This window comes from Hemicordylus capensis, chromosome 1, assembly GCF_027244095.1.
Source record: "Hemicordylus capensis ecotype Gifberg chromosome 1, rHemCap1.1.pri, whole genome shotgun sequence".
Classification (NCBI taxonomy): domain Eukaryota; kingdom Metazoa; phylum Chordata; class Lepidosauria; order Squamata; family Cordylidae; genus Hemicordylus; species Hemicordylus capensis.
Window position 1 is genome coordinate 307,596,759 of NC_069657.1, and position 273,105 is coordinate 307,869,863.

At 43.0% G+C, this 273,105-nt stretch overlaps 2 protein-coding genes and 1 long non-coding RNA gene across 8 annotated transcripts; all 3 read right to left on the reverse strand.

Moving 5' to 3' along the window:
- Positions 1-33,015: 33,015 nt before the first annotated feature.
- Positions 33,016-192,405, reverse strand: COL12A1 (collagen type XII alpha 1 chain). Of its 4 annotated transcripts, none has more exons than XM_053286902.1 (64): positions 190,478-192,403; positions 189,283-189,426; positions 188,468-188,524; positions 186,406-186,669; positions 186,108-186,272; positions 184,210-184,383; positions 181,297-181,587; positions 179,202-179,804; positions 177,653-177,925; positions 176,213-176,485; positions 174,953-175,225; positions 157,203-157,472; positions 151,652-151,918; positions 143,600-143,792; positions 142,656-142,783; positions 139,307-139,456; positions 139,066-139,185; positions 136,452-136,616; positions 135,334-135,480; positions 134,753-134,892; positions 134,095-134,224; positions 127,962-128,107; positions 127,571-127,700; positions 126,663-126,802; positions 126,042-126,171; positions 112,586-112,725; positions 110,929-111,061; positions 110,784-110,810; positions 109,290-109,432; positions 107,207-107,336; positions 104,186-104,325; positions 103,581-103,710; positions 99,835-99,977; positions 98,770-98,899; positions 94,765-94,907; positions 92,395-92,524; positions 90,691-90,810; positions 90,270-90,416; positions 87,898-88,014; positions 85,570-85,716; positions 84,735-84,809; positions 84,156-84,295; positions 83,920-84,043; positions 83,005-83,148; positions 80,015-80,179; positions 78,137-78,175; positions 77,890-78,028; positions 75,155-75,297; positions 74,251-74,360; positions 64,353-64,502; positions 62,782-62,859; positions 61,194-61,280; positions 59,329-59,382; positions 57,918-58,013; positions 53,467-53,520; positions 52,221-52,274; positions 49,481-49,534; positions 47,364-47,435; positions 38,116-38,151; positions 37,942-38,008; positions 36,100-36,288; positions 35,717-35,785; positions 34,618-34,788; positions 33,016-34,207 (listed from the first exon to the last, which is right to left on the reverse strand). In XM_053286902.1, exons 1-64 carry the CDS (start codon positions 190,539-190,541, stop codon positions 34,203-34,205), a joined length of 9,072 nt encoding a protein of 3,023 aa, XP_053142877.1. In that variant the 5' UTR covers positions 190,542-192,403; the 3' UTR covers positions 33,016-34,202. The 4 variants fall into 4 exon arrangements, with proteins under 4 accessions (XP_053142877.1, XP_053142876.1, XP_053142879.1 ...); XM_053286901.1 differs by having other exon boundaries at positions 134,753-134,895; XM_053286904.1 differs by lacking the exons at positions 33,016-34,207; positions 34,618-34,788; positions 35,717-35,785; ... (1 more) ...; positions 37,942-38,008; positions 38,116-38,151 and adding an exon at positions 43,293-43,341 and having other exon boundaries at positions 134,753-134,895.
- Positions 192,406-202,362: 9,957 nt separating this feature from the next.
- LOC128340241 (uncharacterized) lies at positions 202,363-212,896 on the reverse strand. 3 transcript variants are annotated; one of them, XR_008313542.1, is made up of 3 exons: positions 212,635-212,896; positions 202,871-202,984; positions 202,363-202,736 (listed from the first exon to the last, which is right to left on the reverse strand). It is a non-coding gene; the product is annotated as an uncharacterized LOC128340241 (long non-coding RNA). The 3 variants fall into 3 exon arrangements; XR_008313543.1 differs by lacking the exon at positions 212,635-212,896 and adding an exon at positions 211,797-211,998; XR_008313541.1 differs by lacking the exon at positions 212,635-212,896 and adding an exon at positions 207,468-207,896.
- A 34,658-nt stretch (positions 212,897-247,554) lies between these two features.
- LOC128340969 (cytochrome c oxidase subunit 7A2, mitochondrial) lies at positions 247,555-259,189 on the reverse strand. Its single transcript, XM_053286916.1, has 4 exons — positions 259,038-259,189; positions 251,430-251,519; positions 249,143-249,227; positions 247,555-247,770 (listed from the first exon to the last, which is right to left on the reverse strand). The coding sequence occupies exons 1-4, from the start codon at positions 259,053-259,055 to the stop codon at positions 247,712-247,714; spliced, it is 252 nt and encodes an 83-aa protein (XP_053142891.1). The 5' UTR covers positions 259,056-259,189; the 3' UTR covers positions 247,555-247,711.
- Positions 259,190-273,105: the final 13,916 nt, after the last annotated feature.

Consider the following 273,105-nt stretch of genomic DNA (forward strand, 5'->3'; position numbering starts at 1 on the left):
CACACCATACTCTAAGGGAATTTCTGGAAGATATACAATACATTATTAGAAATGTAGCTACATTTTACATGTGGCTACACTAAGAAAGTAGAAGAATATGTAAGGAGGGCAGATTCTAGAGATGTGCAGAATATTTCGACAGTGAAACGTTTCAACTCAAACCATGCCATTTTGAGTGTTTCGAGCTTGAAGCAGTACATCCTGTTTTTAAAAGGGCCTGTTTCGAGCTCAAAACAGAACAACCCCATTTCAATCAAAACGTTTCAACATTTCGAGCACCATTTTGGAGACAGTTTTTCCCATGCCGATTGGTTTTCTGGCACTGGCTTCCAATTGGCTTGCAATTTCCTTGCTTCTTGGTCAGCTTGTTATCATAGAAATCAAGTGTTGTCATGGGCAAGTGTGCCCCCTTTGTCTGCAGAGAGGGAGGAGTGAGGGGAACAGTTTGGAAGGAATTTTCCAATGCATTCAAAGGGATTGGGAGGCAGAGGGAGCTCTTATAGTGTGCCTCTCTTGAAAAGGATACATCAGCAGAGGAGGAAGGTATATTTGATTTTGTGGTTTTCTTTTCTCAGCACTGAATATGATATGCTATACTATTGATGCTATAACTATCTGGTTATAACTATCTGTTGGGAAGGACAGATTCCCCTTTACTGTGTGCATCTGCAGGGTTTCCTTTTGAGGCAGCGTTGCAAAATGCATTGCACTCTGTGAGTGCAGCTTGTTCTGGCCATAGGGAACAAAGGGCAAACTTGAAATAACCAATAGTTCCCCATGGGTAGCTTCTAGGGATTCCAAAGTGGGTTGGGTGATAGGGCATGATAGGTGCTAACTACCACCCAACCCACATAAGAAATGGGCAAGCAGGTGGTTTTAAACAAATTTTTAACCTTTCCCCCAACCTTTCCCAAGGATCATATGGGGGTTTGGGGGAAAGGTTAAAAATGTGTTTAAATTTTTTTGGGTGGTAGTTACACCCAACCCACCTTGGTGTCCCTAGGAGCTACCCATGGGGAACAATGGGGTGTTTTGAGTTTCCCCATTGTTCCCTATGGCTGAAATAATCAAAATGTTTTGAGAATGAAGAAATATTTCCTAGGAATGTTTAACCAAAAAAAAAAAAGTATTTTGACAAATCCAAATAAATTTAGACAGCCCTCAAGTTTTTGGCCAGCAGTATGATTCTACCATTCTTTGAATCTCTAAAACTACAACAAAGATGTCCTTTGTTTACATCAGTATCCAACCTACTGCTGATCTTTTGCATTCATGGTTCTAGATTCCCATTTACAGGACATCATTCACAGACATTAGCAATTTGCTGCTTCTTCACAAGTAGATCTTGTGGCAGCCATTGTAATGCACCCCTCCCCCTCAATTCATTCCCCCCTTCCTAAAATAGCAAGCAGAGCACAGTGCTAAAATATAACCAAACAATGACAAGAGGACACAGAGGGGCACAGAGAAAAGTTCAGACCACCATTATTTATTCTTGCCACAAATCTGGCAAGTTTTTCCTGGGAACATGTTACTTCAAAAACTCTGGGGCTTCTGACTCTAAACAAACTCATATTCCAAATTCCTGTTTTTCTGCATGCAGTAAAAATCAGTTCATTCTAAATGTCTTTTAAGGCACTAAAAAAAAAAGTGGTGTGTGAATAGTGGAAACTCTGGAAATGGGACGTTACTTTTTCAACCAGTGCTGGTGTTTCAAGCAGTATGTTTTCAAGCAGTGCATCATCATCATCATCATCTTCGTAAGGGCAGGTCCATTTTTTTACTTCCCGTCTGATGTGCAGCAAGGAGGTACGCCACCCCGCAGGACAGTGCTGGTGGGGGAAATGCAGCGGGGGGGTGGCGGGGGGGTAAGAGCACCCTCCCCAGTCCTTAAAGCTTTGAACTGGCAATCACCAGTTCTGTGCACATCGCTAATGGGGACAACCAGAGTTTAGTGAAAAAATGGACCCACAGTTTCCATTCCTGGACTCCAATTTGTACCTTAGGTACAAATTACTTTTTCAAGCAGTGCTGGTGTTAAGAAAGGTTTTTTAATTATTATTATTAATAATAATAATAATAATATTGTTATTATTATTTATCATATTTTTACACTGCCCAAAACTTACGTCTCTGGGTAGTTTACAACAAGATTAAAAAGTAAAACATTAATTAAAAACAAAACAAAACAAAATTTAAAAGCAAGAAATTTAAAACACAATTTAAAATTTTAAAACAATATTCTAAAAACAACATTCAAAACAATCAAAACAATATCAGTTAAAAGCCTGGGTGAAGAAATGCATCTTTAAGGACTTTTTAAAGGATGTCAGAGATGGGGAGGCTCTTATTTCACTAGGGAGCACATTCCAAAGCCTCGGGGCAGCAACAGAGAAGGCCCGTCCCTGAGTAGCCACCAGACGAGCCGGTGGCAAATGCATACGGACCTCTCCTGATGATCTCAATGGGCGGCAGGGTTCATTATGAAGAAGCTGTTCTCTTAAAAACCCAGGGCCCAAGTTGTTTAGGGCTTTATAGGTTATGACCAGCACCTTGTATTTTGCCTGGAAACATATTGGCAGCCAGTGTAACTCCTTCAATACGGGAGTAATATGGTCTCTCCTAGTTGACCCAGAGACCAGCCTGGCTGCCACATTCTGGACCAACTGTAGTTTCCGGACAATGTACAAGGGCAGCCCCACATGGCACTTGTCCATCTCTTCGTCGTCATCCTCTCTGTAAGGGGAGGTCTATTTTTTTAACTTACCCAAGAATATATTAATCAAAGGCAAAGGGAAACAGGAATGCTTCCGACTTCAGGAGCACCATAAATAAAAGAATGCAGTTACAATGACTATTGTTAAAATAATTAGTGAACCTCTATGAAGTGAGACCTCATACTGGTCATCTGGGAGTACAATCAAGAAACGGTATCTATATGTTCCAGTGAATGTTTTCATCCATATGTGAATGCTGACAGTCCCAGAGGAACTTTATTAATGTCCACATTAGAGGTATACAACGGTTCTCCAAAGCCTTTTTCTTCCTCCAGCCAAAGTCCCTTAAATTGCACATTGCAATTCTCCCACAGATCTTAATGATCGGGATATGGGATCTGAGGATGACTTCTCTGAAACTTGAATCCTCTGAAGTGAATTACCTCTTTCTGTAAGCCTCAGGCTGAAGCTAAGGAAGTGGCAAGGATTTTCAAACAAATATTATTTTGAGACCAATGTTTGCTCTCATGATGGAGCACATCTATCCATTCATCCACTATCTATCTATCTATCTATCTATCTATCTATCTATCTATCTATCTATCTATCTATCTATCTATCTATAAAAATAATTTTTTTAATTTATTTTTATTTATTTTTATTTATTTTTATTTTATTTTTTATTTTTTAAATTTTATTCTATTTCTATACCGCCCTTCCAAAAATGGCTCAGGGCAGTTTACACAGAGAAATAACAAATAAATGATGGATCCCTGTCCCCAAAGGGCTCACAATCTAAAAAGAAACATAAGATAGACACCAGCAACAGTCACTGGAAGTACTGTGCTGGGGTGTGTGTGTGTGGATAGGGCCAGTTACTCTCCCCCTGCTAAATAAAGAGACAATAAACAAGATAGACACCAGCAACAGTCACTGGAAGTACTGTGCTGGGGGTGGATAGGGCCAGATATATAGCCTAACTGCTGGAAGGAAAATAATGTGGTTCTTTTCCATTTCTACTGTAAAAATATAACTCCACTAGAATTATAGGAGTAACTATGAACTGAATACCACAGGTGATAATTACATCATGTCAATCAAGGAAAAACTCTCTATGAATCGTGTTTTCCATCCCACTGGTCATAGTTGTCATGTAAACAATCTTGTAAGCACACATTCTGAGCCACCAGAGTATTTCCTTCTACCGCTAATAACTGCTGAATTGCTTGAACACTGCAACTCATATCTTTTATGGTAGTTAATAACACTGCTGAAATTCCTATGGTACCATAATTATCTCAGAAGCGAGCCATGCACATGTGGTTCACGTTTCCCATATCTTCTTGTTTTACTTATGCTTGTACTTCTCAGACACACAACAAAGGCTTTTTAAAAAAAAAAGACCCTTTGCATTCAAACAATTTTTTCAGTTACAGAAGATCAGATTTTCATTAGTGCCTTTCTCCCCAAATATCTACAATTTTGATAGTAGTGCATGGACTAGACTGAATGAAAAAATGAGTATTGGTGTAAATATGAGATTGGGCTTTTAGGTGATATTTAAGAGCTAGCCCTCATACACAATTAAACACCATATTAGGGTTCACCATGCTACCACTATTTCCAATGGTAATTTATCTAAGGACCATTTAATACACTGGCCACATTCACACAAAACATGAAACTGGAGGTCACTTCACTTCCGTTTTCAGAAACTGTATGTCTGATAGGGATGTGCACAAACCGGTTTGGAGGCCCTTTTATGAACCTCCAAACTGGTTGGAAAGTCTAGCAGTTCAGCTGGTTTGAAGATGGGGGGATAGCTTTAAGGTCCGAGGAGGATGCTCTCCCCCACCACAGCATTTTTCCCACTGGCAGTGTGTTAAAAACTGGTCCCGTGGGGCACCACGCACATGCACTGCGTACTTCCAGGGGTACTTCCAGTCCAGCATGCACCAGGGTGGCAAGGAGGTACACTGCCACCCCACAGGACCGTTTTTAACACAACACCGGTGGGGGAAACACGGCCGGGGGGGGGTAAGAGCAACCTCCCCAGTCCTTAAAGCTATCCCCCCCATCTTCAAACTGGCAGTTGCTGGTTCTGTGCACACCCCTAATGTCCAAATGGGGGCAACCAGAGTTTAACAAAAAAAATGGACCCGTGGTTTCCATTCCTGGACTCCAATTTGTACCTTAGGTTAGCAAAAGATTTCACCACCTTCAACTCTAGTTTGGCAGTGCCAGCGTTACATCTGAAAGCTAGCACCACAGTTTACTCCTTCTGCAACTGGAGTTGAGGGAGGAAGCTCCTCCCTCGCTCCAGCTACTATTGGTTGCCAGGGCTGTCCTTCATTAAAGAAGGAACCCCAGCAGCCAGTTTCCCCTCCTCTCTGTAGTCGGTGAGACTGCAGAGAGGGAACACTGTGTTTCATTCAAATGCAGATGGGAGGGGGGGTGAGGCAGGACCTGTGGTTCCACATTACATCCGAGCTCAGCCACGGTGTTTTTTGACATGGAATCCCCAAGCCACAGACTGCTTATACCTTTTTAGAATGTGAAGGCCAAACAACCTTCCCTCCATTTCCCTCCACACATTACAGCTGCAGGTTTTTCATTTCATCTCAATAAAAGCAGTAAGGCATGAGGTCAGTTGCCAATAATATGAACTGGTATTTTTCTTCACTGTGAGAAAAAGAGATGGGATATGCTTCATTGCCCCCATACCAAGAAAGGCACAAGGCAATAATAATTCCCACAACTCTATGCAAACTCTCTGCACAGGCCACAACTTTATTGATTATCATCAACAACTCAGATAAGCACAGAAGATCCAACTCCCCACCCCCTGAGCAATGTAGGCACTAAACCTGGATAGCAGGTCAGGCAATAACACCCTTCCCCCAAGCATTTTTGGGCAATCACACTTTGGCTCAGACCAGCAGATCACAGCAGTTCAGATCCCTGCTCCTCCTTGCCAACCCCTGAGGAGGTCAGGGTAATTCAGAGGCCTCTCTCCACTCCCCACAAGCACATAATTAATCTATGGAATTCTCTGCCATGGGATGTGGTGATGACCACCAGTTTGGATGGCTTTTTAAAAGGCCTAGATAAATTCATGGAGGTCAAGTCCGTCAATGGCTACTAGGCTTGATGACTGTAGTCTTAATAGGTATAGGCTACTTCCTGGTCCAGAAACAAGATGCCTTTGAACACCAGTTGCAGGGGACAACAACAGGGTTGCGGGCTGCCTCAATTTCCTGGTTATGGCTTTCAGAAGCATCTGATGGGCCACTGGGAATAACAGGCTGCTGGACTAGCTAGGCCTTGGGTATGACCCAGCAAAGCTCTTCTAATGTTCTTAAGTTCAAGCCATTCAGCCACTGAAGCTGGTGGTGACATCAAACTAGGGAAGAATCCCAATCTTCTCCCTTGTGCCACCAAGCCTCGTAGGATTGATTGACCACACCCTCTTGCTCAAACATGCCCCAAGTGCTCACCAATTACATCATCACTACTCCTATCCCCTGACCACACTGAATCTTCTAGTTGTGTCCAAACAAAAGGAGACAGAATGGAGTAGGCAAAAAACCAAGAACCCTTTGGACTTGTCCAAGCTGTTACAAAGCAAAAAACTGAAAGCAAAAAAGCCCCCAATGAGATGATCAGCTATGCCCATTCTGCTCCCAGAAGGGAAGAGGAAGCTGAAGATCACGCCAAATGAGGTATAAATTGGGAGGCATGCTGATAGCCAGGTGAAGACCCGCCGCTACTGAATGTTAGCCCCACCTGCTGTCTTGTGTGCTTTCTACAGGCTGGGTGGGGCAAAGCTGCTTCCTCCAGCACAAGCCTGGAGGCACGGCAATATTCCTGTGCTGTAAAAACATAGGCTCTGGTCCAAATAAATTTAACGATGGCACAAGTCATCACCGCCCGGGACTTACTAAAGAGGATTTGGGGGCCCCAGGGGTTGTGGAGGCCCTGGACTTCAGCCCAGAATTCCAGGGGTAAGAGCACCTCCGGTGCTGTTAGGATGTCAGCCAGTGGGACTAAGTTACATTAGGTAAGGTGAAGAAAACTACTCAGAGTAGTGCCATTGAAATCAAAAGGACAATGTAGACAATGCCTAACATGTCCTTTAAATTGCATCATTTTTCCCCATCATGGCAGCCACTGTCTCTCTTCCATGTTCAGGTGCAAACTTTGATCATACTATGCATCATACTATGATGCGACATGAGGACCACATGATCTGAGCTCTGCTTGTTAGCTTCATTAACCCACACTCACTCCACCACCGATTATATGTAAGGGGGTCCTCAAGTTTCGAGTTACTTTCACAAAAAGGTTTGTAATTCATAAAAACAGTGGCATGTTGTACGGTACTGAATGCACCTACAGTACTGAATGCACAGAAGCGTGTTGAGGATTGTAGTAACCAAGTTCTTGTATCGTGCAAGTGTCTGAATAGAAGAGACAGGGCAAACCAAGACTCCCACAAAATAAAAAGTCCTAGGCTTTTTTGTTTATTCACCCAATGCCCAAACATGTGTCAAAAGGAATGTTTTGCAGCACAGGGCATAATTTTGGCTCTGACATCCTCACTGTACCACAAAAATGTGTTGTTGTTTTTAATGGTGAGCCAGAAAGAGACAGGACCTCCCCCCAAAATCTGAACATAGGTTTTCCTGTCTAAATAAGGACTTGATAATAATCCAGAGGAATCAAGTCAGACTCTGAAGGGCAGCATACAGGAGCATTGTTGTATCAGCTGCTCTTAGATGGAACAGAACATTAATGTTAGAAGCAGCGTTTTAAGTCATTCAGAACCCTTCTTGCATTTATTCCATGAGGCCCAAATAAAGGTTTTCTAAGCGCCCTTTCATCTACATGACATGTCCATGTCCTTCTATCTATGTAAATTCATATGACAACTTTCCCCCCTCAAGTTTTCGTTACCACAAACTCATTAGTGGCTCTCCAAAATCTCAAGCAAAGGTCTTTGCCAGGGTCTTTGCCAGCCCTTCTATTGATACCCTTTAGCTGCAGATGCCAGAATACTGGCTACACTTCCCTCAAATAAAAACGTTCATTCCAGTCTAGAAACACAGCTTTTTACAGTTGCATGTAATAAAGCTCTTCTACATGCTGCCAAGGCAAAGATTTCCACCCCTTCTCCCTAAAAATAACTGTTCCACAATTTAGAATGCTACATGGCTATTTATAGCCCACTCCACCTTAGAACTGCTGATTTCATCAGTAAGAAATACAATAGTTTCCCCTATATGGTTTCCACATTCTATGCTTTCTGCTTCCTATAAGTATGGCATTTTGTTTCGGGTGTGTTTATGTTATCGGTATTATTCAAATGTGCAGGGGCTTCCTGTTGAATAATAATAACTAATAATAATAATAGTACAGTGGTCCCTCGACTTACGAAGTTAATCCGTTCCGAACGCATGTTCGTAGGTCGAAATTTTCGTAAGTCGAAAAGCGCACCCACGGAGGTCTGGAAACATTCGTAAGTCGAGGAAACCGCATCTAAAAATTCGTAAGTCGAGGAAGCCGCATCTAAACCGGCAACAACTTCCGGTCATTTTTGTCGTTCGTAAGTCGAAAACTTCGGATGTCGAGTAGTTCGTAAGTCGAGGGACCACTGTACATTGTGAGCATTATTTTGAATGCTCTTTTGTGGAAATGTATGCTTAATACACTATTCATAACACAAAAAACCCTAAAAAGATTGCCCCACATGCTGTATAGTGTTACAAGAGTGGGGCCAATCTGCCAGCACTGCTGTGGGCATCAAACAAAGTACTGGGGGCCTTGCACAAGAGTGTAAATACCTAAAGTAGAACACCCAGATTCTGAAAGCGCTACTTGATGGGAAACATGTTGCTTGTCAGTGGCAACATGTTTCTGATCCAAGTAATACTTCCAGGGTCCAGGGATGCTACTTTAAGTATTTATGCTCTTGCAAAAGACCCTTGGCACTTCATTAGACCCCCACAGCAACGAGGGCAGATTACACCACCCTGCCGTGCAATGTGTAGGCCAACATTTATATTGCTTTTCAACCACAAACATAGTTTTTAAAACAGTTTAAATAGCAAAGGCATAAGAACTCTGTGAACCCCTTAAGGACCAGGAATCGTCTAAAAAAGAAACACAAGAGGAAACACCAGCAACAGTCACTGGGAGAAACACTGTGCTGGCTGAACAGGGACAATTGTAGAGTCACAACATGACAAGATGCCTCCTTAGTCTTTGCCCAGTTAGCAGTCCTCCCTGAAAGTAGATGATTTGGATTCCATGAGGATTCCCAGTTGTATCCTTTCTCCTGTCCATAGCAAAGAACAGGATGTTCCAGGGTATGTGGGCACTCTCTGCATGCTCAGAGTAACAGGATCCTGACCTGGTTCAGGCATGATGATGTCATTTGTGAGCCACTGAAACATTGACACTGTCAGAAGCAAACAACCCACCTTAGTAAATCAATGAATGTTTATTGGTACCCTTCCTTACAGGCAACTGAGATTATATAAAAACCACAAAAGGGCATGTGCAGTCTGCTAGTACTGGGAAACCAAAGGATGGGAACATTAAATCTAGGTCATCAATACCACAATTCCCTGGAAGAATGATGAAGAATGTTCTCTGGGAAGAAATACAACTTGCCTCAAGGCACAAATATATATATGTTATCCAGAATGATATTGAGTTTATTTTGGGTGAACCATTTGAAACTGATGTTATTCACTAGGTCCACTGATAGTGTCTTGAAAGGTATTCAGAAGTATTAACTTGTACAGAATGTGGTGAAGATTTAGAGATACTTGTGCAGAAGCTGACTTACGCATGCCTAAGGCCCCTAGATTAGGATGTTTGTCTCCAAACAAAGTTTCAAGAGCACAACCCAGCCAAAATTAAACCTTCTTACATACCATTGAGTTCAGTGGGATAGCTAAGAAAATGCTTAACACTCTTCCATTGAAATCAATGTAACATAAAAATGTTTCATTTTGGCTGGAATGGGTACCAGTTGTTTGAATCCAGAGTCAAGTTCTTGTTAGATGCTCCTGGAATATGTACAGCTATTAAAACCTTGCCACTGAAACTTTAAACCTTAATAATAGAGAGTTGCCAAAGACAGAGCTTTAACACATTTCCTAAAAACCTGACAAAAATTAGGAGCTTTGGAGAAAAAAGGAACCACAAATTAAGAGGACAAGGAATTATAAAATGAAAGTGCAGATGTATACACATGGAGGAAAGATGTGAATAATGAACAATAGTAGCATTAACTTAGAATCCCTAAGGCAAAAAGAAAGGCCAAGCCAGCATGAAACAGAATCACATGACAATGGGGGTGGCGGGGCATACAATACTATAATAGTAATGTACAGGGGCGTAGCAAGGTTGGAGCGGGCCCAGACACAAGATTTTAAAATGCTCCCCCACTGAAGCTCAGCTCATGAAGTAAAGAAATCTTAAATGAGGCTGAATAGTGGTAACAAAAAGCATAGTAAAATTGTGGCACATATAACCTATTGAACATCATCCTAAATTATTTTTTAAAAGGTTTTGTAAATTGTGGACGATGCACGTCATTTAATGGTACTAGAGAAAAACATGCTGTTCTGGTAGCTCCAGGTCTTAACACACACATCAGTTTCGGAGGATGAACACAACTGAAGGGAGCCCAGGCAGGTGTGCGGCTGGGGGAGTCAGTCATGTGACTTGCCTCTGGGGGGACCCCAAGCCAGTGGGCCCCCAGACAACTCTCTCCCCTTGCCCTATTATAGTTTCGCCCCTGGTAATGTAACCTATCATGTCAACAGCAATAGGCTGTTCAAAATGGAAAAGGGTAATGAAAGCTTTTCCAGTCGCTTTGAAAGAAGCTCCGAGACAAATGTGCCCCAGTCTAGCAATCTCTCGCAGGTGCAGGAGTCCCATTGTGTTCACAGACCTCTCCCCTGACCCACTCTGGTGGAGAGGGGCAAGTCTGCAGGGCTGACGCTAAAGGATACAGGGCAGCCTGCCTGAATGGGAGCACCATTTGCACACCCAATTAGGGCTATGGGTGAATGAGGATTTCAGGAGCTGCTACAAACAATCCCAATAAAGAATAGTGACATTTTATGGGACACACACACACATGCACACACAATCAAACATTGGACAATGCACATGTAATGTTACTGTAAAAATTCTTATAGAATTCCTTGGTAAAACCATTTATTTTTGCTTATCAAATTATTTGTCCCATTCGCAAATCACCACGCTGCTGGTGTATTCAGGGTAGCATACACACTGTGTTCTCATTTTCTCCTTACCACACCACTAGGGATGGTACATAGCTCTGTGAAGGACAATATAAAGCCCTGTGAAGGACAATGTGAAGGTCACCCCTGTTAACTTGGCAAAGAGGCACCTTTTAATGTGGTGATTCTCTTTATTCAGCAGGGGGAGAGCAACTGGCCCTATCCACCCCAGCACAGTACCTCCAGTGACTGTTGCTGGTGTCTATCTTGTGTTTCTTTTTGATTGTGAGCCCTTTGGGGACAGGGATCCATCCATCTTATTGATTCATTATTTCTCTGTGTAAACTGTCCTGAGCCATTTTTGGAAGGGTGGTATAGAAATCAAATAAATAAATCATATAAAGCCCTGCCCCTATCTGCAGGCTAGATTCTTAGCACTCTCAGGCCACAAATGCTATCAGATGACACCATCGAGCCAGGCAGTGGCAGCAGGAGTTGCCCTACCTTGCACTGGAAGTGGGGAGAGGGGAAAGAAGGGGCACATGTGCCCATGAGATGAGGAGGGGGAAGTGAACAGTAGAGGCTTAGTGGGATGAGGGAGGGTGGTGGCAAGGCGTGGCAGGAAGGCTCATAGAGTGATGCCTAGGGTGGTGGGGAGCAAATGCTTGCCAGCCCTGCATCCCTCCTCCTCTCTGCACCTGAGGTGCTTCATGGAAGGGCCTCTCTTGACTGTGGGGTAGGTTAGGCTATAAGACCGGGATATGTTGAAGACCACCCGATGAGCTTTCTGGAAAAATTCCACTTGCCCTTTGGAAACGCATGAGGAATTGCTAGCTGCATACTTGCTTCTAGGTACATCACATCTGTATGTCCTTACCTAAATCCAACAGCAGCCATTTAAATCCAATTGTTTGTGTTTAGTTTTAAAGCAGGATTTTCTGTGGATTCCCTTTTGAGCCCTAGCATTCCTTTTGTCTGCTTTGATGAGAGCTCAGCGAAAAAAGATGACTCATTTCAGAACTTTTCAAATCCTAGGTGAATATCCATGCAATTTATCTTTGGGCAAGTTTACCATGGAAGGTGTGGGAGCTTCCTTGACTGGAAAGATGCCAAACACTGTATTGTTAAACTCTGTATTCTTTTGGAACAAGGGTCTGAAAGCTTGGCAAATGGTGCTATAGGCTAAATCGGTTTTGTAATGCTGCCTAAAAGATTTTTTTGCATGAGAGAATGACTCAGTTTTTTGTCTTTCATGAAGGGACTGCCAATGTGAAGATGACACATCGTGTATGTTTATGTTTCATTGTTGCCCTTACAACGTTTACATACTCCAGTAAACCAGAAGAGTGATGAGTGAATGCAAAATTAATAATCAAGCAATAAACTTGGTGACACCTTTACTAAGGGTTGGCCAATTGGCTCACCTTTACTAAGGGTTGGCTCACCTTTACTAAGGGTTGGCCAATTTTTTCCTTTTCCATTGAGTCATAACTGGCTAGAAGACTCAACTCCATCTCAGGATGTACAGTGCACCAGGAAGCAAGAGGATGATGAACAGTTTTATGGCCTTTGCTCTGCTAAATACACACCATAAAAACTATTTTCTTATGTGTCTAGTCTTTAATTAAGATAGTGACCTTTCAGAAAACATACACTATTGAAATATCCTACTCCAGCAATCCTACTCCAGCAATATTTTTTCAAATGTTCATAGAATTTTCAGTACTTCTGAAATGTATGGTACAGAGTTAATAGGTATATTTGAGGGAGAATAAATAAAGTAGAAGTGGGGAGAGGGGAGGATTCTTGTCCGTAATGGATTCACAGTAGGATGTCACCATCCACTTTATTTTAATGTGGGACAAACCACTTTTTCACATTAGATTCCTGGGGGAAGTTAAAGTGGTAAAACCCTCCCCCACAAAGGCTGAGTAGTCCTAGGCCTTCAAAGATGTGTGACTAAGGCAGCCCCAAAATGAAGAGTAGCACTCTAGCAACAAGGATTTATTATTAGATTTAAAGAAAAAGGTATGCAATAACAACAATTTATCTTTTCATAAAACAGATTATAGGGGAGTGTTTCAATAAATTAGGTAACTCAGATTCCAAGACATACAGAAAAGAAACATAACTTTCTTCACACGTCTAATAGGGATGTGCATGGAACCGTCTGTCCTGGTTTGGTTTGAGGTCGAACCGGCCTCAAACCCAACCAGGCCAGTTCGGTCTGGCAACCTACCCCCACCCCCACCCCGGTTAGTTTTTAAAAAATTGTTTACCTTTATTCCCCTTGGGGGAGTTCCTGGAGGAGGTGGGGGGGGGTCTGGGGAGGTTCCCTGAGTGCGCAGGCTTATGGGCTCCATAATAGCCACTGGGTGAAGGCCAAAAACCAGCCAAAGAGTGGCCGAACAGGTTGAGAGGGGAATGAGAAAGGCCGGCGGGAGGAGGGGGAACCACCGCGGACCCCCCTGCTGCCTCCAGGAACTCCCCCAAGGGGAGTAAAGGTTAAAACAAAACAAAAAACCAATTTTAATTAAAATGGTCCACACACCATCAAGGTGTTCGGTCTGGGGTCAGGCCCAACAGGGGGTGGTTTGGTTCAACCCCGAACTGTCAAACTGAACCAGTTTGACATCAAACCTGTTTGCACATCCCAAACGTCTAACTGTACTGGTCCTTACACTCACAGGCTGTGGCCTCCCTATGTCTGCAGCAGCTCAGCCTGCTGATTCCTCAGGGCTCTCTTGGGACAGACTAAAAAGCCAAAGCTTCTGCTGGTGGCTGAGCCAGAAATCCCCACCCAGTCCTCTGGATGGGTCCTTTTGGTTTGAACTTCCTGGGCTTCCCCCCACTTTTTTGGAAAGGCCCACCCTCCCAGCAGCTGCTCTAAGTGAGGCCTAGTCCTCCCTCCAATCCTTACTATCACTACAGACACCTTCTTGATTTGCTTGCTTCTTCAGCTCCAGGTCACTCTCCACATTTTGATCTGGAGGACAATAGCACATCCCTAATAACACATGTCCTTTCAGGCCTCATATTGTCACCCACAATATTTCTGTGGAGGACTCAGGTCCTCCTAGGTTTTCTAGCTTGTTAGATTACAGCCCTCCTTTAACACAGTGCTACTCTACCCCAATTCACCTCCCAGTTCTTTCTATTCAGGAAAAACAGTGTCCCACCAGTTCTCATTGTTCCACCAGGTTATCATCATGCCCACTATATCTTATGTTTTCATTAGCAACCAATTAATCCAGCTTGCCCATTTTGGCTTGGAGGCTTCTGGCATTGGCAAATAAACACAGAGTCCCTTACCTGGCATCGATGTGTGCTATCTCCCTAACAGTCATTTGACCTCTTCGATCAGCTATCCCTTTTCATCTGCTCTTCTCCTGGTTCAACTCTGTCCCCTTCTGGTTTATCTGAAATGTTTGCACCCTTGCAGCTTAAGGCATTATTTTTGCTGAACGAGATACCACCTAGTTTCTGTTGACTATATCCCAGATGCAGTAGCAGCTTGTGAACGTGCCACTAGGTGGCGCAGTGGTAAAACTGCCACCCTGTAACCAGAAGGTTACAAGTTCGATCCTGACCAGGGGCTCAAGGTTGACTCAGCCTTCCATCCTTCCGAGGTCGGTAAAATGAGTACCCAGAATGTTGGGGGCAATATGCTAAATCATTGTAAACCGCTTAGAGAGCTCCGGCTATAGAGCGGTATATAAATGTAAGTGCTATTGCTATTGCTAGGTGGGGGCGGGGTGGCGGGAGGCATCTTTCAGGGAAAAGAAAGTGGCTGCTTACCTCCGCAGTGTGCCACCCAGCAGCCCCTGCGGCAGGGAATCACCGCTGCCACTCACCTGGCATAAACGGAACCAAGTCCCCATCAGCGGCCAGGTGAGTGGTGGCGGCGATTCCCCGCCGCAGAGGCTGCTGGGCGGCACACTGCAGAGGTAAGCAGCCACTTCCTTTTCCCTTAAAAATGCCTCCCACCCCCCACCCCCAGTGGCGCATTCACAAGCTGCTACTGCCCAGATGTCATTTTAAAAGCTGTGTGCACCCTTTTTGATTTTAAGTGCCAGCAGTCTGGTTCCATCTTGATTCAAGAGTAGCCCATCCCTTTTGTGCAGACTTTGTTTGACCCAAAATGTTTCCTAGTGCCTAACAAATCTAAACCCTTCTTCTTGGCACTGCCATCTCATCTACACATTGAGACCCTCAGCTCCACCTGTCTCAATGGTTCCCTATTGAGAGAATGCTACCTTGGGGGTCCTAGACTTCAATATGCTTCCTAGCAGCCAAAATTTGGCTTCCAGGACCTCCCAACTACTTTTCCCAACATAATTGGCCCCAACGTGCACCAATACAGCTGCCTAACAGCCTATCTTGACACTGCATGATGTCTGCAACCTTCGCACCAGGCAGACAAGTGTGATCTACACACAGGTCATAGACCCATCTCTCTATGCCGCTATGAATAATCGCCCACTAGTAGGAGGCCCCCACCCACCCTGTAGGAGTATCATCTGTGCAAGAAGATATGGGGTCATCAAGGAAGAGATCCCTTCTAAGGGAGCATATCCCTCTTCCTCAAAATGACGTCCTCCTTCCCCAAGACCTTCATTCTCCAGGACAGAAGAGGAGCTATCAGCCTGAGAGTGGGATGCCTCTTCCGCACCCCTGAATCTCTTGTCCACATACCTCTCTGCCTCTCTGAGCTTTTCCAGGTCAGCCACCTTAGCTTTGAGGAAACAAACTTGTCCTCAGAAAGCAAGGAGCTCCTTGCACTGAGTACACACCCACAACTTCTGCCCCTCAAGCAGACTGTCAATCATGCAGCACTCTGAGAAATACACTCCCCACACTACACTAGTAAACATTCCCTCCCCTGATGACTTTCTACCTTCATAACTAGTTTTATTGACTGTTTTTTGTATATAGGGCTTGTTTATTTGAAAGTTAGGCCTTAGCTGTAGTTGCCAGCTACTTACGTGGTTTAAGCTTTGTCATCCAAGAAAATTAAGTGGAGGGTATTACTTGTCTTCTTTTCATGCTGGGCTTCTTTGTGATAAAGAAGAACCACTTCTGAGCTTCCCTGCACATTTCAACACTAAACCCCACACTAAACCCCATTGATACCTGTTAGCAAATTCCTGTTTGCAAAGATCTCCTGCTCTGCATCTTCTCTTCATAGCACTGGCTTTAAACTGAGCCAAACAGGACTGTGCCCCCCACAAGCTGTGACTCACCTACAGTAGTCCCCACCCACCTCTCTCCCTCCCTCTCTCTCTCTCAGCAGAACCAGAAACTGAAACTGAAGCCACATGACCAGAAGCAAGCCCTGTCAAAAACAAACACCCACCCAGCCAGAAATCGAACCCAGAAAAAGCCAGCCTAAACAAACTCAGGTGTACAGGTGCTCCAAAATTTGAATTTGCTTATACCACTAGTAAAGTCACAATGAAGATAAAGATGCCCACATCCCAACACACTGTTGATAAGACTAGGAACAGTGCCACTGATGTGTATACAAATGAGAAGCGAAATTAGGGTTATAAATTCAGTTTGCCAAGATAAATTGATCCAAACTCTTTTAGAAATGTATGTCATTTGGAACTCTCCTATGCAGATTATGCTCCTGGAAAAGGATATTCAAAATACATCAGATGCAACTTACAGGAGAACTTCATACCGGAACAAGCTGGCATGAGAGGCAGGAGTTCCTTACCAAACAAAAGTAAAAAAATAGTCTGACACATCTGCCAAAGGGCTTTAACTTTGGAAATCACATCTGACAAAGGGCTGAAATCTTTGGAAACAAAATATGTTAGGTTAAAGTGAACACTGACATTTGCCAATCATTCTTGGAAGAGGCAATGTGTGAAATGTCAGAAAATGTTTCCAAAATGAAACGAAATGAAATCTGAAGGGCAACCAAATCTCTTTGGCCAATGACCAATTTCAGCCTCATTTTCAGATTAATGATAGCGATTAGCCTGACAGGTTTGTAAGTGTCCAAAAGATGCTTCATGACACAAGCATTTCTTATACTCTCAAGAACCACCAAGTACTTTTGACAAATGACCCAGTTTCACCCTCATTTTCATCAAATGTTTGCATTTGCTAGGACAAGTTGAGAAATGTCTAGAATTGTACAAACCTCCCTTCTCTCACAGTTGAAAATCATTTTTTGTAGAGACTTAAAAAACAAAATAACAACAACAAAAACCACCTTTCCCCAGTCCTGCGATCTAGCAGAGGGAGGAATGTGTTATGCAAGAAAGAGCCCTTGTGTTCCTGTGTTTTTCTCCTATCTCTTACTTCAACCCCAACTCATTCCACTAATGCAGAGGGAAGAGAGAAAGGCTGCAAGAAGGAAAACAATCCGGCCTGCACCTGGTCTTGCAGATCACAGAAATTCCCAGGGTGGGCAGGGGTGGGGGGTGGGATTGTCTGCAACTGTCAGCGACCTGGTGGAGCATAATCATCATAGTATGCTTATTATGGAAATCCTCAAATCAGATCTCAGCTCAATGGTCTTAGGAAGCCACTTTCTCTTCACTTCAGTCCCAACCTCTCATTTTTAATATGGGGAATAATATTACTGGTCTGCACTTCAAAATGTGCTTATTACTGAGATACTTCCCATAGCACTGCCTGAGTAGACAGTATTAATGGAGAACAGGTAGGCACAGCCGCTAAAACCAGTAGCCCTCTTCACAAGGTTCTCTCCCAGCATCCACTGAATGTGGAGAACACAAGTGGGCCAGCTAGCAATGCCCCCCATGCCAAGATGGTCTCTAGCCAGTGGCGGAGCCAGGGAACAGAGGCAAGGGTTTCTTCTTATCCCCAGTGGCCTCGCTCAACTGCAATTCATTCAATGGCCTTAGGCAAGCTGCTATCCCTCAAGCTGGCCCATCTCACATAGCTGTGGTTGCTACTAGAAAATGTAAGCAGAGTGTGCAGACATGCAGCAGCACCCCTCACACAATTCTCCCTGTCCTCCTCTGCTCGTGCTGTTGTGCAAGAAGGCTGAGTCCAGGATGCTCCCAGCACTCCTCCAGAAGAACTTCGTAAGATGGAAAACATAGAACCATAGGGAGATGGGAAGTCAGACCACTGATCCATCTAGGCACTTTCCAGATTACCTGCTCAACTGCGGCAAAATGCTTCAGTTCAGACAAGTCACATTCAAAACGTAAATAGCAAAGTGCCCAGCAGGGGGAAGCAACCTTGTGAAAACTAACAAAGGGGAAATATAGCAACCATTTTACGCCAGACATACAATGTTATAGCAATAAATATCACAGTGATTAAATCCAAAACAAGGCATTGGAAATGTGCATGGCAGCCTGCTGTCAGCATAGGGACTGCAGTGCCACAACACAGGAAGTGAGGAAGCACACTTCAGAGACCCCGTTGAGGGAAGAGCCCTAGATGAGTATTGTCTACACAGGCTGGCAGCAGCTTCTTCAAGGTAACAGGCAGGAGTCTCTCTCAGCCCTCTCTGGAGATAGCAGGGAGAGCACTTGGAACCTTCTGTATGCAAGCCTGCAGATGCTCTTCCCAGAGTGGCCCCAGCCGCTAAGGGGAATATCTTACAGTGCTCAGACATGTAGTCTCCCATTCAAATGCAAATCAGTGTACACCCTGCTTAGCAAAGGGCACAATTCATGCTTGCGGCCCCAAGATCTGCAATCCTCTCTTGGAGAGTCGGGGATGTGTTTCCGGTCTTCCCAAACTCTTCTGGGGCACTGAGAGCATGCTGGACTCTTAGCCCTCTTGCACAAGAAGCAGGGAGAATTGCCTCCACAACCTACTTACATGAACACTTCATTTGTCAGGATGTCAGCCAGTGTTTATATAAGGTTAGACTGGCTGAGCAGGTCAGTGGTATCAAGCAGGTTTTCCGCTGCAAATGGTATAGAAATGCAATGCCTTTTATTGCCATTATAAAGTCTTTCCTTTTTGACTGAAGTTCTGAGACCATCAAAAACCATTTTAGGCCCCTGCCCCCTTAGCTTCCCTACCTCTGCGCATCATTAAATGTGATTTTATAAAAGGATGTATTATGTGCACAGAAGACAACAGCTTCATTTTAAAAATCGCCACATTTTATGCTGTTTAGAGGCAAGAAAATTCTCTGTGTCCTGACTCCTTGTAACTTTGTAGATTAAGAGCAGTGCTTTGAATTGAATATATGGAGCCTACAAAGGTGGGACTGGCTGAACACAATGGTTTAGTTTAGCTTCAAAGTGAGAGGGTGAAAATATGAGTAATGTAATCACACAAGATTAAAGGAGAGACATCACACCAGATCACACACCCAGTGAGTCACTAGTACAGAACAGAAGGCGCTTTGCATAAATCATCTTTGCAAGGAGCTCTCTAGCAGCACCACACACACAGCTGAGATGGCCATTCTCACAAACTGATTCCGAGAGAACGAGCCAGTGTTTAAAAGCACACTCAAGTGTCTATGAAATATATACTCTTTAGCCTCAATTCCGGAGAAATTTGCTAGAAGTTTTTGGTTAATCCATTCCTTGATCCAGGCGAGCTTTTGAATGGGGCTTTAGTTATTTGTATTCCAGTCCTGGAGTGGAGGCGGGGCTAAAAAACAGCCAGCAGCAAGAGCACTGAAGGCGGACTGCACTTGCCTCTCTGAACATAATATCTATTTCATTTAAGTATTAATATTCCTCATTCTACTCCACTGCTTTGTCCTTGTATACAACAACTCTTTCCCTTTGGTGGTACACTGGCAATGTACGTGGGATTGTAGTAGTAGCTGAAGTGCTGGTAAGCATTTCCATCTCTGGAAAATGACTATAGTCATCTGGGACAACCAACAGATGCTCGCCATTGGGGAGATCACAAAAAACCACACTTATCTCCATCCATGGTGAGGAAGGAAAAGGAGAAACCTGCAGTGGAGCTGAGTGACTCCGATGAACTGCAGCCTAGCACAGAAAGCAAGACTGCACATGTAATGTCCAAAAATCACAGTTTTCTGTTATGAATTTCCCATTCATTGTTACTCATTCTTATGCTTTGGTGATAGAGTACCACATACTTTAGTCATTATCTAATTAATTTCAAATAAGTCAAATTAATTTAGTCACTGTCTGATTAATTTGACATACCTGGATCTTTCTTAGTTTCATGAAAATTGTGGCTGGGATTCAATTTTAAAATGTTGTCCTGTTTTATCTTATAGAAAATAAACATTTATATCCCATGCAATTGGATCCTTCTAGGAACCTTTACTGGACCCTTGAAAATTGCATTTATTTTCAAAACCAAACCGGAAGTTTTAATGTATATCCTTCTACACATTGCATTTTTCTATCTAGTTATCTATCATACCAAAAAGCAGAAAAGCTTTTCTGGACTGTTCCACTTCAGTCTACAGGTGGAGCTGTTGAATATTGGAATGCTCACCAAGAAAAAACTCTCCCTGTACATAGTAAAACAGTGGCTGACATGCTGACTGGCAAAGCACCAGTGCAATGGGAGAAGTACCAGTGTAGCACTGGTTCCAGACTAATGCTGCATCAGTGCTAGTGCAGGGATTGGAAATTTCAACAACCTCCCTTCCCCTGGAAGTCTGTATATCTCCCAAAAATATGTCCCTAAGGATTGTTTGACCTTCTGGGACATATTTTTGGGTGGTACAGAGCACTTCCTGGGGAAAGAGAGGCCATTGAAGCTTGTCCCCATTGCTGAGCCAGCAGTAGAGCTGAGTTAGTCAAACACTTCAGAAGCACCAGTGCTTCACCCTTTCCACCAGTGCTTCATTAGTCAAGATGCCAGCTGTTGCTCCCATACCTCTTGGGACAATTTCCTCTCTATCTATCTATCTATCTATCTATCTATCTATCTATCTATCTATCTATCTATCATATTTCTATGCCGCCTGACATGTGCATCCTTAGGCAGTGTACATAAATTAAAATACTATTAGTATAAAACAGGATAAAATGATTAAAACAATTTTATGATATAGAACAGGCCATTTGAAATTAATTAATTAAAAACCTGAGAAAATAGGTGTGTCTTGAAGGTTAAAAAACCCAGACATTGTAAAAACAGCCAAACACATTAAATATTGTGGGCATGATACAGACAAAATCAAATGCTATTAAGTCCCATTGATTTTCAGTGGAAGCAATTTAAGCAAGTGCTTAAATCAATGGGAAATTGAAGTACTTAATTTTGGTTAGATGAGGCCTTATTGCGATGTTAAGGTGCACACTGACATGTAGGCAGTGAGCATTAATCATACAAGAGTCGAGCAGCAGCTGTCTCTTATATGTGCCTTTCCTTCCCTCAGTCTCAACTTCTTCAAATAAGGAATCTGCAGAAACTAGTGAACAAACAAATAGATGCCTAGTTCTTCAACACATTTGCAGCCTATCCAGCACAGGGCTGAATACAAGAAGTCACGACTGTTTTTACCAGTCAATTCAGACATGTCTTTCCCCCTCCTGCAAATAATCTTTTTGGAGAGAACGTCTAGAAACATTTGTAGGTATCTGGATTGGGGCATCTAACTCTGGCAAGAAAGGCAGCAAGTAATTCTCCTCTGTAGAGGTGGTATAATTTGTCTTGAACAATTCCACCCTGCTCGCTCCCTCCCCCACCCCGCTCTCACCCACCCACCCATTGAATTGCTTTTTGCAAGGTGAGGTGGGGTGAGCAAGTAACAGCTCCATATATATGCCCTGGGGGACTCTGAGAGGTGATATTGACCAAGGGGATAGGAAGGGGTTTTTCTGCACCTGGGCCAGGAGTAACTGGATTGCATGCCCCAGAAGCAAGTTGAAGCAACTGCTGACTTTGTGGTTGTAGATATAAGCCAGCCAGCCCTTGTTATCAAAGTACTGAAGTGCCTTGAGGATATTGCTACTAAATGAATCGCACAGGAAATCCATGCTCCAAATTCCCCAAGGAAGAAATACCAACCATCTTGGGCTCAAATTGCTACATCATCTGTTACATAGGGTTGTTGGAACTGTTTATGATTTAATAACCATTATTTATGAGAATGAAGTTAACCTTAAGAAATACAGCCTCGGGAGACCAGGCTGTGGCTGGTTAGCTGGAAGAGATGAGAGAACATTTCTGTCACGTACATAAGAACAGTAAGATTGGCTCCACCATTAAACAGATGTTAGCATCTGTTTGCTTCTCATCCTACCAGCCTTGAAGAGAAGATGAGTTGATTTATTTGAGTTATTTGGAATACCGCTTTTCAAGTGGAGGCCTCTCAAGGACCTTCACATAGAAGTATACAAATATTCTGGCTGCTGCTCAATATTATTTGTTTGTTTCGTTTACATATTGCCCATCTAAAATCACCCCAGGATGTTTCACAATAAAAAATAAATAAAACAATTTAAAATATTAACATAAAGCATAAAATAAAATGATAGAGCTGGTGGGGTGGTAGCAAGCATGAATTGTCCCCGTTGTTAAGCAGAGTCCTCCCTGGTTTGCATTTAAATGGGAGACTACATGTGAGCACTGCAAGATATTCCCCTTAGGGGATGGAGCTGCTCTGGGAAGAGCATCTGCGCAATGCATGCTTGCATGCAGAAGGTTCCCAGTTCCCTACCTGAAATCTCCAAGATAGGGCTGAGAGAGACTCCTGCCTGCAACCTTGGAGAAGCCACTGCCAGTCTGTGTAGACAATACTGAGCGAGATGGACCTATGCTCTGACTTGGTAAAAGACACCTTACTATGCTCCTATGTTCCTAACCCTTTAAAATTTGTCACAGGAAGCCATCTTTATTTATTTATTCTTTCTCTGCATAAACTGCTTTGGAAACTTTTGGTGGAAAGCAGTATATAAATATTTGTAGCAATAGTTGTAGTTCTAGTGCTACAGTTCTCTGTGTTAGGATCACAAAAAACCACACTGTCCTCCTCCCATGGTGAGGAAGGAAGAGGAGAAACTTGCAGTGGAGCCATGTGCCTTCAAGGAACTGCATCCTGGCACAGAGAGCAAGATTGCACATGTTGCTAAGTAAGGGCATCAGTTCCAGGAAACCATACTTTCTCTCTTAACAATGCTTTGGTTTTCACCACACCTTCCTTGCGTACCTCAACTCTTCCCCTTGGATTCTACAGCCTGGTTCTGTTTTGCAGGAGGACTAAGAAAAACGCCACTGGTTGCTAGTCAGATTTTGCTGATCCTCAAATTTTGCCATGCCTCTCTGGGGATGGCTGCTCCAGCAATTGGGGGGTGGTGGTGGTGAGGGAAAATCACCCCCTTTACCTTTAAAGTGCTGCTACCTGTGTGGCACTGGTGGGATCGGATGGCAGCGGCTGCAGCAGGGAGGATGGTGGGGGGGGGCGAGGGGAAAGTTCCCCCTTTTAGCAATGCCTGCTGTGAGCGGGGGAATGGGGTGGTGAGGTTGGTGAGGGAGAGCACCTTCCAGCTCCCCTCCTGCCTCCAAAATGGCTGCATGCCCTGGCTGCGGTCCATTATGGGCCTTTCTCTACACAAGGGCCTTTCTCCCCATCCTGCTGGCACCACACAGCGGCATTTTAAAGGTAATGGGGGGGACTTTCCCCTTGCCCCCACCCCACACACTTGCTGCAGCCTTCACTGCCCCCATCCCACTGCACAGCTGCAGTTTTCAGAAAGAAAAAGGAGGGGCTTGCCCCTTGCCCCTCCACCCTCGCTGCAGGCCAGCGGCCACCCAAAAAGGGGCGGCAGATCCTTGCCTGCCTACGGGCAGCAAAAGGCTTAATCCGCCCCGGACTGCAGCGTCCTTGTATAAGCATGTTAGTCAGGATGTCAGCCCTTAAAAGTGAAACGGCAAGTAGTCAAGGAAATCAGCAGAGCTAGGAAGCTGAAATGAAGGACTAGGACATGAATGCACATGCCAAAATGAAGGGAAAGAAGTAGAGGGAAATGGGGTATTAATGACTTTCAAGTGGGAAAGTACCTACTTCCTGTTATATACTACCCTTTTCTAATGCTTTTCTTTACAACATGTCTTTCACTCTGCTTTTTTGGATTCATTTATCTGCCTCATTATCTTCTGTCTACCTATCCCTCCTTGCAAATTGCCACTACACAACAAATGGTTGATCTTCCAAGTATTCTTGGAAAAGGGTGAGTCATAACAGGGCGTAGGTACTTTCGCACCTGAATTTCATTACACTCCATTTCAAGAATACTTAGACGACCAACCATTTGTTGTGTAGTGGCAATTTGATAGGCAGATATTTTTCAGATGAGGGATAGATAGATATTCTTGGCCTTGATCCAGAAATCCTCATATGATCTGAGAATCTCTGCTCCCATCTCCCGTATATTATTAGTGCTGTTCTCTCTGATAGCATTGATCATTTATTGGGGGGGGGATAAAGGAGTACAGGGGTTTCTGAATTCAATGTCCCCACTAACAGACAAGAGAGATTATATGTTCAGCAGAATCACAGGGTGGGGAAATCTTCATGTGTAATCAAGTGTGCATAGCCTACCCCGTACCCAAATCTATCTGGATCATGGACAAAACCTGTGAATGCTCAATTCTAGATGATGACATTTTCTTTCTTTCTCCCTGCATAACATTCAGGACCCAGTCCAGGTGGTTGATCTCTATGTGGAAGCTTGTTTCCATGCGTGAATTGTCTTCTCGCTGGGCTGGACTGAATTGTGTATTTGACTTGGATACTGCAGGAAACATGCTTACTGCAGAAGTAGCAAACTTCAGTTGGAGGGAAAAGACCCGAGAAAACTGTTTTGATCAATAGATTCTGCAGAGCCAATATATATATATTTGTATTATTTTATTAATTATTATTATTATTAGTAGTAGTATTAATAACCCTTTATTATTTCTTGTTTTCACAGTCAGACAGGTGTTATTGACTGGTTTGTTTTATCCAGACATTGAGTCCTTCCCAAGGACCTAGGATGGCTGAATTTTATTGTCACTGTTGTTGTTGTTATAGATATCGTCGCAGAATATAGGCTGTTCCCAGTAAAGCTGCTTTTTGTAATTGGCTGATGGTGATTTCTGTGGCCCCTATGGTGTTGAGGTGCTCTTCAAGGTCTTTATGAAAGTGGGGTCATGGTGATTATAAACAGAGGGGATAGTGAGTCCCCTTGGAAAATGCCTCTTCTAATGCTAACCTGTCCAAGTGTCTCGCCATTGATTGTTAACTGTGTACTCCACATGTTCATGGCTTTTTTTATAAATATCTGAATGTTTTTGCTGACACCAGTTGTTTCTAAACATTCTAGTATCCATGTGTGAGGCAATGAATCAAAGGCTCTCTTGTAGTCAATCCATGCAACACTTAGATTGGTTTTTCTTCTCTTGCAATTTTCTAAAGTCATTCTGTCAATCAGCAGCTGGTCTTTTGTGCCTCTGCTGTTTGGGCAATTTCCTTTCTGTTCAACTGGAAGCTGTTTGTTAGTTAATAAGTGTTGCATCATTTCATCTGCTATTATTCCAGTTAATAATTTGAACATGGTTGGCAGGCAGGTTATCGATCTAGAATTACTTGGAACTGCACCTTTTGCTGGGTCTTTCATAATGAGATGAGTTTTCCCAGTTGTTAGCCATTGTTCAATATATCACCTCCTTGCAAAATGTGATTGAACTGTTTTGATAGTTGTTTATGAAGGTTTGTTAGGTGTTTAAGCCAAAAGCCATTATTATTATTATTATTAGTAGTAGTAGTAGTAGTATACAGATGAAAATAGAAAGCATAAAGGGTGAAAATAGAAAGCATTAAAACTCTGGGTACTTTTTGTAATAAAAATAAATAAACGTTCTTTGTGGGTATTTCTTAGGAACATAGGAAGCTGCCCTATACTGAGTCAGACCATTGGTCTAGCTCAGTATTGTCTTCACAGACTGGCAGCAGCTTCTCCAAGGTTGCAGGCAGGAATCTCTCTCAGCCCTATCTTGGGGAAGCCAGAGAGGGAATATCTTACAGTGCTCACACTTCTAGTCTCCCTTTCATATGCAACCCGGGCAGACGCTACTTAGCTAAGTGCACGGGGCCCCTTCCCTAGCTTTGTCCCTATGTGGAAACCTACACCCGCATGTGGATAGTGTTTGTTGGGTTGACAAACATCTTTAATCATAAGTAGTGCAGCGGGAAAATGCTTGACTAACAAGCCGAAGGTTGCTGATTTGAATCCTCACTGGTAGGTTTCCCAGACTATGGGAAACACCTATATCAGGCAGCAGCTATATAGGAAGCTGCTGAATGGCATAATCTCATACTGTGAGGGAGGAGGCAATGGTAAACCCCTCCTGTAGTCTACCAAAGAAAACCACAGGGCTCTATGGGCGCCAGGAGTCGGAATCAACTTTATGGCACACTTTACCTTTACTTTATGGAACGGATACCTTCATTCCGGAAGACCTTTTATGTTCCACATATGTGTGTTTCTAATATTTGGAAGAGAACTAGTTTCATTGCCCACAGCTAGGGTGTGATTTGGCACAAAGATCTCAGGTGTAACTCTGGGCTTTGATCACCACAAGATAAAAGAAGTGCCGTTGAATAAAGATATAATGCACTAGACAGTACCGGGGGGAATGAATAAAGAACATTGGAAGCTAAAGTTCCAGAAATGGCCCTGACCAAAACAAAAGTGACAAAATCCAGCAAGAGACAAGAGTGTACAATCATGGATGAATGGAACAGTGCATGCCAAAGAGTGCTGCATGCATTTCATGGGGATGGCCTGGCCAAAGGGAAGAGAGCCATCAGATCTTCATCCTTCCAATCAGGCGACCAGCACTATCAAACTGGACTACTTCAACCATCAATTGAATGTAAAGTGGTTTCCAGCCCAGATCTTCTTGACATCTTGTACTTGTTCCACTCTGAGGTTGGATATGTGGAGAGTGGGCTGGAAGAAGTGCGCCTTTGTGTGAGATGCAGTCAGAGTTATTTAGGCAAGAGTAGGACACGGCAAGAGAAGCCTTATGTAGACAGTATGTTGTACAAGTATACAAATGACTGTACACACATAACATGTTTTTGTATGAATGACTGTACCTGCATTCATTTTAAAAGTGAAGCTGGATTCAGGCCCCTCAAACGCATGGTACAGATAGGAAGCATAGTGCTGTACCTGTGTTCAACATAAGGTATGAATAACTGTACTGGTTTGCACTGTGCACTTGTATGAATGTTTGACATATCTGGATTGGGCTTTGTAGAAGCAACAAAAAGGGAGATGAGCTTAGTAAGCAGGCTGGAAGGATGGAGGGAAGGTTGCCTCACCATTGATTAATGCATGCTGTTGTCATAGCAGTTTGGACTGTTGTTTATAAAGAGTGCTTGTTGATAGAGTACTTTGTGCAGATAATCCTCAGGCATTCAGATGATCTAGGGCTGAAAATTCAGAATTCAAAGAGGAACCCCTGCTAACTTGGCAAAGAGGCACCTTTTAACGTGGGGATTTTCTTTATATAACAGGGGGAGAGTAACTGGCCCTATCCACCCCCAGCACAGTACCTCCAGTGACTGTTGCTGGTGTCTATCTTATGTTTCTTTTTAGATTATGAGCCCTTTGGGGAGAGGGATCCATCTTATTTATTTGTTATTTCTCTGTGTAAACCGCCCTGAGCCATTTTTGGAAAGGAGGTATAGGAATATAAATAAATAAAATTAAATTTCAGAGCATTTTCTCTGCTTTCTCCACAACATTGATGTAAGGTATGCCATGAACTTGTACAAATTTAATCAGGCTTCTCCATTTCTTGTTGTTAAGTGTGAGTGGTTTCAGGTGTTATGTAACTGATATGAACAGAAGCAAAAGTAACTCACACTTCCAGCACTCCACATTTCTTTATAATGCTTTCTAAGTCAAAACCTCTATATTTTGCTATATGGTGAGATTGCAAAAATTTCTCTTTCAAATGTGTTGCAGAAATGGGGAGAACATGAAGTGAAACCATCTGGGTCTTCCCTTCTCCCCAAATTAAGGTCATCCACATGACTTTTCTTCTTGGAGCCGGGAAGGACTGGAGCGGAGGCAGGCTTCTACCTGCCTCCCCGAAAACAGTCGCCATCCTCTCTAAGCTCTGCGGCTCACTGTGGTATAGGAGCAGTGCTATGGCAAGTGGCTGGAGGAGGAAGCCAGCATCTCACAATGCACCACACCAGAGCGTAGTACTTTGGGGGATCTCCCCACTGCTAGGCACTCTTGCTGCCTGGCTCTGTGCATGTTTGGGCTGAATGGAGTAGAAGGGCTCACTCATGCCCTTCTACCCACTGTTAGCCCAAGTAAAAAACCCCGGCTCGCCGGTTGCAGAGTGCTGAGATTGGGATCGGTCCCAGCACTTCTCACGACCAGCTCTACCCAGGTAGGGCAGTCCTAGCCTGGGTAGAGCCATCGTGAGAATGACCTTATTGTGTAACAACCTTCCAAAGTAACTCTGTAGCCTTAACACTGACAACCTCTCTCAGATTTGGGACCAGTTTCTCTTTACGTTTGTAAATGAACCTCAACTGGAAAAAACAGGAGATGTTATGTATTGGTCTACCCACTGTTGGTTTGTATCCATTCCACACAGCCACAGGTTCATCACCCCATTACCAACTCCACCCATTCACTATATTGCCAAAAGAGGGTTTTGTGTGATTTATGTCCCAGTGCTCACAATCCTCTGTACCATCATGCAGACAATGTTGACAGAATGCTCGGTGATAACACTTGCAAAGAGAGTTGCCCATTTTGATTGAAGCTATTCCTGGAGGTTTTCACAATATCAAGCCATTAAAATCTCCAGGATTGCTTTCATCATTCACCTAAGGTTGTTGTCGGCTGAGGATGATTTGTTTATTATTTATTTTTCTATGTAAACTGCTTTGATAACTTTTGTTGAAAAGCAGTCTATAAGTATTCATAGTAGCAGTAGTAGTAGGATTGTATCCTTCGTGTGGAACTAGCCATGCTGAAACTCCCCCATCCACTTATCCACCTCTGTATGGGGCTGTTCTTATAGCAAATATATATGTAGGACACATACTCTGGGCTCATTTTACTTTGGTTGTAACTTTATTTAATCCTCAGTTTTCATTTAGTTGCATTGATGATGACATTTTTCTAAAAATTAATATCATTTTGACTGACTTGAATTTGCGCTTGCCTTGTATCCTGTCATTACTCTGTGTGTGCACTTGCTCATGTCTGCTCCATAAGACAGGCTATTGCAGAGGATGCAGGAAAACATGTGGCATAAGGACACAGGAAACATGATAAATTGTGCTAAATGTTTTAGAGGGGAATGAGAGAGAGCTGATTTTGATGGTAGCTCCGTGTTTCCTCCTTTCCCTAAAACACAGTTGCATGGAGGAGTCATTGGCTGACATCATGACTAATGAAAGACCAGTGCAACAGAAGCATGTGTGTAGCACCAGTGCTTCTGAAGGCTTCCAGACTAACACTGCTCGTGTGTGTGTGTGTGTGTGTGTGTGTGAATATTTCAGCAATTTCCCCTTCCCCTGGAAGTTCTCTGTGCAACCTGAAAATATGTCCCCAAGGGTTTCATGACCCACAGTGACATATTTTAAACTGGTACAGAGAACTTCCTTAGGAGGGGGAGGATGCCAACATTTGCCCACCACCACCACCAAGCCAGCAATGGAATTGAATTAATTGAACTACTTTTCAGAAGCACCAGTGCTTCTCCCTTTGCACTAGTGCTTCATTAGTCAGGATGCCAGCCAGTAGACAACACAGAGCTAGATGGACTAATGGTTTGAGTCAGTATCACGCAGCTTCTTTTGTTCATGAATGTTGGTCTCTCCTTCAAGTCAGCTATAATTTAAAGACATGAGCCCTGCTGGATCAGATTAGGTATCCATCTATTTCTGCTTGCAGTTATGGCCAATTAGATGCAACAGTCCCCTCCCCTGTTGTCATCCTCCAGTATTCAGCTCTTCTGGGGATTCCCAATTTAACCATCATGACTAAGAGTTGCTGATAGTTCTATCCATCATTATTTTGAATCATTCTTTAAAAAGCCATCTTCTGTATCTGTTGGCTGTCACCACACCTTGCGAAAGGTCATTCCAAAGAGTTATGTACTGTGTGAAAGAACACCACATGTAGCATTGCTTCAGATGTCTAGTCCTTTTTAAAATCCTTCCTACAGATCTAACTGGAACTTGCTGCATATAACAAAACCTGGATGTTTTGTTTTCATTAGGGAAAAGCAGATTCAGGAGAGGGTGATTTTTCAGTGGAGAAGTGGTGAAGGGATGTACTTAACTCTTTCCACAATTTCACTGCATCTCATCCTAGCGACCCACCACTCGCCTCCCCCTCCGTATGTGATTTTTAAAAAGACCTATGTCCAGGAAAACCTGGTTCCAAAGGTGGCAACATTACACAAGAATCATTATTAGTGCATGGAGACTTAGGGTATACAGTTTATTTGAAATGGGTAAATAGTCTACTATGGGAACCACTAACCTAGTGCTACCATTGGTAGGCTCTCGTACAGCAGGGATGGAAAATAATAAAATTTCAGAGCATGGAAACTACTTTTAAAGTATAATGTTGTCCTCAACAAATCTACTTTTAATTGATCAGCAATATAAACCGCAATGTGCTTCAAGTTGTATTTTTAAGAAGGTTCTTCTGAACGTAGTTTAATGCTTCTGTCAATGTATTTTCTATTACAATGAAACCTCTGAAATCCAAGTAATAATCAGCAGCCTATATACATTTTCAGTAGTTTTATTGAAAAATGCCTCTTTTGTTTCAGAAATAAATAATATAAGGCAGTGAAATTCACAATTTGCAGTTAAAATATAAAAGCAGCAATTCTATATCCATAGTCTTGCAAACAATTTCCAACTGCTTTTTTTTTTCTTTGATAACTAAGAAACATTATATTCTGGGTGGGGGAAAATCATACTAAATATACAACATAGACATGCAATTCCATCTCTGCAGGATTGACTGCAATTTGGCATAAATGTTAATGTCTCTAAAACAAGGAGATTTAAGGCATAATTTTTTTTTTTAAAAAAAACTGTATCCAGTTTACAATGATTTCAACTACATTATTTAAAGTTTGTGGTTGGTAAAGAGATGTATAAGAGCAGTATATGCCCTGCAAGATATAAGCAAAGATAGAAGAAATTGGCCATGTTGTGAAACAACTAGAAGGAGCTTCTTGTTTCACTAGAGAATGCAATTTTGTGACTGAATTGCGAGTTAGGTATTCAGTGAAGAAGAAATGTGAAAAGCAAGCTTCACTGCTGAAGCATCCAGCCTTTAGAACAATGGCAGCAGCTATGAAGGTAGTTTTTTTCCCTTTTAAATTTTTATTTAAAGAGAATGCAGAGAATGCAAATTACCTGTGATAATTTGAATGCATGTGTTAAAGTTCTTTGCAGCCGCTGTAAGCCAAGGTATTTTACAAGCTTTTCAATGAAATCTATGATAACACTGTATTGATATTCCCACATAATCCTGATATCCCTAGGAGAAGCAAGTGTGCATATGTTTTGGTAACACTGGAAGGAAATAGGCACACCCACTGTGTAGGTATCTACTTATGCAAGAATACCAACAACAAAAACAAGTAACCAAAAAGGAGGGAGAGGGAGTAGGGAAGTCAATCATTTATGGTTTTGTTTTTGCTTTTTTTGATAACGATCTTTTCCAACGCATATGGTCAGGGTATCCAGGTGAATGCATATCAGCTCCATAGTCCTCATATTCGTCATCTCTTCTCTCAGATTCCACTGGTACTATGTAGGGGTCACTTTCAGGCTGATAGGGTCCACTTTCAGGTGCATATGGCTCTGGTTGAAAATAGTTGTCCGATTGAACATTATAGTTATCATATGTCTGGATCCATAGGTCAAAAAAAGAGTTAGTTTTGGTGTTTATAATGCTGGGGTGGGTGGAGAATCTTTACGGCTTTGATTATTCTAACTACATTTACTTGGAAGAATAATATTCCACTAAAATAGATTTCTTTCCAAGCACATTATACCCAAACAGTCACTCATGTGGGAACTCTGATAAACCTTTGACTTTGCTCCTCATACAATGTGTGTGGAGCTGCCTTCTTTTCAAGCGCATGGGAAACCTCCTCATGCTTGAGGCTCATGTGCATACCAGAGAACCCAGAGGACTCAGGGCTGGGGACAATGTACTGAGTTGCATCCCAATCCTAGCCACTTTTACTCAGAAGTAAGTTCCTTTACTGCAATCTAGTCATTATCATTAATCTTTCACAATGTACATAAAAAGATAAATAATTCAGAATCATTTTCTCAGGACAATTTGGAGAGGGGATAAGTTGTAAAACAAAGAAAAAGAAAACTGGCTTTAAATGCTATGTAAGTTTCAGATACATAATGCCAAAAATAAAAATAACCTTGAAAGTTGGGTTACTTTTTTAAAAAAGTATTTAGACCCTAAAGTTAGTTGTGACTAAGTCTCACAGAAAGCAACTTGTTAGCCATAGCTAACTTAAGCTGAATCTGGGCCTTAGTATATATCTTACTAATTTCTTAGCATTAGCACCTAACTGAAAGTGAATTAAAGAAGTTGGTAGATATTTTGGTCAAGGGGGAAAGCCTTAGACATGTAGCATACTTTTAAAAAACAAGTTATCTAAGGATGTGGCAGTCTACACAAAGCTATCACCAGTGGCAATATTCAGTGACAAATATTTTTGGATAGAGTTCCTTATATTGGTGCTGGAGAAACCCCAAACACTGCAGGAAAACCGGAAGCAAAAGTAATTATGTTTTTGAGAATTTTAAAGAAGATTACATATACAAAAAAGCCCGGTGCCCTGAATCAGATATGACAATAATGAGAATAAAGACAACATTGACAAGCAACAGACCGAAAGATCTCAAAAAGTTTTCAAAGAGGTTATGATGGTATGTAGTAAGAAGCAGCAGCGGCAGCAGGCTTTAAGGCAAAAGCATAACATAAAGATGTTAATTGATTTTAGTGGACATGATCCCATACAAATCATTTACAAGCCACAATTAGTTTACTATTTACATTAAGTCATTTCTCTTTCATCAAGTTTAATGTGTCATGGTGTTATATCCACTAGTTAGTAGTTTTATAAGCCTCCATTGCCACTGAGATTGTTGTGACTTATTTTGGGTGGCAGGGTTGGGAGTTGAAGGGAGCGAGGGTTAGGGTAGGAAGGTTGGGTTACCCTCCCTCTGCTTTACCAAATGTACCACGCTTGAAATCTTGTCCTTATCACATTCAAGAAGACCTTGTTAGTATAAAAAAATAATTTCCGCATCTCATGAGGTCAACATGGTTCAGTTAACCATTATCTATGGTGGCATATCCATACAGATTCAATTCCTAATAAGCACGTGCGCAAACATCTCAGAAACAGCGTTTTCATTGTATTCAAACTGTAAGCAGCACTGGCGACTTAGAAAATGTGTTAACCGGAACCTGAAACAGGTCAAATATTATGTTAGTGTTCAAGGTCAAACAGCTGTGCAAAAATATGTTTTTCATTCATCTAAATCCATCTATCAGGGTTAAAGTATATGTATATATCTATATATGTAAACCAGGCTGCTCTCTGGAAGGGTATCAGTGGTGCTTTCCCCACTGAATTTTAATTCAGATTATGATTGCTCTTGTGCAAGATACGCATAACTTTGTTCCATTAATTTTTCTTGACCCATCAGCTCTAAGTCCATGACTTTGTGTGTACATATATATATATATATCTTCATGTATACATGCACATTATGATAGTAGCAAACAACATATCCAACAGCAATATCATGTTTACGGATTATAAGGTGCTACAGTGCACACAAACTAGTTAACAATACTGTGGGACTGGACTCCATTCTTGAGAGATGCTCTAGATTTAAACACTATCCCCTTCCCAGATTTTAGTGATTTGGTGCCCCATTGGCCACAGCTATCCAGCATTTTTGTTCCATTGGCAGTCCATTGTCTGAAACTGCTTCTTCTCAGAAGAAATTTGTATCATTCTGGAATATAATCACAGATTCCATGGAATTCAACTCAGCAGAAATTGGGAGATGGTGATTTCCTTTTTTTCAGTTGTCTGCACTGTATCACAGCATGGCATTTGGTTTTGAAAAATTAGATCTCAGGTACTAATTTTGTATAGATAATCCCAACATTAATCAAAAAGATGCACTCAGAAATGGCAAACAACTGTGTTCTTTTTACTTTAGATGGAGTGGTCAGCCTTGTTCAGAAGAAGTAGTTTGGTGGGAGGAGGAGAACGAGGAGAAGGAGAAGGAGGAGGAGAAGAAGAAGAAAACGGTCATTTAAGTCCTAGCAGCAAAATAATATTCTCCTAACGCTCTATATAATACACTATTTCTGAAATGTAATCAACACTTTCTGCCAACAACAAAACACATTTCAAATTGAGGCTGTTAAATAACTATTGTAAAACTAATGTTAAAGCTATCTGAATGATTATTTCTAAATATGGAGCACTTAGCAAGGCTATTCTAAGTTAAGCAGCTGAGCTATTCCTGAGTTTTGAAATGGCTGTGTCTTCACTGTAAGATCTCCTTCCACAAAGCTATTCATACTGAGCAAGCATTTTCAAAGAAGCACTGAATGAAATTTAAGCTCTCAGTAACCTACCTGGATATCCTTGACCATTGTAAGCAATGCTAGCACACTGGGAAGAATCACAGTATCCAGGGGGCCCTGGGGGACCTCTGATACCCGCATTACCAGGTCGGCCAGGTGGCCCAGGTGGTCCCCTTGAGCCTGTAGAACCTGGTGGGCCAACTCTGGATTCCCCTTGTGGACCTAATTTTAGAATGTAAAGGAAGACATTATGTATATATAATTCAATATGAGGCAGTCTGATAAAGGGGCTGGCAAAACTGAAGTCTAGACTATACTCAAGCACATGGTTAAGAAACATTTCCATTTGGTTTCTACATGTGGTGTCAATGAAAGAACCACAGAGAACCAAAGATGTAACTCATCATTAGTTGCTTCCCTAATTTTAAGGTCTTTATTCACAGAACATGGCTTTGGCAAGATTTGAGTCTGGCGGTTTATATCCATTCTGAAAGGTACAGAGATTTCAAGAGGCACTTCTATTATAGACAAGTACACTAGATTTCAGTTTAAGCACAAGACTGCTTTAGTTCTGCTACTCTGCAGCTTTAGGATGGATGAGAGAATGTTTTCTTTGGAACAAGTCATATTCATGGTTAACAGAGATGTAGAGCTTTACCCAAGTGGGACTAAAATTTGTTGCAAGCTTCTTACAGATCTTGTAATGAAAATGAAAATGTTTCTAATTAGTAAATTAAGGGCAGAAGCTATGAGATAGTCTGGCGGCCCCTGCCAAGACATCAGTAAATGATCAAGTTGTACCAATAGCAAAGCAACAGTGAAGGTCTCATATTCTGTACTGAATTGTAACTCTGTACTACAAAGTAATTTTCAGTTCAGAACGGACAGAGAGGTGATTATGGACAAACCTAATTCTGACTCTAGAATTTCTAAAAGGGTAACCTTATATTTTGTTTCCATTGAAAGAAGGGGAAAATAGAAAATGTCAAGTTGAGTATAATCTGAAAAAGCTGATAGACATTTTCATCAAGCATTATTTGCATCACATACAACTGTGCCACAATGACAAAGCCTAACCTTGTTTTCCAGCATATAAAGTAATTTTTACCCTGCTCCATGCTATAATGTATACTAGATGCAGAAAACTCACCTGGTGGCCCAGGTAAACCCCGTGGTCCTTGTGATCCAAGCCCTCTTTCACCTTTCTCTCCAGGCAGCCCTAGAGCACACACAAAAAGGGAAGAAGAAAAAGACACACCGCCAAAGTATAAAGGTTATGTCAGAGAACTGCTGTTCATGTGTGCTGAACATATAACTTACAATGCATTTGTTTCTGCTGCCCCTCCTTGGTCCAGAAAGTCACTTAGAAGAGACTATCTTAAAACCATTTTCATTTTGCTGATGTTCAGTTTAAAACATTCTGTTTGGTGTGTCAAAACCATTGATGGCTATCCTGTGAATGTTCTAGGCACTGAACCATCCGTGAAACATGGTGACGAAACACTTATATTTTGTATTTAAAGTACAACCTACCTCTCTCTCCAGGTGATCCTTGGAGGCCAGGTGTACCTGGGAACCCTGGCCGGCCTCCAGTTCCAGGTTCTCCTCTTGTCCCAGCAGGTCCAGGGGGACCTGGTGGGCCTGGAGGTCCAGGCTGGTCACGGTTCGAATAGTAATTGTTCGGGATTTGATTCAGCATCTGGTTAAATCGGGTCATTTGGCCTTTGGGAAAATGAAACAGTTTTAACTAAGGAAAACACACCATATTTTGTTGAAGAAAGCAGAAAGGGGGAAGAAAAACCCAAATATGATAAATAATAAAAATCAAAACCCTGCTTCCTGCTCTCCCCAACCCAGACTATAATTTGGGACACAGACCTAGATGAGAGAAAGGCAGAAAGGAAGTTTTGGCAGCAGTGCTTACAGAAAAATTGAATTTACACTGCAAAAGCAACACATATTCAATGAATAGAAGCTTGCATAAGGGGCTTCTCTATGGTGTGATACACAACAGAAATGTCTAATTCTGATTCACAAGCACCATACCAGAACAATCCAATAAATACCGATGTGCACCTCCTATACATCTCCATTCAGCCTGTCTCCTGTGTCTGATCAACATAGCAGACAAGACCAAGGGGGAAGGGGGAGCTGGGCAGTGATGTGGAACCCATACACAGGTCTCCCACTCCACATAATGGCCTGCTGCACTGAGTGCTTCTGTGTGCACACCACAGCGGAAGGGAGAAAACAGTGCCTCTATAGGCTCCCTCCATGAGTGGGAAGTGTATTGGATCAGGACACTATTGTATTCTCATTTTAAACCCAGCCTCCATTTATTATGACTGCTTCGGTTGCCACATACACACCTCTCCCACAAGCAGCAGGTGGAGGGGACAAACATCTATCACTGCTGCCACCCTAGAACCATGCTACCTCTTAGCAACAGGTTTGTGTTTGTGCAACAAGGTGGCATGCCTCCTGCTGTGAAACCTCTTCCTTACTTTTGCACAAGGGTGCATAATGATTATGCAACTTTATCACACTAGCACAACTTTCTTGCTTGTGCAAATGCAGCACTCACTTTGCTGGCGGCCAACATTTACAAATCTAAACTGCTGTAGATTAGTTGCCAGGACAGGCACCACCACAGTTAAATTTTCTAGGTGAGCTGCATCAAGACATTCCTTAGCAGTGGTTCAGACTAGTCATGTTGGCTCTGTGGAGCCTCTGGGTTCAAAAGCAGAATGCCACTCAATATCAGCTGCTGGGGAACAACATTGGTAGAAGGGCTATTTTTTTTCATAGCCCACTTGTGGACTTTCCAGTTGTCAGCCACTGTGGTAAAGAGGATGGAGGTCCTGAAGGAACTTTGGCATGATCTTATCCTGCTCTTCTTAAATCCTTATGAGCAAACAGTAGTGCCGAGCTTCTCCATTTGCTGCTCCTATTACCAATTGATTCCTGCCTATTAAATATGCAGTTTTTACATCACAGTTACTTGGGTCTGAATAGCTGTTCCCAAGGCACTTGCTTTTTTGCCACACCCTTTTACCTTGTCACACCTGCTCTTATAATCACTATTCTTGTTTGCCTCCTGCATTTCTCTGTCATACCCCAAGTATTTGGGGAACTCAGGTGCAACTCTTGGGCCCTTCTGCTGCTTCCCCTTCCTTGCCTGCTCCCTGTCCTCGTCTCTGCACTTTGCTCTGCTGGATTTTGACTACTGAGTCAGCACTCAGCTTTCCCCACCAGCAAAAGCAATTCTTAAGAAAGGCTATCTTTTACCTTTGACTCTCTTTAAAGTTCTCAACAGAGCTGGATAATATGGGGAAGCAAAAATGTAGTTTACAATTTTTTTAAAGCATTGCTTACCGTTTATTAGTTGTTCACAAACTTGTCTTGCAACAGCTCGCATCAAATTCTGAGAAGCAATGTCTCCCTAAATGTTGAAAACAAGACATGATATATTACAATATAATCTCCTTTTAAAGAAACAGTATTTAATGTCAGAAAGTGTAAATGAATTAATTCTAAGGTTGTACTTACTCTGTCACCCTTTTCACCTTTCAATCCAGCTGGACCCTATAACAAATTAAACTCCATTAGAACATATCAGAATAATATTATAAAAGACCACCAAAGAAGAAAAGGATGGGGGAAAATCAAAACAAGAGTGTGTGCAGATGAAATGCATCAGGAAGATGTGAGATGATGCATCATGAAGTAAAGTTGTCAGGAATTTCAGGGCTTGAATTAGGAACCTCGTGAGGTTGAGACTGTCCAAGGTGGTAGCGCAAGTAGGTTATATATGTTCAGACACAGAGATCTCTTCAGGCCTTAGCTGGGAACAGGGATGTGCAGCATGGATTCCTGTGATTGCCAGGCAGTTTAAAGCCTCTGGACCAGCCAGGTCTGGGAACAATCCTAGAAACCCTGGCTTTCTGTGTCTGAGTGATCTGCAGAGTGGCATCTTCTGCCAGCTGCACTGACCTGGGCTCCAACACAAGCTCCAGTTCAAGCAACTGTTCAAGCTCCAGTCTCAAGCTCCACCTCCAGCAACAGACAACATGGACTTCGGGCTGGAGAATCCCAATTCCAATTCTGGATTCAGCGGTGCTCTTACCCCTAGACTTCGGGGCTGAAGTCTAGGGCCTCCACATCCCTTGGGGGCCCCCAAATCCTCTTTACTCTGTCCTAGGTGGTGTGGTCGCCTCTGGCCTGCACTGTGCCAGGTGCTTTAGAGTCAGAGGGGTTGGGGTAGGGAAAGAAATATGTGGGATGGGAATATGTTAAATTGTGTGTTGAAATGTTTCTGCAACTGCATATCTGCATAAATATACTTTTTATATTCTTACATTCTTGTGAGTTTAGTTGTTTGTGCCCTCAAGAACCCATGTGTTAAAAATACTGTGTCATGGTGTGTGTGTAGGGGGATGATACTTAACTTGTAGCAGGGTGGGGGGAGGGCTCTAAAGGCCTTAAGGTCCAGGCTCCGAAATTACCTAAGTTCATCTCTGTCTGGATTAGGCCATGGCCAGCTTGGCCCTTTCGTTTTTTCTAATCTTCATGACTTTGTTGTACTGGCTAATATCCTGACCAATGAAGTACCGCTTAATGAGAAAAGTTGCACAACTGCAAAAAGATAACGTTGTTGTGCTAAAGAAAGTGATGATTTACAGAATTGTGCAAGAGCAACCTTGCACTATACAATTCTTGCACAGCTGTTCCCACTGAAATAAAATGACATGCTGCAGTTGTGCAACAGTAGTTTGGAACACAAGTTCCTGATATAGTGCAGTTAACTTGCACCACCATGTTGCGCAAGCACAATGTCCTTCAGTGAGTGACTCATTAGCCTGGATGTCAGCCTGTTTTCCCAGTTTATTGCCAAATGCCTCTTAACACTTAAGCAGTCCACTGTAAAAAACAAAACAAAAAAATACCCACACACGACTGTATGGAATTTTTTATTTGAATTGTTACTCTCCTTGTGTTGGTATTTAATATGATAGTATAGTAGTTGCTTAGTAAAGGCAAAAGGAGCAAATAGTTAAGCATGCTTACACTCCAATTAAATCAAGGGGACTTAGGCACAGAAACTGGTCTGTTGTGTTTTGATAATGAAATGCCAAGACAACCAGTTTCATTAACCAGGGTATATATATACACACACACACACAAATAGACACACACACCCCGACCTCTTCTTGGTTACATCACCTTATTTAAAAGCAATGACCATATTTAAAAGCAATGCTAGGAAGGAAGGAGTCAGGCAGTACTAATATTTCAAAGTAAATGTGAACTTTGGTCTGCCAGAAATTAGTCTGTCTGGGACCATCAATAATAGCTGTCTGAGTATATCAACTCTACTAAAAAAGAAAGGTATAAAGTGTGTTAATATTTTTATTGCATTCCTTATAGTGCTTTAAAAAAAAAGCATTGCCTATTACATCATGGCTAGTTCTGTGAAAATATAGGGCAAGTGCGAATAATTCTAGCTTTCATTTTAACTTCAAGATCTTTGATGTTTCAAAAAAATATGCTATCGAATATTTATTTTGTTTTCACTTATACTCCCTTTATTTATTTATTTTTTTCAAGTATCAAAATCTAAAAGCAGTCATTTAACTACCTGGTAATGAAGTCTGATGATGAATTGCCAAGGCAACTATTTTCATTAGCTAGAATATTTGGCTTCTTTGATTTAAAAAAAAGAAAAAGGAATGACCTCTTGGTTGTTACCTAATCTTATTTAGAAACAATGCTAAAAGGAAGGAGTCAGGCAGTATTAACCTTTCAAAGTAACTATGAACATTTATGCAGTTATATGTATTTAGCACTATGGAGACTCATAAAAACAGTGTTCCTAAAAAAATACACACATAAGCCAGTCTGTAAATGGAAGTGTGTATGCACATCTCTCACACAATGTTTTGAGAATTTAGTCTCACTGTTTACATTCCTCTGTTAGCAAATGAAAGAACCATGAAAGATCCTGACACATTTTCCTTGAGAGACATCATTAAGCTTTGTTTTGTTGATTTTCAAAACTGCATGACAATGATAGCACATGGATATATTTAGTGTTTACTCGAGATCACTTAACGTTGTTTTGTCTGCTTGGAGTTCCCCATTTCAAATCATCCAAAAAAGAGAAGGTTGGCTGGCCCATGTTCAGGAAAACATTACTCTGCTCCAGTAAGCAATTTGATAGCATTCAATCTGTAGTACACATCCTTATAAGAAATATACATACACACATACATATACAAACTATTAGGTTCACTTCTTCACTGGTGTGACTTTTATGTGACTGAACTCCTAACTAATAATGGTTCCAGAAGCGGAATACCAAACAGACTCCTGAAGCAGAGGTAGGGACTGCTGAATATTGTAGCCAAGAAGAGCTCCACCCAAGGACTAGTCAGCTTATTGAATGCCTGCTTTCCCTAAGTGAAAATGATTAACTGCCAGCTTTCCTCTTGTGGTTTCTAGGGATCCTGGCACACCTGCACGGCACACAAAAAAGCACAAATATGCAACACAAAAACACAAATTCTGCCCTGATCTGCCATTCATCTCTCAACCCCTCCCATTTTGGTGAGACTTTAAATCAACTTTGTTTAAAGGTCATGGCGATAGCAGCTACACTAAGCCATATATGTGAACTACTCATCAAGAAATCCCAGATTCAAATCTGGCTGTTGCCATAAACTCACTAGGTGACTTAAGGCATCTCTCTCTCTCTCTCTCTCTCTCTCTCACACACACACACACACACACACACACAACACCTCAGTTCCAGGTCTACAACATGGGAACAATAATACTGGTCTAACAGTAAGGAAGGGAGTTACTGAGGATCCCAAAAGGCTTGGGAGCAGAGCTGGAAGAGGAGCTTCAACAGAAGTTCCCAAGCTTCAAACTTGGGGTTCAGATCATGGATTATTTCTGGACCTATGGTTTGAATAAGGCAGATTTGGTTTGGATGTCACAACCAATCCTGGCTGGTTTTTAATTGCAAACAGCAGTAGAGTAGAATACTTCCGAGGCTCACATATAAAGGGGTGGAGGGAGCGCACGCTCCTGAGGCTCCACAATAGTACAAGGAGCAAAGGTTTAGTCTTTGTTCCACATAATGGCTTGAACTGGCCCACTAAACCTTTCTAAGGAGCCTGGGAGAAGGCAGGGAAGGGAGTGGCAAAGACTCGCTCCAGAAATTTCAGCATAATTGGTAGCTGGATTTTGGTTGTTGAAGGTTTATTATGTCAAAAATTCTGTGAGGTGAAAAAAGGGAGATCATTATCAAGCCAAACATCTTTTCACGGTTAAGCTCCCAGAGGTGAGCAGTTATTTAGTCATTCTTCAGCCATTGTTCATACTCTTTCATCAGCACAGCAAAAGCAGTCACTGTATTTGAGCAGTTTCATTTAAAAATTCTCAGTGCACTCCCAAACTACCTCAGTCATACATTATAATAGGTTATTCCATCGAGGCTAGAACAGAACTGGATATAATTAAGCAGAATGGCACTATTCCACAATCTCCCACTGAGATCATGAACATTTGCATTAAGGAACTGAAACAGTTACACTAGAATAGTTTCAGAGTCAGAGAACACAGCCTGGGTCACAGTGACCTGGGGATGGATCCAGTCAAACATGCAAAAGCCTTGGTGTTTACACATGGCTCAGAGATCACATCTGCCCTCTATTTTCATTGTCGTTTTACTTCCTGATGAATTTGAATGAAGTCAACAACTCACATTGAAAATAGGGGGACCACATGCTCATAGAGTTGTGGCTGAACAGATCTAGGGAGTTATGACAACTGCAGAATCTGCCATGGACAGGAGACATTATCTCTGACACTTTCTGGTAGTTTCAGAGGGGAACGAGGGACACAGCGTTCTATAGGATGGATACAGTCCATGAATACAATTTCTAATTTCCTCTTTCATGAAATTAGCTTCAAATCTGGACATATAAAGCATATATAAAGATATAAAACATATTGTCCTATAAGTAGATTCTAGGATTAGAAAATATAGTTTTGAATGGAACAATAATTCTCCTAAGATATTTCTCTATTACTTTGGTTGTCACAGAACATGTATGAAAGGAAAGGACACTTCTAAGTCTACTACGTGACTGCTGCATCTCTTTATACAGGAACATAGGAAGCTGCCATATACTGAAGCTATTCACACGACCAGGAGAAATCAGGCTAAGGAACCCCATCAGGTGCTTCACACGTGTCCTGTGAAGCGCCTCACTGAGTCAGACCATAGGTCCATCTTTCTAGCTCAGTATTGTCTACACAGACTGGCAGCTGCTTTTCCAAGGCTGCAGGCAGGAATCTCTCTCAGCCCTATCTTAGAGAAGCCAGGGAGGGAACTTGGAACCTAGATGCTCTTCCCAGAGCGGCTCCATCCCCTGAGGGGAATATCTTACAGTGCTCACAGATCAAGTCTCCCATCCATATGCAACCTGTTTAGCTAAGGGGACAAGTCATGCTTGCTACCACAAGACCAGCTGAGCTTTCCTCTTTTCATGACAGCAGCATTGCTAGCACCTATACAGAGCTGACACACAACTAGATCATTTAAGAAACTTATTTCTTCTCCTGTGTTTCAATCCGTCTCACACAGAATATGACGTACAAGAGTTATCTATGTCTGAAGCAGCACTTACTTTTCAGACGTAATGATCACCAGATGTGAGAAACAGTGCCAAACAGAAACTGGGAGTCCCTGGGAGGAGTCCTCTACTGATGCAAGTGTGTAAACCAAGTGTAGAGAGATTATTTGCCTTTGTTTATTCTAAATACTTAACCAACACTATTGGTTGTTTCATTCTTTATTTCATACTGAATTAATTAGTCTACTGTTATAATAGAAACATTTTTGTCTCAATAACAGACTTCTTTGAAGAATAGCAATTAGCAAGTTGAAACCTTCCAACTCTTTCAAGAAAACAACTTTTCAGATAGCAGCTTACTCCAATGTCAGCTCTTCCAAAGGTGTGAACATCATGCATAGCTTGTTTGTTTCTTGAGGCAGTGGTATAACCTGCTTAATTGTTAGTGCGTGTGATGTTTAATACATCAGCAAACACTGGAGCAATAAAACATACTAGCTGGGCCAGGCGCAGAGCATCTACGCCTCTGGCCAGCCCACCCACCACCGCTGTTCCCCACCACCACCATGCTGGCATGCCCAGCTTCTGGCTGGCCGGCTGGCCGACTGACCATTCCCCTCCCTGCCGCCTACCCCCACCCCACCCCATTCCCCTCGCTTCCTCCTACCCCCACCCCACCCCACCCTTTCTGCCTTGCGGGCCAGCTGGAAAGCCGGCCGCCACCTCCTCCCACCTCCTCCTACCGGTGGCCAGGCCAGCCTGCCACCTCCTCCCACCTCTTCCTCCTGGAGGGCGGCCAGGCTGCCTCCTCCGGCCAACTGGCAGCCAGGCCAGGCCAGGGCCGGGCTGGCCCACGTCCTCCTCCCAGCGGCCGTGCCAGGCTGGCCAGCCACCTCCTCCTCTGGCCGACTGACAATTGGGCAACCTCCTCCTCCCAGTGGCTGAGCCAGGCCGGCCCAACTCCACTTCCTCCAGCTGGCCGGTGGCCAGGCCGGCCTGCTGCCACCTCCTCTAGCTGACCGTCAGCCAGGCCCGGCCAGCCCGCCACCGCTGCCATTGTCTCCCATCCCCATCTATCCCTCAGGCAGCTGCTCTCTCAAGAGCTTCCACACATGGGATTAGCGATGGGTACATTGAGGAGAATTAAATATATAGATAAACCAATGCATTGGTGTTAACTTTTACAACAGATGCAAGTTCCTACAATTTATTAAAATCAAAAGGATTACTTGCACACAATTTGCAAATCATTTATATTTATAACTGAAATTCAAACATATTTTCTTTTGCTTTGCCTTGTACAGAACCAGATTCTACTATACACTACTCACATCTTCTGAATGATAATGAATTAAAAGTGGGTAACAAAGAGTATCTCGTGAAGTTATCAGAAGGTTCTTACTCCTTCAGCACAGCAGTTACAGAACTAGCAGCAGGCCATGGTATCTGGAATATCATGCTCTGTTTCGGCTTTTGCTTTCCATGGAGACAAAATGTTACACTTTCAAAATTTCAGATTTCAAAAATTTCAAAATGTTACACTTGGAACGGGTCTTAAAGAGTGTGATATTGCTTCTTCCTCAGTCTGTGCATATATGTCTGAATCAATTCACTTCTGAAGAAATGGTCATGTTAAATCTGCAAATCCACACTCAGTACTAGTTGCTTACAAATTAGAATTATGAAGTGATACTCTAAAATGGCTTGAATCAGAAAATGATGGGCCAGCTGGCTCAAGGAAGCAGCCAGTACTCCAAGAAGCCACTCAAGTAACTTAATTAATAACTAAAATTATAGCCCAGGATTACCTAGAACTCCTGGAGTCATGCTGATGATGAAATGATGGCATATAATCTCTTAATCATGAAATCATTAAGTCTCATCCTTGGATTAAACTATAATGTGGATATTTGTATGACATGAGTAGTCAAGTTGTCACATGAAAGAATGTAAAACCACTTGAGGAATGCAACTTTGGAATTTGGCCATGCAACTATTGAAAAAACCTGAATGACCTTTAGCACTCGGCAGGCTGCATTTGGCCCACTAGTCAGACATATGGCCTTGGGTTGCCCCTTTGGCACTTCTTGATAGTATATATGTAGGTGTTGAAATCCCATACACCATATAAGTCTGACAAAACATCTGCACAGACTACATGCCAGAATTCCTGCTGGGAACTGGTCTGAAATATTGAGACACAGTAAATGTGATGTCAGGCAGGTGGTGAAGTAGGACAAACAAAGCAAATTACCATCTATACTCTTAACATGTAAAATTAACCTTAAGTATAAATGAAATAAACATGACGGCTTCATTTGAAGTGTATAAAAGAACCCCTAAGTGATGGCTGCCAACCTTTTTGGCAACGGTGCCTTTTTACAGCAGCTGATGTACAAACATTAGCTGGTGATAGTTCTTTTCTCCATACCATGGAAAGATTCATCTGCTGATGTCTGCAAAACAAACTGCTGTTAAAATAGCAGAAGCAGGCCAGGTCATTATGTTTCTGGCCAGTTGGAAATCCTACCCTATACTCTTACTAAGACAGCACACTGGAGGCTTCAAACCAGAGGAAGTTAGCTGTGATTAAGTCCTATTGGTCAACATGCCGCATAGTGTTCTTCACTGCTGCCCACCCTTCTGTGAGCATTTACAGCAATGTTGGCACTGTTGTTCAAGAGCATTCTTGCACTCTTGTGGAATTTTACATATTAGCACAAGAGCGCTCTTGTGCAAAGAGCACTGTTGGAAGCTGCATGGCATGTCAGCTACTGAAATCAATAGTACGTTAGCATGATTGACCTCATCCAAGGATATGCCTGCAAGATCTCATGATCACAGATACAATATGCAAAGCCAAAAGCTGCACTACATTTCACAAAGGAGCAAAAGAAGAAAAGCCTCAAGGGACTTTTTCAAGGCCATAAAGTAAGCTGGTATTAGAGGTAGTATCAGAATTCTGGTCTCTTTCTTAAAGACACCCTAGATTGCCTCAAGAATATTGATGCAAGCTAAGAGAATGATATAACCTGCTTCTTCTCCACACTGACTATGCAGTGTGTGTGTGAATGTTCATTTATTTATTTATTTATTTTACATTTTATGTTCCGGCTCCTCCTCCAAGGAGCCCAAAGCGGTGTACTACATACATAAGTTTCTCCTCACAACAACCCTGTGAAGTAGGTTGGGCTGAGAGAGAAGTGACTGGCCCAGAGTCACCCAGCAACTATCATGGCTGAATGGGGATTTGAACTCAGGTCTCCCCAGTCCTAGTCCAGCACTCTAACCACTACACCACGCTGGCTGGTGTTCAACGAAGGATGTTGAATCAAACGAAGGATTCAACGAAGGATGTTGAATCTTCTGGTGCTAAATATTTTCCCACAGTGCCCTTGCTGAAATTAATTATTATTATTACATTTATATCCCGCTCTTCCTCCAAGGAGCCCAGAGCGGTGTACTACATACTTGAGTTTCTCTTTCACAACAACTCTGTGAAGTAGGTTAGGCTGAGAGAGAAGTGACTGCCCCAGAGTCACCCAGCTAGTATCATGGCTGAATGGGGATTTGAACCCGGGTCTCCCCAGTCCTAGTCTAGCACTCTAACGACTACACCACGCTGGCTCCAGCAATTGCTATGAGGAGAAGTTCCTGATCCTCCCCGCTCCTCACTAAGTTGGTTTTAGATATAAAACTCTGAGCAGAACCCTGAACACAATGTTACAAGCATTTTCATACCTTGAAAAGCTTTCAGGATTCTTTCAGCTTTCAGAATTCTATATGTAAAAAATTTCCACTTTAGGCAACATATCATACTTCTGTGCTTAAAAAATAATAATAATGCCAGTAATTCTGCTGATTTAGTTCTGAGATGTTTATATAGTGCAGAAACATAAGCGTGGCTTATGTAGCAGTGGAAACCTATTACCACAATTTCCGGACCCGACTCTGAAATTGCAAAAAAAAAAGATGTACGGTAAAGAGTTGATTTATTTAAAATTAGGCTTGTAGTTTTAACTTCAAGTTATTAACTAGTTCTCATGATAGCCACTGTGTGACGTGAGGCTGGGAAGGGTCTCCCACTTGTCTGGACTTTTAAGAGAGTCTTTCACTACAAATGAAGCAAATGCCAGTTATGGATCATCTTACCGTTGACCCACGATCTCCTGGTTTTCCTGGTTTTCCCGTCGGGCCAGCTACTCCAGGCACTCCTGGGGCACCCTGCAAAGAAGTACATTGAAAAGGAATATTAGGAAGGAACATAGCAATAGTTTCAAATATATCTAGGTAAATATGTTCAGAAATCAACCACATTATATACTACTGTTAAAATACTTATCAAATGGAAGAGAATGCATGGAGAAACTTTCTTTACTTCTCATTCATTTGCTCACATTTTCACATTTTGTAACATATACTATGAGCATTTTATGTTCAATGGGTGAAGGTATCACGTTTGCATCTGGCAACTTGTCTAATAAATTTCCTCTGGTGCTTTGGATTTATTCCTTCCACCACTGAATGTGATTGTTGGAGGGCAAGTGCTGAACTGGCTTTAGGCTCCAGCAGATGTGAAAAGGTTAGACAAATGTGCAGGCCCAGTCAGTTACTAGGCAACCTTGTGAAATAAAGTATACCTGCCAACATTTCAGAATGAGAAATAGGGACAGTGTGTCGTGTAAAGCGCAGCACACTTTTTAAAAACTTCTCTCCCCCCACACCCTGTGTTCTCCCCACACTCACAGCTAGGTAGGCATTCTGTACATAGCTGACAGATGGCAATAAGCCAAAGCAAAGCAACCATCTGATCTCAGAAAATCTCAGAAAAGCAAAGTCAGTGCTCTGTCAAATAATCTGACCCTTTCTAAAAAGCAAAGAATTCAGTGTCCTATCAAAGAATCCTACCCTCTCATCTCTGCAGGGATAAGAAGCAAGTGCTCTCTCAAATGAGTCAGACCCTGCTTTCTTGCAGGGAAATCCACACACTTTGAGAGAAGACCTTGTGGCCAGGCTCCGTTTAGAAAGACAACGTCTCTCCACGACGGTCTCCTCCCTCAAAGCTGTGTCTCAGACGTAGACAACTCTCTGAAGCAAGGCAGTGGAAATCAGGATTTTCCACTGAGTAGTTGTGAGTTGGGAAATGTGGTGGGAATTTGTGGCTGCCCCAGGTAAATCGAGGCAGTTGGCAGGTATGTTAAAGGTATGGAGTGCATAACATCTCCTTGTCATTTCGAGACAAGAATCTGTAATAATGCAAATAGATGTAGGGAGAGGAAGGGGATTTGTCTAGTGGCTGTTCAATCAATAAAGGAACTGGCTGTTCAATCAATAAAGGAGACCCATGCTGTAATTTTCTCATAGCAAGTTCTAGGGAAAAGATGCATTTTAGGAGTGTTTTCTTCCAGTTACAATTTCCCCAAACTCAGCCCTTTCCTCAGTTTCCTAATAATGTATCTTCTGCCTGGATTGATAAAATGGTTGAAGAGGAGACATCAGATAAACATGCAGACAGGCAGACTTTAATAAATGTGGAACTGTAAAAAGGGAGACGAAACAGTATTTTAAAGCACATCATTCCTAATGGTTAAACTATCAAAGTTTTGTTAAAAATCATTACCCAAGAATCCAAAGGATTTTCTTTTGAGAACATATTTTCCAAACAACCACAAAAACCAAGACTTCTTAAAACTCACATCTTCCTAAACACATCAAAGGCATGAATTCCATGAAAGAAATTTTCAAACCTCATAAAATATTATGAAGCATCTAGTATTCCTAAAGCTTAACTGTACTCAAAATGATTTCCTTTTGACCATTTTCCAGGATAATGAACATGTGCAGACCACATTAGCTGTAGTCGGAGAAAAAAAGTCTGCAGTCTAATCTTTTGTAGTTCTCAAAATTTCTCTCTTAGCAACACATGATGCAATCTTATAGGAATAGGACTTGGAATAAAAGGAAGGGAAAGTCAGTAGGCCTCATATTTTGCCTGTCATTTCTCAAAGTGAAAGTGTCACATGACAGTTTCACATGACAAGATTTGGCCAACAGACATTACATCATAAGCAAAATTAAATCAAACCATTATCTGTTTAACCTGCACAGACAGTCATGTGCAGGCACCAAAAGATGCAGGAGGAAAGGCAGCAAATTAACATTTTGATAAAGATTGATTTAATTGACAAATACAAGTTCCCCCAACACAAATGTTGCCAAATTATCATTCAAACAATTTTATCTTATTCCAGTATAAGGTTAACACTTACTATTGGTCCAGCGGGACCTCTTGGTCCTGTTGGGCCATCTTTTCCAGTGAAGCCCTATTTAAAAAATGAAAATGTATGGGTTAGTAGTAGTAGTTTCAAAAAGCTACTCGTATGGTAATGGTTTAGGCTAATTGCCTTTAATTATTAATAACTTTAAAAACATTCTTTCAAACCCATTGTTCATGACTAGCTGTTCATGACCAGCCATACTTGGGCTAACATTGCCCTACATGGGTAGGGCTGGTCGTGAGCACGGCCTCAATGTCTGAATAAGGCTATTGCCATTTTCTCAAATAGCATCAGTATTATAGCTAAAAACGTGGCCACCCACCAGCCTCGTGCTGAAGGTGGCATTTTGCCTCACACCAGCTTTAACAGGCACAGACCTCTAGCATTGCCTTGGTCCAAGGAGGGGCAGGGCCTATTGGCCACTATGTCCATCCATTGGACATAGTGCCTGTCTTTGGACATAGTGCCTGTCATTGGACATAGTGCCTGCTTGTCTTCACCAGGCAGACTCTGAGATGGGAGCTCTCTCCTCTGGGGCCTAGGAAGCATGGCTTCAGCTGTAATTTTGGTGGTAACTTGGCAGCACCGATTCCAGTGGTGACAGCAGTGATTCAGTTGAGCAGATCTCAGGCTGCAGCAGCCGTGACAGCCGGATCCCCTTGGGCAGCAACAGCAGTGACATTAATGGTACCAGCAGCCATCCAGTGGTGGCAGGGACCAGTGTTCCCTCTAACAGGGATTCCCAGATGTTGTTGACTACAACTCCCAGAATCCCCAGCTGCAATAGCTTTTGCTTGGGGATTCTGGGAGTTGCAGTCAACAACATCTGGGAATCCCTGTTAGAGGGAACACTGGCAGGGACCATTTATAGCCTCAGGATGGGGCCAATTTGATCTGTAGTGGTGGCAACTGCAGCAACAGACAGCAAGGGCCTCCGCCCATCAGGCAGATCAATTTAATCACTGTGGGGAGAAGAGAAAAGGTTTATGTGGGAAGGAACTGCCAGGATTTGGGCTGAACGTGGCCTCCCCCTCCCCTGTGGGGCTTACTTTACTGTGTGGCTGGGTGTTTAACATCCACTTTTCCCTTTGGGGTGCCAGGTTCATCAGTCGAGGGGGGGTAGCCAATAACTGCCCCTATTGAAAATCTTAAAAATAATAGTACTAGTAATAAATAGGAAATAGTTAAATATATAAGCTTGCAAGCCACATCCATCCTATTGGAGTGGGGGTGCTGCCAGTGGCTATTACTAATTGGGAGTGCACCCCTCTCCCCTAGTTATTACAACTCAGCCTAACAGGAGCATAGAGCTTAAGATATTCTCCTGTTAGTCACTTCGTTCATCCTCCAAAGTCTTCATCTAATGGAACTCTTCATTAATTTACAGGTCACTGTTTTTCAAGGGCTATACCAACCCTTTTGGCACCATCCCAACCTCAGTCAGAAGGCGTCACTCAAAGTCATGCAAGGATGAGAAGTACCCATATTTGGCCAATCTAAAGAGTTGCTAATGGTTGCCTTATTAATTCAAAAGAGAAAGCACTGTGCAATAGCTGCTGCTGTGGCTGGAGGAGCATTCCAGGACCTTCAAGTTAACATCTGCCTCCGTCCTGAGCAGAGCTCTAGAGACCACCATGACACTTAGAATTAAGCCCATCCTCCCACTCCTTCTTACTCTTCTTCTTTTGATTTGATGTTTTAAAATCTTTCTATTTCGTTTGGCCCCTTTCATTCCTTAAACCATTGATTTTTTTTGTTTAGGTTGTGAACCCATTGGGGACAAGAATATGAACATTTTCAAAACCGTTGCAAACCACCATGAGTCCATGGGATGGAGCAGGATATAAAACAAAACAAAACAAAACAAAAATCAATAGATAGACTGATATAGATATGCAATTCAACTAACAGAACTATCAAGAGATTATTAATAAGATAATCCAAAATCCTTTTAAATCAAAAGTCCCTGGTGGTGCAGTGGTAAAACTGCCGCCCTGTAACCAGAAGGTTACAAGTTTGATCCTGACCAGGGGCTCAAGGTTGACTCAGCCTTCCATCCTTCCGAGGTCGGTAAAATGAGTACCCAGAATGTTGGGGGCAATATGCTAAAATCATTGTAAACCGCTTAGAGAGCTTCAGCTATAGAGCGGTATATAAATGTAAGTGCTATTGCTATTTACTATTCCATTATGAGGCCACATGGATTCATCCAGTCTTTATAGACAGCATGACAGATCCACTCACAAGGACAGCCTTAAGTGTTTGGGTGATGCAAACAATTAAACTTGTATACACCTACACACACATTCACCAAAATGGATTTTTTCAAAAGGTTTGGCAGGCCCTCTTTATTCATTCTACCTGATCTTGTGACTTGTCAGGCACGTGGAAGCTTCCTTCACACTACCCTTTCTTACAGATGCGTCTCCTTGCAGAGGTCCCTGATGAATATCACTTCCATGTAGGAAAAATTGTGCAGAAGACACTGCATGCTGTGTGCAACAGTGGTGCATGCATATCATGTGTACATGAAGTAGGACCCCATTGCCAATCAAAGATTCCCATGTCACATATAAGAAGAGAAATGAGCCCCCCCACACACACAATTTGCCTATTGAAAAAACCAGGACATTTCCAGGAAGGAAAAAGCTGTTAAACCAGGTCTCTTCACCCACCCATGCCAAAGCCCTAAAGTCATGGGACATCTTGCCCATAAAAGAGAAATGCTTACCCTGTCACCTGGAGGCCCCATTGGGCCAGGGGGGCCAGGTAAGCCTGGAGATCCCTACAGAAGAAGCAAGACATTACTCAGACAGAATTATTCTGCTATGCAATAGAGCATTTAAGATATCAGGCATGTTAATCCAAGTTTATGATCTCTTGAGGTATTCTCATATTGCTTTTTGGCAGCATGCCGAACAAACAAACAAACAAACCTTGTTCACGTTCACATGTTGTACAAAGTTACCTTTTGCCATCACTCTATTTCTTTCCTTTGTTTGCAATACTTCCCATTTTTCAAAAGTATAATTTGTATTATCATTTTACAGATCTCCTTTCAAATGCAATTTACATATACAGTACTTGCATATACAGAACCCCTGCTAACTGGGCAAAGAGGCACATTTTTACCATGGTGATTTTCTTAATTGAGCAGAGAGAGTAACTGGCTCTATCCATCCTCAGCACAGTACTTCCAGTGACTGTTGCTCGTGTTGATCTTATGTTTCTTTCTAGATTGTGAGCCCTTTGGGGACAGGGAGCCTTCTTATCTATCTGTCTATCTATCTATCTATCTATTATTTCTCTCTGTAAAACCGCTTTGGAAACTTTTGTTGAAAATGGTATATAAATATTTTATTGTTGTAATTAATTAAACTTCTTGTTGATGCCTATGTGTGAGAAAACCTACCATTAACTGGTAGGTTAAAAATTAGCAGGGGGAGAGTAACTGGCCCTATTCACCCCAGCACAGTAACTCCAGTGACTGTTGCTGGCGTCTATCTTGTGTTTCTTTTAGACTGTGAGCCCTTTGGGGACAGGGATCCATCTTATTTATTTATTTATTTATTATTTCTCTGTGTAAACCGCCCTGAGCCATTTTTGAAGGGAAAATAAATAAATAAATAAATAAATAAATAAATAAATAATGTGACAAAACAATCCTATTGTGCATTTAGGATGCCCTAGCCTTTGAAGGCTTCTCTTTCATCAAAATCTAGTCCCATTTCACAATACTGTTACACTTATTCTATATACTTGCCTAACTGATACACAAAGTGAATTTATATCTAAGTGCTCTAATTTAAGTATTACTATTCTGAACTTTTAAAAAGTGCTTAGTCTTCTGACTTCAAGAACAACTATAAACCTAAGTGGAAATTCACCCATACTATCCTACATGCAATAACATAATTTATATTAGCCCCTTTGGGAAGTGTGGCAAGTAAATTACATTTTTAAAAGAATGAACTTACTGATCGACCTGGTAGTCCTGGTTCTCCAGCATCACCTTTCATCCCTTGACGGCCCTACAATTGACAGTAAACAATTCCTCTTACTCTCTGCAAAGCCAAGTCATTGGCATCACTAGTAAATACAAGTACCACATTTCAACCACTATACCGGAATAAACAGAGGTCATTTTCTCTCTGATGGACAAGCAGAGACAAAAAATGTTTAGTTTGACTGAAACCAGCAAAAGCAAGGCAAGGATGAGTCTCAGGTTCTACTCACCTACATTTCTATAACACTGAAAATGAAGTGTGCATGTTTATAGTTTTCCCTATCAGTTCTACAGTGGAGCAGCATCTTGAATGCTACACAACATCAGTTGTTCATAAGTTTAAATTTCACAATCACATCAACCTGAACAAGATGTTAGGAACTTAGAATCAAAGGGCTGATTTAGATGACCCAGGGAAAGTATGTAAGAAGGAACCAGAGTTCCCTAGCCAGGGCATGCTCCCAGTGCTTGCTGGTATTTCTGCCCCTTTCCATGTTGTGTGAACCTGGAAATGTTGGGTGGACAATTTGCCCAAAATCTGTAACCAACATTTGAAGTTGGGCAGAGAATGTTGGGCGGCAGAGGGAGCCCAACACTGTCTAATCGACATTTCCGGGTTTGCACAACAAAGGAAAGGGCAGAAGTACTGGTGAGCGCCAGGAGTGTTTACTCACTGATTCCTCGTACTTACATTCTGTGGTTTGTCTGAATCCATCAACAGAATATTAGAACTGAAAGGGACCTTAGAGGTCTTCAAGTCCAAATGCCTGCTCAGTGCAGTAAACTGCTACAGCATCCAACTTTCTAATGATGACTCTGAAACAGTATCATGTACTCTGACACTGAAAAACGAAAGGAAGGCTGAGTCCAGGATGTAGCTCCCTGAACCCCTGTTTGCATTGTTTTGTTTTAAGCCAAAAGTGCAGGGGAAAAGAATGGAAAAAATAACCAATCTCTCTGTCTTTCCCTTCCTTTACACCTCCTCTGGGTAACCTGGAGAGGAGTACAAAATGGGACAGGTCATATCTATTGAAATTTATTAGACCACCACTAAACATTGAGGTCATTCTCATGACCAATGGGGCAGAGGTGAAGGCAGAAGCCTACCTGCCTTCCCCCATATTTTCCCCACAAATAGGGCTCTGCCACTCACACTCCCAGACAAGCAGTGAGCAGTGTGGGGAGGGGGAGGCAGGGGAAGGACACCAGGTTGCCAGAAATCTCACAATACACCGCACAAGCAACGTCCATTGGGAAATCTGGCTGCTGCCAGGATGCTCCTTCCCCCAGCCTCTATGGCGCAGATGGCTGCCAGCAGCTCAAGCAAGCACATGACTGGGCAGTGAGATAGGAGGCAGACCCTCATCCTCCTATCTCACTTTTATCCTGGGTTCCAAAACAGGGTTACTTACGGGAGGAGCAGTGGGGTCAGGAGCAATCTCGGTGCTTCTCATGACCAGCCCTACCCAAGTTAGCCCTCTCCTACTAAGGTAGGGCTAGTCATAAGAACAACTTGATAATGAATCTCCCATTTTGCTGTTGGGATTGCAGCGTCACCATGATGATTGGCACATTCCCCATGTGTTTTCTTGGTACTAGCTGTACTGATTCAGTATACCTGGTACCCAAGGAACTTTCCACCTGAGGTATCAATCAGGAATCAGAATACTTGTAAGTGTAATTACAACGTTTTGATTTCCATGCCCAATTAAATCCATTGAATTCAGAGTATTTTAGCCACACAGAATCCCATTGGGGTTTAACTGTTTTATTGATGAGAATAAGAGTCAAATTACACATGATGTTCAATCTGTAAGCGTGTAGTTAGAGACTTGATTTTGTACAAGATTAGCAACCACGGGGCACAATTTAAACTGCAACTTCAGTGTAGAAGTTCCATCAGATCATGCTTAAGACGTGAATGGTTTTCTTTCAAAATATTTAAATATCCCAAGGCCACCCATATGTACACACTTACGCATGCACTTTCAAGTGGCCTGTATACAGGTCTATCATTTCATCATTTTTCCAATGGGACTGTGGACTTAATTCAACATTCTTTTCTTTTCTTTTTCTTTAGTTAGGACACTTATTAAACCTTTGGAGATAAAGAGGGGGATTTTTTAAACAGAAAATGAATTTTACCAATAAAAAATAATATTTTACTAATTATTCCCAATAAGCAATGCATTTTATTCAAAGTGTATATTTCTTGAATTACATTAAAGTACAACCAAACCTCATTATACTCTACAGGTGAAACTCGGAAAATTAGAATATCGTGCAAAAGTCCATTAATTTCAGTAATGCAAATTAAAAGATGAAACTGATATATGAGACAGACGCATTGCATGCAAAGCAAGATAAGTCAAGCCTTAATTTGTTATAATTGTGATGATCATGGCGTACAGCTCATGAAAACCCTAAATCCACAATCTCAGAAAATTAGAATATTACATGGAACCAAGAAGACAAGGATTGAAGAATAGAACAATATCAGACATCTGAAAAGTATAAGCATGCATATGTATTCAGTACTTGGTTTGGGCCCCTTTTGCAGCAATTACTGCCTCAATGCGGCGTGGCATGGATGCTATCAGCCTGTGGCACTGATGAGGTATTATGGAAGACCAGGATGCTTCATTAGCGGCCTTCAGCAATTCTGCATTGTTTGGTCTCATGTCTCTCATCCTTCTCTTGGCAATGCCCCATAGATTCTCTATGGGGTCAGGTCAGGCGAGTTTGCTGGCCAATCAAGCACAGTACACTGTATACTTTTCAGAGGTCCGATATTGTTCTATTCTTCAATCCTTGTCTTCTTGGTTCCATGTAATATTCTAATTTTCTGAGATTGTGGATTTGAGGTTTTCATGAGCTGTACGCCATGATCATCACAATTATAACAAATTAAGGCTTGACTTATCTCGCTTTGCATGTAATGCGCCTGTCTCATATATCAGTTTCATCTTTTAATTTGCATTACTGAAATTAATGGACTTTTGCACGATATTCTAATTTTCCGAGTTTCACCTGTATATCAGTGGTTTCACGTATTCGCAGGTGTCTAACTGACACCTGATTTCATTATCCATGGACATGAAAGGGTTAAACCCATGTCTCCGCAGTTTCCACAGGGCTGTAAGCAACCACAGAGGCCATTTCCATCTGCCATTTTGTCAGGAGGAGCCATTTTGTGGCTCATTTCTTTTTAAAAATGCTTTTCCCTTGTAATTTTTCAGGAGAATTTGGGCCTGGAGGGGGTACATCCCTAAACAGTAGGACTCCTGCAGAGCACAGTAGGGTACTTTTTTGTAGGTTTTTTGTCCACCTTTTAAATCCCCTTTCCAGCTTCAAGGAACTGGAAAGGAACTTCAAGGAACCCACTCCCCATTTCATAGTCAAAGCATCAGTATCCACAGTTTTAATATTTGCGGTCCCCCCTAAAACGGACCCCCCCACCAGGAGGATAACAAGGTTTGCCTGTAGAATTTATTATTGATTACATTGCTTTAAAGAAAAATCTATGATTCTGTGAAAGTTGTCCAGATTATCTGAAAATATCTAACAGAAAACAGAAATACAAAAATCTTAAATCCACAGAAGAGTAGGCAATGTTTCCATGTCCAAAGGGCCAGGGACAGAGTACAGTTTGTGATGTTTTGTGTGGTGTGCAAGCCTTTACACAAGCAATGTGTACAAACTGTGTGACAGGCCTTTACATGGGGAATAGCTTATCTGGATGCAGCTTGATAGACCTCATACAAAGTTGTGTAAGTTTGTGAAAGGAAAGTACACCCTTTGACCCTGGTGCAAGTGCTCGCATGTTAAGGATTCCTATGAGAACTGAATTTTTCAACTTTTGTGACATTCAGCTGGATCACTTACACAGCCAAGATATAACAAAACACAGTGTCTGGAATTCCTGATTTTACTTTTTAGCATACAATGATATACCTAGATATATTGTCAGAGAAATACCAAACTCTATGAGAGCATAGGAATTTCTTTGAGAACACAGTTAGGCCTTACACTGTGTCATATAAAAGAATTGTGAACACAGATCAGTGCAACAAGATGTCTATTCTTCTATATGTGCAATCTGTCAATGCTACAGTGCTTATAAATATGCTGTCCTATGTTAACACAACCCACCCCATACAACCCACCCTTGGGGCCATATTTTTGGGAAGCACAGTGGGCTTCATAGAGAAGGGGAGAACGACTAAAACTGTCCCTCCCCTGCAGACTAGCACTAGTCTGGATGTCAAGCCATTATTAACAATAACCCATCCCATATAACACTTATATAGGAATAAGTGTGTCAAATGTAACAGTAGAGTCTATCAGAGAGCACTTTTTAGGGTGTTCCAGTAATCCTATCTTCTGCAAATAGATATGTGTAAAGAATGCTTGTTTACTCACTGGTTCTCCTGGAATGGAAAGTCCATTTGGCCCCTGTGGACCTGGTGGGCCTTGAGAGCCTGCAGGGCCTACATCTCCACGCGGACCAGCTGGCCCCTTCAAGTAGAAAAAGAGAGAAACCAATGTGTTAGCATTTGATGTCTCCCAAAATTCATCTTAAAGGAGGATGGAATCACATCGTGTCTTTTCACATGTTGGTAGCAATGATCAAATGACTGACCAGTAGCTTGAGGATTCTGTTATGTTTTGGTGCTCTGGTTCCAATACATACAGCAACATTGGTAGCCATCACTGGGAGAAAAGGTTGTGGTTGTGACCTTATCGCTTTGTGAATGGGCCATCCAACTAAAACTATGTTATTTAAAGGTGGAATAGGTGGAATGTGCTACTTGGAATTAAAGCAGGAGCTTTACTCTGACTGCTCCTGTTATTTGAGATCAATAAACAATGCCTCCATTTTGTAGGGAATTGATCTATACTCATCCTCCTCCCTCCTGACTAATGAAGCACCAGCGCCAAATGTGCTCACTGCGACCTAACGGCTGGCTGCGTGACTCTCAGGGAGGCACATCCAGCAGTGGGGGAGATTGGTCAAAACCTTCCTCCTGCATGAACACACGCACTGCCTTAGTATGGAAGGCAGCAGCAGCATACATGAAGAACAAGCACTTCATTAGAAGCATCGGTGCTTCAAAAGTCAGGATGTAGGCCTTTATTCTTGTTATTGGCTAACATCCAGACTAAAATTGTGCTGTTGTACCAGAGGGAGGGGCATATGTTGCTTATCTCCCTTTCCTCTAAAACTCACTCTGCCTCCTGAAAATACATCCCCAAGGGCAGTATGACCCTTGGGGCCATATTTTTGGGAAGCACAGTGGGCTTCATAGGGAAGGGGAGAACGACGAAAACTGTCCCTCCCCTTTAGCATTAGCACTAGTCTGGATGTCAAGCCATTATTAACAATAATCCATCCCACATAACGTTCTTGAAAAGGGAAGAACATTGAAGCATAACTGGCAGCCCCTTTCTTATGTTTTCCCCACATTTGCACTGGATCTTCTATTACTAGAAACTGAAGGCCATCAAAGAGAGGAAAAGTAAGATACACATTTCCCATTTAATGTAAATAAAGGCAATTACACACTATGCAGAGAAATCCTGGGTTTGACATAAAGCATACTCTCAATAAGGTGCTTCGACCAATTGCAGCACCTTGATTAGTAGGCCTGTAGGGTACACATACTTGCAAACAGATTTTGGTCTATATGAGTGGTCTTATGCTCTACCACTGGTAGGGACTTTAGTTATGACTAACTAAAGTCCTATTAATTTCAATGGAAATCATGACTAATTTGAGGTCTTCAAAAGCCAAATGATAAATCAAAACAATTGGCGTATACCAGATACTCACAGGAGGTCCATTTAAGCCTCTTTCTCCTCTTGGACCCTTAGCACCTGGGCCTCCCTAAAATGAAAATTTGTTATATGTATACAGAGAGAGAGAGAGAGAGAGAGAGAGAGAGAGATGGAAGAACAAAAAGTTATGAATTATATATGCATGCTTATTAATTCACAGAACTAAATGGAGAGCTGGGCAGTAGAGTGGGGTCAGCACTGGCCCCACACAATAGGTTGGTACAGTGTAGATAAGCAGAAATAAGGGACCTTGCCAGCCCCCTCCTCCACACAGCTCTGCTCACAGAAGGTACCTGTGGCTGACTTCTGGGGACTATCCATGCCCCCTGCAGTCCCCTGTGCCCCATCCAAAATCCTTCCTCAGGATCCCCTGACCCTCAGGGGGTGCTTTTCAGAGTGTGCAAGGGGTTGCAGTGGAGAGCAGGGACCAGGAAGATCCCTTGTATGAGCTAGACCAGTCACTTTTACCACTTCATTGATTTGTATGGGAGTAGGAAAAAATTCTGAAGTTAGATTACAAGGAAAAGATTTCCCCCCATAACAAGCTTCCCAAGCCCACCTCTTCCACTGCATTTGCACAATTATCAAGCCACCTTTAGATTTAGGCTAGTGCCATATGGGAGAATTAGCTTGATTATATAGAAATTGACGGCTGTTACATAGTGCGGCTATTCACATGACTGGGTGGGTGGGCAGGGAGGCTCTGCCAACTTACCTTCCCCCCAGATGACCAGCAGACCCCTGATGGTAGCACATCTCACACTCCCAGATGATCTGTGCTGCTCCAAGCAGCGTGGATCTCCAGAGGCCAGGACAATGGGTCCTGGACTCTGGATATCCCACAATGCACCCCTCAACAAGCATGGTACATTGGGAGATACCCTCATTAGACAGGCGCTCTAGACACCTGCAAGCAGTCCAAGCACACACACTATCCCGGCACCGGGGTTAAGGGCACGCTCACACTCTTAACCTCAGCTAAAGGCCGGGGTTTTAAAAAATGAGGTTAGGTAGGTGGGCAGCACCTGGATCCATGCAGATCCCAGCACTACACATGATCAGCCTAACCCAAGCTGGGTTGCCCCAGCCTGGTTTAGACTGCTTGTGAGAATGGCCTTTGTATGTGTACAAGCTTGATTCATGTCAGCAAGTGTGGCTGATGCTATCTGTTTTATCAGCCTTATTCCTCACCTCTTGTCCACAGCTCAGTAATAGTATAAGGATGGACAAATATGGCTAAGAGGAAGTGTTAGAACATCTGTAGCTAATGGTTGTTGAAGCTAAATCTGAGTCCCAGTTAGGGATTTGAACTCACCAGGCCTGGCTTCAGGCTCAGTCTGGTCATTAAGCTGGGCCATCGAGCTGGGCCAAGCTTGGGGGATAAACTTGTAAAGTGAAATCCAGGGAGGATTCCCCTTTACACGTAAAGGGAATTCCCTACACAAATGTGGGTAGGGGTTAGTAGTATTTACCTTAATAATTATGGCGGCAGGGACATCAGGGGTGGCCGCAGAGACATCGGGGGCGGTGGTCTGGTTCGAACTTGGACTGGCATCCCCCTTGGGGAGCCAGTCCAGTTTGAACTTGGACCACCCGAACCGGACCGGCTCTATGTCAAGCCCGGCTCGAAGCAAGCTGACTCACAAATCCCTAGTCCCAGTGTCTGTACAACCGGGCAAGTTATTGTCTTGAGCTTGTACTGGTCTCTGGTGCCTGAATCCATTGAGCTTATGAGATCAATTTGTAAATCTGAGGCACTTTATATGCCTCAGATTTATATGCCCCAGATTTATATGCCCCACTTTATATTATATGTGTATATAATACACTTAAAATCCCAGTGTATTAGTTTTTGCTTACAGAAGGTCCTGGAGGTCCCTGGGGTCCCACGCTGTCTTGTGTACATGTGCAAGCATTTGACAAAGATGGGCATTTTGCTTCATCCCTCTGAAAGTTAAAATACAATCTTTCAGCATATTCTTCCAAAGGCAAGGGAAAATCATGATTGCTGTGATTCACACTAAAATACTATCAAATAGGAATGTAATTCTGAACAACATTCAGCACTAACACAATGATTTCCAAGAATTTTCTTATTGTTTAGGCAATGCTTGATTTCTAAAGAGAGCGAGAGCGAGAGCGAGCGAGCGCAAGGCTGAAATCTGCCTGGGAGCCACGATCCCTATCCTGGAAACCCTACTGTGGAGAAGAACATGATGTGACTGTTCAACAGGTAGAGAAACACTCTGCCCATGTTTTGTGGAATTTTTCATTATTTTCACATTAGTAGGACTGATCTGTGGTATTGAAAACATATTCTGAGACTGAATTCTGATTCTGAAGATTAAGACATGTCACAAATGAACTGCTGGATTTGCAATCAAAATTAATTTTATCAAAAGCCCTCTACAATTTTAGTATTTTAATAGAACTTTCACACTATTTAAGACAATTTGTGCTGAACTATATACAGATATGGGTTGAAATCTAGATGGGTCACATGTGTAGTGGGGCTTTTTTCTAAAGTTTCACCCAGGCCAGTAGCTTTCATCTGCTACTGGCTTTGATCTGCTACTGATATTGAAGAGCACATTTAATAACTGAAAACTGTCACTGTTTGCATGCCATTCTTGGGCTGGAGGCTGCTGGGCAAAACTGTAAACTTCATCAAACATATACAAGTTTTTGCGCAGTTGGTCTGGACAGAAATCTCACACTGTCCCTCTCCCTGGCCACTGTCCAGCCTTGCTGCTTTCATTATTGGAACTCCCTCCCCCTCCTTCACAATGAATTTGAGCCATTGCAAATTGGTGTAAATTTACCTTATTGGTTTTGTCTGCTAACTTACCTTAGCAGTAGCTGGAACCTGGCTATATCACTATCTCATAGCCTACCTATTTCATGATTCCATCTGGAATATTGGTCTCCCTCCACCCACCCTTCCTCCCCCAACACAAACGTGCTCTCCCTCTGTCTCTCATACATCATCATCATCATCATCATCAAAACTTGGAAAATGACAAAACTAGATTAAATGTATGAGTGTATGGGCATAATAGGGAAAATAACAAAACTAGATCAAATGTATGACCGTATGGGCATAATAGGGAAAATTCCATAGTTATTAAAAAAAATTAAAATCTTCAATTCTGGGAAGACCATATATGTGTAAGTGATGAAATTAAAATGAAATGTGACAAGAGAGCTGGTCTGCTTGTTGTTCCAAGTTGCAGGATTTCGAATATAGTCCGTGTAAAGCATCTGCATTCTTGCCCTGCTAGTCCCAACATGATTTATAAAGTTACATGTGTTATTTGTTATTTCCAGCTGAGACTTTTCAAACCTATTATTCGACAATGTCCTTTTGGTAGGACTGATTCAGGTTGTTGACATGAGGTATTTCAGTTGATTGGTATTAAAATTGCCAAGAAACATTTTTTATATTTACCCTAGAAGGAATGTCACAGCATCGATCTCTGCTAGTCCAAACTGCATTGCAGACAATGTCAAAGCTCTGGATCTCAAGCTGTTGGGGAGGGAAAGCTTTTCATGTTATATCAGTAAGAATTTTCAAGAACATAGTTATGCAGTACAATATTAGACTGAAATCGTTTATGCTCTTTAGCCACACCTCCAGGCATGCTTTAGCCAGACCCGTAAAGCTATTCAATGTACTATTTTATATGATTTACAATATTTATATACTACTTTTCAGTTAAAAACGTTATCAAAACAATTTACATAGCAAAAGGAAATCAAATTAATCCTGCTGATGTAACAGTGGGCAGCATCAAATAAATGGTCACTTAATTGCTCACACTGGGTAACAGTCATATTAAACAGAGCAGATTCACACCGTATAATGCAATAAATGCCCTGCAGCTTTAAATATGATTATAGTTAGTAAAGGCAGTGGGGGGAAGTTGCTTCAAATAGCAGAAATATTTTTCCCAGCCAAAGATTATGTGACTCAGACTACTGGTGACTCAGATGTTGATGCTACTGGAACAGGGGTTTCCGAAGATTTTATTCTAGGATAAACGTTATTGGAATATCTTGGTATTTTGGTGGCAACATTAATGGTGGTTTTTGATTAAAGACAGCTTATAGTAGGTCCATTTCAGTCCAGATTTTGGTCAACGAACTTCTCAATCTGTGTTTCAGAACAACACTCATTGGGTCATGTAGTAATTGTGACTAAAATTCAACACCGACATAGTGATGAGGAATAACTAACCCCAACTACATGGGACTGAACATTTATTCTAAATTAATCAGAGATGAACTGACTTCATCATATAACATTGGTCTGGAGCTAGGCTGGTGTATACATTTTGCACTGTATCATATGGGTATGTCATCCAAAGAGCAGCAATCAATTGCCCTTGCCTTCTTCAGGCATCTGATGAAGCAAGTTCTCACCTATGAAAGCTCATGACATGACAAATGTAAATGGGCTACATTTTGTGCAGGCCCATCAACCTGCCAGTGCAGAATGCCTTTAAATGTGTTTTAAGTGGAAATGTGCTCCAGTGCAAAGGAGCACCATGCTGCTGCCCAGAAACACTTGAACGGCATTCCGCACCCGCCCTGTCAGTGCACCAGAGGGGCTGCCTCTGAAGTGGCATAACAGATTGCTGCCATTGACAAAGGACTGTGCAGAATGTAGCCCACCATCTTTATGTTCCCACTTGACTGTTGATTATTGTTATGAAACACACCTTTAACACTTTGAGTTCATGACAGCCCATAGCAACAGCAGTTTTTCATCATATATATTATAATTTGCATGAACATGTTTTCCTTCCATAAATGTAAAGGAATAAATTGATTAACCTTTATGTGCATGGGGTAGGATCATGGTGCTAACTTAGCCATTACTAAGTGCTGTTGAAATTAATGGCACTTAAGTCATGACTAACTTGTGTCATTTAAATTCGGCCCATTGCATTTCACTACAGTTTTGAAAATTCACTTAAGTTGTGCTGAGTTGATAAATGAGTAAAGTTCACCACTTACTGTTGCTGTTTTCCTGTCACCTTTCTGTAGTTTACCAAGTATTTCATAACCATCTGTTGTGATATTTCCACCTTCATTAATTGGTTTGTCCATTATTTCAATGCAGTCAACATAGATCTTAGCATTTGTTGGTGTTACAACAATATGAACCTTGAAAAAATTATGCAAATGATTAAAAAACTAGATTAATTGTAGCACATATTTTTGTAGACTTAATAAAGCATTACTTTAATAATAAATAAATTGTCAGAGGCACTAAATGCACATTCAGAATTTGTTAGCTGCTCTGAGTAGGGATGTGCACGAACCTGTTCGGAGACCCTTTTACGGGCCTCCGAACAGGTTCGAACACCCGGCGGTTTGGGCAGTTCAAAGACAGGGAGGGGGATAACTAAGTGTGGGGGAGAGTGCACTTACCCCACCCCATCATGTTTCCCCTGACAGTGCTCTCTGTAAAACTGGTCTGGTAGGGTGGCAGCAGACCTCCCTGCTGCCCCATCCTCTCCTCAGACCAAAAGTGACTGGAAGTAACTTGTGCTCATGCGCACATCGGGTGTGTGTGTGCACATCACGCTCACTCATGCACACTGATGTGAGCCAGTGCCTTTGGCTCACGTCCCTATCCCCCCTGCCTTTGAACCAGACCCGGCACATTCCGTGCACATCCATAGCACTGAGCATGCATGGACATTGATATGCACATGGAGAAGAGCACAGAATATGCATGTTCTTACATACGCGAACAAACACACACAGTACTTTATTTCAGTTGAGGAGCAGCTCTGCATGAAATTACTGTGAGAGTTTAGGGGTTCTTTGGGCACTGATGTGCATATTCAGCTCTGGACAAGGTTGCTATGTTAGAAAAGTGGTGTGCAGAACTTGAGGTTCGTTTCAAATTTGAACTGAACTGTGTGCCGCCAAACCAATTCAGTCAAACCAACTGGCCAGTCTGGTCCATTTGACCAAACCGGTTCAGTGATTCAGCTATACTTGTAAAGGGGAATCCAGTGAGGATCCCCCTTTAAAAGTAAAAGGGTGGGAGAATCTACTATGGGGCAGCTGAGGGGGCAGTGAGAAAAGTAATTTAAAGTGCTTACTGACTGGTAGAGCTGCCAGCACCAGCACTCCCACCCCCCTTGGTGATCCATGCTTAGCAAGTCACCCACGCAGTGGTGGTGGTGGTGGTGGAAATGGTGCAATTTTGGCCTCCGCAGATAACTGGAAACCGCAACCATGTGGCTGCTGCATGGGCGGCTTGCTAAACATGGATCACTGCATGCTTTGGGCAGCACCAGGGAGCCGAGCAGCTGTGCCGGCATCTGCTGCAGCCAATAAGCACGTTAAATTCCTTTTCTTGCTGCTCCCTTTTATGCCGAACCAGATCATCTCAAACTAGGATTGGTTATGTCCTGTCATGGACCAAACCAGCCCAGTTCAAGGCAAACCAGTTCAGCATTGAACGGTTCATGCACACCCCTAGTTCAGAAAAACACCACCAGAGGCCTCTCCTATTCCTAAACAATGGGCAAAAGATATGGGATGGAGATTATTGTGTTTGTTTTTACAATTCTAGACTCAAAACTGTAACTAGCAATAGATTTACAGATTCATAAACTGTGGGAAAACTCATGTCAGTATTACGCTACTATAAAATACCAGCATTTTGCCAGAGGTTTCTTTCCAAAGTGTTCCATTTTTCCATTCAAAGAAAAAATTATATGAAGCATAGTGGATTGAATAATTATACAGGATAACTCTATTATCCAATGTAAATAATATTTAAAAAAAACAATATGACTAATACCATATTTCTGCAAGTGTAACAGCACCAATCTTGATACTATTTGTTTACTTTGGAACAGAAGAGTATCTGGTACAGACCTTGTGCGGGTAACAGCAATATGCTTCTCTTGGAATACACATATAACTAAATATTATGGGCCAAAAGCTGAGTAATAAATTTGAACCACAAACCCATGAGAAATGGGAAACCAATTCAGCCTTGTGTCCAACTTTCAAACAGAAGTTTAATATTATTCCCTCCTCAATTGCTTAAATTAAGGGTTCACTGCCATTTTAACACTTCAAGATCTGAATATAGACTTCAGTGCCCAATTTAAAAAAATGTATCTGTAATTATAACATTTTTTCTATGGCTATCAAAATAGCTGATGTTCAGGTATTTGATTTGTGTAAAAGAAAAATTCTTCCCAATTTCAGATAAACTAATTTTTTTTAATGTGGTGTTTTGTGTGTTTTATGATTTTGTGTGTTTGTGTGTTTTATGATTTGTTTAACTATTTTAACTTTTGTAAACTGCCTCAGGATGTCTTATGAAAGGTGATATAAAAACTGAACAAACAAATAAATAGTTTGTCCTATCTAACACTGAATAGCTGCCAGAAATGGTGTATAGCAATGCTTTGCCTGCATATCTGTCCACATATCTGTCTGCATATCTGATTGTGTGGAAGCAAGGTAGGAGGAAAAGCTACCCAGGTTCTCCTCCTACCTTCCTTCCACACAATCACTTCTACCCAGGTTTTCCTCTTACCTTTCTTCCACACAACTGAAAATTGGGAGCACACACAGCTCCCAAACCCGGGTAGAACACATTTTTTGATTGTGTGAATGACCTCAGTGCGTCTTAGATCTTGAAATGGTAAAATTAATGACTGGGAATTCTTGATAGGGGTTTAAAAAATTGAGGAGGAATATGTATTAAACATCTGTTTGGAAGTAGAATACAGGGTTGGAAGTTTGCCATTTCTCATGGATTTGTGATTCAAATTTCCTCCAGGCTGGGTGGATTAATGATTTACAGACCTTAGTCTGAACTAGAAGTAAGGTGAAGTGGGGTTGCAATGGATTGGTTTTTGACATGATAGGAAATAGGGCCACTAGTTTGCTATGTGGCTGGATGGAGTGGGGATGGATTCCTGGGGTGGTAGGAAGGCTGGCTTGACTTGTAACTCTATGAAAATGGTGTAGCCCTGATATAAACAAGTGATTATGAAAAACTGTCAAAGGTGGGTCAGAGGGGGTCATATTTGTTCCCAAACAAGATGAGAGGTAAACATTCATTCCCTCCTGTCCTACCAAAACAAAAAAGACACAAGACCAGCAGGATTTAGGACCAACAGGATTAGACCTAAGTGTCAGCTTCCCTCACCTCATCCCAAGTATTGTGATAACACTGCCTAAGGAGAAAACTGAATTGAGCACTGATACCCTTGCATCCCAAAATATAAAGTAGTAATCTGATAGAAAGGTGAGGGTACTACTATTTAATTTTAATTGGGTTTATTTTACATTGTTCTTTATTTGTTATATTGTGTTAAATCTCATATTACTTTCAGGGGTGTATCTAGGGTGGGGCAGGCAGGGCACGTACCCCGGGCACCACTCTAAGGGGGTGCCATTTTTAAAAATTAATTTTTTTTTAAAAAGGCCACCGAAAACAAAATGGCCACCGCGCATGCTCAAATGGCCTCTTTGAGGCCCTAGGCCATGCCAGGCCTTGCAGAGGCCATTTGAGCATGCACGGAGGCCATTTTGTTTTTAGCAGCCATTTAAAAAAAATATTTTTAAAAATGGCCACTGCACATGCTCAAATTGTCCCTGCAAGGCCCTAGAGGCCAGCGGGGGGAGAGGGAAACCTTGCAGACCCCCCCCCCAGGCCGTTAGGAAGCCCCCCAAAGGGGCTACAGGTAATATTTTTTAAAATAATAATAATATAAAATAAGTCAGTGTACACATATTTAGTTGGCATTTTTTTGGTCTGGCTATGTCCACTGCCAAATAGTTTTTGAAAGATTAAAAGATTAACGAGCTTGACTTGTATTTTTCAGCTGATATTATGGTAAAGGTATCTGAAAGATGGGTGTCAGATGTTTGGACAGAGGGCGCAATTTCAGTGTTTGCCCTAGGCGCTATTTACCCTAGATATGCCTCTGATTACTTTTATTGTTTTATTGTTGTGAGCTGCCCCGAGCAGTATTGTATTGGAGGAGCAGGATAGAAATATTTTTAATCCTCCTCGTCCTCCTCTTCAAAGTACAGCTTATCTGTAAGGTTGGAAGGGTAATAGTATGCCCTTGCACCTTCTCCTCATAAATTCTTAAAAGAATACAGGGTTGGCTCTGTACAGCCTCTCTACAGGCTCTGTACAGCCTCTCTACAGCCTCTGTTGGAGAAAAAGCCTATCTTGAATTCAGGCCAGGAGCGTCCTTTTCACTGCCAGGCCAGCTCTATCATAGTATTGATGATGATGATGATATTTACAGTCTACCAGATGTTATTGACTGGATTTGGTACTTTAATTATCGGGTCCTTTCCAAGGGTCTAGGATAATTAAAGAAAAATTAAAGATAGCATCATAGTATTCATGCTGCCCCGAGTACTGTGGCCTTCTGTAGTTGATGTGTTTTAATTTTATCGATGCCCAAGATGTCAAGATGGTGTTCAAGTTATTTTGGTACCACACCAAGGGCACCAACAACTATTGGCACCACTACTGTTTTCTTTTTCCAGAGCCGCTCAATTTCAATCTGAAGGTCCTTGTATTTAGTTATATTCTCCATTTGTTTTTTTGCTGACTCATCTATCCCCTGGGATTGAAATATCAATACTCACTACCCGATTCTTCTCAATGACTGTCAGATCCGGCGTATTGTGTGCTAAATGCCTATCAGTTTGTATTCAAAAATCCCAAAGGATTTTTGCCTCATTTTCTGTGACCTTCTCAATTGGATGATTCCACCAATTCTTCCTTGTTGGCAATCTGTAATTCTTGCAAAAGTTCCAGTGAATCATTGCAGCAACTTTATTGTGTCTTTCCTGATAATCAGTCTGCACGATTTTCTTACAACAACATACAAGGTGCTCAACCATCTCATCCGCTTCCTTGCTTAACTGACGCTTACTGTCTTTCTGGGTCTTATTAAGTTTTGTTTTTATAACATTTGTTCATAGTGATTGTTCCTGGGCTGCAAAAATGAGACCTTCAGTTTCTTTCTTCAGTGTCCCCTTCTTTAACCACTACCATGTTGTGCTATTGTTGACTTTCAATTGTACAGTGGTCCCTCGACTTACGAAAAGAATCCGTTCCGAACGCACGTTCGGAGGTCGAAATTTTCGTAAGTCGAAAAGCGCATCCACAGAGTTCTGAAAACATTCGTAAGTCGAGGAAACCACATCTAAAAATTCGTAGGTCGAGTAAGCCGCATCTAAAACGGCAATGACTTCCGGTCTTTTTTGTCATTCGTAACTCGAAAACATCGTAAGTCGAGTAGTTCGTAGGTCGAGGGACCACTGTATGTCATTAAAGAACTGACTGTGCAATGTTTTGTTGTGCCATCTTGTCAATTCCTCATCTGCTGTTTTTTGTATTCATCCTTTAATTCCTTTATTTTCAACAGTCCTGTCTTACTCACTTCCTGTAGCATTTCTTCTTGGCTTTCATTGACGTATTCTGAAAATGCTCATTTTTCTTCTTCAACAGACTGTCTGGCTTGCAACATTCCACGCCCACCTTCATTTCTCAGCAGGTACAGCCTATCAATATCACTTCTTGGGTACAGTGCATGATTGATGGTCATTATTTTCCTGGTTTTCCAATCCAGAGCATCCAATTCTGCTTGTGTACAATCAACAATACCTGCTGTATATCGGATTACAGGAATTGCCCATGAGTTGATTGCTTTGATAGTGTTATCACCATTAAGTTTGGACTTCAGTGTCTTTCTTACCCATCTGATATATTCCTTACTAACTTTGGTCTTCACTTCAGCATGCCTAATCTTGTCACTTTGGAGAATGCCCAAATACTTATAACTTTCCTCAGGTGACAGACTCATTATGTTGTTTCCATTTGGCATCTCATTTCCTTCACTAGTTGTCATTTTTCCTCGATTTATTGCCAATATAGCAGATTTGTCCAGTCCAAACTCCACTGCGATATCATGGCTATAAATTCTAACTGTATTAAGTAATGATTCAATTTCGGATGCAGACTTTCCATAAAGTTTTAGATTGTCCATATAAAGAAGGTGGGAAGGCTTAACTGATGTTTTTGAAGTTTGGTATCCATGGTTTGTTTTGTTCAAGATAATGGTTAGTGGAATTAGGGAGATTACAAAAAGTAAATGCGACAATGAGTCTCATTGAAATATTCCTCTCCAGATGTTAATGTCTCCCACTGCTTCTCCTTTTACTAGCAAATGAGTCTTCCATATGTTCATTGCCTTTTTAAACAAAGTTTTTAATGTTATCATTCACTCCAGTCATATCCAGGCATTTTAAAATGCAGTAAAGTGGTAATGAGTCAAATGCTTTCTTACAGTCCATGGTTTCTTAACCTTGGGCCCCCAGATGTTGTTGGACTACAACTCCCATCATCCCCAGACATGGCTTTTGTGGCTGAGGATGATGGGAGTTGTTGTTCAAAAACATCTGGGGGCCCAAGGTTAAGAAACCCTGTTATAGTCAATCCAAGCTACATTTAGATTCGTCTTCCTTCATTTTCAATTTTCCAAAACCATTTTGTCAATAAGAAGCTGATCTTTTGTTCCTCTTGTTTTCGGATGGTTTCCCTTCTGTACCATTGGTAACAAACTGTTCCTTTCTAGGTGGTCTTGCACGGCATCTGCTACAATTGCTGTTATGAGCTTGAACATTGTTGGAAGGCGAGTTATTGGCCTATAGTTGCTTGGACCTTTTTCATAGTCTTTCAGAAGAAAGGTCTTGCCAGTTGTCATCCATTCATCAAGTTCTCCACCTTCCAGTATATCATTCAATTACTTGGCTAGTCTTTTATGTAAGCTGGTCAGATGTTTGAGCCAAAAGCCATGTACTTCATCCATTCCTGGTGCTTTCCAATTCTTTATCTTTTTTGCTCAGTTTTCAAATAGTTGGGGTGTTATTATCAAGTCATCCATTTTGGTTCCATCCAATTTCCCCTCAATTTTTTTATCCATTCTGCATTCTTGTTGTAATCAACAGGGTTGTCCCAAATGTTTCTCTAAAACCCGAGTAGCTGTTCCCTATCCAGTTGCACAATGTTATCCAATTTTTCTCCATTAACACTCTGATAAAACCGACTTTGATTTGAACAGAAAAGGAAATTTTGTTGGTATTGCAGTACACAAGCATTATATTGGCTGATCTTGTTCGCTATTGCTGTAATTTGCTCTTTCACAATTTCAAGGGCTTCTTTGATCTTCCTGGTATCCAAGTGGTACTTCTTTATTAAGTTTTCCTTGATCTTTTCATTCTTAAGCCTTTTCTCTTTCATGTCCTTCAATGTGCTGGCATCTGCCATTAACTTACTGATCTTACTTTCCAATCTAACCTTCCATTTTGATTTTTCCTTTTGTTGTATCTCTGGCTTGTTAAGTTCATATCCAGGCTCTTGTGTGATAACTGCTGCCACACTGTACATGAGCTAGTTTGTTTCCTGTAATGTCTCAGTCTCAATCTTGGCTACAGCTTTGTTCAGGTCATTTAATGCTTGTGCCAGATCTTTTTGTGGCCACCAGCTTCAGTGCAGGCAGACTTTTAAACTCTTTTCTTACTTTCATATGTTCAACAATTTTTCCTTTCAGTTCTTTTTCCATCTCAGTTAACTGATGATCTTAAGAATTTGGCACAATCAACAGAGGTGTTTCACTTCTTTCTTCGTATTCCTTTTCGGCTATGCCTTGTTGCTCTATCACTGTTCCTTCAGGATCTACTGGAGAATTTCTCAGCAGTTCATGGTCAATATCCTGACTCTGGATATTTTGCTGGAGTTCATCCAATTCCACATCAGTAATTACATTCTTTCGTATTATAAATCAACATTGATCTGCTAATCTAAATTCCGTAATTTCTGAGTTTTTGGTTCCAAATTTCATACATGCTTTTCTGGAATCCATGTTTCAACGGGTTCAATTTAAAGTAACAAATAATCATTTCTCAATTTTCTGTGACTGTATACTTTTGACATTGAGTTTGTTTTTCCAGTAGCTCTCTGCCAGGCACTACCTTTATGAGGTGGAGGGGCTTGTGAGCTTTGAGGATGCAGAGGGCTATGCTGGAGGGTCACCCAAACCAGACAAGCCTCGGCTGAGAAGTTAGATTAAATGTGCCTAATCACATAACCATGATAAGAACAAGAAAAACAAATTCTGTACCAAATTAGTCGCCGCCTGGGTCAACAAGGGCCACATTGAGTGCTACAGTACTGAGCACTTGTCGAAAAATAGGTTACAGGCCTCAGGATCTTCAGCTGAGCAACCAGGGCTGGAGACTGTAGAGCTACTGCTATTATTATTATTATATTATTATTATTTATTTATTTACACAGTCAGACAGGTGTTATTGACTGGTTTGTTTTATCCAGACATGGAGGACCTGGGATGGCTGAATTTTATCAATGTTGTTGCTGTTATTATAGATATCGTCGCAGAACAAAGGCTGTTCCCAGTAAAGTTGCTTGTAATTGACTGATGGTGATTTCTGTGGCCCCTATGGTGCTGAGGTGCTCTTCAAGTTGTTTTGGAATTGCACCTAGGGCACCAATAGAATAATAATAATTATTATGTTTATTTTAATTCTTTTTAAGTGTAGCTGGGCGAGTCATGTATTTGTTTTATACTGAATTCATCCCATCTATAAGTACACTGATCTAAGAGAAGCAGGTGGGCATACCCTGAAAAGTCCGGGGTTAGTTTGTAAAAAGCCTTACTCCCCATTCAGTGATCTGCTTTAGTCACAGGAACTCTGATATAAAGACTGTGGCTGACATCCAGACTAACAAAGCTCTGGCACTATGGGAGAAGTACCGGTGCTTCTGAAAAGTTCAACTAACTCAGCTCCACTGCTCATGCAGCATAAGGGGCAAATTTTGATAGCCTCCATTTCTCCCAGAAGTGATCTATGCTGCCCAAAAATATGTCTGTGAGGATTGTGCAGCCCTCAGGGGCATATTTTGGGTGGCAAGAGAGTGCTTTTGGGAAAGTGGTGATCACTGAAATTTGCCCATGCAAGTACCTGCACAGCATTAATCAGGAACTCTTCCGAAGCAATGGTGCTACACCAATGTCCTTTGGGTAGCACCAGTGCTTCATTAGTCTGGGTGTCAGCCAGTACTCTTTGACACATAAGAACTTCCCCACTCATTTTGATGGAGGTGCTGTGCATGGAAAGGGATGCACTCCACCAGTGAAATTAACAGGCAAGGCCACATGTGCAGTTGTTCTATGCACATTGCAGCACCAACAGAGCTTCAGATTCAGATGGTGACTGTCTCATGCAGAGAAATGGGTGCTGGTCTATATGTTCTACAGCTTTTCTAACCTCCAATTATACTGTCATATCTCCAGCCATTGTGTGAGTCAGGGGGCCATGAAATATTGAGTTTCTGTGCCCCTGACAGCAGCTGCCTGTGAAAGGGAGTGCACAGAAATTCAGTTCATGATAGCCTTATCTTACATGCTGAGCTGTGCTAAACAAACTGACCAGAGGCTAGGAAATGACCACAGGAATGCTGATCCCTATGGTAAGTGGAATGTCTAGACCAGGTCTGGTTGTTCCCTCTCTTTTTATTTCAGACAGCCTTTCTAATGAAGTATTCCCTCCCATACTTATAAAAAACAATGGAGTCTGGTTAATTTGGTTTTGAAACTGTAGCAGTCCGTCGTTCCTCACAACATTTGAATCTGCCATGTTTCACATTCAATCTGTTATCTTGCAGTGTCTTTATTAATGGCATGAGCTCAATATCATAGTTGCTTTAATTGATTTGTAAATCGATATGTATATCTATTTCTACTGATCAGGACCTGGGGGCAGGAGTGGTGTTTGCTTCTAAGAAAATCACTGCTGTAATTTGTATGCAAATGTTAGCATTTACCTTGTGGAAACTTCCATAAAAGAGTTTCTTCACTTCATCATGATCAAACGTTACTGTCTGAACCTCTCCTCTTGTGTCTTTGTTAAAGAATGATAACACTTTGCTAGAGGCTGGGGAGAAAGCATTTTATTATGAATATAGATTATTTTGTAACAGAAGACAATCATTGCCCTAGCCATGCATATACTGCAGCACAATTCTGTGAAATATATCACTAGAAGCAAAACATGAATTACTAGAGATAATTTAATGAATTTTAATTTATGAATGTCTGCATTGTAATCTTGTAAATTCAGACAAGACTACTACTACTACTACTACAATATTTATATACCGCTCGTCAACCAAAGTTCTCAAAGCGGTTTACATAGAAAAATAAATAATACAGCAAGAAGGTGGTCCCCTATCCCCAAAGGCCTCACAATCTAAAAAGAAACATAAGGCAGATACCAGCAACAGCCACTGGAGGGATGCTGTGCTGGGGTTGGTTAGGGCCAGTTGCTCTCTCCCTGCTAAATATAAGAGAATCACCACTTTGAAAGATGCCTCTTTGCTTAGTTAGCAGGGGTGACACATCAAAACTTTACAGGAATTATTTCATACAAAACAAACAGATTGCACCAAACCATTGTGGCTTGACTAACACAGAGTCCATGCAAGAAGGATGCAAATTTTGTAGAACTATGAAAACTAGTTTCAGTCTTCTGGCTCTTCTTATCTGATCTATGGTAATGAACAAATGACCTACACTAAAAAGTAAAAAAATTTTTTTTTTACTATTTAAGACCATTCTGAACTTGAAAAGACGGGGGGGGGGCAGAGGGGAACAAAATGGAAACTAAGCTGTAAATCTCCATTTACAGATTCTATTCATACAATAGTGGTGGTGGGAAATCATACTTACGATCAAGAACAACACCAACTTGTGGTTTGTAATCTCTATCTGTTATCTGCCAAATTGAAAATGGCTCATTGGGAGTTTCCGGGAGAAGGCGGAATAAAAGTATTATAGTATAAGCTTTCGGTAATCCATCTGGATGAATTTCCCTATTAAGGAAAGCATAAATATATTGTTCACCAAAAATGTATGAAAAAAGTTAATGAACTTTGGCCCACATGCTTTGAAGCAGCAAGTCAGCAGAAGAAGGGCTGCACATTCACAGAAAGCCTATAGTGTCTCTACAGTGAAGGCTTCTTGCAAAGCTGAGTGGGTGCAGAGGGGGAATGATTTTCGCTTCTCTCCCCTCACTGCTAAAGACCTTTCTGCTTGGAAGAATATGTTCCTGGGGGTTGCATGGCCCTCAGCAACATATTCCTACAAGCAAAAAGATCTTTTGCAGTGAGGGGAGAGAAGCGAATATCACTCCACTTTCCACAGGCTCCTTGCAAGTGTGCAGCCTTCTTCCTATTGGTGCACAGCATATTTTCTTCAAAGATGGAAAAAAACCCAGAGATATGTTAGGATGTTTAGCCAAATGACATACTTGTAGTTTATTCAAGATCCAGAAAACAAGGATCCTTGCTCAACAGCTGGTCATTCACTCTTCTAAAAAGAGAGAATGTTGTACTGAAGAAGATTGCAAGGTTCAAACCCTGAAAGGCCTACTTAATATTTGAGACTCGAAGAAGCTTTCACAAGGAAAGCAAGATTTTATTTAAACGCTTCATATTCTTCAATATATACCTTCTTGGCTTCTCTTTCTTCCCACCCTATGGAAAACATTATAAAGTGTTGGAACATGAGTTGACATTAAATCTTCTGTTAGAACTATATTAAATTCTAAAACCTCAAAAACCAAAATATATAGCTATTTCTATTAAAGAGTACAGGGACTGGGAGAGCCTGTGAGGAGAACGAGATAATAATGGTAATGTCAGGAGTATAATCTTCTTGATCATAAAGTATGGGTGTTTTTCAGAATTTTAAGTAAGATAAAAAAAGAGAAAGAAGAAACAGTGGTCTGGATGAAGAATATCCCTCTTTGTAGGAATGAAATGGTAACTAGGGATGTGCATGAATCGATTTTTTGGATTCTATTTGTGCCCAAATTGAATCACCCCTGATTTGTTACCATTTCATTCCTACAAAAACCAGTATGGAGCATTAAAAACCCAAAGTAGGCCTGGAAATACTAACTATGGGAACCAACTAGAAAAGTCATAAGTAATTTCGAACAGTAGTCCAAAATAAAGATTTCAGTATATTTCTCATCATTGTTGGCTAAGCAAACATCATTCCTTTCTCCAAGCAGACAATCAATACTATTAGCTATGCATTCCAAGAAAACATACATGAGAATTCAGACATCATGTGAAACCACCATTTATTTTAACTAAAGTTTATGTAATGAAACTGGATTGGTACCACAGAGAATCACCAAATCTTGATTTGTTTCACCATATCATGGTTTGTTTGGGTCCTGCCCCTTCTCCATACCTCCCATGATCTAGGCCTCTCTCTATGCAGGAGCCCTGCAAGCAGGGAGTGACTGACACAAACCAAGTTTAAAACACAATTGTGGGTTTGGACATCACACAAAAGGAGAAACCAACCTTCTTCAAACCTTGAGTTTGGGGCCATTCACATGACCGGACAGGGCGGTGGGGGAGAGGCTGGTTCAGTTCATCTCCCCCCGCCCCAGACAGTGCTGAGTGTTGCTGGGAGCACAGAGCATGCTCTCAGATAATATGCACTGTATGGTGCAGCACAGAGTTCCAAAGGCCGGGATGACGTGCGCAGTGCATTGGGGGATTCCCCCAGGAGTCGGGTGCTCTAAGTGCCTGTCTCTGTGTCCATGGGGTCTGAAGCTCCAGCAAACACACAATCCTGGAGACCGGGTTAAGGGCTCGCTCAAGCCCTTAACCCTGGCTAAGAGCTGGGTTTCAAAGCTGGGCTAGGCGGAGCTGCCCCACTGGGACTGGGACTGATCCCGGTGGTTCTCAAATGCAGCCTAACCCAGGCTGGGCTTCTCTAGCCTGGATTAGGGTGCGCATGAAACAGCTTCTTTGAGGCTATTCACACACGTGTGCAAAACCAGGCTAAGGGAGCCCAGCCCAGTTTTGCATGCATCTTGAACCACCAGGATTGGGCCCAGTTCTGGTGGCTACACGGTGGCAAACCCGCCTAAGTAGCCTCCCATTAAAACAAGGTTAAGGGAGCAAGCGCTCCCTTACTCTTGTTTTCCTGACCATGTATCAACTGCAGCTGCTTGCAGCCATGGCTAGCACACTTGGGTAGGGGAGCGGGGGGATTTCCACAATGCATCACGCACTCGCACAGTACATTACTGGAGCTCCAGGGGGGGGGCAGCACTTCCCTGCACCCCGACTCCCAGAGCTGCCGGGTGAGCCACCGGTCGTCTAGCCAGGAAATCTGCCCGCCCAGGGAAGAGTAGGAGATCATCTGCGGAGAAGATAAATTAAACCCACCTTCCCCACGGAGTTCTTCTCAATGATCATGAGAATAGCTCCTTTGTTTCCTTGAAATAAACCATCATTTGTTTACTAGCACAGGTTCAGATATACAATTAATCACAGTCAGATGAAATAAACCATGATTCCACATGATGTTTGAACCTGCCTGCATATACCCTTCTTTTATCAAAAACATTTTCCAGGGGAAAATGATTAGCAGCTTACTGTGTGGGCTGGCTGACAAAGGCATTTTTATGAAGCTTGTATGCCACATAGCTGGGGAAGGATCCTGACTGCAGGGAAACTCCTGGTACAGAGGCAAAATGCTTCTCAGTTAAGTTGTAAGATTCCAACATCCTGAAACCTGTATTATAGAGGAAGACAAAACACACACATTAAATATGAAGAAATTTAGACAAAGTGAAATGAGAATTTTACTAAGCTAGAATATTTGTATATAATTTCTTCTCACCAGGAGAGGTATATCCATCCAAGTACATGAGAGGGCAAGCTGAAACAGAAAACACATGTCTAATGAAATAATGAAAGAGCAGTGGAATTTTTGCGAGCAGATTCACAAGGTGGATGGCAAAATCTCCTTCTTTAGAAGTTTTCAAAGAGAGGCTAGATAGACTTACAGATGTCACAGATGCCTTGGCCAAGTTCCTAAGCAACCTATGCCTGTACCTAAGGAGATTCTGTATGTACATGGGCTTTCTGCGTATTTCCCCTTCCCCACAGCAGTCCATCACACTGCACCAGATCTTGTTTTGGAGCACCACCATCATTTCTTGAATGGTTTCAAGAGGAGGATGAGGGATTAAGGGGAAGGCTGAAGAGAGTGCCTACATGGAGGACAATCTCAGTTTAATGGTGAGCAAACAACAATTTATTATTGTTTAGGTACTTTTGATATCCATGTCCATTGTAGCCTTTACACAACTTGCAAAAGGCTCTCCCCAGGATATTGTCCATCTTTTATGTTGAAAGACAGAGAGAGAGATCAAGCATAAATGAATAAGATTGTGAGATCTGGTATCTCCATAACATAAGATACTTTGACCCATCTGTCCTCATAACAAGACTCTTCCATTTGCTCAGAGGGCTAGGAATCCATGTCTGGCCCATGACCTGTTAATAGCCTACCAGTGACACAGTGTAATTTACCTAAAGTGTTTATTTTTCTTTACAAATAAACATAATTTTGCGGCATGATAGCCTAATTCAGATCTTCTGACATCTAAAGAAGCAGGTTATAGCCTACAGAAGCACCTTTTCTCTTAAAACAAGTTAGTCTCAAAAGTCTATAGACTTGAAGGAACTATAGCCTAAATTAAGAAGATTTTAAAAGGTAAATACAGAATAAATTGAATAATGATTTTTTCCCCAGTTAAGATTTTTTAAAATAGTCTCCATTTTACAGGCTGCTTTTAGCCCTCTTATCCAGACAGATAGCGAGGCTATTCTAATGACCACAGGAAAGAAGGCTAAGGGAGCCCAGCCCGCTTTCCTGCAGGCGTGTGCTGCAATGCAGACTCCCGGCAGCTAACCTCACTAAGAACACACACACCCACCCCGGTTAAACAAGGTTATTGGAGCAAGCGAGGTTCTCCACTGCAGTGACTCACAAGAAGACCCCCAGCCGGGAGGCTACAGCAAGCCTCCTAGCTCTGGGGGTCTCCCCAGAATGCCCCACACACTTGCGTGGGGCATCCTGGGACTTCCGGGGGCCAGGCAGCCCCTGATCCCCACTCCGTGACGGAGCTGGTAGTCATGTGAGTGGCTGATCCAGGGCTAGTCTGGGGATCGTCTGCGGGGAGAGTGGGCTTGACCCACCCTCCCTGCAAAACCCTATTGGGCTCTACATACCGATCGTGTGTAGAGCCTCAGCAAATGATGTACAGAGGCATATTTGTGAAAGAGAGAGGAAACCTCCAGTCTAAATGCTGAATTTCCTATGAACTCAAGAGCTGGCCTTATGCAAGCCACTCTCTCAGCCTCAGCACCTCATCTACAATATGGGCATGGATATGGATAATATGGAGTAGGTAATAATTTGTCAATTTAACATACAGTTGCATTGTAACTTCATTTGACTATGTAACAATGGACAAAGAGCTCAAGTCAATATTTTAGTTTCATAATCAAGTGCAACATTGCGCGCTCACCTAGAGCCTTTGGGGTCAGGCAGTATATAAATTAAATTAAATTAAATTAAATTAAATTAAATTAAATTAAAATCAATCAATCAATAACATAGGTTATGTTTGATTTGAATGACTGTGATCTACACTAGACAAAAATATATAAATAGATTTTGAAATGATTGTAGTGACAGAATTTTACTTACTTGAAGTAGCTGTCTCGCAAACAAAGGTAATGAGGTTATCCTCAATCTTTTCAAAAGCATCAAAGTCATCGACAATAAAGACATGACGTTCACTGGGTTTGCTGGCAATTTTGGCCAGTTCGTTGTAATCAACATCAGCCACGCCAACAACAAAGACACTGAAACCTATAAATGCAACACTGAGTTAAATATTCATTTCAATACAGGAATCTTTCTACCTGTTCTTTTTGCTAGCTGCTTAGCTACCCATTATATGATGAACACATGAAGTAACAAACCCTTACAGGAGACAAGGTAAATGACACATTTTTACATTTTAATCCTTCTTGACTTAAGAAAAAGAAAACATATTATTATGAAAAGGGAAAGTGATGAAAGTTTTTGAAGTGAAGACCTTACACATATAACAACTTTACACTGAAGATATAGTAAAAAGAGGTTTATAGATGTTTTAAATTAAAATAACATTTTTCCCCTTTAAACTATACACTATCCTATGGGAAACATACAACTGATGAAAATATTTTAAGAAAAAGGGATGAGGGATGGAAAGGGAGGGGAAAATAAAGAATATTTTTTATCTTGAGTACTGCCAAGATAAAAATAACAGAGGGGGAAACACTATTTTTTTCTTACAGTTGTCCTAAATTTAACTTGTGCTTTTCTTTCAATTCAGACTCTGGGTGCTTTCCATAATGCTTTCCCAGAATACTGATGTCTTCCACAAGATTTCTCGCCATGTTTAGGAACACAGGAAGCTGCCTTCTACCGAGTCAGACCATTGGTCAATCTGGCTCAGTACTGTCTACCCCCACTGGCAGCAGTTCTCCAAGATTGTAGGCAGGAGTCTCTCTCAGCCCTAACTTGGAGTTGCCAGGGAGGGAATTTGGAACCTTCTGCATGCAAGCAGGCAGGTACCCTTCCCAGAGCAGCCCCATCCCCTAAGGGGAGTATCTTACAGTGCTCACACATGTAGTCTCCCATTCAAATGCAAACCAGAGTGGACTCTGCCTAGCAAAGAGGGCAATTCATGTGTAGCCAGCATGGTGTAGTGGCTAGAGTGCTGGACTAGGACTGGGGAGACCCGAGTTCAAATCCCCATTCAGCCATGATACTTGCTGGGTGACTCTGGGCCAGTCACTTCTCTCTCAGCCTAACCTACTGTACTTCACAGGGTTGTTGTGAGGAGAAACCTAAGTATGTAGTACACCACTCTGGGCTCCTTGGAGGAAGAGTGGGATATAAAAAGTAAAAATAAATAAAATAAAAATAAATGTGTATTACCACAATACTATAATACATTTGCACTATCAGGTGAGCAATTAAGAGTCTTGGCTTTATCTACCATTGTAAGATCTACTATTATAGAGGGTATTTTTAGCTTTTCACTTCTGAAAGAAAATGTTGACTCATCAGTACAATTAATTCACTGTAGAGATTAAAATTAGTGTCTGACATCCAAATGCAGCAAGGACTCAGTGGGAAACTTCCCTACTTCCACAGGGCATGAAGGCGGGGAGAGGGAAAATGATTTTTCCTGATTGTCCCTGCCTCTGGCAGTGCTTTGTACCTTCCAAAAATATGTCCCTGAGGGTCAGGCAGCATGGGTGGCCATGAGGTGCTCACTTATGATCAAGCTTTCTATATTCCAGCCATTTGAATAATACAGAATTGAGCATCTGATGAATATTGTGAATCACAAACAGCAGAGCCACTTGAGGAAGGTACCTCTGCCCAATTCTTCCCGATTCCTCCTTCCATTGCACCATCTGCCAAATCTGAAGGCATTCCAGAGGGTCCCTAGTCCCCAGGATCAGCTTTTCGAGGGCACAGGGTTTTTTTTCCTTTTCTTTTCTTTTCTCTTCTTTTCTAAAGAAAAGCCTATGTAGCTATCCTTTTTATCAAAACAGGCTTGACTGTCAAAACCTATGCAGTATGGGCTTTCTGAACACTTTAGAAGGGAAAGGGACATTTTCATACCTAAGTAAAACACACATCCAAAATTAAGTTCTCTCTCCCTCCACCCCTCCCCACAGCTAGAGCTCTTTGTTTTTTGCAACAATACAACAGAGACAGAAGTTATAAAGCAGAAACTACTCTCCCACTCCACTGAAACATGCTGCTCAAAGCAACTGATTGATTGATTAAGTGCCGTCAAGTCGGTGTCGATTCTTAGCGACCACATAGATAGATTCTCTCCAGGATGATCTGTCTTCAACTTGGTCTTTAAGGTCTCTCAGTGGTGCATTCATTGCTGTCATAATTGAGTCCATCCACCTTGCTGCTGGTCATCCTCTTCTTCTCTTCCCTTCGACTTTCCCCAGCATTATGGACTTGTCAAGGGAGCTGGATCTTCGCATGATGTGTCCAGAGTATGATAGTTTGAGGCTGGTCATTTGTGCCTTGAGTGAAAATTCTGGATTGATTTGTTCTAAGATCCATTGGTTTGCTTTCCTGGCTGTCCACAGTATCCTCAAAAGTCTTCTCCAGCACCAAAGTTCAAAAGCGTCAATACTTTTTCTATCTTGCTTCTTCAAAGTCCAGCTTTCACATCCATAGAGTGTCATGGGAAAAACCATTGTCCGAACGATTCTAACCTTTGTAGGTATAGACATGTCACGGCACCCAAATATCCTTTCCAAGGCCTTCATTGCAACCCTACCATTTATTTGTGATAAGACTGGCCCGGAGGGGAGACATGACATTTCACAAGGCTTGTGAAGCACAAGCTTAACTTTGAGTTCATTCCAACATAGCAGCTGAATTAAAACCTGTGTATTTGACCATATCTGTCTCTGAGACACTTCTATAATCCAAATTCTAAATGCTATTCTCAGAAACACCCTTTCGGGTTCATGAAGAAAAACCTCTAAACCTGAGCGGACAATACAGTAACAGCATGAGGCAAAATTTAGGCCTTGTGATTCAACTCTAACAGCCCAATCTTAACTATGTTAACATGGAAGTCCTAAAACATAAAGGTTGCTTACCAGAGTGCTGTATGACAACTGCAGCTTTCTTCACTTCGTCCTGTGACCGGCCATCTGTTACTACAACAAGTACCTTGGGAACTCCTTTCCTCATGCCACTTTCCCACGTCAAGACCTTATCTTTGATAAAGGTAAGTGCTTTGCCTGTGAATTGGAAGTGAGATAGATTCCCATTTAGATTATCTGCCTAAAATGATTCTTTTATATAGGTAGATAACATTAACCCTGAAATAACATTAAAATTTCAATCTGAGCAGTATTAAGGTATGATTTTTATTTAAAATATCACTTAAAATTATTATTAGCTGGCATCCAAACTAAATTACTCATAAGTAGCCCCACTAGAATTAATGGGAAAAGTTAGTCATGATATGATCATATCTTATCTCACACACACACACACCCCTGTTCAATTAAAAAAGTTATCAAAGCAGTTTACATAACAAAAGGAATGAGAAGATGGTTCCTTATCCTAAAGTGGCTCACAAGAGAGAAACACAATAGAGACACCAGCAACAGTCACTGGAGGGACGTTATGTTGGGATATATAGGGACAGTTGCTATCCTCTGCTAAATAAAAGCTTTAAAAAGTGCCTCTCTGCCCAGTTAAAGTAAAAGGTAAAGTTGTGCCGTCAAGTCAGTGTCAACTCCTGATGCCCACAGAGTCCTGTGGTTGTCTTTGGTAGAATACAGGAGGGATTTACCATTGCCATCTCCCACATAGTATGAGATGATGCCTTTCAGCATCTTCCTATATCGCTGCTGCCCGATATAGGTGTTTCCCATAGTTACCAGCAGAGATTCGAACCAGCAACCTCTTGCTCCCTAGGCATGTTACTTCCCCGCTGTGCCATTAGGTGGCTTCTGCCTGGTTAGCAGGGGTGAACTGTGATGTACAAATCCATCAAAAGATACCTGTCTTTGTGTTCCCTCCTCTATATCGAATGTTCTGAAGTGCTCCCAGAGCCTGTGCTTTATCATCATATGTATTCAGATGAAACTCGGACTTCGCATCATCACTGTATTGCACAAAGGAAACCTGAAATGAAGCACAGAAAGTTTCTTCTTCTATGTCTCCAGCAACAAGGACTTTATAATTTATCCAACATCTTGTTCTCTTGCTGACTGCCAGACAGGAAGGAAAGACAAACCTGAATTCCAGCAGGGTTGATTACGTCAAAGGCTCCAACGGTATTAAAAACAAATTTCACTACTTTGTTGAAATTGTCATCCCCAATACTCCAGGAAGCATCAGTTAGGAAGACTATGTCTGCTTTGGCACCCTTGCATACTGAAAGATACATAGACTTCAGTTAAGTCATTCAGTCGGTACAGTGGATGTGAGCATTTAAAGAGGAACGCGAAACAAACTTTTCAATGAGACACAATTAAATACATCTGAAAACTATTTTCTTCTGATATGATCTGTGAAGACTATGTTCAAAGGCTCAAATCAGAACATATACATCAAACACATGTAAGTAACAAAAACTATGAAAGCCAAAATGAATGCTTTGTAAGCTTAAGAGAGGGGTGCATTAAGATAAAAGAAGAACAGAGGAAAGGTTAAATGCAACTTATGGGCAGAACTCACTTCATTGAGCACAAGCTATGGTCACCCAAATTACAGTAAATCTAAAAGGAGTCAACCAGACCAAGTGCAGCAGTTTCAAAGTCTTGATGTCATAGATTTGCTACAAAAAACCCAGAAACCTTCAACAAGCACTTACCATCTCGAGCAGGTGGAATTGTTGGAGGGGGAGGGGGAGTTGGCGGTTCCGTTGGGGCTTCTGTTGGCTTGACCACTATAATAAAAGCACCAATTAAAATACTTTAAACATTCAATACTTTTAGTCTTGTGTGCTTTAACTTCTAATGACTTATTGCAGAGCAATACAATTGATAAAAGATATTCATTTAGGTGACCAGTTTATTGGTGCTTTGCCAATAAACCCTTCACGTGCTTTCAGAAAGAGAGAAAAAGAGGTTCTGTTTGAAAATAATGACTATGTAATCTGTAAAATCTGTAAAACTCCAATCATCCTGCCTGAGACTGCAAAGCTGAAGGTGTGAGGGAGTGTCAAACAACTTGCAAACTCCAATACATGACTTGTGAACAGCTTTTAGCTTGGTGGGTCACAAGCTGTGTACAGCCCTGTCGTAAGACAAGTGGGCCTGCAAGAGCAAAGGACTACACAGACTAGGAAACTATATGCTTCTGTAAAAAACCTTTCACTCGCATGAGTAAGTACAATGCAGTGTTCTTTCGCATGCAAGATGCTGAACCATTATGTATGGAAAGCAGATTGTGGAGACTAGGATCAACATGTTTTCTGAGATCTTCCCAATATGGCTATCCATGGAAAATGTTGCCCAATTCATGCATGAAATCCCACACATATTGAACAGGGGGAAAGATTCCTCAGAACCACAATTTCTTTTCTTTTCTTTTCCTTTCTTTGCAAGCCGAGGAATGACAATATCTTCAAAAACATTTGTTTTAACCACTTTCCTCCCAAATGCCTTTTTTAAAAAGTAAAGTAATTGTGATTATTTGCCACTTACATGTCTGTTCCCTCACAGACACTGGAGGCCCTTCAAGGTTTGGAGTCTGAACAAAGACAGTAGCATCATATCTGGTGTCTGGTGAAAGGCCAGTGAAACAGTGACTGGTTTCTGTACCACGCACTGTAATTTCTTGCCCTCTGGATCCTGTACGTAGATATAATAAGAAAAAATGTTTAAAATGTAGAACCTTGGGTGGAAAGCAGAAGCATGTACAGTAAAGAAGGGGAGAGATGCTGCAAGGGAGTGTTAAGCAATTCTACTAGATGTTATTTCTAACTTCTAGGATGCTTGGAAGAGACTTGGGAGCATCTGGGCTGCAGGCTGGTGCACAGCAGTGCCAGGATATGAAATGGGAAAGGTATAGAACAGCTGATCTCCATAACAACACAGGGGAAGGATTGCTTAGCAGACAACATGCTTGCCTGTCATATGGCAGATTTCACTCCAGTCCTTCCTTTGATCTGCCTTAGAGTTTTTTAATGTCCATATGTACCACATTTATTTTAAAAAGCGGGGGGGGGGGAATAAAAGCACTTTCCTGCTTTGTAGCAGAGCTGCAGCGGGAGCAACTGTGTTACAAAATTATCTTTTCATAGTCTGAATTAAACAGGAAGCATATATATAATTGTGGGAAAGACCTGGTATCCGCACCTCTCAACTACTGGACTCTTCACATGAAGGACAATCTCTCAGATCCAAACTGCTGAAGCAGCACATAATGTGAGCTCCGTGCCCACTTAGAGGACCAGAACCAGTTGCGCTTCACCCAGTGCACAGTGCAGAGTGTGAATTCTACCTTCCCTTCAGATTGCCCTGTAACTGGTAGAAATATGTCCCTGAGGACTGCACAGAGTGCTTCCAGGAGAAGAAGAAATTAGGAGGCTGAATGTCTTCCATTTCTCCTTCTCTTGGAAGCACTCAGTGACATACAGAAGCATGTTCCCGAGGACACAACTGTCAGGAACATATTTCTACTATTACAGGACCATCTGAGGAGAAGGCAGGAACCCCAAAAATCACCCTCCCCACAGAACACTGGGTGCAGCCTTCATGGGGAAGGCTGCTGAAGTTCTCTGTTCCATGCCCACTTTGGTAGTCCAGATATTAGCCAATAGTTTTTAAACAACAGGCAACCTGGGGCAAAATATGTTGAAATGCAGAATGCAACGAGGAAAAAACTTCCTAGAAGCAATGAAACAAGAGGGCTTTTTTATGGAGAACTTGGATATTTGTCCAAGATATAGGTTATCTTACGAAAGCTTGTAGAGGTTACAATATTAGTTCTTGGCTCTTGATGGATATGTCTGTGCCTGTACATGGTCAAATTACATGTTACATTAAGTATGTGCTTAGCATCAGTGTGCTTATCTCTTTTAAACGAAATAGTAGCTTGACTGTGACATGGAAGCTTTAAACATACCCCTACCACATTCCCAGCCTGGATCAAGCCCCCTTGCAGCTACTATATGCCATAGGAATAAACTCCCATCAAGTTTGGGAGTACAGACAAATCATAAGGTTGTTCATATGATCAAGATGGTGGCTAGGGAGGGCTAGGAGCAAGGTAAAGTATAACTGCTTTCCCCCAAATGGCCACTTTGATTCTCTTGTTGCACTACTTGTCCGCACATATGACTGTCATTGCAGCAAGTGGTGCAGCGTTCTGGAGTCCAGGGAAATGCAGCTCAGCCTCCAGAAATCCCACAATGCACCAAGCAAGGAGTGCAGTGCATTGGGGGATTCCCCCATAGCTGGGCACTCTAGTCACCCAGCTCTGTGTCTGCTCAGGCTGCAGGCAGCCTGAGAAGACACACAACCAGGGACCGGAGTGGGAGGCTGTGCTTGGGCTCTTTTACCACACTAATAGTCTGGGGGAAACCTCAGGCTACCTGGTGGGGCAGCACCAGGATCAGGCACAATCTCAACACTCCATGTGAGCAGCCCTATCCGGGTGGGCTGCTCATGTGAAAAGCTTCATTGTCTACAGTCACATTACCAAATGTTTTCTATTTAGAATTCTTAATGGGAATTAATAGAGTACAGACATAGCATTTATTATTATTTATTTACACAGTCAGACATTATTATTATTATTATTATTTTTATTGAGATTATATTTCCCTCCTTATTCCTACCTCAAAATATAATTGATGAACCAACAAATTTCTAGCAGTGCAGGGGTTTGAAGAAGGCAAAGGGAGAGGGAGAAGGGAGAGGTTTTGCAACTCAAGTAATGACAAATTTGGAAACAAGGTCTTCATTTAACAGTCCTCAAGTTAGTTGTGGTACATTGCCAATATTTCGTAGAGGGTTCAATATATTTACCATCCACTGGATTTAGCTTCAGCCTGTATGAAGTGGCTGATCGATGAGCTGACCACCTGATGCAGAATGTGTCCCATCCTACATTATAACTTGTTAGATCAGTAACATTCAAGTACACTATAAGGACAAAAAGAAAGAAAAATTCACTATCTACATGGAGAAGACTATATAAATGGTAAAGATAAGGTAAACAATTTTTAAAAAACCCAGCACTGACCATGAGATAATTTTTGTAATACCACAAGAAATGAGGGGAAGCATTACTCAGCTACAGCACCGAACATGTCTCCTCAGTACAAGTTAATTCAGATTCATGCAAATTCATTTGATTGAAGAATGGATGCAATGATACCAGAAGGCTTTACACACAGGGCTTTTATTTCGAATCCACTCCTGATTGGAGTGTGCCAGTCCACATATTAGCTGCATTTACCATGACATCTCTGCAGGCCATCAGGGACTAGTAAGACATGATTCTATTTTCCCCTGTCCCCCGAATCAAATCTATACATTCTGGCTTAGCTCGAAGTATGTCCAGCTTTTTAAAAATACTCTAGTTTCAGCAGCTTTTGTAAAAAAACCCCAAGGCTTCTCTTGTGCCCCTGCTGCTTCTCCTTTGATGTGTGCAGTGGCCATGCCAGTATGGGTGTTTTTCAAATGTTAACTCCCCTTCATTGTTTACATAGGCTTTAGATATGCAGAATGGATGTCTTCTGAGCCTTTTTTAATGAACTGATTCCATTAGCCTGCAACTTTCTTCAGGACAGAGAGAAAGCATTGATTCTGCTTTAATCTTCCCTGCCTCTTAAATCTTCTCAGTTGTGTGTAGCCCTACACAGCAGCAGCTCTCAAAAAAGACCACTCCTCAGCATGTGGTAGCAGTCCTCACAAGCATGGAATGGAAGCAAATACACACTGCAGCCCATCATACAACTGCATCTTGCAAACTCAATCAAAGTCAACAACAACACACCTGTTGCCAGGCTGGGATCCCTGTCTTCTGCCCCGCCCCCCTGCTGTGCTACAGACTTTCAGCCCCATATCTGCATGGTTAACATGAGTCTGGATCACTATATGAGGAAAAGCAGCTTAGGGCTTCAGGGGAAATTCCAAAGGAAAAGTCACAGATGCAAAAAGGGTTGAGTATTCCCTTCCCCCTCCACTTCTCCATTGCAAATTGCCCGTCCTGAAACCCTTTGCAGCAAAAACAAAAACCCCTCCACCAATCTAGCATCACAGAAGGCTGCGTTGTCATATGCACTCTCAGCCTTAGACCTAAAGACAACATTGAAGGTCAACCAGTCCATTCCAGTCCAGGCTTCTAGCATATGGTATTCATCTGGTACTCATCATGTGGAAGTGGAGCAGGGAGGGTAAAGTCGCTGAACAAAATAATCATACTATTAGTGTGGTAAATTCCAGGCTCCCCCACCCTTTTTTTAAAAAAGGGGGGAGGGAAATAGTACATCTTTAAACAGTACATCTTTGCTCCTGTTCTGGAAAGGGGAGTGCACAGACTCACAAACATGAAGACTCATGAAATGGCAGCATAGTGCTGCAGGGTAGGATTCAGCCTTGTTGGTGTTCACCAAGTTAATTTAAAAATATGTTTCAAAGGCTGCTGTAGGGGGTGTACAGGCAGAAAAAAAATTAGAAACTTAACAATGCTGAAGCTTTCAAATGCTATGAACAGGGGATTGGGGTTGGGGGAAGAGTAATAGGTACACATGACACTCGGCACTAGGCCTGAGGTAATAGGAACGCATGACACTCATGCAGCCACACTCCACACAGTGCAACTAGTCTGCACCAGATGAAGTATTAGGGGGAAAATGACAGATTGCAGATTGAATACTTGGAAAATGTGATTTCACCACATGGCACTAGGTGAAAATACATTTGCATCCCCCCACAGCAGAATGCACTGCCTAACAAACTGATGTTTAGATCCCCCATAATAACAAAGTAAGGTTATTATAATGTTTGACTGTTCCTGCTTGAGACCAATTCTCTGCTTATTGTCCTATGCCAGAAGAATGTTTGTTGCCAAGATGTCATGGTGAAATAGGTAGTATGGTATGAAAACTTTTTTAAAAAACTTTGCAACTTCTTGTACAATGACATACTTCTCTAAAAGGAATACTTCCTTTAGGTTATTTCTTCTATATTATAAAAGTATTATATTACTATATAGTATTATATAGCCTATATAAAATAGGCTCCTTCTTCAGTACTGCCACAGGGTAGCATGTTCTAACAGATTTAACATCCTTGTTGTAATAGGTTATTTCTCACATCTGCTAGTCTCAAGGGGACTCCATGTCAAAGAGGTAACTCAACACTGACTATACAATAAAAAGACTTGAACTTACATGTAGTGCCTTGATCTACCAGGGGTGCACTGAGTCCAGAATCATACTGAGCATAAACATTTACATCATAGGTAGTACTAGGAGACAGGTTGTGCAATGTGTATGAAGTCACCTCTCCAACAAACACCTCCATGGGCTCATCAGTACCTTAAAATAAAAGGTACAAAACAAGGAATTTTAATTTGCAATGCTGTATAAGGTTACAAAAAGCTGCTTTATATTGAGTCAGACCAATAGATCCATCTGACTCCGCACTCTCTACTATAACTGGCAAGAGCTCAGCAGATGAGTTGCTTAAAAATTGCTTTCACATTCACAATCTGTATATTTTTAGAAAATAGCATACATATCTGCAAAAAGAGGAAGGAAGGAACAGATTGCTCACTTTAGAGAAGGCAGGGTATTTTTTTTTCCTTCTTACCTACAGGTTTATACACAATTTTATACCCAAGAACGGGAGATGGTGAAGGATCCCAGGCAACTCTGAACCTTGTATACCATTCATCTGAAATGCGTATGTTCTGAGGAGAAAGCAGTCCCACTGAAAACAAAATTAAGAATATAATATTAGAATATAGATGTGAAGTTGTTCTATATTTCTGCAGTGGCTGACATACTGCACAGCTTTACAAGGGATCAATCCTCACAAGGAGCAACTAAACTAACAGTGCATGAGGTCTGAATTTGTAGTGCTGAGTGGGCAGAGAGGGAGGAGGAAGCAATTTTCACTTCTCTCCCCTCCCTGCAAAAGCTCTTTTTGTGTCAAAAAGGATGTCTGTGGGGGTCTGCACAACCCTCATGAACATATTCTTAAACATGAAATTGTCTTTTGTGGTGAGGGGAGACAAGGGGAAATTGCTTTCCCCTCCTTTTCTGCTCACTCAACACTAAAAAGCACCAGGACCAGGTTGGTGCAGACTGAATAGCCCAAAGAAGTGTCTACACTTTCTATGATGACAAAAGGCCTGAGATACAACAGTGGCTCCCTAATGGTATGCCATGAAAAATAAGGATATTAAATCATGAAAGATTCTTGTTAGCCTAAAGTACTCACCTACACATGAGGTTGTCTGCTGTCACACTGCATGATTCACTGTTTCAGTCTTTATCTCCTTCTAATCAGCCTCCACCAGCAGGTGGATAATTCTACCACTTCTCTACATAGAGTCATTCAGTCACCTCCAGTGCAGAGACATGGCAGAATTATCTACCTTAAAGGAAGGCTGACTATTACAGTTTACACAACCTAATAGTAAATCTGTTCATGTGTATGAGTGAAGTTTGCCTCCAATTTTAATCCAGGAAAAGGTTGCCTCTTATATCACAACTTTGGGGGACACTGACATAGGTCTTCAAATGAGGACCCACTAGAAGAATATCAGCAACTTGAACATTGACAGTGCCATATAAAGAAGCAGTGCCATGTAAAAACCCTAGTCCAGGCCTGAGGATGACCTAGAAGACCCATGTTTCTGATGAAGCAACAGCACAGAAGTTGCTCACAATACTTCAACTGAAGGAGATCCCATTATAATCTGGTGTGATTGTTAAAGCTATGAGAATTTCTAAAACCTTCCTAAATCTACCCTTTTTTCTCTCCAAAACATAACATAATTCAGATATACACATGGAGCTCCACACAGTCAAGGTCTAGTCCATTCACATCAGTGTTGAGGAACGCTCTGTGAATCCATCCTCCCAGCACATGCATTCCTTTATTGTACAATAAGGAAATGTAGAAAAAGTAGTCTCTCTGGCTTGTGTCAAGCTCCACCTGAGATATGTGGAGCTTTGGATCACAATCACTGGATGTAATCCAGAGAAAAGTAAATTTTTCAAGGTGAACCATTCTGGAAACTTTTGTTAAAAAGCAGTAAATAAATAGTAGTAGTTGTAGATAGAGTTCAGTTGATCTTCTTTGTAACTTACAGCAGGTCAAGAAATGATTGACATGCTAAAATATTGCTGAACATTTTAAAATTTGTCTACATGTATTCCCATCCAGATAATCTTTACTCTAAGCAGAACATACAAAGTTTTCCAAAAGTGTAATTGTAATTGTAAATATCTACTAACATCAAAAATAAAGAAAATGACAACTGTATTTAAAATTATGCTGACGTACCTGTTTTTCCATTTCCTGTCAATTGCCCACCATCTCCATCTTCATAAACTGCCACAACTGTGATTCTATAGGGTGTGTCTGACTGCAGAGGCTGCAGCAATACGTTGTTCCTTCTACCAGGCACCATTGTCTAGAAAGAAGAAAGAAGAAACAGGTAAATCCTGTAATGTTGCAAATTGCTCAGAATGAGCAATTTAATCAATAAGTGATAGATTAATCTGTAAGCAATTCATTAATCATACAGGTTGAGGAACTATGTGTTGGAAGTGAAGGACTTTGCGCTGTCTCTTGACTCAATGACAGTGGAGGACAGACTAGCGAGTCAGAGGGCTAGAGGATCAAGACACTGGTCATCCCTTCTCTACTGCTCTGACATTATCCCTTTGATATGTAGATTGCTACTCTCAGAGGACTTCCTTCCTTCCAGCCACTTCCTTCCTCTTCCCTTCTACCTTGCAACATGCAAGCTCCTCTCCCCTGCACCATGTGTGCAGAGATGCAGAATCCATCTGCATCCAGCTAGATAGAGTAGAGATCCCATCTCCTCACTTTCCTCTCTAGAATGGAGTTCTCTAATAAATACCACTTATATTGATTTGAAACTATGAACTGGCTCCAAGTTACTTTACTCTCAGCATACACGCATGCCTAACTAAATTCTGCTGTGTTGTGCCTCTGTGCACTCGGCTATAATGAAAAAGGGTTTCTCTTACCAGAGAGAATTCCCAACACTCTGAATGCATCAAACTAAACAAGTAGGGATATATTTCATTCACAGGCTGACATACTGTGCAGGGTAATTGTAGACATCAAAAACATTAAAGAATTATGCTAAAACTACTGCTTTCAGAACTGCCTATGTTACCTTACATCCATGGTGTTGTGAAACAGGGTGGGTGCACTACTACTTAAAATTGTGCAATCATATTTCTGTGATGCGACACATGATTTCCAATGTATACAGCATCACAGAAGTGCACAACCTAACTTCCCACACACAATCCTCGCAGCTCTGACATTGCTCCTGCCAAGCGCCCACATGACTGGAGCACAAGCCACTCATGATCAGCATGGGGAAAGCAGGCAGAGGCCTCCTGCAACCCACAATGCACCGCACGAGGAGTGCGGTACATTGGGGGATTTCCCTGCTGCCAGGCGCTCTTGCCACCTGGTTTTATGAATGCTCGGGCTGCAGGCAGCCAGAGCATTCACACAACCAGGAAGTGGTGTAGAAGGGTGCACACGCCCTTCTACCCCTCTATAAGCCTGGGTACAAAACCTTGGACTTTTACACACAACATGCTTTACTGTGAGCTTACTGGAAGACTTTATTGTGAATTTATTATTTATTTATTTATTTATTTATTTATTTATTACATTTTATATCCCACTCTTCCTCCAAGGAGCCCACAGCAGCGGTGTACGACATACTTAAGTTTCTCCTCACATCAACCCTGTGAAGTAGGTTAGACTGAGAGAGAATTGACTGGCCCAGAGTCACCCAGCAAGTATCATGGCTGAATGAGGATTTGAACTCAGGTCTCCCTGGTCCTAGTCCAGCAGTCTAGCCACTACACCACGCTGGCTTGAAGTTGTCCCAAAAAACTGATGCAAAAAGTGGATGTTTTTAACCCCAGATATAAATCAGGCTATACTCTAACACACAGTGAAAAACCTAAATTGTGTGTGAACTGCTCCCTGATAACTCAAAGGGATGTCTTTGGGGCAAATCTGGCCAATAAATGTAGCCCCTCCATTCCATGGGAGATGTGAGTTAAAGAGCTTTAAAAGCCCCAGGTATAAAACTTCCTGGTGAAGGGTACCGGGATCGGGACCAATCCCAGTGCTCCACACGAGCAGTCCTACCCAGGTAGGGCTGTGTAAGCATGGATAGGGCTGCTTTTGTGAACAACCTTAATATCTGGATAGGTCTCATGACAGGATAGGGGGGAAAGAACATTCTGTATGCACTGAGGTAAAATGACAACATCCAAGTCTCTGAAAAGCTATTGCCTGAATAACCTTTGGTTTGGTTGGTTGTACATAACCATCTTTTAAGTATTCAAATGAAAAATAGTAAGGTGGTATTTTTCATTACATTAATTCTTAGGAGATAAAGAAGAATGCAAATTTACAATTAATTCTGAGCACTTCATCAGGAGGGTGTGCATGCAGAGGCTCTTGTAAACAGACTTCCTGTGGGATCTGCAGCCAAACTTACTATAACATTAGGAAATCAACTGCGGCTGCAATCCCATTCACACTCTCATGAAAGTAAGCTCCACTGAACACACTGAGACTTACTTCTCAGCAAACATGCACAGGATTGCACTGTGTGATATATTTCTAACACATCAGGATGACACTTACATATTCATCAATGGGGTCTCCAACCGTGGGAGAATATATGATTCTGTACTGCTGCACAGGCCCATCAGCATGGTCCCATTGAACAGAAAGACTGTTTGTAGTAGGGTCAAAGACTCTGATGTTTCTGGGTCCACTGCGAGGCACTAAAACAAGAAATAATTGCAGCAAATAATGAAATATAATTTAGAGAAGGCAAGGCAAGGCAAGGCAAGGCAAGGCAAGAAAGTAACCCTCCCAGTATGATGTTCTGCAGTACATCTTAATGTACTGATCAGTAATCATCCTAATGGATCCAGGGGAAGTATACAAAAATGTCTTCACACCATTTATGTCTTACTTAGTGAAAGTAAATAGGTAGCCAGCACATCCAGTGGCAGTGGGCTACAGCAAGGGCGGCTGCAGAGCAGGGACCAAGGGGGGCTAGCACCTGCTTCAGGCAAGTAGCATGCCCCTCCACCTGCCCCTCCATTTCTATTTCAGACATCTAACATTAAAGGACACAGCTCACTCAACCAGAAATGCCCTTTGCCCCTTCCGTGACCCTCCTCTTTCTTTTTTCTAGTGCTGCCAATGGGCTACAGATGCTAATCATGTGCTGCTCTTGTCTAGGGGACAAGAGCTGGTCTTGTGGTAGCGAGCATGAATCGTCCCCTTTGCTAAGCAGGGCCCATGTTGGTTTGCATTTGGATGAAATAAAACCTATGAGCACTGTGAGATTTTCCCCTTTTCCCCATATGGTACATTAGGCAAGGGGAGACAGCCATCTCCTGGCCCGCTGCCTCAAACGGCCCCCAAAGAGCGAGGCCAGCCATGCGGTGAGAGGCCCTGCACTAGGGATGTGCGTACTGTTCCGGCATTCCAGTGGTTCAGTCTGGGGGTTCGGGGTCGAACTGAACCACCCCCACCCCCGGGTCCATTGGACCAGAACCGGACCGCCGGGTCCGGTCTGGACCAGTCCGCAATTTTTTTTTTAAAAAAAAAAATTCAAAGTGTATTCAGAATACCTTTAGCCCCTTTGGGGGGCTTGCTGAGGCCGTGGGGGGGGATCTGCGTGGGTTCCCTCACCCCCTGCCAGCCGTCCTTATCACCGCCGCGGCCGGGTATTTTGCTATTTTTGGCCCTTTCAGGCCTCCGTATGAGCATGCGGCCGTTGCATCGCGCGCTCATATGGAGGCCCGAAAGGGCCGAAAATGGTGAATTATCCAGCCGCAGTGGGCCACGCAGTGATAAGGATGGCAGGTGGGGGGAGAGGGAACACATGCGGACCTCCCCCACCCACAGCCTCAGCAAGCCCCCCAAAGGGGCTAAAGGTATTTTGAATACACTTTGAAATTTAAAAAAAAAATTCACGGACTGGTCCGGAAGCGGACCGGACCGGGGGGGGGTGTTTCGATAGGGGGCCAGACCAAACTGGGCCAGCCAGTTCCATGCACACCCCTACCCTGCACCAGCGGGCAGACACTTTGGGTGGGGAGGGGAAGGTCTTGCCTGCCCCTCCTTGCTCTGCTGCTGCCCCCCGCCACCTCTCCATAGCCCAGTGCAACTGCTGGTAAAGATCTGCTTGTAGCTAGCTGGGAACAGGAAGCCTTCCCCTCCCCCATCTAAAGTGCCTGCTGGCTCCCTGACTTGTTCATCCTTTGGGAACAGACTGCTACTACATACAGAAGAACCTTTCCACCTTCAAGGGATTTCCTCTAAACATTCTGTATCCCTCAACCATCTTTGCTGCACTTCCATCCTGAGGTATAGACCAATCTGAAATTAAACCAGCTATGACAATTTATATTGACAACAAACTGAGCCAGAACCCACTTTTGGACAAATGGTTTTTTGTTTTGCTTTTTAAAGATTTGCTTTTTAAAGATTTTTAAGATTTGTTTCTTTGAACTATTTTAATACAAATGTCTGACTGTGCTCAATTGTCAAGTTGCATGAATGAAAAATTAGCCAGCCCAAACAGTATAATAGTCATTAGCAAATAGAACTTTTGAATTCACGAAGTGCTTTCTTGTCTTTAAAGGTAGTACAATTATTTATATTGGGGGGGGGGACTGATGTTTAACTTGATCTTTTGGGAACAGGACCACCACCCATTACATGCAGTTTGTGGACAGAAGGTATTCTGACATTCAGTTTTGCTATACAGAAACAGAATGACTTGCTCGCTGCTTGGCTTGCTGCTGGCCCTATCCATCTCCAGAACAGCATCCCTGCAGTGGCTGTTGCCACTGCTGAAAAGTTGTGTATAAATGTACCATGAGGGGCCCATTTTAAAATCTCATCTCCGGGCCCACTCCAACCTTGGTATGCCCGATTCCCTGGCATGTGCAGGTAGGGGTGGAAGAGACTCCAGCCAGTAAACTTGGAGAGCTGCTGCCAGTCAGTGTAGACAATACTGAGCAAGATGGACCAAAGGTCTGACTCAGTATAAGGCAGCTTCCCATGTTCCTAAACATTTTTTGCTTTTTGCATATTTTCACTGATAGAATGGCGAAGCCAGTAGCAGTGAAACAAACAGACAAATTTACAGATAAAACTGGGGACTTTACAATATATTGAGGTCTTTCACACAACCTTGGCTGGGTGGGAGGAAGGGTGGGCTGGGGAAAAGGCAGGAGCTTGCCTGCATTCCTTGCAGATGAGTGGTGGCCATCTGTGCTCTCACTGCATCGGGCACCCCACAAGCAGAGACGTGGCAAAGGCTGTAGCCAAGAGTGGGAGGACCCCTCCCCCACATCCCAGGGTGCACTGGCCGCTCCTCACTGGTGGGAAAGGCGGAAGGCAACGGGCAAGCCTTTTCACCTGGTGAAAAGGCAATCTCCCAGATGATCACCTGCCAAGGTTAAGCAAACCACAGGCTCGCTTAGCCTTGGCTAAACACCAAGGTTAAAAGTCAGGTTGGGCGGGCTTGATCCTGGTGCTGCTAGGCTGCTTGTGAGAACAGCCTCATTGCCTAAGTGTGGCTTGGCTATCTGTCCCTTACGGGATATAAGGCTAAGGAATATAGGAACACAGGAAGCTGTCATATACTGAGTCAGACCATTTGTCTATCTAGCTCAGCATTGTCTTCACAGACTGGCAACGGCTTCTCCAAGGTTGCAGGCAGGAATCTCTCTCAGCAAACCTTCTGCTCTTCCCAGAACGGCTCCATCCCCTGAGGGGAATATCTTACAGTTGTCACACTTCTAGTTACCATTCATATGCAACCAGGGTGGACCCTGCTTAGCTAAGGGGGGAAAGTCATGCATGCTACCACAAGACCAGCTCTCCTCTTTGTGAGGTTCTTTAAGGTTAACTGCATCTAGACTTGTGATAACGTTGTGTCACACAAAGAGTTAATGTCAATGTTCACATGTAAATACCGGTGATTTAAGATGAATTTATGAATGTCAAAACACAGAAATCTATTTCCATTAGCCCAGGTCAGACATATGTACACTACTGAATGTGTATGCACCTCACCACTGAAATGAGGAAGGGGACCTCGCTCACTGGTAGAGCATCTGTTTTGCATGCAGAAGGTCCCAGGTTCAATCCCTGTCATTTCAAGATAGGGCTGGAAAACCCTGGAGAAGCTGCAGTCAGTGTAGACAAGACTGAGCTAGATGGACCAGTGGTCTGTCTCCGTATAAGGCAGCATGCTATGTTTGTATGCAATGCTAGCAATCACTTTTAGGTGACTACCAGAATTCACCAATGTATCTCTAGTGGACATCCACATGTGAATGCCAACATTCATCTCTTTTTGAACATTCTGTGTAACACATAATACATGCACACATACATGAATTTGGTAGAGCAAATTTAGTAGGAATCAACTGTTTCTTCTACGTCCTCTGAGCACCCGAACAGAGGCCAATGTTGCCCAAGTGATGCCTAATGCTAAAAATTATGGACTGAAATGTACAGTATTGGCAGAACAAAGAAGCGTAACGTTTCACAATACATCACTGAAGTATAGCAATAATTTTAAAAATGTACACAGAACTCTTATTTTCTGCTTACATGTTCTTCCCTGTCCAGGACTTGGATTTCCTTCTCCATCAGCATACAAAGCAACAACATTAACAGAATAGGGAGTGTCAGGAGACAGACGTTCTAATAAAACATTGCGGGTGTTGCTTGGAACCACAACCTACGAAGAAAGCAATAGCAAAGTTTAAACTAACAATTACAGAACAAATCTTATCTTGATCATGTGAAGACAAAATGTATTCAGTTCTTCACAAGTTCCGTTTCTCTTAACAGCCAAATTCTCCTTCACTTCAGAATTTCCCCCCCGCCCTTGATGCTGTGGTTTCTGAAAGAGGCTGAGAGAAGGAAGTGGTTTTTTTACCTCCTTCTCTTTACCTTTTTACTTCCTCGAGTAAAGTAGGTTTACCGGAGCAATTCAGATCTATAAGATATGTGAAATTTGTTGACATGGATTCAATCCCTCTTCATAAATCAGTCCTTGGCACAAATAACCAAACTGCTTATATTATAACAGTTAAGTAGATATTCCCCTCTCCCTCCACATGTTACCACAGAGAATTCGACAGCTGAGTGGAGATACTGATCAAGATAAGAAATTGAGTACATTTTAGTATTTGTGGCACTAACAGTGTACACATTTTGTATGTGAAAATGTGGTCTTTCAGGGCCAATTCATATGAGAGGAAATTAGCTCTGACTGCATGGCAAGTTCAGTGTATATTACAACTCAGTGTGCAGCAAAGCACTAAGCAGTGGTCTCAGTGAGCTGCCAGGAGGCAGATCTGTTTGCACCCCCTAGCAAATTGACTAACTTTCACCTCAGACTTCAGCAAAGGCTGAAAATCAATCTGGTTGTTTAGTCATTCAGTATTTTCTAGCAAATAATTCTGGCTTTGCATTTAACAATGGCCTATTCTAATTTTATTCTACTGATGTTTACTATTAAATTAAAATATGTGAAGCAAATATATAACATTCGGAATAGTAAGATGAAACAGGACACTTTATTTTATTTCTGCCAGCCAGAAATAATTCTGGGAAGGATTACCCCTCAGCATTCATATAAGAAAATCTCCAGGAGGCTAAATCACTTACAGATTCTGATGGCCTGGGACCAACTAACGGAGCATAGACAATTCTGTACTGCTGCACTGGGCCTGGCGCAGCTTCCCATTGGACGTTAAGACTGTTTGTTGTTGGGTTGTAAACTTGGATGCTTCTTGGTGTTCCTCTAACCACTGAAGAACAATGTAAGACAGTTTTATATTAAGAATTAATTGCTTAGTTGCAGAAGAAAATGATAAAACACTGATTTAAAGGTAGACGTGTGTTGAGGGCAATGTATGAAAGGCAGGATGTAAGCCAGTGACTAGAGTAGTGTGTCTCATAACTGCAACATTAAAGGGTGTGTGCGTGCGCATACAGACACAGCATCTCTATGGGGTACCTAAACTGGAGGTCTGTGACAGAAGTTGGCCTTTCCACTACAATGACGAATATTTATATATACCACTTTCCAACAAAAGTTCCCAAAGCAGTTTACAAAGAGAAATAAAAAATAAATTAAGACTACAAATACTACAATACCACAAAGAATCAATGTGTAAAGCTGAGAACATGGTAAAGGTCCCTTATCATTCAGAGGGATCAACATCCATGTTCTTATCCAGCTCAGAATGAGAAAGTCAGTGACCATTCTGTAGAAAATTTCGTCTCTGCATTCAAGTCCTTGAAAGGGAGAAAGTGTGGCATAAGAGTAAGAAATACTGCTGTGTCCAATACCAGTACCGCACTGAATGCTCTTTAATCCAGACTAGATATGGGAAACATATTAGCCTTATTATTCTCATGTTATGTTCAATTTGCCTACAGTGTACACGCATACAGATCTGTACACATATAGTTATTCACATATTACATTCACTGTAATACACTTCCCATATGTACACTGTATTTGAGGGGGACTTGTACCCAGGTTCATTTTTAAAGTGAATGAATGTGAAAACCCTTTCATTAAAGTGAAACCCTGCTAACTTGGCAAAGAGGCACCTTTTAACATGGTGATTCTCTTTATTTAGCAGGGGGAGAGTAACTGGCCCTATTCACCCCAGCACAGTACCTCCAGTGTCTGTTGCTGGTGTCTATCGTGTTTCTTTTTATATAGTGAGCCCTTTGGGAACAGGGATCCATCTTACTTATTTATTATTTCTCTGTGTAAACCGCTGTGAGCCATTTTTGGAAGGGCGGTATAGAAATCGAATTATTGATGATGATGATCATGATGATGATGATGTACAGTCATTCACACAAAAATATGTAACATGTGTACAAACACTGGTTTGTGTGTACAACATAATAAGGCTATTCTTGTGACCAAAGTTGGGTTGGCAGGGAGGGGAGGCAGGCACCTACCTCCTTTCCCAACTCAAGGCTGCCATCGCCGCTGCAGCTTGGATGGCCACACCAGTATGTGATAGGGATGTGCAAACCAGTTCGGGGTTTGGGGGCTTCATGGTCAAACCGAACCCCCACTCCAGTTCATGAAATTTTTTTAATTAAAAAAAATATTCTGTACCTCTAGCCCCCTTGGGGGGCTTCCTAAAGACCAGGGGGGGGGGTCCATGAAGGTGTCCCGCCACCGGCCTTGGTAATAACTGCCGCAGCCCATCCGGCCGCACTTTGTGGCCCATTTGGGCCTCCGTATACCTGCACGGCGGCCATTTTGCCTGCCGCCGTGCATGCACAAATGGCTTCTGCAAGGCCTGGCATGGCCCAGGGCCTTGCAGAGGCCATTTGCACATGCACGGTGGCCATTGCAAATGCGCAAATGGCTTCTGCGAAGTCCTGGGCCATGCCAGGCCTCACAGAGGCCATCTGCACATGCATGGAGGCAGGCAAAATGGCCACCGCGCAGGTATATGGAGGCCCGAATGGGACACAAAGTGTGGCCAGACAGGCTGCGGCAGTGATTACCAAGGCCGGAGGGGGAACCTTCATGGACCCCCCGCGGCCTTTAGGAAGCCTCCCCAAAGGTCTAGAGGTGCAGAATTTTTTAAAATTTATATATATATATATATATATATATATATATATATATATATATGTGTGTGTGTGTGTGTGTGTGTGTGTGTGTGTGTGTGTGTGTGTGTGTGTGTATATATATATATATATATATATATATATATATATATATATTCGCTAACACCCCAACCCAGAACAAACAGAACCGGGGGGGTTGAAGGGGGGCCAGACCGAACTGATCTGGTCATGTTAGAGTGCAGTTCGCACTCGAACCGAACTGGGCCAGCCGGATCCATGAACACTCCTAGTGTGTGAGCAATCCCAGAGTGGTGAGGGGGAGCGAGGAAACCAGACTGCATCCTCCAATATCCCACAATGCACCGTGTGAGGAGATCAGCACATTGGGGGAGCTCTGCACTGGCTGGTCACTCCTTCCCCTTAGTTCTGTGGAAGCTCAGCTGCTTCCACATGACTTGGATGTAAGGTAGGAAGTGCATGCACGCTCTCCTACCTCACCTTTAGCCCAGGATTGAAACCCGGGCTATTTAGGGGAGGATCACTGGGATCAGGATCAATCCTGGTGGTTCTCACAACCAGACTTGCCTGGGTAGGGCTGGTAGTGAGAGTAGTATATGACTATGGCTATTATAAACATAAATTCAAGGGCACCTGCCAGAGACAAATCCCAAGGATAAGAGGGGGTTAGGAGAGTAACAGAAAGAGGGAGGACATGCCTTCATCTCTTGCCTGTGGGCTTCCCGGAGGCATCTGGTGGGCCACTATGTGAACCAGAATTCTGGACTAGAAGGGCCTTGGGCCTGATCCAGCAGGGCTGTTCTTATGTTCTGATGATATGGTTTAGTGCATAGCCAGAGAAACAAACACAGAGGCTATTCTGACAATCAGCTGAAATCGGGCTAGGGAAGCCTAGCCCGATTTCGGCTGACCGTGTAAACCACCGGGCTTGGCTGCAAGGCTGGTGGTTCCTAAGCGGGTAACCCTCCTAACTACAGCTGCCCTTAAACCAGGTATGCAGAGCGAGCGCTCCGCAAACCTGGTTTAAAAAATCATGAGTAGCCGCAGCGTGGCTCCATGCCGCAGCCACTCACGAGGAGACCCCCGGAGGGGAGGCGAAAAGCCACCTCCCAGCTCTGGGGGTGTCTCTCCAGCATGCCCTGTGCACTTGCGCAGGGCATGCTGGAGCTTCTGAGGACCAATCAACCCCCACTCCCCCCAGCACCCGCCGGCTCCGTTACGGAGACGGCAGTCATGTGGGTGGCCGGTTTGGCCACCCAGAGCAGACTGTCTGCTCGTTTGCAGGGACAGCGGGTTAAGCCCGCTCTCCCCGCTCACCCTTAGAAACCGGGTCTCACTGAGACCCGGCTCACAGTATGATAAAAAAGTACAATGTCATGGTATTTTTAATGCCCACATCACTGCTTCCCTTGCACTCAACCACAGTTCCTCACATGTGCTGTTTGCACATTTGGAGAATCAAGATACGCAGTGCAGCAGGAGTTTGTTCATGGCCTCCAAGACCCCCTGAAACCTTTTGTGTGGTAACACCCAGGTATTTTACTCTTTTCCCATTAACACTCCTAAAGTAAACCGCTTGTTCCAGGTAAGGACCTTTGTCCTATAGATGTTCCACAAACTGAACTGCAATAGAACAACGTCTTGCTTAGCACTATTTACAAAATGGCCACAATCCAATGCACAATAAGGTACGGATAAGCCCACTATATGCCTAGCTCTGCATTTAATTGTGCCTCAAAGCTCCAATATTTTAAAAGGGGGGAAAGCCTTGGTGTTTTACTTACAAGTTTTCCCAGTGTCAGACATCCGTCCTCCATCACCCTCTGGGTATTCAGGAATCACAGTTACTTTGTATTTTGTGTCAGGCTGTAGGTTCCTTAGGACAGCATAATTTGTATTTCCTGGGATGGTTGCCTGTTTATGTTTTGAGATTTAAAGGGAAATGTAGTTCAGAAATATTAGCTTTTATGATGCTAATGGTGGAATATGTTGCAGCACATATAGACTGATCTTCATGGTGTGTTTTTTTAAAGGAGCACATGGTACACTTCCTGAGACTACACCATGTGAGCTTGCAGCAGGAGAGAGAATTGTAATGCATGTTTGCATGATCAGCTAGGCAACATGCTTCCAAGCCAGGGGAAACTAACATGTCAATGAAAGGATCCTAACCTAACCTTCTCCCTGACATGCCATTTCACTACAATCAGGGAATAACATTCAAGCCTGTGATTCCATCACCCAGGTTTTCATCACCAAGAAAGCTGTACCATGTGCTTTTTCTGAATGCACAGATCAGCAATGTGTGGTGCTCCAAGCCAATAACAGACTCTAGCAAAAACAAGAACAGGTTCAGGATAGGCATGAACTATAGTCAAAGAACGATTACCTGTTCGCCTACATCCCCTGACACTGGTGCATAAAGCACCTTGTACTGACGAGGGTTCCCTTCAGCATGATCCCATCGAACATTCAGTGTGCTGGTGGTTGGATCATAGACTCTGAGATTCTTTACTGTGCTGAGAGGTTCTGAAATACATGAAAATGATCCATCAGGCTGTGCAAATCATATTGTTGTGAACCACCTTGCCCTGTTATACAAAGGCTATACCTAGTGTTGGTCTCTGAAAGAGACCTTAATGGATAATTAGACAGCTCTTTGTCCAAAGACCACCTTGGAATGATGTCTTGAGTTACACACCCACACAGAGTGGGAGGAGGGCGAAGCTACTCTGCCCTGTCTGAGCACATAGAAAACTCAAAAGGGGGCAGTTTGGTTGTCAAAACTGGAGTGATACTGCAATGAATCTGATATGGTCTTTGTGCTTGCTACATCCCTGGAACATCTACTCAAGCTGTACGTTTGTAAATATGCACATTGGAGTCATAGTGCTGCACCCTGGGACAGCTGAGGATTCAGCTGAGTTTATATCCAGGGTAAAAAAAAAATTCACTTTTTACATCAGATTTTGGGGGCAGCTTCGAATTTGCAGTAAACCCGCGGTAAAGCCTGCTGTGTGAAAAACACCCAGGTTTAAAGTTTCACTCGGCTGTGAAGCTAACAGGGTGGATTGGGGCAAACCATGATCTTTCAGACTAAGCTATTCAACAGGGCTGTTATAATAGTACATTGTTGCTCAGATTTGTTAAATATATTTGTACAACAATTAATCAAGATCATAGTTTTCACAGAACATGCATAAACCATGTGCATAATGATCTAAAATTTAACCTCTGGGGAGAAAATCCACTGAACAGTGATAAGAATCCAAAAGTTCTGGGCCTTGAAATATTGACACAAATGTATTTGCCAGATAATGAAATAAAATGGGTTTTAATCCAGTCCCAGTGACAGGGGCACACCTAGGTAATTTTGGAGCCCGAACCTGAAGGGCTTCGGAGCTGCTGCCCCCCGCCCCCACTTGAGGGCTGGGGGGGTTGGGGGCAAGTAAATATTTTTTAAAAACTTTTTTAAAGCGCCGCTGCACAGCGGGGATGAGAGCTGCCAGTGGGTGTGCAGGCACTCGGGAGAGGGAGGCAGCATGTGCAGAGGCCTGAAATGGACTGAAAATAACCCAATCTGTCATTTGGGAGGCAGGTGGGCTCAAAGAAGGAGCTCTTGCCTCCCTCCCCTGAGAGCCTGCACATCCTCTGACAGTCCACGTTCCTGCCACACAGCAGCACTTAAAAAAAGGGTGTTTTTTTTAAGTTTTGACTTGCCCAGCAAGTGTGGGGCAGTGGTGGGGCTCTGGGGAGGCCCCCCAGAATATTTGGAAGCCCCCCCAGGAGGCCATGGACCAAATCGCCATCGTCCATGTCTAAGTGCACCGCTGGCCAGTGATATAATATAACATCTACAAATAACGTATGTATGATAACCTTGTTCCTAGGATAACTGCATGTTCGCTACCTTCCAGCACTAGACTGGGGGATTCACAGCTTTGAAATAAGTAAGTTTTTTTAAATAGAGGAGAAAGGAAAAGGTGAAAGGTTAATAAAAGGACCAGACACTACTGTGGTGGAAGAGCTAGACATTCTGGCATTTTCTACTTCTTGTTAACTTCAGGTGCTGCAAGATTCCAGATTAAATCAAATTAAGCTTGATAAAATGACACAGAACTGGGGTGGAAACTGAATTGCTTAGTGCCAGTGATAACGTGGGCACTGGCTGATATGTATCCATGACTATTGTGCAGCTTGCACATTGTGCAGTTTGCACTCCAAACTACAACAGATGTGTGTACCTGTGAAGAATGATTTTCACAGCAGAAGCATATTACAGTTTTGTTCTTTTGTGGAAAATGTAATTTTCCCATAATAGAAGTCCTGCCTTGGGGAAAGATGCCCCCAAACAAGAAAAATTATTGAGTTAAAAATATGCATTTAAACAATTATCTGGAAAATCCAAGGACAATTTCCTCCCCTCAAAACACAAACACACACACACACACACACCAAACTGAAAACTAAGCCAAGCAAACTTACATTAGCTAATAATTACTAATCTAAAAAGTAGGGATGTGCATGGGCCCTTTTGTGTGGTTTGGTCCGAATTCGAACCAAATTCAGACTGAACGGCAGGTCTGTGAACTAGTTCAGTCTGTTTGACCAAACCAGTTCGAACTGGTTCAGGGGTTCATAATGCTATGTAAAAGGGAATCCAGTGAGGATTCCCCTTTGCTTGTAAAAGAGAATTCTTTTAAAAGAGCTTGCTGGTGAGGTGGTGGCGAAAGGCACTTGTAAAAGTAAATGCTAAGGGGCTTACCAGTGGCGGTACCAAGCAGCGGTGCTCACCCCAGCCAGCAGCCCACGTGGTGACAATGCTTCACACTTGCCTGGCCTCCGTGCATGCGTGTAGGCCAGGAGAGCACAGAACTGCACCACTGCATGGGCTGCTGGCCGGAGAGAGTACCACTGCTTGCCAGTAAGCACCTTAGCATGTACTTGTATAGGTGCCTCTCACCACCACGCCCAGCACTGCCCTCACCAGCAAGCCCTTTTAAAAGAATTCCCCTTTATAAGCACAGGGGAATCCTCACCAGATTCCCCTTTACATAGCATGAACCGCCAAACTGGTTCACCTCGAGCCAGGCTTGATTCGGCTCGAGTGCAGACCAACCCTTTTTCCTGAAGGTCGGTCAGGTTCACAGTCAAACTGATTGAACTGGCCCAGTTCATGGCAAACCTGTTTGCTTCAAACCATTCATGCACACCCTTACTAAAAAGCTTTTTAAAAAAACTTTTCAGAGGAAATTTCAACATTTCTTGAAAAAACTGTGGAAAGGCAAAAATGCAAATTTCTGCAGAAATTTTCAGCATTACACAACTATCCTCAGCAAAGGAAATCCTGCAGACTTACAGTATATAGCAACTCATAAATGAGAAAGTTGCTCACAGTTGGTTTACTTACTAGTTTTGCCCCTCCCTGTCATTCGTCCTCCTTCACCATCAGCATATATGGATGAAACTGTAACACTATAAGGTGTGTCAGGTTGCAGTTTCTGGAGTACAACACTGTTCTGCCTCCCCCCTACTGTGGTCTAGAATAAAACAGAATGAAACATAAAACTGGGGGAGCAAGGGGGTAAATTCAGAAGATTCTGAAAGGATATGTCTTTATTATTATTGACATTACAGTCATAGCATAATTAGTTACCAAAATCCTGGAGAATCTCAAATTGTATAGATTCCTTCTCCCTCCTAGGTCCCTTCTTCTTTGTTTTTACTTAAATTGTAAAAAATATATGTAAAGCCAACTAGATGCACTAATATTTTAATGATTTAATGAATAACTCCATGAATACTGGGTAAAATCCATGCTTTAAGACCTTTGAAATCACTGGGCTTAATTATATAATAAAGAACTTAATGTTCATTTCAATTAGCCTTAAACACTGCTGATTTTCCTTGAATTGTGACCGTTATGTTTATAAATGCTTCCAGACTTGGCAAGAATGACACACAACCAACTTCTTCACTACCAGTATGGGTTTCTGTTTTCCATTCTGCAGTCCACATAAGTCAACATAAGTCTGTTATCTTTCAGTGGATATTTTAAAAACAATTGTGTCCACATAAAATTCTCAAATAATTTTTATTTTATTTTTAAAACACAAAACTCCTAGTGAACCTTCTTATTTCCACACCTCAGGTAGAGATTGCAAAGCTTTCAGTCCCCAGCCTACAGTTAAAAGGTATCTGGTGGCAATAAGGCTTATTATTAATAATAATAATAATAATAATAATAATAATAATAATAGGAGAAAATAACTAAAAACAAGGACCTTCAGATTGAAATGGATCAGCTCTGGAAAAAGAAAACAATAGTGGTGTCAATAATTGGTGCCCTTGGCGCATTACCAAAAGAACTTGAACACCATCTTGACACCATGGGCATCAATAAAATTACAACACATCAACTACAGAAGGCCACACTACTAGGGACAGCATGAATACTACAAAGCTATCTTTAATTTTTCTTAAGTTATCCTAGACCCTTGGAAAGGGCCCGATAATTAAAGTACTAAATCCAGTCAATAACATCTGGTAGACTGTGTGTAAATAGCATCATCATCATCATCATCATCATAGTAGTCATAATAATAGTAGTAGTAACAACAACAGTTTATTGAGACAGTAAAGTATTATGCCTGAAGTTAGTTATAAATTAAACACTTTTTGCCATGGACTCACATAGACTTTTTTTTTAAAAAAAACTTCTGTTATGGCCAATTAGACAGCTAAGCAGGGAAAGTAAAGACCAGAGCTCCAATAATAATACTAAAGCACTAGTATTTAAGAAATATGTAAACTGTTTGTAGAGGATCACTTGTGAAAATTATATTCATCTGTTTTGCTGCATGACTTCTAAGAAGCTGCAACCAATTCCACAATGTGTGCACAAAGCAAAATTAATTGTATGCAGTTGTCATACATGGCAATCTATATACATTGTCCATACATTTCCCTTCATTGAATTGCTTGCCATATATGAAATTTGTAGTGTTTGAAGGTACAGCCAAATAGCATACCCAGTAAAAAGATTTCCCTGACAGCTTGTCTACCCCCACCCCGCACTTGAATTACACTGAGATAAACTGATGCTTTCCTTGTTACACCTGAAAGACCACCATGAGTCATCTTGTGGGTTCTATTGATACAGGAAGCCAATCCATTTAATTATATGACATCCATAGTTTTCTGCAGAATGGTAACACTTACAATGCTCTGGGAAACTGATCTGACAAGTTTAGATTTAATTTTAAAATTAAATTTCTTCGTTGTTTTTATTGTATTGTTGTAAACTGCCCCGAGACTTGCATTTTGGGTAGTATGTTAAATAAGATAAAATAAAATCATACACATACACACACACCACACACACACTCATTCTCTCTCTCTCTCTCTCAATATATTCGATATATACTCCACAGGCATTTGTTTGGGAGAACATGGTTTTTTCAACTAGACAGTAATCTTTCAGAATTCATTACCGTTTGTTCAACACCGTCCCCAGTTGTAGGCTGATAAATAATCCTATACCGCTGCACTCGTCCAGTGGCAGGATCCCATTTAACTGTCAAGCTACTGGATGTTGCATTGTATACCTGAAGATTCCGTGGACCACTCTTTGGCACTGATGTGAAATTATTAAAACAGTTGTTAAGTCCGTTGATTATAACAATCACAGTATAACTGAATTGTTCTATACTATGATGTAAAATGTATACCAAGATTGTTAATGTATGTTCACTACTGAGAAAATTAATTTGACAGGCAATTTTTAAAAAAAAGAATTAAAATGCTACTTGGAGTAACTATACACCTCAGCGAGCCTGCCTAGAACTATGAAAATGCACCCTGCAGCAGAACTGGGGTCATAATTATATCAGAATCAGAACAACATTTATAACAAGAACCATGAGGCAGAGTACTAAACATGAACAGTGGGCAACAGAAGGACATAGAATAGACACAAAATATTTTTTTAATTATCTATGGTAATTGAAATTGCTGCTTCTATCAAAGGCAGATGTATCCATCCCAGTCCTCTGCATTAGCAAAAGTGCTTCTCTGCACATGTGTGTATGTGCACATGTCTCTGCACATGTGCATGAAAATTTATAACTTCCAGCTGCATTCCCTTGCATCACGTTGAATCCCACTCCAGGGGCGCTTCTCTGATTTCAAGAGTGGCTTCTGGGCTAGTATGATGGACTTTGGTAGAAAGACGTGCTGAAAAAGCCCTCACATGCTTCCAGTGTTCTATAGCTGGATCTTTGGATCCCAGCCATAGTAATCTATCTGCCAGTAATATAGCTGTCATAGTTGATATCACTGCAGATATTTGGCATCCAGTTCCTGATTTCAATTTCACTTATTTCAATACAGTATATTTTCAAGTATATGTGCTTGGGATAGTAGGATCAGTGGGCAGTACATTTTTCCACTGCAGAGAACATCATCCTGTCCCTGACAAAGGAAACTGAAAACTCTTCTCCCACAAAACCACTACAAACTGAGGTTTCCAGGTCTTTGCATCTCCAGTGGAAATGAACACACTGCAGAGGCTGTACAGCCACATCCATCTCAGCAGTGTACAGCAAGTCGCCTTTAGGAGGCACTACTGCACTGCACTGGGGAAGCAAAGCAAAGCAACCATAGCTTTTGGTGTGGTGCTCTCATCAAATCAGGACCCCAAACATCTGGCAGGACAACACCGGAGCTCAAGTTCAGATGTTTGAGTCAGGATCCAAAGTGCTAAACACAGTCTGCAGCATATGCATGGAGACTTTTCAGCTCCCCCTTCTAGTAGCATTATCTCGTGCCCTCTGGTCCTAGTCCAGCACTCTAACCACTACACCACGCTGGCTCACTTTATACCCACACCTGGGCTTCTCTGGATCCTGGCTTTGAAATGGTCCAGCTTATATTTTCCATAGTGCAGCCTGACATATAAATTGCTGTTCATGAATTCAAGGTCTTACCTGGTGTTGTTATAGGCACGATGGGTACTATAAAAAGCAAAAACAGATCATGGCTGTATTAAAAACTCATCTCTTTACTGAAAATTGCTACAAATTATATAAATTATAATGCATGTATTAACACTTTTCAGAATTGTTTACTTACACGTGCGCTCACTGCCAATCAGGTCATCGCTCTCTGATTCATCAGGATAGATGGCAGTAACTGAGATGTCATACAGTGTGTCTGGGGTCAGATTTTCAAACACCAAACTATTTTCATCACCATTCAGTATAGTCTTTGGAAGCAAAAGGAAAAAGAAAAGGATGAGGTAATGGATCTATCACAGTGATTCCCAAACTGTGTGACAGGCATATTTGAGAGAAGCTGAGTGTGGTTAAAAAAAAAAAAAAAGGCCAACCAGAAACAGGGAATATCAGGATCCAAAATGCAAGCCAAAACAAACCAAAAGAACAGATCCACTGCCCAGCAATTATCACATGTGATATCTCATAAGAATAGACACAATAAATATAATATGAATAAAATTTAATATGAACAACTTAAATAACCAGATATGTAAATATACAACATCTAAATATAAACATTTATAAAAAGGAACCATAAGATTCTACAAAATCAGCAATCAGAGCATGAGTAATTGTCCATAAGAACCACAACAGAGACCCGATATGCAGCCGTTTCAAAACATCTTTCTCAAGTGGATCAGAAGTCTATGATGGTATGTCCACTGTTCCCAAAATAATGTATTCCTTTATAAACTTTTTTTGATCTTCTTAATACATGCAGTACACCATAATTATTGTATTCAATTATGAAGGATCTCTTAATCTTTTAAAAGTTTTGAAAAAATGCCACGCTTCTCATTGAAGTCTCAGCCAAACTAAACAGCTCAATAGAGTCAACCTCCATTAGCCACCCTTTTGGATTCATCCACTACACTATGCCCCCTAGAACAGAGAAAGCCTGTGCAGCACTGGTCTCTTTCTCTACCAATGTCTAGAGTGACCAGAGACAACCTCATTGTCAAGTGAACTGAGACAGCTGCCTCAAGCGTCAGATGACCAGGGAGCAGAAAGTGCCACCACCTGGTTCTGCAGCATGGTCTGAGGGAATCCTACTCCCACCAGCTAGGTCACTGCTGGTACCAGTGGTATCACTTGGAATGGAGAAAAGAGGAAATGCTCTAGGATAGCAATCGTCTCTCTTCCACCTCCTCATCCGCTCTCTCCCATTCCTCCTTTCCAAATTCAGTAGGAAAAGAGAAGGGGGAGGGGAGCTCTTAACCTGCCTGCTGAGTGTGAAATGCTGCCATACCACAGAATAAGGGGATGGAGAACAAAGATGACAGGTTTTGTTATCCTGTTTGAGGTGCCTTTGTTATCCTGTTTGAGGTGCCTTGTTATCTTGAGCTACCTTTGGCAGTGATATTCCTGAGGGAGGACCTAAGGAGAAACTGGGGTTCCCTGGCAGGGCCGATACTACAACTTACAGGTTGGGTAGGTAGGGTGTATCCCTGAAACACAGGGTATTTTAAAGTAGAAAAGAAGATTAATCATCATCACAAACATTGCCCAGAAAACACAATCCCATCCTCTATGAATGGGTAAATCTCACATTGCAAAGATGATTACTACCCACTGTTCTGGGAGTTGATTGAGAATACACATGTACTGTATATCTTTTTGAGCAGAAGAATTTTAACTGAATGTTTCCCTTAGTATCAAAAGCTGGGGAAACATTGGTCTAATAATGATAGCATTATACAGAATAAGAAACTTTTGCAAGTATTCATACCTACCTCCAGTTTTTCCGTTTCGCCATAAGGTCCCCACATTATTCTATACAGTGCAACATCTGGTGCTCCATGGTCCCAAGTGCCTCTGAAACTAGTCTTGGTTACCTGATCAGTTCTCAGATTGGCTGGTGCTGGTACAGATACTGTCAGGAAAAAAAGAAGGTAGAAATTACCTGTCAAGAGAAAAAGTCTATACACTAAACATCAGTAGAATGTCATTTAAATCATCCTGGTTTTGGATTTAAATTTACAGGGCTGCTATTCCCATGAGGTAAGCTGAGACAGTCACCTCAGGTGGTGGATTTCCAGCCAATGGATGAGGCAGCAGCAACAGAATGCTCAGCCCCATGTGCACCTGCAGTCACTATCACCACCTCCTACTCTGCCTTCTCCCCTCCCCGCACTGCCACCTGGTTTGGTGGTGGCAATGTTCCAAGCCTGCAAAGAGCCATTTCCCTCCTCACTTGGCACATTCCATTTAAAAAGGAAGAGTGAATCAAGAAGAAAAGGAAGAATGGAAGAGGAGAGGAGAGTGGTGGCCTAGGCATCACTATCCTTTCCTTCATCTTTCCACCACTCTCCTCCACACTTCTTTTTCTGCTCCATTCCCACCTCCTTTTCAAATAGAAGCATGCCAAGCAAGGAGGGAATTGAGTGCACTGACACCACCAAACCAGATGGGAGAGGCGGCAGTGGCGGTGGTGGTGGCAGTGGCGGTGAAGAGGCAATCGGGGTGGGTATATTATTTGACGCCTTGCCTCAGGTGCCAAAAGACCCTGGGCTGCTACTACAGACAAATGAGAAATGTACAGAATCATACAATCATAGGGCAAGGTTGTCAATTTGTCTAGAACAATACACATTAGATCATTTTATTACAGCAGAACTATCACTCTATCTATTTATGCATACATGCATGCTCTTCTGCCTGCATATTACAGAATGTCGCTGCACCTACTATGGGCAACATCTGCATTTAGCAAGTTTCTGGATCCTACAATGGTTGAAGAATCCACCAAGCCAAGCCAGAGACTGTAATCCACTCCTGCCTCTTAGAAGACTAGAGAAAAAGGTTGATTAAAGCTCACATTAGTGATTCCAGCATCATGGAGATGAGTGAGAGAGATGCTATTGCTGGAGAAACTTCTTGTGAGATGACCAACAGATCTCTTGTATGGGGACCCACACACACCTGGAGTAGGCTCTACCAATGAAAGCTGGCTCATAGGTTACAGGTGACTGCTTTGTTTTGCACATTGAGCTTTCTGCTCATTACTGTTGAGCCTTGTTCAGACATCCATGCACATGAATTTAATTGCAACATACACAGGTTCACTTGACAAAGTATGTACATGAGTAGGGCCATACACATGTCCAGCTATGTCCACACTGCTGAAATTGAAGCCCACCACAATTGAGTGTCAACCAATTTTGCCTCCATCATAGGAACTGATAAAGACCCAGAATGCTGTCCCAACATGCAACAGGGAATTGCTTCTATTGCAGTTTGTAGTTCCAGTGGAGCTTCCAGAACTGGCCTGCTCTATCTGTACACGGAAATACACTGTCTAGGAAGGGAATTGGAATGAAGAACTAGTAATAGGTACTTTTTTCTGAGTAACTGAGAACAGCACTGACAAGCAGCAAGTTCTTTTGCCACTCTCTTTACACAGCTCCTGCAAAGGAGAACTAGCTTTGGATGAACACAGTGTGGGTTGGAGGAAACATCATCCTTTATTTGGCTGAGTATTCAAGACTATAGGTGGAATAAAATGTCTGAAATGGGACCCAAAGAGGTAAGACAGACCTGCTCATGAAAGTCTCCCTCCCTCTCCCGCTAGGGGTGCTAAGCTCCATGCAAAGGGGAACAGAGTAAATATAGCAGAAAGTCTCCCACCCAGCAGTCATCAAGGAACTGACCTTGGTGTCCCACCCATGCTTCATATCTTCCAAAGGTCTGTGAAATGTTACATGACTGTCTTAACTAGTGAAAGGCAGATGGGAAGGGATTGGCATGCTGGAAGGAAAATATCCAGCTTCCTTCTTTGCAATGGATAAGGCAAAGGAGTCACAGCAGATCTCCCTCTCTTTCTCTTAACTCCCTACTGCTCCCCCACCACTACCACCCGGTCAGTCCCTCGGGGCATTTCCACCTTCTCTCACCCAAACTGGGGCAGGTGGTCCTCTTGCGATGCAGTCTCCCAGGGAGATCCATCCCCTGAAGGCAACTGTTTGTAGAAATAGGCCCATCTATTATGCTGTATGTGCATTTGTGCATGAGTTTGAGTGAATGATTGTACCTGCGTACTATGAATGATTGAGTGATTGATTGAATGAATGAATGATTGATTGATTGACTGAGTGATTGATCACCATTGAGTGACTGAGTAAATGATTGTACCTGTGCACTGCTATATGTGAGTTCAGCATAATACGTAAATAACTGTACATGACTACAGTTCTCAACAAGTGTACACTGTCCACAGACCATACATGCATTTAACATCACTGGTGTGGGTGGGTGGGTGGGTGGGTGGGTGCGTGCGTGCACGCACGCGCGCACACACACACACACACACACACACACACACACACACACACACACACACACCCCTCCCTCCTGGTTTGAAAACTTGAGCTTTTTTTCATCTTCCATCTCCCCCTTCTTGAAACAGCTGTTTTGCTTTTCTCTTTTCTGAAGATCTATGTTAGAGGCAATAAACTATTCAATGCAATGCTTAAAGGCAACAATCCTATGCACACTTGCCTGGGAGTCAGCTGTAATTAAAACAGTGGGATTTACTTCAAGTAAACATGCAAGGGATCTGGCTGTAAGCTGTCCTTACTGAAATCAATAGGACATAAATATTTTTCACTTTGGCTGGATCATGTCCAGAGTTGCCTGAGTTGGAGGTTGAAAGGTTTCCTGTTTCAATTTGTACATGAGTTTGGAGACGTTGAAAATACTGAAATTGGTAGATCAAATTATGGTTCATAAGCTCTCTAACCCAAATGTATGGTATCAGTCCTTTTAAAAAGCAGCTATTAAACAGGTAAGGAGAGAGGGTTAGGGTTAGAGAATTCACTCAGGGGAGTAGCTATAACTGAACAGATGGGTTCAAAGAACCTAGACCCCCCAGCTCCTGAGGGGCCCCAAGCTCCACTCCTTGGAGCGAGGGAGATAATGAAGAAACTATCTCCCTCGCTCCAAGGAGCCACTGGAGAGAGGGGTAAACACAGGCCCTTTCCCCCAGCTATGCCCCTGAATTCATTTGATGAACTGAATGTCTGAATAGGTCTTTGGTGTTGTAGTAGTGTGTAACTCTCCTCCTCCCATGTCACAGTGCTCACATGAGTAAAGCATGTGGATGTTTGCTATTCAACATGCAAAGGGCAGCCAAATGTAAGATATGAATCAGATCTGTTAAAAGCCCGTTAAAATCTGCAGAAACTCTTGCCAAGAATACAAACATGTGCCAAACCCACAACAGAACCCAAGCATCCTGACACCAAAGTCTTGCGTTCTGTTTCTGATCTAGACCCAGATCACTGTTGCTTCCTCTCTCTTTCACATACACACATTGCAAGATTAACATCGTATGCTGCTAAAAGCAGACTGGCTACTTTGCAAAACATATTGTAACTACATTGCTGCATTGCTCATTTGTACTGATTCCTCCATAAATACTGAACCAATTCAAAAGTTGGTTCTCATTCCCAGCACTTCCTTTCTTCTGCGGGGGGGGGGGGGAGAGAACTCCTCCCTAATTATCTAACAGTGCAATGTCTCCCAAACAGCACTGAGGAAGCATCTAACTTCTTGCATCTATGTGAAATCTACCTATTCCCTCAGCCACTTTTGGAGCCAGGATACCTGGTGGCCCACTCACAATCCAAATTTGTGCTTCCTCTCTATCCAGTGGCCAAGACAGTTGCAAGAGGAGGAAGAGAAGTGGTAAATGTTATGAGGATTAACAAATGTTCCTGCTGAAAGGGTAAAATTGGAAACAGTGGAATGCATTCCCAAAAAGAGAACAGTCAGTGGAATGCATTCCCAAAAAGAAATATTTGCTTGCTGAACTAAATAACGTCATTGCAAATTGCAGCCCCCACAAGGATGCACCAGGGAACTCAGCCCCCCGCTGAAGAGATGGCCAGGAATGAGAAAAGAAGAGGTTGGGGAGGGACAGCCTTAAATCTAAGTTGAAATATCCACAATGTTTGGGCTGTCCTTCACATCCAGGGCTGTATGAAAGGGGAAGCTGGAGCAGGGGGAAAGGCAGGCAGTTGCCCAGGGCCCTGTGTGGCCCAGCCCAAGTAGGGCTGGAACAATATTTATTCAGCATGGTGGTGGTGCTGGGTGTCCCACAAACTATTTTCACCCTGGGTCTCACACAATCTAGAGACAGCCCATCCTATATCATACCATATTACCAGCCCTAAACTGAAGAGGAAACCACTGTAGAAGTGGGGATTTTAAGGGCTTGTTTGCCTATCATGCTGCTTAGCTAGAGGTTTGCCTACAGTTGCCACTAACTCGTTTGGCAGCTACTCTGTTGCTACCCTTGGACTCTGGAATGTGCTCCCTGTTGAAATAAGAGCCTCCACATCTCTGGCAACTTTTAAATTTCTTTTTAGAATGTGAGCCCTTTGGGGACAAGGTTCCATCTTATTTGTTATTTCTCTGTGTAAACCGCCCTGAGCCATTTTTGGAAGGGTGGTATAGAAATTGAAATAATAATAATAGGCACTGAAGACACATTTATTTGCCCAGGTTTCACCCTCCCCACACCTACACTGAGGCTATTCACACGATCGGGCCGGTGCACGGGGAAGGCTGAGTCCAACTCACCTTCTCCGCCAGATGACAGAGCAAATGTTGCTCAGAGTGCAGACTGTGCTCCCAGTTAGTTGATCTGCACTGCTCCGAGCAGCATGGATCTCTGGAGGCCAGGAAGACACTTCCCAGCCTCCAGGAATCCTACAATGCACCACACACCAAGCGTGGTGCATTGGGGGATTCCCCCAACAGACAGGTGCTCTAAGTGGTCCTGGCAGGTGGGTTAAGGGCCTGCTCATGACTTTAACCTCAGCTAAGAGCCGGGCAAAGAAGTGGAGTTAGATGGCGTGAGAGCACATGAGCAGCCTAAACCCGGCTAAAAAGTAGGGTCAGGCTAGAAGGGAGCACTGGGATCCATGCAGATCCCAGTGCTTCACATGAGCAGCCTAAACCAGGCTGGGCTATCCTTTCTTTCATTTCTTTGCTGAAGTTATTTCATTTCTTTGCTGAAGTGGGGAAGAAAGGAACATTCTTTTTTCCCCCTCCCCATCCCATACCTGCTTTCATCGTTGCTAAGGCTTCAGGAATGTAGCCACCATTGTGTGAACGGGTTCAAAGAACCTGGGCCGCCAATGGCAGGAGCCGCTGAAGCTCCCAGGGGGGCGTGGCTTGGGCTGCAAAAGAGCCCCAAACAAACCTCCCCCACTGCCCAGGCTACTAAGAGCCCTGAGCAATCGCTTACCCAACCTTTTTAGGCAGCGTTTGCACCCCCTGTCACACACAAAGGGTGCGTGGCCCCGAGCGCCGAAGAGCCCGAGCGAGCCCTTCCATGTCATTTCAGGCAGCACTTGCTCCCTGAAAGCATCTATTCTCCCTTTTTCTCCCTCTCTGGAGGAAGAGAAAGGGGAATATGGGCAAGCGCTCGCTTGTGGGCAAGGAGGGGAATTATCTTGGGGTTCAGGCACGCCCCATGCATGTGACATCATGTGCACGGGACATCCTTAGAGGGGCCGCCGGGCAGGACTGGACCCAGGCCGCCGTTCAGCTGGGTCCGTGACTGTAAGGCTTTTAATGGTTTCTAATAATGTTCTGTCCTGACAGAAGGGCTTTGCACAGCTTACAGGGGCCCTGCATTACACAGCTTACGCAGCCCAGCAACAGAGACTCCTCTAGTTCTGGCAGGGCTGGAACAATACCAATTCATCATAGATTGCTCTTACCAGGAGGAGTTTCTGTATCTCCCTCCACACTATCATTTTTTAATAATATTTTTCTCCATACCTGAAGAGGCTGCAGAGTACACAGAAGCCATTGCTTTCCCTGTGGGTGGCTCCATGTCATTACCCTACTACTTGGCAGAGAGCCACCAATTTGCTGTTAGAGGGATGTTAACAACAATTATTACTGGTTCACAGCATTGTGCATTTATCCCCAAAGTAAATTCTGAACTGGCAACTTCAACCTCTTTTTACCTTTCACAGTCACTTGTCGATATGTTCAACATCCTTCCCCAGTCAGCCTATGATGACATTTTTATTCATGTCTTAATTGCTTCAAATCATTGGTGGTTGCAGAAATGCCATCGTTGTGGTTTTTGTCTATAAAGTTCAAGTCTGCTTATGTTCTTTCTCAAGAAGATGCTCCCTTGATAAACACAGTGGCATGCTGCGGGTGGGTGTGGAGACCATTCTTTCCCAGTGACCCACGCTGAGACAGATGTGCAGTGGTTTGGCAGGCTTGCACTGGAGTTTGTCTGACACGGCCCACACAATCAGGCCCAGCATCCATGAGCTGGAGTTAGGATAAACTTCTTTTGTCCCCATGGCCTGCTTTTCTGCCTTTATGTAACTTTGGGGCTTGGACTTTACCTATGGCCCGGCCATTATTTTTGTTGTTCTCTCTGTGTTGCACAGCCAGCGTTGGGTTTTCTTTACCCAGTGTTCCCCATAAACCTTACATGGGATCAAAAAAATGATGTGGGGTACCAAAAAGTCATGCTATACTTGTCCCGCAGAATGTTCTATTTACTTGCCACTGTGTGGGCATGAGCAGGCAAATCCTTCCCAGAGCTAATGGTTCTCCCTTGTGAGATTGTAGGACACCATCCCCAGTAATATGTCTGAGAAAAGTTATGCCAGAGACGCAGCTTGGGAACTGCAACAGGAATTATGCAATTCCAGGCAGTGTACCTGAGAGGCCAATCTTATGTAGATTTAACTAAGAGTTTATTCAGAAAACACTCCATTTTCTCCTTCCCCTCCCTTTTCCTTTCTGATTCCACTCCCCACACTCTCTACAAGATCCCCGCTGGGACAAACTTCTAAACAAAACATAAAATAAAATGGATAGAATACAACACATCTGTCCCCTTTATAACCACCAGAATTGAACTGATTTAAAATTCAGTGACAGAGTCTTTAAATCTTTTAGGTGGTCTCCTGTCACGCACACTTCTAATTCTTGGGTTCTCTGGCACAGGAGCTCTTAGCGATGTTCTCTCTTGTAAAGAGGCTTGTCCATCACTTTCATCAGCCCCCTATGTGAGGTCAGAACTGGAGGCAAGATCAAAGTCCTCTCCAGTTCCTCTCTCAGGACCAGACACCCTTCCCTCTTTTTTCATAGTATGCATGCTGGAAAGTCTCAAACTGTTCCATTTCCCCCCATCATTCAATATGACAGAATCTCCTCAGATTTTGATTTTTTTGTTTTGATCCAGAATATCAAGAACACCACTTTCTCACTTTATAAGGCAGCTATACTCAAACTCCCCCCACCTGAAATGTTTGCTGTTTCACACCCCATTTCTGATCCACACACAATTTGTAATTTTGTTGTTTCTCCCTTACCCGATCACAAATCTCTGCATCTTCAGGGAGAGGTAGCATAGAAAACCCTGTCAGTTGCTACCATTGTGTAAGTTTGGTGGCAGCTTTGCATCCTCTCAGCAGTTCAAAAGGTTATTTTCCTGTAGTGGAATGAGTTGTTTGATAAGCAATAGTGTCTCACAGATTGCCTCTTTCCAAGACTGTTGTTGCACAGTAACCAGTTGTAAATTTCCTTTCACTATTCTGTTCATTTTTTCCACTAAGCCATTCCCTCAAGGATATTGCAAGGAAATAGTCCTGTGTTTTATCCCATGATTATGCAAATATTGCTCCATTTCAAATCAGGTAAGCTGTGTCCCATTGTCAGTCACTATGTTGTTTAGGAAGACCATCTCTCACAAAACTGCAGCCATGAATTGGATCACCTGGTTAGTAGTAATGTTGTCAGCAAATACAACTTATGGCCACCAGAAATACTAAGCCACCATCATGATAACAAATCTTTTGTTTGTGGGTTGGTTATCAAAAGGCCCCATTCTATCCAGAGCAAGTTTTTCCCAGGGCCCATTGGGATACCCTATTGGAGTCAAGGGGATGGCAAAAGTCTTCTGTGACTTACTTGTCAAATACAGCACAAGCCTGATAGTACCTGATCACATCTTCAATGTCTTTGTCCATACCAGGCCACATACCTTTATCTGATTCACCTTTTAGTCAAGTTCCTACCCAGGTGAATTTGTGGGCAATTTTGATCACTTTTGCTTGTAAGTTGCAAAAAAAAGGCACCACCAAATGATCAGTCCTCAGCACTAGCTCACTGAGAATAGAAAGCTCACTTGCTACATGCATGCATGATTGAGGATGTTTAGGTAGCTTGTTTTTGAATGGTCAACCATTTTTTATATAATGTTTGAGTTCAGTAAGCACTTGGTCAGCACTGAGGGTCATTTTCAATTCAGAAGACATGATCACTCCATGAGTGGATGAAGCTATTTGCGCAATCACAACTCCTTCAGCCTCATCTTTTGGTATATCCTCTTGGCTGGGACAAAGAAGTCAAGATAAACAAACCGCAGTTGTATTCTGAAGACCTAGAAGATATTCCATCTGGAAATCAAAATCCATAAGTCTGGTGATCCATTTGACTATTCTTGGGGTTGTTTGACTTTGATTTACCCAAATAGTAAGTAAAGTAGATCAGGGTTCATAGTCTGACTGTAAAATGAATTTTCTGCTCCACAACTAAGTCCTGAAGTGCCTCACCACCCAGAGACATGCTAGAGCTTTTTTTTCCAATGACAGAATACAACTTCTCTGAAGCAGCAAGCACACTGGAAGCAAAGACAACTCCCTGTCCCCTTTTTGCTAGGTCAAGACAGCACCCAAACCATATTCAGATGCATCAGTGGTTAGAACAGTATACATGTTGGTGTCAAAAGAAGTGAGAGCAGGGCTTTCAGCAATGGCCAGTTCAATAGTCTGAAAACTAGCCTTGCAGGATGCATCCCAGTTTATGCTACATTCTTTTGTAAAAGAAGATGCAGTGGAGCAGCTTTGGAGGCAAATTGTCTAACAGTTTTGGAGTAAATACAGAGTCCTAAAAATGAGCAAAGTGAATCCTTGTTGTGTGGCTCTGGTGCTTCCCGAATAGCTTTCACCAAGTTTGTTTTGGGATATATGCCTCTCTGAAATATTGTGTGTCCCAAGTACATCACCACGTGTGTTCAAAACTGATATTTCTCTGCAGAAATAGTAAGTCCGTATTGTTGGAGTTTTCTTAAGATTTCTGTCAGTTTAGCATCATGTTCCTCAGTGGTTTTGCCATAAGCTAAAATATCATCCAGAAAGTGAGTGATGACATCCATAGTCCCAAAAATTGTATGCATCATTCTTTGAAATACCAAAGCTGCAGAGGCAAATCCAAAGAGCAATCTTTTGTTCTTTAGGGTGGACCTTCTGGGATGATGAAGACTGAGTTATTTGCGAGAAATTTTGAGCAGAGAAATTTGATCATAGGCCGAAGACAAGTGCAAAGTTGTGAACACTGAGGCCTCTTTAAGAGTTAGCAGCATTTCATTGATATTGAGTAATAGATGACAATCTACTACCATATTGGAGTTCACATCTCTTAAATCTATGCATATTCAAAGTGTACCATTTGATTTTCTCACAAGAACAATGGGAGAGACTCATTCTGATGAATCAACAGGCTCTATGGTGTCAGCATGCTGTAGTCTTAAGAGCTCCTCTCTAAGTGGTTGGTGCAATACTATGGGTACATTGCTCCCTTGTGTTGTACAGGTATTGAATTTGCCTTCACCTGAATTTTATGTTTGAAATGTATGGCAGTGCCAGGAATATCAGCAAAAACATCCGAGAAATCAGCAGTCATTTCTGCAATCATTTCTGCATATTCTCCATCATCTATAATATGTGTTCTGTGCTATTTGGGTCTAACATTATCTATTGCTCTTTCTGATGTTTCCAGCTCAATACTGAGAATCCTTTTTGTGACACATACACTTCCCCTTCTGTAGTTCATCCTTTGTAATCCAGGACAACAGTGAAGTATCCATTTATGGCAAATCCATATCCCCATGGGTGGATGTCTGAAGGCTGCAAGTGCAGATCTGATGTAGTAAGGATGAGTTTCTTGTAAAGTAGATGGGAAATAATAGTATATGGAGAACCAGAATCAGCCACCATCCACACTTCATGGCCATTAAGTTTAACTTGACAATCTGATGAAGCAGGCTCTGATTCTGTCACACTTAAAACATTGTCAGGAAATGGTTCATCTAGCTCATCCTTATCATATAGTGAATCAGTATTGGAGGGGACAGCAGAGTTACAAACAAAGTGTCCCCCTTTTTTTGCACCTGTTGCAAGTGACCTTCTGTGCAGGACAGTGAGCAAAATTGGCTTTGTGAGCAGAGTCTCCACATTGGTAGCTCCTCCTTTCTTGTGCTGCCACTTTCTGGGGCAATGCCATATGAGAAGACTGGGTTTGGAAAGATTTCGACTGAAGAGTCTAGATCTCAGGAGGTTCGTTTTGGGGTACCAAGAGTGTGAGCTGGAAATGAAGAGCATTTTCCACCGTCCTAGCCATCTCTATAACTTTACACAAGGTATGTTTCTGCCCCAATTTTTCAAGCAGTTTGGAGCACTTTGTTTTCATAACAACCTGATCCCTGATCAGTTCATAAGTAAAGTTGGCAAACTCACAGGTTACACTTAAGGCATGCAATGCTGTGACATAGTGATCAATTGATTCACCAGGCATTTGGGATCTAGAACAGTACTTGTAACGTCCAGCAAGGTTGATCATTTAAGGCAGGGATTCTCAAACCTGGGTCCTCAGGTGTTATTGGACTTCAACTCCCATAATCCCCAGCCTCAGTGGCCTTTGGTTGGAGATTATGGGAGTTGAAGTCCAATAACACCTGAGGACCCAAGTTTGAGAATCACTGATCTAAGGCTTGAAGAGCACCTTCATAAGAGTTGGCATCCCCTTCCAAGTTGGCAAGAAAGGGCAGATGATTATATATTATTTGGCCTTCACGCCCAGGCAGTGAAGCAATATAGCCTTCTGCTTTGCTGGAGTAAAATCAGGGCTCTGTATAGTGAGGAGGTAATTGCAGAAATAGGACCTCCATTGTTTCCAGGAAAGAGCAAGTTCTCCTGAGGTGGACAAGAAAAAAGATCATGGTGATGGGATCTGAATCACGCAGCTGTGGGCATCCAGTGAATAACAGAGTCCAGAACTGAGAAGGAAAAAGTACCTTCACAGGTTGTGCAGGTCAGGAAGCTGGAGAAACAATCAGCAGCAGGGATAGTAGAAAGCAGTTCAGGAATGTAGGCCCAGTAATGCGATGAAAGGAAGTTGCAGGAACATTCACAAGCTTTGCAGGCTCACACACTTAGCTGGTTCAAAATCTCATCGCCAAATGTTTTATAGCTGCTTCCCTCACAAACACAAAGTAATCTTATATAGATTTAACTAAGAGTTTATTCGGGGGGAAACTCAATTTTCTCCTTCTCCATTCCCTCCCTTTTCCTTTCAGACTCCACCCTGCACACACTCTCTAAAGGATCCCTACTAGGACAAACATCAAAACAACAAATCATACTGGATATAATACAACAGTAGGTTAGGCTGAGAACAAAGCTACTGGCCTAGAGTCACCTAGTGAGTTTTATGGCTGAACAGGGATTTGAACTTGGGTTTCCCCAGTTCTAGTCCACCACTCTAAAAACTACACATTGCCTAAATCAGTACAGATGGCCCTCGTTATTCGCAGTGATTCCATTCTTGCCGATAGGCGCAAATACAGAAACGGTGAATAACGAAACCTTACCCCATGGGAATCCAGGGTAAGTTACTTAAGCCAAAAAGCCTAGTTTTTAAAGCCAAAAAGCTCCTGGCCTCCACCTCTCCAGCATGGCCCCCCAAAACCAACAAATTTTCCAAATGATTGTGAATGGGGGGTGAGATTTGAGAGGGAAAGAGCCACAAAATGCCTCTGTGATGCAAAATGGCAGCTGGAAATGACATCTGAAGTTATTTCCAGGAACCATGAATAGGTGAATTTTTCCTTTTTTAAAAACCATGAATAAAGAAACTAGGTCTCTTAGACCCAACCGCAGATACATAAAATGGTGATCTGCAAGACTGCAGATCACAAGAGCCACCAGTATTGCATTGGTAGATAGGGATGTGCGGACCAGTCCGGCCCAGCAGTTTGGTCCAGCGGTTCATGGTCAAACCGAACCAACCCCCGGTTCCATCAGACCGGAACCGGACCGCCGGGTCCGGTCCAGCAGGTCCACGAACTATTTTTTAAAAAATTTAAAGTCAATTAACTACCTGTAGCCCCTTCGGGGGGCTTGCTGAAGCCGCGGGGGGGAGGGTCCACGCGGGTTCCCTCTCCCCCCACCGGCCTTCATCATCACCGCAGTGGCCGGGTAAGTAATGCCTTTTCAGCCCTTTCAGGCCTCCATAAGATCGAGCGGCCGCCATTTTGGCAGCCGCCGCGCATGCACAAATGCCCCCCACAGAGGGCATTTGCGCATGCACAGCAGCAACCAAAATGGTGGCCGCTCTATCTTACAGAGGCCCGAAAGGGCCAAAAAGGCATTACTTACCCGGCCGTGGCAGTGATGACGAAGGCCGGTGGGGGGGAGGGGGAACCCACGTGGACACACACACACACACACACACCTCTGCGGCTTCAGAAAGCTCCTCAAAAGGGGCTACAGGTACTTAATTGACTTTAAAGAAAAATTTAAGTTCGTGGACTGGTCCGGGATCGGACCGGACTGCGGTGGGGGGGTCAATGGGGGGCCAGACCAACTGGCCCGGTTCCATTCGAGGCCAGTCCAGCCTCGAACCGAACCAGGCTAGATGGTTCCGTGCACACCCCTACTGGTAGATGCCACTGGTAGATGCCGCATAGACTTGCTATGGGCATTGGTTGTTGACAACATGCTGTTGATGCTTACTTTTATGATTGCTAGAGCTGCTGTAGATGAGTGTTGATGTTTCAACATATGTGAAATATTAATCTGGTATCTTCTATGTGTATTGGTGACTAGCATGCAACCACAGTTTCCAGTGGCATCAACTTCATCTGATGATAAGATCAGGCAGCTGTTCAACAAAAAGCTCACACAGACAATATAGAAGTGTCAGCAATGCCCAGGTCTCTCCATTAAAATATCTTCAAAGCATCTAATTAAATATATAGCTGGCAAATAAAATCATCCTAAGGTACCTAAAGTGTTGCTACTGAAATTTCAAACCATACATTTGTTAAAGAATTCAAGGAAGCCTATTAAGCAATAGTTGACTTACAAGTGGTAGCATCTGCAGCTACTGGCACAGATTGTCCTTCATCATATTCCGCAACAAGTTCCACATTATAGAGTGTTTGCGAGAAAAGATCACGGAGGACAGTGCTTGTCTGAGATGGATCTACTTCCACCTAAACATAAACAAGATGCCAAGTTTATACAAATGTAACTTTCCACCTTACAGCATGTTTTTCCTTTCTCAACCAGTGGGAAGTCCAGGTAAATCTTTCAAGGGCTATTTCTGTTAGAAGCACCAGAGACTTGTGGTGTCTTTACAAGGATTCACTTATTTCAAGATGAATGACACCATATCATATGGAGATATTTTCTTTGATCCTATTAAACACTATATGGACAACGCCTAGTACTTTTCCTAACAATCAATGTGACCCGCTGGTATGTTTTCCAGGCTATGGGAAACACCTATATTGGGCAGCTGTGATATAAGAAGATGCTGAAAGGCATCATCTCATACTGCATGGGAGATGGCAATAGTAAACCCCTCCTGTATTCTACCAAAGACAACCACAGGGGCTCTGTGGTTGCCAGAAGTCGAAACCGACTTGACAGCACACTTTACCTTACCTAAACTATCTTCATGTCTTTGCTAAAATTCACTTACCTCTTTGATGTCATCTTCTTCACTTGCTTTGTATCTCAGGATGTATTTACGAACTTTCCCTGGAGCACGTTCCCAAGAGACTCTCATGCTGCTGTGAGTAACATCTCTTATCTTTAAGCTTTTTGCTCCACTCAAAGGTACTGTAACACAACAACATATTGGCAAGATATGTTTTGCTTCCCCCCCCCCAAAAAATTTATATTTTGGCCTATATATCCTAAAGTGTTCTGATCCATTTAGAGTCTACATTAATATTAAACATGGACTCTACATTTATGTTAAACATGGTCTGAAACAAGAAGCATTTTAAACCTTATGTGAGAAAATGGCCATTGATGAATAGTTTTTAAGACAGCTAGAATTGGGTTGAGAGACTCATGAGTATGCACATTTTCTCATGGGATACAATATTCATTCTGTCCCACTGTCATCTCTCAAACAGATTTTGCAAGTTTTTGAAGCAATATCAAAACCTATTTACCACAGAAAACCTATTTACTAAAGAAAAGCGCAGGCAAATAATCCTCTTTAAAAACACCTTCATCTCCCCCCCCCCAAAACACACTACCATCTGTTTCTAGTTGGCCTAAAGTCTCTGCTATCCATATCTGAACAAAAAGAGACTGCCCCTAAAAAACTGCACAATGTGGATACTTTTTCCCCAGAAAGGCTTTAAATGGGGATTGACTTTTGGTGGCTGAGGTATGGGTACAGGGGCACTATCATATCATTGTATATTTTAACTGTGTTTTAGTAAAAAGTAACCCAAATTCTTTGGGAATAAATCTAAATCATTAAGTAATGGGATAACTATGTAAACAAGTTAGGACACTCACATACTATTTGATGCATGACATTGCTAAATCAGGAGAAAAAAGAACATATAACAAGAATTATATTGTTCCTACATGTGACTTCCTGAGTGGTGAGAGGATCACTGGTAAGATCATCAAATGTTGCATGAATTGTTAAAGTGTACTCAGTGTTAGGAATCAGGTCAACCAGCTGTACATCATTCACTGATGCTCCAACTCGCATCTGTAAAAAGAAAAACAAGAACGTTTAGAGGAAACAAGAAGACATAAAAACAAAAAGCGTATGCAGTTACATTAAAAATTGGTTTCCACATTTTAGAATGTATACAACTTCCTGATGGATGCCATTGTGTATATAATTCTCCAGTCAATGTGCTTCAACTTCATACTATGTGCCAAAAACTGTCTCACTGCTCAGGCATACGGAAAGAAATCTAAGTCCCCTCTATCTCATTCCCTTTCCCTCTTTTACATGCATTCTTACCTCTTTCTCTGTTGCTGGTATTGTGGCATTCACAGGCTCATAGAGAAGCACATAGCCAGTAGCTCCACGGACAGGTTCCCATCGTACTCGCATAGTGGTTGAGCTGATGTCATAAGCATTCAGGCTTCTAACTGAAGGAATTGCCACTGTAAAACCATACATATTATTCACTTAAGTTATTCACTTCCATAAGTTTATACAATTCTTCATCTCCCCAACCTTATCTGCACTTATAGCTCTTCATAGCTGGATGGCAAAGGTCATTTGAGGAGAAAATCGTACAGTTACTGTATTACTTGTTGCAGTAAACTGAGCTTGAACAGGCTGGCTCTTTGGATTTGGTTTGGTGGATCACAATATAATTGTGATCTGCAATAAACAGTGCTGAACTACTCCTTTGATATCTATAGGAGGAGCAATGAGTATCAGCTGTGCTGGACTGGATCTATACCTCCACAATCAGCTGTGCTGGATTGCAACTACACCTCCACAAGTGGTAAACCTGAGTTGCAGACTGATAAAGCTAAATTACTGCCCTTTTAAATGGCTTGCAGTATCTGTCCACCCACCCCATCTCAGGGCTGGCTTTAGGAATCAACCAGGTCAGGCGCTGGCTAGGGCCTGCGCCTTCATGCCAATCAAAGGGCTCAATTGGCTCATCCCTGAAGCCCCAGGGTCTACATTTGTGTGACTCTCTTGGGTGAGAGAGTTTTCAGGTACTGCTGTCTTCTGACCTCCACATACACATATGGGCTTCCTCCAGACGGTGAAACAAGCATCCGAAGAAAGCCCATTTTCAGATGTGGGGTGTGGCAGTGGGTGTCAACCAAGCAAGTTGCCTTTCAGGTGCTGCTGCTGAAGAAGGAGCATCCACTGCTGGGGCTGCTAACCACCACCACCTGGCACAGTGCTCTTCATTACAAGGCCTGGCTGGGAGCCAGTTGTGGCTCCAATTGACCCTAAGTGTGGCTTCCTAATTGTTTATTAGGATTGTAGGAAGCTTTGACCACACTCTGAAAAGCCCTTCTGGCACTATGCAGAGGCAACCATTCACACTGCATAGTACTATGACAATGATGAAGATGAAGAAAATTTATATACCACTTTTCCCAGCACTGGTGGGACTCCTTTAAGGGCAACAGTGCCTATTGGGTTCCAAGGTTACCTTGGAAGGCATGCATGGAGTGCTGATAAGTGTAGTCCTTACCAAGAGCTCTCTGGGAAAGCCCCAGGAAAGCCATTTCTCTTAAAGGAGCCCCCCTCAGTGCTGGGGAAAGTGCAGCACTGGACAGAGATCAGCACAGTGAGAAAGGTTGGGATTTGCTAGATAGGTGTTGTCTCTACTCTTGTCTAGAGGCATGCTTGTCTGTATGTTTTGTGTCTATGTTCAGGCCTGGGAGTGGAGTCTACGTTTCTGTTGGCTTTTTAAAACTTGTTCCCTAGAATTCAAGCAGAGAAGTTGCCACTCTCTCTGCATAAGAGACTGTTAGTCTGTTTTTTGTTTTCTTAGCCTGTGTTTACTTAGCAATAAATATAAAACCCTTGTTTCTCAGTTAAAGCTGGCTTCTTGTTCAATTACTTATAGAGGATAAGTAATTACTCTGCAACATTGTGTTATGGGCCCAGTTGTGAAGCAATAGGTTGTGAGATAAAGAGTTTGTAGGAAAGAAAGCTGGTCAAAATGACTACTTTTGCGTCTGTGGGGAGACATCCCACTATGCAAGAGCACATCTGCTCATTTTTGGGAATACTGCAAGAGTTGGAACTGCAGGAAATAAATATGCCTGAACCAGAAAAAAATTGATTTTGGCTTAATAATTTGCCTAAAGAATAGGGAAGTGCCCAAATCATTTTGGCACCTCTTTGAAGAGTCTCCCTCCAGCTGAAACATTTCAGGGTAAGGGTTTCCCTTAAGAGGAGGCAGACAGGTCCTACCTGCCCCTCCTGTGAGCCTCCACTGCCCCATTGCGGTGCTGTACTCCATAAAATTCTACTGTGACAGCAGCAGCCCGTGCAATTAGCATACTGGCCCCGCAAATGGCATTGGCACATGCATCAGCGCCATTTGCATGCTGACGCTGCATGAGGGATGCTGGAAGCAGTGTTCCTTCACAACAGTGGGCACCTTAAATGAGACAGCAGGATGGGCTGCTGCTGAAACGGTAGAATGTTATAGAGCACAGTTTTGCTATGGGACAGCAGGAGCTCACAGGAGGGGCAGATAGGACCTGCCTACCTCTTCTTAAGGGGAACCCCTTCCCACCCCCTGGGATGTGCCCGAAATATTTCGAGCACATCCCTACTAAAGAATATGAGAATATTGTCAATTTTCTGCAAATTACTGTAAGAAAATGTGACTTTGAGTTTGTGCAGGAACATTTGAAAAAAATTAATTTGAAAAGGCAAGCAGAAAGGGAGGAATCTGTTAAAAATCAAGCCTGCAAAGCTGATGATAGAAGGAATGCATTACAAAATTAGTAAAAGATCAATTGGCAAGAAACCTAAAAGTTAAACCATGGAAATCTGAAGTGAAATGCGTTGAACTTTTTAAAGCGTAAACAACAAGGGGCACATATTCATCAGCCACAGGAAGGCAATCCAGTGAGGTTTTGGATTTGATTCACAGTGATATTTGTGGGCCCTTTTCAGAAAAGACATCAGGAAAGAATCTCTGTTTCCTGATGTTCATAGATAATTTTTCTTGCTAGACTTATACTTACCTACTCAAAGAGAAAAAATAAGGTGTTGCCAAAACTTAAAGAATATGTGGCAAGAGTAAGCAACAAGCTTGGAAGAAAATCTAAAACTTTGCTCACTGATAATGGTGGGGGATATTCCACTGATAATGGTGAGGATATTCACACCACTTGCTGCTGTGAGGATATTCACACCACTGATAATGGTGAGGATATTCACACTTAAGAGAACAAGGCATTAAGCATGAGAGAATAATACCTTATACTGCAGAGCCAAATGGAGTGGCAGAGAGAAAGAACAGAAATTTGACTGAAATGTCTAGAAGTATGCTTCTTGACTCAAATCTAGAAAACAAATACTGGGGAGAAGCTGTAATGACTGCCACTTATTTGCAGAACAGACTTCCAACTAAAACTAAAGGAGTAACACCCTTTGAACTGTGGATTTATTTATTATTTTTATTTATCATATTTGTATACCTCCCACTACACAAGTCTCTAGGCAGTTTACAACATTAAAACAAGCCAAGAAAATTTAAAATAATTTAAAACATAAAAGTTCGAATTAAAATAGCTACCCACAAAAAACCACTAAATAGCTAAAAAGCTTGGCTGAAAAGATATGTCTTCAGTTGTTTCCTAAAGGTCAACAGAGATGTGGCAGCTGTAATCTCAGCAGGAACTGTATTCCACAGCTCTAGGGCAAACTACAGAGAAGGCTTGCCTCTGAGTCATCACCAGATGAACCAGCGGCACCCTCGGAGGAACCTGCCCTGGAGATCTTAAGAGGTGGTGGGGTTCATATTGAAGAAGGCATTCCCTTAAATACCTAAATACCTCGGGCCCAAGCCATTAAGGGCTTTATAGGTAATAACTTTGTATTTTGCCCAGAAACCTATTGGTAACCAGTGTAGTTCTTTTAAAACGGGAGTAATATGGTATCTTCAGGATGTTCCAGAGACCAATCTCACAGCAGCATTCTGCACCAACTGCAGTTTCTGGACTGCATGCAAAGGTAGCCCCACAAAAGCCAACTTAAAGCATATTAGATTATCTGGATGCAAAGAATATGTATATATTCCTAAAGAACTAAGAGGAAAATTAGCTTGCAGAAGTAAAGGAGGAATATCCATAAATTACGCATCAAGTAGCAAGTGTTTCAGAATACTTGGCCTTATCTCAGAAACTCAGTGTTGTATATTATGAGGAGAGGCAAAAGTCAAATGCCAATGTGATGTCTGACTGTGACCTGGATTTCCCAGTAAGCGAAGAGGCTAAACAGCAACCACAGCAGCAAAATAAAGAAGTAATTGTAGACTTTGATATAATAGAGAAGTCCAATCAAGAAGGGGAGATTGAGAAAGAACCAAAGAGATCCAATCAAGAAGAGTTAATAAAGGGACTCCACTTAAAAGATTGTCACTGGCAGCTAGAGAAAAGGAAATGCCAGAACACAGAGATCAGCACAAAACTGAAGGCATGCCTAATTCAGAGACAGAAATGGCTGAAGAGTGACACAACAAGAAGGGAAATGTTGGAACTGCTAGGTAGGCATTGTCTCTGCCCTTGTCTAGGGGCATGCTTGTCTATCTGTTTTGCATCTATGTTCAGGCTTGGGGTGGAGTCTAAGTTTCTGTAAGCTTTTTTTATTTGTTGCCTAGAATTCAAACAGAGAAGTTCTCCCTTTCTCTGCATTACAGACTGTTAGTCTGTTTGTTGTTTTATTAGCCTATGTTTAATTAGTAATAAGTATCAAACTATTGTTTCTCAGTTGAAGATGGCTTCTTGTTCATTTAGTTATAAAGGATAAGCAATTATTCTGCAGTGAGAAATGGCTCTAACATAGAAGGGTTTTTGCCAAAGTGACTTCGGCTTGAAAAATAGTGAAGATCACTAACATGGTAAGGGGCCCCTCCCTTGGCCCTGGCAAGAAATGGACAGCAACAGGTGCTCCTCCTTCAGCAGTAGCACCATTTTCTATTTCCCATGCCCCAGGCAGACTGCAATCTGCTGCTGGCCCAACCCAATGTGACAGGCTTTCACCCCTTTCATAACTTCTTGAGTCACCCTCTGCTTTCTAGTCTGAGCAACTAGTAGATTTTCATCATTGGATTAATTATATCACAGAATATTAGCTTCCCAATGTTCCCCTTCATTTCTTATTACAGGAGGCCTTCTTAATTCATGGGGGTTCCAATGCCACCTATTTCCTCAGAAAACAAAACCACAAATAAAGAGACCTTGACCCTAGGGGGATTGTGGGGTTTGCTTCCTAAGCATATTGAAGAGTGCTGAAAATCACAAGAAAAAGCAGGGAGTAACAGAAATAAGCACAGTACTTTGCTCTCCAGCAGTGCCCCCAAAACTTCAAAATCCTTTGATTTTTGCACTTTTTGGAGGACTTTTTTTTGTTTTTGTTTTAGCAGGAAAGAGTCACAAAATGGCTCAGTACTACAAAATGGTGGCAGGAAATGACAGCAGAAGGTCATTTCCGGCCAATCAAGAAATGCGAATAGGAAAAAATAATCATACTTTCACCACACAAATAAAGAAATTGACCTATAACCCAACCATAGATAAGCAAACCCACAGGTGCCAGGACCGCAGATAACGAGGGCCACCTGTACTTGACTCCTATGACTTTTCATTAAGACAGTGTGTACCTATTACGAGGTTAAAATTAATTTTTTAAAAAACCAAACTATAGAGCTTTTCATATGTTTGGAGTTTTGTTCTCATCTCCATATTCTGCCATCATCAGGGTGGAGGGAGATCAGCAGCGACCTGGGTTCAGCCCACCGCCGCAGCCCCCTAACCCTGCCCCTGTGTCAGACATAAGCATCTGACATCAGACGCAGGGTGCATAGTTAAGCCACGCCCTCTGTGTCTCAGATGCAGGAGGCATAGCTTAGCTTACAAATGGAGCTGTGTGGCTCCATTTGCAAGCTAAGTCCGGCCAGCACTGAGTTGCTCCCAACCATGCTGCAAACATGGCACTGGTTTTGCTCAAAAAAGGGAGGCATGCTGCCCCGTCTGTGAGCAAAATCTGGCCAGTGCTGCTTTCGCAGCATGGCCAGGAGAGATTCTCCCTGACTTTAAAAAGCAGGGAGAGCCACTCCAACCACAATGCGAACGCGGCAATGGCCAGATTTTTCTCATAAATAAGGCCATGCGGCCCCATTTGCAAGCAAAATAACGTCCCTCCATCTGACAGCAGATGCAAGGGCGTAGCTGGGGCATGAGGTGCGGCCCCTGAAGCTCAGCGGCCGCAGTTCTTCAAACCCATTCACACAATGGTGGTTCTGCCCGTGACCATCATACCTGCAATGTACCTACACAGAACCTTGGTAGAAATTTGCTCTGAAGATTATCAGAAAACCATAGGAATTCATTAAAAGTCTGAGATTCTCAGATTACATGCTGAGATTCTCACTTACATGTTGTTTCAGAGCCCGTTAAAGGTTGACTGCTAGTTCCTTCCACCACAGAAAATACATTCACAGTATACTCTGTTTCAGGTCTGAGACTAGTCAGAACAGTAGTAGTCTCTGACCGACTTACGAAGACCTGCATAAAAATAATAGAGAGATTTCTATCAAACAATATATAGTTCTATTCTTTTGTTCTGCCCTTGTATTTACTAGAAGAAAATAAGGGATGAGGGTAGGGATGATCATGTGGAGTGCCGGGGTCGAGCCCAATCATGGTGCTACCCCACTGGGTGGCCTGAAGTTTTTCCCCAGGCTATTAATTAGGTAGAAGGGCACAAGTGCACCCTTCTACCTGGGATCCCATGTGTATGCTCTCACTGCCTGCAACCTGAGCAGACACAGGGCTACATAGGGCTGAGCAGACAGGTGCACGAGTCATGTGGACAGGCAGCATTGGTACGCTTGAGAGCAGCTGACATCATGTGCGGCAAGGCTGGACAGCTCCCTGTCTGTTGTCTAACATGCAGGGGCTGATTGACACTTTCAAGTCATCTTGATGCTACAGACCATGAGCGATGAATTGCTAGCATAAACTGCCCCACCCCCATTCATGGAACCAAACTATATACCCAAGCTCGGAAATCAAACAGTGCTTTTAACTGACCTCCTGGGGTGCACCTCCAGCAGTAGGGTAATATTCAACTCTGTATCTATCAACACTCTCAGCAGGTGGAGTCCAAGACACTCTGAAGGAACGAGCTGTCACCTCAGAGGTAACTAAATTGGTGGGAGGTAACGACAAATCTGCTGGAGGATCAGAACATGCAAAGGAAACAGTGTTAATAGAAAGCCTTAATTAATTTAGGCTTGCCAAAAACAGAAAAGCAAAATAATATACAACAGCTGGACTTATTTTTCAGATACCTGTAGGAACTCCATTATGTATTTATTGTTTCCACTTAAGTTCTAAAACCATACATAGCACATATTTACCTATAAAACTGAAATGTATGTGACCCACATAATAAAATAATTACTAGTAAAATAAATATTGACTAATATAGCAAAATAAAGCTCAATTCTGCTTGTAAGGAACAAACATATACATAAGAGATAAAGGGAGCAGCCCAGATATTCTGAACAGATACATTCCATTGCAACAGCTGCTTAACAAAGTTCCAAATGAATAATTTAAGTAATTTTAGGGGACAGCATATATAATATTTTAATAAAAAAGAAACTTACCTGGACCTCTTACACTATTGCACAAATTGTTAGTGAGGTCATCAACAATATTAACAAGAAGGGAGAAATCTCCAACGTTGTAAACATGAGTCTCATCTGGGTCTGATGCTATCTGATTCAGTTCATTTATATCAGCATTCTTAATACCTTAAAAAGTGACAAGGTGGAACACGGTTGAAATAACCTAGGAATGTTTAATTATTTGATATTTCATACAAGAAATGGGTGTTGTCAGCACTTTTCACCCCTTGCTTTGAAATTCAAAGTCCATCTGAGTCCAAGCCAAGCACTGCATGAAGTAAAACTCTGATGGTCAGCCTCCATTTCAGGCAAGCGAGACAGTCACATAGGTAGGGGTATTGTGCTTTGAATCTGGGAAAAGCAAGAACTATGTCCCGTGCTCCTGCATTTTAGATGCAGCTAAATTACCACCCCCAGTGTGTAAGGGTCCTGGAACCATGGTTCCAACCAACTGCACCTTATTGCAATCAGAGCAGTTCAAAACCACTAAAGTCCTATTCATGTTCAATGTTATGTTTAGCACACATACAGGTCAGTATGCATACACAGCTGTTCAACACACAAACAGTAATACTTCCTATCTGTACCATAGATATGAGAGACCTGTACCCAAGTTTACTTTTAAACACCCATACAGGCATTTTCATACAAAAAAAACACCCTTGTGCAAATAAAGCATAATGTCTGAATAGGGCTTAAGTGGATTGGTACACCTAGAGCAGGCCTGCTCATTTTAGGCCCCACAGCTGTTTCTGGACTACAACTCCCATAATCTGCAGCCACAGGGGCCAGTAGTCAGGGATTATGGGAGTTGTAGGCCAACATCTGCAGAAGGTCTGGAGTTAACCAGCCCTGGCCTAGAGCATTGCTGCCTCTGTTCTCCTACCAAATAGTGCTGAATAGTGATGAAGTGCACATGTGGTTAGGAGACACAGGCATGGTAACAAGTGATTCAGGCTGCAATCTTTAATGGATATATTCAGTACTGATTTCATTGATTTCAGTGAGACTTACTTCTGGGTAAACATTCTTAGGATTGCTCTGTTTCTTTCTCTATCCATTTCTGTATTTACTGCATGATTCCACATAAGACTCACCAACAGCATAGAGCTCTACTCCCTGTTCCCTCAATCTCGCTGATGGAGCATTTATATCATCCTGTGATTTGCCATCAGTGATGAGGACACCAATTTTGTGCGCTCCAGGCCTCAGACCAACTTCTGGTTTGAAGTTGTTATTTAAGATGAAGGTCAAAGCCGTTCCTGAAATCACACATACAGATAGTCATTATTCATTGTTTCCTACATAAAAGGTAGCCCAAACAAAAGTAGTGCAGGCATTTATTAGAGAACATAAAAGCTCTGGCCTAGTAAGGCACTTCTGTCCAGTTGCTATGATATCCCACCATGAGGGAAGCCTTCTGCCACTTCCCTTCCCATGAAATAACAGGAATTTCCTTTCCCCACAGACTAAGGCCTGAACTGCATATTACATGGGAGATCTATGACTGTTTTTGTACTGAAATGCAATTGTTGAGGAGGGATGCCAACTTGCTATGGGTAGCAATGGGAAAAGGGTGCTTAACCTTTTTCCCATGTTGTTGTTCCAATCAAAATCAAACTTCTGCTGCTTGCTCATAGCAATATAGATGCACATACACACCCCTAAGGTTGATTCCTTGAGAGAAACAGCAACACAACTTCCAGCCTGGTTACTACAGTCTAACTCCAGCTTTAGTATGGGGATCATTATACTTGGTGAGGCTTGGGCAATTTCCTCTCAGTGATGCTCACTGAGACATCTTTGAGAGCATTATTCCATAAGTTGCCTATATAGGCCATTATGTCCTTGACTTTGAAGCTTACAATCAGCTATACAACCATCTGAGGCAATTCTCCTTCAGTAAGAAACACATCCCTTGTTCTCATAACCCAGCTGTGCTCCCCAGCTTAATCTGGGAAGTGGCCACTTTGCCCCAGCCTCTCCTTGGAAAGGAGCCCAAAGCAAAGAGGCTTTGCCAATTGGCCAATGCTCCATTGGGGGAAGAGCTAGTGGAGTCATTGCAGCTCCCGTGCCTTTGGCCCCTCAGTCCATGATTGAAAAGTGATCCCTTCTGCCTGTCCCTAGGGATAGAATGGGCTGTAGCTGGTCACCCTTTGGGAGGCAGAGTAGAAATATTTTTGCCTCCAACATACTGGCTCTGGTTGGGGGTCCTTTTACCTACCTCACACTATTGTGCCTTAGTTAGCTAGCCATCTAGACACAATGGCAGGCACAGTGTGGCATCAATGGGTAGTGTAGGGTCGGTAAGTCCCTTAAAAAACATGTTTGGCATGATGAGTCCTATGCCATCAGTGTCCCTGGATGCTGTACGGCTCAGGGAGTGCTGGATTTGGACCTCCTCTATTCTGTTGTGGAATCGCCAATCTTAAAGGCTTGATGGCTTAGGCTCAGCGATCCATGATTCAAGTACCTTGACATTAGGTCGGCTAAGATGGGCAGCAATAACCTGTCTGTAGTCTATAGTCAAGGTGTATCACCTTACGCATTAGGTTGGACTCACCATGCTGGTAGCGCGCCTCTATCTACAGCACTGTAGAGGGTGGAGAGCCAATCCTCTGTATTAACAGCATTGCAATAAATAAAATTGTGGTATCTTTAACTCCATGTTCTTGCCTTGTGCAATGAATCTGATTCTTCACATTGATCTGCACACAGGCTCTTTGAATGAAATTTTGGATCACATGCCATAGCTAGCTTCTACCATCCAGACCCCTACTAGCACTCAGTTTCCTATTGCAAGCTTTGCTGGGAAAGGAATAGGAGAAGCCAGACTCTACCTACCGTACCAGACTGGGTTCAACCTAGGAGGCATTAGTTGTTCCTTCTACTTTGGATCCAGCCACATAGCTGATACTCTGTATTCTATAGTCATCCTCGAGTCTTCATCCCCAGTTCTAAGAGTGTAACTGGCACCCTCAACGTATTTTATTTACAGTGGTTTTCCCTCTCCTCCCCTATCAAGCTCTGTTTCATAACTCCCACAGAGTTCCATTTTTAACAATACATCATCATTTTTCAACTTCGGCAGACATGTTAAAAATAATATGCAAACTGCCTGTCTACTATATGAAGATCAGTATAATATATTTGAAGAAAACACTTTTAGGACCATATACCACATTTTCATGCATATACCCACACCTGAGTATAACCCACACCAAAGTATTCTCCAAAAAATCCCATCAGGTTTTTTTTTGGGGGGGGGGGGACACTTGCATACCTCACAACTGTGTGAAAGCCACATGATACATGCCGAGGAGCTGCCTCATCTGCCCTCCCAATGGAACTTACTGCTGCTCCCGAGGCCAAGGGATGTCTTGAGGGTACAAATAGGGGAATCCTAGTGGAGGCTCTCCACATACTTCCCCCTTGCTTTGCCAGGACTTCCCCCATCTTGAAAGTAATGTATTGAATGTAAGTGGCTGTGTGTGTTGGGGTGGGATGACTACCATGGCAGTGGTGGCAAGTTTTATGTAAAAAGAAAAAGAAAAGAATGCCCTGAGCCCATTTAGATCTCCACACCCCGTTTCACCAGATGTAAAAAAAAAACGTGTATACCCCGTGGGGTATATGTGTGGAAATATGGTATTATTGTGTGTCTTTTCCCCCCAGTATAACTTATAGGGAAATCAGTAACAGAATTTCTACCTGTTAGAGTGTTGCCTCCTTTATATGGTAAGTTGGTCACAGCATCCATTAAACTCTGTTTGGTTCTGTGTGCATTGAGGTGCCATTCTGTTCTGGGATCTCCACTATACTGTGCAAGAGCTGGGGAGAGAGCATCACTTTATTACAGGTACTTATATTTAGTTATTTCAGGACAAACATTGTCCTGAAACAATAACCACCCCCACTACCCCAACAATATTCCAGTATTTTCAAGACTTACCGATCTGCACTTTGTCAGGACCAATATCAAATACTTCAACAATACTACCAATGAAGCTGCGGATTGTCCTGAAATTTGGTCGACCAATACTCCATGAGCCATCCACTAGCAACACAATATCTGCTTCTGCACTGGTTTTGCATTCCAGGCCTGTCACACCAACCAGAATAAAAAAGTGTTAGTTACATCAAACGAACAGCTTTTTCTCCAAGGTTCTTCTATAGTCTTTATGATATAGGCCTTCAATATATACATAACACTTTAAAGTCATTACGAACATTTCATAATCCTACCACTATCATGAAAGTACCATTTCATAATCCACTATCATTTCATGATCCTACCACTATCATAACTACCATTATGAATATTTCATAATCCTACCACTAATCACTTTATTAGTTTAGAAATATGTTATGGTGCTTTTGCCTCATACTTCTTCTTCTACACTTATTTTGCCTCATACACTAAAAAAGTTAGAATGCTTTTCTCCTAGGATGGTTTCACCTAGCTTAGACCTAAGTACAATGAGAATCAGTATCAAACCAAAATCATAATCAAATAAGTAAACTTAAAATAGGTAGTCAGTAACTGCTTCATTATTGTATATCTTGAACAGCTAAAAGTGAAGACAGTTGAGCATTTTAAAAAAGAAGTAATGATTAGAGCTAAGCTAGTATCATTAGAAATTAAAACATTCTTAATACATGGAGACAAATGACATCATTACATTAATATTGATATATGATCAATTAATGCAGATGGTGCAGAAATTTGCACATGTAAAACTACAAGAAAAAGAGTACACACAGATAAGATACACGAACAAACATACAAAGGAATCAGAAGTGACAAAAACAAACATTGATACAAAGCTGTAAATGTTTAAGAAAGAAAACAAAACGGGGGACCCTCCACTGATAAATTATGGGGAAAATAAGAATCACTTCACTTTCCATATGCTGAAAATCACATTGTATTTATACAAAGCAGAAAGACACAAGTTTTTAAATGATCCTTTCATCAGCCATTCAAATGAACAAATGAACTCTTCCTCCTTTTTCCTCTGCAGATCATGTTACCAGCTGCAACATTTTCTGGCTTCATGCCATCATAGCTTCTGGTCTTTACATGGAGGAAATCCCAGTGAGTAAAATCAGGCACACTCATCAAAGTTGGAATATAGAATGATTTCATCTACGTTCCACATAATTGTTCCAATACTGTAGATTCATGAATAGAACTATTCCAGGTACCTGAGGAGTTAAAAGCATGATCCTCTGCTGCACAGAAAATACAAATCTAATCTTTAATCAGCACAGTTATAAATTATAAAATAGAGTTCATATTAAAGTTCATGCACTTACTAACATTGGCTGGGAGTCAAAGAGCCTCATGCATGAGAGGAAAATATTTCCACATATGCACTGATGGAAATCACCAAACTACATGTTTTTAAATACAGATGGTGGTCATAACAGTGTTACATAGAGATTTTAACAAGCTCAATTTTTACAAAAAGTCTGTAATTTTACTTCATTTGTTTATTTAAAAGAAATAGCGTAGATCACAAGGCATAACTCTCTAGGAATAAATGAAAATTGCAGCAACATAAACCTGAGGTTTTAAATAAGTAAAAAATCAGTTAAAAAATCAGTAAAAGTTTTAAATCTCTTGACACTAATGGAAGAAATAAGCACATGCTTAACTCTCTCCTGTTAAGCAGGACTTTAAAAGTGCTTCACTTTAGCCAGGATGTACTAGGTAAATGATATTTTTGGTGGTATTTTTTTAAAATATCTGGGAGCTAACTATTGTTCCCCATTTTCATTCACAGCATGCTATCACACATTACAATATATAACCTCTGACAGTTTTTCCAGCCAAAGCCAGTGAGTTCTGTTATGGATCTACATCTCAAGTGGAAATGTAGACCCAGATCCAAAGAATTGCACAACTAGTTCTGGACAGTGTTCCCTCTAAGGTGTGTGTGTGTACACATGCACACACATGTTTTAAATGTCAGTTCAGTTAATTTTAAATCCCATTCAAGTTGAATCGGGAAGGCCCCACTCTGAATACACATGTACACACACTGCCTTGATACTGTTGCCCAGAACAAAACTCATTCTACACACAGATGAGAAAAATTAGAGGGAACACTTGTTCTGGGTGCCCATAGGAGCTCTGATTTTTAAAAAAACAAAAAACCAGCACATATATACACCCCTGTGCCAAGTGATACATCTCTTAAAACTCAGGAGACTTCCAACAACAGTTTGCTGTGATGTGGTAAGGGGGTCTGCCATTCAAAGAAAAAATGGTAAAAATGCCACTTGGTGAAGCCCTTTGGCACACCTAAAGGACGTATTGGGATCTTGGCCATGACATTTTTTTCTAAACTCACTCCAGCAAACAGTTCTAAAAAGCACAGTTATGTGGTAAAACATTACAGAAACATTCAAACTTCTAGTATAACTCTACTAAAGAGAACTGTCTGATATCTAGACCAACATTGCTCTGACTGCGCCTACCAAAAAATCCATCCCTGAGGGTCATATCCCTCAGGGACATATTTTCGGAAGTCACAGTATGTTTTGGAGGGAAAGGGAGATTGGTGAAAATCATCCCGTTCCCCATAGCGCGAGTGCTGCATTGGTCTGACTATCAGCCACTGTGTATTTCAAAAGCAAAAAATCAAAGCGTTCTTAATGAAGGGTACCTACAACATTTTTCAGTTCTGTAGAAAATACAGTGATGAAGTAATACAGGCGTTTTATTGGCTCTGTACAGTGTAGTGTGGACTGTGTCGTTCACAGGCACTCAGAAAGATTTGTAACCTGTTTGATAATGCAAATTGATAATGCAGTACTAAACAGGTTTGAGTCAAAAAGGTTTGTTGAGTAATTTATTATTAATTAAGTCTATAGAGCTTGTTAATACCATGTGAAATGGGCCAACAACTATTGGTTTTACAACAATTGTATTGTAAACCGCCCAGAGACATTAGTTTGGGATGGTATACAAATACATTAAATAAATCATAAATAAAGTAACTAGTTACTGAAAAGACCTACATAGAATAAAAGATGGGCTTTTCATAAAGACAGATACAAATTAGAAAAAATGGGAAGTGGGGGGAAAATTGGCCTCATCACTAATGACCAAGAAATAGTTTTCATGAAAAGCAGCCTCTTTATTGTACAATGAATCCTGCAAGTAAACCTATATCAGTTAATTCTGTTGAAACAGTTCATTTTAACAATTTTGTAAACAGCTAAAACTAAAATGTCCAACTAATAAATATACCTCATGAGTGTTAAGTTTTCCTCATTAAAATCATATTTACCTGGAGGTAGAAATGGCTTCACAGTGGTTGTCATGTCTGAAGTGGTTGTCATTTCTTCTCCAATTAATGGTAAACTTTCTCCTCTTTCAAACATTCCAAAAACATTGACCTTATAGGAAGTGTCTGCCCTATATGATTAAAATGCATGTACAGTTCAAATTAGGCTGAAAGCAGATGATTTTTATTGCCTATTATGATCCTCTAAGGCAGAATAGTAAGTCTGCAATTGTTTTTCATCCATTCAACATCTCTAATGAGGGAAGAAGAGTATTATTGTGTATTGTTCATTACACTTGGATCATATTGTGTTCTACTGAATATGGACAGCAAAAATTCCTAAGATCAATTTATCCTTTTATTTCTAACCACCAACTTTTCAGCTCACATAGGGCATCAAGACAGGTAATACGATAATTAACCAAAGGCATGGCCAAAGCTTCCTGTCTGTATTAATTCATTTATTAATGCATTAATTTAAAATGTTTCTATTCCATCTTTCTAAGTTTGGTATCTGAGGCAGCTAACAAAATAGATTAAAATCAATAAAAACAGAATTGGCTCTTGTGTACCACTCTTGTATACCACTCTAAAACATGATCTGACTTTCTGGAACAGGATATGAATATTATTATTATTATTACATTTATATCCTGCTCTTCCTCCAAGGAGCCCAAAGCGGCGTACTACATACTTAAGTTTCTCTTTCACAACAACCCTGTGAAGTAGGCTAGGCTGAGAGAGAAGTGACTGGCCCAGAATCACCCAGCTAGTCTTATGGTTGAATGGGGATTTGAACTCAGGTCTCCCCGGTCCTAGTCCAGCACTCTAACCACTACACCATGCTGGCTCTCGGAAATAGGAAAGGAATAGGAAAGGTTTTTCAGTTGAGTTGGCTCATGCCAAGTTAGAAGGAAAGAGAAAGAAAAAACTATGATCAGCAATACCTGAGCTCTTCCAATACAACTGTGTTGTCATATGGCCCAACAATTAATTCTCCAAGCTTTGCATCTTCTCCAGCAGGGTGGAAAGTCACTTTGTAACCCCTCACTTCCCCAGGAGCTGCCTCCCAAGTTACTCGGAAGCTTGAACTTGTAGGGTCAGAAGTCTTCAGATTTCGCGGAGGTTTAAATGGGGAAGCTGCAACAGTCAAATAACATCCAACAAATTAAATGTTTGCTTTATACTACTACTACTACTACTACTACTACTACTACTACTACAACAAACCATTGAAAACCATTGTGTCAAATTCAATTATTTAAACCCACAATACTAGAAGCCTAGTTAAAATGTATGCCAAAAAGGAGGAAAGGTACCACCAAGACCAGGAGGATGTATGGCTAACAGGTGAAGTCAAGGAAGCTATAAAGGGTAAGAAGCCGTCCTTCAGAAACTGAAAATCCTGTTCAAATGAAGAGAACAGAAAGGAACCCAAACTCTGGCAAAAGAAATGCAAGGTGACAATAAAGGAGACAAAAAGAGTTTGAGGAACATTTGGCTAAAAGCATCAAGGAGAATAACAAAAACTTCTTTAGACAGGCAGTTGGACCGTTAGACAATGAGGGAGTGAAAGGGATTATTAAGGAGGATGTGGAGGTTGAAGAGAAGCTAATAGAGTTCTTTGCATCTGTCTTCATGGCAGAGAATACTGAGCATATACCTGTTCCTGAACCAGGCTTCTCAGGGATGGAAGCTAAAGAACTGAGTCAGATAGATGTGACAAGAGATGATGTTCTTAACTGTCTGGAAAAATTGAAAACTAACAAAATCACCAGGGCCAGACGGCATCCATCCAAGAGTCCTTAAAGGACTCAGATGTGAAATTGCCAACCTCCTTGCAAAAACAGATAACTAATCCCTACAATCATGTTCTGTACCAGAGGATTGGAAAGTAGCCAATGTAACACCAATTTTCAAAAAGGGATATGGGGCGATCTGAGAAATTACAGGCTGGTTAGCTTAACGTTTGTTCCAGGCAAATTGATGGGAAGCATTCTCAAGGATAAAATTGTAAAGCATATAGAAGAACAGGCCCTGCTGGGGGAGAACCAGCATGGCTTCTGCAAAGGTAAATCTTGCCTCACTAACCTTTTGGAATTCTTTGAAAGTGTCAACAGGTGTGCAGATAAAGGTGATCTGGTTGACATAGTATACCTGGAAGCCCTTTAACTCTCATCTCCTCCAGAATGGCAGGGGTGCATTCACATATTGGCTTGATTTACCCCAAAGCCCCTGCGAGTTATTGGGGAGAAGTTCACACACAATTTGGGTTTTTCACTGTGCATAAGAGTGTAACCCAATTTATACCTGGGGTTAAAAAATCCAATATTTGTGGTAGTTTTTTGGGACAACTTCGAGTTTGCAATAAAGTATCCCCGTAAACCAGCAGTAAAACCCACTGTGCATAAAAATCCCTGGACTTCCAAAAAGCTTTTGACAAAGTTCCTCACTGAAGACTCTTGAAAAAACTGAGCAGTCATGAGATAAGGGGACAAGTACATGTGTGGATAGGTAACTGGTTGAAGGATAGGAAACAGGGTACGAATAAATGGACAGTTCTCTAAATGGAGGGAAGTAAGAAGTGGATCTGTACTGGGACTGGTGCTTTTTAATTTATTCATAAATGATCTAGAAGTTGGGTAAGCAATGAGGTGGCCAGATTTGCAGATGGCACCAAACTATTTAGGGTTGTGAAATCCAAAACAGATTGTGAGGAGCTCCAAAACTGGATGAGTGGGTGACAAAATGGTAAATGCGGTTCCATGTTGACAAGTGTAAAGTGATACATATTGCGGCAAAAAAACCCAGCTTCACAAATACACTGATGGGATCTGAGCTGTTGGTGACTGACCAGGAGAGGGATCTTGGGGTCATGGTGGACAGCTCATTGAAAATGTCAACTCAATGTACAGCAACTGTGAAAAAGGCCAGTACCATGCTAGAGATCATAAGGAAGGGGATTGAAAATAGAACTGCTACTATTATAATGCCCTTATACAAAACGATGGTGCAGCCACACTAGGAGTACTGCGTACAATTCTGGTCACCGCATCTAAAGAAGGACATTGTAGAACTGGAAAAGGTACAGAAGAGGGCAACCAAGATGATCAGGGGCCTAGAGTGCCTTCCTTATGAAGCAAGACTACAACACCTGGGGCTTTTTAGTTTAGAAAAAAGACAACTGCGGGGAGACATGATAGAGGTCTATAAAATCATGCGTGGTGTGGAGAAAATGCTACTTCCTATCACATGACACTAGAACGAGGGGTCATTAGAATATAAGAATAGCCCTGCTGGATCAGGCACAAAGCCCATCTTGTCCAGCATTCTGTTTCACACAGTGGCACACCAGATGCCTGGGGAGCCCACAGGCAAGAGGTATGGGCATGCCCTCTCTCCTGCTGTTGCTCGCCTGCAACTGGTATTTAGCGACATCTTGCCTCTGAGGCTGGCAGTGGCCTATAGCCACCAGACCAGTTGCCATTGATACACCTGTCCACCATAAATCTGTCTAAGCCCCTTTTAAAGCCATCCAAGCTGGTGGCCATCACCACATCCCATGGCAAAGAATTCCATAGATTAATTATGCTCTGTATGAAAAAGTACTTCCTCTTGTTGGTCCTAAATTTGCCAACCTTCAGTTTCATGGGGTGACCCCTGGTTCTAGTTTTGTGTGAGAGAGAGGGAGAAAAATTTCTCTCTGTCTACCCTCTCCACTCCATGCATGATTTTATACACTTCGATCATGTCTCCCCTTAGTTGCCTCTTTTCCAAGGTAAAGAGCCCAGATGATGTAGCTTTACCAGTTCTACAATATCCTTCTTAAGATACAGTGACCAAAGCTGTATGCAGTATTCCAGATGTGGCTGCACCATAGATCTACAATAAATGCATTATAATATTAGCTTATTTATTTTCAATCCCCCTCGTAATGATTACTAGTACGGAATTAGCTTTTTTCACAGCTGCCACACACTGAGATGACACTTTCCTCCAGTTTGGAGAGATCTTTTTAGAGTTCCTCACAATCCGTTGTGTATTTCACTACCCTAAATAGTTTAGTCTCATCTGCAAATTTGGCCACTTCTCTGGTCACCTCAACTTCTAGATCATGTATGAACAAGTTAAAGAGCACTGGCCCCAGTACCGATCCCTGGGGGATCCCACTTCCTACCTACATCCACTGTGAAAACTATCCATTTATTCCTACTCTGTTTCCTGTCCTTCAACCAGTTACCGATCCGCACATGAACCTGTCCCCTTATTCCATGACTGCTAAGTTTACTCAAGAGCCTTTGGAGGTGAACTTTATCAAAAGCTTTTTGGAAGTCCAAGTATACTATCACCTTTATCCACATGCCTGTTGACACTCTCAAAGAACTCTAAAAGGTTAATGAGGCAAGACTTTCCATTGCAGAAGCCATGTTGGTTCTCCATCAACAAGCCCTGTTCTTCTATATGCTTAACAATCTTGTCCTTAAGTATGTTTTCCATCAATTTACCTGGCACCAAAGTTAAGCTGACCAGCCTGTAATTTCCCGGATCCCCCCTGGATCCCTTCTTGAAAACTGAAGTCACATTGGCTACTTTCCAGTCCTCTGGTACAAAGCCTGATTGTAGGGACAAGTTATATATTTTTGCTAGGAGATGAGCAATTTCACATTTGAGTTCCTTCAGAACTCTTGGGTGGATGCCATCTGGCCCTGGCAATTTGTTAATTTTTAGTTTTCAAGACAGTTTAGAACATCTTCCCTTGTCACCTCAAATTCGCCCAATTCCTCAACCACTAAACCTGATAAATTCAGTTCTGGATGGTATATGGTCAGTATCCTCCATCATGAAGACAGATGCAAAGAACTCATTTAGCTCCTCTACAATCTCCTTATGCTATTTAATTATCCCTTTCACAGCCTCATCATCTAAGGGGCCAACCGCCTCCCTGGCAGGTTTTCTACTTTTGATATATTTAAAGAAGTTTTTGTTATTCCCCTTGACTCTTCTAGCTATATGCTCCTCAAACTCTCTTTGCATCCCTTATTGTCTCCTAGCATTTCTTTTGCCAGAGTTGACGTTCCTTCCTGTTCTCTTCATTTGGGCAGGACTTCCATTTTCTGAAGGAAGTCTTCTTCCCTTTCATAGCTTTCCTCTACTTGTTAGCCATGCTGGCATTCTCCTGAACTTGGTGGTACTTTTCCTCCTTCTTGGTATACATTCCAACTGTGCTTCTAGTACTGTGGTTTTAAATAAGTTCCATGCTTTCTGGAGTGATTTGACCCTCTGGACTTTCCTTTTCAACTTCCTTCTTACCAATCCTCTCATTTTTTAGAAGTTTCCTCTTCTGAAGTCCAACACATCTGTGTTGGACTTCCTTGACAATTCTCCACTCGCATATATGTTGATTGGATCACACTATGATCACTGCTACCCAATGGTTCTGCAGCTATGACATCTCACACCAGGTCCTGGGCACCACTCAGGATTAAATCCAAAGTCACCATCTCTCTAGTTGGTTCCGCAACTAACTGTTCTAAGGCACAGTCATTCAGCACATCTAGAAATCTGGCCTCTCTGTCATTACCTGAATGTGAATTTACCCAGTCTATGTGTGGGTAGTTGAATTCAACCATTATTACTATACTGTCTCTCTTTGACACCTCTCTTATTTGTTTCTCCAATTCCAGGTCACTCTCAGGGCTTTGATCTAGAGAGCGATAGCACATCCCTAGTAACACACATTTCTTTTCAGTCCTCATAATGTTACCCATAATGATTCTGTGGGGGACTCTGGTCCACCTAGGTTTTCTAGCTTATTGGAATCTATCCATTCTTCGATATACAGTGCCACTCCTCTCCCAACCCTACCCTCCCTGTCCCTTCTATAGAGTTTATATCCAGGAATAATCGTGTCCCACTGGTTCTCACCATTCCACCAGATTTCTGTTACACCCACTATATCTATGTTTTCATTAGTAACCAAGTACTCCAGCTCACCCATCTTGGCTCGGAGGCTTCTGGCATTGGTATACCTATACGCCGGGTCCCTCACCTTGTGTAATGTGGTCCCACCACCCAACAGCCAGTCCTCACAAGTGCAGCTACCTCTGTTCACTCATTCTCTGCAGCTGCACCTTCTCTGTCTCCCTCCTGACATGGATGAGCAGAAACAGCCCAGAGATGCAAGTTTTGGGTGGTAAAGAAATATTTTAAATAATAAATGAATAATAATAACAACAACAACAAGCTAACTAGATGGATTGAGGGTCTGACTAGGTATAGCTTCCTATGTGTGCCACTGTCACCATTGCCTCAGCAATATGGCTTGAGAATGCTGAGCACCTGTCCACAAATTGGGGAGAACATCATACTGTCCTTTACCTCAGACAACCAAATGTTGGGACTTCCCCTGACTGTATGGAATGTTTGAACTTCTTCTTTGGCAGCTACTTGGGTGGCAGCATGGAATCTTTTCCTCCCAATATGGTAAAAGTAGGCTGCCACTGCTGCTGCGACTACCACTGCCGCTGCTGCGCCTGTTGCTACTGCTGCTGCTGCTGCTGCCACCATTCATAGAACAGAACTTTATTACTGTCATAGACCAATCCATTCATAGAAAATGAAGTGAGGGGGCAGCACAGAGGCTGAGGGTGCTGCTGTGCCATGGCAAGCCAAGTGGCTCCCAGAAAGAAGTGGCAATGACACTGCTAGATGGGGGTGGCTGCTGCTGTTTCTGCTGTTCCAAGTCAGGAGGGAGGCAGAGTTGCAAGTCCCGGGAAGGAGCCAACAGACAGAGCAGAGGACTGGTCCTCTATGAGAGCTGCAGCCAGTACACATTAAAGAGCACTGGGATAATATACAAGTGACTTAGCAAGCAAAATGTTCCCTCCCAAGCCAAGTTTTGTTTCTGGTTTGAATATTGTCCTATGTGCAGTGTGTTGTTTTTAGCAAAAAATGCAGCAGTATACACTGAAAGATCAAAAGCCGGGGATTATGGTAGGGGATGAAACAGGAACATGCTTGCCTCTCTAAACAGAAAGAGCCTTCAGAGAACCAAGACTATATTTAGCATCTTCATGATGAAGATAATGTGAACCACTTCATAGCCTGCCAACAGCAAAACACCATTCTAAAAACCAATGTTTTGGCAATAGGCTGACTATCAGTATCTATTATAATCATTCATGAAAACACATAATCAATGATGCCTCTGAAAAAAGAGCATCAAAGGTAGTTCAAATGCTCTAACAAAAAAGCTTGTGCTGATTTCCACAACAGCCCATATATGGGGGAAATGAAATACTCCCATCTCCTTTATATTCTCAGGGCAAGTTGCCAGGAGCTTTCCCAGACAGCAGACTTTACAACAGGTTTTCTGCAAGGCTTTACTGTGAATCTGAAGTTGCCCTCAAAAACCGATGCAAAAAGTGGATTTTTTTAAAAAAAACACCCAGATATAAATCATGCTACACTCTAACACGCGATGGAAACCTTGAATTGTGTGTGAAGTGCTCCCTGCTAGCTTGCAGGGACTCTGGGGTAAATCTGGCCAATAGGTGAATGCACACACCCTCCATTCTGGAGGAGATATGAACTAAAAGCCTAGTGTGGAAAACTTGCAGGTGAATGAACTGTGACACAACCTTTAGAATTAATGTGGCAAGTCACTGAAAAATATTGTACTTAAGCTACTTACTTATCGACAGAGGAGTCTAAATAAAAGTTTAGCATCTCCATTGCTTAATTTCTAAGATCAGAGGTGCTGAGGTTTATTTACTTACTTATTTATTGCATCTATCTCCCTCCTTTCTTCCATCATGGAATTCAGGGTGGCATACATGGGGTTCCCAGGCAGTCACCAGTTCAGGCACTGACCAGACCTAGACCGGCTTAGCTTTAGTCAAGTGGCTGGCTGCGTCATGTGCCCTCTGACCATGCCCTGGGAGGCTCAGGTCACCCAGGAAGGTACTCTCACAATCACAGTAAAAAAAAAGAATTCCCCTTAACCCCAGATGTGTCTGGGCTGGTTGTGGTTATCAGTGGCATGAAAAGTACTGCTGAATAGTACTAATTTTCACATTCCATGGCTAAGCCGTGGAACTGACAACATTTCTGAGGTTAGGTACGCACATTAAGATTTGAACACCACCAAAATCTCATATAAATCAGCCAAAAATCCCTGAATTTAATGTATAGATAGATGGCACGCACTCAGCAACTTCCCATATTATTAGTCCTTTGATTTAGAGCTAAGAGAGACATACAGGAAAAAATACTTCAAAGAGAGCTGCAAAGCTTTGTGAGTGTTTTTGTCAGATCCAGTATCAGTTCCTTGTTTGTTCTGTGTAATCCATGCCAACATTGCTAATTCCCCATTCTATTATAAGGATTAGTCAGGGTTTAACACAGGATCAGCATAGTCCTCTGTGGCTTGCAGGTGACTGGTAGCTTACACCACATCCGCTAAGGCTGGCCCTACCATGAAACAGGGTGGAGAATCACCACCTCTGGAGGCAGACTGGGAAATCATTTGGGAGGAGTGCTGGTCTTGTGGTAGCAAGCATGAATTGTCCCCTTTGCTAAGCAGGGTCCACCCTGGTTGCATATGAATGGGAGACTAGAAGTGTGAACACTGCAAGATATTCCCCTCAGGGGATGGAGCCACTCTGGGAAGAGCAGAAGGTTCCGAGTTCCCTCCCTGGCATCTCCAAGATAGGGCTGAGAGAGACTCCTGCCTGCAACCTTGGAGAAGCTGCTGCCAGTCTGTATAGAAAATAGTGAGTTAGATGGACCAGTGGTCTGGTTTGGTAGAAGGCAGCTTCCTATGTTCCTATGAAATAACAAATAAGAAACCTTCAAAAGAAATGTGTATAAACTATTACAATCCCTTAGCTAATAGCTATTCTCTCTGGCAGCTAGCTAACCTCAGACATACTACAGAACTACATTATTTTCTCTGCAGAAACCTTGGTAGTAGTCTTCCACCACAGATAAATCTGTACCTGTTGTTCCCTCTCCTTGTCTGTGTTTTCCTTCACCAGTTTTATACATCGGAATGACACTGATGTTGTAAGTGGTTAGAGGCTGGAGACGTTTCAGCACTGTACTGGTAGAGGTAGGTGGCACTTTCGTAAACAATTGTCTTCCCCCCCTGAGGGGTCGGTAAACTACACGATAGCTGACAACTTTTCCCGGTGCAGGTTGCCAAGTTACTCTCATTGTGGTCTCTTTCTCTTCATCCACTCTCAGAGTCCTGGAGCTTGGTGACACTTTTCAGTGTAAAGTAAGGGGGAGGGGGGATTGTGTTAATTTTTCAAATTTAATTTGTCATATAAAGTATGCATTAAAACAGGACTACAAGATACCTTAATTTTGTAACAGCTATACTCAGTCATTTTGATGCAATGCACACATGCATACACAAATACTTTCCCTGACACAGATAATTTTTTTCCTTTAATGTTTGGGACTGGGCAAATGACATCTGTATTTGGAAAACTGTCACTCTTATCCCAGATGAGTGTGTACTGAAATTGATGCTGCCCACCCACCTCCATTTGAATCCCTCACTACCACCACACCAATAATTAGAAAATTCAACATTTCAACATTTATAGTTGAAAATTCAACAATTCAACATTTATAGAAAATTCAACAATTCAACATTTATAGAAAATTCAACAATTCAACATTTATAGTTGACTCTGGCAAAACAAAGAATCTTGGATGCTCATGATCACAGGAACATTATTCAAACTTTAAACTGTATATGTCATGTTTCTGTGTGAACGACTGCATGTGCTCATTTAAAAAGTGAACCTGGGTATAAGCCACTCAAGTGCAGGATACAGAGGCAAACAGGTGCCTTTCAAAGTGACTGTTCTCTTTATAATAAGCAAGGCAATCAGCCCTATTCAACCCCAGCACAGCATTCTTCCTGTGGCTGTTGCTGGTGTCTCCCTTGAGTTTCTCCTCAGACTGTAAGCCCTTTGGGGAGAGCCTTATTTTATTCTTTTTCTTTGTAAACTGCTTGGATAAATTTTTCATTGAAAGCCAGTATATATAAATAGTTGTAGTAATAGTAGTAGTAGTACAGAGAGAAAACGTACTGTTGTACATGCATTGAACACAATGTGTGAACATAGTGTGCACATGCCCTGAATATATAAGAATATATTGTCTTCACTCAAATACTTATAATAAAAAGCAGCAGCAACTGCTCTCTCTCAACATCATATAAGGTATAATGTTTCTCTGGGTTTTTGAAAGCTCTGCCTTTGTCCCACAAACAGCTCTGCTTCCTATTCACTGATGGCTTGTTCAAAACAATAAAAGAAGCCACAGGAGGTGGCTACATTATTTACCCCAGCACTGCTGGGCTAATCAACTTCTTGTGCGGCACGTGGGCGGGGGGGGGGACCTTTCACATCTAAGCCATGTAGGAAAGTTGGCACAATCTTGAACGTTCCAAAACAACACTTGGCTTCTGGCATGCCATGAATGGAAGCAGCTGAGTCTAGTTATCTGCTATCGGTAATGTAAGAACACGCCAAGAAAAGAAGGCAATAAGGGGACAGCCCTGCCTGTGCCTGCCAAAGCCCATCCTCTACCCACTACTGAACTCTGCCCCAAACTGAACCAAAGCCTCCTGCTCTGTTCAAGCTTTGACAAAAACCTATGGAAATTCTTTTGAGAAACTCTGCTCCTTTCCAACCAATCTTGCAATCAGAGTTCAGTTTGGCAGTATGGCTCGCTTAAACAAACTACACATGATATCTAAAGCATTATTAGTTCTGGTGGGCTTAGTTTGTCTTTAGTCAATAGCATCTGGAACCAGTGGAGGAATCGGAGCATATTGACTCTACCTCCATCACAATCCTGATATGTGGGGGCCTGATCTGACTGCTATTTGCTCTAGAACAATCCACAGTGGGCAATCCAGATGCTATTGATTAAGGGAAAATTAAGCGTTAATCAAATTAAGCCTTGAAACATCATGAGGTCAGCCACACAATCAAAAACTGTGTTCTAACACGTTTGGAAGCTGTCTATGTTCCCAACTTTAAGTCGAGTGGAAACAAGGTAAGAGCAAAACCTGAGTAGATGTGATTGTGTGGAAGCAAGGTAGGAGAAAAAGCTCCGATCTTGCTTCCACACAATGAGGCAATTCTCACGACTGCCAAAAAGCAGCTAAGGAAGCCTAGTCCACTTTTTGGCAGTTGTGTGCTGCCACGGAAGCTGAGCGGCTCCTGGCAGCAAACTGCCCAAACCACCACTCCTCTTAGCCCAGGTTAGCAGAGCAAGAGCTCCGCTAACTGGGGTTACCGGATCGTGCGCTGCCACGGGCCGGCTTCGCACCGTGGCAACTCAAGAGGAGACCCCTGACCAGGAGGCTAAAAAGCAGTCTCCCAGCTCAAGGGTCTCTCCAGCATGCCCTGCACACTTGCACAGGGTATGCTGGAACTACCGGGGGCCATGCGGCCCCCAAACTCCCAAGCCCTTGCTGGCTCCATGACGGAACCGGCAGTTGTGTGGGCGGCTGCTGCGGCCACCCAGGGACGGCTGACTGATTGCCTGCAGGGAGAGTGGGCTTAGCCCACTCTCCCTGCAAACCCCATCCAGGCTCTTCTCACTGATTGTTAGAAGAGCCTCAATCACTTCTACTTTTCCTACCTCGCTTCCATACAATCAAAAACTGGGAGCACACACAGCTCTCGAACCTTGGTAGAACAGACTTTTTGATTGTCCTTTCTTGGGGGGAGGGTCCAGAAGGTGGTGCTGGGGGACTACTGCTCGGCCCCGTGGCCGTTGGCCTGTGGGGTCCCGCAGGGGTCGGTCTTGTCCCCCATGCTGTTTAACATCTACATGAAGCCGCTGGGAGAGGTCATCCAGGGACTTGGACTGAGTTGTCAGCAATATGCGGATGACACTCAGCTCTATCTCTCCTTGTCATCTGATCCTAGGGAGGCGGTGGATGTCCTGAATCGGGGGCTGGAGGCTGTGATGGGTTGGAAGTGGGCTAACAAACTGAAGTTGAATCCGGATAAGACGGAGGTACTGTTGGTCAGTAGGAGAGCCAATCGGGATGAGGAGATTTTACCGGTCCTGGATGGGGTTGCACTCCCCTTGAAGGAGCAAGTACGCAGCTTGGGGGTACTTCTGGACCCGGCTCTGCTTTTGGAAGCTCAGGTGGAGGCGGTGGCCAGGGTTGACTTTGCACGGCTTCGGCTAGTGCGCCAGCTGTGTCCCTTTCTCGAGAAGGCAGATCTGGCCACGGTTACCCATGCCTTAGTCACGTCGCGGCTGGATTACTGTAACACGCTCTACGTGGGGCTGCCCTTGAAGAATATCCGGAAACTGCAGCTAGTGCAAAACGCGGCAGTGAGGGTTTTATCCGGAGCTGCCCGTTGGGAACACATCACCCCCATTTTGAAAGAGTTGCACTGGCTGCTGGTTCGTTTCCAGGTCCAATTCAAGGTGCTGGTTTTGACCTTTAAAGCCCTTAACGGTTTGGGCCCAGGGTATTTGAGGGACCGCCTGCTCCCAAGTGTTGCTGCCCGCTTGACGAGGACATCTGAGGGGGCCTTGCTCCGGGTGCCGACAATGAGGGAGGCCCGGCTGTCATGCACTCGGGACAGGGCCTTCTCTGTTGCTGCTCCTAGACTCTGGAATGCTCTCCCGGTGGCCATTCGTTCCTCGGACTCCATCATGGCTTTTAGAAAGCTTGTAAAGACTTGGCTTTTTACCCAGGCTTTTACATAATCGTTTTTACTGCTGCTTCTGTATGTTTTTATCTGTTGTATTGTTTTTATATGTTTTTATATTTTTTGCTTGATGTTTTTATTGCCTTTTTATTGTATGTTTTAACTTTTGTAAACCGCCTTGGGGTCTTTTAACGAAAGGCGGTATATAAATGTAAAAATAAATAAATAAATAAATTGTGTGAATGACCTCCATGTGTCATTTGAGCACCAGTTCTGTCTAAAGCAGGGGCAAAAAGAAGGTAGATCAGGATCTACTAGTAGATCTTTGGGTAATTTGCAGTAGACCAGCAAGAGTTTGACTTCCAACTGTTTAACAACAGCAACACAAAAAGACTTCTCTTCCTCTTAAATTAAGCTGCTGAAATGAAAACAGCTTTGAGAAAAGCCAGGAGTGGATTTTTGTGTGATAGGACTGTTTGTTTAGCTCTGGAACTGAAAACTAATTCCTGGGTTGAGCATATACTCAGAGGCCTCCTGTTCCTTACTCCAAAGTGTATGTCTTCCCTATTCAGCCACTATTTTGCCCCTGGCTCCAGTTGTTTGACCTCAAGATTCTAGCAAATAACAAAGCAGATCTCACAAATTTACAGTCTGTCAACCCTGATCTATTCCACAATCCAAATCTCTCCCAATTCTACCCTGAGGGCTGATTTGGATAGCAGTGCTATCTGAAGCAGAGATGGATTTCCCAGCAAGCCTCATAGGTTCAGGCCTCAGGGCACTCTGCTCTGGTGGTGGGAGGGCTCCAGAAAGGTCCATTTTCTCATAAATTGGATGTTCAGACTGAAAGGCAGGGCAGTGTTATGACAGGTGGACTCAGCAAGCGGAAGGGGACTCCAGGAGGTGCCAGGTCTAGAGGCTCCTGATGAGTAAATTCATCCCTGATCTGAAGGAGACTCATCTATCCTAGTCCATTTTGTTTCCTTTCTTCCCTGGGGGCATATCCATTTTTTTAAAAAAAAGAAGTTATAATGGTGTTCTTTCTCTTTCAATCACAACAAAGAACATGGTTCACTCCAGTGATAGCATTATTCATCAACTTCCAGCTAAGCAACTGAGTGCTTTCCAGTTCCAGAGTCTGGGGTTTTAAAAAAAACTTTTAAAATAGGAAGTAACTTAATTCAGGAACAGGGTCAGTCAGGATTAAGGATTAAGTTCAGTGGGTGTCTCATTTTAAATAATATTTTTGTAAAGACGTTCCACACTCACAAACACACTTTATTTTGGATACGGATATGACTCTCCCAATTCTTTCCATTTAGATTCTCCAAATACTGTTTAAATGCTTGCAATTTTCACATCACAGGACAGTAGTGTTTCACTAATTTGGGATAAGAAAAGACACAAGCACAATCCATATCCATGCAGGTGGAGCCATTCACACTCATAGGGATCCGCATAGAACTGCTGTTTCCCTACTCCATACACAAACTCTGCAAGATGCTGAGCCATCTCAGCAACAGCAGGCCCATCTGAATTTCCTTTGTCCCCATTAAGCCTTTGCTTAACTCAGCTGCCGACCTCTCCATGTGCAGACAAATGAACCTATATGGAGGTGGATTGTGCTTATAGGTGTGGTTTTTTTAATGGCATAATTAAGGCAGTTATTTAAATTGTAAGCCTGCAGGTAGGAATTTGTCTTTTTCACCCTTGGACCTAAACCTGGTTTAACCCTAGCAATAATGGGTGTCTCAGAAATACATACATACAACCCACGCATGCTGCTCATGGGAAAGTACACAAGTGAGAACGTTGGGCTCTGTTACAAGTAATGCTGCATTCTACCTACCTTCAGTTGTAGCTTCTCCTTCTAAAGGAGCACCTTCTCCACTTCTGTAAGCAGCCAAAACTGAAATCTTATACTTGGTTTCAGGCTGCAGGTTTTCCAGTACAGTATTTATTACATTTCCAGGAACTGTTTTCTCTCCGGACTCATCATCGTAAAGTGATTTCCATAGAATTCTGTAATGCTGAACTGATCCTGGAGCTGCTGTCCATGACACCCCAATTGTCGTATCTGTAATGTCCCTAGTAATCAAGTCACGAGGAGAGCCGCGTTCTGCAAAAGGAGAGGAATATAAGAACTGCCATGGATTAAAGATGCAGCCAATAAGTACTCTAATAAAACAATAACAGAACAATTAAATGGTCATAGCATAAACTGAAACATTCACAAGTTGTGAGGTGATCAGACCAAGCTGTGAGGTGATAAAGCTACAACAAATTAGTTGAGCATACAAACCAACATGAAGACTGTGCACTGAAAATTATGGTGCTATAGCATTTGTAACTGCTCACCATGTCGATTAGCCTGAGAGTGTCAATAACAGAGTCCACAGTAATCAGGAATATGTACTATTTGCTCAGAGACTCTTGGGCTGATCAGTATCATAAGCACTTGCTTACTCATATTATGACCCCTGTGCGACACATACACATTTTCAGCAGCTGGAGGGGGGAATTAACAACCCTTAGACTCACCTAACAATAGTCTGACTCAGACAATCATGGTTTAGATTATTATAAACAAGCCTTGGACTTGCACTCTCCTCTAGAGGAGAGTGAAAGCTTTTGCTCTCAATTTTAGAACAAATTGCAGTTCCACATTATGTATAAACTTAGAATACTCTGGTTTGATAGAACAAACTAGTTAGAACAAACTAGTGTATCAAAATGCAGTTTGATCCTGGTTTGACACCCCAGTTTGTTCTAACTCAAGTTAACTAACTAACCCAGAATTCTCCAAGTTTTTATATAAACATAAAATTGTGATTCATTCTTAAAGTGAAAAAGAAAGCCTGCCACTCCCCCCTCTTCCCTGTGGAGAATGAGGACAGGGGAAGGAGAGCACAGGAACCCAAATCTCACTGTGGCTAGTTTGGAATAATCTAATCCATAGATGATTGTCTGAACTGGGTCAGTATCTGTCATTGAAACTGAAATGTGAATTCACGCTTAGATTACCTTTAAAAAAAAACAACAACCAGGTGGGGTGGAGCATTTAAACAAGGGAGAACTGGTAGATGAAGGGAAGATTGGGCACCCCTCCAGCCCATGTATTCTTCCCTGCAAATGCCCTTCCCAGCACCCACTCTTAGCATTACATGTAAAATCAAAGGTTGAGTACCTTGGGTTTCCCTCAAAGAATCTCAGAGAACTGATAAATTGAAAGTAGGTGAATGAAATGCATTCAGGATACCACTATTCTGCCTTATCTGATTATACAATAAGCATCAAATTTAAAATCACTGCAGTTAAGTCACTTGTCTGCTCTGCTTATGGTGCCCACTCTTCTAGCTCCTGTTAGTGATGCTACAAGCAAAACCTGCAGTTTTGCTTGTCACTGTTTGGAATGCAAGCCTGCAATTTCTGTTCATGGCAAAGGAGTTGGCAATCTGTTTGCCACAAGAAGGGATAGCTGCTAGTTAACTGCCTTGGATAGGAGGTCAGTGGAAAGTGGAGATCAGTGCCTATTTCAGTTAGAAATATTTAAAATGAATAAATGAAACCACAGGCATAGAATGAATATTTATATACAGCTTTTCAACAAAAGTTTCCAAAGCAGTTAACATGGAGAATTAATTAATTAATAATATGGATCCCCATCCCTGAAGGACTCACAGAGTTGGGTCTCACAATCCGTGAAACCCACTTTTGTGGTTTTGCAGGGAGAGCGGGCTAAGCCCGCTCTCCCCACAGACGAGCAGGGCGGGAGCCCTGGGTGGCCAAATTGGCCGCCCACACGACTGCCAGCTCCGTGATGGGGCCGGCGAAGGCTGGGGAGTTCGGGGGCTGTGTGGCCACCGGAAGCTCCAGTATGCCCTGCACGAGTGCGCAGGGCATACTGGGGAGACCCCCGAGCCGGGAGGCTGCTTTTCAGCCTCTCGCCGGGGGTCTACTCGTGAGTAGCCGTGGCACGGAGCTGCACCACGGCTGCTCACAATTCCAAAAACCGGGTTTGCTGAGTGCTTGCTCCACAAAACCGGTTTAAGAGGCGGGCTACTTGAGAGGGTTACCCGCTCAAGAACCACCAGGCTCGCAGCCGAGCCTGGTGGTTCACACAATTGTAGGAAATCAGGCTAGTGGAGGCTAGCCCAATTTTCTACAATCATGTGAAATGCCTCACAATCTAAAAAGAAACATAAGATAGACACCAGCAACAGTCACCGGAGGTACTGTGCTGGGGCTGGATAGAGCCAGTTACTCTCCCCATGCTAAATAAAGACCACATTAAATAGGTGCTTCTTACCCAATTAGAACAAGTTCTTGCCACAAGCAAATACATTATTGCATTGGTCTTTAGAATGTAATCCTCAGATCACTTTTGACTAGGTAATCCTAGAATACCCCCAGAAAAAGAAGTTATATGACTGCTCTAGTATAAATGATATAAAGCCTGTAAATACTCCTATTTAAATTGATAGCACTATTTTCAAAAGAGACTTCAAAAATACATCATCATCATCATACTTGGCACTGGAGTTTAATTTTCCTATCCCACTGTTAAGCTCTCTCTAAATTTCTAGCCTGCCTATTTAAAGTGCTATAAATCAGTCCCGGTCAGGGCTTCTTCTTTTTTTTTAAATGCACAACCAAGGGGGAGAACATGCAAAATATATATCTACACACACAGTGAGGAAGCGAGAGCGAGAGAGAATTCACACAATCAAAAACTGTGTTGTTCCCGGGTTTGGGAGCTGTGTGTGCTCCCTTGCTCACACGGGGCATGCTGGGACTTCCGGGGCCCACGATCCCCACTGTCCCAACCGGCTCTGTGACGGAGCCGGTAATCATGTGGGCAGCCTATTTGGCCGCCAAGCCTGCTCTCCCTGCCAAAACTCTCCTTGGCTCTCACTGCTCGTGAGGAGAGCCTCAATCACTTCTACCAAGGTTTTTCTCTTACTTTGCTTCCAACAACAAGGCTGTTTTCATAAGCAGCCAAGCCTGGACTTGGCTGCCCATAAGAAGCACCGTGATCCGCATGGGTATTATATACTCACAAAGAATATACAAGCAATATTCAGAACTAGCTGACCCAGGCGCAGAGCATCTTCGCCCCTAGTTCTCCCTACCTCCCTCTCCATTTCAGGGCTCAGCCAATTCTCTTCCCATCCCTTCAGCCAGTCTCCCTCGCCGCCCTTTCCGCCAGCAGCTCTCATTCTCCTCACAAGGTCGGCGGCCCTGTTTTCACTGCCTGTTCGGCCACTCACAAACACCGCCTCCTCCTCGACATCCCTCCCCCCGCCAGCTCTCGTCATCCTCACAAGGAGCTCAGCAACCCATTTTTCTTGGCTGCTCGGCCACTCACAGTGGCAGCGGCGCCGTCTTCTCAACCTCCCCCACCTCCCTCCCTCCCCCCACCAGTTCTTATTCTCCTCACAAGGAGGCCAGAGGCCCCATTTTCACCACCTCCTCGGCCGTCCTCAGTGGCTCGCAATGGCAGAACCGTTGCCTCCTCCTCTGTCTCCCTCCCTCCTTGCCTGCTCTCGCAATTACCAGCAGCTGTTCGTAAACTCTCACAAGAGCTGCCACACATGGGATTAGCCACGGGTATGCCTTAGAGAAGTATATATAGAGATAATGCTGTGCTCTGAAAAGGCTCAAAGTTCATGATTCTGCCTGATTTATATCTGAAAAGCCCACTGAATTCACTGGCTGACATTTAGACTAAACTACTCCTAAGTAGTCCTATTGGAAATAGTCCTTTAGAGTAATTATTGAGTACTGCTACTGAGTAATTTAGTCTGGATATCAATCATTAAGTTTGGGCTTGAGACTGAATCCCAGAAGCATAGTTTTCCTGGAATTGGAAAGGGATTGGACTTCAAAAGTAACTGCCACCAGTTTTGTTTTGTTTCCTTTTCATTTTGCTGTAAAGCTTCTACTCTGAAAATGTGGCTTTTTCATTCAAATAGAGAATATGAATGCAGTCCAAATGGGGGAAAATATGGAAAGGCTGTTCTGATAGAATGTACAGATGTCTCATAATAAAAGGCTTTTATTTCCACATTTTAATGTAATATAAATACACGGACCACTTTACATTGGCTGCTTCAATTTAAGCCTCTGCTAAAGTATGACTTCAGTATTAAACTATCTGCAGATATAGTAAATTTTCAGCAATTAACCCTGAAAGACTACAGCTCATAATATATAATGGAAATACTGCAAAAATAATTATATGTCTGAAACAATTATCAGCTAAACTAGGATATGTACCACTAGATAGCAGAAGAAACTAATTTATTTGCAATGATGTATAATGCCTATGAATTACTAAAAAATGTGAATTGTGGGGACCAAAGAAGTCCTGTGGTATTAAATTTTCTGTGTTTTTGCTGAATAAAAAGAACTTTCCACGCAAGTCATAAAGACTAAGTGGAAATGTTAGGCTCAAATAGCTGGGAACTGCTGACGACACCTTTTCTAGTATGAAGGAAAATATGACTTTCATTTATATTGCTCTTTAAGTCAGAAAATGTATAATAAATAACATATTGAATAGCACCCTGATCTTAAATACATTTTATTTGGAAATGTCCTCCTAACTTCATAGTAAGTGTGCTAAGGGACACAAGCCTTGACTTTGTGTGTGTGTGTGTGAGCAAATTAACAAGAGGGCATGTAGGAGTTCACTGGCAATGTTTTCCTCAAAAGAACCTATAATGTGTCTATGAAGAAACAAATCTGTGCAACTACAAGTTCCACATTCTTAGAAATAAGGCCAAAAAAGAAGAAGAAGAAGAAGAAGAAGAAGAAGAAGCCTATTTCTTAGATGGCCACAATTTACTTTATTTCCGTATTTATTTTTAAAATAAATTTATACCTGCCCCCTGATATCCTGACTAAGAGAGTTCTAGTGCAGCTCTGTGATTTACATGAGCAGGTGGTTTTGGCCAATCTTGTTTGAACCCAGAAGCATTCTCTGCAATCCAGAAGTAGGTCCCTAAGGGCTGTGCAACCCTCAGGGACTTACTTGCAGGTCACAGAGAGCACTTCGGGGGCAAGAAAGATCAGTAAAAAATACATACATACACACAGCAGAATTTTGTTAGTCTGCAGTGCAGTAACTTGTGAGAAGTGCTGGTGCTTCCTTAATCAGGATGTCAACCACTATCTTTTATAACATGAACTCACGGCAGCTTACCATAATAAAATGAAAATCACAAAACCAGCAATAATAGGCACAAACACAAAATATTCCCATCCTTGCCATTAGTGTTCCACGGAAAAGAGAGATGCACTTATAGGAGAGAGGCAAGGATTCTGGAATTTGGTTCAGAATGAGGCAACCCAGCTATAGATTGATGCTCATAACTAGGGGCATATTAAACCAATTTTGAAGCAGCTCTACTGGCTCCTGGTTAGTTTTCAGGCCCTGTTCAAAGTGCTCATTTCAATGATTAAGGCTCTAAAATGGTCTGGCTCAAGGATGCCCAAGGATAATTTCCCCCATAAGGACTCTTCTGTTATGAGGCTGTACCGATGAGGCTCTGCTCTGATGAGGCTCTGCTCCGAGGTCATTGACATTTTGCTGCCGATTCATTGAAATTACTACCTAGGATCATTCACCAAGCTGGCTCGTGCTCTCTCACTCTCTCTCTCTCTCTCTCTCTCACTCTCTCTCTCTCAGGGAGAAGTAGAGGCTGTTCACACATGCAGCCTAGCCCTGGCTAGGGCAGCCCATCCTGGGCTAAGCTGCATATGTGAAGTGTAAGAATCAAGCCCAATCCCAGAGCTGCCCCCGTGCCTAGCTCCACTTTTGAACCTGGCATTTTGCCAAGATTAAATGGACCTGTAACCTCAGCTGGCAAATGTGTGCATGATCGCTGCTAGGTTTAACAGCTGCCCCCTGGCCTGCCACCACTTTCAGTGAGCTGGGGGGAATGAGCACCTGCACCAGGCACCCAGGGATGTTGGAGAGGAAGTCCTTCTGCTCTCAGCTCTTGCCTTTGCCATGTCACCACACATGTGGGCGAAAGCAAGAACAACTGCTGCTCAGGTGCTGGGAAAGCCAAGCAAGCTCTTTCCTTCCCTATAGCCCTTGAAAAGTAAAGTGTGCCATCAAGTCAATTTCGACTCCTGGCACCCACAGAGCCCTGTGGTCGTCTTTGGTAGAATACAGGAGGGGTTTATCATTGCCTCCTCCCACGCAGTATAAGATGATGCCTTTCAGCATCTTCCTATATCGAGCCCTTGAGAGCAGAGACCAAAAGTCAGATGCACGACCTTACAGAGTAGTGTTACCAATATTAGAAGTTATTTCTTTGTCTGCAGTACAGCTAAAATGGCAAAGACATGTTGATGTTCAGTGGATGGGTGAAATCATTCCAAGAACAGCCAAAACTCCATCATGTATTGCATACCATTAGAATTTCATATCTTTCACAGCATATGCATATAAGATATAAACACAATTTGGGGCTATACTTTCTCCAGGGTTGGATCACATTGGATATTGTTCTGATACACATCACACAATCCACACTGGTCTTGTCTCCATTCTATGCTTGTCGTCCACTTATGTGCACTGCTCAGGGGTAGATGGTAGTAATAATGGGACAAGAGCAGGTTCCGTCTAATGGCAATTCACAGATATAGTTGACTACAACTCCCAGAATCCCCAGCTGCAATGGCTTTTGCTTGGGGATTATGGAAGTTGTAGTCAACAACATCTGGAAATCCCTGTTAGAGAGAACACTGGACCAGAAAAGTATGCCCAGCTACACATATGAAAGAAGAGTCTTGGTGTGTGATTCAGTCGTAGCATAATTTTCTTGCTCTTTTTTAGGCTTTCGTATTCCTGCCTTATGCTTCCTAATACAATGAAGAAGCGGGTGGTGCATTCTAAAGATTATAGCAAATTTGCAGCCACAGTTTCCATTGTGGCCAATGGAATACAGAATTACCAGATTCAGAATGGTCCATGAAGGCCACCCGAAGTGAATGGAAAGCAGCCAAGAGTTTAATCAGTAACAGCAAATACACTGTTGTCAAGAGGTGGAAACGTCTTCCTTAATGCATAATATCTAGCAGTTATATAATATGCAATTTGTTCTGAGATCCATTTAGAAGAAGCCAGTTACAGATTTCTTGTATAGCCGATCACTTCCTCTATTTTGATTTGTTTTTTCCTAGAATTATGGCATTCCCACAGAATGGATAAGTGACATGATTGTTTGACAACTGGCAAAACTCTCTTGAAAATGTCAGCATCAAAAAATTAAGAATGTATGATTTTTAAATAATGCATGAGACAGCACTAAATCTTTTGGGCAGACACAAAGTCTCTTTGTGTGGTACAAGTACTTGCAACTCAAAACATGTGCGTAACGTTCCTATGATATGCTAAAAACTTCATTGTAAGGAAATGTCACTTGCACTGGGACTGATTCACTCTGTAGGAGGTTCTCCATCTCTAAAACATTTTAAAGTTAACTATGAAAACAGCAGAAAAATCACAGGACACCTTATTTGGTTTGCTACTTAAACACCTCTATGCAATTAAAAGTGTGATGCAGAAAATGTGAAATCAAAAATATTATGACATGACAAGGTCCTCCAGAGGAAAATAAAAGTCTGAGTGTTTCTGTTTGTCACAGATTACTTAAGGAGCATGCCTATATTATTTAAATAGAAGGATTGTTCTTCTTTTAGAAAAAGGGACAAAATCATTATCTAGTTTATAAGAGATGGCAGAATTCTCCTATGCATAGATATATATTTCTAGAATGGCTTGGCTTAAGAGTTCTGAAATTGGGCTCAGATGTAGGAACATTTAGCATCACTTTGTGTATTTATTTTGAAATGGATCAGTTAATCCTTTGATTTTTAATGATTTTTTTTTAATTTTAGGAAACCTTAAAATAAGTCCTATAAGTGGCTTGTTTTATGGCAGAAAATTACAAAAACTTCTGGAACACCTCCACCACCACTCCCTTGGACCATCATTCCATGCCCATATAAAGGAATCTTCCTTTTGCCTTCATAAAAAAGTGCAAAATGCCCCACTTTTGCCCAACCCTTTACATTTCCAGTATTGCTGGGCTTAGAGTTCTGAAACTGGGCACAAATGTAACCCAAGATGGCAGGACTCTGTGTATTTTTATTTCAAGAAAATTGGTCAATCCTGTGATTTTAATGATTTTTTCCCTAGTGCAGTAAAGCTGCCATAAAGAGTTATCTCTGTCCAAAGAGTAACTCATGCCTAGTGAAAATAGAACTAACCATTACATCTGACTAAACAAACAACTTTGTTTTTAATAAAAGCACTATGTTCAAGTTTGTTGGTGATCCAAAGAGTCTGCATGAGAACTGTGAAGCAAGTGACATGTGTTGTGGTTATAATTTCCCCTTGCAAATATGGGTGTGCACAAAACTAGAAAATCTGGTTCAGTTTGAGCAGAACTGGACTTGAACTGAACCAGGTCCAGTCCAGTTCTGTGCACACTAGAACGGGGCCCGGTACAGCTCTAGTCCGAACCAGTTCGGACATGGCTTGCGGGGGGTGGGGTTGATTTTAAAAAAACAAAAAATGTCAGATGTACTGCCACTGTGGAGATTCAGAGGGTGCTGCCACAGCTGCAGGAAGTCTCCTCATTTCCCCCTTCCCCCCCCCCCCACTGGCCTCTTCCCAGTCATTTTCATTCTCTTTCAGGCCATTTTTGGCCTGTTACAGGCCTCTCTGTGGCGGCGGCAGCCATTTTGAAGGCTGCTGTGCATGCCCACTGGCCATCTGTGTGGCCAGGTCATGACCCCAACTACAAAGATGACCAATGGGCATGTGCAGCAGCCTCCAAAATGGCCAACCACCACCGCAAAGAGGCCAGCCCCAAAGGGACCAAAAACAACCAGGGGTAGGCTGCGGGGGGGAGGGGGAGGGAACATCAGGAGATCTTCCCCGTGGCCACAGTAGCACCCTTCAAAGCCCTGCAATGGCAATAAGTCTGCCATTTTTTGTTTTAAAAAACCAAAAATCTGAATGGACTCCGGACCAACCCAATGGGTTTGGCTCAACCTCAAGCCAAACCGGGCCCAGTCCAGATCAAGAACAAACCAGTTCAAGTGTGAACTGGCTCAACCTCAAGCCGACTCACAAATCCCGACTTACGAATGCACTATATTTTCCAAGTTGGTATTGTGTTTGAACTCTGGAGCAAGAGATACATGTTGTGTCCCAGTTAGTTTGTGAATGGTCAAGAAGCTGTGTGAATCCACTGGGGCTTGCGTAGTCTATTTTTATTTTTATTTATTATCATCATCATCGGCAAAGGCACTCTGGCCCAGACCTGCAGGTTTGTGGTGAGATATATATGGGGGGGGATGCCTGTTTTACCAGGCGAGGGGGCGTAAGCTCATTAGGTCCAGGGTCCAAAATTGCCTAGCTGCACCCCTGTTACATTATGATTAATATCACCTAAGCAATCTGCCAGACCTAGAAGCAAATCTGCCTTTCTTTCAAAATTGCAAAAACCAAAAACCCCAATTCAATTCAAACTAATGTATCTAACAGACAACATACAGCATGTTCTTGTCATTTGACATTGTGCCTCAAGGCAAACAAGTAAATTCTTGCCAGATCTGCTCTTACCACCTCCTCTCCTTCGGAAAAACAGATTAGAAAAACAGTAGCTCTCAGAAATAGTTGATTGTTAGCCATCTACTGGCTTTCCTTTCATTACAATTGCTGTGTTTACCATTATAACTTATTTCTAGTGTATGACCCCTAAGTTTGGCCCAGACCGGGGGGGCGGGGGGCATTCAAATGGAAAACCTGAAGGGGCCATAGGGAGGAAAATGATGAGGTGAAATATCTTAACTTTTTAAAAAAATCTACTTGTGCTATAATATCTAGGATGACCAAAAGCAGTAATAGACCTGAAGAAAATCAAGATGAAATCTATTATAAAGCATCCACTATATCAACTTCCATCATCCCCAGTCACAATGAATGCCATTGTAGCTGGTAATGATGTAAGTTGTTAAACTCCTGTGCACATATAGCACAAGTAGATTTTAACAAGTAAATTGTTAATCTCCCAGAGACAAAAGTTTGGGGCAGTGTACAAATCTGACTTCAGATAGATAGATAGATAGATAGATAGATAGATAGATAGATAGATAGATAGAGTTGTAGTCTAACAACATCTGGAGTCCCAAGAATGGGAACCCCTTTTCTATATTAAAAATATAAATATAAATATAAATGAAAGTCCTATGTTCTTAATATTGCTTAAATTGGGGATTAGGTGTGAAGAAGATTGTGGTCCACTGGTGGAATACTGGCTAATTCCTGGTAGAACACCTGTACTTTCAAAGAATGTTAGATTAGTGCAGGGGTTTCAGACTTTTTAACACGTATATCCCTTCTATCTCAAAGGTTCAATCCAGGTACCCCATATAAACTGTCATGAATTGTGACCCCAAAAGTAAAACTTGACAAAGTCAGTGGGATATAAAATACAAGCTAAGTGAATCTGCCCTGGAATCAGGCAGAAGGAAGAAAGGAAAACCCAAACCCCTAACTATGTTGTGACTTCCTTCCTCCTCCTGTCCTCTGGAGCCTCATGGTCAGGTCTCCACAGTATACCACTGCACTGGCTCCACCTCTCTTATCTCCTCTTCACATAAGCAAAGTCAGGGCCAACACAGCATCAGCCAGCACTGCTGAACCTGTCAGTCAGGCTGAGGGAGGGGTGGGCGGAGCTGAGCATACAGTCAGCCAATCACATGGTGGAGTAGGAGGAAGGGGTGCTGCCTGACACACTTCTCCCTCCCCTCCTGGAAAGGGAGCAAGTGAATCTCCCTCACTGCAAGAGAGTCAGGGAAGTGGGAGGGTTCTGTGTACCCTATGTACCCCTTACAAAGCTTCAAAGTACTGCCAGGAGTTCAAGTACCTTTGGGTGAAAACCCCTAAACTAGTGGTATTTAATTTGAACAGCTTTATCAGCTTCTGATAAAGCTGATAATAAAAGCTTCTGATAAAGCTTATTTAATTATCAGTACATCCCAGAAAACATAATATGATTGGGCTGGAAAACAAAGTTATATTGTAGCTAGGGAAGGTAGCTGAAGAACACAAAGAAAGACACATGAGATCTCTCAGATCACAGGGTAAATAGATGGTGATTTGAGGAGATGTGTGATGCATGATTTCGTGGAGTTCGTGCAAGAATCAAAAATCATCTTCTGCAACAGGAATAACTCCTACAAAGGTATGCCCTCCAGTATGCTTCCAGTAGTGATGACCAACGAGATTTCCATGTGGGAGGGGATAAGATGTATAGATATGTAGGTAGGTAAGTAAATACCAAGCTAGTTAGATAGTGATTTTCTCACACAGCAGCATCTAGGCAGTATTGTACCATAGAGTTCATCAGTATTTCCTAACCTTTTTCATCCTGGGGCATAACTTACATTTTAAAAAGTGGAGACACACTGCAACCCCTTCAGAGAAATGGTGTGAGTGAGTGTGTGAGTGAGTGAGTGAGAGAGAGAGTGTGAGTGAGAGAGTGTGAGTGTGAGTGTGTGTGTGTGTGAGAGAGAGAGAGAGAGAGAATGGCGAAGCTGTCATACGACATCTATGCTTCCTCCCTCCCCCAGCCTTTCATCCCTCCTAGACTCATCCCTCATGTCCCTCCTGGAGCATAGAGGACCTAAACTCCCCACTTTTGGAGCTCATTTGAACAAGTCAGCATGGTACACCAACCAGTGAGCCAGCATGGCACACCAGGGGTGTAGCTATAATTGAGCGGATGGGTTCAAAGAACCCGGGGCCCCAGCTCCAGAGGGCCCAGCTCTACCCCTCCCTATTTTCTTCATTATCTCCCTCACTCCGAGAGGCTCCTATGGAGAGGGGTGAACACGGGCCCCATCTCCCTTAACTACTGCGGCACACCAATGGCACACTGGTTGGGAAAGGCTGGATTGGATGATATTCCAAGCAGCCACCTCAAGTTTTCTCCAGTTCACACATAAAATTCTATTCTGCTAACAACTAAGGTTCAATAATCCACAAAGTCTTAAAATGAGAACAGCCAACCAACTGATTTAAAAAATAAATAAAAGCATGCAAAGCATCAGTCTCTTCACCCGAACATGAGTTAGGTCACAGGGTGCAGATAAATAACTGGATCCACAGAAACATTTGTGGCAAAGATTTAACAAATGTGAATTCAATGCCATTTTCAAAGGACTTCTCTCGATTATTTTCAAGACTAGATTGCCAAAAAGCAATGTATTTATTATAAGCTCTTTTATTGTGGTTACTTTTTAATATATCATTACCAGAGACACAGATGTTCCTGAGGAATAATCATATGGGATATGAAATACAATGAGGGCCAGTTCCCCCCTCCATAAATGGCAGCCCCGCTGACTGTGCATCTGAAACTCATACCATTTGCTTCATCAATATTACTCACATAATTTCTCATGACTATGTGAAGAAAAAAATTGGTTCTTTGTGACAATGCATCCCATTCTTACTTATATTCCCAAAGTATTTTCTGCCTTCCGCCCCTTGTTCTTTCAAGTCTATCTTATAATTCTCTTCCATTACACACAATAAGCCTACAGTTCTTTCATCCCACCCGCAGAAGCCAGCTTGTTCTAAGAGTATTCAGGATGGGCTGAGGCTAGAACTTGCCCTATTTCTGTGCTAATTGTAATCGTGATCAGTTTAGAATGTCGCCTTATCTCCTCTGGCAATGTTGTTTAAAAATCATTTTTAGTACTCAGTCAGCTTTCTGCTTCTCTTTCCTCATAAAGTAATCCAGGTCATGTCAGAATGAAAGCTTCACAAGAGCTCAAAAAATTCAGCTGCAGCATGTTTGTGAAATTTTCTTATCCATTTCAAAAACAAACACATTCCAGAGGATGAATGTTTTGTAAACTATGCACAGAAATGGCAGAATTCATTACCTCTGTCACTGAAAGAGACAGACTGGATTTCCAAGTTGAGGGACATTTTGATCATGGATAGGTTATAATGCAACAAATCAGAACTAAATTTGGAGAACAGAGGAAACTGACCGCACCTGATCACATACTTAGAGTCTGACCAAATATCATAGAATAAAAAATAAATAGTCCAAAATAATCCTATTAAGCATAGGTATAGAACAAGATAATGAAAGGAAGTGGGGAGGAGAGAGAAAGTTTTGAATAGTGTTATAAATCTTTATTACAGTATCTATAAAAATAAATACATATGTAATAAAGGAAGATATTACAGGCTCATATGCAGAAGAAGGAAGCACCAGCACGAAGCACTGGTACTTGGAAGGCACTGCTAGTGCATTCCAGACTAACACTGCACACAAATTTGGCGGGGCGGGGGGGTGCAATGTCCACAGATCTCCTTTGCCACAGAGGTGCTTCTTGAAACTCAAAAGTAGGTCACTGAGAGCTGTGCAAGCTCAGGGACCTACTTCTGGGCTACAGGGAGCAGGCATGCCCTCTCTCCTGCTGTGGCTCACCTGCAACTGGTATTTAGCGGATTCTTGTCTCTGAGGCTGGAGGTGGCCTATAGTCACCAGACAAGTAGCCACTGATAGACCTGCCCTCCATGAATTTGTCTGAGCCCCTATTAAAGCCATCCAAGCTAATTGCCATCACCACATCCCATGGCAGAGAATTTCACAGATTAATTATGTGCTGTGTGAAAAAGTAGGGATTCAGTCCTCCTCCTCCCAAAACCAGCTTCTTGAAAAGTCACCCCCAAGGGTTAGGGACTCTCCAACTCAGTTAAAAGCTGCTGCCAGAATAGGATCCCAGAATCTGAATGGATTACTCATAAATAGGGCATTGGGTTATTTGTTTATTAGTCTTATTGGTACAGGGCAAAAAGGATTATCTGGCTTATCTCTCTCTATCTGTTCCAGCTCTTGTAAGGTCTTTTAATATGCTGGAGCCAATGAGAAGTAGTGTTAGGAAAGGACAAGCAACAGGGAGGTACTAATCAGCTCCTCTGAGAAAGACGGGAGACGGGGGCATATGCTTGTTCAGGAAAGAGAATAAACATTGGGACTTATAGTTCAAGTAACAGAGAGACCTGTGGCTCCCTATGCGACATGCTCTCTCAAGAACTACACATCCCAGACTGTACTCATTCCTGCCAGCAGTTTCTGAGCACAGGCAAGAGGGGAGCCAAGCACCACAATAATTAGGGGCATTTTGGTCAGCGGGCCAGTCAGAGGCAGTGCTGCCGACAGGATGCGCAGGCCCTCGAATATATGTGAGCAAATGAGCCAGGCCTCAGTTTTCCAGAGCACATAGAAGGGCTAGTTCTAGATCCAGGGAGAGGAAATAGTGTCTAAAGGACATTGTCACTTCTCATGCATATACATAAATTCCCTATTGCCATGTCTGGTTCTATAGAGCTTACACAAAGGAATCTAGAGACGCTAAAGGACACCAATCAATCCTCCAGCTTTTCCCAAACAGGTGTCTTTTGTAGAAGGGAAGAGAAGAGGGTCCATTTTACAAGTTTGTTCTGGGCCCAAATAAATTATGCTGAAACAACTGGCAACCTGAGTCCAATATTTCCAAAAGTGCTTATGCAAACGTTAGGCCTTAGGCTGTCCACACTCATGGTGAGTCTGACACTATCACATCATGGACTGACCATTAGGAAAGATACCCATTGAGAAAGGAGACCACCCAGTCCTAGTACTGCTGCTCCTGATACAATGCAGACACTAATACCATGACAGTAACCAGTTATCAAACCCATCCCGCAATGTATGCTGTGCAGACTGATTAATCTCTCCAGTCAGAGTGCTTAATAAAGACATCACATTCTTTTCTGTAACCAACCCATCAGATACACGCAGAATTCATGCCATTTGTGAAATGCGACTTCTAGAAAGGAAATCTTGTTTGTAATGAAACAACTCCTTTTGATGCAGGGCTCCCTGCAACTGGAGTGGGGACATAGAGAGGGGCAGGATATTTCACATGATCCCTAACTGAAGGTCAGTTATCCATTTGTCTAACTCAGGGCTGCACACATTTGACCCTCCTGGAGATGTTGAACTAAAATCCCATCACCCCTGACAACAGTGATCCCCCACACTTGGTGACTGTGGATGATGAGCCTTGCAGTCCAACAAGAGCTGGAGGGCCCAAGTTGGGCAGCCCTGCTGTTGAGGAATCCCCTCCTCAAAATGCTTGAAGAATGATAGGATGCTGCTGGAATAAGCCAACGTTCTTCACACCTGGCCACATTTACACAGACAAAGATTTTATTCATAAAAGCATTGCATGCAGTGCCTTGCTCTTTCTGGCTCATGTTCTCTCTGTTCTAGTGAAGATAGATTTGCTTCTTTATATCTTATAACTAGTCAATTTCGAAACTATAAGGTAGTTCACACCAGCAGCCCTACCCAGGCCTGCATAGCCATAACCGGATAGGGCTGCTCATGGGGAGCACCAGAACTGGTCCCAATCCTGGCTAGGGATGTGTGCAAAGGTTCGATTCTGAACCTGCTCAACATTGAACCAGTTCAGTTCAATGGTTCAATATTGGACCAACCCACCCCGGCCTGTTCGGGGGGGGGCCTCTAAGTTTTTTTTTTAAAAAAAAAAATATTTACTTTAGAAATATAGCTTGTTGCCACCACTCTGGGGGGCTTCTCCAAGACTGTGGAGGGGTCTCCAGAGGTCCCCCCTCTCCTCACCAGCCTCCGTTAATGTCCAAATTGACCAATTTGAGTGGTCTTCAACCTGTTCTGGGCCTGCCTTCCGTTGTGGCAACCATTTTGGAGGCCCAGTAGGGAGGTCCATTGGGCATGCATGGTAGCCTCCAAAATGGCCACTGCAATGGAGTGCAGGCCAGAACCGGACCAAAGACCGCCTGAACCGGGCAATTTGGATGTTAATGGAGGCTGGCAGGGGAGGGGGAACCTCTGGAGACCCCTCTCCCATGGCCTTGGTGAAGCCCCCCCAGAGCAGCGGAGGTGAGTTATATCTCAAAAAAAGAAATTGTTTTAATCGCGAACCTCCCTGAACCTGAACCGAACCACCAAAATCGAAAATGCAGGCAGTCCAGTTTGAGTATGATTCGGACTAGACCCGAACTGGGCAACCTGATTTTCTGCACACCCCTAATCCTGACACTCTTCACCGGGGTAGCCCGGGGTTTTTTACCCAGGCAAATAGTGAGGTGGAAGGGCGCAAGCACACTCTTCTACCCGACTCCCTGGTTGTGCTAATGCACAGGCTGCCTGCAACCAGAGCATCCACAAATCCAGGTGGCAAGAGCTTCCAGAAGCGGGGGAATACCCCAATGTACTGCACTCCTGGTGTAGTGCATTGTGGGATGTCATAGGACTTCTTCCTATGGATCCCAGCTCTGCCTTTCAGTGCAGCGCCACTCATGTGCTGTGTGAGCGGCAGAGCTGTAAGGGGAAGGGAAATTGTGCGCCAGTAGGCAGGGAGGAGCCTGCCTCCCCACCCACCCTCCCCAGCGAGGTGATGTGAACAACCTTTATATCTAAAATAGTGAATATAGAACCTAGGTTCTAATCTGAATAGCTGAGAAGCTCATTATCTTTCATCCTAATATGACTAAGTGTTAGTACAATTACACAGTTCATTTTAGTGTGGCTCACCATTTAGGATTCAGGTTTTCAGGATACTAATTATATCAGCAATGCCATACACAGCATTATCATTATTTGGAATGTACTTTTAAAAACAATTCACTGTTTTCATCACAATCAGTTACAAAGCTGATATTTGACTTTGCACACAGCGCCCATGAATCAGACCATGAACCCTGGACTGGTTTATATAACTAGACATTATGTTGTCTGGATAGTGCATAAGCAAACAATCAAGCAATCAAGCAATGAAGATTAAGACGCAAAGCAAATTTTAAAGTAGTAGGGTTTTGTTGTTGTTTCAGATCCCTCCATTCAGAATGCTTAATAAATACATCATATTCTTTTCACCCTTAGCACCTTCTGGGAATTGAAAATAAAGCAAAACAAAAACCCTTTTCCAGTTTACTCTGATATATGAATAATGTGACAGAACTATATAAAAAATTTAACAGTGATCTTACACCAAAATAATAACCATACAACCAGCATATCAGGGAGGTGGGGTTGTGGAAGGATCTGGCATCCCAGTGTTTTGTTGGGGTAAACACAGAGATGCAGTGTCTGACTGCTATCCTCACTGGCCATATAACATCCTCTTTGAGAAGGGGCTGAGACTGGAACAGTGGGGCGGGCAAAAGGTCTTTAGTAATAACAATGGCCAACATGATGTGCAATTCTGATGTCTCCTTTAGAACTTGTGGCACTGCAAGCAGCACTGATGTAGGAAACTGGCACTAGCGCTACCAGTGTTACCACAGGTTGTTCCAATATGCAATGCAAATAAATATGGTAACACGGGTAGCACTACCAGTGGTTACCTACAGCAGCACTGCTACTTCCAGAGGTAGCAATGGTGCTGCCAGTTCTAAAGGAGATGTTAGAACTGCACATCAATGTTGGCAAATAATTAGTGAAATTCAGCTGTTTTTACCTTCAAGAGTGGTTCCTTGTCCAGAAAGAGCATCCCCTGCTCCCGATGCATACAGGGCAGTCACAGATAAATCATATCTCGTTCCTGGCTCCAAGTCTCTGAGTACTGTGGTGGTGGTATCTCCACTTAAGGTTACTTCTTTAGTTTCACCTCCTGACACTGGTGTATATGTTACAAGATATCTCTGTACTTTGCCAGGTGCTGACCTCCAAGATAATTTCAGTGACGATGTTGTAGGATCGGAAACTCTCAGGTCTCTTGGTCTTCCCAGAACTGCATGTGATTAAAAAAACCATTAGAAATATATAGAGGACTTTCTTGAAAGAAGACTTTGATATATTTACAGTAACTGTGAAATATCTATAATGTAAACTTGTAACCAGAAACAATTAGCATTTAGAAATGTAATCAATGGATAGAACACAGTATTTAAATATGAACCATGAAGCCAGGAGAACAGCCTTCTAAAGTCATCTGAAAGCTGGAGATTGCCATATTGGTTGAGAGGAGGAATAAAAAGTATCATTTTGGGAAGAGTTGGCCCTTGATATGAAATGTGAGGGATACTAAGAAATATTCGGTCTGAAGATTAATTGCAGACAAAAGTCTTATGTTTTGCTGCAGTAGTACTTATAGCTAGACACCTCTCTTTTAGTGTGTGTTGTCTTAGAACCACTTCACACAATTAAGCTTTTGCATGTGATACATGCTGCCAACACTTGTTTGCAGCCCCATTTTTCACAAAGACAACTACACCAAGATGAATCCAGCTAGATTTGCCACAGCTTCCCACCACATTTAAACATGGCGTTAACACATCTTTGCTGTGGCTTCATGTATGAAGATTAGGGATGTGCACAAGCCAAGGTTCATGGACTGGTTTGGTGTGAAACCGGTTCAGACAAGGTCCAGACCAGTTTGGCGCCACAGGGAGGGGTGCAGAGAGTGGGATCTTTTTTAATGCAGCTTCCTGTTGCAGCAGTGCTTCTCCCAAGTACTCACATGAGATGCCAGCACTGATGCCATGTAGGTGCTGGCGCCAGGCACGGGTACTGGGGACAAGCGTCGCTGCAGCAGGAAGCAGAGAGCAGGTAAGGACTTGCTCTCCTTTTATTTAAAGATCCTGCTCATCACTCCCCACCCTATGGCACCAAAAGAGTTTGGTGCTGAACCAGGGCACAAACCTTGGTTCATGCACATCCCTAATGAAAATGCCCTTTCTTGTCTTTTGATCTAACAAGCATTACGTTGACCACCTACCTTCCTCAGTTTTCCCATGACCACTAAGTGGCTTTCCAGGCCCAGACTGGTACTCAGCAGTAACAGAGACTTCATATCTTGTATCTGGTTTCAGATTCTGTAACGTGGTTGCTCTTTCATTTGCTGGGACAGTTACTTGTCTTCTCTCTCCACCAGTAACTGGCCTATATGCAAGCCTATATCTGAGAACACTCCCTGGAGCTGGTGACCATCCAACCTTAAAACTATCTGTTGTTTCATCGCTTATTCTTAAGTTTCGTGGTGATCCCTTGACTAGAAAACAAACAAAACAAACCATAAATGCAAGTCATTTTATTGTGGATAGTTCATTTCTTAGTAAAACTAAATAAATTATACCTTATAATGGAACTAAGATACTAAGTGTCAACACATACTAGAAATATTCATTTGAGACTTTATATCATCTAATAAAGAACAGGGCTATTACTATCCACTTTATACTTGGATAGTATTATAGATGGTAGAATATTATTATAAATGGAAACAAGTGGAGAAATTGTATGAAGAACTTTGTCCAATGATAAGCACTTTCAAAACCTCAGTCAGGCAATAAGACACAACTCATTTCTAACCAAAGTATCAGTATAAGGAATTAGGGGAAAATGCAGTTTATCTTGAAACTGGCTATTTAATCCATGTGAAATGCTGAAGAATTGTATTCACTGAGGCTACCGATACCATCAGTTCAGCATATTGCATAGCATCTTTCCCAGTGGCTTGTGTTTTGTTATAGAGGGTGAACCCTGTTGGAACAGGGAACCATTTTCTCATTCCTTTTGTTTTGTAAACCAGTTCTGAATGCTTTGTTGTTGGAAAGTGATTTATAAATATATAACTATTCTAAATTAAATAATAATATGAAGTTATTTTGAAATGCATAGGTCTTGTCAGTTCAGAAATGAAAAGCTGGTTTACAAAATGAGGATTCCTCAATTGTCCCAAGAGGCCCACATGAGAAAGGTTTTATATATACAATAAGATCTGCAATGATATGCCACAGTCTTCTTACTGATCACTTGGAAGTAGTCTTTTTAATGCATATTATATATTTGGACAAATATTCTTACTTCAGAGAAGCACTATCTTTAACATACAACACAGGAGAAATCCAATATTTAGAAATTAATGCTGCAGTCCCCACTCTTGTCCAGAAGGCAATGCAAGAGGCTAGTGCCATTTCCTCATTTACAGGTTCATTGGTTTGGACTCCTCATATGCAGTTCTTTCTAGCTCTAATTTGAGTACATTTCAGGCCTGGTGAACTGGTAACCATGATAACTTGGTTGCTGCCCAAGTCTGGGTTTTTTGTGGGGGGTTTTGGCTTTTGGCCACAACCACATCATCATGGCAACACATGTATCAGGCCTCCATCTTGGTTTTCAAAAGGGTGGAACATAATCAGAGCAATAGAAGTGATACCTTCTAAGGTTGTTTCTTCTGACTCCAGGGGAGGACCATCTTCTTCTTCATATTCCGCAATCACACTGACAGCATATGTAGTTTTAGGTAGTAAATTAGTAAGAACTGTGTTAGTAACTGGAGCTGGTACAGAAACCAACAATTCTTCTCCACCAGTAGCCACTTTATACTTAACAAGGTATGACAGAACACCAGCTCCTGCTGGAGACCAGTTAGCTTTGAAACTGTTAGAAGTCACTTCTGAAAACCTCAGATCTCTTGCAGGTAAGAGAGCTGTTGAAAATAAAAATCTTGTGAGCAAGAAAATTTTCCAGAAATTGGTGGGGGTGGGGAGTACTGTATGCACAGTCATGTCTATATTACCAGACTAACTTAAACATAGATGAAAGTAATCTCAAAACTTATAACAGACCAGAAATTCCAGGAAAAGGAAGCTGGTTTTAATCAGCTTGAAAAGCTACCATCAGTTGGATGGTAAAGCTGAGAATTTCTCTCACATGCTTCATGAATACTGAACCACCACAATATCATGCTGCCCTGCCATTATTGAGAAACTATGCCAGATTAATGCTAGCACAGTTTCAGTCAATGCCAAAAAACCCCAGAAGGAAAAGTAGTAAAAGTAACTCATAGGACAACCACAAGCATTCTCTTGTGTCATCATTCTTATGTTCTGCATTGACGAGAAAATTTGACTCCTCCACAAAATTGTAATCTTAGATTATTAATTATTATTGGGGGATATAAATTGTTTAAGAAGCCCAAAGCAGTCAAGTTATCTGAATAATGTCTAACACCAGATAAAATCTGGAGTGTCTTGGAACAGGTTCTTCACACGCTAAATAGCTAACCCAAGCTAATGCAAAGGAGATTGGTGAGGAAATTTGCCCTGACTGGGACACCTGAAAACATGTAGGGAATTAACTGAATAAACATAAACATTCCAGACATGGAATGCAGAAACCATTTCTTCACTTTGGCTGGCATCCAGACAAACAAACCATGGGTGGGTGCTACGTGTTCCAGAATAAGGCAGCAGCAATGCACATGCAGAGGGACAAATTGTGATGACTTCCTCTTCCCCCAGAAGCACTTTGCACTACCCAAAAATATGTCCCTGAGGGCTTCATGACTCTCAAAGACATATTTACACATGGCAGAAAGAGCTTCTAGGGGAACATATATCTCACTCACACACACACACACACACACACCCCAACACACACACCCCCCAATGCTGTGTTCAGCAGCACTGGCACTTCTCACATAGCACTGACACTTTGTTAATCTAAGTTCATTAAAAACAATGTCAGTCCTTGTTTTTAACAAAGCAAGAAAGTATAATATTGTGAGGGAGGGAGGGATTTTGTGCTAAAACTAAAAATGCTACAGGTTCTGTGAGAGCTGGTGTAGCACTGTGGCAAAGGGTCCAATTAGACATGACAGGGGCAGCCACAATATTTGTTCCACCACAAATTGAATTAATGGGAGGAAAATTGCAACATCCACTTCCCAAGCATTTCTATATGGCATGAACTAGAGTACTTACATTTCTTCTTAATCTCTTTGAGTTCCTGTTCGATTCGTAAGCAGACAGACTGTGTAAGCTCAAATGATATTCTCTGAAAAGCATCAAAATCTTCCACTGTGTAAACGTGGGTTTCTGCGGGCGGTGTAGCAATTGCTTCCAGCTCTGTCCTTACAGCATCCTTAACACCAACTGCAAATATTTCTACCTCTGAATCTCTCAGCTTTATGGCAGGATCTTTAAAAGCATCTGATGATTTCCCATCAGTAATAAGAATCATAACCCGTGGGACATTTGGTCTTGCACCTTTGCTTGTAACAAAGACTTTTTCTCTTACATAGGTCATTGCTTTGCCTGTGTTTGTAGATCCACCTCTGTAGGGGAAGGTGTTAATAGCCTGAATTATTTCTTCAATTCTGTTGTATCTGTTCAAAGGAAACTCCGTATAAGGATCCCTGCTATACTGGACAAGGCTTATTTGTACTTTTTCAGGTGAAATTTCAAAGCTTTTAACCAACACTTCCAAAAATGCTCTCACTTTCACAAAATTGGCAATGCCAATACTGTAGGAGCCATCAACCAAAAGCACAATGTCAGCTTTTACATCCACACCTTGGGCACATTCTGTAAGGAAACACAATAGTAATACTTAGCACTTCTACAGCACTTCAGAGTATTCACATCTTCATTATCAGTCCCATATTGTAGAAGTGCTGAGGCTGAGAGATAGGAGCTTGTCTGATCCATTAATAGAAAAGAAAGATGAGATTTTGAACCAGAGAAATCCCAGTTCACAGCTCAGCCTTTATGCCACACTAGCTCTCTACAAAGTATCTTCTACTAAATGCAAATCAAGTTGCTATAGCTTTTCCAAAATATAAAATGTTGCTCTTCTAAATTTGTCCGCAAAAACTATTTCCCCAGATTATGGTATTTTACTAAACCAACAATTCAGGGGTTTATCATTTATAAGAGCCCTGCTGGAGCAGGCCAAAGGCTCATGTAGTCCAGCATCCTGTTTCCAATCATGGCCAGCCAGATGCATCAAGGAAGTCCACAAGCAAGGGACTTCCCCTTCCCCATTGCTGAGGGCCAGCAATCAGTGTATGAACCAGGTCATAGAGTTCAGATACATTCCTTCTTTTATTACCATAAACATTGTATTTATAATAGAATACCACCTAACCCATTTAACACCATTTTAATATACTCCTATTAAAAAGTTACATTATCTTCTTTCTGTGACTCTGATATAATTGTCAGCTTAATTTTTAATTTTAATTTTTTACATTTTATATCCCACTTTTTCTCCAAAGAGCCCAGTACTACATACTTAGGTTTCTCCTCACAACAACCCTGTGAAGTAGGTTAGGCTGAGAGAGAAGTGACTGGCTCAGAGTCACCCAGCTAGTATCATGGCTGAATGGGGATTTGAACCCAGGTCTCCCCGGTCCTAGTCCAGCACTCTAGCCACTACACCATGATCAGTTCTCCTACTGTGTGGATACTTTCTTGATAAGATATACATGACACATGGCATACACTCCTTTGACTGTTAACTGTAATGTAAAATAGCAATAGCAATAGCACTTACATTTATATACCGCTCTATAGCTGGGAGCTCTCTAAGCGGTTTACAATGATTTAGCATATTGCCCCCCAACATTCTGGGTACTCATTTTACCAACCTCGGAAGGATGGAAGGCTGAGTCAACCTTGAGCCCCTGGTCAGGATCGAACTTGTAACCTTCTGGTTACAGGGAGGCAGTTTTACCACTGCGCCACCAGGGGCTCTAAAAGATTAGGTCTTCATTTTTCTTTCCTTTTAGCTATACCTTTCAGATAAAGCCATAGAAAAGCTTTGGATCTTTTAATGCTTGTGTTAGGATTAAGAGACCCAAAAACATTTCCTGACATCTAAAAGACTAAAAACTAAGAACTAAGACTAAAACACTAAAAGAACTAAGACTAAGACTAAGACTAAAGACTAAAAGCTAAAAACTAAGAAAATTAACAATCACTCTTTTACATCTACTTATCTTTTCTTGGTAGCAATTTACTTTGGTATAATTCAACATCAATGTGTAATAGTTGATTTCACCAGCCAATGACTTACCCACTTTAACTTTTACTGGTTGTGTTTTTTCCATTATAGTCACTGGCTCACTGGGAGTCAGTCCTTTCATTGCATACACATTAATTTGGTACTCTGTGTCTGAAGAAAGGTCTTTTACATTGAAAGCAGTAGTCTGAGGTCCTACACTTAATGAGTATTGTTTGGCACCAGGTATCATTGGAACGAGGTCAACCTTGTAGCCAGTGATATCACTAGGAGATGGATACCAAGTGATTCTAATAGATCTTGATGATACTTGCGTTGCTACAAGGTTTGAGGGAGGCTCTATAGCTGAAAAATTAAAAGCAAAATGTAGTTATAAACATGTTTCAAGGGTGAGGAGATTTTCACCCAATTTTTAGAACAGATATAGGTGCATTTTTCACAAACCTTCCAGATTTAGGTATTCAGGCAAATAAATTACACAAAAATGGACACAGAAGTTTTTTCACCCAGTCAGTTTTTCTAAGCCATACTAACCTGTGACATCATCATCATATACTCTAAAGGAATGAAGAAATGTGGGTAGAATTCTACATGTGTTTACTTCCCTGCTCATGTATGATACAGTGAGGCTATTCTCACGATGGGGGGAAAACAATTTGCCCCTACTGTGAGAACCACCGGGCTCACAGGCAAGCCCAGTGGTTCTCTGGCCTGCCGACGTAGCCCTCCCCTTAACCCAGGTTAGCGGAGCAAGAGCTCCACTAACCCAGGTTTTCTGATCATGGGCCGCCAGGAGACCCTCCCCCACTGGGAGGAGACCCCCATGAGGAGACCCCCATTGGGAGGCTCAAACAAGCCTCCCGGTCCTGGGGTCTCCCCAGGATGCCTCACATACTCTCACAGGGCATCCTGTGACTTCCAGGGGTCAGACAGCCCCTGATCCCTGCCGCCCCAACCAGTTCCGTGACAGAGCCAGTCATTGTGTGGGCAGCCGATCGGCCGTCCAGGGACAGCTCAGAGATCATCTGCGGGGAGGTTTAAGTTAACCCGCTCTCCCCGCAGACCCATTGGAAGCTCTTCTCACTGATTGTGAGAAGAGCTTCAAAGATTTCAAAGGTAGTGAAAAAGAGATATGGTAAGTGTTGCAGGCTTTCACTCATTATATTGCCATGCTAAATGTAAACTAAAGGAATATACCCTCAGCCACTGGTACTTCCAGATAATTAAGTGCTTCACCATCAAGTATTTTTTCCTAAAGAACTGAAGAGCTGGAAGTAAATTACATAAGTCTTGGAGAGAAATAAAAACATCACTTTGGCAATCAGATATTGTTCTGCTTTGAGTCCACGCAGATTTTCTCAAAATGCCAGTATATGATATTTTACTGCCTGAAACAGAGCGCCAAATAGTACTACCTTCCTCCCCCCTCCTCCTTTCTTTCTATTAAAAATCACACCACCACTACCTCCCTTCTTTCACATTTCTCCCCTTTCCTTCTTTTTCTGTTTAATCATCTTCCTTCCTGGATATCTGCTTAGGGGAGCTAACATGAAATTCAAGATATCCATTTATTTTTCCCTCTGCACATGTACAAAGATGCTAAGTAAGTTCACTTACCAGTGAATGTGTAAGTAAATGTGACAAATGACCCCAGATCTACTGCCTGAGACAGCCTACTTAACCCTCATTCGTGGTAGGTTAAGCCCTGCATTTTCTATTATGTGGTATTTATTGGTCAATACAGAGACCAGAATCCAAAGAATGACACAGCTGTGTACCCAAGCAGGATATTTTTATCTATCTATCTATCTATCTATCTATCAGACTTGTCTTGTCTACTGCCCCAAACTTATGTTTCTGGACAGTTTACAAGAAGTCAAAACACAAGTTAAAAGAGAGAAATAAAAACCTAAAAACAATTTAAAACACAGTTAAATTAAAAAGCTTGGGTGATAAGATAAATCTTTAGGGACTTATTTAAAGTTGTCAGAGATGGAAAGGCACCTATCTCAACTGTTAGAGAGTTGTAATTCTCTCTAACAGTTAGTCTCCCACACCACATGGCACTGGCAAACCACTTTTGAAAATGAATAAAGTTACCAGAGCAGCTTTTAGTGTGGCAAGATAATCTGCTCTTAAAATGAAAATCTTGCCAGATATGTGTAAGCCCTTGGGAACACCTAAAGAAGCTCCTTGGATGCAAGCCAGAAATGACATCCTTTCTTAAAAAAAAACAAAAACCCTGTCATCATGGTTATTGGATATCTACCAGGAGTGTCTCTCAATTAGATAAATGTTAGTTAATTGATTGATTAACCAGTTATTCTTTATTATATATTTGCATGTCTATTTGCATATGAATAAATAATTGTAAAGAAAAGAAACATAATTTCTTTGTGTACATATATATCACAGCAGGTGCCATCTTAGAAGAGCATCTGTCTTACACTGAACACAAAGAGGCTTTCCACGTGAGCAGAGCCTTACTGGGCTCTGCTGGGAGAGCAGGCTTAGTCAATTCTCCCCGCAGGTGAGCAGGGAGCCATTCCTGGGCAGACGTATCGGCCGCCCACATGTCTCCGTCATGGAGCCAGCAGGGGCATCAGGGATCGGGGGCTGCCCGACCCCCGCAAGTCCCACATTGCCCGGTGTGAGTGCACAGGGCATTCTGGGGAGACCCCTGAGGGGGGGAGGCTGCTTGTAGCCTCCCGGTGAGGGGTCTACTTGTGTGTCGCTGCAGCACAAAGCCACAGCAGCACACTATCAGTAAAATGGGGTTAGCAAAGCGCTCACTCCGCTAACCTCGTTGGGGGGGGGACTTAAGCGGGCTTATCTCCAGGAGCCACATGGCTCCCAGCAGTTCCCATGACCGCAGGAAAGCGGGCTGGGCTCCCTTCTCCTACTTTCCTGCAGTCATGAGAATAGCCTCAAGGTCTAATTCCTGTGAAACTTTCAAAAAATTCTTACCTTCTTCTCCACTAATCAGTTCACCCAATTGTTCATCAACCCCTGAGCACACTTGAGAGACTATTTCATTCTGTATATCCACAATGCCATCAAAGTTAGCCACATTAAAAACATGCTTCAGTGAGGGTTGAGAAGCAATCAATTTCAATTCTTTGGCATCTGCAGCTTTGATTCCTGAAAAGAGTAACAATATGTGAAAACATTTTTCAGTGATCCAGATAACTACAAATGCTGCTGATAGCTCCATGTCTGCTACTGTACTTGTGGGTTTCTGGGTGTCTCTTGGGTCTGGAGATCAAAAACCTCCAAGCCTCAATCCACTTTGAGCGGGAGAGAGAATGAGGAGAAAGCCATGACCGACTTAGCTGCACTTGCCGTCCTTCCTACATATCCAGTTGGAACAAATGAGGGGCTTCAGAGTTAGTCAGTCAACTCTGTGGGACAAGAGGATATATGTGTACCTCCTCCTCCTCCTCTTTTCTTGCACATTGCCTAATCACTGTGAGGAGTTTGTCCACCACACCAATCTAACATAGGAGGAGGATGCTTCCCTGTGTCAGGTGTGGAGACAAATAGCCAAATATTATGTCATTCCCCTCCAGCACACAGAAGCATGCAGCAGATAATGGTGGAATGATGGTCCAAGGGGGATCTTCAATTTCAGATGTTTTTGTAGAGTTCTGGCTTATTTCAAGCCAGATTTCATAATTTTTAGCCATTTTTTTACACACACACACAATTCAAACATTCACCAAAAATCCAATGATTGGCCGATTATCTTCAATTTCACTCTAGGGGCCCCGGACCTCCTTCCCCACATGTGTGGCATGTTTCACGGCTCTAAGACCATGTTTCAAGACTCCAGGACCAACCAGTTAGGGGTGTGCACAAAACCAATTCAGGCAGTTTGGTTCCAGTTCAAACCAAATTCAAACTGAACTGCCAGTCTGTGAACTGGTTCAGTTCAAACAGCTGGTGGTCTGGTCAGTTTTGTCAAGCTGGGTCAAACTGTTGCGACCCAGTTCAAGGGCTCTTGCAAGCCCTGCCAGCTCCCCCCTCCCGCAGCAGCATGGGCCAGCAGCGGCCTGGTTCTGCCCTTCAGCTCCTCTAAGCGGCTCCTATGACAGCTCCTCTAAGTCATGCCAGCTCTCCCTCCCAGCAGTGAGGGCCACCGGTGGCCGAATTTTGACCTCCACAGATCCACGGAGGCCAGAACCAGGCTGCTGCCAGCCCGTGATGCTGGTAAGAGGGAAACACCAGCTGGGCTTAGAGGAGCCACCACCACACTGCTGCACAAGACAAAAGATGCCCTCTCTCTCACACACACACATACAGCTACCCTTAGAACATTCTTAAAGGATTCCCCAATCCCTTTGCTTGTAAAGGGGAATCATCACCAGATTCCCCTTTACAAGCCTAGCCCTTGAAGCGAGCTGAACCAGTTCATATCAGACCAAGCCCAGTCTGGGCCAAACTCAGACCAGCCACCTTTTGGGGCCTATTTGAATCAAACCCAGTTCTATTTGAACTGGTTCGGCACACCCCTACAATTGGTGGCTTTTACTTACCCCCCCCCCCCCCATTTCCCCATACAACTCTATGGGGGAAATCCTAATTCATGTTGCCAATTCCAAAATTCTAAAGTATTTCCAAAATTAATTGAAATATTTTGGAATTAATTTCAACTTTACCAATCCGATTTTCCAAAAAATAAATAAATCGGATTTTATCGATTTAGGGCATTGTCGGATAAAATCCAGATTTCTGAATCTGAATTTGCACAAGCCTAATATAGTATAGTTAAATTGCATTAGAGGGGAAATTGGATTTCTATAGCAAGCAAAGTAACTCAAGCTTCTCTTATCCCTCATAACAATTATTGCACAACTTCAACATACCTAAGGAAAAAACTTCAACTCCAATATTACGAAGCTCTCTTGCTGGAATTTCTACTTCGTCTTGAGACTTTCCATCCGTAATGACAATTGCCACTTTGGGAAAACCTTTCCTTGCTCCAGCAGACTCAGTGAATGTATTCTTAATCAGATAATCTACAGCTTCACCTAAAATTTATAAAATAGACTTTGATTTTCTCATCCAGGAATGATCTAGGTTTTGATCAGAACTGTAAAATCAAGTGAGACAATAAAGAAAAGTGATATGCCTGTGACAGTTTTTCATCTTTCAAATACTCACCTGTCATTGTATTGCCTCCTTTGTATGGTATGTTTTTTATTGCCTCAATGAGATCCCTCTTTTCGAAATACTGATTTAAGTTGAACTCAGTCCGTGTATCAGAACTATACTGGACAATTCCAACTCTTGTCTTTTCTTCTCCAATATCAAAAGCTGATACAAGGGTAACAATGAAGTCTAATATATATTTAAAGTTATTTCGCCCCACACTCCAAGAGCCATCCACAAGAAAAACCAGATCTGTAACAGCACTAAGGGAGCATTCTGGAATACAAAAATTAGAACTATTTAGCAGAGCAAAGCTACATAATTATCATTTAAATATAAGCACAAAAATTATATACAGTGACCCACATGTTCCATAGTCTACATGGGTGGTTCCCAGCCGCCCATGCTATTGTGGGCTCCTAATGAAGCATTGGCAGTGTTGTGCAGGAGTGCATATACCTAAAGTAATGCACCCACACTTCAGGAGTGGGACATATACTATTCCCAGGGTAAGTACCACTCCCCAAGTTCAGGCATGCTAGTTTATGAAGTTGCAGTCTGCACAAGACCACCAACACTTTACTAGGAGCTTACAGAAATACATAGGGATAGGAACCACCAACAACTGCAGAACATGTGAGCCAGCAGGTATAATTGGTTGTATCCTCAGAATGTACTTATTCACAGACCTATACTCCCTAAAAATGGGCTCGAGGGAGAGTGTTTGTTTGTTTGTTTGTTTGTTTGTTTGTTTGTTTGTTTAGAGTGCCAGGGTTTGTAGAAGGAAGGAAGGAAGGAAGAACAAAAATCCTCCCTTCCACAAATGGAACTTCTCCTTACCCTCTCCTTCCACAAATGGAACTACTTCTGCAAATAGAACACACACACACAACCTCAGGCATGCAGCAGGGGAACCAAATTTTGACAATTTGTTCTGGCTTTGGGAGTGTCCTGTGTCACTCGAAAATGCATTCCTGGGCAGTTGTGCATTTTCAGGTCACACAGGGCATTCCTGGAGCCAGAGTGAATTGTTGAATTTGCTCCTCCCTACTGTGAGCCCAAGGCTGTGTGCCCAGAGCAGAAGTGGGGAAATTCTCCCTTGCGCCACTGCATCTTCCTTTCTCACTATTGGAAGGCTGCTCTGGATCAAAGCCAATGTATTGGTTGATGCTTTGGAGTTAGAGTCAGGCCTAGTTCATTTGGATGAATCACAATCAAAAATTACCACAATGAGGGCTCCTGAACCAAAATTAATACACTGTTACAGCTATTCACACTACTAGAGGTGGGGAGGGCACCCGGCAGGCGGGGGAGAAGGCTGTGCTGAACTTACTTTTTTTTCCCCCCAGACGATTGCCAGTTTACTTGGGCATTCATATGCGCAACTCTACCAGGAGCCATGCAGCATTGGGTATCCCACAATGCACTGTGTGATGAGTGCAATGCATTGACAGAATCCCCTGGGAGATGGGCGCTCTAGGTGCCCATCTCTGTGTCTGCTCGGGCTGCAAGCAGTCTGAGCAGTCACACAAACAGTTAGCCAGAGTTAAGGGCAAGCTCATGCCCTTAACCCCAGTTAAAACCCAGGGCAGAAAGCTTGGTTTGGTGGCACAGCACCACCGGGATCAGGCTGGATCCCGGTGGTTCTCACATGCAACCTAACCCAGGCTGGGCTTCCCTACCCCAGGTTAGGCTTCACATGAGAACAGTTTCTGTGTCCGAGACAGAGACCAAAGCCTGGTGACAGGCATATCAAAAAGAAAGAAGAGGAGCATGCTTTAAGGTTTCTAGAGGATTGGAAACAAGAACTTGCTAACAAAAAAACATCGGCCTCCTATCAACCAGAACCAAAAATTGAGGAATAATACTCATAAACATCTGTATTACAGTGATTGGGATGGAGTGGAATATGACTCTTTATTCCTGGCCCAGTAAAGACCTATGCTGAAAAGGGGCAGGAAAGACTGCATATCTCCCGGTAGTTTGCTCTGCCTGCTTAGAAAGGAATGTCTTACACCTCATTAAAATCCTCATTATAGAATATAGTGCTCACTTAGTGGCAAAAATCACTTACTCTGCAATGGAACCTCATCAACCTTTTCTCCTGTTGTTACTAAGCCACCTGTTTGAACTGGAAGAACCAAAAAACACAGGATTAATAGAAAACCAGAAAGTCTCCCATGTCAGAATCCAAGGCTGGATTTAAGCCAGGGTGGTGTACTGGTTAGAATGCTGGACCAGAACTGAGGAGACCTGAGTTCTACTCCCTCCCCCAGCCATGAAACTCCCTGGGTGACTCCAGCACTTATCTATTGGCCTAACCTCACAGAGAAATACCTCAAAGAGTTATTGTGAGGATAAACCTAATAACTATATACCACTCTGGGCTCTTTTGAAGAGGAGTGGCATATAAATGTTCGGTTTTTTTAAAATTCACATATCAATCATCCTGTAGTGGGAGGAAAAGTAATCACTTCATTCTGGGAAGTGATTTTGAAAATAAGCGTTCTCATTGGACTTCTCTATCACTTCATGTCCAGCTATTCTCTTCAAGAATCAGAACTGCTGGGCACTTGATGATAGCTTGGAAGTCCCTATTCATATGATACTGCCTGAACATTTTGGAAAGAGTATAATGAGGAACTATTGGTGGATGCTTTAGTCAACTAGGCAATTCTGTAAGAACTGCAGTTACTGCACGGAAATGAAACTCTTTTTTAACCCACCATTAGCACATGCATAATCAATCGATACAACGAAAATATCTGTACCCAAAGGTTAAGAATCTATAAACAGCATGTGAGTCCAATAAATACTCAGCATTTATTTGGTGCTTCCACTGTAACTATCCCCAAACTTAAACTTAGATTTATGATGCGAAGCACTTACTTGTAAGTTGGCCAGAGACAGATATACTTTCTTCTGTGTCATCATACGAACTTATTGTTACAACATATTCAGTATCAGGTATGAGATCTCTTAATATAGTTTGGGTAGTGCTAGGTGCTAGGGTAAATTCTCTAGTAGGTCCATCTGCAATTCAACATACACAGAACAATTCCATATAATCAAATTTCTAAATTTTTGTGATATTGAGTTATTACAAACATTAAAAAAAAAAAAACCTGCCTAACCAGTCCTCTTAATTTCAATGGGACTACTCTGAATAATTTCCCTCATCATGTTAGCCAGTATTCATTTGGACAGAGGGTCTCTGAGCACCATCCAGTAGCAACCGGCTGATCTACTCTGAAGTCACAAAGTGGCCGTTAAGGCAAAGCTGTCATGGCTCACTAATGTCTACCACGGACCCCGTTGCACTTATGACTCAGAAGAGCTGGGCCTAACACTAGGCAGCTATGTCAAACCAAATCAAATATCAAAAGGCACCTACAGTATGTGTTAGTGGGGTCTAGGGTGACTTTTAAGTCCACAATTTAAAACTTAAACCACCAAAGAATTGCCTACAGATTCTGGCTATTAAAGAACATAGGTGCTTAATGCCCTTGGTGAGGGAGTTCTAGAGTTTTGTAATTGTTATTGGCCAGAGAGAGAGACTGGACATTTGCTATGGGAGTTTAACAGACATCAGCCTCTTACATACCAAATGTAATCATAGCAGATGGTTAAAAAATGTCATATGAAATCTTCTCACTATTTTGGTGTTACTAGCCTCTTATGAAGACATGAGGAGCAGCTAAGGATTTGGGAATTACTCTTATACAGAGAAAGTAAAATCATATACATTGACTGGATGGAGTATAGTAGAAAATTTAAGAGGTTAAGAGGAAAATATAAGAGATAGTAGAAAATATAAGAGGTTAAAGTTGCCTCCCACAATGCCTCCCAAAGATCTAAAGTCTCAACCCAGTGCAAGTAGGTAATTTTATTGTACTATATATACTGTATATTAAGGAAATCTCAACTCTTTCCAACACAGTTAAAGGACCAGATATAATTTAGGACAAATCACAGATGTTCCTAATATCTATTCTCATTTTGGACAAACAAAAAATGGGGGAAAACAATGCAGTTGAACAAGACTTCACATTTGGGAGTGTGTGGTTAGGACACTAAAACCTACCAGCTGCAGGAGTCACTGTTATCCTGTAACCTTCTATTGCATCAGGCGGCCTCGTCCATGACATTTGAACAGTATGTTCATCTACAATTTTAAAATTCAAGTCTGATGGTGGATTAACTGCAAAAGATGCATACCAAGCAACAGTATGTTAAAAGTTGAACAAATGAAACTCTCATTAATTTTAAAAATATGTTAAGCAAAGCTTGCTAAGATATGTCTTTGCATAAATTTGTTTCCAACACATATAGAGATATGTTGTTGGCAAAGGGGGGATACAAGCTGATGGAATATGACAAAACACATCAAAGAGAATAGGCATTACAGAGGACAGCACAGAACATTTGTTTCTTGAATTGCCAAGTCATTCAAGAATGGCCAGCAAAATCAAGCACAATAGAAAACACATTTGGATACATGTACAATGAGTTCACAGATAATAACCACATATGCAAACATTTCACATAACAATTAAAAGAATGTTTTTAACATGCTGGGTGCAATTCATAACAGCATGCCAAATCACAACCTGCTTACAACACCATGAGATCATTTGACAATAATACAATACCCTTTTCAATAAGACATCAAAGAATTGATAAATCTTTTAAAGATGGTCTCTGCACATTCATATTTCACTGATTTTTTTTAAGCTTGGCAGAGAAAAAGAGAAATATGTATTTTAAGAATGCAGTAAAGCTTTGAATGTTTCAAATTATGTTATATGTGTATATATGCATATATTTGTTCTTGGACTTTAACCCCTTAGTTCCAAAAGAGCCACCAAATTGGTTTATAATATTGCATGTGTATATACATAAAATTGGGAATGAAGGGGTTAACAGATTATAAATTATTTTCTGTCTCATTTGAACTGCAATACAGTAATGCTTTTTAAAAACTGAGTTGTATTGTTGTTTACACCCCCTTTCCTAGAGTATTCCTGAGGTGTAAACTATCATTTATCATTATCATGTTCCCTTTGCAGCAGGTGTACCCATACTAAGGAATGGCATTTTAACACAAAATGCCAGTATGGTGCTTACACAACAATGGTTAATTATGGAAAGACAACATCAAGGTATATTTATAGACACTTATTTACAGGATGTATAGGGGAAAAACAAGGAGAGAACATCAGGGATCCGAACAAATGACTGCAAATAAATTTGTGGGAGCTATTGAGAAGATGAACTGAAAATGCAGAAAGGAATAGTTTACATACGCTATCTTATAGCATCATGCATATATGTATATGAAAAGTCAATTTATTATTATTAATTGTTGCTTAGCTTCCCACAATGAACAAAAGCCTCCATGTACAAGGATCATTACACAAAGACGTTTCATAGTAATATTTTATAATGATATTCTCATGTTAAACTGGTCATGCTCAGTCATGCAATATTTATTGATTCACTGTCAGTGCATGGTAGGCGTACTATGAACAACTATTTAAACAAGTCTAACAAAGGCAAATGAGATTCAGCCATACTTTCTTTAAAACTTCAGATTGGCAAGCATTGTGTATGAGCCATATCTTGTGGTTTTCTTGGAAGATGTCCATCATTAATTAATTTATTCTCTTAAAAATAGAGCTTACATCAGAATGGACCTCTTGAGACATCAATAACAAAGTGTCATCTACTTCCAGAGAGATAATTCCCTTATCTACACTGGTGTAGTGCCATTAACTTCAATGATACTACATCAGTATGCACTATAAACAATTTACTCTTTTAAAATGTACATAAAAATGTGATACATCTTTAAACGTGAAACTTGAGGCCTTGAATAAATGTTGCGTGTATTTTAGTGTATGGTCATTTCCAATGAAAATAGGATAATATGGCTTTGTGCTGTTGCTACTATAGATATACTAGTACTAGGATAAATGTTATTAATTTTTTTTTATTGTCCATACACAGGCAGTGAGATTAGAATATTAATCTGCATGCACAATTGACTCCTCATTCTATTTAAGGCAATCATACTTCTGCAAACAACTTTAGCACCATGTCATATCAAAACCATGCAATAGATGTTAATAGTAGAACACATTAACATTTCAAAGAATACCATTATAAAATATTGTTTCCAAAGCAATGGCTCAGGACAAATTTAATGCAAAGGCAGAGACAACTGACCTGAGCATGCTCTTGCTTTAAAAAATAATCAGTACATGGGAAAAAAATAGCACCACCAACCTTGACGGTAAATTGACCTGAAGCAGCAGAGGCCTTAGGCTGTAACTGCTGAAGGACAGCAGCAGCCCACCTTGTTGATATCCAAATGACCGGATTCCAGATCAACTGAAAAAACTAACTGGGGAAAAGTCTTTAACATTTTAAAGGACTTTAATCTGATGTATGAAAACCCAGATGTGGCACTTGGTACTTAAAAAAATATAGCGTGAACGTCACATTTAACTCACATATCAGTTCATCCAGTTATCTGTAACAAATTCAACAGCCAGACTTCTACTCCCATAGAAACCCATAAGAAATGTGTTTGAACTGCATAAGTGTGACTTGACCTATGGCCACAAACAGACCTGATCCTTAATATGTTTATTCATAAGTCCAAGTTACATAGAAATGGAGAGCTGAATTTGTGGCAACAGGCAGGAATTGTCACCTTTGCTAAGCAGGGTTCATCTTGGTTTGCATTTGGACGGGTGTCATGTGAGCACTGTCTGCTGTAAGATATTCCCCTTAGTGTGGCCACAACATTAGGGCAGTGATTCCCAAGCTGGGAGCCTCCAGATGTTGCTGAATTACAGCTCCCATCACCCCCAGCCACAATAAATTGTAGCTGGGGCTGATGGGAGTTGTGGTTCAGCAACATCTGGAGGCTCCCAGTTTGGAAACCACTGCCTTAGGGGATGGAGTCATAGCTCTATGGCAGAGCATCTGCTTGCATACAGAAGGTCCCAGGTTCAATCCCTTGCATCTCCGGGTACAGCTGGGAAAGACTGCTACCTGAAACTTGGGAGAGCCACTTTCAGTCAGTGTAGAAAATACTGAGCTAGATGGACCAATGGTCTGACTTGGTAGAAGGCAGCTCCCTTGGTTCCTAAGCAAGATCAGTAACTGACTTCAGTGGGGCATAAGTTCTGATTGTGAACTAGGGGTGTGCAAACAGGTTTCAATCTTGAAGTTCGAGGGTACGGGTCAAGCCAGACCACCCCTGGTTTGGCTCAACCCCAGACCAAACACACATACCCCAGTTCGGGGATTTGTCAAGCCTTTAAAAATAATAATAATCTTTTTTAACTTACCCCCTCCAGGGGGCTTCTCAAAGGGGCGGGGGTCCACAGAGGTTTCCCCTCCCCTGCCTGCCTTCCTTTTTGTAAAAAAAATCACCTGGTTCGGGCATCTTCAGCCCTTTCCTGGCCTATTCCCCAGCGTTGTGGCCATTCTGGAGGCCGCCATGCCTGTGCGGTGGGACCCTGAGTGGCCGGGTCATAACCCAGGCCACGCAGGGTCCCACTGTGCAGGCGTGGTGGCCTCCAAAATGGCCACCACACTGGGGAATAAACCCAGAAATAGCCCAAGATGCCTGAACAGGGTGATTTACAAAAAGGAAGGCTGGTGGGGGAGGGGAAACCTCCATGGAACACCACCCCGCCACCTCAGAAAAGCCTTCCAGAAGAGGGTAAGTTAGAAGGAAAAAGAAAAAAACTTTTTAAAAAAAATGTTCAATGAACCCCCCCCCGAATCGAACCAAACCGGGGGGGGGTGTTCAATGGGGGGCAAAACCAAACTGGCTTGGCCGGTTCAGGTATGGTTCGAACTCAAACCCAACCAGGCCAGGTGGTTTTGTGCACACATTGTGAACTGAGGCACTTTGGACAAAATTGTAACTATTTTTTACTTCACACCTTCCAATGAATCCAGTAGCAACTGTTTTGCCAGAAAAAGACAGTGTTGGGACCTATGACCAGTACCCAAAGAATCATGCAACTAGTTCCATGCATCCAAGATGGCTTTGGGCTTGTGTTTCTCAAACTGCATACTGCTATGCATAATCGCAAGCCACTTTTGAAACTGAGGCAGTTTCGGAAATGGCATCATGATCTGCTGTTCCAAGAAAAAAGGTTTAAAAATTCCACTGAGCATGCACAAGCCCTTGATCATGCATAAAGTAATTCTTTGGATCCCAGCCTGTTCGGGTAACCACAGTAAGATGGATGATGAAGGAAAACAGATTTCAGAATCATGAGTAAAGTAAAAATTGCACTCACAAAATAGAATATTTTAAGGCCAATTTAGATTATATTCCTCATTTCCACAAGACCTCCCACTTCTTCCTGAGGGTTTGCACTGATAGCCACATCTTGGCTATAGTCGCTTCCACAATCTTGGGGGCACATTTTTTTTCATTTTAAATAGAAAAACTGGCTTTGGGGTGTGTGAATTTCAAACCCAAGTGTATCCTTCATAATTGATACAGGCTGCATTCTCATAGTCACAAGGATTCTGGTTAAAAAGTTAACCACAATCAGCTGATAGTTAAAACACAGAATTTCAGGGCAATCCTGGTCAAATTACTCTGGTTAACCAGCATGTAACCAAGACAGATCACTAGGATATATTTTTTTAACCAGGATCCTTGTGAATGTGAAAATGCAGCCCACAGTATGCATGTATTTTATGCTCTAGATGAAGTTATACCCATATATAAAAGATGTCACAATAAGAAGCCCACAGGTGGACTTTTCAATCCCTTAAAGGATTATCCCATGCTATCCAGAGTGTTGTAGTGCAAGCCAAGGATGTGGATGTGAATTCTATTCTCTCCTCCACACTTCTCACACCAAAAGAAAGATAACCAATAAGTAGTTATTGTATAATCCGTTCACACATTATGGAAACACTATAAACAGAAAGCTGACCAGTTAAGGTCAGATTAAGAACCCAGACTCTTCATGTTGTCAAATGCAATAAAAATAAAAGACTATAGCATTGTTACGGAGTACACAATTTTGACTAGTAAGGACTCTCTGTGACTATCTAATGAGATAAGAAAACTGTTAAGCACTGGGCTCCATCCAACAAACACTGCCTGGCATCGACCCTAAATTACTGAAAAGTACTACTCAAGTAGTAGTTACTCTAAAGCAGCCTGCTAATTGGGCAGAGAGGTACCTTTTTAACGTGGTGATTCTCTTTATTGAGCAGGGGGAGAGTAACTGGCCCTATCCACCCCCCGCACAGTACCTCCAGTGACTATTGCTGGTGTCTGTCTTGTGTTTCTTTTTAGATTGTGAGCCCCTTGGGGACAGGGATCCATCTTATTTGTTTCTCAGTGTAAACTGCCCTGAGCCATTTTTGGAAGGGCGGTATAGAAATTGAATAAATAATAATAATAAAGAACTACCTAATTTCAATAGGACTACTCAGGAGCAATTTAGTCTGGATGTCAGCCACTGTAACCATGCTGCAAGATAAATGTAGAGTGGATTGTGCCCATTATGACTTTTGCTTAAAGTAATGTTTTAGTAATCTATCTTATCATAATATTTGATTGAGAAATGAAGGGGCAATTGACCATGGATGACATCCTGACTACCACTGCAGGCATGCTTCCAACAACAACACAAATGCCCCACACCTCCAAAGCACAGGCACTCTATTTTCAATACTCTCCACAAAGCACTGTTACAGTGGAAACATGTCCCTGAAGGGGTTAGTGCTGCATGCGTGCTGCTGCATTAGGATGTCAGCCCATGTAGAGGAGATCAATTATTAGAAGTTCCCACTGAGTTCTATGGTGCAAAGCAAGCAGGCTGCAAACAGCAGCACTGCTGGGGGAAGAAATCCACTTGTCCTAGAAAACTGGAGTCACTAAGGAGCAGGTTTATCCCCTTGGGGAGGAGAGCTGGTCTTGTGGTAGCAAACATAAATTGTTTCCTTTAAAGCAAGGCCTGCCTTGGTTTGCATTTGAATGGGAGACCTCATGTGGCCAACTGTAAGATTCCCTTTAGGGAATGGAGTCCTAGTTCAGTGGTAGAGCATCTTCATGCTTACATGCAGAAGGTCCCAGCTTCACTCCCTGGCATCTCCAAGTAGGGCTGGGACAGACTCCTGCCTGAAAGCTTGGAGAGCTGCTGGCAGTCAGTGAAGGCAATACTGAGCTAGATAGACCAGTGGTCTGACTCAGAATAAGGCAGCTTCCTATGTTCCTATGTTCCACTGACTACACATCTTTACTGTCTCCCATTCTCTTGGGGAAAGTACAGTTTTGCACTTGAAGACCTTGTCAAGGTGAAGGCAAAACTTGCATCTTTTCATTTATGAGTTTTCATATTCTGACTACAAGGTGAAGTTATCTTAAATAAACTGCTATTCCAATCACCAATGACAGTAGAAAGAAACTATTCCTCACCATGTTTCCTTCTTAAAATAGTGGAGCACCTAGGTTGGGAGTGAAATTCCAGGGAAGGATAAGATCATGAGACAAACTGGAGCCTCCATCCCACCCACCCCATCCACCAAATGAGTTGAAGGCCCTCACTTATAATCACTATCCAGTTAGTGAGAGATGGCTTGACCCTCATTGTCCATCATCCCAAAGTGATTGGGAAAGAAATGAGTTCTGAAAGAACTGCTACTTTCTTCTTATGATTTTCCCCTGTGAATGGTTTTAGGAGGAAGACATCAACATCCTGTTCAGTTTCTCCACTAATATTGGGATTGGGATTAGTACCCCAGTCCACAAACCCTCACAGGTAGCAGCAGGCATCCAACTGCCTAGAAGGATATCGTCATCTCACCTGTGAAACAGATGATTTGTGCTGCATTGCAGACACAAAAACTAAAGTTATTTTAGAAAGGGGCTGCATTGAAAATGATTGAATGCCTTATATAAACAATGAGTTGAACTGGCTTTGGATGATTTTTCACACTTTTAAAAAAACAAATTGCAATGGGGCTTATAGAAGATATATCTACATTACAAATTTCTATCAGTTTTATACTAGTTTAATTGTCACAATTTCTCCTAAAATAATCTTGGAAATTGTTGTTTTGGCAAGGGTGCCAAAATTGCTAAACCCCATCTCAAAACTACAACTCTCTAGTATTCCCTGGAAAAAGGAATGACTTTTAAACCAATTTGAGTCTACAGTATATGCACACCCTTACAGAGCACAAATCCAGACAGCTGTGGTGTTTGTGGGATTCCAAGGTTGTGGTTTTGTTGTAGCCTATATAATAACCAGGAGTCAGCTAGAAGCAAAAAATAAAATAAAAAATCCAACCACCTACTCTGGACCAGCCTCACTGACTGCTGTGGGACCATTCTGTGGTCAGTGATTTAGGCCTTGGGTCATAACCAACCATAAGAACAGGCCAGACATTTGAGGGAATCCACACTGGCAATGTGGACTGGAATTTTGGTTTGGGTTTCCACACATTCAGTTTAATCACAGCTTACCCTTAAACACAGATCTCCAAAAGCTCACAATACAAGATAAATAAACATTACCTTCATACATTACCCTCATACATCTTGTATGTCCATCCAAGTGGTATATGTTCCTCCTGAGCGGCACACATTCATTTGTCCTCTTGTGTGCTGTGCCAACATCATGGTGTTGTGTCCACAATTCAGTGGAGCATTTCACCTTTACTTTGTGTCTTCAAATGTAGTCAGAACAGAGCCCAAGACTCCAGTAGGATCTCCTCACAACAGACTCAGTAAGGGAGTGGCAGAAAATGGCTGCCATCTTCCCCCAAGGAATGTGAAGAGTGAAGCAAGCAAAAAGTCTGGCATCTGCTCCAACAGACAAAGGGGCGTCTTGAAATATGAGAGGGCAGGGCATGCCCCTCACCACATTGTGTGAATACACTAGATATATACTTTTGCACTAAGCTTCCCTAGATCTTTTTAACTTCCTTCCTTAAAACTCTACTTATGGATCTACTGGGACACAAGGGAAGTGGTTGCAGAGAAAAGGGATTGCTTATGAAAGTACCTTTTGCTCAAACTTCTCTTGAAGTTCCAAAAGTTCTCAAGAAGTCCTTTCACATCTGTCAGTTTTAATCAGGTTAGCTGACCTAGGCTATAAACTGGCATCCTGAATATTGTGGGTGAGGGTAAGGTTCATGCAGCATGCCCAGTGTGATTTCTTTGAGCACCAATAGGTTTACTTGTCTATTCTGTTTTCTGCCAGATAGCATCACAGTTACTAGCATTTAATGTGCGAGTTTCAGTCTGGGAGCAGGGATGAACAAAATCATCCACTTTCATTTCTTCTGATTGTATGATGCAACCAATGCCTGGACCAATTCATGCAGAATTTCCTGTGTAGTGATGTAAATAAGTCACTCTTTCTTTTGTTTTACTGAATTGTTGCTTTTGTGAATGTTCTGAAACTTGTACAGATTGTTATTTGCCACACCCTGGAAATGTTATTTTTGTATTTACTTTCAGACCATCATCAATGTATAGGATACAGTACTTCATAACGGAGCCACCTAATGGCCCAGCAGGGAAATAACTTGATTAGCAAGACAGAGGCTGCCAGTTCAAATCCCCATTGGTATGTTTCCCAGACTATGGGAAAACACCTATATCAGGCAGCAGCGATATAGGAAAATGCTGAAAGGCATCATCTCATACTGCATAGGAGATGGCAATGGTTAAATCCCTCCTGTATTCTTCCAAAGACAATCACAGGGTTCTGTGGTCGCCAGGAGTCAACATTGACTCGACAGCACACTTTACCCTTTACTTCATCAGGAGGGAGTGAAAGTCCCTACCCAATGTGGTTACAACCTACACCTTGATAGTAAGGAGTAAACAGAGATGAATGATTTCGTTTGCAAAGAGATGGGTGATGTCTATAATAAGGAAGTCTGGGCAGAAAGTTACAATAGTAAAGGAGAGAGGTAACCAGAGAGTTTTAGCTTCCAGAACTGAATTGAACCAGGACACAGCAAACTGCAATGTGGACAGTGTCAGAAAAAGATCCATTCAACACAAACCCAACATAATAAATCCATTGAGCAGGGCCGGATTAACATAGTAGCAAATGTAGCATTTGCTACGGGCCCCGCGTTTTCTAGGGCCCCGCACGCCTGGCTTGAACGTCTGCCCCTTCTTTCTGCTCTCTATTTGGTGCTCTCTGCTGATTCTCCTCATTGCCTGCTGCTGCCCATTTTCATCTCTGGCATCGCTCGCCTTGCTCGAGGGCGTTTAAGCAAGGTCTTCCTGGCACCATGGTGTTGATTGGGTTATCTATTATGTTCAGCAGCATGGGAGGGGAGTAGTAAGAACAACAATAGGAACAGGTAGCTTGCAAAGGGGTCTCAAAGATAACTTAATCCCCAGGGAGTTGGTCCTTATTTGTTTAAACTGTAAAAGTTTTTAAAAACATACACACAGAGAGTAAAAGAAATAAAAGCAGTTTAGATTAAAAAAACAACTAACTATTAATGCCGGGCAGAAGAAAGGAAGCTAAAGAAGATGCTAGTTGAATGTTGTCAGCATTTTCTGACTGACTGGGAGAGGGTAAAGATAAACAATCAGAACGTGTACCTTTAAGAGGAAAAAGAAAGCTGGAAGTAACTCAGATGCACGGCAAGAGGAGTCTCAAAGTTTAGTGGATCAATTGAGGGGACCTTGAAGGGAGATAATATTATGGTCTTGTTGGGTAAGGTCACTTATATCCTCCTTTAGTATCTAGTGCTGTTGGGAGGGAATTTGTGATCATTGCTTTTCAAGGAACTGCCAAATTTAAGGTGAGCTCCTTTCCTCTCCTCTAGAACTGAAATAACTACTGCTGCGTTGCCAACTTCATTAGCTTTACATTGGGATGCCCGTTGAAATTGTGCAAAGATAAACGGAGGCTGCAAACCTAAACACACTTACTAGAGAGTAAGGCTCATTGAGTTCAGTGGGACTTACTTCTGAGTAAACATGCTTAGGGTTGCACTGAATGATTTGTGCATTTCCTCCTTTTAATATTAAGCGTGTTAGTGTAATTTAGATTGAAAGAGGCTGTGCCTCCTGCCAAAAGATTGTCTTTTGGATACTTCTGTTTTCATGGAAATTGCTAATGCACCTCATCATAATCACATTCATTTGCAATGCATCAACTATTTTAAATATACATCTGCTTTCCTGTCAGGCTTGCACAAGAGGTTAAACGTATATTCTTAATATTGTCAAATGGCCCTTTTAATGTGATGGCTGCCGGGATCCAATATGTTCTGCACACAGTGGAGTCAAACATCCACTGTTGTGTGCCAAAATTGCTAATAGGTTCAGATTTCTCAAAGTACAGAATTCCTGAGAACCTTTTAATTTAAACATTCAGGGTTTTGTTCCCCACCCCCTTTCTCTTTGTGAAAATAACTCCAAAGGAGAACCCATGGTCAGGAGTCACAAAAGTGTGTGTGTGAGTGTGTGTGTGTGTGGGGGGGGGTGTTTTGCAAAGTTTGTTGACTGGCTGGCTCAGCTGAGTGGAGGCATGGGGCGGTTGGTGGGGGCGCACTAGGCAAATGAAATAATTGAATTACTTTACTATGCAAGTAAACAATTTATGTTTCAATATTTATGTGCATTTTTAAAATTTGGGGCCCCTTCATAACATATGCTACAGGCCCCACACTAGCTTAATCCGGCCCTGCCATTGGGGGAAAATGACCTGAAAAGGAACTTCACCACATTAAAAATATAGTTGTGCCAGCTGATAATCATAATGAGATGGGTCACAATCTGACACCACACCCTTTGCATCATGAGCCCCTGGTGGCGCAGTGGTAAAAACTGCCGCCCTGTAACCAGAAGGTTACAAATTCAATCCTGACCAGGGGCTCAAGGTTGACTCAGCCTTCCATCCTTCCGAGGTCGGTAAAATGACTGCCCAGAAATGTTGGGGGCAATATGCTAAATCATTGTAAACCGCTTAGAGAGCTCCGGCTATAGAGCGGTATATAAATGTAAGTGCTATTGCTATTGCTATATCTCTTGAGCATGCTCACACATGCATTTGCACATATTGAAAGCCTATGGTTTACATTCAGGCAGTCAGGTGCATGCCAGATATGAAGTGGAAAAGGGTTGCCATTCTTTTTTCTGGCAGGTCTGCTGTGCCATTTGCACAGCTCAATTTGCAGATTAAAGGTTCAAGAAAGAATCCCTTCTAGGAAAAGTGATGACCATAGAGAAAGAGAGCAAGGCACTGGATATATATTTACTTTCTACCAACCTCTGTGGGGTCAGTTATTGCCTCTGCAGCTACTGTGTCTGACCTTCCAGTACTATGCCAATGTTGCCAGATGAGTCAGGAGTTCTTATATATAGGCACAAGAATCAAGGGCTCCTCCAGGTGTGGGACTTTTTGTGCTCTCCTATACAACTATTCAAGAACGCAGGGTTGCTAATATGAGCAGCAGGGTGGCAGTTCTTATTCTCAAGTCTGTTTGTGCAGGCTGCACTCCTTTGGCAGTGTTTTACTGGGGAAGCGGAGTGAACAGAGTTAGGTTTTGAGAGCAGACAAGAGAGTACCTTTCACCCTTTAAGGAAAGTTAGGTGCTAGAAAGAGCAGAGAGGCCAGTGGTCACGCCTGCTTGAGATGAGAAAGGGAAATCCCCAGCGGGAGAGTCTTTCACACCGGAAGAAACTGAGAACGCAGAGGCCCTGGAAGAGGATCCCAGACGGACAATCTGGCAGGACTGATCAAGGGCCAATCTGATCTGCAAAAGTCATGGCTGTCCCAGGAGGCGCGGCGGGCGGTTCTGGCTCCTTAAACAGGAGCCAGAAACAGCCTCCTCCTTCTGCTGTCCCACAAGACTGACTCGCGGTGGGGGGGGCGGCGGGATGGCTCTTTCCCTCTTCTCTAGGCCCAACAAAACACGCAGGCAGCCAGATTCTGTTGGAGTGCTTTATTTTATCAAGGATTTTTTTAAAGGGGGTGGGGGGGGGAGGACAATACCACGGGCGTGCGTGTGCCTATTAGATGCGCGCAGTACAAAGCGAAGCGATTCAACCACAGGAGGGCGTGTGCCTGTGCCAGCGCTCCGGGGCTTCTCCCGCGCATTAGCGAGAGAGCTTTCAAGTCCGCACAAGCGTCTTCTTCTCCCTGAGCGCTCAGCCTCGGGGCGGGAGAGTGGGGGAGGAGGCGAGGGAGGGCCGAGCAGGGCAGCTGCCGGCTGCAAGGCCAGGGACGCCGGTGTGGACAGCACACCGGCCAGAGTACAGAGCAGTGGAGGGAGAGAGCAGAAAGGAGCGACGCCGCTGGAGTTGCTCCCTGGAATGGAAGAAACCACAACAAAAGACGGGAAGGCAGAGAGAGCCAAGGGGAGCAGTGACACGCACGAGAGAAACACGGGTGTTATTCTGCACCATCATCACTCGGGAGGGGTAACGGAAGGGGTGGTTTACCTTCAGCCTCTGTCGAGCAGAGGAGCAGGAGAGCTGCGTAAAAAGCAGCCACTGGGGCCGCGGAGAGCCTGGTCTTCATCGCTGTCCTTTCGGATCACAACCGCATGAATCAATCTGTGGCGAGAAGAAGGGGCGGGGGGGGGGGCAAAGAATCAGCACGGATCTGCTCAAGACAGGACCGGATGAGGAGAGGAGAGGCTGGAAAGGAGAGCTCCAGACCAGACCACTTTCTTCGCCCCCAGCCCGTCCTCTTCCCAATGTCCACCAATCCACCACGCACCTCTAGACCTGAAAGCCACCCCAAGCTCAGATACTCAGGGGGCCTTCTTGGAGGCAGAAAAGCGTGTGTTTACAGTGTTAATAATCTATAATCTAGGTTTACAGTAATTGATCTATATCGCTCCCGGCAGTGTAAATGAGGCTATATATAACATAAGCAAAGGGCAGGCCCCTACCTGCCCCGAGAATCTGCCTCGCAATAACCACCTAATGTTGCTGTTGCCCTTGCAGCACCCTTCCCTCCTATCAGCTACGGAAGAAAAATGAAAGCCTAACTTTACTCTCGAAGCGAAGGCCAAAATCCCAGGGGCGTTTTATTAAGAGGCCTTCGTGATCTCCGGGGAATCTCCTCCTGCTTCAGTTGATGGGCATTGCCACCGTCCACACGTTCTGTGCCCTTACTACACGCTAATGCGTCACTCAGAGCGAGTGTGTAGGCAGTATAGGGGAGAGAGACTAGTGGGTATCTGCAAGAAGGCAGAATCAGTGGCACCGGGGTGGGGCTGTTTCTGCGGCTGCGCTCCCTTGTCCTCGGCTGACCTGGCAGGGCGGGGGCTCCCCCTCTCCTCTTTCCCCCCAACCCTTTGCCAACCAGCGTTGTTGCGGTGGAATTCTTAGGGAGGCAAAACCGTGGTGGTGCCAGAACTAACTACTAAAACATGCCTAGTAGTGACCGAGGAGAAGCTAGGATGTGAAAAGCCACTCCCCAAGTGTGTCCAACCCCACAGAAGTGAAAAGGTGGGCGGAAGACTTTCAAAGGGCTTTCTGGTGGCACAGAGAGCTCAGGGAGCTCGCGATGAGTTTGTAAATCCACTTCCCTGCTTGGCCATCTGTAGAGCCAAAAGTCTGGTGCATTTAGACCTGCGTTTCTGCTTTTCACACGTGCACGCCAGGCCAGCAGCAGGGGAGAGGCTCCACTGCTCTTTCAGCTGCGTGTGTGAAGTCAACGATCCTGGAAGCGGCGAGGAATCTCAGCCGCCTCCTCCTTACCCCCGTTCCTGAGGGAACGCAGGAGCCAGCTGAGCTCCAGTGATGGCTAATTCAGAAATCCCTTCTCTCTATCTTCACTTTTTTTTCTTCTTTTTTTGCACTGAATCAACCCAAAGGCCTCTTTCGGCTGGGATTTCATTTGGCTTCTTTTTCACAACTGTTGAAACACTTAGTTAAGGATGACTTTAGAAGTCTCGGGGTAGTTTGGAAATTGTAATAAAACCACTATGCCTACAAATATGCAGCTCCTCTGTTTCTTCTTCTTCTAAGGTCTGAAACAAATTATACACAAGGGATGTAACATACCACTGAAACTGGACGCCTACGTCTAGTAGTCCCTGACGTAGCCAGATCGTTTGGTTCACGATCTGTCAGAGGGAGACCAGCTCTCTCCAGTGCAGGATGGAGGCCAAGGGATCAGATTCATCGGTCTAGAAATATACGAACTTGGCTGCAGTACTCAAGCCACCTATTCTGGAGCAATCCTCTTGAACTGTTCTTTCCCAATCAAGACAGTGTCCGTGTGTATTCCAAGCAAGCACATTCTTGTATTGTTGGGGGTGGGGGCAGGATTTTGCATCCTGAATGATGTCGAAATTCACTTTTAACCAACGCAAGTATCTAGTCCTTCTGGCTGGAAAGATGGGCCTGAATACATGCTACGCATTTTCTGTAAAATCTCAACTGAGGGGAAATCTCAACTTAACTAGGCTCAGTGGGATGTCCAGTAGCTAGCACAGCTTCTTGGATTCTCTTTATGTCTGCCAAAAGTATAATTTGAGGAAGGGAACCGCCCAGAGACGAAAGTTTGGGGCAGTGTACAAATTTAATAAATAAAACAAAAAATAAATAAAATAATAATTGTTAAGAAAAACTAAATATTTGCATATTGAATGTAAACAGCTCCTGGCACACATGTGCCACTGCCACTTCATACACGTTCATAAGCAGCGGCAGTAGGAAAAGATATCTTTTGGCATCAGGAAGGTCTCAAATTCAGTCTCTGTTTTTTTAGCAGGTATGCGATATGTTTTTTAATCTGCTTGCTCAAGGTTCTTTGGCCACAATCCAGCACAGATTTACACCCGATTAGTCGGCATTCCCCAGTGAAAAATGCTGCACTCCAACAGGCACTTACTCCTGAAGAAGAAGTAGTCCCATGTATATGCCTCAGATTTAGTGCTGTTCGTGTGCCTAACTGTGCTCTGGATTGTGGACTCCCTACTGGTCCTTGATCCAAAATTCTTTTGACATCGACAGCCAGATCTATATTCTCTTGTGAATAGTTGGGTGAAGACTCTGAAGTGAGGTTCTCAGGGATGGGAACGGTACCATACTATGGGGTAGCAGGTCTTAAAATGTGTGTGCGTGCGTGTGTCTATCCTTTCGTTTCAGACTGACGGGGTGGGAGGGAGATGCACAAGTAATTAAGGAATAGACTTTAATCACCAGAACACTGCCAACACCAAACCACAAAAAGCAGCACAGTTGGCATAAATCATTAGCCGATTAACAGCTCGGGGGCGAGGGGAATAGTTCTGTGCTGTGTAAAGAGAGTGTTTTTTTTTAAAAAAAGCGGTGGGGGGGGAGAAAAGAAACCGAAGACACGTTTAATCACCGTAAGAAACTGACAAGATTCGACAATACCTTCCTGGTCCCTGCCCAAGTGCTGGCACTCAACAGAAACAGTGCGCGCGCGCATACACACACCTTATTTTTAATTGCCGTGTAATTAACTGCTTGACACCCAGAATATTATACACACTAGCACCACCTGATACATACAATGGACACTCTTTTGCTTTGCGATCAAGCTAGCCTCTCCTGATACCAATAAGTTTTGCTCCTTTCCTATCTCTGCACTTTCTCTCCCTCTCTCTCAGCTCTGCAATTTTGGGGCGCGGGAGGGGAAAGGAAAGGACGTTCTTGAAACACGTCCACTTCTAAGCACGTCCACTTCAAAGTCATTTCTAGCAAAGCACTGAAAAGGAGAAGGGGCTGGCCGGTGGGAGGGGGGGAGAGAGAGGCTTCTGTACGGGATATCTTGCCTGAGCTTAGAGCGCCACCTTTTGAGTCCTTTTAGGAAAAGGGCCATCTAGCTGGACCAGCAGGAATGAATGCCCAGTTTTCTCTCCTTGCTACTCCCAAAGCAGAATTTCGAGCCATTCCGATCACTAGTACCCCTCAAAAAACACTGTTTAAAATAGCGAAACTTTTATCGGGTTGCCTAGCAACAATTTCACTAACATTTTGCTTTCAGCTGCAGTGTTTGAGACTTGTTTTCCGGTCAGAGGCGAAGGAATACTCCTCTAATTTCGCACTGCCACCGGGACAAAAGCAGGTCTCCCTCATCGATCGATCCTAGTCAGAAAATCATTTCGCACACAATGAAAGCCAAAGGGGGGGGGCTGCGCGCGTGGGTATGAGAATAGATAGCGGCGCCTTTGCAAACCCGAAATCGACACGCTCCGAAAGAGGCAAAAGCGAGCATTTGCCCCAAGAGTGGACAACTGGGAAACGAGGAGAAACGTACTTATAAGGAGTTGCAGCATAGTTAAAGAAGGGATTGGCGGGGTGGGGGCGAGGAAGGGAAAGAACTTCCTATACCAAACCCGAGCTGTAAAATTGCGATTAAGGAGATTCCTTGCAAGACTTCATTGCCCACACCAACCTCACAGAGTAATAAAATAAAGGGGATGAAATCAAGTCACGTTTGAAAAAAGCGCAAAGTACCCACTAAAGTGAGCAATACCACTTCTTTTGTTTTTTTAGTGAATTGCTGTCTAGGGTTATGTGCAATCGCCCAAGGAGATTTTGGCTGCAAGAAAAGGACATCCATTTCTATGAAGACTTATCGCAGCCAAGACTCTTTCATCGCAGAAGCAACCGTCGGATGCCACATAGGCGAAAGGGGAAAGCACCACCTTTTGCGCAGTGTTTCCTCCACCCTCAAATGCTCTTCCTTACAGGTTTCACGCGGAAAGGAAACAAAAGAAATCTCCAGCAATAAACTTTGATGATCAAAACCGATTCCACCGAAGACATTTGCATGCCACGCTGCATGTCTAACAAAATCCAAGATTCCCGTTGCACCTACGCTATCGAGGAGGAAAAACCACTGCACAGCACTACCCCACACATCGGCGCTTGCCTAGTCCGCCGCTCGCAGACAGCGGCGCGCGCGCACCACCTCGCATCCACACGACCCCGCATCCACACCCAGTGGTAGCGTCGGGCCCTATTATGCATGGCTGGCCAAGCTGCCGCAATCTGCCCCGAGGAGGAAGAAGAGGAGAGCAGGCATCCCGTCTCCGCCGCGCGCACAGACCTTTGGTGGCAGCAGCGGGAGGCTTAGCGGGGATGGAAGGAGCCCGGTAGCTGTCGCGGGAGCACCAAGGAGACAGGCAGCAGCTGAGCTCCAGCAGGGCACCGCGGGCAAAGGCGCGGCCAATAGCAGCAGCGGTGGCTGCGAGAGGAGCCGCCTGGGTTGGCGCGGCTGCCGCGGCAAGGGGTCGGTCCGTCAGGGAAGCCTCGGCGTCTCCAAGTGGGAAGAGCCTCTCCCCAATCTGCTACTTAATAGAGGGCTGTTCCCAATGCTCAGCTTGTCTCTCGTAAGCGGTTACGAAACAACGGCGGGAAAAGGTGGATGGCTGCCACCGGATGATCTATGCGCGCCTCTCTCCGCTCCAGCAGGGCAAGGGGAGAAGAAGGAGCAGAGGAAGAAGAGAGAGAGAGCGCGCTCGCCTTCTGGAAAGTTGCGCATACCTCGCCGCATTCCTGAGGCATGAGGAGTCCCGCGCGAGCGCAGCAATGCGCCGCCGTGGAAGGGCTAGCGAGGCGGGGGAGGCGGGGAGGGGGCAGTGGCCGTCCTGCCAAGAACACACGTAGCTCCCTGGCTCCTCTGCTCTGGAGCCAAGCGGCAGCAGCAGCGGCAGCCGGCGCGGCAGTCTCTTGGCTGAGGCGCTTGCCAGGCGGAAACAGGGAGCTCGAGGGCCGCGCTCTTCGCCGGCAGGCAGCCGACCTGCGGTCCAGACGAGCGAAAGGCCACTTCGGACTCTAGACTCGGGGTCATCCAGAAAAGCTTTGCCTGTTGAGGTGGGAGAAGCCACCGCCAAGATTGGGACATCTTCTTACAGACTGCTGTTCAGTGTGACACTGCATGAGGAAGATTGAGGCGAAAGTGTGTTTCGGGGGAAGCAATGCCTTTCACATTTGGGGCCAATTGCACACATGAAGGGGGACACACATCAATAAAACGTATGGTGGTCCGGCTGAGAAGGAAAGAGGGGGGTCTCTCAAAAGACCTTGCCTCCTCCACCCCACCCACCCCCCACTTTAGAAACAATCCAGAGTCTCCTTGGCGGTTAATATTCAAGACTACAGAAAAGCTGCCAACTGGCTGAGAGGAAGGGAGCCCCACATGAGGAAGGGAGCCCCCTCCCTCGGCATGCTGCTGGGGGGAAATGTTCCTAAAGCTTTCAATAAAAACTGTTAATAGAAAAAGAAAATCTGCCAATGGAAGTTGGTAAAAATCCATTTTGCGAGAACAAACGTGGGGAACAGCCCACCCCGCATATCTTTTTCCAGATTGGCATTCATGGATGTTGAACTATGCCCCTCACTCGTGTGACATTCCAATGAAGTAGTACAATGTTGTTCTCACTGGGAGTACACAGGGGGGAGGATGGGAACAGGGTCTGTAGGCAGACTATGAATGTGTCACGTTTCACCTTCTCCGTTTTTAACACTGCCCATTGGCTCCTCTTCACGCTTTGCCCCGTTTTAGTCACTATCCCGTCTCCCTTTTGCTTTGCTGCCCCACTCATTCCCTTGAAGTCCTCAGTAGTAGCGTTCCCTATCTTTAAGCACGAGTGATCGGCCGCTCAATACGTGCATAAGATGTGAGAGTTGGGACGGAGGGGCCTTGGAGGTCTCCTAGTCCCAACTCCGCCGCTCAGCGCAGGACGCAGTACTTTCCTGTGCATTGCTCCTTCCTTGGCGGGGGCGGAAGCTCACAGTCCCAGTTCCTACACAGTTCATTCCCTCCTGTTTCGAAGTCCTGCCCAGCCTCAACCGTCTTATATCCTTAATTAAATTAGCTGTTGTTGGGGCGGGGGGAACAGTAGTAGCAACAGCAATTAGCTGAGTTTTTAGGAGAAGCAACTATTAGCAGAGGCAGCCTCCGCGTCTCATCCCCTGCAACGTGGCTGCGCGCAAGACGCCTCCCAGGCCGTCCTTCGGAGCGAGCGAGAGTGCGTTCGACGAATGCCAGCACGTGGGCCAACACCGTCCATTCCAACTTGATTTTAAGCGGGAAAGGCAGAGGCGTCTGCCAAGAGGTGCAGGGCGGTCCCTTGACTGCCTCTAGCATCTGCCTGGAAAGAGAGAACTTGAGCTTAAATCAGATGAAGTTTCTCTTCAATAGCCAGCCTCCAAACCCACTCTTCACACACACACACACACACACACACACACACACACACACCCCTTTGCTGGGAGGGCTACAGGGCAGTCGCAATCAGGGGTGTAGCTATAATTGAGCCGATGGGTTCAAAGAACCCGGCAGCCCAGCTCCTGAGGGACCCCCGCCAGCTGAGCTCCACCCCTCCCTATTTTCTTCTTTGTCTCCCTCACTCCAAGGGGTTAGGGTTAGCTGTCCCTAGCTACGCCCCTGGTCACAATAAACGCATGTATATGTTTATTCCATCCCTCCAAGAAAAGAAGACCAGAAGCTAAAATGCCAGGAGACCAAATGCTAAAACACATGCCAACATGTCATTCTTACTGGGGTTAAATGCTCACCTAACACAACACAATAGAATTGCTTAAGCAACTGGACTAGGTTGCTGGAAATGTTCACCTGGAAGAAAACAGAAAAGCAGGATGCCACAGATTCCTGCACATAATAACAAAATGTGCAAAGCCAATGCAGGCTCTGGCCACAAAATGGAGGCTCAAGGATCTGCTTACTCCCTGTGAATCAGTGTGTCTTTCCAGATGCTGCTGCACCCAGAAGCTATTTCTGCCTCACTATCTCAATTACGAAAAAGATGAGAAATTGTTTTTTTCTAAATCACCCCATGATCTACCAGTATATTTTTTAAAACAAAAAATGATGAGAAATGCTGCCTGAGCATGGGAAAAGAGAGAGATTGTGTTGCAGTATCCACCTACACAGACAGCTCAGCTGCCATAATCTGATGAGAGAGTGATAGTGAAGAAGGATCCTAAGGGATTCAACCAAAGTCAGGATTTGGAAAGTTCACTGACCTTCGCCCACTCCTTGTGGGGGATTTGTCCTCATAAGACTCTGCCTGGTCTAGAATACTTTTTAATATCAATAGAGATTCATTGAATTGAATCCATGCAGTGGAACAGATTTGGGCACACAAAAGGTGTTATTGGGCATTCAAAGGCTACTGTTGCCTTTAGATCTAGGAGCATTATTCTCATGATCAACAGGGGGAAGAGGGTTGTGTGGGCTGTGTGAAAGAGCCAAATGAAAACTGCACTTTTCAAAACCTCTGCAATGCACTCCACCCAGAGCAGGCAGAAAACTATGGACACCTGGCCAGTGCTCAAATTACAGGTGGAGCAGAGGGGTCCAGTACTTTACCTTAGTACCCAGTTATCATGCAGCTGACTTGTGCAGGACAGTGCCCAGAATGATAAAGCTCTCTCCTTGCTACTTAACTGTTTTTAGAAGGCAAGGTCGGAGATGCACCTAGGTAATTTTGGAGCCTGGACCTAAAGGCCTTTGGAGACACCCCCTGCTCCCCTGCAAATTAAGCATCAACATACTCCACCAGGTGACCACACCACCCAGGACAGACTTCAGAGGATTTGGAGGGCCCCAGGGGCTGTGGAGGCCCTGGACTTTGGGCCCAAAGTCCAGAGGTAAGCGCACCTCTGGCAAGGCTACAGGTGGTGGTGGGGATTTGGTTCAAACATGAGAGGAGTCAGTGGGTAGGGCTTGCAGAAGCCCCCCTCCCATCTGAGCACTGCACCTGCCCCTCAGTCTTATAGGAAACATAAAGACTATCTAGCCCAGTATTGTCTTCACAGACTAGCAGCGGCTTCTCCAAGGTTGCAGGCAGGAATCTCTCTCAGCTTCTCCCTGAGGTGGTAAACTTGTGTCTGGGCTGTATCATATCAAAGGGCACGGGAGGGGATTGGTGAAGGCTCCTCCCTGGCCAGTATGCTCTCTGGCTGCTGTGCTGGGACAGCACATACGGTAGAAAACTTACATGTCAGGATGAAGGCTTAGATTAGAATTCTGCTATCCAATTTTCTGTGGGAGGGGGGCGCTGGGTGGGGGAGCATTCCATCAGGTGTGAGTCCTCACCTGCAGTCAGAAGTGGGATGGTGGTCTTTAGGCCTGATAAAGCTTTAAGCCCCTGTCAGCGCAACTTGGCACACGGACCTTTGCAACAAATCTGTGTCCAGTATGTGCCTAAGGCGGGAAGGAGAAGAAAACCAGGTAGGCGCAAGGCACATGAGTCCTCCGAGTCAGAGAGGAATATCTCCTCCTCCTTACACTTTCTCTCACACAGAGACGCAACCGCAACGTCCATCCAGCCCCGTCAATGACAAAAAGATGGCAAATGGATCGAAGCAAATAGATCATTGTCCTCCTTGCAATCCTATACACACTTACCTAGGAGTAAGTCCCATCGAGCACAGTGGAGCTTACTTCTGTGTAGGCAGGCACAGGATCGTGCTGTCGACACCCACCGCACAAAGGCTCAGGAGCAAGTAGAGACTTTCGCGCGCATCATCACCGGGTCCGCAGGGCCGTGCGATCACGCAAGGCCGCCTCGATAAACGGCGGGTCCCATTGACGCGCAGAAAAGGTGGTCCAGAACGTATTCTGTACGCCGAAAGCTGGCGTGCTCTTCGGGTCAGCAGCCCGCCCGCCCCCCCGACCTTACCTGCTGCAAAGGAAGACGGCGCTGCAGGGCGCCCGGCGAGAGATGCTTTCAAAGCTCCACCCTGCGCTTTCTGCCGTCTTCTCACGCGGGCCCACCAGACAGACCCGTCCCTAACCAAACTGCTGGGCCGAGGCCGCCCGCATGTCATGCCAAGAGAGCAAAGGAGACTAAGCCGCGCTAGTGAAAGGGGCACCTCCGCCAAACCCCAGGGCAGACTCAGCTGGCATTTAAACGAGAGAGAGAGAGAGAGAGAGATTGTATTTATAGTTTATAATATGTATATGCCGCTTTAGTTCACAAAGTAGTTTACATGGCAGATAGATATATATAAAAAATGGATTCCCTCCCTGCAACAAGAGCCTTTGAATCTAAAGAAGGCGCGTGTGTCTGCGTGTGCTTTTAAAAAAGCGTCCTATCTAGCAGTATTTCTATGGAGGAGAGATCAGAACAGAGAGAGAGAGAGAGAGAGCCTAGCCAGGCAAGCGCGTCTCTTCACAGCCCCCGCACCCACGCCGCCTCGATCCTTTCCTTTTCCCGCCTTGACATTCAAAGCAGTCAACGTACACGCTCCTTGGTGTCTGGCGTATATCCCTTTACTCCGCCGGGCTTTCCTCGCTGTGGTTGCACCAGAGTTATTCCCAGCACTGCTGCATCTTCGATGCAAGCCTCTTTTTGCTGGCGGAGGCAGAGGCAAACCGCCTTGAGAAGATAAAGAGATCCCAGCTTCCTAAGCAGCGCTCCGTCTAAGAAACAACCAGCAAGAAGGAATGGAGGTTTCCTTGCTAGAATTCTTTACAACGTGCCGAAGAGCTTTAACCCTCCTCTGTACGGCCTCTCCACAAAAGAATGACAAAGGGCGAGGGCGGGGGAGAATCCAAGTGAGGTTCATTTATTGTCCAACAGCTCGACCTAGTGGCCATGGTTTTATTACCATGACATCATATATACAGCGATTCAAAGGGATGCGCTATACCTCCTCCACCAATTACAAACACACCACCACCATGATGTGTAACTAGTAGGCCTTAATTCCTTTTTGAGAACTGCTCCTGAGAGGTGCGCTTAGGGTCTTTTGGCACCACACCTAGGATGTATTGCATCAAGCATACAAAACTAGGGGATAAAAAGGGCACTGCCATTCAGTGGCACAAATATGAATACAAATATGATGAATATGTATATACCACTTTTCAGCAGAAGTTCCCAAAGCAGCTTACATAGATATAAACAAACAAAATAGCTCCCCGTCCCCAAAGGGATCACAATCTAAAAAAGAAACAGAAGATAAACCCCAGCAACAGCCACTGGAGCGATGCTCTGCTGGGGATGGATAGTGCCAGTTACTCTCCCCCTGCTAAATAAAGAGCATCACCCCTTTAAAAAGGTGCCTCTTTGCTCAGTTAGCACGGGTTTGCACACGCTTTGCATGCAGAAGGTGGTCCTAGGTCAAGGCATCTCCAGGTAGAGCTGGGAAAGACCCCTGTCCGGAACCCCAGGCAGCTGGCACCATGCCAGTCTGTGTGGACGGTACTAAGCTAGAGCTTTATAAATTCAAAATGGTTCCTGGCACAATATCATTGGCCGGTGGGAGTGATGAGGTCACCAACATATGCTTGTATAGAGCTTATTGTTTGTCAGACTAGCCAATGGACTTCGGGATTCAGGCTACCTTTCCTGCCTCACCCATTATGGACCACCCATTCTTCCTCAGCAGAAGTTTTATAGCTATAGCTCTGGCCAGCTCAACAGGCACTGCACATTATGGCTATAAACAATTAATTGAGCCTGGAGACTAACATGTATGCTAAAAGCACAAAGCCCTTGGCTTCAACAACAAAGCAAGGTGGCTATTTATCTAGTGTGGATAATACTGTTTTATGTTAAAGTATAAAGAAAAGAATCACTACAAATGTGCAACATATAAGGTATCTTCCTATAAGTAGTTGACCTCTTCCCCCTCACCCCATATCATCTTGAAATGGAGCCTCTGGAGTCAGAGTATATTTATTAACTAACTACTTGAATTATCCTTTGGACTTTGATAAACTTTGCTACTACTCTCTCTAGACATATACACACACTCATATAAGTCTCTTTGCCCCGCATCTGAAATCTTCAATAGTGGCCCTGTTTATGATATAGAAGGGTGAGTTGCATGCCAAGGAGAAAAGGGGAGACAAGGACAATGGTATCACGAATGGAATAAGAGAAGGAGAGGAATGGAGAGGCATTGGGGTGTAATGATAAGGAAATCTGTCATAGTCCTGCTGGGTTTGAGATGGCAGCAAAACATCCAAGAGGAAACGGAGAGGTTACTGTAGGGATCCTGGGATTTGGCTAAATGAGAAAAGTTAGTAGTTGAAAGAGACATTCTTCTGCATAAAAGTAACCACTAAAGCCATCAGTTTGAAGGAGCCCAGAGAGAACCAAGAGAGCTGGAGGGGAGGGGAGGGGAGGAATGGAGAGAGAGCACAAAAGGGCAGGCAAGCAGGAAGGAAGAGGGATGGAGCCCTGAAAGACAACTAAAACGCATGGGAGAGATGAACAGGAAGAAAAACTAAAAGAGACAAAGGAGAAATGGAAGGACAGACAAGAGGTGGACCAGAAGAAGAAATGGCCAGAGAAACCCAAGAACTGCATTAGCACTGAATTTTACTTAGGAAGAGGTTTTTAAAAATGAAATTATAGTGCAACATTTTAACAGGCTTGCTAGTCTGATGACACTCCCAGTAAAGATAGTTTTATTTAATGGCCAAATTCTGCTGCTCTGTGAAATAGACTTAATAGTTTCGGATAGCCTAGAATGTTTTAGGGAATAATAATAAAGCACGTGCTTTAAGATTTCCAGACACCTTTGGGAAATGAGTCAACTACTTATAGGAACATACCACAAATTCAGCTGTCTGGTAATGCTACGATGCACTTTCCAGAACCAACATTTTCCTTTGTAATACATTACAAAATACCCTTGAACTACTAAATCCCCCAAAAGATTTTTCATCCTCTTTCTATCAATGTAAATAGTACACAGTTACTAAGCAGCAAGGCTACTAAGATAGATTTTATTTTTCCCCTAATAGACGTTCACACATGGTAAGTAAGTAAGTACTACGTCAAAATAAATCAAAGAAAATACATTTCTCACACACTTCTTGGTTTAAGACACTCAGCCTCAGTCCTTAAATGTTCTCTTCTAGTACATTCTCTACTCAAAGTGCCTGTTTCTCAGGTGATCTAAGAATGTTTTACTAATGGCGTCAATTTAATATACTTTTGTCCTTGTTTGGAACTTACTTACTAGTTTAAAGGCCTGAGCCCAAGGAAAACCACTATGGAATTCTTGTGCTGCATTGTTCTAAACCTGAAAAGTGTTTGCAAGGCAATCTGAGTTCCTTCATCCTTGTTCTAGAACAGGCCTGCTCAACTTCAGGCCCCCAGCTGATTTTGGACTACAACTCCCATAATCCCCAGGCACAGTGGCCAATAGTCAGGGATTATGGGAATTGTAGGCCAACATCTGCAGGAGGGCTGAAGTTGAGCAGCTGTGTTCTAGAATGATGGGATTAAATGTCAAAACATAGGGATTTAACATTAGCTCGATTGGGTAATTGCTTCTGAGCTTGCCCCAGGACACTGTGTTAAGTTTCTCAAAACAGAGAGGATCAGGATGAGTTGTCCAGGTTAGGGACTGTCTTGAACAACTTGCAGTCCTGCAGATAGCATCACTGCTGCCACTAGTTGCCAACACCCTACCTTAGAGTGGATTCATATAACCTTTTTTTCAAGGAGGAAATCATTCCAAATTAATGGTTTATATACTGTGTAAAGATACATCAGCCTAGCAATGTTGCCTGCACACAAGTGGTGCAAATGCAAAGATCGTACAAATGATGTTACACAAGAGTAAGTCTGTTTGAAAAAATGGACTTACTCTTGTGCAGTGTCGTTTGAGCAGTTTTTGCATGTGTGCAACTTGTGTGCATTCAGTATTACTTGACTGACATACCATTGCGGAATTGCAGAATGTCAGCCAATTCCTTCAGTGAATTTGTGTGTGCTGAACTCATCTTTCAAAAAGAATATCTGTCGAGATCATTCACTTTGCAAGATATCTCAATGGGAAGATAAACTGAACTATCAATAATTACAGCTGGACATTAACAGCCCTTAATGAATTCACTGGACTGCAGCCTGGAATAGTCATGTGAATCCACCTTTAGTGACTGCAACTTGCTCCATATAAGATCAAATGCTTGATTGAGGAGGCCTCCAAAAAATGAAAAGAAAGCCTGAGAGGTTGTCTTCCTGTCTCTGGATCTTTAAAGTGCAGGAGTCTGGGTATGCTTGAATGCTGCTGGATATGCTTGCGGTAACCGTATCTTCTCAAAACTGCTCTCATGATATGCACATCCAACAGTCATAGGCTCTTATGGTGTTTGGGAATATATTAGTGGATTCCACACACACCCCGCCTGCCAGATATTATTATTATTATTTCTTGTTTACACAGTCAGACCGGTGTTATTGACTGGTTCATTTTATCCAGACATCGAGTCCTTCCCAAGGACCTGGGATGGCTGAATTTTATTATCAATGTTGTTGCTGTTATTATAGATATCGTCGCAGAATATAGGCTGTTCCCAGTAAAGTTGCTTTTTGTAATTGGCTGATGGTGATTTCTGTGGCCCCTATGGTGTTGAGGTGCTCTTCAAGGTCTTTTGGAACTGCACCCAGGGTGCCAATTTCCATTGGGATTATTTTGGTCTTCTTCTGCCACAGCCTTTCAATTTCAATTTGTAGATCTTCGTATTTTGTGATTTTTTTCTATTTCTTTTTCTTCTATTCTGCTATCTCCTGGTATTGCTATGTCGATTATTTTCACTTGTTTTTCTTTCTTCCCGACTACAGTTATATCTGGTGTACTGTGTGGCAGATGTTTGTCTGTTTGTAGTCGGAAGTCCCATAATATTTTTGCATCTTCATTTTCGACAACTTTTTCAATTTTATAGTCCCACCAATGTTTGGCTACAGGTAGCTTGTATTTTTTTCAGATGTTCCAGTGTATCATCCCTGCTACCTTGTCATGCCTTTGTTTGTAGTCAGTCTGTGTGATCTTTTTACAACAGCTGATGAGGTGGTCCGCTGTTTCATCTGCTTCTTTACAAAGGCAGCACTTGCTGTTTGTTGTTGACTTTTCTGCTTTTGCACTTATTGCATTTGTTCTTAGTGCCTGTTCTTGCGCAGCCAGTATTAAACCCTCTGTTTCTTTCTTCAAGTTGCCATTCTTAAGCCATTGCCAGGTCTTGGTGATGTCTGATTTTCTACTTATATTGTGCAAATATTGACCATGCAGGGACTTCTTTTTCCATTTTTCTGCTCGGTTCTTGACTTGTTTTTTCTTGTAGGCCTGCTTTGTTTCATTGGTGTTGAATAGTTTCTCGTTATTGACCATTTGAAGTGCATCTTCTTCACTGTCCTTGAGATATTCTTCGAGGCCTCCTTTATCCTCCTCTACTGTTTTATGGACGTGTAGCATTCCTCTTCCACCTGAGCTGCGAGGGAGGTATAGCCTATCTACATCACTGTGGGGGTGCAGAGCATGATTGATGGTCATTTTCCTGGTCTTACGATCTAGTGTCTCTAGCTCTGCCTGGGTCCAGTCTATTATTCCTGCAGTGTATCTGATAACAGGTATAGCCCAGGTGTTTATGGCTTGTAGGGTGTTCCCGCCATTGAGTTTGGACTTTAGGATTTTTCTAAGTCTCCTAATGTATTCACTTCCAATTTTTCTTTTAACATCAGTGTGTGCAATGTTATCTGCCAGGAGAATGCCCAAGTATTTGTAATGTTCTTTCTCTTCCAGGTTCTTGATCTTGCTTCCATTGGGCAGTTCTATTCCTTCTGTTTTTCTTATTTTTCCTCTCTTCATTATTAATGCAGCACACTTGTCTAGTCCAAACTCCATTGCTATATCGCTACTGAATATACGGACAGTGTTTAGCAGTGATTCGATTTCTGACTGGGACTTTCCATACAGCTTCAGATCGTCCATGTACAGCAGCTGCTTTATTTTACTTGATGTTTTAGATGTTTGGTATCTGAGGCCTGTTTTGTTTAGTATTTGTGAAAATGGAGTCATGGCGATTACAAACAACAGAGGGGATAGTGAGTCCCCTTGGAAAATACCTCTTCTAATGCTAACCTGTCCAAGTGTCTCGCCATTGATTGTTAACTGTGTACTCCACATGCTCATTGCTTTTAAAAAAAATAAATATCTGAATGTTTTTGCTGATACCAGTTGTTTCTAAACATTTTAGTATCCATGTGTGAGGCAATGAATCGAAGGCTTTCTTGTAGTCAATCCATGCAACACTTAGATTTGTTTTTCTTCTCTTGCAAATTTCTAAAATCATTTTGTCAATCAGCAGCTGCTCTTTTGTGCCTCTGGTGTTCGGGCAATTTCCTTTCTGTTCAACTGGAAGCTGTTTGTTAGTTAATAAGTGTTGCATTACTTCATCTGCTATTATTCCAGTTAATAATTTGAACATGGTTGGCAGACAGGTTATCGGTCTATAATTACTTGGAAGTGCACCTTTTGCTGGGTCTTTCATGATGAGATGAGTTTTCCCAGTTGTTAGCCATTGTTCAATATCACCTCCTTGCAAAATGTGATTGAACTGTTTTGATAGTTGTTTATGAAGGCTTGTTAGGTGTTTAAGCCAAAAGACATGCAGTTCATCGTTGCCTGGTGCAGTCCAATTTTTAATTTTATTTGTTCTTTCACTTATTAATTCTGGTGTTATTATTAGATCTTGCATTTGTTGGTTACATTTTTCAACCTCTTTCACCCAGCCTGCTTTTTTATAATAATCTGTTGGATTGTCCCATAATTTCCCCCAGAATTGCACTGTTTCTTCTTTATATGGTGTTTCTAGGTTTCTTGCAGTTTCTCCTTCTATGCTTTGGTAGAAACGTCTCTGATTCGACTGGAATTGGAGATTCTGCCTGTGTTGTGTAATTCTGGCTTCGTATCTGCTAATCTTCTTTGTCACTGCTGTTATCTGCTGCTTTATTATTTACAGGAGTTCTCTCATTTTCCTTGAATCTAGGTGGTATTTTTGGATCAGATACTGTTTGGTGTTTTCATTCTTCCGCTTCTTGTCTTTCATATCTTTCAATTTACTAGCATCTGATCTAAGCCTGGCGATTTTATTTTCTAATCTAATCTTCCATTTAGGTAATGTACTACTTTCTTTTTTTACAGGTCCACTGATCTTATATCTAAGCTCTTGTGTTGTTATTGTTGCTGCACTGTACATTAGTTGGTTTGTTTCTTGCAAATTATTGGTTGTTATTTCTGCAAGTGCCGCATTGACATCTTTTAATGCCTGAGCAAATTGTTTTTTGGCAACTGTTTTTAGCGCTGGAAGTCGAACCCTGGTGGTTGTTTGGTTCATGTGCTCGGTTATTTTTTGCTTTAGTTCTTGTTGCTTTTCTGTTAAACAGCATTTGGGTTTTTGAGGTGAAGGCAAAGGGGAGGTTGCCTGGTTTTGATTTTGAAACAGTTCAGCAACAGTGGCATTCTCTATTTCCAGCATCTCCTCCACCTGCGCCTGAGCAACTTCTTCAGTTGGTGGTAATTCTTCTTCCATATCTTGAGCCTGTGTTGCTCTTTGCAGTTCTTCCAGCTCAACTTCTGTGAATACTTTATTTCTTATTATGAATCTTCTCTGGTCTGCTAGCCTTTGTTCTGTTAGTTCCGTATCTGGATGCTTCTCTTTCCAAATTTGGTACATTCTTTTAAAATAACCTCTTCTGGTTGGACTAGACTTGTAATAGCAGATCATTATTTCCTTGTTGGCATTTTTCGTATATTTTTTCAGGTTAAGCGACATTTCTTCCAGTAACCTTGCAGTCTCCAGCCCTGGTTGCTCAACTGAAGATCCTGAGTCCTGTAGCCCACTTGCCACCAGATGTCCAGGGACTCCAGCACCTGGCGTGGTCCTTGTTGACCTGGGCGACGACCGATCCAGTGTAGATTTATTAAAGTTATGGTTCTCCATATTGTTGATGGGAGAGGCACTCTTTGTCTGGCTCCTCTGGTGAGACCTGTCCTGTATGGTTGGACCTCTGGCATAGCTCTCACCTTCCTCAGAGCACACAAGCCCCACAACCACGCCAATGTAGTGCCTCACTGGGGGATTATTATTATTATTATTAATTCAATTTGTATACCGCACTTCCAAAAATGGCTCAGGGCAGTTTACACAGAGAAACAAACAAATGTTAATTGATTAAATATTAATCAAGCAAATCTAAATTATCTTACTATGCTTTGCTTAGAAAATCAGACCTACACCATTCTATACCCAGGTTGATCATATTCCATTATCTGACATGTAAACATTGGTTAGAGGGGCCAAGATACCAAATAATTCACAAGCAAGGCAAACTTGCAATACTATTATTCACTCTAACCAGACAAAAAATATTTTTAGCTGCTTATGTTACTCTGTAAAGTCCTACATACCATGATGGGGCTATTTAAATATGTATCTTACAAACAAGTTTTAGTGGGATCAATTTAGACTTTCCGTTGGTTATGTCGAAATGGATAGAACCAGTCAATCCACAATCTCTCATCTGATTGCAGCAATCTTGTTGCTTAAATCAAAACAAAAAACAAAATTATGTGCACATGTATGATCAAGGCTTCTGAAGATTTGTTTATACCAGGTTGTTATCCTCAATCAGCAACCTCTGTTTCTAAAGACAATGAATCCTAGTGCTCTGTATTCCTATCATTCTTAGGCTAATAATTATTTTGACAAGACCATTGCTATAATCCACTGCTCTTGTGTAATAAGCCACAGTGTGACTATACTTTTTTAGGATGATCAGAAAATCAGAAGTTATAAGAATCAGAAGTCTTAAATTATCCTGGCTGGCTGGCTGGCTGGCTGGCTGGCTCTCTCTCTCTCTCTCCTTTTCCCCCATGTCCCCACATGCTTGGAACACTTGACTAGTAAAATAAACCAGAGGTTGTTTTAACCTAATTGATTGTACAATCAAGCCTAAGGTCTTATTTGTAGCAAAACATGGTCTGGTTTTTTAAGCCACTAGATTCTAGACTAACTTGAAATTATTTAACTTTTCTATTATCTGTTCTGTTTTGTTTACTGTGTGCCTACGTGAGTGTTGAGCACACAATGTGCTATTCAGAAGGCATTTCTGAAATGCACAAACATTTACCAACATACTCCAATTTGCTTGAATCTTGGATAAGGACATTGGTCTGCAGTCCTAAACCACATATGCTGAAGTAAGTTGCAGTAAACTCACTTCCAAATAAATGTATTGAAGATTGGGCTGACTGTTGAGATACACTAGAAGGGAGTAACTTCGCTCCAACACTTTCTGTAAACAGACAGTCTGAAAAAATTATTCAGATGTAAAACTTACACTTTTTAATGAGCATTCTTATAAACTTAATTCTGTATTTAGATGCATGTAATTATTTTTGGTTTAAGCAGAAAATGCTGCTCTGTAAATGAAACCAGAGAAGTATCTCTGTTCCTATGGCATCTTTTCCAAAATTGCTTAAATTTTCTTTGCAAGACAACATAATAAAGTTTGATATTCAGTTCCTTGGAATCATGGATGCTTTTCCTATATATTTATCTCACACAATTTATGACCATCCCACCAAAGCTGAATGTAGCCCACCAGCCACATATGGTGGCCCACCAAGGGCTTACAAAGGAACATAAGAAGCTGCCTTATACTGAGTCAGACCATTGGCCCATCTAGCTCAGCATAACCTACTGATTGGCATCAGCTTCTCCCAATTTTCAGGCAGGAGTCTTTACCAACCCTTCCTGGAGAGGCCAGGGATTGGACCTGGGACCTTCTGCATGCAAAGCAGCTGCCCTACCACTGAACTACATCCCCATCCCCAAAGATGGCATACATGCAGGGGCGTGTCTATGGTGGGGCAGGCAGGGCATGTCCCCTGGACACCACTTGAAGGGGGCACCATTTTTTAAAATTAATTTTTAAAAAATGGCTGCCAAAAACAAAATGGCTACCGCACATGCTCAAATGGCCTCTGTGAGGCCATAGGCATGTCAGGCCTCACAGAGGCCATTTGAGCATGCACGGTGGCCATTTTGTTTTCAGCGGCCATTTTTTTAAAAAAAATTATTTTAAAAAATGGCCACTGCACATGCTCAAATGGTCCCTGCAAGGCCCTAGAGGCCAGCGGGGGGAGTGGGAACCTTTGCAGACCCCCCATGGCCTCTAGGAAGCCCCCCAAATGGGCTACAGGTCACTGTACACATACTTAGTTTGGCACTATGTACAGAGAATCAGGGCTTGTGAATACTGAGCTGAAGCTTATGAGATAGGATTGTATTCACTTGCTCTTACTTTGCTTTTTGTGATAAGTGAGTTAAATGTGATGTCTTAATAATATGGCTATTAATGGTGAGTTTGTCTTTGAGCCAGAGGCTCTCCAGCCAGTGGCAGGGGGCAGCCCCACACAGGCCCAGCCCAGCAGGCAGAAGAGAAGGAGCTGCCCTCTGGCAGAAGGTTTCCACCAGCGCTACAGCTCAGCCATGACCCGGTGCAGAGAGGCACCTTTCCTCCTGCCAGCTGCTGTCAGAGTTTCCCTGGGTGAAGGCAGAGGCTGGAACAAGACATACCCCTCTCAGTGTAGATCATGTGCTGGCTGCTGTTGCTGCTGCTACCTCCTCAGGTCGTTTGCCAATCCTCCCACAAAAAGCTGTGCTCCTCTTCACTGGGTGTGGGGGTGAGAGCAAGAGCTAGGGATGGAGCAAGGGATGGAGCTGGTGGGGGCAGCCCTGCCTTCTGGGGATTGCCACTGTGGCTGGGTGGAGAGGGAGCAGGGGGCTCTGGAGGGACGGGGGGACTTGCTAGGGAGCCAGCCCTTTTCCTTTGTCTAACCCTTTTCCTGTCAAACTGTTAGAGGTCGTTGATTTTTACCCACAATAGGTAAAACAGCAGAGCACTAAGGAATGAGCACACACTCCAGTTACAGAGTAGGTAGCAGAGGATGGTTGGGATATTGCAGCTATTTAGAGAAAAGACATGGAGATCCTTGTATGACTAAACACTAAACATTTATTGGTTAAATACACTTAGATAGGAAAGACCTATCTCTAATCTAAAGGACTACATAGTGGATAGGTAAGGAGAGAGAGAGAGATGTTTCCATCTGCTCTCTAGGAGGAAAGGAAGGATTGTGACTCAGCACAGGAAGTGCTGCAGAGTCAGTTCAGGGGTCATAGAGTAGGGACAGATAGGGAGACCCTGACTGACTGTCTCTACTCCCAATGCCCCTAGTGGTCATTAGGACAGTTGGTGCAAAAGGTCGATGCACTGGAAGTTCATCTCCAACATAAACTCCTTTAACAAAAGCTCTGCAAGTTTGGAAAGAAGCTGAATTATCGGCAATGGCCCCTCCATACATCACAGAAAAGCATTGGGGCATAACAGAAGCCTTGGAGTTTGTTTGTTTTTAAAAAACCTACTGAAGATGGAGGATTTTTTTACACCAGACATAATTTGGGCTAAGCCAGAATGTGCAACCATTATGGGGGGTGGGGGACAGAGTCCTGTCTGTACTAGTCCCTGATAGCTCGCAGCAACTTTGGGGTAAATACAGCTAATCTGTAGACTGGCACACTCCATTCCGGAGGAGATCTGAACTAACAGCCATGTGTGTCAAAGCTCCAGGAAGGATACCGTGAAATGCCTTGTAAAGGATACCGGGAAACACCTTGTTATCCCCCTATATATTGTCCTGGAGCAGGCACTAAAAATTCCACCTTTCCCACAGCTATCATGTAGCTGTTATTTTCCATTGACAAAATGTGTTTCCTTTCCAGTTATCTTTGAGCAATATAGAACAATGGGTAGCATCCACACTAGCACTCGTGATGGGAGGACATTCTGCGTTTGCAGTGCTTCACAAAGTTGTGTTATCCCTTGTGGAAGAGAAGCCTCCCAAAGACATTCTGTACAAGGAGTTGCCACTTGCATGTATATTGGATTGTGCAAAATGTTGTGCAACAGTTGCAATGTTCTGCTACTATAACTAGTCTGGAAAGAGGTGAATTCCTTTGTACAACAACTTACACTAGCACAACAGCATTTGTGCTAGTGCAAGGGACAGTTTTCCAAAAATGGGCATGACAACCCTATCATGGCATGGGTGTTAGAGACATTTCAGAAGCTTTCATCCCATCTGCAAAATATAAAGATGTCAACTACCTCCCCCCGCAAATTTACATTTTTTCAAATAATGGTTCAAAATTCCAGGACTAGTTTAATCTTTGGAGGTTGTTTTGTTTTGTTTCAAGTGGAACAGTATTTCCCTCAGTGACAATTTATTACCCCATTTGGCTTTTATATCTGATCTTTCCTTTACATAATGCTTTCAAAGCAATATGCCAGCTTACTAATAAATTAAAAGCCTGTGAAACAAAGCATGGTAAAAACAGTTCCATTAATAGAAAAGACCAGGCAGGCAGTACAATTTGAACAATTGTCTATCACGTCACACTTATTTTCATGTCATTAAAGAATACATTTTTATTAGCTTGTGAAAGAAGGGATGACATTTTCCTCATCTTCATTTTCTATAAAGAAAGCAATGGTTTAAGAAAATAAATTTAAAAATTAAAGTGGAATCTATGATTCCATGAAGTATGCTGATCTTTCAGAATGCCAAAAATCTAAAATGAGTATAAATCTCTGTGGGGAAGTGTTGCCTATTACTTCTGCTGCCCCTCTTGCTCATCAGTGTCAGGGGGCTGGCCTGGGACACAAGGTGGGAGGGGGTAGAAAAGGAGGGCAGTGAGGCAGTGAGGAGCTGGGGACGACAGCAGCAATGGTAGGGAGATGAGGCATACCTGTGGGGGCAGGCCAGAATGTCCACTCTCACTGCCCCATGGAACAGGCACCACCTGAGGCTGTCACTTCATGAGCGAGCTGCCCCTTGGAACAGGAGATATCACTTAAGGGTCGTTGAAGTTGTTGCATCTGGTGCAAAATTGATAGCTACCGGATGTGGTGCTGGCCACCAGCTTGGATAGCTTTAAAAGGAGTTTCGATAAATTCATCGAGGACAGTTCTGTCAACAGTTAACAGTTTTGATGGCTACAGGTCACCTTCAGGCTCAGAGGCAGGGTGGTGCCTCTGAACTGCAGGGGAGCAATGGTGGGAAAGGAAGTTCACCTTCCTCTCCTGGTGGTGGGTTTCCCAGAGGCATCTGAAGGGCCACTGTGGGAAACAGGATGTGAGATAGGGCCTTGGGCCTGATTCAGCAAGGCCCTTCTTATGGGTTCAGACATCCAAAGATGGCACTTTGAAAACGTTTCGCCAAGTGAATTTAGGAGTGTGAAATTGGTGTGTGGGTGTGTGTAGGGGAGAAGCAATAGCTTTTATTTATTTATATATCCAAATATGATCTTGACCTAGGTTTCTGTGCTCACTCTGAAAATCCTATCCCCTCTACCATCCTGTAGGGCTATCTACATTTAGATTAATAATGTCATATTTCTAAATCACAAGGGACCCTTAGAATTAGTCAATATGATACCTACCCAAAACAAGTCATATCAAGCCACCCAACAGTTTCTGCATCCAAAAAAGAAAAAAGAAAAGACATCTTATTGAGCTGGATGGTATCTTTATAAAAGTTAAGTATATCAGCACCACAGAGGTCTCAATGAGATGGGTTGAAAATATTTTGCCTATTTTTGGCAAAATATTTTTGTCCTATTAGTGGCATTTTAAATAGTGACCACTCCGAAGGTGGTGGCATGGCTCCTGCAGTCCTCAATGTTTCCATTGAACACAGATCAGTAAAGTATTTTAGTCATGTATTTCCATTTATAAATATGCAGTCATAGATAAGGAGAGATAGGGGGGTCAATCTTTCCATCATAAATTTCTGTTTCCAGTGCTTTAATTATCCATAACAGGAGAGAAAAAATCACATCATGAATCAACGTAGCAGGGAACCCTTAGGGAGTTTTTAAAATGCTTAAACAAAAAACAAGCTAAATTTATTGTTTTTCGTGAAAAAAAGCTCTATTTCCCATTTCCTCCTAAAGCTGTGCAAGAGCTATTACGATATAAATTCTTCTGCAAAGGCTATGTTCTATAAAGACAAGCTTTTCCCATTTGTTTAGAAATAATCCCTTAACTGATCGGCTTAGAACATTCTTAATTGTTATGCTGTAGTATGTGATGAGTGTGGCCCATATTGACCGTGACTGCTAAGACTTGGGCAGCTTGACATTAATTATTAAATACTAAGAATAAATTTATTTATTGGCTGCTCCATAACAGTTGTTCTCCAACAAAGAACAGTGGAATGAAACATGCAATTAAAAGCACATTAGACAGACACACACAAAACTACAATAAAATACAAACACATTTTTCAAAACATTTTTAACATTTAAAAACATTGTCAGCTTCTGTTTTAAAAATGCAAAGCTAATCTCCATTTTGGGAGCCATCCTAGCAAAATCAGTCCTCCTAAACAATATGTCCCGTTTGCTTTCACTAATCTGGTTTATCCCACACAGCCTGTGGCTTGTCACACACAGAGGACCAAGTACGTGCCTTCTGTCCAGCTTGCTGAACAGAATCCTCAGTTTAAATGTAGGTTGGCTCTGTTACCTGGCAGAGATGTATTTACCCAACTCTGTCACAGGACGTCATTCATGACTGGCCCAGGGCCCTAGAGGCATGAAGCTCTGATCTGTTTCCCAAGGTCGGATGTTTGAGGTTTAAAAAGAGTATCAGGAACGCTCTTTCTCTTCTTTACATTCAGTTTCTGTCTGATGTCTGAGCCATATGACCATTGCACAGTCCAAGATCTGGAGTCAGGCTACAGAACACGTGCTCAATTGGGATGTGCATGAATCAATTTTTTTGTTTCAATTTGTACCCAAATCAAATCACCCCCAATTGGTTTTGGGTCCAAATCTGCCCCCCCCGGCCAAATCACCCCCGATTCGATTTGTACCCAAATTTTCTGAATCTGAATAAATTCAGGGTCCCAGGGCCAAAAGAGTGGGGTGGGTGGTAGTGCCCAATGGGTGGAAGCTACCAACCAAATTTCAAAGAAATTGGGCAAAGGGGTGGTTTTAAAAGAATTTTTGAAGTTGGTGCATCTTTAAGCTCTTTCCCATAGGGAATAATGGGGATTTCAACAACCTTATAGCCCCACGAGGGGGGCACCAGGGTGGCCCAGAGCAGGTTGTGGTGGGTGGTAGTGTCCAATGGGTGCAATTTGTTTTGTACCCAAATTCGGGCAATTAAGGACAGGAATGATTTGTTTTGTCTACAAATCACCCGAATCAGCCAGATTCAGGTACAAATTATTTTGTACCTGGATCATTTCATACATCCCTAGTGCTCAACTCTTTCTTAAGCCCTATTCAGACATTCTTTTGAATGAGTGCACGGATGTCTGTACACTCATACAGGTTCTTGTGCAAATGACTGTACCTGCATTAATTTAAAAAGTGAATCAGGGTACAGGCCTCTCAAATGCATGGAACAAATGGGAAGTGTATCGATGTACCTATGCTCAGCATAATGTGTGAATCATTATACTTGTATACAGATCTCTACCTGTGTACACTGTACACTCATTGTACAAGTATTGAGCATAATGTGTGAAAAGGGCTACAGTCTCTTTGAGATGTCTTGGACAAAGAATACTAGGAACTGTGTAAGTGTTTAAGCTCAGTTCAGTAGTTTATTTATTTATTTATTCATTTATTTATTGTTAAATTTATATACCGCCTTTTGAGATTAAAACTATCTAAAGGCGGTTCACATAGAAAAATTAAAACAAGACTGTAAAAATTACAATTAAAATATTAAGCTAAAAATATAAAAACATAGATTTGACTAAAAAGATTTAAACTACAAAGACAATATAATCATACAAAATACAAAGCAACAGCGGAAGAGACCATTGTGTAAAAGCCTGAGTAAAAAGCCTCGATTTAACACTCTTTCTAAAAACCGCAATGGAGACTCAGGAGCGAATGGCCACCAGGAGAGCCTTCCAGAGTCTGGGGGCAGCAACAGAGAAGGCCCAGTCCTGCATGCATGACAGCTGAGCCTCCCTCATTGTTGGCACCCAGAGCAAAGCCCCCTCAGATGACCTCATCAAGTGGGCAGCAACCCTTGGGAGCAGGCAGTCCCTCAGATATCCAGGGCCCAAACCATTCCACCCAAAGTAGTTTTTAAAAGAACCTGCAGACATAATCTTTTGGTTTTTGCTGTTTTCCCACTTCCTCTCTGGAATGAAATATATCTTCTAATAAGTGTTTTGTTTAAAAGGTATATTTTACACAAGCAAATGCCCAGATTGCTAGGTTGCATAGTTTCTCAGGGCCCATCTAGGCAAGAAATTAAACATGCCAACAACTGTGTGGGAGTGAATGGTTAAGCACCCCCTGCCTCCACACCATCATCCCAATCTGTTCTATGTAGCTTTAAAAAAACAGAAACAAGACAAAACTGTGAAATAGCAGTCACACAGGGCCCCAGTACAGACTGGGATGATGGTACGGAGGTAAGGGGTGTTTAACCCTTTACTTCCCATCAAAAATGCTTCTACGGCTTCTATGGGACAACCACATGATCCTCTTGTGATAGTGCAACTTTGCTTCTTACATGGTGCTTTGTTCGTCATCCTGTCAGCCACTGTTTTTTCACCTGTCTACATACACATGAGAGCTCAATGGCAGGGAAAAGAACAGGGGGAGAGGGGTAACCTCCAGAGAATTTCTGTACATTATAGTCATGAAATTAGGTTGTACAATGAAGGGATCATGCTGACATGCCCATGTGTGAAAATACAGCTCAACATCTACATATGGAGAAGAGAGTCTCTGAAGTCTCCTTTTATAGTTAGAGCATCACTGGCAAGACTGCAAATAAGACAGCTGTTTGATAGCAAGAGACATTTTTGTCTCTCCTCTTTTTCTTCTTCTTTTTTTTTTAAAAAGAGGATTGCTTTATCTTTGTGTTAGAAAAACTGTGCTTCTCATAACATGTGCTGTTTGAGCCATGCATAGCTGGATTAGGAAGCAAAAATGTATAGTGGTTTTCCAACAAGCCTAAAATGATTTGCATGATTAACCTATGACAAAATACATGCTTTTCCAAACCCAGAGATTATGCACTGCCAACTGTGACTTACATACTGCTGTGCCCCACGGATCTAAGGATAGGGTCTACATGCTGCTTCTGAGCCACCGAACAGTCCGTCCTTGTTACTTGCAACATGAGGCCTCCTAAGAAGTGTGTGATCAGTGCTTCATTGCTACTTCCATTATTCCCAATGGAAGTAGCAACACAGCAGTGATGATGTAGCCCTTAAGAAGCATGGAATCGCCCCATGCTTGAACACAGCAAGGATGGCCTGTTCAGTGCTTGGAAGCAGTGTGTGTGCTCTGCTCTTGGATCCACGGGGCACCATGCAGTATCTAAACTAGTAAATATGAAATTATGCTGAAAACCAGAGAGCTCAGCTTTGACCATTTGGGATGATTCTGTTTTGCACTGGACATACAAAGTGGCAATATTCCAGTATTCTCTCTAAGGTGTGCACATGTGTCAGTTAATTTTAGATTCCACTCAGGATGAATCAGGAAGGCCCCACTCTGAATGCACATTCACAGAGGACAAAACTCATCCCACTTACAGATGAAAAAAAATAGATGAAACACTGCAATATACCAAAGCAAAAAGTAGCAGGATTGGTAATCTTCTGTCATTTCCGATTTCAAATGTGCATTGCTAGATCCTTTGTGGGATATTCTGGAACTTGCTTGACTACTAGTTCTGAACATTTCAGCTCGTTTTCTGTTGAAGTACGGACAACGGATGACATCCAGACTAACTCTACACTGGAACAAACATGTTGCACTAGCGCAAGGATCCTGCTCTAGCTTCTTCCACTAAGTCAGGAGTTTGCATAACTAGTGTTGTATCAATGCAACGGGGTTTGCTTGCACAACCTCTGTTGTCTGAGGCCACAACATGGAAACAAATATTGGTGTTACTGTGACAGGTCTGATGTTGGAAACAAAGACAAACACACAAAAACCAACGCATGAACCCATACTTTTCAGCCTGTAGCAGGGGCGTAGCAAGGTTGGAGTGGGCCCAGAGACAAGATTTTAAAATGGGCCCCCCCCACTCAAAGTCCAGGGCCTCCGCACACCCCAGGCCCCCAAGGATTTAAGTCTGACATTCCAAAATAAGTATGCTGCCTGGAAATACATTTCACTGAATACACACATGCACACGTCACAATATATAGTGGTATACATTGAGTACTATACATTTGTTTTACTTTTAATGCCTAGAACACACTAGAAAGATGAATGATTAAAATGGCCCCCTCGCTGCAGATTAGCAAAGGAGACTTTCAACCATGCAGGGTGAGCCCATGTTTGTTTTCTCAGAATTCTGAACAAATTCAGTCAAGTTTGATTCCAGGAGGTTTTTCACAGGAGGCTTTTAAAGCCCTTTAACACACATCTCCTCTGGAATAGAGGTGCTGCATTCACATGTTGGCCAGATTTACCCTCAAGTCCCTGCAAGTTATTGGGGAGCAGTTCACACACAAGAAAAATAAAATAAAATAAAAGCACAAGACATGCTTCACAGTTCTCACTCAGACCTTCTGGATTGCAAAACAACTTGAACATAAGTGCATTTATAAATGAATGAATGAATAAATAAAATAAATATAATACTGTTTCTTCCAGAAGTTTTTGTAATTTTCTGCCATGAAACAAGCCACTTGTAGGACTTTTTAGATAGTTTTTTTTAAAGCCAGCAAAGTTTCCAAGCTGTTTAAAAATAAATATTTCTCAGTCCCTCCCCCCCCCCATATCAAAGCCCTATGGCAAGCAGATGCCTATATATCCGGGCCGGGGGGGGGGAGGTAACCACAAAAAGGAGTTCACACCCTACCTGACCAATGCTGGGCTGGGCAGGGCAGCAAGGGGTCTTCTGCTGCAGAGAACAGTGGTGGCCACTCTGGCTGCCTCCTCTTCCTGGCTGGCTTGGGCCCTACTGGAGTTCAGGCTTCACAGAGGCCTACATGGAGGCCTCCGTGGAAGCCCCGCCCACCCGCCGATCAGCTGAGAAGCGGGAGAAAAGGAGCTCTTTGCAGCTTGTCTGCTGCTTCCATTGCGGGCCAGGAGAAAAAGCAGGAGAGACGGCGAACAGGGCAAGTGGCTGAGGGGCCTTGGGGCTGGGCAGGGGGCAATGGGGAGTCACGTGAGGTGCCTCTGGGGGGCCCCTCCAGGCAGTGGGGCCCCCAGACAACTGTCTCCCCTTGCCCGATCGTTGTTACGTGCCTGGCCTGTAGAGCTTTGATTTCAGACCAAACTAGTCTCCTTACAAGCTGGGATCCAAAGGAATATTAAACTGAAAATTGTGAAAGAAGTGTGCAGTTTTCAGAGCCCAAAGCCAGACTTGCTTTTCTCAAATATTAGATCTTCTTTCCCCCACCAACCCACTCAGCTTCTGAAATTGAGAAGAGTTTCAAAAACAGTTTACACAGATTTATTGCAGGGTGGGGGTGGGGGTGGCAGTCAGCTGTTCAAACAACAAAAGAAAAACATTTTACTGGTCCCTTGCAGGAGCCTAAGTAGTTCTTTGGATCCCAGCCAAAAATTTGAGAATATATATAACTTTTCATAACATCTGCCATTTGAGTCATGCACACCTTGATTAGCTGTGACTATGTGCATATGCTTCACTGAAAAATGCATTGCATTGTTATTCACTTTTAAACATTCTTTGAGCTAGGCAATTGAATTGTGGCTCTGGCAGTTCACTGCAATTATAGCATCAAAGCTTGCCCATCAGCACAATTAACATGCTGTATGTGATGCAAAGCTAGGTGAATGAAAGGAGACCCTGAAATAGTGTGCATAACAGATATTATTAATAATTGTCATGAATATTTATACACTGGTTCCCATTGCACAGAAATCAGAAAAAATAAATTGGTTCCTTGTCCGGAAGAGCTTCCCAAGAAAGACACCAGCAACAGTCACTGGGAGGGGATGGTGTTACTATGCTGGGCTGAATAGGAATAGTTGCTCTGTGCTGCCCCGCCCCACAAATACAAGATAACCTCCATTTTAAAAGTGCCTTATTGCCCATTTAGCAGGAATTTCCTCAGTGCTCAAAGTGCCTACAGTGTGAGCAGTGAGAGAGTTAGTCTCTTGAAGTGAAAGAACAGACCTCTCTAGTCTTAATGTCTACTGAAAAATTCTCCTACTGTTTCTGTGCTTGCTTAAGAAAGGCAATTCCCACAAATGCTAGTGTGGTAGAGAATGTTGGTCTTGAGCTGGGAAGGACTTGGCTCAAATTCCTGTTCAGTTATAAAGCTCACTGGATGACTTTGAGCCAGTCACTCAGACTCAACCTATCGACTCCACAGGATTGTTGTGAAATATAATGTTCTGTTCCGTAAAGGAAAGCCAGAATATAAAAGTTCTAAATTGAGATGGAGTGTCTCAACTGCTGCATCTATAGGACAACAAAATCTGGCACAAGTTTGTCTTGACAAAGTCCCAGTGACTAACATACTGAGCAGTGAGCCACCCAGCCAAGAGGGATGCACACTTGCTGCTTCTGTGCCAATCAAAGCCCACCAGTGCAACTTCTGAAAGCAGGGAACATAGGAAACTGCCATATACTGAGTCAGACCATTGGTCTATCTAGCTCAGTATTGTCTTCACAGACTGGCAGCGGCTTCTCCAAGGTTGCAGGCAGGAATCTCTCTCAGCCCTATCTTGGTGAAGCCAGGAAGGGAAATTGGAACCTTCTGCTCTTCCCAGAGCAGTTTCATCCCCTGAGGGGAATATCTTGCAGTGCTCACACATCAAGTTTCCCCTTCATATGCAACCAGGGCAGACCCTGCTTAGCTATGGGGACAAGTCATGCTTGCTACCACAAGACCAGCTCTCCTCTCAGGGGCTACTCTTTGACTCTGAAGCCATGCATCATTGATGCTGTGACACCACTGCCATTGGGGATAATGGCAGTAGCGTCTCAGCAGCAACGATGTGGCAATGCACAGCTATGGAGATTCAGAGCAGCCTCCATCTTCAGAAACTATACTTCTGATATGCTAAGCACATATTAACATGCTGTGGTCAGTGTGCATGTGGCAGTACATGGGTTATGTACTGTACAGTTTCAAGGAATTCTGTACCAAGATGCATTTAAAATTAACATAAGTACAGTCATCAGTATGTACATACAGTACAATGTGACATGTGCATAGCTCAGCTAAAAAAGCACAATGCTGTATTGAAATAATACAACAATGGCATCCCAGACAGATGTTTGTTGTTGTTTATCAAAGTATAGTCTCCTTAAAGTGGGGTAGTGCAAAGGCAAAGAAAAGTTTGATCTGACTTGAAAGGTCCCTTTCTTCAAGTTCCAAGGTAATCTGTCTTCAGAAAAGTGAACTCTTTTGAGCAGATGCTGTGCTATCATATTTCTACAACATGTGGGATTTTGTTTATTGCTCAAATAGTTGTGTTGCAATACAACTGGAATATTCACAACTTTGGAATTTCCACTGGTGAGGTTTTTGCTGGTGGAGTGAAGCTGCCAACCCACTGGATATCAAGTCAGGTCAAGTCTCTCTATGAATCTAGGACATTCACCTCAAAACGGCTGGAGAACACAGAAACCACTTGAAAAGAAAATCTTCAGGTAAGAACATGTTTTTGGTGCAGAATTAGATCAATGTTGTTCAGAGCTTATGTGTAAGGTGATCTGGAAGAAAGGTCTACAGGGCGTGATGGATGCTTGAAGTCGAAAACATGAGTAAACAATTGTGTATAGTAGACATACCCAGTCAGCAACCATGGTCATCCAAGCTATATAGCTGAGATATGTAGCTATCAGGTAATGTTAATTAAGGCATCTGTTATAGTAATATTTAAGAAGTCTATTCAATAGGTTCTGTAGAAATACATAATTCATTCAAGTATAATAGAAAAATATATACTTTGACAAATAAGAAATATATATATACTTTGCTTATTAAAAGAAGTGGAAATTATGTTTTCCCCTATTACATTGCATTATCAAGGTGAAATATCTAAAGGCTACACGAGGCATTCCTGACATCATAAGAACAGCCCTGCTGGATCAGGCACAAGGCCCATCTAGTCCAGCATCCTGTTTCACACAGTGGCACTCCAGATGTGTATGCCCTCTCTCCTGCTGTTGCTCCCCTGCAACTGGTATTGAGAGGCATCATGCCTCTGAGGCTGGAGATGGCCCACAGCCATCAGACTAGTAGCCATTGATAGACCTGTCCTTCATGAATCTGTCTAAGCCCCTTTTAAAGCCATCCAAGCTGGTGGCCATCACCACATCCCATGGCAAGGAATTCCATAGATTAATTATGCGCTGTGTGAAAAAGTACTTCCTCTTGTCAGTCCTAAATTTCCCAACCTTCAGTTTCATGGGGTAACCTCTGGTTCTAGTGTTGTGAGAGAGGGAGAAAAAATTATCTGTCTACCCTCTCCACTCCGTGCATAATTTTATACACTTCAATCATGTCTCCCCTTAGTTGCCCCTTTTCCAAGGTAAAGAGCCCAGATGATGTAGCCTAGCCTCATAAGGAAGGTGCTCTAGACCCCAGATCATTTTGGTTGCCCTCTTCTGCACCTTTTCCAGTTCCACAATATTCTTCTTAAGATACAGTGACTAAAGCTGTACGCTGTACTCCAGATGTGGCTGCACCATAGATTTGTATAAGGGCATTATTTTATTAGCTTTTTTATTTTCAATCCCCTTCCTAATGATTCCTAGCATGTAATTAGTCCCCCCCCCACAGCTGCCGCACACTGAGACAACACTTTCAATGTGTTGAAAGCTGTCCACCACAACCCTATCCACCACAGCTATCCACCACAACCCAAGATCTTTCTCCTGGTCAGTCACCAACAGCTCAGATCCCACCAGCGTATATGTGAAGTTGGTGTTTTTTGCCCAAATGTGCATCACTTTACACTTGCTTACATTGAACTGCATTTGCCATTTTGTTGCCCAGACCCCCAGTTTGGAGAGATCTTTTTGGAGTTCAAAAAGACATCACCAGGACAGTTCTATATTTTCCCAGGCCTGCAGGCCTGGAGTGGGTAGCAAAGGCCAAAATCAGCAGAACAATATGATTTAATAATGTAATGCAAATAAAGTAGGTCATTCTTTTCTAACCTAACCCTGTAAGTCAAAGGCCAGTTCAGGTCAGTCTTACAATGCTCCTGAAGAGTGCTCTACCTAGGAAGTTCTGTAGAGAGGAATTAAGCCACCAGCTGCCCAGCTGGGTGAAGGGAATTGTCATGTTTGCTAATCGCTTAAGAGTACAGTGAATGTTTGTAAGTCTTTCTGTATTGTAATCCAAAATTTTCGATTCTACATAAGAAAAACCTAACACACCACAATGCAATTTTAGGTATGGTTACTTATGTGAGGAGAGGGAATGAATTATTAGTTCATTTATCCTAGTGTATCTATAGGGTGAGATTTTCTCCAATAGGTTTGCTGTTCCGTGAAATGTGCACCATGAGTGTTTCTAATGCTGCGCCACTCATGCAACCAATACATGCAGGATCTAAAATATTCATGATGCACAAAGCAGTATTGTCCTCATGCTTTCTGAATACCTACACTACCCTTGCCCATCTGAAGAGTGAATGCATGTTCTTTGCTTACCATTTTTAAATTTATACAGCTCATATACTTAATGATTGACCATCAGTGGGAATATAATCTACATCCATACCATGGTAATGCAGCAGATGTTAAATATACCAAAGCAGTTCTAGCCACTGCATCTCAAAATGAATAGGATAGAAGGAAAAGAACTACAGGAAAATTCCACAACCACAGTTTTCAATTAGAGCAACTTTCCTCTGAGGTAAGGCGAAAACACTTGGGGTTTGGTTTTGTTTTTTAGTTAAGATAAAAGACAACTAAATTGCAGGGGGCAGGGCTCCTGCATGGTAGAGGTCTGTTGCATGGTGTTGTACATGGGTCAGGAGAAAAATTTATCTTCCTCTTTGTAGAATACTAGAAGCAGCCAGGGTCACCCCATTGCACTGACTGGCAGTAGATTGAGGGCAGATAAAAGGCAGTCCTACACACATAGAATAATTAAAATGGAATTCATGTTCATAAGATGTAGTGATAGCTACTGGCTTAGATGGCTTTAAAAAGGGATTAGACAAGGTTTTGGAGGAAAGATCGGCCAGTGACTATTACATGATAGTTAAATTGAACTCCGGGTTCACAGACAATATGCCATTGTGAATCATGGTTGTGGGGAAGGAACTTCAGCAGTTTGGGAATAGGGGTTTGCCCCATGCTTGTGGGCATTCTAGAAGCATCTGGTGGGTCACTTTGGGAAACAGGTTTCTGGACTACATAGATCTTTGGTCTGGTCCAGCAAGTTTCTTTTTCCCATTCTTAAAGCAAACCCCCCCTGAAATCCATGTTCTGAAGAACTCACATATTTGGCATCCCCCCAAAAAATTTCAAATTACTAAACAAAAGGAAAACAACCATCTAAAGAAGCTTTCTAGAAAAACAATGAGAATGTACAAGCATGCACATGAAAGGATGCGTAACACAGAATAGACCTTGGATTGAGTCACAGAAGAGTGTCTCCATAACAATTATTTATGTACCGTCTGATTTCACTGCCAATGATGAGTTCGTGCAGAATTCCAACTATCTGATTCACTAGTATTTACAGAGGCTGAGATCCATTTCTCATATATATGTCATACTTGATAGGAAATAACAAAATCAGATACAGCAGGACAAGAATATAGCCTAGAGCCTACCATTTCTCAATTAGATTTCATAATGGTTGCCCAATTTTATGAAAAGCTTTATTTGGCCTAATGCCATCACAAATGGGAAACTCTATGAACAGGACCTTGTGACTCTGCTTCCACAAGCCTTCATTCAAACAGTTAAGCTCAAGATCTTATTTGAATGTTATTGACACAAAAACTCAACAGTGACCTCATGTGGCCATATTGCAATTAATTGTGACACAGGGAAGTTTGTGTCACCCTGCTCTAGCTTGTTCTGTACTTGCCATGCTCTCATAAAGAACTTAATAAATGCCTGAAGAAAGGCTAAAGCTGCAGTCCTAGGCACATGTGCCTGAGAATGTGCCCTATTGTGCATAAGAGGATATATTTCTGAGCAGAACTTTAAAAAAAATGCAAGTAGACCCAAAATGTGCAGTCCTTTTTTAAGAAAAAGTGCAAAGAGAACATTTGTGCAGTCCAGTAATTCAAATCATTGAAAAAGTTGTACAGTGTTAGTTGATGCAAAAGTTGACTGATGACCACAGTAAAAAGTGTCATGGAATGCAACTCTAGGTAACAAAGTATGTGTGCACAGACAAGGTAAATGATCAGGTGTGTGTAGCAGTGACACATGTGTGCTTCTTACCCTCACATACCTTTGTGCAGTTCCTAATTTCCCTTTTGGAAAGCTCTGCTTCGGCACATACATGCATAGATTGGCTGTGATGTGATGGTCATTATATTAGCAGAGCTTTTATGTGATGCATTCGGTAAAGAAGCAATAGAAGGCAACTGAAATCTGCCATGCACTTAGCAGAGGCTAATCTGATTAAATCTGCATAAAACCTCCTGCACTCTGTCTTAAGATGCTTACAACTACAGAGTTTTTCCATCATACTCAGCTACGGGTTCCTTGGAGGAAGAGCAGGATGACAGAAATTTAAAAATACAATAAATAGGCTTCATACCTCCCCCCACCTTTTGTTTGTTTGTTTGTTTAACAAAACTACCTTGAAGAAAAGGTTCTGGAGAATTGAAAACTTGTTCACTACTGGATATTTTAGTTAGGCTTAATGAAGTTATTTCCCTACTTTCGATTCTGGATTTATTTTGTTAGAACTGAGTACTACAAAAAGATAATGCATCTTCTTTCAGTTGGTATTACAAGAATTCTTATCAGTATTTGAGATCTTTTCCAGATAGCAGTTGCAGGTGACTTAATGATGTGTAATTATGGTGGTAGCAGTGTGTGAATTAATTAAATCAGCAAGCTATACTTGACAACCAGGACAAACTTACTATCTGGTTAAGTAAAGCCCCTTCGCTTCCCCTTCCCCAACAGCTCATTGCTAAGTAGAGGTGGGGCGAAGGGTGGGGGCAGGAAAGGCAGTGTGTAACTTTCTTCCATTATGGAACATAAGACTAGGGATGTGCATGAGTTGGTTTTTTGATTTGATTTGCACCCGAAATGTACCCGAATCACCTCCGATTTGCGATGGGTCTGAATCTGGCCAGCTAGCACAGGCACAGCACAGGGGTGACTACAAATCCCCCAAAACAGGTAGATTTGGGTACAAATGGTTTTGTACCCAAATTGATTTGCAGACAGCAGGCGCAGGCAGTGATTCTCTCAGCAGCAGGAAGGGGGTGAAAAAGAATTCTCTTCTCTTTTCCTCAATCAGGAAAGCAGGAACAAAAAGCAGAGAATCCACTCCAGGCAGCAGGCAGGCAAGGCAAAGCAAAATTCGCTGGCTCTTTCTCTTCTCCAACGAGGCAAAAAGGCGGCTGACAGCCTCCTTAAGTACATTTGAGAATCCCTCCTCTGAACTCCCCCCTCCCTTGTCCCTTCTTTGACCCTTCCCCTAGCCAATGCAGGGTCAGTCACCCCTGGCAACACAAGATTTGAATGGAAACGAGCCAAGCTGGAACCAGGGGGGAATCGCCAGCCAGTCGTTGCACACTGTAAGTCATCAATCAATCTGACGCTTGGGAGGGTGGGATTTTTTTTAAAAAACCCTGATACAAAATGGAAACAGCAAGAGAGATTGCCACAAAATGGAGGTCTGAATCTACAATTTTTTCAGATCCAAATCTGGGTGATTTGTTTTGGACCTGAATCTGGCCAGCTAGCCTAAGGGCAATTTGTTTTGTCCACAAATCGCCCCAAACAGGTAAATTTTGGTACAAATCATTTTGTACCTGAATCGATTCACACATCCCTACATAAGACATTTTTAATTTTTGCCCACTCATTTTCATGGTAAAGTTTCCCCTGCATTTAATGTGCAAAAGCTCTATTCACATCTTATATTCAGTGCACATACAGTAATACACTTACTTGCATCCTGCATTGGAGTGAGCCTGTAGCCATGAAATGAATGCATGTAGACATTCATGCAAACATGTACAGACATCTGCATAGTGGTTAGTGTGTTGGACTAGGAATGGGAAGAGCCATGTTCAAATCCCCATTCAACCATGAAACTCTGGGCCAGCTTAACCTACCTCACAGGATTGTTGTGAGGATAGAAATAACCTCTGAGCTCCTCAGAGAAAGAGCGGGATATAAATGTAAAAATACATTTAAAAAATAAGGCATCCTCATCCAACTTCATTTTAAAATCATTTCTCCCTCAAGATACTGAGCATCTAAAGATCTGAAACTGAAGATACTGAGGTCTGGCTGCTCTATGTGCAACCATTAGGCCTACAGTTCCAACCAAAAATATTGGTGTACTACTGAGTGGTGACCTCAGAACAGTTTTGCATCAGCTAGTAACCTCCAGGTTGGACTATCTCAATGTGCTCTATGTAGGACTGCCTTTGTATGTAGTTCAGAAACTTCAGTCAGTTCAAAATGCAGCAGCCATATTGATCTCCAGGGTAACTTGGAGAGACCACATAAGGCCTGTTCTTCAACAGTTGTACTCATGTACTGGCTGCCGGTATGTTTCCGGGCAAAATATAAAGTGCTGGTGATCACCTTTAAAACCCTGAACAGCTTAGGCCTAGGTCACTTGAGAGAACACCTTTACCTGCAAGATCACCACCACTCATTAGGAAAAGTGCATCTTCAGGTGCCACCAGTTCACCCGAGAGTGCCGCTAATGTGGTGTCGGTGGTGATAGCATCCGACTCCTCCCTGGCCTGCATTTCGGAGGACCTGGTACTGTGCTCCTGATCGCCAGTTTTAGCAGGGCTTCCTTGGAGAGTATTATTAGCCCCCAGTGCTTGCTCCTAAAGGAGGGTGTGCAAATGGGACACACGGTTCCTCCTAGCCTGCATTGTTAGCGAGGCAAATTTTGCAAAGGTCTACTCTAAAGAGCCCCTGGTGGCGCAGTGGTAAAACTGCCGCCCTGTAACCAGAAGGTTACAAGTTCGATCCTGACCAGGGGCTCAAGGTTGACTCAGCCTTCCATCCTTCCGAGGTCGGTAAAATGAGTACCCAGAATGTTGGGGGGCAATATGCTAAATCATTGTAAACTGCTTAGAGAGCTTCCAGCTATAGAGCGGTATATAAATGTAAGTGCTATTGCTATTGCTATTGCTACTCAGTGTGCTTCCCTGAGGTACGCCAGGCAATCAACGTGTCCGTCTGAGGCAAAACATTTTCCAGAGCAAGTGCGGAAGTATTTGAACAAGGCCCTTATCACCATAATCCACAGAGCGGTGAGGTCGGAAAATGGAGTGGGGAGGGGTAGGCCCAATAGAAACAATAATGCAAACTTACAAGTCAGAAGAATGGAATGACAGAAAGGATGAATAAATTAACTTCAAGATAAAGCAGGGACAAACTATAGTAATTTTTTTAATCCACCCCAATTCAAGATGGCAGATGTGAACATTTGAGGCACAATTGGGCTAATGTGAATTAACTAGCCAATTTAAACCAAATTTGCTAAGGTGTAGGGACACAGTGGGATGGCTAAAGGGTGTAGTTTGTAATTTCGTCATCCACTCCGATTCAATATGGTGAACATGTGAATGTTTGAGGTGCAAGTGGGAACTGATCTGAACCAAATTTGGTACAGTTGTAAGGACATCTCAAACAGTTTGTGATTATGTCATCCACCCCAATTCAAGATGGCAGATGCATGAATGTTTGAGGTTCAAGTGGGCCAACGTGAACTGCTTAACTGATATGGACCAAATTTAGTCATAGGGACAGGGAAAGGAAAGAAGGCAGATTAGTTCTTACTAGAACTTTTGTAGTTATTGAATGTGATAAAAAGGGAGTTTCTCTTATTGTAGATTTTCTATTTGAAAATATTTGTCTGTATTTATGTTTGTGGAAAGGTATAAAGGTATACTGGAGGTTTTGTACTGAATAGTAGAGGCAGCAGAAGCACCATGGTGATTGGGAATTCCATATGCAGATTGGAAGGAATCTGTGACAGCTAGGGTCAGTTGGGGTGAAACCATTACTGGTTGGAAGATGTACTTTATTGTAACTCTGAGAAAAGTGTGATTGTTATTTCAAACAAGAATAAATTATTGGTAGTTGTTTATGCTAGATGGCATAATTTATTGCAAATTTTCATGTGAAAATAGGATTATGATGCTAAGATAACCCAGCCCGAACCCACCGTGTTATCACTGCTGCTGATGCCTATGTCCCCATCTTGGACAACCTGAAAGACAAACAGTGCATCAGACTTATGAAAGTTCTCTGTCCTGTCTATGTAGATCTTAAACACCTGCCACACATCCAATCTGTGCCATTCTTTTTCGGCAGGTTTGCAAGGATCAGGACAGAACGAAGGCAGATAGATGTCAGCCAACCAATGAAAAGGCAAATTGACCTTGGGAACAAAGGATGAATCCGGAATGAGCCACACTGAGTCCTTGAAGAAGATAAACAGATTGTCCCTAACAGACAGAGCATGCAGTTCAGATAATCTCCTGGCCGAAGTTATGGCCACCAGAAACACCTCCTTCCATGTCAATAGCTGGACAGAAACAGAGAGAAGCAGCTCGAATGGTGGAAACTGCAAGCCTCAAAGAACTATGTGTAGGTCCCAAGACAGAAAACGATGGCGCACTGGTGGCAAGAGCTGTGCGGCCCCACTCAGAAATTTTTGCAGTAATGGGTGTTTTGTCTGATAAGCCTGCTGATGTGGGAACAGCATCTGTACCAGACAAGCTGATGATGCTTCAGGGTGTTAGCCTTCAACCCCAGTGACAGGCCGTCCTGCAGAAAACCCAGCAAACCCCGTAGCTTGCATCGATCCAGCTGCAGGGCCTCCTGACCGCCCATCGTAAGAAGCTATGCCAGGTGGACTGATATATCCGGTTCATCGAAGCTTTACTAGAAGCTAGGATGGTGTCTATCACCCCCGAAGATAATCGCTCTGTCTTTAGCAGAGACCTCTCAGCTTCCATGCGGTCAACTGCAAACAAGCTGGGTCCGGATGGCATATCTCCCCATCTCTGGCAATTAAAAACACACACCAGAAAACCCATCTTTTTTCCAAGCTTTCTCAGCTTCCTAATTTTTTTTAGGTTTTAATCTCTGGTTTATTTTTAAATTTTTAAGTTGTTTTAAGTTTTTTGTATATGTTTTTAATTTGGTTTATGCTATTGTTCTGCCCAGAGACAAAAGTTTGGGGCAGTGTACAAATCAGATAGATAGATAGATAGATAGATAGATAGATAGATAGATAGATAGATAGATAGATAGATAGATAGACAGAGATAGATAGATAGATAGATAGATAGATAGTAGATCTGCCCGGTCTGGCAGCCGAAGTGGTCCTCCTCCAGCTAACACTACGATTTCCGAGAACCCCGGTCTCCTGGGCCAGAAAGGTGCTATTAGTATCAGTGATGCCCGAGAACCCCGAAGCTTCTGTAAACAGCGAGATAGCAGTAGTATGGGTGGAAACGCGTACAGAAGACACAGAGGCCACAGTGTTGATGGTGCGTCCATTGCTTCCTCCCTGTGTGTAAGGAACCGCAAGAAATATCTGTGTATCTTGTTCTGCGAGGAGGCGAATAGATCTATCACCGGCTCCCCCAGCTGCTCCGTCAACCACTTGAACACCTGCTGGTCCAAGCTCCATTCCACAGGATGGATCTCGTGGCGGCTCAGCCAGTCCGCCTGAACGTTGGCTACCCCGCTCACGTGATGGGCCAGGATTGATTGCAGATGTGCCTCCACCCAGGTTAGGAGTTCCACTGCCTGCCAATGAAGGGACCTGGACCTCATCCCCCCCACCCCGCCTGTTTATGTGTACCTGCGTGGTTGTATTGTCCGTGCACACCAAAACATTCTTGCCCCCTATGGAAGTATTTTAGGGCCAGGAAGACTGCCCGGAGCTCCAACCAACTGATGCTGTGATGAGCTTCCGCCTCCATCCAACGGCCCTGCGCCGTTCTGTTCAGGCAGTGAGCCCTTCAGCCCATCAGACTGGCATCTGATGGGCTGAGGTCACCAAGATCCTGTTCAGTTCTATAAACAGTTTCCCCTTGCAGAGGTGCTCCCGACAGGTCCACCAGGTAAGTGACTCGCAGAAAGTTTCCGAGACCAGAATCCATCTGTCGTGTCTGAGGGCGATGCTGTGTTGGAACGGGAGGAGAGTCCACTGGAGCGGGTGGAGGTGGAGCCTGGCCCAGGGGACCGAGTCCATGGCCATCACCATGAGTCTCAGGAGCCTTGCCAGGTTGAGTGTGTCTGTCAAGGATTTTGCAGCCACCGCCCATGCCAGAGATGAAAGGACATCCATTGTGTCCTGCGGTAAGAAGAGACAACACTCAGAGGTATCCACTATCACGCCCAAATGCCAGAGCCTTTGGGTCGGCGTTAGGTGGCTTTCTCTCATTCGCCAGGAACTAATGGGTGCTCAGTGTCGACATATTCTGCTGAAGAGCCAATCGGACCGGTCCCTCTGTACTTGCCCGGATTCGCAGATCGTGTAAGTGTATCCCTTGTGTCCTTAGGAGGGCTACCAGGGGAATCAAGACTTTTGTAAAAACCCCGGGTGGGGGGGGGATGACAGGCCAAATGGCAGTGCCCGGTACTGGTAATGCCTGCCCATGTAGCAAAATCAGAGTAAAAGGCAGCTGTTGGGGTGCATGGGGACATGCAGGTATGCATCCCGCAGGTCTATCGATGCTAGAAGATCCCCCGCCTGGAGGGCCTTGGAAATAGATCGAAAAGTCTCCACTCTGAACTACTTTTTGATGATGTAGCTGTTGACTGGCCATAGATTCCCCTGCCCGTCTGGTGTTAGGAAACCTGTACTATGGCTTCTATGTTCATCTGATGTTGGATAGCTAGTAGCAGACCCCTGTGTTTTTTTATGCTTCTTGACCTTGGTGTCAGGAAAACCTGTCCCTTGGGTGGCTGGATAGTTCTTTTTTGTAGCCCTGTTGAACAATGGAAAGAACCCATCTGTCTTGTTGCATTGATTGTAAGGACTGCTGCTTGGGACCCCTAGGTTGGGAAGTGAATGACTGGCGGTCCTGCAAGGTGAACCTGTCTGCCCTGGTCCCTGGATCTGTTCCACTGCTCCTTAAATGGTCTGAAGGAGTCCTTCTGCTGAAACTGGGGGCGGCAGGCCCTGAGGGGCTGTACAGGTCTGCGTGAGGCCTTATCCTCTCTATGGGTTGATGGAAGGGCCTTGCGCTTGTCCTTAGTCTCGACCATGACCTCCTTAAGGGCCTCATCACCAAAAAGCTTCCCCCACCCCACATAAGGTACATCTGCCAGGTTGGCTCTGGACATGTTGTCCACTTTCCAGTATTTCAACCAGTACACCTGGCCAGTACACCCACACTGACCACGTGGGCCAAGAAGTGGATGCTATCTAGGGTGGCATTTGAAGTGAAGGCAGCCGCTCTTTGCAGATGTAGCAACTTACAGCCAGGGGGTCTTTAAAGAGTTCATCTCTCCAGAGTGTGGAGGTTCTGGACACCAGAGAGGCTGTGGTGTCCACTTTAATGGCCACTGCTGTGGACTCATGTGCCCTGCGCAGAGCAGATTCTGCCTTGTCTGCCAAGTCCTTGAAGGTAGAGTCCCCATTCCTAGGAACCACCACGCCATTGAGGAGTGCCCCGAAGGGTACATCCGTGAGGGGAACCTTAAGCAAATTTAATGTTTCATCATCAAAATTATAGAGTTTGATAGCCAGAGTCGAGGTACACTTTGATGTAAACAGCGAGTTCCACTCCTCAATTGTATTCATAAAGCCCTCCGGCATCACTGATTTGGACTGGGGGGCCTTTGGTATAGGCAGAACCAGTGATCCCTTGGACAATGGGGTGCCCTGATCAGAGGGTGCTGGTTTCAGACCCAGCACTGCTATTGATTAATGAAAGGCTGGAAATCCTCCATTAGGGAGAGTCTCTGATTATATGTGCTGGACACACGGTCTTCTAATAGCTCACTTTCCTATGTGGAGGATTCAGGCTCTGGGTCTCCTTGCGTGGAGAGGGCCTCGTCCCCACGAGGGGCAAATGAACCAGGTGACTCCTCCCCAGGATCCTCTGAGGATCACACCTCCCTTTTCTTTTTGGGGATACCCTTAGCCCCCAAGCCCTTGTGTTTATTGTGAGGGTGTGCCTCTTCTTGCGAATCTGAGGAAGAGAGATTATCCCGTCCACTTACGATGTTGGGTGAGTTTCTGCCCCTTCAGGACTGAAGCCAGGGAATGCTGCACCGCCTCCTGAATCCAATCCCTCCAAATAGCCTGGTGAGGCAGGCTCCCCATGCCCCCTGTTGCTAAAGCCCCCTGCAGGGGAGAATTCTTAGGTAGGGGCTCTAAGTGTGCCATAAGGACCTTGTCCCCACTCCCTTGGGGTGGGATCGACCTCACCGCTGCCTGTTGTGGGGGCTCCCGGGCTGGGCTGGTTATTCTGGCCTAGCTTCATCATCCCCCTCTAACTCCTGCTGCTCCTCGCCCTCCAACTGAATGGGCTCAGAGGCCTGATGTCGTGCTGCTGTGCAAGCGGCGGTCTGCATGGCGAGGCATGTTTCCTCCTCAGAGCAGCGGGCAGCCGGAGACAAAAGGGGGGGGGGAATAAAGCTTCCGTGGACACCCCGTCCTCCGCCCTGACTGGGGACCCCTCTGGGGTGATTGTAGAGGTTGGCTTGCGTCCTTATTTGAGGAGCCGGCACCTCCTGTGGTGTCTTCTCAGGCCTGACACTGGGGAGGAACAGTGGCGTGGGTTGTGCCCGGATTCCCCACGCACCTTTTCCGTCTGGCTTCTGGGGGATGGGGTAAGCCACTGTGGCCGACTGGCACCAGCGAGGGTCCCTCCTTCTTCCGCCATCCGTGTGGCCTGAGTTTTACTCTGCCACAATTTCAGAGTGAACAATTGGTGCAAAGCACATCCTTCTCTAAAGGCTAGGATGCCGAGAGATTTCCTTGCGGACATCGGCCAAAGGGGACAGCAAAGGCAGGCGGGCAGTGTAGGAGAAGAAGGCGGGGTGTAGAGAAGTGGCAAAAAGGGGAAGGAAAGATAAAGGTTTTCTTTTTTTGTAGTGGAGCAAGAGGCAAAAGTGATGGAAGTACAGGCAAGCAGAATTTAGATGGGGAGAAGAGATTGGAAAGCAAGATAAGAGAAAAACAAAACCAGCTGAAGAAGAAGTAAGGCAAACGACTCTCTGAAACAGATGCAGGAAGTAAGCAGAGAGGATCTGCCCACAGGCGGTGAGTTAAGGATCTTCAGTTAAGCTTACTTCCTGCCTCCTGGAGCACGTGGAGGGACATAATCCCACGCTGGGTGACCTCCTACACCAGCTGAGAAACTTCATGGCATCATTTACTGTCAGTTTTCGTGTGAAGAAAGGATTGTTGTGCCAAGACAACAAAGCGACTATGAGATGCTTAAGGGCACAAGGTGATGGCAGCGGCTGATTATCTCGCTATAAGTGTTGCAAAACCTCATGCTGAGACACTGCACTGAACTCCACACAAAACACAAGGCAATTGGTCCAGATCTCAAAGTGTTGCATTGGAGTTATGATGCTAATACCAAAAAAATTATCTTGCAAAATCAGAAAGACACCTTGTGCAAACAGAAGCTGCTCGTGTGAAGTGCCTCTGCCAATGTCACTGAATTCCTCCTACCTCTGAACCCACATGACATCCTGCTTTTAAGGGTTCCCTAACTCTCAGGAACAACTTTTTAGGGGGCACAAGGGGCAGGAAACTCTCCTGCAAGCTTCCTTCTGCTTACACTTGCCTGGATACAGTTTAAGGCTAGTTACAGCAAAAGGGATCTACATGGTGGAAGTCAACCTGATACACTCTCAAAAGAGTAAAAAGCAAATATTGGCTGAATGTTACATCTGAAAATCATCAGTGAAATAAGCTTCATTACCAAGATATGAAGAGAAAAAAAGCTGTTTTTTCCTCCTGTGTTTGGACATTTACACAATCTATTTTGAGCTATTTTTTGAAGCTTATAACACTGTTAAGAGCAAGCTAGCAAGCACTGTAGATTTCACTATAAGCATATTATTCATGCTTGGAATGAAACAGTAGACTTCACAGTAAACTAACTTGTTAGATTTAAGCAATTCCAATATACTTTCATACCAGACAGCAATGTAAAGCCTGCTTTATTGACTGCAGCGTACAACATTTCAACTCAATAAATATTGATCCCAAACACATAAGTCATTTATGACAAGGTCCCTGAAGAGAGTAATGGAATGGGACAGAGAGATGCTATTCCGAGAGGCATTCTGTAAACTGAAGTCATTTCTGTTTCTTGGGCATAGCAGCCATGAAGAGCTCATAAACAACATAGCCGGCTCCTGCAGAAAAAAACCCATACAATATTAGCATAGACAGGGCATGCACACCAAAAATCTGATAGCAAGTTCTTATAAGTATAAGCTTTCCTGTAAGGGTAGTGCATTAATTGCTCTAGTGTTAAGACAAATTCCAGGATGAGTTATTAATTCTCATCTGGTTAAAGGGAGTTAACAAGGAACACTGAATGCCATCGTTTTTCCATTTCTTGGAGATCAGAGCAGGTGAGCATTGGGGGGAAATCATGATGTAAAAAGCTGAATTCAATGAAGTCTAAAAAATACGGATTTACTGCAATTATTATAGTCCTAAATCTTAGCGTTTTCAAAAATCCTGTTATTAAGTGCTTCAAGTATGCCATTTTAGCAACTACACTTTTAAAAACTTCAGTTCACATACAAGAGTTTCTGTCTCAGACTTCAGGTTCTTAAGAGCATTTCCAACAAACAATTTTTAAAAGTGGACACAAAGTGCAAAATCAAGTCAAATAGCTAAGTGAAGTTGGCATCATTAAGAAGGCTTAAAGTGCACAAACTTGAATGGAAAACTAGGGATTAAGATTCTAATCAATATCCACTAAATAAAATTAGACCTTGGGCTCCTTTGTGATGAAGTCTGCACAAACCTCAAACATGTCCTTAAGAGAAACAGTTGGATATGAGAGAAGTATAAATTATATCCATAACAGCATTTTAAGAACAGATTGAGAGGATGAGGTAGAATACACTGTGCACTTGGAGGATTACATACAGAAGCTATGGAAGATTTTAACTACAGCTGATAAAGGCTGCTACTCACAAGGACACCAAAGGCAGAAGAGTTTCTTAAAGGGGATAAAAATGGTGGATATGAAACATAAATCAAGTTAAGGAAAGATACCAAAACATTGCATTCCTACTTCAGTCATGTGCACAGGAACCGGGGAGTACAGTCATCCTTCACCAACTGCAGGTTTCCCAATCATGATTTTGAGTATTCGCAACCAAGAAATTGTGGCAGGTCTCTCCAACCGTGACCTGAGTGTTCACTATTTGGCAAGTTATTTTTTCCCCCGTGGGGGTGGGTGTGTGATTTTCAGGGTCATTTTGGGGGGTCAGGAGTGGGTCCCCCTCACTCCTCTTACTGACTCCTGCTGACTTGGGGGGATTTCCCCCTATTTTTAAACTGTATTTTGCAGTCCTTTCATGACCACGATTCCCCTAACCCTGTTTGCCATTGATTTCAATGGCTCTCCAACCACGAATTCACCAACTGGAGGTTTTTCCTGGAACGGAACCTTTGCAGTTTACGAGGAATGACTGTAGCCTTTCTCTTTTAAAAGTGAAGCTACTGAAGAACAGGATGGCTCAGTTCCTATTTTCTGTCAAACCTTACCAAAAACAGTAAGGAGCATAGTGGTTCGATACAACAGTGCATCAGTTATTCCACCCTTCAGGTAAACTGGAAGGCCATTATCTTCCTAATACAAAAAACAAATACAGAATAAGCGCATTAGTTTAGGACAACTTGTCTACAGACAAGATTCCCCCACCATTTTCATGAATTGTTACAATACTGCAATGCTAAATCCTCCCTATGATGGATGATCAGCTCCAAGCAGTCTTGAAGGTAACAGATTATCTAGACACATTTCAAACTGGCTACAGGGCAGGCTGTGGGGTTGAGACGGCCTTGGTTGGCCTGAAAGATGACCTTTGCCAGGAATTGTCAGAGGAAGTGTGACTCTGCTGGTTCTTTTGGATCTCTCAGTGGCTTTCAATACCATCAACCATGGTATCCTTCTGGATCACCTGAGGAATTTGGGGATAGGAAGCACTGTTTTATAGTGGTTCCGCTCCTATGTCTTGGCAGATTTCAGATGGTGGTGCTTGGTGACAGTTGTTCTTCAAAACAGGAGCTGTTATATGGAGTCCTTCAGGGCCCAATTCTGTCACCAATGCTTTTTAACATCTATATGAAACCACTGGGTGAGGTCATCAGGGGATTTGGTGCTGAGTGTTAGCAATATGCTGATGACACCCAAATCTATTTCTCCTTGTCATCAATATCAGGAAATGGCATTAGCCCCTTAACTGCCTGCCTAAAGGCAGTAATGGGCTGGATGAGGGATAAAGAACTGAAGCTGAATCCAAGCAAGAGGGAGGTGCTCATTGTTGGGGGTTGTAATCTCCAAGACTGGATAGATCCTCCTGTTCTCGACAAGATTACACTCCCTCAGAAAGAAAAGAACAGGTTTGAAGTTTATTGGGAGTGCTCTTGGATCCTGGTCTCACCCTGGTGCCTCAGCTTGAGGCTGTGGCCAGGAGTGCTTTTTAACAGCTGCGATTGATCAGACAACTCCGCCCATTATCCGAGGAGAATGACTTGAGAACAGTGGTACACCAGTATCCTCCAGGTTGGACTAATTCAGGGTTGATCAACTTCAGCCCTCCTGCAGATGTTGGCCTACAACTACTAAGGATGTGCACGGAACTGGTTTGGAGGTCAGCGGGCCTAAGCTTTCCCCCACAATCAAACAACTGGCTGGCATCGCAACCAAGGCCACTTTTCAAGCAGTGTAATATTTGTGGGTTGAAGGTCAAGTACAAACACCAAGTTCTCAAGTCTTCAGAAAGATGAGGAATGTTCCCCTCAGAAAAGGAAGGCACTCTTCACCAGGCTCAGGGACATTGCTCATTTTGAAATATGAACCCTAGATGAGTTCCAGAATTTTTGGAAATAAAAAGGTGGCAAGCTTCCATAGGGACTCCCAGCACTGTACTTGCTGTGGGGTGGAAGGGTCTCCACATGATCCAACATGGTGCTCAGAACATACTCTGGGATCTTCTAAAAAGTATCAGTTTTTGCAATTAGAGCCCAGTGGATTATGCTGTTTAAACTTGACCTAGTTCTGTTCCACTTGTTTTGTTCCCACTGGTCAAATGCCTGTCCTGTCTACTGTGCAACCAATTTGAGAAGCTGTGGCTCAGTATTTTAGCCCCCATTTGGGAAATATTGATTTTAATGCAAGGGTAGTGGTAGCTAACAATAGGCATTGTAAAATGTTAAGTTAATGATTAATGATTACGCAAATCAGTGCTAGTAGCCACTAATAAGACCAAGACAACACAGAAGTATTGCACTGGACTCTAGAATACATCATTTTACAGCTTCAGTTTTCTAGCAAATTAATGACTCATTAATTTGCTAGATGACTGAAGCAAGATGACCAGCCAATACAGCTATCTGTATAAGTTACCAAGCATGCTCAGTCAAATTCCAACTGATGAGTTCAAGCAACAAGTCACAGAGCAGGGCTGTACGAGAAAAGTAGAACCTACTTTTCCAGGTGCATCCAGCAGCTACTGTTTTGCACAAGTTTTGCTTGTGCTTACCTCTGTTGCTTAACATTTCACATAGAACTACTATGCATTCAGATTATATATGCACACACAGAAATATGCTGCTGAATTTCAGAATATTTAGCACAGCTAGGAAAATGAGACTACACAGATGAGTTACTTAAGACATCAAGTCATAAGGGATTCAATGCTAAGTCGCATGAGGGTTGCTAAATATTGTCAGCTCATGCCTGAAAGAGGAAGCATAAAATCCAGACAGAATATAGTTCTAGATTACAAAATATCATACATTTTCATCAGAACAGGCATGTAACCAATACCTGGAAACGTTTCTGGTGTTCCGGAACCCTGTTTGCCATCTGCCTGCGTGAAGCAGTGCTGATGGTTCTCTGGGAAATGTGGCGAAGAGTCTGCAACAAGAACACAAAGTACTTCATGTTGGTCTCTCTCAAAAGCTACAATTCAATGCATGCATACTTCAAATCAATCACCAAACACTGGTTTCGACAAAGCGTGGTTAATAACACCAATGCACACAGAATGTTGTATCACCAGAAGGGAGCAGGAAATAAAGTGGGATACAGATACAAGCTCATGCAGTACTACTCCCAACTGGTTAACCATGCTCAACCTTCAAGCAGCATTATGTCTACATAAGACTTCAGAGTGAACCTGGAAGTTTTTCACGCCCGGCTTGTAATTCACATCTCCTCCAGAATGGAAGGGATGCATTCACATATAGGCCAAACTTACCCCAAAGTCCCTGCAAGCTATCGGGGAGCACTTCACACATGATTCGGAACACTTCACACACGATTGCACGTTAGAGTGCAGCCCAATTTATATCTGGGGTTTAAACAATCCTTTTTGCACATTGGTTTGTTGGGGCAATGTAGAACTCTCAGTAAAGCCTCTCAGGAAACACGTGGTAAAGTCTGCTGCCCGAGAAAGCTCCAGTGACGTTTTTCAAACTGCTGCTGCTATGGGCTTCATTCATTAACACCCCTGCTTATGCTGGATCATTTTCAACATGATCATTACTTCCAGATATTCTATGGCTTGGTGCTTCTCAAGAAGGTGTGGGCAGGCAGATTGTTATAGAGATGTTATGCTTTCTCTAAAAACGGGGCAACTTATTTCACGACAGAAAGAGTACATATGGATATAAACTGAAGGGTCAAGAACAGCAAAACGAGAGATCCGCTGAGTCAGGAAATGGATTAAGAATCTCTGAATAGAATATGCCTTATGTAGTCCAATATAAGGAGAAAGTGTGGTGTTCGTTGTTTACAGTACTCCCAGTTACCCATTCATTTGTGAAAAATGAGTGACAAAACTATAGAAAGCCTGATATTGTATTGCTTTTTTGTTGTTAGAGTTGTACAGATCAAGCAGTAGAAAATGCTATACAAAAATAATTCTTTACAGCAAATCTAACACTGGCTCTGTACTTCTATAGCATATCCAATTGGTTTGACAGAATTCCTTCACAAAAATACATCAGAAATCAGTGTTAGAAGTTCTAAACATTTGTCCAAGCCTTGAATGAAGTTGGAATTCAGGACAACAGCCATAGTATTTTTATCATGTTAAGTTAGATTCTGAACTATATGTTTAACTATCGGATATCATAAAACAGCATCAAGTTAACAGCAATGAAGCATGTTACTAGGCCTGTGCTGCCTAAGAAGTGTCAGATTTGCTCCAGTCTAGCCCAACAGAGAAATTGTTGGGAGGGCCAACTTGCCCCTACCCCCCAAAAAGTTGGATTTCTGATCTGACACCACATTCCTATTGGGCCCAGTTTAATTAGGGGTGTGCACAAATGGGTTCGTGCACTCCCAGGAGGTGGGGGGGGTGTTGCCTTTAAGAAGCAGGGAGGATGTCCATCCCCACCGCCCACATTTTCCCCACCAGTGCTGTCACCAAAAAAGTTGGCGACAGTGACAACAGTGCTGTGTACCTCCTTGCAGCCCTGTTCAGCATCATACCAGAAGTGGCCAGTGCATGTGCAGGGGATGGGCACCCTCCCAGCTCCTTAAAGGTAACCCCCCACACCGCTGAAGTGGCCCCAAAACCGGTTTGTGTACTTTCCTAAGTTTAACAGCCTGCAGGGCACCTTTCAGCTGAGGTGCACGGGGCGGGGGATTTGAAAGTTAATTGGCCAATCCAGTGCCTCTCAGGTGAGGTGCACTGCATGGGCCTCTTAACTTTAAAAATAGCCCATGCAATGCCTTTAAAAGTTAAATGGCCAGTGAGCCACCTCTCAGCTGAGGCAGACTGCTGTCATTTAACTTGGCTGCAAAACAGTGGTCCCTCTAATCTTTTTCATCGCTGTGCAGAATGAGATTTGTTCTGGGCAGCAGTATCAAGACATTGTGTGTATATGCATTCAGAATGGGGCCTTCCTGATTCAACCTGAGCAGGATCTAAAATGAATTGAGCAGACATCCGAAAACTTGTGAGAATGTACACACCTTAGAGGGAACAGTGCTCCAAAAGGAATATCAGAACTCCAATAGAGATCAGACATGACAGTGGGGAGCTCAGTTGGACGTTTCAACTGATGGGGCTCCCTGCTAATGTCTGAATTTATTCCAATAATAACAGAGGCATATTGAGTGAGGTTCAACATGCCTGTTAGACAGGCACAACTGCACAGCCCTACAATTTGCCACTAGAACACCCTTCAAATGATCCCAGCTGACAAAATCTGTCCAGCTTATATCAGAAGCCAATTCTGTATCTAACACCCCTCAGGTAATGTTCTTAAATGATCTAACATCAGCCATGTTATTGAGAGTTCATTTCTGTCCAGTATTTGATTACCATTTTAGTCCCAATGGTTACAATAATCTCTCTCTGTATGCACATGTACCTGCTGAGGACAACATGTATCTCTCAGCCTAATCTACCTCACATGGTTGTTGTGAGGATAAAAATAACCATGTACACAGCTCTGAGAAAGAGCGGGATAGAAGTGTAATAAATAAAATAAATACTTAGCCTGTTTCTGCAAAGATCTCGATCTCTCTCACACACCCCACTACACAAACACACACCACTCTGGAATTTTGCTTTTGCTAATCCGCTTGCTCCTTCTTAACCTACTTCAAGACTCAAAAGTATCTTCCCTAAATGCCTGCTTGGTGGAGGTAATGGGCTGGATGAGGGATAACAAACTGAAGTTGAATCCAAATAAGACGGAAGTACTGACTGTGTGGGGTCAGGACCCAAGAGATGGTTTAGAGCTGCCTGTTCAAGATAGGGTTACACTCCCCTTGAAAGATCAGGTACATAGCTTGGGAGTGCTCCTGGACCCAAAGCTCTCCCTGGTTTCGGCGGTGGCCAGGGGAGCTTTTTATCAGCTTCTGCTAATACGTCAGCTATGTCCATTTCTAGAGGTGAATGACCTTAAAACAGTGGTACATATGCTGGTAACCTCCAGACTGGACTACTGTAATGCACTCTATGTGGGGCTAACCCTAACCCTATAAAGCCCTTAATGGTTTGGGACCAGGCTATTTAAGAGAGCGCCTCCTTTTTCATGAACCTCCCGGCTTTTACGATCTTCTGGAGAGGTCCGATTAGGGTTGCCACTAACTTGTCCGGTGGCAATCCAGGACCGGGCTTTCTCTGTGGCTGCCCCAGGGCTTTGGAATATGCTCCCTGCTGAAATAAGAGCATCTCCTTCTCTGTTTGTTTTCAGGAAGACCCTCAAAACCTTCCTGTTCTTGCAAGCTTTTAATTAGAATTTTAATAATTTTAATAATTTGTTTTATATTGTTTTTATCGTGTTTTATGTATTTTAACCTGTGATTTTTATGTTGGGATTTGTACACCACCTAGAGATTTACATATCAGGTGGTATAAAAATATGATAAATTGATAAATAATAAATAAAAGTTTTGCTGCACCACTTGAATATTAGAATGTAGTTTGAAACAGCAAAAAATATAGTCATAGAGGGAATGCAAATGATACCTATATTTGAAAGGCAATGAAGCGTTCATTATTGGTGCTGCAAACATCTATATTTAATTCTCCAAGGCATATCCATGGCTAATCCCATGTGAGGCAGCTCTCGCGAGAGTTCGCGAACAGAAGCACTGTGGTGATTGGGCAGTGGGGATTCCATATGCAGATAGGGAGGAGGAGCCTGTGATGGTTAAGGTTAGTTGGACTGCAACTGTTACTGATCAGAAGATGTTCTTGATTGTGGAGGAGAGAAATCTCTCTTTTTCATTCATATATATTTATATATATAGTGGGCAGGGGTCCGCGAAGAGAGGGGTTGTGAGGGAAGAAAGAGACCTTTCAGGAGGAGGAGGCTGCCGTTGTGTGAATTAGATAATGAAACAAGATCTGTTAACTCAGGGAGGGAGGGAGAGAGAGAGAGAGAGAGAAGGGAGGGCAAGGGACCAGCCCGAGCCTGTCAGCAACCTGAGGGGAGTGACCGACCATGGTGGCGGCAGCAAGGAAGGGCCTAATCAACCACTGCTGCTGTTTGGGGCTACTGAGGCCATTGGCGGAGGGAGGCAGGAAGGCAAGGGACGGGCCCAGGCCTGTCAGTGGCCTGAGGGGAACAAGTTGCCATGGCAGCGGCAGCAGTGAGGAAGGGCCCGGTCAACCGTTGCTGCTCCTGTGGGGAGGAGCAGGAGTGGGGAGGTCTCTGGCGATAGGGGGCTGCAGCTTGGCTAACAGGTGTCACAACACTGCAGCCATGACCAAGAGGCGTGAGGGGAATGGAAGCAACAGAACTGAGGAAGAGCAGCAGGAGTGCAACTCAAGTGAGGGTGGAGAGATCTCTGAGGTGAGTGGGGCTGTGGCAGGTGGTGAGGGGAGCAATCAAGTACTAGCTCACAGATACTCTGTGTAGGTTAAGCTAGTTATAACTTTTACTGCAAAGTATGTTTTATTCTGTGACATCTGCACTGAAATTACAAAGTCAGTTTTCACCAAGTCTATGCCCACAACTAGCCACTTCATGCACCTTATCAAGGTCTTCAAACATTCAGCATGTTGAGCCTTCTGCAGTGTTTTTAGCACAATCACAGCTAGAGTCAATAACCTCAGTGACAAGATGAGATCTCAACATTTACAACTCTGCCAACCAACCTCTCCCTACTATGCTTTTTAATATTGCTTATGTTTTGTATCAATTAGACAAGAAGTTGATCATTTCTAATCAGAACACATATGAGTGTTCCTTAATATATATCCCACCTTTCCCCTTAAATAAGAAGTTTAGAGACATAGTTTACAGCAAAGCAAGACAGAAAGCAGATACTTTGTCATAATATAATCCTCACTGTAGAACTGTGGTCCTCCAGCTGTTGCTGGACTACAAACTCCCTGACTACTGGCCACTGTGGCTGAGGATGATGGCAACTGTAGTCCAACAATAGCTGAAGGGTCAAATTGGGCAGTCCCGATATAGTGGAAATTTTGATCCTTGAGCTCTTGGAAGTCCAATCCTATACATGTTTCCTGGAAAGCAAGCCCCACTACATTCAGTGCATTGCACGTATGTGTGTACAGGGCTGAAGTCTAAACATCAAGTGTATATTGATAACTGTACTGAAGGAGACTGCCAAACATTGAATTCTGAATTTTTCCCTTAAACCCTCCCCCGCCCCCAGCAAAGCAGTAGTAGTGTACAATACAATGTACACTATGCACAGTGTACAATGCACAGTGTACAATAACCGCCTTGGGGTTTTCTTTTAACGAAAGGCGGTATAAAAATGTAAAAATAAAAAAATTAAATAAATACCTAGCACTGAACACAAGAAAGGCATATTTGAGACCAATATTCCATACAATTTAATGATCAGTTTAGACAGTCTCCTTAAGACTATTCACTGGCTCTCCTTAACACTAGTCACTGGGCTTACAAACAGCAAAGGGTTAATATGTATTGTAAAGGGACCCACTGGAGTTTGGGCAGTTTTACTCACTCACGGCTGTTCCAGTGTGGTGGGCTGCCACCACTCTCTGCTTCCAGAGAGAACTCAAGTTTGGGTCTGAACCAACCTCTGGAGGATCCCCTCTGTCTCTGCAGAGCAGGAGCCAGGCTTAGTTCACCCTTTCAGTTAAGTTTCTCTTTAAGTTGCTCAACGAAGCAGTCAGCTCATGGGGAGCCGCAATGCCAGAATCTCTGAGCAATGCACATGAGAGTCAAGGTTGTTCTCTCTGAAATATTTCATTAATCTACAGGAACCAAGGTAAGCAGGGGAGCAGGCAGAGGCGCTATTAGGACAAGGCCATGGGGATCTGGCCCAGTATCCACCACCTGGGGGGTGGGTGGGCTCCAAGTAGTGCTGGCAGCACTGGCCATCTGCACAGGCCGCTGCAGTAGTGGATGGGGGCCGGGCAGGAGTGGGGATGGGGATGATGGGGCTGTGCTGCTGAGGCCGTGCTGCATGCTCCACCCGGAGCAGGACTTGGGAGCAGCCTCTGGGCTCAACGTCTCGTCCCAGTGGCTGCTGCTGGTCATGCTTCGCCCACCCGTAATTTTTGACATTTCTGCAGGTAAGGGGGGGCAGCAGCAGGAGGCCCCCTGAACCTTGGGGGGACCCCCCCCAAAAAATAGCTTTTAATTTTAACTCGCAGTGGCGGGGCCTCCAAAGCCCTTCACGTCCAAGCACTGAAATTACCTAGGAGTGCCCTTGGGAGCAGGTAGACATTAGGAAAATAAAGCATTAATCATTTCTAATTCCTAACATACCAAGTCTATAGTAAAATCACTTGAATATCTTGATGAAGGATAATCCAGCAAGTAGGTGGAAAATAGCTGGCATTTAAAGGCAACACACAACTTTTAAAGCATTTCTTAGGCAAAGCACCTGGAAGGGCAGTGAGCCCTTTCCACCAATCAGAGGTAGGCCACAAGGGATCAGGTTGACAGCCCCCCAGCCAATAAGGAGGTGAGATGCCCAGGTGGGCAGAGGTGACTGTGGGACTGGCACCGGTCCATAGTTCAAAAAGTCTTCAGTTACTACCCTCACCAAAGTGAGTCACTACCTCACTTTACCCTTGCAAAGTGTCCATTTCTCCTGTGTTGGTGAATGGCAGGTCTAGCGGACGCTGTGCACATGATGCTCTCACTTCAAAATGATGGAGGCTAACTCCCATCATGCCTGCAGTTCCATGCATGTTATATTATCTGTTCATGCTCTCCTGGCTATCGACCAGATTACTTACAAACAGCTAAGCTTTTACTCTGATATATTGTACAGGCTGCAATCAACCATACTTTTCTAAACACATTCTGTTAGGATAGAGCACAGAGCTGTTCCCAGAAACCACTCGAGCAGGGGGCTCTTTAGTACGTGCTAGACTACAACTCCTCGCCGCGATCAGTGGCATCAGGGATGACAGGCGTTGTAGTCCAGCAGCGGCTGAACAGCCAGACTGACGCAGCCTGCGGTACAAGGGGAAAGGGTCAGAGAGAAGAGACTAAACTCGCCTGTTATGAGGGCAAGCCACCGTTAGCAGCAGAAGGCAGAAGCCGCCTTTCCCGCACGTACCCTCCGCGTCCCCAACTGCCGCCGCGGTTCTCGGCCAGCCTCCCAAGGGGAGATGCGCCGCCTAATCCAGCCCCACTCGCCGCACCAACTGTTTACCGTCCGAACAAGCGGGACTTTGCCGCCCCGGCGACAAGCGAGCCCGAAAGAAACTAGATTCGTCGGCTGGGAAGCGCCTAAAAGCTGACACCCCCGTCGCTCGCCCAGCCATCTCAGACCGCTTCGGGCTCCCAGCAGCGACGAGAGAGGACGGGCCGCCCACCCGCTTCGAGAAGACCAGGGGGCTCCACTGGGAACTCGCTTCCAGGAACGGCTCTCCCTGCTCAGCGTTCCACGGCACGCACCCCGCGTTTCAACGGTTCCCAACGGCCACTGTAACGGCCACTCGCCCCCGCTTACCAACAGATTTCGAAGCATCTTCGCGCGGCTTCCCGTTCACCTCTTCCTCTCCAACACAGTCGGGACAAGGGCACCGGAAAAGGAAGTAATTTGCCGCTTGCCGTGATGAGCCCCTTGTAGCCCAAACTTCCGCCTAAAATTGAAAGCCGTCATTATGGGCTCTGAGCGGTGTCGCTCTAGACCTTTAGATCTCTATGGTGAAACTTTCCCGTACTTTGCGTTAGTAGAATGCAAAGCCAGTCCAGACTCCAGTTTTAGACCGGAGGTGCCAGGAAGGAAGGCCTGCGATGGCGTGCTGTGCGATGCGAGTGGTCTTTAAAACAAACAAACAAACAAGCAACAATAAAACCTCCATGAAACAGCCTCCGGCCGTCCTATACTGAGCGTCCCGTAATCAATCATATAGCCAGAGTACTAAAGGAAACTTAGAGCGTCTCAGGGATGATAGATTTAAGCCTTTCGTGCGGCCCTCTGCTCGCCTGAGCCACAATCACGCAGCCAAAGATCAAGGCGCAATGGTCTTCAAACAAAGTGCCATTCACAAGCTGTGTAACTTTCCGACTCTTATCTATGCAATGCTTACTCGGAAGTAAGTCCCACTGAGCTGCATGGAACTTATTCCCAAGTAAAGCGGTCATCCTCTGTCTCCTTTCTTCAGGGTAATCCCAACTGAATTCAGCGGTAAACTTCTGAGTAAAAAGCAAGTTTCGAGCTTACACTGACTGGATATGGAAGCAAAGCACTGACATAGTTGATGCTGATACCTATGAGCCTAGACCATGGGCCTATGGTCAGGCCTGTGATCATGTCTGAACCATAGGGACTCCATTTTGGAGTCCTGTTAGCCTGACTCTGAGTATACTGTGGGAATCAGGTCAGCACCTAATCAAGCTAGCTTTGCTGTGTTAACAACAGGATGCTCTGTTCTTTGTCATGTCAGCCCACTAGGCTGGCTGACACTATCTCTTTAGCTACTTATTGCTTTCACACCCTAGTACTAGGCTGCGGTACTCTTGCTAGGGGGAGATGAGCAGATAAACTATTGCCACGGTAGATACATTTTAGGGCCCTTACAATGGTCCTGCTGTGAGCTTCAAGGTTCTGTATGATGATGGATCACCTCCTGCGCTGGGATTGGTGGTTTGCTTGCATGTACCAATCTGTATCAAGTATGCTTTGGTGTTTTTTCTTGACTATGTATAAAAGCTGTGGGCAGACTCCTCCCGGGGGTCCGTCTTGTCTTTGGGAACTATCCCCTAGACGGCCACTTTGTTATTCTGCAGAATCCAATAAAGTTTCTTTGAACTATAAAGTTTTCTCCTTCTTGGTAAAGCGAGAATTGGCAGTTGTCTACCAAGTAGATAATGTGTGATGCCTGATGATGTGGACAAGCTGCTTGGGGCGGTGTGGCCTACCACTTGTTCTCTGGATCCTTGCTCGACTTGGCTGCTTTTATCTAGCAGGGAGATTGTTGGAGATGGCCAGTTAATATCATTAACTCATCGCTGAGGGAGGGTAGGATGCCTCCTTGTTTGAAGGAGGCAATTATTAGACCACTTCTTAAGAAGCCTTCTCTAGATCCCTCAGTGATGGACAGTTATAGGCTCCAATCTCCCATGGTTGGGTAAGGTGATTGAGAGAGTGGTGGCTAACCAGCTCCAGGCAGTTTTGGAGGAAACCGATTATCTAGACCCATTTCAAACTGGCTTTAGAGCGGGCTAAGGGGTTGAGTCTGCCTTGGTCGGCCTGATGGATAACCTTTACCGGGGAATTGACAGAGGGAGTGTGACTCTGCTGGTTCTTTTGGATCTCTTGGCGGCGTTCGATACCATCGACCATGATATCCTTCTGGATCACCTGGGGGAATTGGGGATAGGGGGCACTGCTTTGCAGTGGTTCCGCTCCTATCTCTCAGGCAGATTCCAGATGGTGGAGCTTGGTGACAGTTCCTCTTTCAAACAAGAGCTATTACATGGAGTCCCTCACCCTCGGGGCTCCATTTTGTCACCAATGCTTTTTAATATTTACGAGAAACCACTCAGTGAGGTCATCAGGAGATTTGGTCCAGGATGTTATCAGTATGCTGATGTCACCCAAATCTATTTCTCCTTATCATCATCATCAGGAAATGGCATTCACTCCCTAAATGCCTGCCTATGGGCAGTAATGGGCTGGATGAGGGATAAGACAGAGGTGCTCATTGTGGGGGATCAGCATTTAAGAGATGAGTTAAATGGATGGGGTTAACTGGATGGGATTACAGTCTCCCAGAAGGAACAGGTACGCAGCTTGGGAGTGCTCTTGGATCTAGGCCTCACCATGGTATCTCAGGTGGAGGCTATAGACAGGAGCGCTTTCTATCAGCTTCGGCTGATTCGACAGCTGCATCCATTCCTTGAAGAGAACGATCTCAAAACAGTAGTGCATCAGCTGGTAACCTCCAGGCTTGACTACTGCAATGCGCTCTACGTGGGGCTGCCTTTGTACGTAGTTCAGAAACTTCAGTTAGTCCAAAATGCGGCAGCCGGATTGGTCTCTGGGGTAACCCGGAGAGACCATATTATGCCTGTCTTAAAACAGCTGCACTGGCTGCCAATATGTTTCTGGGCAAAATTACAAAGTGCTGGTTATTACCTTTAAAGCCCTGAATGGCTTGGGTCCGGGTTACCTTAGAGAGCGCCTTCTTCGGTATGATCCCCATCGCTCATTGAGGTCATCTGGAGAGGTCCGTCTCCAGTTGCCACTGGTATGTCTGGTGGCGACTCAGAACCGGGCCTTTTCTGCAGCTGCTCCTGGTCTATGGAATGCACTCCCGGCAGATATCTGCAGTTTAGGCTCGCTGTCGGCCTTTAAGAGAGCCCTAAAAACCTATTTATTTGGCCTGACCTTCCAAGGCTTATAAAGTGTTGTTGTTTTTAAAAGTATTTTGATTGGTTTTAAATTGTTTTAATCATTTTTGAATTGTTTTTATATTGTTTTAGCATTGTTTTAATTGTGGGTTTTATGTCTTTTTAAAAGTTATTGTACACTGCCCAGAGCCTCTGGATGGGGCGATTTAGAAATGAAATAAATAAATAAATAAATAAATAAATAAATAAAAACCCATTGAATGCGATGTAAAGATCCCCACCCACTGCCACAAGTCACGTGCAGGGCTTCCAGATAAAAAATCCAAGATAAAAAGTAGCAGGAAGACCACACTTCCAGGACTACGATGCTTTTCCCTCCCGCATGCCGCTGAGTCCTGTGCCTTTAATAGCTAAGAAGTAGCCAATCAACAGTCAATGTGCCCCCCACCCCCCTTTATTTTCTTTTTTACTGAACCATCTTTCTTCTGGGAATCACTTCACCTGCTGAATTTCTGCCTGCTACTGGTGCAGCGGGGAAGTAACTTGCTTAGGGAGCAAGAGCTTGCTGGTTGCTCACCCCAAATGTCCTGGTGAGCCAGAACTAACCACAATGTATTGTTTGGGGCCCAAAGTCAATTTTCAGTACATTATTACAATATAATTATTTACAATTATAATTATTTAAAATATTAATAAAAGCAATTATTCGTTACATGTAGATCTATTACCCTTGTCAACTGTGATGAAATGCAGATCTTCATCTTAGCTCAGGATTGCCTGATATTTCCTGAGTGCTCTGAATGGGAGACATTCCTCCCTTTTGTTATTAAATGGGGACAGTTTCTTACTTTTGTTATTGATGGGGCAGGGCCATCCAGCTACAGGCCTAAGCCCTTTTTCACAATAGGTAACTGGCTCAAACCGGTCTCACCTTTAGACATGTAAGTTCAGACCCTTTAAAGAGGAGGAACCTCCAGTTTAGAGGGAGAATCTCATCCCTGGATTGGCCTAAGACCAGCGTTACATCAGAGATGCGCCGACCCTTTCCATTGGATCCCAGAGCTGTCTATTTCTAGAAGTGTGGGAAAGACTTCCACCTTTTTAATCTCTATAAATTAGGAGCCAAGAACCCCTCCATTTCATCATCAGTACAGTCATGGGTTGCCAGCAACCAGGCACCATGTCACTAGCTGCTACTAATATCTAGAAAAGGAGAAGCTGTAGAGGAAAGTATAGAATAACCCCTGTTTCATCACAATTGGCTGGCAGCAGGTGGGACTGAAATTGAATTGTTTTGCAAGACTAAGAGCCAAAACCAGGTTCCACAGAAAAGATGGAAAGGAATAAACAAACATACAGATGAAAGCGTTTTCTGTTCGATTTTAGTCAGGATTCAGTAAGGGATCAGTGAGGAGCCTAGAGATGGATTCAGCTTTTGAGAAGCAGTCCTTCAGCAGCCCTGACACCCCAGTACTTAGACAAGAGGAGAAGAGGGTACAGCAGCCTTTCCCTGCCAAGCGGTCCTATTAGTGAGTGAAGGATAGCTTCGCATAAAGAGAAAGTGCTACAACTGAAGACAGAAAAATTCCATCAGGAAATCAATCAATCCAGGGGCGTAATTACTGTTGGGCAAGGGGAAACAACTGTCTTGGGGCCTGCTGTCTTGAGGCCCCCCCCGAGACACGTCATATGACTCCCCATTGCCTCTCCGCCCAGTCCGGTATTCCTTCAGGACGACTCTGTCTCGACACCACTTGGCTGAGGGATGGCTTCCAGGGGGTGAGCCAGTAATAGTCCTTCTCCCACACACACCCCGGCAGCGGTGATTTCACTCCCAGAGCGATGCAGGGCCTGCCATTCGGCCCCGGCTGCGTCTCTTCCCAACTGTGAGGCGCACCTGCTAGGTGGAAAGAGCGTTGCTGTGACAATCGATTGTCACAGCGACGCTCTTTCCACTGCGCAGGCATGCCTCGCAGTTTGGAACAGACACAGCTGATTGGGCCAAATGGCAGGCCCTGCATCGCTCTGGGAGTGAGACCGCCGCTGCCGGGGACGGGAGAAGGACTACTCCTGACTCACCCCCGGCAGTAGCAATCTCCCCCCCAGAGCGATGCAGAGCCTGCCATTCGATCCTAGCCGTGTCTTTTCCCAACTGCGAGGGCACGCCTGCGCAGTGGACAGAACGTTGCAGAGATCAATCGTCACAGCAACGCTCTTTCCACTGTGCAGGCCCTGCATGGCTCTGGGAATGAGACCACCGCTGCCGCGGCAGGGCGGGGACTGCTCCTGGCTCACCCCCTGGCAGTCATCCCTCGGCCATGCGGTGGCAGAAATGTAAAAGAAAATGCACGGAGGCTTGGCGGGATGGGGTGGCTCCTCTCATAAAGCCTGCAGTCTCTCTCTCTCTCCCCTCAAGCCTGCAGTCCTGCCCCATCCTTTCCCTCTTTCCGCCATCTCCATTCTTTCTCACGCACACATGAAGCCTCCCTGCTCTCCCATCCTTTCCACCGTCTCCATTCTCTTTCTCACATGTGTGAAGCCTCCTTGCCCCCCATCCTTTCCCTCTTTTTTTCCTCCTCTCCATGCTCACTCGTGCTCTCTATCACCAATCCTCCTGTCCTGCCCCATCCTCTCCCTCTTTCTTCCCCCCTCTCCATTCTCTCTCAAGCCATGCCTCCTGCCACATCCTCCCCCCTCTCTCCAAGCCTCCTGCCACATCCTTTCCCTCTTTCTTTCCCCCTCTTCCTTCTGATCAAAATGTAATCCTCTTATCCAAAATTATGAGGAAAATGTCTCTAATTTTTTCCTAACAACTGCTCCATGTTAAGTGTGATGATTTAGTAGAGGTGGAAAGGAAGAACAATGCATTTTATTATGTATTTTGTACAGATTGTATAGTATTTATTTTATTAGAATGAATTTTAATTCAATTTATTTTATCATTTCAAATTGATCTTGGCCTGCGAGAACTTCAAAAGTTAAATTTTGATTAAATTCATTTTAATTAATTTCACTTTAATTTAATTAATGGATTTATATTAAGTGTTACTTTAATAATTAGCACCCTAAAAGTTGCCCTCAGCCCCCATGAGACAAGTCACTGTCAGTTTTGGCCCACCAGGTCATTTTTGTTGTATAGGCCTGGCTTACACAAAGGGAGTGGATACTGCTGACGCAACAACAAAAGTATTGTTTAAGAAGAGAATAATTAAAAGATGAGAGTTCAAGTTTTCATAGCTTTAGAACATATAAAGGGATTGAAGATTGTCTGTTTAAGATACAACTACTGTAAGTGTTCAATAAATAATATTGAGAAAGCCACATTACCAGCTTTTTTCAGTGTAGTTTTGTGATTTGTTAAGCACTTCACTAAAAAATAGTGTTCCTTTCTCTTTGGTGCTCCTTTAAGGTATTTGAAATATGTCACTTAATTATCATACAAAGCTGAGCAATGATAACTGCCAGTTTATTTGCAAAAGAATAGTACAATGAAGTACAGAATTCATCACTAGGCAATATCAAGCTGTACTGTCTTTCTTGTCCAACAAAAGAAAACCAAGATTCTTCTAGATTTGTTCACCTATTGCCTTTTTAAAAACACATTTTATTTTTTTTAAAAAAATAATTAAAATGATTCACAGCATGTATTTAATTTCCGATAATATTTATAATTCTAAAAAGGACAGGCTTTATCTTAAACATGGTAATATTCCAGGACCATGATAGTGATTTAGCTATGGGTTAATCTTGCAGAGATGTTACAAACTGCTGAACTTGTAGAAAACAACAGTGTGCTGAATTTGACAGTTGAAGGCAAGAAGGAAATGAGTGAGTCTGAATTACATCTATCTACCTCATGGTATCTTAGCATCTATCTAGCTAAGCAACATACTCTTACCTCTAGTGTTTCTAGTGTGTTTTAGGCATTAAAAGTAGCACAAATATATAATATTTGATTGATACATCTCACTATATATTGTGAAGTGTGCGTGTGTGTATTCAGTGAAATGTATTTCCAGGCAGCATACTTATTTTGAAACAGGCTTAAATCCTTGGGGGACTGGAGTGTTAGATATCATAGTATATGGGTGGTGATGAGATGTCATAGTTGGGATATGTAGAATTATTAAAGTTCTTCATTGATACTGTTGTATTAGTTGGGTCTGCTGTTCGGTTGTTGTTTACACCTTGTAACTGTAGTTGGGATATGTGCAATGATTACTGTTCTTCATTGATTCTGTTGCTAATATGTTGCTAATTGATTCTGTTGCTAAAACGGCTAATATTATAATGCCCTTATATAAAACTTTGGTGCAACCACACTTGGAGTACTGCATACAATTCTGGTCACCACATCTAAAAAAGGACATTGTTGAACTGGAAAAGGTACAGAAGAGGGCAACCAAGATGATCAGGGGCCTAGAGCACCTTTCTTATGAGGCAAGACTACAACACCTGGGGCTTTTTAGTTTAGAAAAAAGACAACTGTGGGGAGACATGATAGAGGCCTATAAAATCATGCATGGTGTGGAGAAAGTGGATAGAGAGAAATTCTTCTCCCTCTCCCATAACACTAGAATCAGGGGTCATCCCATGAAATTGATTGCCAGCAAATCTAGGACCAACAAACGGAAGTACTTTTTCATACAACGCATAATCCACTTGTGGAATTCTCTGCCATAAAATGTAGTGGCAGCCAACAACCTGGATGGCTTTAAGAAGGGTTTGGCTAACTTCATGGAGGAGAGGTCTATCAACGGCTACTAGTCGGACGGCTGTGGGCCACCTTCAGCCTCAAAAGCAGGATGCCTCTCAGTACCAGTTGCAGGGGAGTAATGGCAGGAGAGAGGGCATGCCCTCAACTCCTGCCTGTGGCTTCCAGCAGCATCTGGTGGGCCACTGTGTGAAACAAGATGCTGGACTAGATGGGCCTTGGGCCTGATACAGCAGGGCTGTTCTTATGTTGTATTAGTTGGGTCTGCTGTTCTGTTGTTTACACCTTGTAACTGCAGTTGGGATATGTGCAATGATTACTGTCCTTCACTGATTCTGTTGTATTAGTTGGTTCTGTCGTTATTTGCACCTTGTAACTAGTTGGGATAGTTAGCAGAGACATTGGGCCAGGAGAAAGAGAGGAAAGCAGTGAGGGCGGCATTTTAAAATCTCGTCTCTGGGCCGTCTGCTGGAACAACCTTGCTCCAACCTTGCTACGCCCCTGTAGACTTCATTACAATGTTACTAAATCAATCAGCTGTAGACACCACACAGAGTGTTTTGACCTTCTTTCTAAGTGCAAAACTCGTGTATGTTGAATAACTTAAGGCAGGTGTTTTCTACTGTATCTGCAAATCTTGGTGTGACACAGACCTCTTGTCTGTTTCACCAGGAGTTTTGGTTCTGAGAATCTTTCTCGCTCAGGATTCCCACTCAGGCTTTTTACTCCAAACCCAGAGCATTGTCCAGTGCTCTACTGGCTTGTTACAGCCTCTGAACAGCAATTAACCAAGAATTTACACAGAATTTGAACAATTCCCTTGTTCAGTCACCCACACAGAAACTCTGGCTCTGAGCGTTGTTCTTCTAACTCCATCCTCTCCTTCTAACCAGCTAACGGTCACCAACGGTCTCCAGTCAAAACCTCCTCACAACATTCCATGTGTGGTTGCTATGGCAATTCTTGCTTGTGTGTGTTCTCTCTCCCCCCACATTTCTTCACAAAGCCCAAGGGCCTCCAGATCCATGTGGACTGTGGAACCAGAGGTGGAGGAGTTTGAGGAGAAAGATTTTGCAAAAGCCTCCAGTGAAACTGTTGTTAGCCAAATGCGAGAAAGAGAGAGGCTGGATCCAAGATCTTTTGGGGGGTTAATTGACCCAGAACCATAATTTGTTCCAGCAGTTTCCTGAAACCAATGAAGCTCCAGTCATGGAGCCCCCGTTACTTTGCAGTGTGCTCCCCCCCCCGCCCCCGTTCTGGAGGACAGGGAAGAATACAAGAACTTGGGAGTCTCCAAAAAAGCTGTGTGCTAGCCCTGGAGGATATGTTAGCAGCCTAACAGCTTGTGATTCATTTGTACACTAGTGGGCCCGGGCACAGAGCATCTGTGCCTCAAGTGGGCCCGCCGCCACCGCAGTCATCCTTCCCCAATCATGAGGGTTTCGTTCCAGGAAAACCTCACAGTTGGCAACTTCGCGGCTGGAGAGCAACAGAAACGCACTGGAAACGGGTTGGGAAAAGACTGAAAAATACAGTTAAAAATAGAAAAAAATAACTCCCAAGCCTCAGAAATCACCCCGAGCCCTGGAAATTGCAAAAACAACCCCACCCCAAATTACCCCAAAATCTCACCAAACTGCAGATACTTGGGTCACAGTTGGGGAGTGCCACAATTCCCCAGTTTAAATTTTAAGATACTTAAAACCATGATTGGGAAACCCACACTTGGCGAGGGATAACTGTACTGATATATGAATGTATTATCAGAAACAGTAAGGAGACAGCTGTGATGCAAGGACTTGAAACAAAGACTTTTACTGACCTTTCGCAAAGAGAAGTCTCTGCTACAGAAACATCGAGGGAGGATCAAATTTTCTCCACTTCTACACAGAAAGGGGCCAAAGATTCCCCCCAGTATTTCTTTTGTACCAGAGAGAGACTTGCATTTTGACCCAGGAGGACTTCAACCTGATGAACTTCCCCACGCAGTCAGTGTCTATCTGAAACCTGAACTGATGCTGGCAGTATGCCACAGATTTTGCTAGCACCAGAGACATTCCAGGAGAAAGCCTTAAACACAGCATGGTGCATTAGTAGGAGTCATGAAGAGCTCTTGGCCTGTCCTACTGATGAGCAGCAGTAACTCAATGCAATTGGTTACTTGAGACCAGATGCTCCCTGCCTGCATTGCTGGCCTCACCCCTAGGCTGTAGCTCACTGGCACCATCCCTAACATCATCCCTCAGTCTTACCCTCTAACTCCAACCCTCTGCCCCCTTGCTGGTCTCCCTGCACTCTGCCCACCTGCTGCTGTTGTGGCTATAGCAATGACCCTCTCACCCATCCCATCCCATCCCATTACTCACTGCTGCTGCTGCTGCTTCCCCTGGCAAGACATCCTCCATTCAAGCAGCTCACAATGGACTATTATTGAAGGTGCTTGAATGGAAGAGATGTCTAAAAAGTGCACTGCTGGGGTGGCAGCAGTGGTGGCCACAGCAGAATGGAGATTATCAAGAGCAAATGCTGCTCTTGATAATCTCTGGGAGTAAGCATCCTTGAACATACTTCTTTCCAAGGCACAGCCCAGGGCCCTTTTTGTACACCATGTGGATGTCTGTCTGCCACCTTCTCCTGTTCCAGTGAGTTGAAAGAGCCAGAAGGTCACTCTTTCAAAGAGGCTTATTCCTAGGTGGAGGAGTGCCCCCTTGCTTGGGCTGGAATGGAGCCCCTTGGTCAAAAAGGGAACCTGTCCATGAGCACAAATGCACAGTCTGCTCTGAAAGCACTTTCCCTCTGGGGATGTGGGTGTTGCATGGTTTCTCTATCACCACTTGAGATACCATGTGGCAGCAAGGGATCTTGTAAGTAGTGATGTGCCCGGACCGGTTCGGAGGCCATTCTACAGGCCTCCGAACTAGTCCAGACAGGGGGAGGTCCAGTTCGGAACGATTGGGGTGGGGGATTCCATTAATGGCGGGGGGAGGGTTTGCTTACCCTTCCTGCGCTTTCCCCACTCCAGTGCCGTATTTCCTTTACAAATCGGACGGCAGGATACCTCCCTGCCGCCCCTTTCCCCGCTGGCTCCTTGTTCTGTTCAAATCGGATGGCAGGATACTTCCCTGCTGCCCCCTTCCCCGCTGGCTCCTTGTTCTGTTCAAAATAGGGCGGCAGGATACCTCCCTACCACCCATTTCCCTGCTTGGCTACAAAAGGCAAAGCACGCAAAAGGCTTCTTAAAGCCTTTTGCAGCCAAGCAGGGAAAGGGGCGGCAGGGAGGTATCCTGCCGCCCGATTTGTAAAGGAAATACGGGGCCGGAGTGGGGAAAGCACAAGAGGGATAAGTAAACCCTCCCCCGCCCTTAATGGAACCCCCCAACCCAGTGCCGGACCGCAGCTCCGCGGTTCCGTGCACACCCCTACTTGTAAGCCAGTTACTGCTGCTTGAGCAGCATCAGGTGCACACAGCCAGATTGCACCCCAGAAGACAGAAGGCCACTCTTTTGATTCATTCTGTCTTCTCTGGGTGACAGGGCAAGGCCTCCCCTGACCTCTCTAGAAACTGACTCACAATGCCATACTATGCATGTTTATTTGGAAATACACCCCACATTATATCCAGTTAGGCTTATTCCTAAGTAAGCATGCTTGGAGTGCAATCTGGAAGGAACAGCACTGAGAGAGGACTTGAGGCTAGCATGCACTTCAGGCATCCCTCTGATTGAGAAGGGACAGGGCCGATTTTTTGGCAACTATCCTTGATTAAAATTATGGGTCCCTTACTGGGAGAGGGAAGATCCACCAGTAGCAAATTATTGCTTTCATTAATATTTTTAATAATTAATTTTAATGTAATAATGTGCTAAAGTTGACTTCAGCCCCTGAATACCAAGTTATGGATGGTTCTGGCCCAATGGGGCATTTGAGTTGTGCACTCCTGTACTAAATTATGTAGGTCTTGCCTCTAAGTAAGCATTGGGATGTCAGACAAGTCTTCCTTTCATTCTCCCTTCACACACAATAATCCAACATATTCAAATATTTAGATTAGGGTACTGGGGGACAGGTTATTAGGAGAATCTTTGGAAGTGTGTACTGTGCACCATTCCTGGTTTATTTATTTAGCGAGCATATTTATACACTGCTCCAAACTAGTTAAGATGAAGAAAATTCTAGTGCTATGACTGAGTGGAGAAAGCAGAGTGTACAGTAAAGGACCCAGAACATTTTTTCCAAGTAATTTGCTTAGGACTGGAGTACCACACACTGGAGTACCACACTTCAGTCAGAAGTGGCATTTAGTCATTGCCATTATGTGAGCTTGAAAGCTTTAAATAATGTTCCAGTGAACACTAGCTCTGACGTAAGGCACACAATCAGCACTGGAGTTCATTGGAACTTTATTTAAAGCTTTCAAACATATGTGCTTGCCAGGCTAAAATACAAAATAAGTGCTCAAGTGTTACCTAAGTCCTAAGCAAGTGACAAAATGGGACAATGTTTCTTGGAGCTTATATTCAATTATTTTAGCTAAAGCAAACACACCACACAATGTTCTTAAAAATCATTGCAAGTGTCCACTTGCTAGACCCAACTAACTTGAAAAACGAGTTGAATGTTGGGATAACATAACACTAGCTTGAGCTATGAGAAACCAAATTCCTTTACTTTTGTCCAATTAAAAAAATAAGTCACTGTATGTTGTCATAGGTATTAAGAATAAAATCACCTTCAGTGTTTGCTTAGAAACCTTTTTACATATAAGCTCTTCACATGAAATTTAATGTTTGTGCTTTTCAGGATGTTTGCAGGTTTGGTTAATCCAGTTTAAGTTTATTCTCTGTGTCTCAAGCAAGGATTAGAGAGAATTTACATCTACATGAAAAGGACTAATTATATATGAGAGTTAAAGCAACAATAGAAGGTGCCTTCAACTAGTTTTCTATTGAGAGGATTGGAGTAGAGAACTATTCTTTCTAATTTTCTGTTTGCTCATGAAAAGCTTTAGGATAAAAGAGAGGCAGATTCAAAAAAAAAAAAAAAAAAGCAAAAAAAAAGCAAAAAAAAAGCCAAGGTTTCTTGGACACCTCAAACCTGGGTTCTGGGACAGCTTTTGAGTATAGCTGTGATAAGGCCTTGAATTAGACTAAGCCCCTTATAATTACTTGTCATATAATACCCTCTGTAATCAAGTCTCATTTTATCTCAGCTATGTGTTTTTAATGCTTTACTAAATGTAATGAGAGTCAACTAGAATCTTAAGAGAAACATTGTCTCTCGAGTTCTTATTTTTGTGACTACAATACCGTAAGCACACAAACCTAGTGTATAATCAGGCTTGAAGCCCTGCACACTGCAGTTTCCTGATACAGCTGAAGACTAATCTAAATACTGGGGTGTGTGAGTAGTCATCTCACTTGAGGCAAATGGCAACAATGGATCCCACAGCGGCTTCTCTCATTACACATTCTGTACATAACAATCCTTTGTTCTTAGCCACAGGTGAGGCCCCAACTATACTATTTTAACAAAAGGCTGTGGCATGTACTTAAACAGGAAACAGATAGCTGAAGCACACAAGTCCTGGATTTAGACAGGAGCCATCTCACAGGGCTTGTTTAGCCAAGCCCTGTTCTCATTAGACAAGTAGTGCCAACAGAACCCTTTCCTGCTGGCTTTTCCTGAGAAGAGAGTGCAACCGGCTAGACTAGAAGAGAGGTTCTCAGATTGTGATCCATGGAACATCAGTAATCAGCAAGCTCCATCAAGGTGGTTCATGAGAAGGTTGAAGAACAGTGGAAGTAATTGTTTCTGTACCTGCTTTTATTTTATACAAATTATGTGCTTTGATTTATAAAATAAAATTCTTATTAAGTTGTCTGCCGAGAGCAAGCAATTTGCAAGTTCTCCACAATTTTTTAAAAAAGTGTGAGCTAGATTAGGGCTGGCTCACCAATGTCTTCCAAAAGGAGTTTTTCTGCTTACAAGTTGACTTATGGTTAAATAGTAGAATATTCCAAGGTAAATGAGTAGTACAGACTACTAAAAAAAGTTAGCTTGTCATTCAAATCAAATGTTAGTATTGCTAGCTTATGTATTCATAAACGTATGCTAGGTGCATTTCAATCCAACATAAAAGATGAAGATTGTAGCTGACCTGGTACAATGCCCAAGTAACTAATAGGTGGATATACTCCCTTACATTACTGGTTATAGATTTGAGACAGCAGATGATGTAGCCTTGATTCCAGAGGTTGGGGAGGACAATCTAATATATACTAAATGTCAGACTTTTTCACAGCAGTTGAACTAGACTCATTGACTTTAGGCTGCTTAAATTCTACTGACTTATATTAATTCAAGTACTTCGTATTTAGCTACTTAAGCAATACTAGAACTGTGATATGCAGCAGTCCTTCCCATCATTCCCTCAGCTTTCAACAGTGGGATACCATAATTAATATACTTCTGCTATACTGAATTAAGACATTCGCTGCTAAATTCA

Coding starts and splice junctions, on each gene's coding strand:
- COL12A1 (XM_053286901.1), bottom strand. CDS start 190,541: ATGTCATGGACGAGGCCGCCTGATGCAATAGAAGGTTACAGGATAACA. Junction 186,273..186,405: donor AGGAGGCAATACAATGACAG/GTGAGTATTTGA, acceptor TATAAATTTTAG/GTGAAGCTGTAGATTATCTG. Junction 75,298..77,889: donor TTTGTCAGCCAGCCCACACA/GTAAGCTGCTAA, acceptor TTTCCTTAATAG/GGAAATTCATCCAGATGGAT.
- LOC128340969 (XM_053286916.1), bottom strand. Junction 249,228..251,429: donor AACACCAGAAACGTTTCCAG/GTATTGGTTACA, acceptor TTTTTGTATTAG/GAAGATAATGGCCTTCCAGT. Junction 247,771..249,142: donor TATGCTCCTTACTGTTTTTG/GTAAGGTTTGAC, acceptor TTTTTTCTGCAG/GAGCCGGCTATGTTGTTTAT.